This window comes from Centroberyx affinis, unplaced genomic scaffold (assembly GCF_046629955.1).
Source record: "Centroberyx affinis isolate AG114_WGS23_722 - 3 ecotype Tasmania unplaced genomic scaffold, CSIRO-AGI_Caff_v1 ptg002059l_1, whole genome shotgun sequence".
NCBI classification, from domain to species: domain Eukaryota; kingdom Metazoa; phylum Chordata; class Actinopteri; order Beryciformes; family Berycidae; genus Centroberyx; species Centroberyx affinis.
Window position 1 is genome coordinate 243,078 of NW_027280392.1, and position 281,531 is coordinate 524,608.

The following is a 281,531-nucleotide window of genomic DNA, read 5'->3' on the forward strand; positions in this document are numbered from 1 at the left end:
GAAGGAGGCTTCGAGGGGGGGGGCTGCTGGGGAGAGTCCCTGACCACAAAATGATGTCGATGATCAGTTAGTGAAATGGAGAGGTCACACAAAAGAGCTGACACAAAAATAGGAGAAGAAAGTAAAGCTATAAAATCTGTGGTTTTCTCGATGAGAATTTAAGCACTTTCCATTATGGGGTGCTCCCAAAAACTGCTGTAAAAGCTTCTATATTTGAGCTTTGTCATCACTTTACAAGGATTCGTCACCATGGCATTGTCGCACAAGTTGGAGTTAGCTTGTAATAAATTCTTAAACTGGTAGCTGATACCCCCTGACTCATCTCACCCACTGTACTTGACCTGATCACTTGAAACGATTTGACACACTCACACATACACACTTAAAGGAATAGTATAACACACAGGGAGGTTGCCAGCACAACTTGGTAGCAGCCTTCTCCAAAACAACTGAAGGCAATGGGGACCTGTTCTTTAGAGTTCCAAAACAAAAGCAGCCAAACAATCACACTGTGAATAGAAAGACCTATACACCATTATTTGTTGCAAATCAATCCGCTGTAGTTAAGATTTGCACTAAATTATGGTGTAAATATACTGTAGGTCTTTTTGGAACTCTGAAGAACTGGTCCCCACTGACTTCAGTTGTTTTGGAGGCTGCTATGGAGTTGTGCTGGCAGCCTCCCTGTGTGTTATATGGACAAACTTCACCTGTGTTTCAACTGGCATGAGGGTGAGGAGATGATGACAGAATTTTCATTTTTGGGTGAACTATTCCTTTAATAGCAAACAAGAAGGGTTTGAGCCAGTGGCAGGTCAAGTTATCGCATGCTTATTTTTTTTCCGTTCTGGAAGTCTTAACTTGTTATCTCCTCAGGTTTCAAAGCGAAGGAGCCGTCTGCTCCAACAAAGAGAGCTTATGATGGTGACAGCCGCGCAGGCAGCTGCGACTCCGGCAGCGCAGCGCGGCAACGCTCAGTGTGAGGCACTTGTCAAAATTCAAGAGGGCCCATTGAAAACATGACGGGGCAATCTGCAGTGGAGGTATTCAAGCTCTGCGGTGGGACGCCAAGGGGGGAGCGCCGGTAGAAAAGAAAGTGATGACTCACCAAACTTCCCAAAATCCCCCTCCCTCCCCCCCTCCTGGTTTACGGGAAATGGAATGTTGTTTTTTCTTTCTCTCTCTCCCAGTCTCAGACGTTCATCTTTTTGACAGGCTGCAGGGTCAGGGCCTGGGTTAATGTTTGTCTGTGGGATTGTTTCATCCCTCTCTGCGGGGGCCATCGGGCAAACGGGTCTAATTATGTGAGGTGGTCATTTGAAAGTTTGTTAGCAGTGCGGGGGAGGACTTGAATAGATGGAGCGCTGGCTTGTGAAACAGATAAGCCTTTGTTCTGCATCATAAACAGCCCTTTTATACCAGTGATTTATACTTGTAAGGTTGGGATTTACCAACTGCCAAATTAATTCACTGTTAATCTAAAAGGGATTAGTGGATCAATAGAAATGAGCTGCTTAGTTTTATGTTTCCTAAAGAGATTTTAATAGGCCACACTGTTTTAAGCCACTTAGAGGATTTCAGAAGCTGTTTTGTTTGGCCCATGCCTGATTTGAACAGACATTTCTGAGGCCCACAGGGCATAACCAGGACTTTTTATAAAGGTGTTACAGGGTAATGTTGTGGGATATAACCTACCAGTGTGCAACATTGTGCAACATTGTGGTAACGTGTGTTTCTAGAGATGTGTTTTGCATAAACACAATCCAGTAACAATACAACAGAAGGTACTCATAGTTACAGATGGTATTTAGTTGTTACAGACACATGGTGTAATAAAAACTTGTATTTTGCTATTTGGTGCATAAGATTGATATTAAAAGTTATTTTCTGCATATTGTATAAACTAACCCCAAATTAAAAAAAAATATATATCTTTGGCTTTCCTTTGATAGTAAATGTCAGTTTCTCCATGGCCAGACACTAAGAGATAATTTTTCAGCGAAATCCTATTTTTGAATTCCACCTGATTCCACATTTGTGTAGCGCTTTAAAACTCCATCAGTGAAGATGAAATGCGATTAAAGACAAGTATCCCACAGATAACAGAGTGTAATTGTGCGCTGGGAATAGAAGTGAGATCATATCTCTCTGCGGTTAGGGCGAGGTGTCAGGATCCCTGTGCTGCAGGTGCTGTCAGTGTTTGGAAGGAATTCAGACTGACCCTATAACAAGAGTTGAAAGGTCACGCGAGTTATCGTTTCAGCGAGGCTCTAACCCTACATGACAACTCCCTTTTCAAACACCTCTCAAGCTGATCCTCTGCTCACCGTCCTGTAATTATCTCCCAAACCACAGGTGTTATCGTTTCTTCTTTGTCTGTATCTCTTTGTACCGGCACCCTGTGACTCCTGCGTGCCTTTTACTGTGTGTTTACCTTACAGCTCTTGCGATAGCCTGCGCCACTTCAAAGGCCGTGGAAACTGATGCAGCACTGTGCTCAGGGTTAGACTCAGCTTTTCAATCACCGACTGCGTTCTGCTAACTGGAGATCAGAGAAATGACAAACACAACAACGAGTTTACATCAGATGAAGGATCCTAAAGACATGAGACAACATGTGCAGTCAGCAGCTTTCGCTCTGTCAGCTCGTCAGTCTGCCGTGTCACTTGGCATGTCAGTCAGGGGAGCGGCTCCTCCATCACTGGTGTGTGAGCCGAGGGGACAGTAGCTCACCTGTGTCAAGATCAGTCTCCATAGGTGGCTGTCTGAACGGATCGGCCTCTGCTGGACGGGACCTGCACTAGTTATCTGCTGACTGTGCTAAAGGCAGATGGGGGAGCAACAAGTGGACAACCGGCCCTGTGCACACACTGTACATACACACACACAGATGACAACTTACAAGACCAAATACAAGTAATGGCAAGGGACTGATAAAAGCAAGGGTGGAGAGAGGAGATGTAAAAGAGGACAAAGGGAGTGTTTATTGTGGGGATGGGAAAGGAAAATGAACATGCTATTTTCTTTTAAATCTACAAAATAAAAAATGTTGTAATAGTAATTTACAAGGTCATGATGAAAGGTGCACCCCTGCCTTTTCAAAAACTAGAAGTGTGTGCAGATGTTTGCACTCTGTGTGTGTGTGTGTGTGTGTGTGTGTGTGTGTGTGTGTGTGTGTGTGAGCAAGTGCTTGTACAGTGTGTGCGTGCCTTATTTGTTGACCTGCGTGCCTAACTGGATGCTCCCTGATGTGGATGAGGGAGGACAAAGAGGAAGGGAGACGAGTCCGCCCCCCCTCCTCCTCAGCAGTGACAAGGTTAACAGCACCACGCCTCAGTGGAATTACAGTCAGGCCAGATGCAGGCGTGTTGATTGCGGTGGACAGGTCCAGTAAACAGAGCCTGTGTGTGTTGCTGAGTCAGGTGGGGTGTCACTCTGGGTGAAGGGCCATGGCTTCACTCGGGCCACACTTGTTGACAAGCTGCTCTCTGCCCTCAAAGCCAGGCTGTGTAATTTAGGCCGTTGGGGAAGGGCATCAATTAAGCGAGGCTGTTTGCAGAAAACCGAGAGAGGGATTGAAGGGCAAGGGAACGTTTGGGTGTGTTTGTTGCGAGCGTGTGGACCAGAAGAATAGGGAAGTTGTGCAAGGTTGAAGGTGTGGTCGACTTTTTTCTGTATGTGCTCGTAGCAGTTCATCATAAGCTGATGTCACACCCAACAAACGGTCAAGAATGCTGTGATCACAGCTGTCACGGTAACCATTAATATTGACCCATGTACTCATGTATACGTGCACATGCACACACAGGCAATAACACTTGACAGTTACTATCTGAGCAATCATTTCCCAATTTCTCTGCACTATTGATTTTGATGGAACAGACTCAGCGTCATTTTACTGGGACAACAGGACTTTATTCTGCAGGCATGCCCATTCACGTAGGGTGTTAACCACACACCCTGCCAATGTCAATCCAGCCAACCTCCACCACCATGGCCATGCCGCCTAGTCCTACTATAACACCTCTAAAAGCCACAATAATTTAGCAAAGGGTGTGTGTGGGTGTGTATTTGAAAAGACAAATAGGGTTGAGAAAAGATATAGCTGGCCTACCTGTGCGAGGTGGAGTATATACTGTACGCCGCACTATTGTTATTGCTATAGCTCACTGTGGGCGTGTGAGGCGTGTTTGCTGTTTTATTATGAACATGTGCTGGGAGGTACAGGCTTAGGTAGAGGCTCTCCAACCTGTTATTTGTCCTTCACTGCAATTATTGCATTTATAACCACTAATTAACACCATATTCAATCTCCTTTAAGGTTGATTTCAAGAGGTGATATTTGTATCCGATGACAGAGATATGATCTGCTCGCATTATGCCGGTAACATAAACAAACAAGAACTAGCGGGCCTCAAGTGCCTGTATAAACCAAGGGTGATGTTCCTCTACACTGAAATATACAATATAGATTTCATAGTATCAAATATGATTATAGGTATGATCACCATTAGGACTGGGTATCAATTTCTTTGGCACTAATACTGGTTGCGATACTTCAAATTCAATATTTTAGTTACAAAATTACACTTAGTACCTTTCTGTGTTGAATTAAAACATATTTTATCATGTGTAAATATTCTGTGTTACATGTTGTGAACATTTGCTTTTCTAAATAGTCAGACCATGGTTAACATACTCTATTTTATTCATAAAAATACCTTGGAATTAATAGAAAATTGGGCTGTCATTGTAGGAATCCACCTTGAAGCTTCTAGATACCGTTTGATGGTTTAGAAGGTATTTCCATACCAAAAATAGGTGCAGTGCAAATGGATTAAATGTTCCAATATCCAGTCCAAGTCATCATAGTGTAATCATATTGTGTGCAGCAGGCAGGCACAGTGTTATTTGCCTGTGGGAAGGTCGACCCTCTCTGTATACTGTGGGCCCAGATGAGGAGATGGCAGGCAGACACTCATGTCAGTACCAGCTAGATATCCCAATACACAGTTGCCTAGTCCAGAGTCCTAATGTCTCATAGAATACACTTCAATATTTCTATTTTTAGATGCACTGCGAACCACACAACACACCAGCGTGTCATGTGACCACTGCATCAAAACAACAAAAAGCAATGGAACTAGGCCGCTATCACTGTCTGTTGGTTTAGATACAGTTCAAGTTGCTGTAAACCCTTTCATCTCCGAAGCCGTCTGTATCGTCTTTCAAGTGTGCTTGGCATGTGTTCGCTTTCATTGTGAACCTGGAGACAATGGATCTCAGCCTCACGTTGCCCAGAGTTGTAGTGCACCTGATACCCTCTGGGGGATCGGCCTTAATCACAGGGACACATGGAGGGACTCTCCCAAGAAGAGGCACTTGTTACCAGACCACTGTGACTCACTTGCGCTGGCCATGTGCTGCCTGTTTGTGTGTGTGAGAGAGAGAGAGATAGAGACATCGAAACAGAAAGAGAGGCAGAGAGAGAGAGAGAGAGAGAGAGAATCACTCAGATACACAAACACGAAGCAAACCAAAACTTTATTGTGCAGTGAGAGTAAAACCAAGTGAAAGCACACCTGTTTTCCTCATGCACAGATGCCACGACAATGATAGATTGTGGTGGGAGCGCCTGCCGCCACCCACTCATCACAGCTGATCCCTCCTCCTCCTGTGCCACGGCCTTTGGTTTGATGTTGCTGTGGGTCGAGCCTGAAAAGAATAGAGTGGTATGTGGCTGCTGCTGCAGCTGCTGCTGTTGTCATGAGTCACGGTAAGATTTAGATCAATAAGTAGTATGAGGGTCATTTCGTGCCGATTGCATAACCTGGGTAAAACTTTGCTGTTTTCAAGTGGTGCAGACACAACACTGGCTAATCACTGAGTCACCAGAGAAGAGTGAAATCACTGAACTATAACCCACTGTATATCCTCTTGTGTTGGCACTGGGCATTCAGAACTGGGTTCAAAAGTCAGACACCCTTTCTGTGGCTCAGCAACCAGTTTGGTCCCAGCTGTCTGTATTTGCGTGCGTATTTTATAATGAACACTCCCTTGCCTGGTTCTGGGGGCGAGGTTATTGAGTACCTGCCATTACCAGGAACATAAATTTGTGGTTTCAGAGCGAGGGAGGAGAGCGCCGATAAGGCAGAACGGGCCATAAATCACAGCCGGGCAGTTTTTTTTATCCCCTCCTCTCTGTTTTACATGTCTTGACAGTGTGTACCTATGGATGACCTCATGTCTAGAAGCGGCGTTCTGATTATACTTCTGGGTGTTTTTCACTCGCCCCCCCTCTCTTTTATTCACGGCCCGTCCATCTCTTTTCCAGGTTTTGTTGTTTTCCTGCCCTTGTAACACCTGGGAAAGCTGTAGGGGAAATAAACCGCTGCCAACATTCCAGCACATTCCAGCACCGAATGCCTGGGCACAGCGGCGGATCGCTGGCATTCTTTTACTTAAAGGTGCAGCGGTTCTTTGTTTCCCCAAACCACAAGTGTAGGCGTGCAGAGAACTTTTCAGGGCTTAGGTCTTTATGATTTGTTTGGTTAATCTTGACTGAAGTGTTGCCAGGAAGGTCAAACACGAAACATGATATGTAAGGCCTTTGTGTCAATTACTCAGTAAATAAAGTAAAAATGCTAAACCTCTATATCAAAAGGGCTACATTATATTTTGGACTGTATATTGAGGAATAATAATTAGTAATTGTGACCTTGTAGTGTGTACAACGCAGATGGTTTGCTCTTGGTACTTAAAGTTTTCAACATAAAAAATAAAAAAAGGAACTATCCCCATTTTTTTTTCCAAACAAGGAAACCACAAGCTTAGAAAAAAGGAATAATTACTCAATCTTAGCTGCTGGCCCTCCCACCTCCACCCTCCTCCAGTTCCCCAGAGGGATGCTGAAGTGCGTCAGTGTGGGGTTGGAAAAGAGGCGAAGTACTGCTTTTTCGACTTTCAGGAAGGAAACACATCTGGGGGAATAAGGAAAGAGAGAACGGGTGAAAAGAGGAATCAAGCGCGGAGGAAGAGGAGTGGGCCAAAAATAGTCAACCTCCGCTCGAGCCACGCCAGTACACCCCCCCCCCCCCTCCTTCCCCCCTTCCCCCCCACCACACCTCCTGCCACTCAAGTGTTAGTCAGCCCTGACCCCTCCCTCGGCGGCTGACTAACATCTCCGTTGAACCCCCCACAGCCATGAACCTCACTTCCTCCCAGGTCTCATAATCCCATTCAGGGTTACTCAACCTGAGGACCCCCCCCCCCCACCCCACCCTCCTCTCCCCTCCACCGCCCTTTCTCCCCCTAACCAAAAGTATACATAACTGCCCCTGCTGGGATGCCTGGCAGGGGGCGCAGGGTTAACGGCAGAGCAGAGAGGAATATTACCTCACTGAAAAAAGGGTTTCCAATGGGAACCAGGGAAGGTGAAACAGACACAGCGCTGTGTGTTTTTACTGAGTGCGATGGCAACGTACAAACAGATTATATAAAAACTTTAACACAATGTACTTAGAATCTGGGGTTCATACCGATGTCTTTACAGAATTATAGCAAATTGAATGCTGAAACTATATAATCGCAGTCTCACTAGAAACTGCCGAGAGATAACAAGAGCCAGTGTGTGTTTGAACATGTGTAATAATAGCCAGTGGAGAGGAATGGGTAAACACTGGCTACGAAACGTCTAGAAAAACAGGAACTCTGGCCAGACAAATATGGTAAAGCAAGATGTAAAGCGGCGTGACTTTATGAGGTGGCCGAGCACAGTCGATGGACAGGTTTGGATGGGAAAGGCCGGAAGTGGAGCAGATATTTCAGCTCACACAGGTGTTCTGAAAGCACTAGTGGATGAGGAAACGCACTTGGCAGACTCACTGGTTGGGTTGGCCAGAGCAAACAGGAAGTAGTGGGCAGTATCTCAGTGTGTGATTGGTCACCGTGGTTTAACTTGTGTGACAGGGAGATATACAGATTAGTGAGGAAAGGGAGTACGTGTGTGTCGGCATGTTAATAATACGAGAGGCTTCTCACAGAAAGCTGCTAAAGCTTTTTTTCTTTTTTCTTTTTTCAGATGTCAGTCACAAACCAGTGTGAATTCTTGAGTACGATCCTTTGTGAAAGCCTTCTGGAAAATGCTGTGACATGCTGCTAGTCCTGATTACAAGAAATAATCCGCCTAATTGTGGAATATAAATTCACAGACACTGTCACATTTTAAATTGATGAAAAGCCATTGTTAGAACTTCTCACTGTAAAGCAGTTTTCTTTGTAACTGCAGTTTTGAAACTCCCACTTACTGTCAGAATAGCATATATCCTGAGTATTGGAAACAGCTAACAAACACCTGTCCTGCATGGTCAACTGTGCAACTGGAGCTCTTGGGGAGGCAGTTGTGCACTTTCTATAGCTGTCTGTCAACTAGAGCCATCTAGTGGTGCTTTAAGGAACTTTTCATATAGCAATCAGAAAACGGATACAATGTAATTATATCAACTGACTATCACTTAGCTAATTGAATACAGAACCCCCCCAAAAAGACAGCAGGCACCATGCATTGTTGGAATTTTCTTCCTTAAATACATTTAGAATAATGCTAAAATGTGATTGTGCCTGAACAATTTTTTTTTTTTTTTTTACAAGTGAGTGTCAGTAGCTAAAACTGTGATGAAGATGCCTTATGCCCACAACACATGCCAGCTATATTTATCCTCGGATTAAAGGATTTTTTTTTTTTATCCACAGGCCACAAAGCTAACAGAGTTAGAAATGTTTAATGGTAACATATAACAGTTTCTGGGTTTGTTATAGCGAATATAATGTGTATAATGAGTGTAAAACGTTATTTTGCTCTTCAGTTGTTGCAACATTGATAATTCTATGAAATTATTTATGTATTTTTTCGATCTCCCTTCAGACACATTACTCTCCGTGATCTCCTTAGCATTACTGCGTCCCAGTGACAGCCAGGTAATCTATTTTACTAAATCCATTTTAGAAAAGAAATCAGCAAATTTACCAGCCAAATCTACCAGCATTTGGCTGATGTTAATATGCCACCGTGATTATGACCTTAACAAATCAGTGCTGTCTGTTGTTCTGCTTTGTTCTGTTTTTGTTGTTTTTACCATGACCAGACAAGTGACAGACTGTCCCTCAAAGTAATCCGTTGCCATGTCAACGCTCTTAATACGGAGGCTCGTTTGGATAACAGCAGCCGAAACGCAAACCGAAGGAGCAGGGGAAACAGGAGGAGGCCATGGCTGTGTGACTGACGTGGAAAGTATCAGGAGTGCGAGTCAAAACAAAGTTAGAAACTAAAAGTCTTGAGAGCAGAATCCATTGCAAATCTGCAAACCGCGGGTTATCAGCGGACAAACCAAAATGAGTCTGGATAAAGCAGAGCTATGTGATTCACTATTAAACTGGGTAAGTTTCACATTAGCTAGGTTACCTAGCGAGGCTAGCCGGCTAATAGTGCGTACTGTTTTGCAGGTGACAGCAGGTGGTGGCAAAATAAGATACAAAATACTTTTGCCAGTCCTAGCCAGAATTCATTGACACGTGCAGTGGATTGGCTAACTGAAGTTAGTTAACACAATTGTAGTTGGCTAGCTTGAAACGACCTAATGTGCTTGTAAGCTAACGCGTTAGCCAGCCAAGCTAGCTAGGTAAAAGCCCTGGAAGTTTGCTTTGCTTCTGCTTGTTTGTTCCACCTTGCTGTCTCTGTACCAAATCAAATACAACGTCAGCAAAGTTGCCTGCCAATACAGACCAAACAGCTTAGTCTAAGCTGATTTATGCAATAGTCTGCCCAACACACCAACTTAGTAAAGTCTCAACCTCAGAGAAAATCCACCTGTTTGACACTTCTCCACACAGAGTAAAGGGCAGGGCTACCATCATTAGCTTGCTGAGTAGGCCTGTTTTAAAAGGTGGGATTTATTGACCCTCAAGCCCCTTTGACTGCTTAAAAGCTGTCATTTAGTAATTAGGAACATAGAAGGCGGTTTAGTTAAAACCCCTTCAGTTTACTGTAGTATTTCACTGTTGACTTGTAACATTGGACACTAATTTGTAAAGCTGTTGTTTTTTTCAAAGTAGCTTCTTAACCCCTCTGTACTTAACTGGGTAAGATGACTACGAACATATTATTTTTCACAACAGTGGTCTTGGGGGTCCTTGCTTGACGAGCATGGTCACACATTAACAGACTAACACCCGGGAGCTGACCAGTACAACCACAGTCTTTATCTGCTCATCACTGTTCTCTTGATCAGTTTACTTTAACTGCTTTACCATAAGATAGGGATGTGTGTCAACTGTACAGGCGTCACACTGTTTTGTTGACTAATTGCTAATGTCTTCATTCTCAACCTTTCCAGCTACAGACGTTTCAGGTGCCTTCATGCACTAGCAAGCACGACCTAACAAGTGGAGTGGCTATTGCACATGTTCTACACAGAATGTAAGGGCACAGTTATTTGTGTTTAATATTGACACTTTCTTTGTGATTGTGATGGTGCTTGAATTATCTACAGGTAAATTCACAAGTGCAACTCAGTTAGTCTGCTGGTAGGAATCTATTCAGAACCTGGTCACTGAGTTTGCATTGTTTTGCTTATCTGTATGATTTACAGTTATTTGCCATTTGAATTACACAGGTTCATTGTCTATGCAAAATAAAAACCATGAAAGATTAGAGCAAGGATTTGTAGGGTTAGCTTTTTTTATTGTCATGTACAAGTGAACTTTCCTGCTCACAGCCTTGAATTCTTCTGCGTAGGTGTGAATTTGTGTAAACAGATGTGTCCAAGTCTGATGACCTTTCTAGCTTGTGGTGGGGTATTTGTGTACTCCCTGTACACATATCCCAAAGAAAAATGGACAGCACAGCTGTTTTTGAATCAAACAAAATGTTCTTTTATTTGAAGGTCAGTCTAATTTGGAACCCAATGCAATTGCTCTTTGAGTTAGTTCACAACAAGTTCATTATTCCCATGTGTAGCATGTGAGAGAGACTTTGATGATGAACTGTCCTACTCAAATGTCATTGTGCTTACCAGAACGGAAACACAGGCCTATATTGCCCTGTGGCCTCCTGTGAATCTAGATGTCCGGAGATGCGTGTCATCCTTGTTGTCAACAGTGTTTTCCTGTGCTCTCATTAACAGAGACCCCTCCTGGTTTAATGAGACATGGCTAGGCAGGATCAAGGAGGAGAGCGGGGCCAACTGGCGCCTGAAGGTAATTTGTGAAACAGCAGGACATGACAGAATACCCAATGGCAACCCAAAGTGACCAACATGTCTAAGCTAAGAATTTTATTTCTTTTTCCCAAATGAAAATAACTTAAGACTTTTGCTCTTATTTTGTTGTGTTCTTTCAGGTCAGCAACTTGAAAAAGATTCTTCAGAGCATGCTGGAGTATTACCATGATGTAAGAATAATGTTTTACCTAATTTGTCCCCTCCAGTAAACCCGAGAGTTTGCTGTTATTCCATTTGTGTGTGAATCCCTCATGTTTCTCGTGCTGGAATTCCCCCAACCCCCTGCTCAATTCTACTTCTCATTGTTACCTGTTGCTCTGAATCTTTTCTCAGCCCCCATCTCTCACCTCACTCTCTTGCCACAAATAGGTGCTTGGTCACCAGGTGTCAGATGAGCACTTGCCAGACGTGAACCTGATAGGAGAGATGGGAGATGTAACGGAACTGGGCAAGCTGGTGCAGCTGGTGCTGGGCTGTGCTGTGAGCTGTGAGAAGAAGCAAGGTAAGCTGTCTGCCATAGAAAAGTATGGACTCTCAGAACAAAGCAGAGGCAGCCATCCATGGAAATAACACACAGGATTAACTCAGATCTTATGATGCATGTTTCATCTCAGAAATGGCCTGATGATCACATGAGTAGATAAACTGAATACATGCTGTTTTCCCACAGTGAAGATCATTTTTATGGATTACTATTAAAAAGGAGAAAAATGGTTCTGATCATTGTTATCCAAATAGTAGCTTGATGAGCAGTACTTGTGCTGCTTGTCCTGTGTGTTTTTTAGGAGAGTATGTATTGTTAGTTTGTGTTTGTATTTGGCTACACCATCACTGGCCTCCGTTGTCCTTTCCTACACACAGAGCAAATCCAGCAGATAATGACTCTTGAGGAATCTGTCCAGCACGTCGTCATGACAGCCATTCAGGAGGTGAGCGAGCCTCTCGATTATCCTCTTGGTTCTCTCCTGTGCATTAATCCCAGCTCTTAGTCATGGTAGATTCACAATCAAAGAACTCAAATCCGGATAAGCACACAACTGAACGGAGTCCCAGAATCCCTTCTCTGTGATTTTTCAAGAATAAGAATATCTTCAGTGTACACTCATGTGACTGTAAAACAGGCAATAGATCACCTATTGTCTCTCTGTGTTGACAATAACACTGTCCGCGTGATCTTTATTTTTCCTGGAGTTTGAACTGGCTATTTTCATTGACTTTCTTTTGGGTTTTTTGTTATAGCTGTTATCAAAAGAGCCTTCATCTGAACCAGGAAGCCCAGAGACTTACGGGGACTTTGACTACCAGGTGAAACTCTCAGTCTTTTCTCTCTGCTCAATATGTAACACTTTTACTCCCCTCCAGTATACCTGTTCTTCACTCGGCAGATCAGTTACATCCTTCTTTTGTGTTCTCTCTCTCTCTCGCCCTTTCACTCATGGTGACTCCCTCCTACTGTGACTAGTATGACACCTCCTCTGTCTCTGTGTTCTGTCGGTTCTGTGTTTGCAGTCCAGGAAGTATTATTTCCTAAGCGAGGAGGCCGATGAGAAGGAGGACCTGGGCCAGCGCTGTCGAGACCTGGAGCACCAGGTTGGTACAGAGAGCGTACCATGTCTAGCAAACAATGGTCGCTGAGTATTTGAAGCAGCATACTGGGGCCTGCAGTGTTTTGTTCATCTTTCATTTGTTTATCGGAACCATTGGAATTATCTCAAAAGTCAACCTGTTTTGTACTTTTGGAGTAATAATGTAAACCAATTGCGCCCTATGTGCTAGACTGTCAAATACTTTGAGGCCTAGTTTTGCTGTACTGTGGTTTCAGCATGTTGTTGACTGTGTGTGCCTGCAGCTTTGTGCTCTGGCCCTTATTGATTAGCTTGCCTGAGATTGGTTTGTTTTCCTATGATGGTGTGTTGTGTAAACATTGCTTGTTTTTGCGCCACTGACTGGAAAAGGACTAATTTAGGTTCCGTTAAAGAGTACATTATTCCTAGTCAATAGTTGCATAACATCAAGATTAGACTGACACATTGCCTTAGGATGGAGCAGTGGCCAACAATAATTTCTACAGCTCTCAGCCCACCTGTTTGTTTACTTACTTAGCCCACACGTTAGGAATTAGTCATTTGTGTTGTTTTGAAAGCTATTTACTGTTACTGGTCCTGTGCTAAAGCATGCAATCTGTCCTTAAAGTTCAGTGTAGGGTTTTGCTGTAATCAAACCGGAAAGATGCCCCACAGGTAAGTATACACTCCCCCTTTGTAATACTGGAATGCCAGCTTGTCTAACTGTAGCCCCACACATAGCTCTGGCCTGTGTTGAGCCTCACTCTCAATCACAAAACATTTTGTAAGCATCAGTGTTGCAACTCTGAGCATCAGTCTTTCCCTGTCGCAGTCCAACCAACTTCATCAGCATAAATTTATAATGTTTCCCTTCAACTGTAATCGTGTAACCACTATCATTGGTGCTCCTAAATGACCTATGCACATTCATCTGTTTATGTCATGAGGGCCTAGTTTTGACCTTAGGGTAATGCTAACAACTGCACTATTGAGAAAGTCCCATCCGCCTGAGACCATTGCATACCAGCTGACTAACTGGCCTTTGACGACTGTGCATGTGAAATGACAAACAAAGCATGTGTATAAGCTGGTGAGTTTGCTGTATGGTTCTGTCTTTTTCTTCTGTGAATCTGCCCTCTGCTAGTGGCTTTCTCATGTTCAGCATTTTCAGAAAGATGTGAAATTGTTTCACTGTGTTCAGCATTCTGGAGAATGTGTGAGTCTTTTCATCAGTGTTCAGCACTTTCCTCATGCACTTATTTCTTTATCTGCATCTTCTGCCTCCTCTCTTCTCTCTCCCTTCCTCTTTGTACTGCTGTAGATTTGTGTCACTTTGTGCGTTGTCATCTCCTCTCTTTACAGCTCCCTTTTTACATCTTTTGTCTTCTATTTTGCTCGCACTTTCTCCACAGTTGTCGGTGGTGCTGGAAGAGAAGTCGTCCCTGCAGGTGGAGACACGCTCCCTGAAGGAGAAGCTGAGCCGCTGTGACTCTCTGGACGCCTCCACCTCTGCCATCACTGGCAAGAAGCTGCTACTGCTGCAGAGCCAGATGGAACAGCTTCAAGAGGAGAACTACAGGTCTGCTGATTGGGCCGCTGCCTGGACAACACAGATCTAGAGAGATAAACGCACATGGGGAAGCACTCCATGATGTACATTCACATTCGCAAGCTGTATACATACATAGGGTTAGATTTACTTAGGAAAACAGTCCAGGCTTCACGCATACAAGCTAAATGCATACGTAGAGCATAAGTAAACACTCTAGGATAAAGACGTACAGATTAAATATGTTGATATATACATAGATGTCACTCAACTTTTACAACATGTACTGTAGTTGTTCAGTTAAACTAAAAATACTTCATACATGTGAGTTCCATCATGCAGAAATGCATATCAAATTCTACTTTTCAGCCATCTAGCTCTGTCTAGAATCTTACAATGGGTCTATTCAATTTAGTCAGTTATATAAACCACTGGTCTTGTCTCTGTTCCCTCATTTCTCTTCCTCTCAGACTGGAGAACAGCAGAGATGACATGCGTGTTCGGGGAGAGATACTGGAGCGCGAGGTGGGGGACCTGCAGCAACGTAATGAAGAGCTGACCAGCCTGGCGCAGGAGGCCCAGACCCTCAAAGATGAGATGGACATCCTCAGGTGAGACCAGCGCTTGTGTCCATACAGAGTAAAGATCTAGGTTCCGTTTTGTATGGTCACAGAAAATTGCACTATGGTCCTGACCCTTTACACTCCTTACTATTGGTTGCTTGTAATTATGGTGATCTAGGAATTTAATCTTATTCTACTGTTGCACTTATTTATAAGTTGTAAGTCTGGATGTAATGTAGTGTAATGTCAGTCATCTCAGAGAAACACTCTTACTTTGAGGCAGTTCGGAAAAGCACCACTTTGGCTGAGAATAAAACTCATTTTAAGCAGTAGTTTGGGAATTAGCAGTTTACAGTGTCAGAAATGACACCCACATACGCCCACGCGCAGACATTCATTCAGCTCCTCTCTCTGTGTCATCTGCGTTGATAATATGAATTTCATGCATTGACATTGACTTACGTCAGACGTTTTTTTTTAATAGTTCAACAAAGTACAAATCCACACGGATGTGTTCTGTTTAACTAAAAGTCATATTCATGCGCTGATACTCAACACCTCCCACACTTTCCCTCTCACCCCCCTCAGGCACTCGTCCGACCGGGTGAGCCGGCTTGAGGCACTGGTGGAGACATACAAGAGGAAGCTGGAGGACCTGGGAGATCTGCGCAGACAAGTGCGCCTCCTGGAGGAACGCAACACGGTCTACATGCAGCGCACCTGCGAGCTGGAGGAGGAGCTCCGCAGGGCCAACGCTGTCCGCAATCAGCTGGACACCTACAAGAGACAGGCAAGCTGAGGCTAGAAAGAAGGAGGGAGAATGGATGTTTAAAAATGCCTCTTTTGAAGTTGTTGAAGGAGAGTAATTATACGCACATCACGTAGGTGCAAGGCGATCAAAAAACAGGTCAATGAAACGTAACGCCTGCACACTCGCTCCATGCCACAAAAGTTTAATAGTGACAAGTTTCAATCCTACTTGGATCTTCGTCAGGTCAAAATGTTTGAAAAATGGAAACCACACCCATATTTATACATCATGCGCACCCATAAGCTGACAAGCTCTATGATGACAGGTGTGGTTAACCATCCAAACCGCCTAGGGTGATAAACATCCAAAAATAATTAACAATTCAATAAAGTACATAGAAAACAGATAATAGAGAAAAAAAACAGTAGTACAAAAGCCATACTTCAAAAATATCAAACATACATTCTTATATATAAGCATAAACATAATATCAGATACAACATCCCATATAGCAAAATCTACATCACCTACGTTCAAAAATATTGTATTAAGTTAGAGGAAAAGAAGACATCTTAAATTCATGTAAGAAATTGAGTCTTAACACCCTTCTATACGTCTTTTTTCCTTATTGTGTGTTTTTTTTCATTTTTTTCGTTATTGTGATTCTTTCCTTCTTGTGATTTGATCTAGCTGACTTTTTATAGAAGGGTGTTAAGACCCAGTTTCTTAGATGAATTTAAGATTTCTTCTTTTCCTCTAACTTAATACAATGTTTTTGAACGTAGGTGATGTAGATTTTGATATATGGGATGTTGTATCTGATATTATGTTTATGCTTATATATAAGATATACATGTATGTTTGATATTTCTGAAGTATGGCTTTTGTACTGTTTTTTTCTCTATGTATGTATGTATAAATATGGGTGTGGTTTCCATTTTTCAAACATTTTGACCTGACAAAGATCCAAGTAGGATTGAAACGTCACTATTAAACTTTTGTGGCATGGAGCGAGTGCGCAGGCATTACTCCTTCTTTCTTTTGAAGTTGTTGCCATGCAGTGATTTGGGGTTAAAGCACGGTGTGACCTGTGCATGTGTTTTGAAATCCATGTAATTTTGCGTTTGAGTGCTCTGGCCAACACAGACTGTTGTCATCCTCTCTGACTTGCAGGCTCAAGAGCTTCACACCAAGCACTCGGCAGAGGCCATGAAAGCTGAGAAGTGGCAGTTTGAGTACAAGAACCTTCACGACAAGTATGACGCACTGCTGAAGGAGAAAGAAGTGAGTTGTTGAACTTTGTGTTGGTGGCAGACGGGTAATAGATGCTAAGTTGTGGTAGAAAAGGACGTGTACCTGCTACTCAATAAGCTCTTTTACTGCGTTATTTTATCAATTTGGAGAATCTGTTTGCAGTGGCCCTGTCTCATATTATGGTGGGCCACCACATGAGTCACACACTGTCCGTACGGCATTTAGTATTTTTAGAGGAGGTCTGGTAATGTAGTGATTCAGTCCCGTGCGGATCAGCGTTGTTTGTGATTATTACAGAGTGCGTATCCCCGCAGGAGTAATGGTTACCACGCTAATAACCTACTGTTTTTCAGCAAACTCCCACATCCTCTATCAATTCTTGTGTGTAATTCATAAATGACAAATACTTTGCATAGACCTATTCCAGAATCTAACAGGAATGATACGCCCCCTCAGTAATTTATGGGAGTAATAAAGTAATATAATATGCCATCCAGATCATTTATTAAAATCACTGACGTTGTCCTGCAGTACTAATCCCATCAGGACAGGGCTTAAGTCCATGTATGGGAAACACTTTTTGCACCATGTGTCTAATTTCAGAGGCCTATTCGTATGGGAAAAAAATCTCTGATTTCCCTCAAATTGTCACTCTTATCCCAGATATGAAACGTGATAGATAAAAATGACAAAGCTGTGTTATATGGTGCTGTGTGTTTCAGCGTCTGATCTCAGAAAGAGACACACTTCGGGAGACAAATGATGAGCTCAGGTGTGCCCAAGTCCAACAGAAGTGTCTCAGTGAAGCAGGTGAGTTGTAATTGTGCTCATTCTGGGCACAAAGACTAATTGCAAGATGGTAAAATACTTAAAAGTGGTATTCCACATTTGTTAGAAGATTTTCACCTTTTAGTGTGCGTGCCTCCATAGCAGTTCAAGAGCAGTAAGCCATCAACATTAGCTGTGGGAATCTACTAACACCAGCGGCATTCAGCCTTTGTTCTTCTTCCCAGCTCAAAATATGAACAAGCACATAAGTCGTGATAAGCTGCGACCTATTTGGCTCTGTGAAGCCAAATACAAAAGCCAAATTTGCCAAGCCTGGGATTAGAACCTGGGACCTGGGCATGAAATTCTGTTGCCCTACCAAGTGGCTGCCTGAGACACTTATAGGCATTGTATCTCTGTGTCCCGCGGCGCTATATACACAGTGGGGTTTTCTGACATTTTTGGCACCAACCAAGAGAGTGACTTATACTAGCTGCTGGTTGCAGCTAAAAACTGGAAAATTACCTTACACACAGAATGAAACGTATACTAATATATACTTTGCTATGACTGTATATGTGTTGAAAGAGGGTGAAGGAGTTGGTGGTGACTACAACCTAAGAGCAGTCAATATTGGTGACTGACTATTCATGAAGTATATGCATTAAGAAGGAAAAGGTTCTGCCAGTGTGAAATATTTCTTTAAATCCTGGATAAAAATGACATCAAATGCTAATCAGGTTATTCTACAAATCTGGGAAAAGAGTTTCCAGCTGACATCTCGTCTTTGTCTCTCTCTGCAGGAGGCTTGTGTGACAACGCTGGCACAGTAGGAAACCTAGCAGCAGAGATCATGCCTACTGAGTTCAAGTATGTCTACTATTATGCCGTATCTTTGGGTATGGGTTGGGGTGTGGGGGTGGATATGTATGTAGCAATCAAATTTAGGCTTAGGCATAACAGATGAGATTTCCATCCTAAGCCTGTAATAGACATGCATTGGTGTCAAAATCACTAGCCCACTCGTGCCCCATATTCATTTTCTATAGTCAATGACAAACTGCTCAGACCCGCTACCCCAGCCGCTAAAGTTTATTTTTAGAACTAGAATGCGCAATTGGCTCCAAAAATGGGGACACATGGCAGCCTGCGCAGTTGGCTTGGGCGTTGTTGAATGGTGGGCTTGGTCAACTCAACACAGACCTTCTGCCTCTGTCCTTCTCACTTTGACCCATTTCCTCTGTCGTCCATCTATTTCTTCTCTCCCTCTTGACAACTTTCACTTCATCTCCTTTTGTCCTTCTCTTCCTCTCCTCCCATTCCCTCCACAGGGAGACGGTGGTGCGTCTACAGAGTGAAAACAAGATGCTGTGTGTCCAGGAGGAGTCCTACAGGCAGAAACTGGTGGAGGTGCAGGCTCAGCTGGAGGAGGCGCAGCGCAGCAAGAACACCCTGGAAACTCAAAACAGGTAGGTGTTTGTGTGTGTGTGTGTGTATGTGTGTGTGTGTGTGCATGTGCTCTGTATGTGCTTGTGTGACCCGTTGGTTTTAGGGGAGTGTAACAGATGCACCGATATATTGGCAGACATCGGTATCGGTTGGTATCAGCTTTCAAAAACAATATCGGTATCGGTCCAATATTATTTTTACAGCCAGTATTTGGACAATTGTGGAATTGCTGTTTTTGTGACCTTTTTTTCTAAGAGTGTGTCACTTAATACAACTGTCAAATTAGCAACAGAATAAAGCTAACATGGTCTTTTGTTTAAAAAAAACACTTAATTATCATTATAAGATGGACATGTCTGAAAGGCTTAACCTGTTTTGCATGTGCATTTGTACTAGATTCGTTCTTATCAGTATTAGTATCAGCTGATATGGGTGGGAAAATATCGGGTATTGGTATCAGCCATTTAAAAAAAAAAAAAACATATCGGTGCATCCCTAGTGACGACCGACCCATTGACATACAACTTCCTGCCAAACATTAAATAATTATTCACCTTCTAGGTCACCATATTGTTGTGTGTTCCTGAACATGAGCATGGTTGTTTGTTTGGCTGATAGTGGGAGTGATATCTGCCTAAATGTCAACTCACCCTCTGGACTGTGTGCTGAACTGAGCTGTGTGGGCTGGAATGGAGGACGGACAGCAGAAAGCCAGATTGTCCCATGGCTGTGTGTGTGTGTGTGTTTACATGCCTGTGGGCATGTGGACATGTGGACATGTGGGTGGACTGTGTGTGTATGTGTGTATGTGTGTGTGTGTGTGTGTGTGTGTGAGTGTGTCCATGCAACACCAGGCCCAGGGTGTGGGAAGAATCCTAAGCAACAGGAGGAGTAGAGTGTGCTAGGCAGGAGAGCTGGGCTGCCAGAGCATGCTCAGTACAACACAACAGAAAATGGCCAGGCTGCACACCTGGTGGAATAGATGAACATTGCCTGCAGCAGATGTACAAGGATAGACACGATGCATTGCTAACATCTCCCACTCACAATATAAACGTAACAGCGTGATATTTTCATCTTTCCTCTTATCTCTCCCTCTCTTCCTTCATCTGCTTCCCTTTTGTGTTTGTAACTTTCTCCACTATCTTTTCATTCTTTATCTATTTCCCCATTTGTTCTTTCTGTGCTTACCTTCTCTTATGTGCCTCCTCCCTTTCCCTCTCCCTGTCTCTTCCCAAGGTTGAACCAGCAGCAGATCTCAGAGCTACGTTCTCAGGTGGAGGAGCTCCAGAAAGCTCTCCAGGAGCAGGGCAGCAAGACTGAGGATGTGAGTGCCTCCTTTTCCTATTGTCACTCCTTTCACTAACCATAGTTTTCTACAATCAAGTTGGTAGAATATTGAGAATTTATACTTGGTGTACAAAGAGAAAACCTGTTCTTTCCATCAAACTGACTGACCAGGAGAAAACAAGAGATCCAATAATTCCTTATGGGTTTCACCATCACAATGTAAGATGGAGGTGAAATGGATTTGTAAGCCTTGAGATAATTAAGACCTTTCTGATGTTTTTTTCATTGCCCCTGTATAAATCAGACTGATACATGACCAATCACCAAAGCATTGAATCAGGAATGATTCTTTGTCTTAAGGGGACTTATGCTCAAAAATGTTTAGCACTGTCAAATTCGGCGTCATTTGTTGTCGTTCAATCAGTAAATGTCACAGAATGACATGTATTCATTGGGTCTCGGTTGTAAAAGGTTCCTCTCATTCGCAACTTTTGTGCTTAGGACTTAATCTGAGTCATGGTTATAATTAGTGAAAATTTGATTTTTATACCGAAATCTCTGTTACATAAGGCTGGGTATTGGCAAGGACCTCACGATACGATACATATCACAATACATGGGTCACGATACGATTGTATCACGATACATTGCAATACTCTACATAATTTACTGAAAATTTAAAAGTAGAGCTGAAAATACAACTTGCTGTGTACCACCTGGGTAGTCTAATATGTACATCACATTATATTGATAACTCAGTGGACAAATTGAGTCAAAACTATTTAATTCAAAGGGATTTGAGGGAAATTTAAGGACATTTTAAATCCGTTTAAAAAATATTGCAATACTCAGCTGTATCGATTTTTTTGCACAGTCCTACTGTTACATTCATTGTTTTTGCAATTTTCTATGATATATCAAAACAAAACTACTATATATCTAGTATAGTCCAAGATAGGAATACCATAGATATTAGTTTCTTCAATCAAGGATTAAGTGAAAGAACATTTTTTATAATTGAAGCCCATTATGTTTTATCTCTAATATGAATGTATAAAAACAAAAAGTTTCTATCACACACTATGTATATTGGAGAAAATACTTTTGCTGAAAAACACTTGGCTGTGAAGGAGTGCAGTGTTGGTACCCTCCTACTTTGAAAGATGTGATCTTGTGTGGGAATTTAACCCATGTTTGCTGTGGTGATTCACTGTTAACGCCTGCCCCTCTCTGTCTGTCTCTCTCTGCCTGCTCCCATCGACCGACACTCTGCCAAAATCAGGCCATCGTAAGTACGGCCCACCCTCTGTCCAATTGGCCTATGATTTAACTCTTGACAGCTTGACTTTTGCAGCTAATACTGTGTGTGTGTGTGTGTGTGTGTGGGTGGGTGTTCGCACGGGGTTAATTCCAATGCAGTATAGAAGACCCTTTTGATGAGTTTTTATGTTTTTCTCTTCCTTTTAGTCCTCCTTATTGAAGAAAAAGCTAGAGGAGCACTTGTGAGTACTGCGACTGTTGCTGGCTTGATATTACTCAATCTGTGAGAGTTCCAAACAATCAGAGAGAAATTTCACGTTCTTCTTCTATGATCCTTCCAGGGAGAAACTCCATGAGGCCCACTCCGATCTCCAAAAGAAAAAAGAGGTCATTGATGACCTAGAGCCCAAAGTGGACAGCAACAGTAAGGAATCCGCCACTTTGAGCAACAACACTGTCCACTCTTTCTTCTCTATTGAACACATTTTCTCACCTCCTCTTTGTTTTTCTCCCCTACGTCGCTGTCTCCTCCCACCCCTCTCAGTGGCAAAGAAGATCGATGAACTCCAGGAGATCCTGCGGAAGAAGGATGAGGACATGAAGCAGATGGAGAAGCGATACAAGCGCTATGTGGAGAAGGCCAGAACGGTCAGTCCACGTAAATGACTAACACTGTCCACAGTATGTCTCTCTTAAATGCAAATGTGGGGGTTAACTTGTGACAGTTGCACCTTGATAAAGAAGGGGTGTGTGTGTGTGTGTGTGTGCGTGTGCAGGTGATCAAAACCCTGGACACTAACCAGCAGCCTCCGACTGTGATGCCTGACATTCAGGCCCTGAAGAACCAGCTGACTGAGAAAGAGAGGAAGATCCAGCACCTGGAGGTACAAACCTAATAAAATATGCAGCATATTGGTGCCTTGTGAATCTTCCCAATGCATGACCTCCTGTCCCTCTGTGTGTGCAGCATGACTATGAGAAGAGCAGAGCCAGACATGACCAGGAGGAGAAACTCATCATTAGTGCATGGTACAACATGGTGAGTGTATACACACATATGCACACACATGTATAGAAGCCCATGTGAAAAGCTTGTAAGTCCAGTTTTGCTGATTTTTATGTTTGAAGTTCAGTTCAAGGATTAAAATGCTGCTCTGTGGTTTGAGAAAATTCTGCCACTGTTGGTCTTCTGAAACCTTTTCAAAACTAATTGGATAAACTCAAAAATGCATGGTGGTCAAGCTGAATCAGGGCTGCTCTTCTTAGTGAAATGTTGACATTTTGGAGATACAAGGTTTTCACTGCACAGCGACGTTTTGCCAAGCAAGACAGGCATTGCCATGCACGTTTTGCTGGTGGTTTTGACATCCAAATCTGCTTCTGCATTCTGCTGTTCTACTCCTTCTGTTTTCAGTATACCTCTCTCTCTTTCTTACACCTCTCACCTCTCTGCATCAATTTCATTCCCTCTTTCAGGGAATGGCCTTGCATCAAAAAGTGGCTGGCGAGCGGCTGGGTCCCTCCAACCAGGCCATGTCCTTCCTGGCCCAGCAGAGGCAGTCCACCAATGCCAGGAGAGGCCTGGTGCGACACCAGCCGAGATAAGACACTCCTTACGCAGGGAAAAACCCTGAGGCAGGAAACCGGAGGGAAGTTGGTAGAGGAGACGAGGTGATCTAGATTTCCACTGAACTCTGTGTCTTTGCCTTCATGCCTTTACTACAGGCATTGTCTGCACCTCAAAGTTACCCTTTTTTTCATGCTGCTGCTGCACCCTGCTGGCTCTTAATGGTATGAGAGTTTTTCTGTGGAGCCCCAGAGGAGAAGTACTAGTGTGTTTAACTTCACAGCGTTCAGAGCTGCCAGGACTGATAGAAACAGAGATGAGAGACTGATCTGTGACTAGAGTAGAGTAGGGCCTGAAAAGAGGCCGTCTCGCCTATTTTTTTTTTAAGTCGATTTTTCTTTCCTATTTGTTCTCTTCGACTCGTGTTTCTTTAAAGTCTGTTGCTTTTAAATATCATTTTATTTCTCTTATGGTATAGAATGGGGCATGGTGTGAACCGGTGCTTTGGGAAGGCTGCAGTTGATATGAAGAAGAAAAGGGAGTTGTGAAGGGTATTTTGTTAAAAATGCACCTCTGTTTTCTCCCTCCATCTTCCCTGTCCACCATTGCCTGTCAAAGATTTTATCCTCTCGCTAGGATGATGGAAACACTAATGAAATGTTAGGAATGAGGAGAGATGAGCCTTGAGCTGTGGCCTGTGACACTTCACATCTAAGTGCCGAGGGAGACGTAAAGCTACATGGGCGAACCCAATACCTCTATAACAGACTGAACAAAGATTCTCACTTTAGTCAGTAGATCTCATCTTATTTTTGTGAACTTGTTTTGAATTCTCTTGAAGCTATTTTTTGTTTGTCTTTTTGATCATGTCTTTTGAGTAGAGTTGGAGGGTTTTTGGTTTTTGTTTTTTTTGTTTGATTTGAAGGACCTTGAAAAGATGTAAAAATTATGTGGACGTGTACTAGCTTTGGTCTTGTTTTTCCTTTTTATTCACTTGAATCTCTTTAAAACTTAATTTTCATGTAAAGAAACGGTTAGACTTTTCACAACATACACCAAAGCACTTTTTCCTCTGATGGTGGTTTTGTTCAGTGCCTCACAAAAAAAGACTTCAGAAATGTCCCCTCGGCGGATGAGACTGAAGTTCTTCACAACGTGTTCTTCAAAAGACCACCGTTCTGCTTTGAGCTCATGTTCGCTTGAACCCTCTCTCCAGTGTCTCATTTATTAGGCACAAATGGATTTGGCTCAAGAATATATGTCACACTGCAAGTTATCCATCTTTCATCTCCATATGGCATGTGATAATTACCTCGCATATGATGTTTCACAGTGATATTCTGATGAAATATCAGAGTTGCCTATGAATTTGACTATTGATTATTCTATGTTTTTTCATCCCCTTCCCTCTTCCCAAAGATTGAAACAGGGTGTTTACTAGTTGTGTGTAGGGCCTAATTGCACTTCCACTTTAGACTCTAAACTGATTTGAGTGTGGGAAAGTAAGATAGAAACTGCCAGTTAAAGGCATCCTAGTTTAGTACAAATACTGGAAAGAAAAGCCACAATTGATAGAGTCCCTAATGATATGATTGATAAGGAAGTAGGAATCCAGCTAATATAGCTGTTTGCAGCTGCTAGACCCAGATTTATAGTTCAATTGAACTGGAAATAAATGTATTCATCAATACACTGGAACTCATTCATTGGCTTGATTTTCTCTCTGAAAGCAATTATGTTGTTTTTTTCATCCTCATTGAAAGCCTGATGAGTATGAGTAAATCTGTGTGTGCCAGGAAGTCATTAGCTGATATATAATTTATGTTGAATCTGTAATAGACATCACCTTTATAAACATTACATCTACTGTTATTCATTGTTGGCTAATTCTCCATTTCAACTTTTAGTCTGTAATCTGTCTTGTATCAGAGCTGCTGTTTTGTGACTTGTACTTCACCCCTGTGAATATTTGTGCTATGATCTACACAGGACTGAAATCCTACTGTTGTGTGTGTGTGTACACTTTTTTTTTATTCTAATAAGTTTCATTATTTGAGTAGATATTTATATGGTGTTAAATCAGTATTTTTCTCTGCACATTTGCATGGCTTGAAGGGGTTAACTTTTAGGTTTTCAATGTTGTCTTCGTGGTTGTATCATATAAAGGTCTAGTAGATTATAGCATACTTTACAAAGGGGTTTGAGGCAAGTTATAGATTTGTAGTCCTGTCTGTTCTACTTTTGCACTACAAATAAATGGGGACTTAACACAAGAGACGGTGTCTGGTGTTCTGTTAAAGAATCTCATCACATTAAAAATCTCTAGCCGACTCTATACTTAAGGACCACCAAACAATCCTAATTGACTGTACCGTTTGTAAATTATTATTCACAAAGAGCTGAAAAAACCTTGGTTTTATTGCCTAGGTTCGATGTCATGTCATCATCTAAAGAAAAGGTCAAACTGATCAGTCAGCCCTCTGAGAGACTTTGTGTACCTGCCTAAACAGCTGAATTCTTATGTGAAATGGTGAAAGCATGGATTTTCACATGTGATCTACTTGAGAATTGCAATAAAGGAGCTCCTCCAGCATCAAAGTATGTGTATATTTTTCTTCCCAGATCCAACTCTTTCTCATCAGGCCAGGGACACTGCACATCTGGGGTTCGGGACACTGCATTATTACTATGGAGGCATTATATTATTGGTTATACACGTGGGCCATTTGGTCTCTTCCTATCAGGTGCACTTCCAGCACAGCAGGGGGCGCTACAGTCATTACGTGACGTCTACAAAGGAAATTCAAGATGGCCGACAGCAAGTGAAAGGAAACAAAACTTATGAAAAACATAGGTAAAATCTGCGGAACAGCTAGTCGTGGATGCAGCTGTTCGGATGTCGTCGTGCGTTTCAACAGTATTTTATACCTAGATGCATTTCACCTATGATTTGCACGTTTATTTTGCTATCTTGCGGACATCCTTCATCCGAAAAGGACTGGCTAAACGGCACATTAGCCAGCAGCGTTAGCAAACTGCGGTAACGTCGTTAGCAGCTGAACCAGCGCCTGTTTTTGTTTTCGTTTGGTTGGGACAGGCTGGCACGGTGAAACATTGGGAAGTCTTTTTTTTTTTTTTACACCCTTTTTATTTCACCTTATTGTTGAGAAAATAAGTTATTTTGGAATTGGACTCTCTAGCTAGCTAGCTACATTGTAGCCGGGTGGGGTCCAACCTGCCTTGCAGCGTGCTGACTGTGCTGTTAACAGCCTCACAACAAAGCCATAATACCTGCTCAGAAAACGGTCACAGAGGACGCCTGTTGAAATACAGTTTGAACCGCGGGACTGCGCTCATTTATGAGGATACAATCAAGACAACATGGATCCGAAGCGTGCATACAGCAAAACCCATCAAAGCAGCAGCGATTCAAACAGCGACAGCCCCGCGTCGCCTGCCAGCCCAGCGCCGGGAGCGAGCAAGGCAGCAGGGGGCAATGCGTTCGCTAACGACGGCAGCTTCATGGAGATGTTCAAGAAGAAAATGGAGGAAGAGAAGAGAAAAAAGGAAACGCAGCAAGCAAGTGAAGATGCAAGAACCACAGAGCAAGGACAGTCAACAGTGGAAAAGAAGCCCCCTCCCGTGACGAGCTTTGTAAGGGGTTTGGCAGTTGTAAGATGAGATAGTCGTAGTGTTCATACATCTACACTGAAGCACCACGCACTGTTTTGACACTGTCCTACTCAGTTTGGCACTTGAGTTATTGCATTATAGAATAAAGTCCGACACTTAAGTGTTAGTTGCCAATAATACATGCGGTAGGCATGTGGGTTGACATTGCACACATGCCATTCCTTGAATTGCATTATTTTTGAAGTGGACTGTGGTGTCATTGTAAAACTCAGTGGCTATGCTGTGACAATAAACACACATGTAGACCAGACAAGATTAGGGATGCTCCTCCCTGATGGTTCGCTGGTGGTGCGGCAGGAGCCTAAATGTAGCCCTTCTGCTCTCGTGTAGTCTCCATCATTGGCAGTCCACCTGCAAGGGCTCGTGTAACGGTGTCAGTCTTCTATCCCCTAACCCAGGTGGGGAAACGCAGAGGCGGTGTGTTCCTAAAGACCGGCGTGGTTGCGAAGAAGCAGAAACAGGATTCAGAAGTAAGTTTGGGTCATGTGACACACAACTGAAGTATGTACCGTTGACATCATTTGACCATCTGTCTTTTCTCTCTTGCAGGCTGAGCCGGGCAAGAGCGATGCCTGGTCAAAATACATGGCTGAGGTGAAAAAGTACAAAGCCCACCAGTGTGGTGACGACGATAAGACCAGGCCTCTGGTCAAGTAGGCTCCTGAGGCCATCATGAAGACAATGTTGTGATGAGGGGGAACCACCTGGGAGATGCTCTGGAATGCAGATGCTTCTCATACTGCCAGAATAAGTTACCCTTCACTATACACCTTTCACAAAATACTTAAAATTTGTCAGATGGATTCCCCCCCCTTTTTTTTTTTCCTCTGTCCCCCTTTTGTATCGTTTGTATCTTGTTTGTTATATGTTGGACTGTTGTGGTTGGATCTGGTGTCAAAAGGCCTTTTTTCGGGAAACTATTGGCATTCATTGATCATTGTTGATTATCTAATATTTTCATAGTGGCCTGCTGGTTTAAGTTAGGGCAAATTGATAATTGATTTTGACTATTTGTTGATAGGGTACATGATGTCATCCAAATCAAGGTTTTGATTAAAACTACACTGCCCATTTACCTGTGGTCTTGTGCCTGAGTTGTGTTGGCTTCATCTGGAACCCAGACACTGCCTCAAAACCAGTTTCTGCTTCTTGGGAGTTGAGAGGAAAAACAAGACTTTGTACTGTATGTATGAATTCATCGGCTTCACAAGTTATGTTGTGAGGTGCTCAAACCAATCTTTTCTATCATCTATTTCACCTGTATTTTGAAGATATGTGATGTGAAGATATGTACAGCTTTTAGAATTGGTAGTCACTGTATGACCGTGAACTTATACGTGGCAACTGACTCAGCAGTACAAATTATATGAAATTACTAGCTCGCAAAGGAAAAGGCATTTTAAGGCATTTTGTTTAATTGAAAGTATGTTTGAGTTCTATACAGAAAAGAACTTGAGAATTCAAGTACAATGAAAAAGTGTACAGCTTTCATTGAGAAAAAAAAAAAGCTCAAATTTGCATTCAGTTTACATTTCTTACAGGTATCAGTGATAATTACATTATAATAAAAACAGCACCGAATAGACACACTGACCACGCATCAGAGAGGGAGGGACACATACACACTGTCTGTCCAATCAAAGGAGTAATGCATTCAGACCCACATGCATACACACACACAGCTTACATACGTTTAAAAATTATCTTCCAGATTCAGTCATCTCACTCATTCCTTCTCCCTGTCCACAGTGATATAGGTCTATCTTGTAAACACTGACAAAATGCATTTGTCATTTTCCATTTAACAATTCTATGAAGAATAGTATTAAAAAGTTATCAAATTGTTTTAAAAAAGTTATATTTAACTGTGGTACTCATGACAATTACTGATCCTTTCAGATCAAACGTCTTGAGCGTATCCCAGTCCTTAATTCAGAACCCTCTTATGAGTGGTCAATTCATCTGTCACTCAAAGCCATGTTCCGTCCTGATTTGTCCCAACACCTTGTCATTTCATTGGACAGCTTCCGCTGGGTGTTCGAATCACGCTGTATCATAGAGTCTTCCTCTTAGCATCTCCTCCCTGGCTTTGATTGACATCTGGACAGGAAGAGTAGAGATGTGGAAATATCAGTGAAACTCAAGAACATATAGTAAACAAAACACTGATACAGCTATCACAGAGATTGGACGACGACTAAGATGACTACATACGGAGACGAACGGGCATGCGACCACCACCAGACAAGCAGAGAGGGGAACAGGACAAGACAGAAAAAGAACATTGCCCAAGACAGAACACCAGACAACTGGAAAGAGAAGGGCAGGAGAGGGGAGTAAATGGAGTGGCCTTCGGGGGCGGGAGGGTCAGATTTTACCTGAGAAAGCGAGCTGCAAGTGAGGAGGCAGAGCAACCTGAGACCCTGACTGGAGACTCTTATACAGATCTGAGGAGACAGGACAGGGGAACAAGAAACGAGGAGGGAAAGGGAAGAGAGGCAGGAACCGATACAAAGGAAGCAGGACAGAGGAGGAGGAAAAAATGGGAGTGGAACAAGAAAAGGGGAGGAAGTGGGGGCAGACAGAAAAGAGGAGCAAGATGACAAGAGGTAAGGAACAGGTAATGACAGCAAGAGGGAGAGGGGAAGAAATAAGAAAAAGGTGGAAGATGTATGAATCAGGCCAAATGAGTGACAGGTGGAAAAGTAAACAAAAAAGAATGGGCAGAATTTTGTCATGAATGCAGAAACAGTAACAGAGGAAAGCAGGAGAAAATTTGAGGAATGAAGCAAAGAAAATGGGATAATGTCAGACAATGAGGAGAAAAATCACAAGCTTACATCCAGACACAGTATGGTGATATAACAATGGTTCAACAACAAACAACACAAAACAAGGCCTACACAGGTACCTAAACATCAAAAAAGACAAGAGCAACATACTGATAGTCACATATACAGAGCGCCCACCTAATGTGTTAATGCTGAAAGTATATTGGATCAGATTGGCTCCTATTTACTAAGACATTCTTTCACTTTTCACTCAAGACAAATGTACAATCTTTTTCCACATCATACCATTTATGTTATTTGTAATACCCAGCCCCAATTTCAATTTGTGTGTGGTGCATGATTTAAAATTCATCAATGTGGTGTCATCCGTAACCCTACTCTGCATGCGTCACTCACTCTGGGTCAGGGTGGAGAATGATGCAGTGCTACTGGCCGCAGAGCCGCTGGCTCCTGTACTGGAGCCTGCTGTACCCAGCGGGGGCAGGTTTAGCAGCGGGGGGAACTGGAAGGGCAGGGACACGGGCACCAGCCCCCCCAGCATCCCAAACCCCAGGGGGAGGGATGGGGCAGAGCCAAGGAGACCGCTGCTACCTGCTGTGGAGACCTGAGGTACAACAGGGGAGAACAAGCGGTAAATCTTTACAAGTTATTTACAAATTACAAAACATACTTTGTGTGGAAAACACATTGATATTGTATGTGGAGAGAGAGAAGTACAGATTACAGGTTACTGATCTTGGCTGCTTTCTAGCGTGACCGCAAAGTATCACCTCCTACAGTACAAACCTGTGGCAACTGAGAAGTGACAGATGGCGATGAGACGGATGCGATTGGCTTAGCCCCCTGAGGTGTCCCACCCCCCGACCTTTGTCGCTGGCCTGGGTTGGCAGAGGCCGTTGCGGGGGAGGCACTGGATCCTGAATGCTTGCTAATGGGTGAGGTGTTAATAAGGCTGGTGTTGGTGGTGCTGTTGCTGTTCGGGGTCTTCTGGCTGCCTGGAGGAGTGTAGCTGCCTTGACCTGGCTTGGTTGTTCCTCCTTGGGCACCTGAGAACGGCGGGCGGAACCCTGCTGGGCTTTTGGAGTACTGGTGTATGGAGGGGGTCGCCTGAGACCTGGGGTGAGGGGACATGGAGGGCGAGGTGGAGGTGGGAGCGATGGGGTTGGGGGTGCGAGGAGTGAGTTTGATGATGGGTGGGGTGCTGCTGTGGGTGGACTTGGTGAGAGTGGCGTGCATGGGGGTGATGAAGTTAGACTGGTGCTGGGAATGGGACTGAACTCCGGGAAGCGAGTGAGAGAGGGAAGGAGAGGGGGAGGATTTACTCTGGGGGGGCTGGGGCAGGCGAGGCGTCTGCAGCGTTTTGGGGGTCATGTGAGAGGGTGATGGGAGGATGTGTGGCCGAGACTGAGGCGATGCAATGATAAGAGTGTCACCGCTGTTGGCTTTATTATTATTGCTGCTGCCTTTGAGGAGGCCGGAGGGGGGAGTGGAGAGCCCTGTCTTTGATCCGGGGGGAACGAGGGGAGAGGCAGTGGGTGGTGGACGCGGTTTGGGTGTTGAGGGCGAGGCAGCCATGTTAGCTTTAGCGAGGCCCACCCCGGCAGGTCTCTGAGTGTTCAACGCTGAGTGTCTGTGCACCTGCGCCATGCCCTTAATGCCCCCCAACCCGTCCACCCTCACTGAGGGCAGAGGAGAGGAGGAGATGGAGGAAGGCCGAGAGAGAGGGGTGGAGGAAGACGAAGAGGTAGACACGTAGTGAGGTGCATTGGAGCTGGGAGTGCCGACGGAGCTTTTTTTGTGCTGCTGGAGGAGTGTCGAGGCGTGGAGGGAGGAGGGGTTGGCGGCTGCCTTGGGCCCGTCCGGGGACGGGGGGCTGTCCCCGTGGGCCAGGCCCTTGGCTGCGTTGCTGAGGATGGCCAGGGCCTGGGAGATGGAGTCTAGGGAGGGAGCTGTCAGATCCTCGTCGAGGGAGTCCAGACAAATGGGCTCAGAGGGCGACTGGGGTGGTCGCTTGGCAACCTGGGCAGCGGGGGAGGGGGTGGCACCTGCTGAGGGTGTGGACCGCTGAACCCAACCAGTCTCCTGGAATTACAGAATACACAAAGATAACAGTTACAGGAACAAGTTAATAACTGAACTTTATTACATGGCTTTGCTGAACACTTCTGAGGTCTGTTCTGCCCTACAAAGGTGAACAGCAGCAACTATTTTTGTGTTTTTCAAAAGGTCAGACATCATGACTTAAGTTTAGATGGCATTTTAACAAACATTAGACCCATAGGTGCTAGTAAACAATATATATCATTGACTTCTACACCAAGAATACTTTTGTCCGGAGAGGATGAAGGTGAAGATAAAGTATTTTTTCTCAGTTTCACTCTGTCATGCTCTTATGCAGTTCCTGCCCTTTAGCTTTGTAGGGCAGTGTTATTTCGGAATAATGGACAACTTTTTCACATAATAGACTTCTACACCGCTGTTTCACATCTAATGACATGACTCTGCAGTCAAGAAGTCTCGTCGATTTTTATTGATTTCTAATCACATTAATCAAGTCGTTTTGGCACAAGACATTACTCCTCAGTTACTGCAGACAGTCCTGCTGGACTATTTTGTGGTGGAAGCTTGTAAGTTACTTTAGTTTGTTGTAAAATAATTTAAATCAATATTTTGTGTCAAATGATTGTCTTTGGTAAGTAGCCATGTAATAAGCAGGATAAATTGCAGCAAGCCAGTCTTTATTGAAAAATAAGCCTTCAGAGCGATCATGACCCTGACATGATAATGACCGACTCGCTGAACATTTTCCCTGACTTATTAGCTGGCACCCCCCCAGTAAACCACACAACATGACATGTATTGCAGTGAAACTCAAAGTAAATGGCAAATAAATAGCATCTAACCTTTGGCTTGGCCTTGGGAGTAGGGACCATCTTTTTCTTTGCTCTGGAGTGGAAAGAAACAACATAAACATGAGACAACAGGCTAAAAGAGTCAGTCATGAAGAAATTAGTTAATAATTTGCATGACTCACGTGTTTCCTGTGAGGTGACCATGAACCATGATGCTCTCTTTGAACAGCATCCTGGAGACAAAAATAAACATGTCAGATTCAGAATCCCTTTAATTGGCAAGTACAATAAATGTAAAGGAATTTGTTTTGGTAGCACTGATGCAGAGATGTAAAGACAACTTACAGCAGTTCACAGTACATTACTACATAATGTACGTTCAACATGCTACAACCATATGCATTAGCCTTAAGTAATAAGTAAGTGTGCTGCAATCTAAATGGCTAAAGCTATTGTGAAGTTTTATAACTTTTAAAAAGAATACCATGCAAATACAGCTGGTAGTCATTAATGCGCTAAAACATAAAATACACTCAGGCAGCAAAAACACACACACACCTGGCCTGCATCCAACCCTTGGGCCAGAGTGGTTTGACTTCAGTCTCCATGAAGCCCTTGAGGTAGTCCTCTAGAGACAGCGAGTTCTGGCCCTCCAACTCATAGCAGCCCAGCTTCACCCGCACCAGGTTACACAGCAACGACCTGGAAAGTGCACACACACACACACTCTAAGTACACAGTCTCAAGAGAAGACAAACTGCTGATCGGGGTTTGAAAAGCAGGTCATGATATAGCAGCAAAGTCACTCCTGGCGAATAAAACTGACCTGAGTTTGTCATCCCAGACAAACTTCTTTCGAGGCCCCATCACCCGCTTCCCCGGTTTCTCTTCATCTTCCTCTTCCGAACCGTTCTTCTCTCCCTCCTCAGACTGCTGCCTGTGAACACAGAGAAATAATCACGGTATCATATATCAGAGCCCCTTTATGAGAAAATAATATGGATGAGAAGATGATAGGAAGCAAACAGAAGTGATGACTTTGGTGAGTTGTAAGCTCAGGATAAGCCACAGCCGAGTTGAGAGAGTCCTTACTTTGCCACCTTAGCAATACAGTCCATGTTGTATCTCGCAATCTGCTCCGGCATCACACTGCACACTGCCAGCTTCAGCTTCAGCAGAGGCGTACGAAGACGGTCGTCCTGGGAGACAGGGATAAGCACTGTCAAAAATCACAGACACATATGCAGGCAAGCATACTCTCACATATGCACACTAAAAATAGACTTATAAACGACTTGTAAAGGCAGCAGGCACACTAGCTACAAAAACAATGACTTGGCGTTCGCACAGTTACGTTTAAACGCACCTGCTTGCTGACAGGTTATTGACATTCTCAGTTGACTAGCAAGGCATTTTTCAGATTTAGAGCAGTGCCGTAGCTAGTGCATTGGTTCTCAGCCTGAGGGCCGGGATCCTCCCGGGGGGGTCACAAGAAAATTTTGGGGAGGATAATTTGTGGGATTGGAAAAAAAATATATTTCTACCATACAAATTGATTATGTCTATTTTTTCTTTAATTTTTACGTTTTTCTTCTCTGATAATCAAATAAAACAACCTGAAAAGGGACTGCATTGGCAAAAGCGCCAAAAACAGGGAGCACCATTGCATTTGTGTCTCTGAATCACACACACAGACACATACCTGTATGTTGAGGCTAAGCTTCTTAAGGCGTTTGAGCAGAGCCTCCTTATTGCAGGGCACAAAGGCCTCCAGGTGAGAGTAGACCGCTGAGCGCACCGCTGCCGGCTGCTCCTGAACCTGCAACTCAATACTGCAACATGCACACACACACACACACACACACAGGGAGACAGATGGAGGTTTACATAGCAATTTGTGACTTTATAATTGTCTACAAAAAGGAAAATCCTAATGGTACTCACTCCAGTAGGATGTTATTCATGTCCAACGTGAAGAACTTTTTCCTGCCCTCTTCATCAAATTGACGGGATGCCTGTCAGAGTGAATAATAATTCAGTCATATAATAATTTCAAAGTCATAAAATAGTACTGCACCACTGTACATTTAAAAAAATATATATACATGGAAGCTAAGGGACAAATTTACCAAGTATGATTTCTATGAACTTTTGCAACAGAACTTATCACCTGCCACCTCACTCCACCTTGTCACATCTTGTCGACTGTGTTTCTTTCTTTCTTTACCTCTCTCTCTCTCTCTCTCTCTCTCCACCTTTCTTTCCTGCTCATCTTGCTCTTGTTTTCTGCCCTCTCTCTTCTCACCCTGTCAGGGGAAAGAGTTGGCACTTTCACCTCATCCAGCTCTCCCTCGAAAGAGCATCACAGCTCCCGTTTCCACAGCAACGCCTAATTTTCATTCCTCATCACCACCCTGACACAATGTCTCTGTTAATCCTGTTCTCATTTCTGAAGGAAATGTCAGAATCTTGACAAATACAGCTATCAAAGGAAGGGGGGGGGTAATGAAATGTAACAGTAGCCCCCTTTGTGCCAAATACTGTCATGAATGATTTTCTGTCATACAACAATTGCACCGCCTGGATCATAAATATTCAAGTCAGATTTAATTTACATTCTAAAAATGTGATCCAGGGGAACAGTGAAGCCCGTACCGCTCGTAGGTCTTCGATGCGCTTGGTAAGCGGGGCAGGCAGTCCGCTGGGCAGGGGAGGAGGGGGCAGCACGCTACCCTGTGACACCCTACCGCCACCTGGTTTGTGTCCCATTCCCATGGAGCCGTTCTCTGCCTGCGCTGGGCTGGAGGGCTGAGGAGAGTCCAGCATCCCAAAGTCCAGGTCGCCCATCATGTCCTGCAGCATGTCGTTGTTATTGGCGGACCCCAGCAGCGACATCACGGAGGGGTCGGCGGTCAGGTCGGCCATGCTGAAGTCGTTGCCGCCAGCAGCCTTGGAGTGGGCGTTGAGGAGAGCACTGTTGGCGTTGGGCACTTTGGCGTTGGGTCGCGGCAGACTGGCGGCGGCGGGGTTCTTGTTGCGCATCTCCTCCTTCTCTCTGGTGAAGCGGCGCAGCATGTTGGCCAGATGGATAGAATCCTTCATCAGCTTCTTCCTCTTCTTCTTCTCGGGCCGGTGAACATTCAGGGCTGAAACTCTGTCAGAACAAGAGAAGAAGAGAAACAGTTAGAGAGATCGAAAGTTGTGAATTTGAATCCGATTGGCATTGTGAGGGTCTAGTGAAGCGACAAGCCCAACATGAAACGCTGAAGAAAAATTAAAACCCACCCTTGCTTTGGCAGTCTATTCTTCCTGGGTTTCTTGTCTTCCATAATGCCGCCATCTTGCTTTTTCCGACGTTTCTTTATCACCCGCTCTTCACCATCTTTCATCTTCTACACACAGAGGCATAAAAAATGGGGTTTAGTAGTTACATACTGTATAACAATGGTTGTTTTCAGTACAGTAACACTGTTTTAACACTTAAGAAACCTATTGTACTTGGACTATTTCATGTGTATAACGTAGGCTATGTCATATAAATCTGCTTTTCTCCTACCTTGAAGTGGTTGTCCTGCGTGCCGGCCCCCTCCCCCTCCGAGTCAGAGGCTGCTCTGAACTGCAGGGTGCCTGTGTTGATGTAGAAGCCTCCGTGTTTTGTGGTGAGAGAGGCCGGTACCAGCTCATCATACTGAAGGCAGGAGGAGAGAGTTACAATCACTGTTGTTTCTGTTGCACTGTGGCACGCTGCGACAATATTTTGCCACTGCTTAGATAAAGCACTGCAGCAAATACAAGACTGTGACTTTGCGTTAACTGTCAATGTGAAAAGCAGGTCAACAGTGATAAGAGGAACTGCACTGCGGACAGACAAGAGACTAGTCAAGGCTGTCCTTGATCTCTGTCGACTAGCCTTCCGTCCCAAAACAGACGGGAGAACATCAGAGATTTCACCAAAACAAAAACCCAACAGTTTGGAATATGCCAAGGACATAGAATAATAGGGAGCAGAAAAATAGACATTTCAAATTCATTATAAAACCAGCACTAATCACTTGCTGATATGACATTGCATCACTGACAGATGAAGTGATGTTCAGAATGGGATGCGTGTGCAAGGGCAAAAAGGGAACTCACAGCTTCTGAATTATCTATGAAGGGGTCAGTCTCATCATAGCCGTAGCCAATGTCAATGAGATCCTGCATCCTGTCCTTTTTCTTCTTCTTTGGAACACCACCCTGCAATCACAGGGGGAATAACAGGATCAAAGACCTTTCGGAAATATCAGACATTGGAGATCTCTCACACAAACATTCATCCAGTTGCACATCCTTTTTCTGAATGTACTATTACTGTACACACTTCCTCGTATACTGAAAAACTTACATATTTGCTCTCAAATTTCTTGGCTAGTGCTTCCACCTCCCGTCTCTCCCTCTCATCGTCAGCGAAAGGGTCGTTGGGGTCCAGGGGAGGTGTCAGCCCTTTAGGGACAGCTGTAACCGTGGGCTTTACCTGGGGTAAATAAGTTTGACAAATGAATCAAATAGGGACAGGAGCCTTTGAAATTTCTCTTGCAAAGAGTGCCTTGCATTCTTGAAACCTAGTGCTGCAAATAGCTGTCATCCTCATCAGTCTCTGCTATAGTTTTTTTCCCTAACATGCAACTTTTCACCATAAGTCCTGACCTGTAATTAGAGCTGTGAAGAAGCCCAATCCATAACTTGTATAGAATAGAATTTCAACATTTTTTCATATTTCTTGTCTTAATTTACTTGTCCAGAGTTTGGCCCAGGACCATATAACAAAATATTGAGCTTAAGTAATTCACTAGTTCGCCACTAAGTGCCTCAGTAACACTTAAATATGATAACAGATACAACTGTGACACCTCAGCTTCACACACAATGCACGCTGCTCCTGGCTACTCCTGACGTGACGCCAGGTTAGGCCCCTCCTGTTCACATCATGGTTACTAGTGTCCGTCTACACAGTCCTAACCTGAGTAAGAGTTGACTGGACCAGTTCGCTGTAGTTGAACTCGGCAGATCCTCGTTCACTTGGCTCGGTCAGAGAGAGGTTTAGGCGGACTGTCGGTTTCGTCTCCCCGGACTCCCCGTCACCGCTTTTCACGTTGCCAAACGGACCTCCGCAACCTCCTGACCCGACTGCTGCTGCACTTCCACCTCCATCTTTCCCCAAAGTGATGTCGGCCTCATCTTCGCGACGGCGCTTCTTGGACTCCGAGGTCGGCGAGGTGTTGAAGGACGAGATGGTGACGAACGGCACTTTCCTCGGCTCTGCCATTTGATGCAGACGCTCTCCGTCCGGACACACGACGGGGGGGCGAGACTTCACTGAGCCGCCGCTGGCTGGAAAGCTAAAATTGGAGATGGTCGACAACTACAGCTAGCTAGTTGCTTGGCTAGCTAGCTTCCTCAGAATGGGTGCTGCAGGCAACACAATGACTTTTATCGCCCCTCAGCCCGTATTAATCCATACAGTAGTCTCCCTGGCACCTCCCCGGTCACCTACGAGGGACTTGAACGGTGGGAAATCGCAGTTTTGGATGTTTCCATGAAATTGTTAGTTAGCTACCGCAAGGAGGCATCCGTAGTAGCCATCTTGATCATTATTATCATTATTGAGTGACTGGGCGTGCGTATGAAAAGAAAGCGGAAGCAGAGGAGAAAGGGAGCAGTCTTTGTCCAATGGCAGAGCTAAAGCGCCCCCCGGGACACGCCCACTTGACAGACTAGCGCGAATGTGGAGAAGACGATTGTTCTGCAGGCGGGATGTTTTGACTGGGCTGGCAGCAGATACAGAGCGCTCCTCACGGCCCGGAAAACACACTGAAAAGTCCGCTGCTGGAAGTGGAACTGCAGCATTTTAAAGCACGACACACACAACAAATAAAATGTGAACCTACTCCCAACATTGCAAACGATGCCATGGCAATAAACATCAGGCATTAATAAAACAATACGTTTTAATCTCAGAGTAACAGCAAATATTACATTTACATAGTGCATACAAGACAACAGATTTTATAAACAAATGATAAATGAGTAGTGTTTAAGCATATAAACAATTTACAATGCATATTATAAAAATGCAATCTCTGAAATATAGCTATACCCAGAAAACACTGGCACTTAGTGGTGAAGTTTTGCATGTGTCAGTCTTTTTTTGGTCCAGTCTCAGTAAAACAGTCCAGTAATGACATCATCACAGAGGGACCCTGTTGTCCTTGGCCCACTTCTTCAGAATCCTGATGATGTATGTGTATTCCACCTGAGGCCGCTCCGTGTCCCTTAACAAAGGCAGCACTTTCTTTAACATCTCCCTAAAACACAAAGACAGTAATGTGTCACATTTTCAGTAAAGCAACAGGGAAAGTAAATAAGAACCTGTATATCAAGTGGTGGGTGTAGGTAATGCGGCCTACCTTGATTCCTCCCCAGCTACAATGAGCTGAAACACTCCCACACAGGCGCCTCTTTTGCCCTCCCAGTACTCAGGGATTGGGTCCAGTCTTTCCAGGGCGTCAAAGGCTTTCGCTGCATAGTAAAACTGCCCCATCTGAGTACAGAGGGAGAAATGTGAAATGACTCACACACTCATAAAGCTGTCTTCTTCGGTATGAACTACCGGGAAACCATGTATATCTATTATAGTGCTATTACTGCTACACCAGTAATACCACAGAAATGTTATTGTGTGCCAAACTCTGGCTTAAATGATGACCCCACTGAATTTCAGTATTTAAATATTATTTTCCTATGTCCCAGAACAGTTATGTTAGGGTAAATGATTCCTGTAGAACAAGAAACCAGAAACCACCCTCCATCCTGCTGAGTCACCCATATAAAATCTCAGCAAGATGGAAAAGGTCATCTCCTCATCATTATCAATAGAGCAGTTAGTTCCAGGTTATACAACTTAAGGGTGTAACAAATTAGAGTTATGGTTTCTAACAGGACACAGGAATACCATATGCATATTCTTAAATACTACAATTTAACCTTGTACAGATACAGAATCAGTGTGGCGCTCAGCACCTTGTAGCAGTCATTGGCTATGAGCTGCAGGAGGCTGAAGGACTCAGCTGACGTCTCCATCCTCACGTAGAGCTCCCAGGCCAGCCGAGCCTTCTTGTTCATGATATCTAAAGACGACACACACTTTTCAATACGATTATCTAATGCAGTGCCGCCGCATGTTTCAGAAATATCAAGCTACTAACGTACAGCAGCGTGCTAGCCAACTGAGGTACACATAGTCGCTCCTGAGCTCCTCACTCTGAATCAGCAGGAAGGCCTGGAGGGACAGCAGAGCAACACAGCATCCATATAGATTCATGTGTATACATATATGTATCAAATCTCCTCATAGGGGTTTCATAGGGATGTCAGGGATAATACCTCCTCTGCCTCCTTGTAGTTGCCAAGAGCAGCTTTGGCCTGAGCATAGTTGAAGTTGAAGGTGTCATCATTGAAGAAGTAACTCTGAACGAAAGTAAGAGAAATTGGAGCATCTACTGATGTATAATCAACTCGACACAGGCTTTACTTTAAGCGTCACACTGATTTTTACCTTGATAGAGTCGAGGTAGACAAGCACCTCCTCGAACTGCCGCAGCAGGAAAAAAGAAGAGGCCAGGCACTGTCTTCCAGGAACAGTGTCTAGGTCACAGCAGGAGAAAAAGAGCGACTGGTTGTGTTTGCCCTAACCTACCATTAGGTTTGCAGTCTGCTGTGTGTGAGAGAAAGTTACAGTGATTCGTTTACATGTAGCCCAAGAAGACAGAGGGTGGGGCGCACTCACTGCATTCATTGGCTGAGCCACCAACCAGCTGGAAAAGCTGCTGAGCTGTTTTCAGATGATGCCTCTGCAATGAAAAAGAGCAAGTTTTGACATAAAATACAGGTATAGGGCTCCATTACCATGCTATTTCCAATAATCTATAATCAAATTGTTGCTATGTAGGAAAACGTTGAACTAGTCCAGAGTGAGAAGTACTAGCTATGGGCCAGCCAAGGATAGGAACATTTCCACAGCTGCAACAATTCAGCAGCTTCACTCACTCACCGAGCCAAGCTCTTGTCCCAGCAACACATTCACCGCCCCCTTCAAAATATACTCCTGAAACAATCAGAGGCACAGAGACACTTCTACAATACAGCTGTGCATTGAGCTAACAGGTAAGACTGCACTAACTCTGACATGGAGAATGGGAAGACATGGAGGGAGGGGAGCTGGAGAGAGAGATCTGGCACACACAGACACGCACACTTACTGTACACTGATCTATATTAAGACTAACACTGCCCTGAACCCGAGAGAGAGAATGAAAGATTGAGAGAATGGGGGAGAGAAGAGGTTAATACATACAGTATGCTATATACTGTAGTGCACACAAAACTGAAAGAAAGGAAAAGAAGAGGAGGAAAGGGAAAAGAAAGAACATGAACACTGTAGACAATAAAAGGTGACAGTCACCCACCTGTGGTGTGTTGAGTTCTAAGTCCTGGATCAGAGTGTAGGACGCCTCGATGTCTTCTGACAAAATCAAAGACATGAACAGCAGATCATTAGCATTCAGTGTACAAACACATGATATATGAAAGAATATATCTGAATCAAATCGCTTCATCATCAAACATATTGAGAAATCCAAACTGATGATAATTTCACTTAGTTGACAAGTGTTATACACAGATGAATTAAAAATCCAAAAAAGAAAAGTAATTATGATACAATAAGTCAAATTATGTGGATGCTTACCTTGCCTGAGATAGTAGATCACTAGGTTGAGCCGAGCCTCAGGTATAACATCCACCAGACCAGGAAGCACCTGTAAAGCTCTCTCCCCGCCACGAAACACTGCCTGAAAACCAAACATGCCCACAGCATCATCAGTCTTCACATTTTAATATTTCCATATCAGACTTGCAATTGCCAGTTATTGCCTGCTGTGAGCCTGTAAAAATTCTGAAATGCAGAAAAGTGAAAACCCCCTGGGACTTCTTGGCTGGCAGAAAAAAAAAAGTTTATTGGCAACAGAGCCAATAATGAAATTCTACCTATTTTCTGTAAAAGGGGCTCTGGATGATAATTAGATATAGAAAAACAACAACAAAAACACATTGGATACAGGTAATGGAGTGCATATTCTTCCTGTAAGTTTCTATAGCACAGTAGGAATGGAAAATAAGAGTACCTTGCTCAGTCCATTAATGGATATTTAATTTCAGTTACTTTCTCTAAAATGAAAATTATTCTTCACTTGTACTATCACACAACAAGCTATCCACTGGCTAAAGGAATACTTCAAAGATTGTCTTGTTTAAGGCTGTTACATGGAGAGAAGTGGACAAGTGAAAATAGGGCAGAGCTGGCTCAAGGATTGCATTGCATGTGTGTGTGTGTGTGTGTGTGTGTGTGTGTGTGTGTGTGTCTGTGTTTCTCTATTTGGCCAATTCAGCCTGTTGTGAAAGACATATGTGTATCATCTTTACAATGCTTTACAATGCCTCAAATAGTCTTCAATAGGAAGTTGCAAGGCTATTAATTTAAGATCATGTTGTTACATAGGCCTATACTTTTACATATGCACACATGCATTGGTAAACTTTACTGATTGTCAGGATTCTTGTCTGACAAACTGAAATCTATCAAAACACCTTTCCTGGGGAAAAAGGAGTCCAACAACAAACTCTGATCTAAATCAACTATGTGTAGACCAGCTGTGTATTGCTGGTCAGCTATTCAGTAGCAGAATATTCAATGCAGACTGACCAGACCCTACAAGCCAATACATTATTAATGCCTCTTACCAGGTTGTGTTGGATTAGCTCCTTTGCAAATTCAAAGGAGGTGGAGGAGATGTCTATCAGGTTCTTCAGCTCAGCCTAAGGGGAGGGCAGGGTAGGGCAGGAGGGAAACATATCAAGTACTGTGAGAGCATAAAAGTGTTTTAACATTCATACACTGTGCACACAAACGTATGTGTCAGAAAAGCCATCTAATGAATGTGTCCAACAAATGTATTCATCAGTAATGGGCCACCCACCACAGCTTGAAAAACGCGACTACTACAAGCGAAAATGTGAATCCAACAACATAATTTAACCCAATCACTGCTCAAAACAATATTAAAAGCTGAAAATTTTTACTTTTACCATTACAATTTATCCAAATAGGAGCAGTTTGTGTGCTACAACCTTCATTAGAGCCAAACTAAACTACTTCTACATTTTTTATAAGGGAGCCCCAACATGAACTTTGAAGTGAGGTCAAGTTTTGGTGTACAAATTTGTGGAAACTGACCTCAGCTGCTTTTCCATTGAAGAGCCTGAAGAGATTGCAGGCCATGAGGTTGAGGGCAACGGTCGAATCTGGGACGCTCTGCAAATAGACAGCCAACACCTGCTGGGACACTTCGTAGTAGTCCATTTTGTAGTAGCAAAGAGCCACATACACGTTCAGGGCCAGGTAGTTTCTAAAGAAGACAAAGCATAGACTAATACATTACATCAGGTATTTAGCATCCCAGGAAAAGAACTGTTATTCAATACACCTGTCCATGTAGACTCCACCTTCTGTCTGTTAATCCTGTACTGTACATTGTCTGTGTTGTCGCATACTCACCTGTTCCGTGCCAGGATGTGCTGGTAGATTTCAATGGCATGCTGGTAATGGAAGCGCATGCAGTGGATGGAGGCCAGGCTCAGCTGGTCCTCAGTCACATCCTCCAGGCCCTGGTGGAAAGCCATCAGCGTCTTCTCATCACTGAACTGCAGACGCAGGAAAAGAAAGGAAGAACACACACGGACACAGGGAAGACATTCTCTCTGAGCAGGTTACTTTGGGTTATTTTAAGGGAAAGATATATGGGCTGTAAAGGCTGACCTTGTGCGCGAGGTGGAACAGCAGCCGATTCTGCAGCTGGCTTTTAGGGGCTGAGAGAGATAAAGGTGAAAACATGAGACTGTGAGGAGCTCCTCAAAATGTATTATACCATTGTCTGTGAGTGGATTACTTGTGGGTGAATAGTAGGGTGGTTGAACTAATGTGTGGGAGATCAGAGTGGGTGTGACATACCCTTACGTGCAGCCTCCTCAGCCTCCTTGTAAAGTCCCAAGAAGAAGAAGGTGCAAGCAAGATAGACCCAAACCTCTGAAGGACATTCTGGTTTCATTGTCATGGCTTTGTACTCCTACAGAAAAAAATGGTAAACGAGTGCATGTGTATCTCACTTATTAAACCTGCGTCTTTGCAAATACAAAAACGTCATGGTGTGTACAATAAGCTTTTGGACTTTATTCCAAACCTCCATAGCTCTCCTGTAGTCTCCAAGGTGGAAAGCACAGTAGCCCAGCCACAGGTCTGCATCTACTCCTCTCTCACCTTTACTGTGCTGAAACTGTTCACCCAGTCAGGCACAGAGACACATTGGAAATAGCAGAACAAAATAAGGAGCTCCACAGGAATGTTAGTGTATGCCATGACTGAATGTAATGACACGAACGTCAGCACTACCTCCAGCAGCGTTATGGCTCCCAGATAGTCCCTGTTGGTAACATAATCTTCGAGGAGAGGAGGCTTTTTCCCCTTGATTTTATTTACAGGGGTTACCCCGCCGACGGCTGGTTTTACTCTAGACAGATTCTGTGAAACATGATTAACGCCATTAAAAAACAAAAATCCCATCTAAGTTTGCCGAAATTGACCAATAGGTGCAGAGTCAAACTCGACTATGATGAATATGAGGTTTACTTAGCTTGAATAAAGTAGGTTAACCTAGTTCGTTTGTCAAGCTTTCCTTTTTATTCAGCAGACAGTTCATGTTACCGTTAATCGTACGTTAACTAAGTTAGGTTGAGAAATATCCATCTTGCGTTGGCTCAAAATAACGAAATGAACGAATAGCTAACTAACGTTAATTAACTCTGCTTGGATAGCAGCAGGAACTCAACTTGTTATACCATAATTAGTCACCCATAAAGCTTACCATTGTATAGTTGTTTAAGTTGATTCACGAAGACTAACATTGCATAAATTGACAGAAATTTGAGGCGAGCAGTATTTAGAAACCATCTGATTGCGACCGCCGTCTACCTCGAGATGATTTTGCCGTTTACATAGCTGTGCTCTGGTTGCCAAGCAACGGTGCCTCCTCCTGGATTACTTTGCACCGGGAACGAGACTCTGTGGTTCCGCTAAACCCTGTATGTGTCCTTATGTTATCCATTACGTTTGGACCAAAGCTTTGTTGATACCATTTAATATAAATAAAATCTCATCATTGCTTGTGCCTCCATGACTCTTGATTGTACAACTGTCTTTTCCAACAAACATTCAACAAGGCAGCATAAACCAACCAGATCAGTGTATTTACAATATTCAGTATTTCAAGTGGTTCAGAATAAAAATGCAGTTCCACTGCAAGCAATGTTCTACACAGGATGTTCAAGTTGCATTTGATGTTCAGTTAGACAAGTGTCAAAGCTGACCCAGTGACCTTAAAAAAGACAGTAAATAGAAGATCAAGCCACACAAAGTCACAAGTAAAGTCTGTAAAAAACAGCTGTTTATTATTACAGATCAATGTTTTAAGACCAATCAGCAGGAGCTCCACCCCATTCGGAGGCCTGGGCAGTGGGAGCAGTGGACCAATCCTCAGTGGCAGGCTGGGTACTCCAGTCCTCTGCAAGACAAAGGAATCCAAATAAATACTCAACATTCAGCAATGACTGAGGAAAATTAATAATTGTTTAGAAGTTTGGATGGTTAATGACTCCATATGAGGCTACAACTCACCAGAGAACCCTTCAGTTGGTGCAGCTGGCTTGGCAGCAGGGGCGGCAGCAGCAGCAGCTGAAAAGAGGGGGCAGAGGAGATCAAGTTATGGTTTTGGTAAAGCCATTTAACAGGCTAATCAACTGTGCTGAATGAAGGTGGTAAAAGTAATTTAACTGCTACGTTTTTGTAAGGGTTGAATAAGTGACAGGTGCTTGATCGATCAAGACGAGCGCTCTTACCTGTAGGGAACTGCTGGATGGGCACAGATGGCACAGCCACACCCTCAGACCAATCAGCCACCTCAGGCTGGGTAAACTCAGCTGCAGGGGCGGTCCACTCGCCCTGGAACTCCTCCTTGCCAACAGCCTTCTCAGCCGCAGCCTGCTCCTCCTTCTCAATCTGCAATAAGAATACACGCATTTAGCAAGTGTGGAAATGGTGTGCGTGACAAAAACATCAAACTGCAGTGTATTTAAATAGCGACGTTTTACCTCCTCAGGATCCCTGTAGAAGTAGAGATCCGGCATGACCTCCCATGGGTGCTCCCTGGAGATGGTGCCCCTCATTCTGAGAACCTCCCTGGCCAGCATCCACCACATCAGACCCACAGAGTGGTGACCCTGGAACACACATCAGTCACAGCTCAGGGGATGGTTCGTCATCTAGGATACTGAGTGAAACTCGTAACTACTGTGACTGGCATTCATCATGTCTGGTTCGCCTCACAAAATCCATGAACAAAAGGCATAAAGATCTACAAGAGGAAAAGCTTTTTGTGGCAAGACCGATTCCCACTTTCCCCTGAGTAGTAGAGAGAGAGGAGGAAAAAGGCCCAGCGTTTCTTTAGCACACATCCTACACCCCGCACTGCACAGACAGGATAGTGCCGGGCTCTAACGGTGTGCAAATTTTAAGGGTTCACTAAAACCTCCACTAAACCATATCCAGATAGTACACATGGTCTAATGTCAAAATAATCAGTCACATAATTCACTAAGCCCAAAGGAGCCTAAAGTCTGATGTCAATATATCTCAACAATGCATTGCAGTTTCTGTTAACCAGTTAATCTCACCTTGTTGTTGCAGGGGATGGAAATGTCCACGTATCTGAGTGGGGAGTCTGTGTTGCACAGGGCGATTGTGGGGATGTTGACGTAGGAAGCCTCAGTCAGTGCCTGGTGGTCAGCACGGGGGTCCGTCACAATCAGAAGGCGGGGCTCCCTGAAAGCCGCCTGGATCTGATTGGTGAATGTACCAGGGGTGAAACGCCCATGGAAGGTGGTGGAACCGGTGGCAGAGGCAAACTTCAGCACGGCTCTCTACAATGACAGGAGGGGGAAAAAAAAATTATACTCGAGGACTCCATTTTGTTCTGTCAACCATTTCGCAATTTTTATTTATTTACACTGAAAAAATAACGAGCGAGACAATCTGATGGCATGAGTGCCTGTGGCTCAGGTCACTATCAAACCCCAGTCATGGGACAGCAGTCCTCATGGTGTTAGCGAAAACCCGGCCCGCTCACTCTAGCACACTTCCGACACCTGAACACCAACATCAGTGCCCGGTTTTAATAGTGCGCATATAAAATAATGGCATCCAAAACTGATGAAGTTGATAAACAACTACAAGAGTATTAAATAACTTCCCACCACACAAAGAGCCATATTTGACTACAGTCTAACTAGACACCAAGATATATTGTAGACATCACTTCTAAGTGTCTTATTTTACCTGTCCAGTGTTCCTGGAGGAGATGACACACACATCTGCTGGGTTTTCAATGGCAACGATGGCCCTGGCTGCCAGCAGCAGTTTCTCCCAGGTCTTCCTCAGGTTGATGATGTACACACCTGGTGAATGAAAAAGCCATGTGAGAACCCAAGGGCCATATCTGGCTTGTTCAATGTAACTGAAATATTTTTCACTGCATATTTATTTTTGCCTTTATTTGACAGTACACAGAGAGAGAAGGATGACTGTGGTTACATGATTATGTGCCTTAGTCAAAGGAGCCACCAGGGCACTGGGTTTAGTGTATTTTTAATTACACACTGTATACAAAAGGTTGATTTTCTTGCTTCACTTGACTTTTAATACTATGGCACAGTGCATTGTATAGCACAATCCAGTTAATCCAACACTCACCATCACTTTTTCTCTTGTAGACGTACTGCTCCATCTGGAAGTCCATGTTGGTGCCTCCCAGGTGGGTTCCTGCAGCCAGGAACTTCAGCACATCCTCCTCCTTCATTTGAAGGACATCCAGACCTCCGGACATCGTGACCACTTTCCCTGTGTTACGAGTTACGGGAGAGCTGGGGGAGGGCGAAAAGATGGTGTTATCTATATGTCCTATTTCTGGTATAATTATTGTGGGGTTAGCGTGACATCGGTAGCAGATCTCCATGTGGGAGTCTAGGCTTGAATAGAGATAGCATTATCTGCGAATACACCACAAAATATCCATTCACAAACCAGCCTAGTTTAACGAGTATGCGGTTGATTCTTTAGAAAACTATGTTTTACTCAAGGACACATCAGTGAAATTTTTTTAACACGGGGCTTGGACCCAGATGATCCGGTTGAAAGACGGTCTTCCTGATCACCCAAATATATATCCAAACCCTCTAATTTCACATAAATACAGATTCACACTGATATATTAGCTGTATACAATGGGTGGATATGGAGTCTGATCACTAACAGTGGCCGTAACTTCGGAATTAGGCGCGACAGAAACAGGATACACTGTGGCATGCCACTGTGTGCGCGTGTCAGTGGCTACAAGTTAGCTATGCATGTTAGCATATTTTTCTAGAGGTAAAGTAAGGCTATATCCACACGATAGTCAGGGTATATATACTGGTCTGGACATAACATTTTGGATTATTGGTCTTTATTCGACTTCCCCCAACTGCATATGAGGGGTTATAAACATAATAAGACACTTTAAAACTCACCACGAAACAACGCCGTATGGAAATCTGTCCACACGGTGAAAAAGAGGGCGCTGGGAGGAAGTGGCGTAGTATATGTACTCAAACTCCCAAGCGCGTGATTGGTTGTTTATTGTGAAACGGGTGAGTGTAGTTCTGCCATTTTTTCACTAGGTGGCGTTTGTGTCCTATATACTGTGGTGACTGTGTGGGTTTTTTTTAGGCTGGTAACTAGAGGTCGGATGGGTATCCCATATTAAGACAATGGAGATGGAAAGACCATATTAAGACAATGCTGAGACGCTGACTGCCCGGTTAAAGACTGCTGTGTTGCAACTTTATTTGCTAAAGATAATGGGTTCCCGGTAAAGGTATCACAATATGTACACAGTGATAGCACAAAATGTTGAGAAATATTTCAAAAGAAATGTATTTTAGATTTTAAAGAGACTTTTATTTACTGTACCACAGTGAAGCTATTGGGACTAATAAGACCAGTGCGGTGAGGTGTTGAGAGACTCAACGGAGAAAGAACAGACAAAGAACAGGAATATGGTTTAGGTTTGGCTGCTTGGTGTTGATTTAATAGGGTTTTGTTTGGATAAATGTCAAGGACATTGGTGGCAATGGATCTTACAAATAAGGCTACAGAAGAAGTGGGGCACATGAGGGAATAACATGCCACGGAGTTGTGTTTTATGGGAAAACACAAGGACAAAGAGTAACAGTTAGAATCAGGGATGTCAACAAATGTCAACAGATGATGTCAACAAATTCAAACAGTCTTCTCTGTGGCTTGATCATTAAAAGTAATGACAGTCATATCCTTCATGTTTCAAGGTACATTCATTAAACGTTTACTCTAAAGTCAAATTATTATTAGTTATTTTAAGTGCATTATCACCGACAGGGGTCTCAACACACTTCACATAATAAAGAAATACTAAGATAAAAGTGCAAATAAATGAAAACACACACATAAGCATACATACATAAAAAACAATGAACATACATGACACTCATACTCTACACACAGAGGCTCAGGTAGCCTGTAATTTTATATTCCGCCATCTGTTGGCCTCCATAACTCTGACACTACACCCTGCTAAGGCCATTATTAAGAGATTGATTCCCCAATCAAGAGGGGAAAGTAGCATTGGCTGTGACAGTGGTATGCTACTCACTGACGGGCGGTGGGCCTAATCCTCTTGGTATGGATGGCGTCACAAAGTCTAAATGGCATATTGATCCAAAAATTGCCAATTTTGTGTGCGTAAGCCACTAATGAGCCCTCTGCCACATGTTTGCTTCACATGACTAAGTGAGAAACGTGATGTATGAACAGATTGATTTCCTCCTGATGAACAACAAACACATTATTGGGACAGAAAAATTATACAACCCCAGCAAATCAAAAAGGAAGTAGGTCTTTACTGAATAACTCATCTAGTTCAGAAGGTAGAAGATCAACTTAAGTAGCTTAATATCTTACTCCTGACAATCTTACACTCACTGTCCTTAGCTCCCATTTGATGTCATGGCACCACTCCCCCTCCGCTGCTTATCTCTGCCTCACTGCACTGCGATAAGTCTGTGGCCGTCGTGTTCTAGCAGTCTGGTGCAATAAATTGAGCATTAGGCCCATGTCTCTCTAATCTGTTGGAGGCACCTCTGATACCTTCACACCACAGCTGAACCAGCGAGCAATCAGTTTGGCAGAAAGCCCTGCTCTTATATATCCTATTCCACCATAAAAACACAGATAAGACAAAGAAGCATGATGCAGCAGGTTATTTCTGGTTGTGCTACTTGCCCTCTGTCTGTGCTTTATGAGTGAAGGAAGTGGGACAGAAATGGAAAGCTTGCGGCGAAAATATGAGTCTGGGTTGAGCTAAGCTTTGTGCGAAATCTACTTTGTCACGCTGACCCCTGCCCAGCCTGGGCCAGGAATTTAGTATGTCATGTGAAATAGTAGCCATATCTGCACACCAGCTTTTCAGAGGGAACTGAATCATTTACAGTGAAAAAGAAGGGGGTGAGAAAGTGAAGAAATGATTGTCAAGAGGAGTTGATTTGTGTTCCATATCGATATACGGTACATCTATTTTTATTTTCTTAAAAAAGGTAGAATACTTTAATGAACACAATATTTACCATTATTACAATATCACTACAAATAAAGACAGCAAAGCACATATCATTTTTTCATTTTAAGGCAAATTAACTGTACAGAGCAAAAGGACTGACAGCTTATACTATATGTAATATGTTACAACGATGCTATAAGAATAAAAATAACAAAGTGGCTATCTTTTGACACCATTAGGAAGGCAGGTAGACTCCCAAACTAATGCACTAAGAGACTCCGCTGGTTTTAAACTGTGTCGAGAATCATAATAGAACTGCTGAGGTTAAAGTGCATTACATAACTCCTACTCTGTATCCTACGCATACTCTGAGTAATAAATGATTGTGCCATTGCAGTCTTTTTGAGGTCACATGGATATGTTCCAAAGACCTTGGAAAACTAGAGAAACACTTCCCCAGCGGGGTATTTACAAAATATGGAAAATCACAGTTCATGCCTGGGAGTCCAGATGGTCATTAATGGTCAGAAATTCTACACGACTTGTAGTGCAATACAGAGCAAAGTAGCATAAATATATATGTAAAATTTTAAAATATTTAAAGTTATCTAGCACAGTCAACAGTCAAAATTTTGGGCAATGCAAAACTATGGATTCCTGTACTTCAGCAATACCCCAACAGGTCTGGGCTGTCTTCGCTCATCAAGCTGCATCTCTTGTTACGGTGAAATAAGTCAGTGTTGAAGTCGTTTGGCACTCTTATTTGAGCAGTTTTAAGAGACGAAACAGTACTGGAGCATCTTCTTCCTGTTCTCTCCTTACTGTCATGGTCAATCTTCATTCAGCGACTTGACATTTCTCTCTTCTTCTCCTCTTTGTTCTCTTTCACACACTTCCCCTCTTTGTTCTCTTTCACTCACTTCCCATCTACTATCTCCTTCAGGACTTCAGTCCGATGCGGGCCATCATCTGCTCATATACTGTCCATGCCATGGCGGCCATCATGGTTCTCCTCAGCAACCGTGGAACAGCGCCTCTGAAGAACCCTTGGAACCCATGTTCCTTAGAGAAAGAGCAGAGGAGGAGATGGAAAACAAGGACAGGTGTCAGATAAATTCATCACAAAGAAGGATGCATTTGACTTGACAAGATGATCATAAAACACATTGAAGGTCTTCCAAGGCTGGCATTGGGTAGACTAGACTAGAAAAAAGAGTGAGATAGTTACCGTGTAGATGTATCTGATAGCATCTGCTGTCCTGAGCTGTGGGCTCACTTGGACGTGTGTCTTCACCACATCGGCAGGTTGGGTGATCAGGGAGGCCAACACCCCAGCCAGGACCCCACAGCTGAAGTTAGCCAGGGGAGCGTAAGCAGACATGCTGACCTCTGAAAGAAAAATGTAGATATTTAGTTTCAATGGCCACCAAACAATTACTTCTTCAGCTTCTCCAGCTACATTTATCATTTCTTTTTCAAGTGCATTTACATCAAGGGAAATAAGGACAAAAAATGCAAAGCAAAAAAATACTGTATAGGCTACAAAAGACCAGAAATGATATCCATCACTGATTATTTAAATTGATCATATGCTGTTGGTTAGTACCAAATGAAGCACAGTTCTTACCCTTTGGCAACGAGGCCTTGGTCTGGCTGTAGAACATGACGTAGATACCAGAGAAAGGAGCATCTCTGAGCAGAGTAGCCATCAGGCCAGAGAACAGAGCCAAGGGCCCCTCAGTCTGACACACGCTGCGCAGAGCCCCCACCACGCTCCCATAGTTATACCTGCCACTCTGAAACGGGACAACACAGCCATGTTACACCTCAAAACATTCTCTCCTCAATTTGACAAACATAAAAATATAATTTATACTTGTGTTTTAATAACTAAATGCTAATAAAGCATTCCTTACTCTTAAACATCATGTAAGTACAAACCACACCTCTTTGCAATTGTCTGTTTTTTAACCTGAACCCCATTATCCCATTATAGAGCCTCAAGAGCCTCAGCCTCCCCTAAAGTCAACACTCCCTCCACACACACACACACACACACACACACACACACACACACACACACCTCAAAGCGTGTCTTGATGACAGTGACTGGCAGCATGAAGACCCCTGCCACTGTCCTGGCCCCGGCTCCCAGCAGCACGGCCTCCAACGCTCCGGGGCTCCTGTCCAGGAAGAAGTGCTGCTTCAGAGAGTGGTAGGTGCTAAAGTAGATCCCTACGCCAGGGATGGTCCGCGCAAAGGACTAGAGGAGGACATGGAGGAGAGAGAGAGGATGTTAGAGATACATTCCGGGTCAGACTGCAGTGCAATGAGAATCTGAAGTTGGTGAATTGGTGAGGTGACCACAGACTTTCAAGAAAAAAAAAGAGGGATGGGCTATATGTGTGGACTGTGCGGCAATTACAAGTAGTCGAACTAACCGGGGAAACTCCTTTCCACAGTCCCGGCAGCCTCTCTGTCCGCACCACGCTCAGCAGCACCGTCACCATCCCCACTCTCGCCGAACTAAAAGAATGAGGGGGAATATTGAGATAAGTTGACATAAAGGTAATCAATTGTAAATAATCAATAGTGCTCCCACATGCAGGCCATGTGCAGCCTGCATGTTACAAGGTTTGTAAGAGATATATTTTCTGTTGTGCTGATCCAGTCAATACAACAAATTGCAGCTTTGGAGGTCACAGGGCCAGAGAGCATAGTGAGTGAGATAGTTACACAGAATGACATGTTGCTACACATGAGTCAAGCAAGTTTGACTGATATGGTGTGTGTGAGTGTGTGTATGTTTTCTACACACACACTCACCCAGGCTGCATGCCACTCTGCAATGTCTGCAGACGTGTCTTGACCAGGTCCAGAGGCTGGAAGAGCAGTGTGGAGCAGGTCCCACTGAGGGAGCCACACATGAAGGCTTTGATAGCGGGGTGAGCCTGAGGGGTGGGAAGAAAAGAGGGGGGGTAGATGGACATAGAGAAGGAGAGAGTACAAGGTATGGAGAGGGAGAAGTGGAGAAAGAGAGAGAGAGGGAGGATATGATGGAAAGTGAGATAGGAGGGAGATGGTTAATGTCAATTTCACAGCCGCATGGTAGAATGCCCTTCTGTGTGCGTGAAAAGGGCTGGGAACATGATTTTGTCTCTCTTTATGATGAACAGTATGCTCTCTGTGAAAAAAACTCTATCTGGATCACTGGGAATGTATGTTTCTCTCGCTCTCCCTCTCTAATACACACTCACAAGGCTGCTGTACCCCCCTTTCCCCTCTGGCTTCCAGCCCATGAATATCTATTAAATGCCAAGAGTCATACAGAGATTGCGTGTATGTGTGTTTGCATGTATATGTGAACATATGCACAGTAGTAGCAGTTTTATATCACAAAGTCTACATTCGAGTTACTATATGCTTTATATGCAACAAACAAAACATCTTTTCAGCAGAAACTGAAGCTCTATTTGTAATATGTGTGTAAGTATTTGGCACTGTCAATTCTCCTCAGCACTAGAGACAGAAAGCTGAGCTTTGCAATATCCAGCCTTGTTCAATTACTGTGATGTAACAGCACAGTAGTACATTGCCTTCATGAGCTTTATGATCCAGCAGGCCTTCACCAGTGTTCCTTCACTTTGACTTTAATCAGTAGCTCTATCACCTCCTAAAATTCCCTACCACTCCCTTAATACAGGCACGACTACAGCAATAATCCAGTGCCTTCTTGGTTGACCAATGGCAGAGCTGGTACAGCAGAGGCTCGGCAAAGCCTGGCCCATTGGTGGCGGGTCTTTGGATATCTAAAGTGGAAAGGAATTTGATTTGAACTACACTGGTAGTGAGAATTTAGAATCACACTGAACATGTTGAATATTATCAAAATTTAATCTGTCAAGATTAGATGACTAGAGAAAATGAAGACAGAGAGCTAAAATCAGGTGAACAGAAGCTGAAGATTAGAGTTACATTAGGTCATCAGTATGTCACAGTATGGCGCTATCACTTAGAGGGGGGCTTTGACAAAGTCGGGCAGGATGCCCTGACCTCGTTTGCTGATATTCAGACTGAATGGGCATTTCTTTTTCAACTCTGTCTGAATGTAGCGAGAGTGATTCTGGGGCTGGTGCCAGGCAACTGGCCTCGAGTTAAATAAGGCTCGATGAAAAGGATGGCCATTAAAGTCTTGATGAACTAATCAAATTGATTGCAATATACACAAGATCACTGATAAAACAGGGAAGCTAAAATTATCATCTTAGACAACATTCATACTAAACTAATATTTTGTTCACTCTATTAAACAAACAAAAACACAGTCATCTAATTCATTAACAATCAGTTAAAAGGAAAATGTTGCAGTTGCACCATGGATATCAAATACACAAATGAGTAGGGCTGCAACTAACGATTATTTTCATTGTCGATTAATCTGTTGATTATTTTCTCGATTAATCGATTAGTTGTTTGGTCTATAAAATGTCAGAAAATGGTGAAAAATGTCGATCAGTGTTTCCCAAAGCCCAAGATGACGTCCTCAAATGTCTTGTTTTGTCCACAACCCAAAGATATTCAGTTTACTGTCATAGAGGAGTAAAGAAACCAGAAAATATTCACATTTAAGAAGACTTATTTTTCTTAAAAAATTACTCAAACCGATGAATCGATTATCAAAATAGTTGGCGATTAATTTAATAGTTGACAACTAATCGATTAATCGTTGCAGCTCTACAAATGAGCATTATAATAATAAGGCTCTAAACAATAAACAGAATGTAAAAAACTGTACACAACTGTTCAAGCAGAGACTCACCAGTGAGAGTTCCATAGTTCTTCAGGAAGATGATAAATGAGTATAATAATGTTCCTTCAAGGCAGTCAAAATCTCAGTCAAAATCTGTTCTTCCTCCCCTTTCAGTCTTCACGCTGCTGCTGACTTCTCTGCAACACTCCTGGAAAGGAGAGCAGTGAGAATTTATTGAACTATTATTTCAGTAATGAGGTCAGTCTGTTACATAACACAGATATTAATTCCAGCACTCAAGCTGAAAGCTACAATCTTAATATCTGGCGTGTCTCTTACAGATGATGATGGAGAGTGGGCCTGCGCTGCTGTCTGCTGGAAACTGCTGGGGATCACACAGACACTGCTGACTAAATAAATAAAGGGATCACCTGACCAACACTATGTCTCCTATTAGGTGACCACCCAACACAACACACAGCTATTCATTAACTAACCAGAGATGACCATGCTACATATTAGGTTAAGCATGGCTCTGGTTCTGACTTCACCCTGTTGCACGTGTTTTTCATGCTTTTCTCGTGAGCGGGAGTATGCACACATAATGGACTTCTGCATGTGTGTGTGTGTGTGTGTGTGTGTGTGTGTGGTCTTGTCTGTGTGTTGGAAATTATGCTGTGTTCAAGTCATCTGGGCTCTTTGATTGATCTGGGCTGGATTGGATTCAGTACAGGTTGTCTAAAAAGTCTGGCATCATAGGGATAAGTAACTCATAACATTTAAGTACTATATATGCTTTTTTTGTCCCTTGTTGCACTTGCTTTCACACTAGCTATCAGGATGGTTCACTGGTCTAAGGTGCCTACAAAAGTCTCTGGTCTCCAAATGGAGGTGTGGGTTTGAGTTCCACATCTGACCAGCAGTTTTGATAACAGTTTCCAGACTTTTTGACACCCTGTAGAGACAAAATGGGAATTCAAAATAACAGAGAAACACTTAATCCACTATGTTTCAACCAAAGAAACATACACGTTAGATGCATGGTGTGAAGAGGTCAGTCATATCCATTATCTTAACAACCTAACAACTTTTGACACTGCATTCACCACCTAGACCTAAATAGAGACATAATTATTCCACCTGCTAGCGCATCAGGTCTATCCTGCTGCTGCATAGCCTACTCGCACTTCTGACTTACCCTCTGTCTCCTCAATTTCTGTAGGCTGACTACAGCAGAGACTGGTGTTGAGAGTCTTGTACGAGCTGATACCAGGAGTTAGCCACTGGCATAATCGTTGCAATGTTTAAAATCGGTCAAAAACACACAAAAAGACCGGCTGACAGGTACCGACAGGGCTTCAAAGTAATTCAGGCAGGTGGCCGTCGTCGTCCTCAGACAGAGCAGCAGGTGCACGCCTTCCTGTTTCACTGTCAAGTTTTCTCACAGTTGAGAACCCGAAAAATTCAACAAACTAGTTTTCTTTAAATGATAAAGTCCCTCTGACCTGCTGTGGAAACTAGAGCACAGTCGCCGTGAAAGCCACTCGCCTGCCGGAATAGACTTGAATGATGTCTTTTCTCATTCAGAAGTTAAACCGGCCGGTTCCTGTTTGACGGCGCACTGTGTCGTAACCTTGTTGAAGCCCCGCCCACTCGGAGGATGATGGCTTCTGATTGGTTATCGCGGCTGACCCGGTTAAGTTTTCATTAAACTGTAGCAACTTATCATCATATATACAGTAGATCGTAACTTATATCAAACTTGGTGTGTCTGAGTGTCAGTTGTTGCAATGAATAAATACCACTTCGTGATTTAGAAGCTCTAATTAGCCCACCGCCTCTGGAGAGCACGATCTAGGTCATGTTACCCGAAGTTTTATTAATTAAAATAAAAAATAAAGTGAGGATGCAGTCATTGTCATCGACGGATTTTTATAGATATTTGTCTCTGCAGAAACCCGAGTCTTCTTCAAATCCCAGTTTAGTAGTGCAAGTTTATTCACTGTTGATTTTGTCAGTCAATATCATGAATAGATAATTATTTTATGTACATGAAAGAACACCAGAAACATTTAATTCTACTATAAATAAATTAGAATATATTTCTAATAACAGAAAAATATATTCCTTTCAGAATTTTTAATTTCCTGTCTTCCTAGGTAAGCTGTTGTTTTCCCAAAGTTATCATCAATATTCATGTCTTGAATAAATGTGTTAAACTGAAAACAGCAATACGATAGTGTAACAATCAGATATCAGAAATATGGGAAATAAACACGGAAAAAAGAAGCATGTTCTCACCCAAATTCTCCATCCTTGTTTACTATATTCTGCCCAGTGTTAAAACCGGTTCAGACTTGCTACGTTATTATGCTCTGCTTGTCCCTTGGGAGACTGCGGAGGCCCAGACTGCCCCCTCCTGGCGATGTTACATCATCTCAAAAACAATATCCTATGCCTTTGATAGTGTAGTTTTGGTCTTAAAACCTCTGCATAAATAACATCATTATGAAACAATTACAAAGACACAGGAGGTCAAAATGTAGCAGTTTAGAAAGCCTCTTTATTGCAATAATACCAACATTTCACAACTTATCTCTCAAGATTTCACTTCCAGAGGTGCAGACAGAAATTTAACATTACAAAAAAATTAAGGATGCATTTTTTTTTTCCCCACTTCTTTTTGTTTTGTTCGGTTTTCCTTGGTTTCTAAGTGTGAAAGAGAGTGATCCTTTTATTTGTGAGCCATTATTCTTAATAACAACACATTCCTCTCACTTCCCAGCAGTGTGAGCCAAAAGCCGCCCCAGAGCACAGCCTGCGAGGGGTTTCCTTCATCCAGACCTCAAGCCCTTGCATCTAAATATAGCCGTTCATCCGATTGATCAATTCAATACCTGGCCAGACATTTCGACTATCTCCCCATATCAAACCCTAACTGCCAGTCAGAGTATGGGTCAGGTAGCTTACAGTGCTGACACCCAACGGTGTCTCCTAATATAAGTAATACAACCTCCCTTTACCTCCTGAACCTCTGTGGTCTGTAAAAACCTCAACACCTCCACCCCCCTCATCAAGCTGTGCCCTGAGAATACAGTGTGTGCTGTGAGTAATAAACTACCCCACCACCCCGTTTAAGCTTTACCCTGCACATTAATAAAAACATTGATAGTAGTAAAGAAACAAATACAAAAAAATCCACACATCCAGAAAAAAAAAACCTTGCACAGTACAATATAGCTGCATGTAAGGCCTTAGTGTGTGTTGGCATTTTGCGTACATACTATATGAGCATGTGCCGGGTCTCGCCGATATTTTGAAGCTTCTGTTTGACGTGCATCTGTCCTTTCTATCAATGTTTTGATTAAATGCACCAATGCAGTGGTTTATCATGTCGAGGCTAAAGTTTTACATCTCAGTGCAAAATTAAGAAATTTCAGCACAGTCACAATCAAAAGGCCTAGAGTATGCGTCGATGAGTCTCCAATTGTGTGTTGCTGTACGTAAATCTGTCTCTAAATTAATGTTTGCACGTTAAATGTGTCTATCGAATTATCAAGCCCAAAAGCATAGTAGTGGAGTACTAACCACAGCTATATTAATAGAATACATTTCAGCACATAAGCCTCCAATATAAACTGAGGCGAGAGAGCGTGAGCAAGAGCCATAATAAACATGTAGTACTTTCATACTTAACCATTATAAAAACTTCTGAATAAAATACAAATCTATAGATTGCGATATTACTTTGGTCCCCTTCCAGTAATCTGTCTTCATTTATTTATACTTCTTCCTTTGTTTTTCTTTCTTCAATTAGAAAAATAGATCCTAAATCAGGACTATTACAATCGGAATGTTTCCTTATAAAAATATCATTCATTTTCTTTTTTTTCCCAGAGAATGAAAAATGAAGCACAAGAAAAGAAATTTGGCCCAAAAATATTGTGTGAGTGTGTGTATACATGTCAGCATGGTGATTGTCTGAGTTTACTGGCTTCTGTATGTGTGTGAGAGTGTATCAAGTGTGCATAGATTGTCACCAATAAAGAGATCGGAGAGACTGTCGTGGGACTAGACTTGGAAGAATCAGCCTAAGCCCTGCCTCTGGTTCCTACAATATTGGGATGTTTGTGTCCCTCCCCATTCAGGAGGCACATTATGTGTTGCTCAATGTGTGTCAGTATTTGGGTCTGTCTTATTGATGATGCAGTTCAATCCTCTAAAAAGGACCAAGTGGGCACTGTGGCTATTCATTCAGGTTTGGGCTCGGGGGTCTCGCTCTTGGGCTCGCTCTCCTCGTCGCTCTCGATGCCGGCGCGGCTGACGATGCGGCGCATGGTGAAGGGCAGGTCGCCGCGCCTGGAGCGGGGAAAAGCAGCAGTGAGAAGGTCAGTTATGGTGAAGTCGAGTCATGCAAGGTAAGAGCAAAATGGAGGCCTTGCTAGGGATAATGTGATGGCACTTTGTTGGGCTGCACTATCATGTAGGTGGTTTCTAGTTTAAATATGCATTATGGGTAAAACTTTGCAGCAGTATCAGCTATCTCTTCCTGAATACTGTAAATGCATACAGCTATCTAGTTTCTACACATTTGCCATTTCAAAATGACATATGTCTACAACATAAAATGTGTATTGGGACTGATAAACAATATTTTTCCCCATATGTTTCAAGACCTTTTGTCCAATTAATTCCCAAATAAAGACTATGGACATTAATTTTAATACTTTGCCAGACCTGTGTAGGAAACCTGCATCTATCACTTATCTACAGAATTACATAAAACTCAGTAAGAGCCAATGTGTCAGGAGGAGTCTAAAGTTCCTTTGCCCACCTGAGCTTGCTCTTGAGGGTGCTGACTTCACGGTTCATGGCGTCCGCTGACTCGGTGGCGTCCTCCAGCTCCCTCTGCAGTTTCCTGCGGTTGGCGTTGGCTCTCTGAGCCTCTTCCTCAGCCTCCTCCAGCTGCCTCTTCAGTTGTTTCATACGAGAGTTCAACTTATCTGACTAGAAAATATAAATGACCACACACACAGAGTTAGATATACAAGAGGTATTGATAAGCATTCTTCAAGATGTAGGCTACAATTATCACTGACCTTCAAAATACATCTATACTGCTGGGTAGCTGCCCAATATTGGAGTGTGTATATAGTATAGAGTGTGTTTATAAATCACCATTTTGTGCTCCAAAGTGACATTTAGTTTACTGGTATTATGGATGACATGACTTACCATCACTCATCACACTAAAAAGGAAACCACACCAGAATAGGGAGATCAAAATAGCCAGTATAAAGCTACTGTGATGGGTATTAGCTTGACAGTGATGATCAAAAATCTCTGACCTGGTCTTTGTACTGCTCTGTGTTGCGTCTCTCATCATCCACCTGCAGGATGACCTCTTTCAGCTTCTTCTCTGTGCGTCTCACCAGCTTGGAGGCCGCCTGCCTCTCCCTAGGACAGGAGCACACCATGGGTCAGACTAAAGAAGTCATATACTATCACAAAGGCTAGTGTTACCTAGACATTCTTCTTTCTTCTTTGCGGCATGTGTCCTGTATAAATTTAAGTCTATGTGGTGAATTGTTACTTTGTGTTGAGTACATTTTGAAGTTTATAGAACTCAAATATCCATGACAGTTCTATGAGAGTTCATGAGAGATTTATCCTATGATTGACAATTGCTTTATTCAATCATCTCTCTTTTTTGTCCATGGCTGAGGCTTCTTGGCCCCACTCACCTGGTCTCGAGGTCCAGCTGTTCCTCCAGCTGGGCGATCTTTGCCTCCAGGGCGGCGATGCTGGCCTTGTACTTGGACTTGACGGTTCCCTCTAGCTCCTGCAGCTTCAGCTTCAGCTCCTTGTTCTGACGCTCCAGCTGGGAACGGGCCCCCTCAAGGCGCTGGGAGGTACTGCGCTCTGCAGTCAGCTCCACATTCATCTGGTCAGTCTAAACGAGGGTGGCAGGCAGAGACTGAGTTTGTGTTGAATACAGTATTGTGGCTGATGTAGGTTTTTGAAGGGATTACTGAAATAATAGTTTCCTAAGTCCTAAGAACTATGGAGTTCATTCATTGGTGAGTTTGAAAGATTTTTTTTTTTGCATTCTGTTAATTGTCATTTTATTCACTGAGCATATTCAGTGCTGAATGCTGAATCACAATAACAATTACCATTAATTTTTAGTTGTCGATAGTCAATATTTTGTGTCAACATTCAATATCTTTGACCAATTTCATGCCACAAATTGCAAGGATTCCCCCAGAATTTTACTCTTGGCATGTTGGAAAAGTCTCTGAATTAGCATTGATACCATGGAACACCGAATCTCTCCATTAAAACACAAACTACTGAAATTCTATTAGGTGGCTTGGCAGCTCTTTAAGGCAGGGTGACACTATAATCAGGAGGCTCTATGCTTTAATTGCAATTTGGGCTTTAAAAGGCTGATGTGACACAGTCTTCAATCTACAGACCTGCAGCATGGCTCTCTTCAGCCGGTCGTTGACCAGCTCGGTGTTGCACTGCTCCTCCTCCAGCTCCTCCTCCAGCTGAGCAATACGAGCCTCCAGCCTTCTCTTCTCCTCTGCAATCAGGGCACTGTGAGACGGAGAAGAAAGGTGGGAACGGGGAGAGGAATGGAGACAGGGAGGGATGGATATAAGGAGATTGACCAAAATAGAAAAGCGGGTCATTAGCAGGCGATGCAGACAGTGACACAGCAGTATAATTTTAAAAAGGAGATGAAGATGCGTCTTACTTCTTGCTGGCCTGGTTATTAATCTCATCCTGCAGCTCGTCTCTCTCCTGCTGAGCCTGTCTCTTCACCCGCTCTGCAGCCGCCAGCTCCTGAAGAGGGATAAACAAACAAGGAACAGTTTATTAAAGTGTGTGAGAGAGCTCTTGCAGCAATTGGCTTCCGTAATTTAGGTTTACAATGACAGATGGGGTAAAACTGCCTCGAGTGAGCCTAATATATATATATAAAATCACCCTGTGTTGGTTGAGCACAAGTAAGAGAGGGAGGGGGAATAGAATAGAAAGTTGAAGAGGTGTGCTGACCTCCTGCATCTGGATCATGTCAGCCTCCATGCTCTTCAGCTTCTTCTCAGTCTCCTTGGCCTGGGCGAGGATCTCCTCTCTGGACATACGAGTTTCCTCCAGCTCCCTGAGGAGCTCCTTCATCTGGGCCTGGAGAGAAAAAGAAAAGGATAAAGAGCAAGGTTGAGTCAAACTGCAGACAACAAGAGAGTCCTTAATAGACTATATCGTTGCTATTTTGACATTTAGTTGAGCTGATACGGACAGATATTTCAACAAGTGAGCACTCACTTGGAGTTTCTTCAGCTGTTTCAGGGCCTCATCACGGTTCTTGTTGGCCATGTCAATGGCTGCCTCCAGCTCCTTCAGGTCCAGCTCCAGCTTCTTGCGCGCTGCCACGGCAACAGAACGCTGCTTCCTCTCATCCTCCAGCTCCAGCTCCATCTCCCGCACCTGAGGGACACAGATTAAATTTCAGCCATGTCCCGTGATGGAAAGCAAAACAACTCTGCCTGCATGCACATGTCCTAAGCAGTGTTAATATTCACATCACTTACATTATTTAGTAAGCTTTCAGTCAATTCACTATTGATTCTATTAAGACAATTACTCACTGACTAAAACGGCATATTTTAGTCAACATGAATATTTGTTGATGAAAATATGTCACCTGCAGCAGCTCTTTAACTGTAGAATAGATTAAAAGTTAGCACCACTGCATTAGTGTAGATTACAATTGCAACATTTAGACATTTCCCAATTTAATTATTGATCTGGGAACTGCAGACATTCACATCTGGAGCGGTCTCATTTAGGAATGTTTGTCATGTATGTGATTGGATAATAATATACAATGTCTCCAATGATAACAATGACTTTTTGTTATGGTTATCGTCTTGGGGTGTTTTCCATTTCATCATATTTTCATCAGTAATAGAGTAAAATAAAAATGGTTAAGGATATTGTTGGAAGTGGAAACTTGAAGTACACATGTGAGGGCGGGATCAGCCTGTATTCCATCAGTACCTGTTTGACCAGCGCCCTCTTCTTCTCCTCGCCCATCTCGTCTCGTCCCGCCAGGTCCCTCTCATACTGGGCCTTCATGGCCTGCATGTTGACCTCCAGACGCAGCTTGGCATCCTCCGTGGCCTGCAGCTCGTCCTCCAGCTCCTCCAGCTGGGTCCTCATCTCCTCCAGCTGCTGCTCCATGCCACGCTTGGACTTCTCCAGCTCATGGACCTGCAGGACAGGGGAGAGTGAGGGCAACGATAAGGATTTGAGAAAAGAGGACAACGGTGATAGATCTGACAGGTCAGGTTGACGGACCGTGCAGACACAGCGGACATGATTTTAAGAGCACAAACATCTTTGTAAATATTGAAAAGCTAGGTCGACTTACACTCTTGCCGACATCATCCTTGGAGGATACCAGGTCCTCCATCTCAGCCCGCAGCAGTTTGTTGTTGCGGTCCATTTCATCCTTGAGGTCCATCAGGGATTCCAGCTCGCGAGTCAAAGCCAGGGCACGGGTCTCCTTCTCTCTGGCCTCAGCCTCAGCTCGGTCACGCTCCTCCGCATAGCGTGCAGAGATGTTCTTCTCCTCTGCCAGCATCTACAGAAGGTCAGGGAGAGAAAGAATTAAAATCAGTTTGTGAAGCTATGATGAAGGTGATATCACCTCCCAACTTAACCATAACCACCTTTAGTTTCAATTCTTCACTTCTGTTGTTTTTTGTGTACTAGCATGACATCTTTATATATCTCACCTGGTCAAACTTCTTCTGCTTCTTCTCCAGGTTGGAGACAATCTGTCTGAGGTGGTCCTGGTCGACCAGCAGGTCGTCCAACTCCTGCTGGAGACGAGTCTTGGTCTTGTCTAGCTTCTCGAAGGCGGAACACTTCTCCTCCAGGCGCTGGTTCACTCCCTCCAGGTCCCTTTGAAGCCTCTTCTTTCCCTCCTCAGCGCTCTCCAGACAGCCCGCCTCCTGGTCTGCCTTCTTCTTCATTTCAGCAAGCTATAGGGGAAGTGGTACTGTCACTCAAAAGCCCAAAGCTGTGTTGTGGTGTTGTGCTTTATAAAATGTGCTGTTTCAGGTGTCAATATAAAATGAGAGTTTCTAGTTTTGTCAGTGGCAAGATATTAATCTGAGGGAAATGCTCATGTGTTTCTTTCTACCTGAGCCTGCACAGAGAAAAGCTGCTTCTCTACGTTCTTCTTGGATTCTTCCTCCTCTTCCAGCTGTTCTCTCAGGCCATTTTGTTCATCCTCCAACTGACGCAGACGTGTGTTGAGCGACAGCTTCTGGCGTGTCTCCTCCTGGAGCAGTTCCTGTTGTGAATATAAAAGAAATAAGCTGAATATTAGTAATATGACAGACTGTGTCAAACATCTTGTCTCGTTCCAACAGTTGATACGGATATATGCTGTACTGGTGGCTTGACGATTCTTCATTCCAGTGTGGCAGAAAGAATCTCAAGAAAGGATTTGTCTTGTAAAATAAGTTTTAGACCACAGCAGTGCAATATGTGAAAGTATAGAATGGCATAAAAAAGCATGTAATGTCTTGATTGGTGGTAGCATACCTGGACATCCTGCAGCTGGGACTCCACAGCAGAGCAGTCCTTGGTTGCCTTGATGGACTTGCCCTCCACCTCACTCAGCATGCCATTGACATTATCCAGCTCAGCCTACCGGGAAGACATAGGAAAACACTGGATGGATACATACACATGTTTGCATCACATAAAAAGGATAAAAAGGTCACTTAATAAAAGCTATTCTCTACATGCAAGAATTAGCTTTATGGGCATCTTATCACACAGTGCAATGATCATGATAATTTATCTATCAGGGATGTGATCAGGAGTGCAAACAGTAAAAAAAAAAAATGCATCACTGATCAGTCCTTCCTGGGAGTCGTACCTGCATCTTGGCTACTCTCTCAGCCAGCTCCGTCCTCTGGCGCTCGCTCTCTCCATGTTTGACCTGCAGTTCCTGGACCTGGGCTTCGGCCTTCTTCCTCCGATGCTCAGATTCTCCCTTACCCTGCATCAGTGTCTGCAGCTCAATGGCCAGCTCATTCCTCTCAGACTCCAGAGCCTGCTTGGCCTTGTCCACTGAAACTTTGTTCTGCAGGGAAGGAGAAGCATTACAATGAGTGTCTGCAGTTAAAAAACATGAGTATGCGTTAAGAGGGAATCTAAAAACATGTACATGGATCATGGGTGTTGGAAATTATTTAAATTACCCTCTTAGCCTGCTCCAGCTGATCATTGAGCTCGTCAAAGGCCTGGCTGTGCTTTTGTCTCATCTCAACCACTTGCTGTTCGTGGACTTTGGCCTCATCTTCCAGAGTCTTCTTCAGATGAGTCACCTCTGTCTCACGCTTGGTCCTGAGTAGGGAGAGCAGACAGAAGTTAAGTCTGCTTGTGTCGAGATGTATAATGGGAATCAAATGGCATAAAGATACATTAGTAATGACATATGAGGTGATAGGTAGAGATTCAACTGGTGCAACTGTGACCAGTACCTGATCCGATATGTCTACCTGAGTTCCTGCTGAGCGGCGGTGGAGTCCAGAGTGTCTTCCAGCTCCGTCTTAAGGGCCTCCAGCTCCTCTCCCAGGTCCCTGCGGTGTTTCTCTGCCTTGGTGCGGGCCTGTCTTTCCAGCTCCAAGTCCTCCTGCAGTTCAGAGAGCTGAGCCTCCAACTCACGGATCTTTTTCTGGGCCAAGTTCTTCTGGGCTGCCTCCTCCTCAATCCTGAAGGTAGGAATAGGTCAACAAAAATAAGTGAAAACCACCCACACAACAGCACAACACTTTCCTCAGATGTGGTGCAGGAATCAATCAACTCCAAGAGGAATTATCACACTATCATCAGAATTATCAAAGCAACAATAATTCATTTCTACAAAGTGCAACTGTTGATGTTGCAGGATCAAGAAAATTAAGCAAGATATCAGTGGGGTTTGGATAAGAAAAAACCCAACTACAGTAACACCCCCAAAAGGACCAATATCTTTGAACCTTCAATTCACAATACAACACATTTTGCTCTAGGGTTTTCTCTCTCTCTCTCTAACACACACCTGGCCAGAGCTGCCTGGAGCTCCTCCTCCTTCTTGGCCAGCTGGGCGCGGAGCTCAGCAATCTGGGCCTGCAGCTCAGCAATCTGGTCGTGGAGCTCGGTGGAGTCGCCCTCCAGCTTACGCCTGTTCTTCTCCAGCTCCTGGCGCTGCTTCTCCTCCCTGCGCAGGCGGTCTGACAGAAGAAAGAAGAAACAACAATGGATAATCATAAAAAAAAAATAGATAAAGAAGATATTATTCAAAGTTGGAGACATAGCTAACATCTTGCCCTCTTCAGTCTTAATGTAGGTTCAGTGTAGGCCCAGTGTGATCTATAGTGGCAATCATGCAAGTTGTGTCTGTATTGGGTGTTCTTCACTTACCCTCCAGATCAGTGATCATGGCCTCATGTTTGGTCTTGAGCTTCTGCAGGCTCTTGGACTTCTCCTCCTCTTCTGCCAGGTTGGTGGTGAACTCGGAGATCCTCTCCTCCATCAGCTTCTTCTCCTGTATTCACAAACAGGGTAAAATATTTACCTTCCACGAGCTTGCACACCTTGGTTTGTTATAGGATCACAGAGCAAGGAGAGGAAATGAGTAAAAACAGGGTATTAAGTACACTGGTATGCTTGCACCTTACAAAGTGCCATTACATTACACTGGGTCATTGTACTTTCGCCAGTGTATTTAAACCAAGAGACAACCAGTAATTAATCTATTCCGATTAACCATCTTTACTTTCAGCTGGGAAACAATGGTTGTATTTCAGTTCATCCTGACCTTGGAGAGTTTGTTGTTCTGGTCATCCAGCACCATAACATCCTCTTCCACCTTCTTCATCTTTGCCTCCAAGGTAACCTTCTCCAGCTGGAGTCTCTGTCTGGCAGCCTCCTCCTCATCCAGCTGCTGCTCCAAGTCCTGTATACAGACAGAGGAAAGGGGGGTCGTCAAGACAGGACATACCAAGTAGGTCTATCCCACACAAACCAGGCACTGAGTGAGTGTCCTACGTCATGTGTTTACGTATACATGAGCTAGTGAGTAAAGAGAGTATATGAACTTCTTGAGTGTACCAGAGGCTCCCTCTCCCTACTCACAGTGATATTCTGCTGCATCTTCTTCTTGTCTGACATCAGATGATTGGCACGCTCCTCCTCTTCCTCCACACGGGCCTCCAGGTCATGGAGGATCTCCTCCAGCTCCTGCTTCTTGGCAGCCAGACGGGACCTCATCTCCTCAGCCTCGGCACACAGCTCAGTTTCTGCCTGAAGCTGCTCCTGCAAGGCCAGCTTCTCTGCACCCAGCTAGAGAGCAGTAGAGCAGAACTGTTAATATGGTGCGTAGCAGAATACTTGCTTTAAAAGGTTGAGATTTATAGATTTGAGGACTCTACTATAGAACATCAGTAATCTAATCTCAAGACCTCATAGCTGAAAACCCAAAACATGACTTTATTGGCATCCATCGTGTGTGTAAATCAGGGATCAATAGTACTTCTGATATACAACCACTACAGTCTCCTTTATTGTCCATCAATGGATGCTGTATTTTTGATCTGCATTTCTGAACTCTGCTTTGTAAGACAAGTTACAGAAAATAAACTCAACTGAGAATGTGACTTCTGTATGTTTACCTGCTGCTGTTTGAGCTCCAGCTCCTTGAGCTGCAGCTCAGCGTGCTGCTGCTTCTCCTTCACCTTACTCAGCTCCTCATCCTTGGCCTGCATCTCCTCCTCCTGCCTGCTCACCTGCAGCAGGGGCTTCACCTGGGGGCAAAAGAGAGTAAGAGGGGGAGTTAGAAAGGAGAGGTGGAGAACATATGGGCCAAGAGAGAAACTGTATCTGCATTGAGATTGGGAGTTTACAGAAACCAAGCAGTTGACTAAGATGTTGTAGGAAGAGGAAGACTGAGTTTACCTTGGTGAAGAGTCTCCACCATTGCCAGTTCCTGAGTTTGAGATAGGCGGCGCAGTTCCTCTGGATCACCTTCATAGCAGTCAACTGCTGCTGCCTCTTGGCAAAGGCCCTGCAAAGCAATATCAAACAGGTCAGGTGAACTGGAGACTCATAGGCGTGAATTTGAGTGCGAGTGTGTTTGATGTAGTATGGTATATATGTATGTATATGACCTGTATATGATGTAGTATATGATATATATCTAGCATGTATATGACGTAGTATGGTATAGAGTATAGCGATGTAGGTATATGAGATTTATATGATACTGTATGTTAAGCCCTTTGAGACATGCTTGTGATAAAGGGCTTTATAAATACGCTTGACTTGAACATGTCTATAACATGTCTGCTTTTGGCGATGAAATTGCCTGCTACACAGGATGGACCCGGATCGGCTCAATACAATTATATTTCTAGCTTGTGTGTGTGTGTGTGTGTGTGTGTGTGTGTGTGTGTGTGTGTGTGTGTGTGTGTGTGTGTGTGTGTGTGTGTGTGAGAGAATGGGGTATTATCATCATCATATAAAAGTCACTGATTATTATAATAAGGCACAGCAGTGAAAGATACCATGTTGGTGCCTAGCTATATAGAGCTGGTTCATCAAAGCAAATCAAATGCACATTATGCTTCAAATAATTTTGTCAGTTAACTATTGAACTGGATGATGATAAGGTTGGTCATAAATGATGCGATGGTCTCCTTACTTGCGGGCAACGTAGCCTCTGCACCAGGCCTGGAAGCTGATGATAACGTCGGTGATCTTCATGTCTCTCTCCTCCTCCAGGTGAGCAAGGACTCCAGCCCTGAAGAAAACTTTGCTCTGGCCGATCCGGTACAGGTTGGGATCCAGCTCCAGGCTTTTGATCTGACAGGACAGGAAGCACACACTGATCAGTCCCACTGCAGAGTGTTTTATTTGTGTTCAACCTAAACAGTGCCTTCCAGGACTAGATGCTGTAGGACGTAGCTAGAATACTGTAGACCCTTACCATGAGCACGCAGGCCTGCTTGCCGTCCATGAAGCCCTTGGGGATGGCATTGGGAGTGAGGATCTCATACCTGGGAGTGGGACAGATGTTAGGATAAGGATTATGTTTTGCCCTACACAAACACACATTCATGCCAGCCTGACAGCAAGACATTAACGGAAACTGTGTGGGTTTTAGTTCATTACCGCTGTCTGAACTCCTGGAAGACGATGCGGTTGGGGAAGCCCTGTCTGCAGATACGGATTCCCTCCAGAACACCGTTACACCTCAGTTGGTCCAGAACCAGGTGGGGGTCCAGTTTACCAGCCTATGAGAGGAAAAAAAGATTGGAGAAGGAATTTGCTGATTAGCAGTGTGACCAAACAGCCAATACAATACAAAAGACGTTGCATTTAAATATGTATCTACATTACTGCAAGTTTTGCTTTAGGTCGAGTATGGCCTCACAGATCCACGTGGAGAGGTGGTCTAAGTGAATGGGGATCTACGAGCAGGGGACATGTATTTCCCAAACTACATATACTTAGACTGCTGATAAACCAAATCTGAACCAAAAGTGTCATAATAAAAAGTGAATAAAAAGTGTCAAGAATTAATAACTTAATATTAACAGGTATTAAAAGATTGGTTGCATCACTTGCGAGTTAGCTGTAGCCCTAATGTACCCAGACGGCCTGTGTATATCTACGGTATAATCTAATCTAATTTGCATAGATGCAAGTATTTCCCTGGTACCTTTTTCTCGTGGTTGGGAATGATGCAGCGGACAAAGTTGGGGTTTGTGTTCCTCAAAGTTGCCATCAGCTTGGACAGCTGCTCTTTGTACAGCTGGCCCACGGTGCGGAACATGCCCTTACGGGTCTTAAAGGCACCGGGCAACTCTGACATGCCAGCCACCTTATCCAGACCCACGATGCGGTCCACTGAAAGAGGGAACAATAGGGAAGAACAACAGAGAATAAAGAGAGAAGAGACATTGTGTAAGAGGTCAGTGGCTTTAATTCAATAATTTGAATATTTAACCAGGCAAACTCAAACCAAATGCACGTCACAAGAAAGAAAGAATACGACCACTGTCTCTCCATTTCCTCTCGGTAAACATACACCAGGAGAGAGACGAGGTGGATGATGTTCAGAAAACCAGAACCGGTGAAATACCACACAAACACTGAGTGAATGCAGAGGGGACGGAAACACAGAGGGGAGTCACAAAATGCCAGTGAAGCGTGGGGAGATGAGAGTCACACCATAACGAGAAAAATTCAGTGCAGTGAGTGTGGGGGTTTGCGTATGTCAATTGTTGACACTACCAGTTCCTAGTTCTTTTCGAGTGACAACTATGTGTGATGCACTATTAAAATATGTATGTGTGTCAGGGAGGGTGGCAAACTTTGGCAGTTGCAGTGGGCATGTTTTTTTGTGATGACAAAACCAAACCCATGCAGTAAATACCCATCGCTGCAGTACCCATGACCAACACCAGGAGTCCCAAACCACACTATTACACAGAGGGAGAGAAGGAGAGTTCAATGAAAGAGCAACAAGTGGTAAGGAGACCAGAAGACATGTCTTCACTGCACATTGAGCTGAGGAAAAACAGTTAAAGCCACAAAAATATCTCACATAATTTTACTGGCATCATCTCAAAGATAGCAAAGGGTCAAACTCAGACAAAGGCTTGATCAAACAGGAGAAAGCCATGGACAGTACAAAAGATTGATGATGGAAATATCTATGTGAAAAGATGTTATAGACCACAGGAGTGAAGAGGAAAGACTGAAAAAAGAAACCTGGTCACCTGAGTCTGAGTGTAGAATAGGAAAACGCTGATAAAAATAGGCTCTCTGACAACTCTGTACCTCTGAGACCCAGTAAAAGAGAATGGGAAAAAAATGACAGACAAAATGGGGCCATACAGAGGAAGAAATGGATGGAAATCAAACAGATGGGATGTGAAAGGGTAAAAACAAAGGTCCAGACACCAGACAATAAATATGAGAAAGAGAAAAAGAAGGCAACATGAAATGTAAAAACAGGAAAAGGCCCTCATGCAACAACATAATTCCCAACATTAGAAATATCCCCACAGCAGCAGACACCACACCTAGTGAGGCAACAACTCCAGCAAGGTTACCACAATAAATCATCATTTGGCTGAACTCACCGTCCTTCCAGAGCTCAGAGACAAACTTGTCAGTAGACTGGTTAAGCAGTGTGGCCACGTTGTCATTCAGGGGGTCCATGTTCTTCATCAGCCACTCATCAGCCTTGTAGTCCACCTGAGGAGCAAAGAGGGATCAAGGGACACAGGTTATGTTAAAAACCATGCTTTAAGAACTTTCTTAGTCCCCGATATCTTTGGGATAGTGCAGAAAAGCTGGATAACGGAGAAAGGAAGTAAACCTCAGCACAATCCTAAAATAGGTAAAATTACAACACAATGCTAAAATGGGTCCAATTAAGCCAGAGGTGCATGGAATGCGCATATGAAAGCAGGGCAAGCAGCCAACGAGAACGGGTCTTCACGCTCCGTTTACCTTGCCAGCGTAATGCATAATGCAGAAGTCGGCCTCGTCCTTCAGTTTCTTGGGCTTGTGGAACTTTGGGTGCGTTCCCTGCTCCTGCAGCACCTTCTCCACAAAGCTCTTGTCTGTGGCCTTGGGGAACCAGCACTCCTCATCCAGCAGAGCAAGAATACCAGGGGGACTGGCCTGGACACAGAAGAGAAAAGAGTGGAGGTCTTAATACATGAGAATAGGGAGCCTTGATGTACTATACACAGTGGAAGGACTAAGATGGTCAAGTAGGAAAACGGCAATAAAAGGTTGAGGGATCAACAACGTTTATAAACTCACAGGTTTCTCGATGAGGTCGATGCAGGGCTGCAGGTCGAGGCCGAAGTCGATGAAGCTCCACTCGATGCCCTCCCTCTGGTACTCCTCCTGCTCCAGGATGAACATGGTGTGGTTGAAGAGCTGCTGCAGCTTCTCATTGGTGTAGTTGATACACAGCTGCTCAAAGGAGTTCAGCTGGAAGGAGAGAGAGAAAAAAATATGATAAACACTGTTGAACAGTAGAAATAAAAACATGTATGAATGAGATTTTGCATGATTTTGAATACATGCATGTATGCATTCATTATACTGTATGTGTACGTGTGCACTGTACTACAGCTAGGCCAAGTCAGTAACAGTTTGGCTCCCTAGTTTACCTCAAAGATCTCAAAGCCGGCGATATCTAGGATGCCGATGAAGGAGGCTCCCTGTCTCTTGGTCTTGTCCAGCGCTTTGTTGATCCTCATGACCAGCCAGCGGAACATCCTTTCATAGGTGGCCTTGGCCAGGGCCTCCACAGCAAACTCTGCCTGCTCCTGGGTCTGGGCCTTCTGGACGTAGTCTCTGCCCACCTTGATCCTGGGCGACAGGATGGCCCTGGTGAAGTCTGTCACGTTCATGCCCATCAGGTGGCACACCTTCTGAGCAGCTGTGGCAGAGAAAGTGGGTGAAAGGGAGGAGAGCAGAGAGGGAAAAGGAAGGAGGGAGATGGGAAGGTAGGAGGGAAAGAGAGAAGGGGAAGAGAGCAGGATAATACTGAGATGTAAGATAAAGTGGCAGGATCATTAACCAGATGAAACGCTTTCCTAGTGTGCCGACCACTGTACAAGATGACGGTATTCACCAGGGCATGGCAAACTATTTCAGGCCAGTAGCCAACAGAGCACTCTGTGTGTGCAGTGGGATAAGGTCTGTCATACCTGTGTTGTCAGGCATGGAGGCTTGGTCTGTGTGGCGCTCCTTCTTGAAGTTCATGTTTCCAAGCTGGAGCACAGAGGACACCACCTTCAGCATGCCTGCACAAAGACAGAAGCTACCATCATTCACAGGAACACAAACACAGTAACGCCTGTATGATCCACAGATGACAACTAAGTAAAAGTAGGCAAGTCATACTCAAAGAGTAGGAGAAAATAACATTATCAAAAGAGTTTTTTAATGTGGTCTTCCTTACCAATCTGCTCATCCTCGGGGATACTCATGATCCTCATGGCCTCCATGGTCTCGGTAAACAGGTCCTTGTCCTGTTGCCCAGGAATTGTGAGGTTCCCATTGGACAGGAAGCGGTAGTTGTTGTAGTTCTCCAGGCAGAGTTCAGCTGAGGGAAAGGCAGACAGAAAGGAAAAGTAAAACAGTGAAAAGTCAGAATGAGATGAGAAAGGAGCAAAAGGGATGTTGTAAAGGAGGGAATATATATACACTGAGGAATCCTAACTCTGCATGGAACCATTAAACACACAGTTGTGCAATAAGTTGCTTACAGCGCAATTTATCTCCGGCCCCTGTGAGCATGTAGTAGAAGACGTGGAAGGTCCTCTCATCTTTGGCCTGGCGGATGGCGCGGGATTTCTCCAGCAAGTCTAGTGGTCAGCGAGTCAAGGACAAGTTTTCTGATACTGGACACTATAAAGCTCTCCAAGCAAACTTGTGTGTAGTAGTGTGGTAGTGAGACACGTTTAAGTTCCCACAGTAAGCACAAATGTTTGGAGGCTGAAACTTTGTATTGTGCTTGACAAAAGGAACAGCATCAGAAGCAAGTTCAATAGCAAGGTCTGTGATGTTTTCAATTAAAAAAAGAAACAATGACCAGACAGTTATGAAGGATACAGGTTTCAATGTTGGCACCAACGATGTAACCGTTGACATCGAAGTTGATCCTGATGAACTTTCCCTGGAAGAGGAAAGAAAAATAAATGAGCAATTAAGAAAGGTATGTTGAACGCTCCAGTGGAGAAAAGAACAGTCATTCTACAAGATGCCCCAACCACAAGAAGTAGCTTTAAGTCTTACGAAACGGGAGGAGTTGTCGTTTTTGACCGTCTTGGCATTTCCAAAGGCCTCTAGGATGGGGTTAGCCTGCAGCAGCTGCTTCTCCAGCTCCCCCTGGTGCGGATAAAGAAAACAGCATGGCAAAATATTAAGACAACACTTTAATCTCTACATCTGCCATGAAAGGAGTCTTATTGTTGAGGGTGAATCCCATTGTTCAGTTACGGGATATGCCTCTTCATTATTTCTCAGTAGAGTGATCCAATCTAACAGGACCTTATGACTCACATGGATGATTCATTGTTGTTAGAACTTCATATTGTCATCTGCTATTAATTTGCCACAGCATCAATTCATTGTGAGAAACTATTAGCTCTGTTCTTCAGATAAATAGATATGTTGACATAGTGGTATGTCTAATTGTTTACACATGATGGACTTATTTCCCCGATGAGGTAAAAAAAAAAAAAAAAAAGGAACAGCATGCAGTGTACAAAATATAACACAACAAGGAGGGATACCAGATATACATACCTACTGTACACACACAAACACACACACAGTACCCAAGCATTTACCCACACATAGCGTAATGTTAGCGCCCGAATCGGCAAACACCCTCATCAGTAACCCTTCACCTTTTACCCAGAGCAGAATAACCCAACGAACGCATGCACAGGACAAATTGGCCCCTAACTGCCCAACTGCCCATTCGGATGAGTTGTCACTCGGCCAAAACATTGCTTACGTTAAACCCTTTCCATGAAGCTATTCTGGCTTACAGTGAGGCAAGTCTACGCACCTGTATATAAGCCATATGAAATATAATCCATCTAATCTTAGTGACATTATTTCCAGCTTTAAAATAATCTCCACAAAAACATCTAATAAAGAAAAGCATTAACTTTATGTCAGCCTGTATTTTTCCTGGACATGGCTTGCTGAGCATGTGTGCTTTTTCAGCATCGCCCAGCGTCACATTTATACAGTTGCACGCATTCACACCTGGGAGCTACCCGGTTTTCATGCAAAGGATTTTTCAACCATTGGCTGAAGATCAGTCGAATCCACCCAACAAAAACATGGAATCACACAGGCTAACATCCAACAGCTGCCGTTGCACTGATTTATGGACGCAGCGCATATGTTGAGCTTGGGGAATGAAAATAAGATAAGTCATAGCTATCACCTTCTTTGTCAACGTCTGAAAGGGAAAAATGTTACTGTCAGGAGTCAGTGGACTTTTTGGCTGTGCTGCAGGTCCCTTGGGCCTCATTTATCAAGCTTTTCAGAGTGCTGACCCAGGATCATTGGCCAAGGTCGCGTTTTTATCAAATTCATTACAAGCCGATCAACAAAACTGATCCTAAAGCAGTGAATTTCTCTGTGACCCTTGATAAATGTAAACCCCTGATAACCATTAGGGTGTATGTTAAAGACACATATGTACAGAAACAGGCTATGACACCACATAAATGGGATAAATGGGATATCAGCGTGTCTGTCCAGAGATCGTCGTATTATGTAAAAAGGTAATGAATAGGATGTTGGGAACAGAAATTATATGAACACACATATCGCCCAAGCAAATTTTCTTATGTCATTCGCACAAAAGATAGAAGCACACTCAGTCACATTTCTGGGCTCACAGGTGCACACACACAGAGTAGCAATACAAATTATGAAAGATTCAGCCAGACAGATATAAAAATGCAGATTTACTCCCCAAACCACATCTACCAGCAGTGCCCTAGAGACACAGATGACAAATTAATCTACCGACGACACCCCCCTCCCACTTATTCTACCATTGTCTGGCTGAATTTTTCACAGGAGGAGATACGCCTGGCACACATCTGCGAACAAACTTCCTGCCTACTTCCTATTGGCTGACAAGACATGTCACCTTTGACCCCTCAATACCAAGTGACCCACCACAGAGCACACTCCAGCAGCACAGGGAGACAGAGGGCAGCAAGAGAGAGGGAGGGGTGAGGGAGTGGAGGAGGAGGTGGTGGGGGGGTCCAGGAAGGGGGGGGGGGGTGTTGACAGAAGCAGGAGGGGAGGAAGAGTGAATGGAGGGAGAGAGGTAACTCACATGTGACAGGACCGAGCTGTTCTGTTGATGGGAAGAGAGAAATACAACAACCTCAAAAAAAGGGAATGATAGATACTGATGCGGTTTCATTAAACCCCATTGGTAGCTTTCAGCAGCATCTATCATTAGGCTGGCAGGCAAGATAACAGCAGTGCAGGTTTTCCACTGGAGTCTGACGTAATGTTTGACTGGCAGATGCTGGGCTATGTTTTATTTCTCATGAGGAGCTGCAGTAAAGTTAGCAGAGTGGAATATATCACAGATGAAGTAAGGCCTCTGGTCTATATAAAACATCAACATGGTGCCAGGAGATTTCAGTTCAGCTTTTAAATCTGCACTACTGTGTTGCTGTGCCTTCAGGACTATTAACCTGATCGCCAGCCCTTTTCTACTGATGGCAATACTTTTCTATGGCAGTTGTACCATAGAACCATTTGTTTATTGCAGAAAATCAGCGGTCTGAATACAACAATGTGATGATGGATTAACAATCGTGTAATGTCAAGTGCCAGTGGCATCGGTGTATTCTCATACACACATACCACACACACACAGACACACAATACAGTCACAGTGCAAAAGTAGTTGATAAAGTGAGTAGAGAGGAATAGGAAAGGGTTGTTCCTGTAAGATAAAAGCACAGGAGGAAAATAGGAAACATGTCTCACTTAAGAAAGTGAGCGCAAGCGTGTGAACAAAGAAAAAAGAATAGGAAGGAGTGAAGTGAGAGACAAAGGAGATGAGTTGAAACCTAAAAGATAAAAGGCACGAGTGGAGGATGTAAAGGAGTAAAGGAAGGAAGGTTTGGAGGATGGTAGGTGGGACTGACCTGATCTTTCTTGGTCTTGTGAGAGGAGGCCACATGAGCCAGATACTGGATGACCTTCTTGGTGTTCTCCGTCTTACCAGCACCGGACTCTCCTCTATAGGAGAGACAAACAGAAAAATAGAGAGACAAAGACAGAGAGAAAGATAGTGAGAGGAAAACGAGGCCAAAACAGTGACAGTCAAGAAATGATAGTGGCTTCAAACAATCTTGTGTTCATATGACACTAGAAGTATTGACACACACACACACACAGCGGCCATTTTGAGCACTTGGGGTGATAAACTCTTGGATGATTGGCATGTATATTAAACTAGTCCTACTTCAACACATTAGTGAAGACTTCAGACAGACCAAACAGTTATAAAATTACCTAGCAATCTCAGGAACAACGACAGCACCTGCTTGAATTTAGCAGGGAAGTTAGGCTAGACTCTGCTAGCTTAAATGTGAACCTATATCCCTCTGAATTATTGAGACCCATTTGTTTCTCACATGTCTTTCAGTGGGCAATCTGTGAAATAATAAATGTTTGTATAATGTGCATCCTGGTACACAACAGTAGGACATAGCTGGGGTGTACTTGCTCCTCCAGGTAGTTTCCCCTCCCTGAGTGTTCAAAATGGCCGCCACATGAATACGGTCAATTGCTGCTTTAATGTTGCCTGTGTCGTGTCTGTAACTCACGTGCAAAGAATGGACTGGTCTTCACGATCTGTGGAAAGACATTGACATAATGATTATGTAACTTTTATAGAAGAACAATGTTGCATATTCTAGTAAGTGCAAGTAAGTGATGTTACAAGTGAGCTGAAGTTAAATAGTGGCAAACTTTCATGAAATAAAATGTACAGTGTGCATTTGTTATCTCCGGAGCACATACAGTAGCTGTCTCTACGACAGGAAGTAGAGTGGCCACAGACAGGAAATCAATATCCGGCTTCCTGTGACTGGAAAGGTTGCCGCCTGCCTTCAGACCAACTAGCTAATTACCCATCGCCTCATCTAATGCGGTCTGAATGCCTTCCTGGAGCCAAACATGGAGAAAATGAGCACCGACAGGACGGGAGGTAGGGAGTTTGGATGGGGTGCGGGACAGATGACTTAGTGAGATGGACTGCATTACCCAGGAAAGACACTACATACAGTATGTCCTCCTTTATACTGTGACTCACTTTCCTTTGTAAATGCATCCAGGGGACACACAAATATGCTGCTCACAGCATGGTGCTAAATTTATGACAATATTTGTGGGTTACACAGACTTTCTGATATTTATCCAAAGCTAAAACTAATTTAAATCATCATCACAAATATGAAAGCTATAGAAATATCATTTGATTTCATTTTTGAAATGAACATACAGCAGAATCTGGGATAAAGTCAACATTTTTATAATTGAGGACCCTGGAATGGAGACCACAGCCTCTCTTTTTAAATACAACCTTTCTTAGCTGGAACTGAGAGTGTCTGGCATTTGCTAAAGCCAGCAGGGCAACTTAATGATATGAAATACTCTCTGGTTGAGGGGCTAGGATCGGGTCCAACACCCTGCAGCTACATGGGTCCCCAGAGCCCTCCATTTAAAAAGACCAGACTGAATATATAATCTATTGTTATTCTCCTCATTTAAATTCTTAGAGAAGGCATTGATATGAATAAACCAGCAATCATTTATATGCATAAAACACATCCTCTTAGGAATTGTATAGTTTATAGCTCTGTGGGTTACCACTTAGAACACAGTAGCTTCCATTGACAATGAAATCTTAGGGGGAACCATATTGCAGGCTTTTGGATACTAAAATAACACTGAAAAGAGGCTGACTTAAATCTAAAACAAATGTAAATCTTGCAGCCCAACAGATTTCATAAACGTTCCACTTGAAAAGTTTCTCCAGTAAGTCCTCTACTGTTCCCGTAAGTGACTCACCACGATGGTTTTGCTGGTTCACAGCTGGGACAGTGACTTACCCTGCATCATGCTTCTGTAGGATGTGTCAGTGATCGCATAGATATGGGGCGGCATCTCATGCCTCTTCTTGCCCTTGTACATGTCGACAATCTCCTCTGAGTAGATGGGCAGGTTCTTGTATGGATTTATGACCACGCAGAAGAGACCAGAGTATGTCTGTAATGCAGATGGAGGCTGTGTTAAATCATGCCCTAATGGAATAACAAATGGCAGTGCAATAGATTCTGAGGTGAAGAGGGAGGGCGTCTGTATTACATGGGATTGTGAGTAGGATGAATATGTAATAATTTTAGTGCAAATCCCAGAGATTATATACGAGAGATTTATATGTGAGTGTTTAGCCTAGAGCAGAGTACAGGGTCCGGATCATGTACTAGGACACCCCTTTGACATAATAACTGTACGAGTCTTTAATTCTGCAACATGAGAAAATTATACTCGTCGATCGCACAATCAGACCTACCCTTCCCCCTCTTGGCTCAAAGTTTCTCCTGAACTCTGAAATGGCCTCCTCCTTGATTATGTAATCTCAGCCCCACCCGACTGCAAGTTAAAACTGACGAGTGACCTTGACGTTGTAAAACTATAGCAACTAGACAGAATATCTAAGTCATATCTCAGATCTAATAGTGACACTATCTCTTCTGCTTTGAGAAACCCTCCTCCATTCCTTTCTATAAACTCCACTAAATCTTCCCTTCTCCTCCCCATCCAGATCTGCGTATCTGGTAAGGCTCTTCTCCTCCTCCCATATTTCTGTCTTTTTCTTTGTGCTGCCCTCCCCACATCTCTGTACCCTGGTCTGCCAGGCGTCTCTCTCTCATTCTTAGCACCCAAGAGAGGGCCAATCTAAAGAATACATAGTCTGGAGGCACTCAACCTAACCAGGGCCTGCATCCCCAAAGGAAAGGAGGGAGGGAGAGGATAGCAGGCTGTGTTGACGTGACCGGGTCAAAACACAGAATAACAGCGGCCAAATCACTACCAGCCCAAGACATTGGGATAAATGGCATTAATTATGGGGGCAGTAATAACAATTACAGCACAATTTACATTCCATATCCATCTCTGCCAGAAACTGGACTCTGAAGCCCAAACCCCATATACACACATCCCCAACGCCACCTCTTCCTCTTTCCCTTCATCCCCCCCTTGCTCTTTCTCCATCTTTCCCTCTGGACAGCATTGTTCCCTGCAGCTTCCTGTTTACAACATAGCTCCAAACACACACACAGAGAGAGAGAGCGAGGGAAAGGCAGAGTAAGAGAAGAGAACAAGACAGACAGAGAGGAAGAGGGTGAGGGGAAGAGAGCGTACATACCATGCATTTGTAAACAGATTGCACACTTTCTTTGCAGTGACAATTTGCACACAATGGGTTGTCTCAAACAATGGGGCTTATGGGATGATTAGGAGGTTGGACAGAGGGATAAATTGGTTTGGAGACTGGCCAGGATTGTTCTATGAGCCAATGGGCTTTCATAACCATTCTGAGGAAAACGCCTTAGATAACATCACAGGGACAGAGTCACCACAATAATCTGTTTTTAGGGCGGTGTAGAGAGGAAAGCAATATAGTAGTGGTCAAGAGGGCACCGAGAATGATAGTATTAACAAAGTAACTGCTTACATTTACACTTATCAATTCAAACACAATGGTGAGAGGTTGAGTAAAGCCGATCATGTAGCGCGTGTGCCCGGGGCAAATTGACACAAAGACAAGATAATTTATCTTTCAGGCATGTGCACAAAGTGCAGTTTTTCCTCTGTATTCACTCTGCTTTGGTGTACCGCCACAGCAAGGAAAGTAGCAACACTACCAAGGAAAATGTGAAATTAAATAACCGTGTAATTTAGTTACTTTTTCCTCTAAAACACAAAGTGTAGGCTTAATGTTGGCAATTTATGCTTTTATTTCGGTAAAGATTCCAAAGAATAATGTCTTAAGCAGTGTGCTTGCACTGGAACCATAACTGGGACAGAAAATAAAATTAGCCCCATGCATCACTGCTGCATTCAATTTCTGGAAACAACAGCAGTGAATTAATGCTTTGTCTGCGCACGACAGTGTTTTGTGTGTGTGTGACTGCTCCACACTCACGTAGATGAGGCCAGAGTAGTATCTCTCCTTCAGGTTGTGCAGCACGGAGGCCTCGTTCAGGCAGGTGAGCTCGGCCATGTCCTCCACCTTGCTGAACTTGGGCGGGTTCATCTTCTGGATGTCGTCCTTGTTCACCTTCACCTTCTTACCAGAGTCTGCCAGCTCCACCGTGCACTCGTCGCCGCGCTCCTCCTTCACAGAGCCGGCCTCGAAGCCGAGGCGCTCCGACGGCACCCACACCAGCTTCTTGGTGGCCCAGTCAGCCTGGGCCAGCGGGTTGTTGACCATGTTGCGGTCCACGTACAGGAACTTGTCTGCGTCCGACATGGTGGCTGTTTCAGAGAGAGAGAAATGGACAGAGGAGAGGGGGGGGGGGGGGGGGGAGTATTTGGGTTAATACAGTACTGTGAAATTAAGAAATCATTGACAGAGGTCAGAAACCCAGACCATTCACTGTGCTTATCGAATAAATCAGATACCAACAGGTTGTCCTCCAGGTAACACTCAACAGAAAATACAAAGAGATTTATTCAGATTATCATTTAAAAACTAGTTCATCCATCAACACATTACACTTGTGTATTGCATGCATGTCGTCTGGTAGAGAAGGGGCTGGGCGGCTGTTTATCTGGTCTATTTGAAAAAAAGAGCCTGGTTTATTGGACCAGACGTTGCCTACCCTTCCTTCCTCACATGTAACCTTTGAGGAATGCAGAGGTCACTGCTGATGGGATGTACAACAGGCAGAGTGCCCGGGTTAGGTCAGGTCGACATAAAACACACCCGTGTCAAACAAGGCCCCACGTTCCTCCTCAGCTAACCGCTGTGGATACTTAATCAAATTACCAGCTGCTTTCGCTCCCCTTGCCAATGAGATCTCGCAACACAAAATGAGTCAGGTTGCTATTAAAATCTCACATTTGTGGTAATGCACAACATGTGCTGACCATTTCATCTAAATACATGATTTGGGGAACAACTGTGTTCATTACACGCTTGGAGGACTGCCTTCAAACAATTTGTGCTTTTCCACGTTGGGTTGCAAGAGACGATGAGCAGGTTGAGGTGGGAGTGTAACTGTGGAACTCTAGGAGGCCTGTCAAGTCTCCGAAGTGTAAAAACATCTCTGTTGAGAGCGGAGGTTCCCAAGTACAGATTAGGCTGCAGAAAGAGGACTGAAGAATAACCCAAATAAAACTTCCCATGCAGCTGAGAGGGACCCAACCATATGGTTTATATCAAATGCTGCCTGCAGAACTTTTGTACCAAACATAAGCACACTGCCAGAGGTGAACAATATCTTGTACAGGCCTAAACACGACCAGCTCAACGTACGCTGTTGTTGCTTTACTACACCTCACAGCTCATGAACAACATCATGGTGACAGGGAGGGCTGTGGTGTAACCCATATAGAAGGTGACTAGACAAGTATTACCAGTATTGAGGGAAAGGAAGACAGTGCGTTGCATAAGCTCGTGCCAAGCCGCCCAACTACAGGGAGTGCAGAGGGACTCTGGGCAATTAGCTGAACATGCTGTGCTTTCACTGACACCTGTGCCCCTGACTTTACCATCTCAATTATCATTCCTACACAACAGGAGCATGACACCGTTTTCCTCAGCACCACCAGGGTTGTTAGCCTCCCTGAATGTACCCTCACCCTCCCGGGCAAAACCAAGAGCTGCATTTACAATAAATAGCCTTATTTAAATAGCCTAGCACAGCCTTGCTTGCTTAAGCCTTGTTGCACGCATGCAAACACTACGAAAATCATAGCACTACAACTCAGGCTCCGCCCAATCTTCCACTATTCATTATGTTTGAGCTAATTTATTAGCTGGAAGTGTTTCATATCTCCATGAGAATAATTTTGCAATATAATCTCAAGTCCAGTGGGAGGGCTTTACCAATGCCAAATTCTCATGCTCACTATTATACAACAGTGCTTGGACTGAACAGTGCAGAAGATAACTGCACTGAATGCATGAATAATGCATCTAAAACGACATCTACATGGCTAGCCAACTGACTGGAAAACACTGATTTTACAAACCTTGCATTTCCCTTGCTTAATTTCCGACTTTAACTGTTCTTGTTGCTGTTCAGATGCTGACACGTCAGCTAATGGGGATCTATCATGATTCTTTATTCACAGATTGTTTCTCCGGAAATTGATAGCCCTAATTTCAATTTGCTGTATAGTGAAGTTACACCATTACTTTTTCCACAGCTTTGTAAAATTGTGAAACATCATCCAAAAAAGCCATTAACTGGGCCTATGCTTCAGATAAAATATAGACTGTATTTAAGATTGCAAAAAGCGTGGCTCAACAGTACTGAAAAAAGGTGACAGACCCTTGAGAGTCTCAGAAAGAGGGAATAGCAGGGGTTACTGCAACTCTAACAGGGTCGTGTCTGGCTTGTCCGTTCCAGCACATTAACCCTGTTCTGGGAGTAAGAAAGCAGAGGGGGAGCCACTCTTCTCACGACCCCCTCCTCCCTCCGTCCTCTATCAACACTCTGTCAGACCGCTCTACAGCTGACTTCCATCACTACCCCCCCCCCCCCCACACACCACTCCATACTCTCATCTCTGGTCTGATACTACCCCCTCCTCTCCCCCCTCCTGTAATAGTACATAGGGCACCCCACAAATTAGTCCTCCTACTATCCTTCTCAGCTGGCTCCATGCGCCCTCCTTTCCCTTCAATCCTGACTTCATCCCTTCAGTCTCCCTCCTCTCTCCCTCTAGACTCCTAACGCCACGCCACCCCCCCCCCCCCTCTGTTTATCCAGTCTTTCCAGGGTCGCATTCCTCCCATACTCACCCTTTATCAGGGAGAGAGAGCGAGCAAAGGAATTCCACAAATTTCTGTCCTCAGTCCACTATGCCCCCCCTCCCATCTTTCTCAGACCAAATCTCTGGCTTTCCTTCCCGTTTTTCCTCCCCCTATTCCCATCACTTCAGCAGGTCAGACATGCCTTTAGGGGTTTCAACACTCAGGGTAAATCAGCATCACCTCACACTGGTAACACACCCATGGCTGTATAAAACAGTTAGACCTAGGCTGTATGTGTGTGTGTGTGTGTGTGTGTGTGTGTGTGTGTGTGTGTGTGTGTGTTTCCATGGTCCCTGAACATTCACTGGACCATTAACCGCACCAGTACATTCGAACTTGGGTCAGTCGGCCCCATGCAGGGCTGAACGTAAGCCTTGACTGCGATTGTAATCCCTGTTGCTTTGTTGTTTGGCAAAAACAAGCAGTGAGGGAGAACAGGCTAAACACACCCAACACTCCTCTGGCGTTGATTCTTATCAGAGTTCACTAGTTTACCATCATGCTCTGGGTGTAGGGAGACATGTGGGCCTACATGAAAACAGCCTCTCAAACAAACACTTCTAACATATACATACGCCATCTGTTGCCAAGGGTCACAGGCTAGAGCTCAAGAGTTCATGCCTGCATTGTTTAGCGTGAGCCAAGTCATTAATATCAATAATACTAAACCAGAGACAATTTACAGGAGACTGCAGATCACAGATGTTCAGTGCTGCAATACAGAAATAACCTAACTGTATATTTGTGAGCTAGCTGCTAACAAACAAATTGGGACTATTTGTGGAAGACGCTGGTCGACGCCAAGTATGAATTGCATGCTATGCTCTCTGTTGAGGTCTGCCGCTGTCCTACTCACATGCCTCGACACAGATAAGTCCCTGACACACTTGAAACTCCCCGCTCCATCTCCTGAGAGTAGCACGAGGGCTAAAATTAATCTAACATCTATTCTAGTTTGACGGGGGCTGTTCTATATTGAAAGTAGAAGAGGGAAAAAAAAGAATTCCCAGAGAAAATTTCACACCTATAGGCCTTCCCATGTGAAATCTGACAGTTAAAGTAGACGTGGACGGAACCTGACATTAAAATACAAATGTATTATGACTCATCTGGGATCATGTCCACACCTCCTTCCCCTCTTACCCCTCTCCAATGAGGTTCATGCAGCTTTCTGCTTTCCTGCCAAATTCTCTATAATCCTGTACAAGTCAAGGCTTTCCTGATTCCCTGTCACTTTAGAACACTACTTAGCTGTGAAAATACTCACTATCTATTCAGTTGGGAGACAGTTACAATGAGATTAACTCATCAAGTTATTCATAACACGGGTTACTCATTAATAAAATACACAGCACTAGGAAGGACACCGTCATCCCAAAACCGACCCTTCGCCAAATCCCTGAAATTTATGTAACCTGACTAAGAGACCATTAAGGGATTAACCTATAAAAATGTCTGAATGAAAACATTGAGAGCCTGTGATGTCCAGTCAAAGTAGCAGCCTACATGAAAGAGGAAGAGGAACCATAAAATAAATAACATGAGGAAGAGAGCGGAGGCCAGTTTTAGAAAGCGGCCTCATCACAGAGACCAGAATGTGGTCACAAAGAGAGGAAGTGAGGCAGCAGCGAGGGCTTTGGGAAAGAGGTGGAGGAGGAACGAGGAGAGGACGGGAAAATGCCCAGGGAAGAGCAGCCGAGCGTCCTTTTCAGAGCCTGGCTGTCTTGTTAAGAAAGCGGGCCAGCCTCGCTCTTTATAAACCTGAGTCTGCCCATCCATCCATCCATCCGTCCCACTCCCTCCCCTTCCTCTCCCTCTCATTCCATTCCAGCTCAGTGACTCTCCCCCGACTCCAGCTCACCAAGGGATGTGCTGAGTTGCAGTAAAAGCCAGGAGACTACTTTTACAGCATGACCATGTACAGTAAAACTTGTGTGCCCCCCTCCTCCCAGCTAAAGAGAACCTATGAACCAGCTGCGGCGTGTCGACTGTCCCACTGACAGAAATATTAATAGAACAGCAGAGGGGTCAATAATGCTGCACTCCCATCTCTCCCCCACCAACTGCATCCCATCTCAACATCCTCACTCGCCTCCGCTGAGCTCTTGTCCTCAACTGTCCTCCTCATGCTGTGGATATTGTCTTGCACTGTTGTCACCCTTGTCTGTTTGGCTTTAACTGTTTATATCACTCTTTCCAACAAACACACAATCTCCATTTCTATGACCCCACTCCCCCTCCATGTCCCGGCCTAACTACGACCCAGCTACCTTCCTCCCCTCACTGTCTGATGATCCACTGATTGCTAAATGAGAGAGAGTGGGTGCCAGCCTGGCAGGCAAGGAGAGGAGAGGTACTGAGTCTGTCAAAGTTAATTATGGGCTCACACATCGCCTCTCCCCCCCCCCCCCCCCCCCCTCCCCTCCTTCTTTCTCCTTCCCTGAACGTGGGAGGGGTGGGGGCAAGGAGAAGGGAGAGGAAAGAGGAAATGACAAAGTGAGAAAACTATTTTGCCATTTGTGGAACTTGTTGTGCGGATTCTTTCAAGGAGAGGGATGGTGGCGTTTTCTTGAGCACATGCTGAGCGGCTCCGAGGACTGAGCAGTAAATTAAGTCTGTGCTGGAAAATAACCACACCGCATGACAGATGTTCATCCCTTTCCATTATTTTTCACATTCCTAGCCCAAGCAGTATCCAATTTCACGTTGAACTGTAAGCCAGCCAATGCCATCTACCAGTACCAACTAGGCTCTGACTAGGTCTGATTAAAGCCAACAGCACATCACCTACACAACAGTGAAAGTCTCTTAATACAACTATCCAGGGTTATTTTCATCTATTTTTAAGTCTTTTGTATATTTTCTGTTGTTTTGGCCACAGTAAACATGACAGGAGAGCTGGAGGATTGGAGAGAGGAGAGTGTGTTAGTGTCAGTCGCATAGGCACAGATTTGTCAGGGTCATGGATCATAAAAAAAAAGGACAAATTCCAGGTCCTTCATTCCAATAGATATCTGATTACCCTATTGATTACACACATGACTGGCTATCTGACACAGCAAATCAATAGACAAACCAGATACAGTAAATATTGCACTGGTTTGCCTATTTACTTAAACCAGTCAAACAGTAATGGCCATTAGATCACGGTTATGTAACCCTTTCAACAGATGTGAAAGAATTAGAGGGGAGTTAAGCTACGCATTTCTGCTTGGCAGCAATCAATTATTTCTACTGAGCATATTTCAAACACACTAACGCAATAGCGAGATCTTAGCAGGTGAACAGCATTAATCTCCGACAGCCTCAGTGAAGACAAATTTAAAACATATCCTGCGTTCTCTTCTCATACTTCCCCACCCAGCATCAGACTCCACAACCTCAGTTTAGTCTTTTCAGCCATATCACTTCTTATCTCTAACTGGTGAAACGTATCTGTGCACAGAAAGGCACTCCCTTTGAATCAATGTGGATGAAGACAACCACTGACTGACTATAAGAGGCTATCAACTTGGATATCTTCATCAAACAATGGATTCACAGACCTCAGACACCAGCCAGGCCATCTGGTGTATAGCCTGATGTTGGACTGACAAGGGAATAAAATGTCCAATGGGAATCAAGAAGGGAGACCTATTACACAGCATGTTTCAAAGTTCACAGTATGAAGCTGTGTTTGAGGTGAGTGTGTTGTGCAAAGTATTAACTACTACTCTGTGCAGTCACTCGCCAGGTGTGCAGGTCACACACACACACACCCAGCCATGGACAAAGTCTATTTTCTGACATTACAAGGAAGCTTTACACCAATCACCACCAATGAGGGCTTGGTTTTTATTAATCTTATCATGATGTCTGTCAGCTTTTCTCAAAATGTATGGCTGTACTTCATATTGCAGAATATAGATATAATAGAATTTCACTATACTTCATTTTGTTAAAATTCAGCAATGTTCATGATCGATCATACATACATCCATACATATGTACATACATGAGACACATGCATAGCAGCAGCACATTAAAAAAAATGTTTTTTTCCCCAAGTTCCCAACTAGATCCTTTAAGCATTTCAAAAATGACATTTCCCACAAGGAAGTCATGCAGGGAGGTAGACAAACAGGTGCTAGCTTTCACAAACTAGCAGGAAGTTGGATCATTAAACAGGCTTTTCAGAGAAGTCTAGGCTGTAGGCTGCTAATCTATGATCAAGCATGACCTCATCATTTATACCACAGTCCAAGTATAATTTACCAAGCTACGAGCAATCATCACGAGAGGGAGAAGCCTAATCAAGGACGGTCCTTGACGGCAGCATTCAGAACAAGCACTTTCTGTTTGGAGTCCCAAGTCAGAGCGCAGCCATTTCCTGGTATTGTTCAACTCTATTGAAACCTACAGGTGTGCGCTGTGAGGGGGAGGATAGAGGAAAGGATGGGGTGGCGACAAAAACAGAATCTGAAGACAGAGGCAGGGGAAAGAAAATTAAGGAGAAAAAGGAGAGAGAGAACAGAAGGAACAGAGAAAGGAGTGATAGGGGACTAAGACAAGGTAATGGAGTAGGCGTAAACAGTAGTGAAGAGGAATGGGAAATCCACAGCGGACACTCTGGCAAATTCATCCCAGACCCCTGCCAACTCAACCAATCTGACTGACCCAAATTAATTATGCTGTTCATGTCATCCAGAAGAAATATCCGTTTCATCAAACCAAAAATAGACAGGGCATTGAAAGTAAAAGGCGCACAATCTGCTGCTAAAATATCAGCCTGTTGACTGACAACCCAGTATTAGTGATATACAACTCAGTGTAAAGACAGACAGCACAGATGTGTTCGTGCTTAGTCTCTTGTGTTTGATGTCTCCATTACCACCTGAATCTGAGTGCTCTCCTCTCTGACTGGGATATTCTCCCCTGCATGAATGAATCTCAGCTGACTTGGGCCCAGAAGGAACTAGGATATGTATGACACTCCACCGCCCATCAATCATCGGCGACTGGCCTGTACTGGCAAATGCAAGGGTAATTTTCTTGGAAGAGAAAACGGCATCGTCAAACCAAGAGGGTTTTTTTTCCTGAGAACTCCCAAGTCCAAAATAGCCTGTTATTCCTTTTCAGTATCGTGGCCTAGCTTCAAGTGTAGATATGTTAAGATATTGTTCATTTGAAAAAAAATTGGCACAGACAAATACTGTTTCTGTGAGATTTTGCAGCCTGTGTTATCCTGTCTCTACTCTTAACCTAATGCTGACAATCTGAACTGAAGGGCAAATTGAGCCAGTAAATCCAGTTAGAAGGCCAAATAAACAAGACAGAAGATTAGAAATGCCTCAAATATGTAAAGACAACCTTGACATCTCATAACAGAAGACAACTGTGGGATTCAATGCACGCATGCATGTGTCACGCTGCCCTCTCCAAGTCACATTTTCATTTGCTACAAAAGCAAGCGGCCTGCAAGTAATCTGCCTGAGCCAAGATGGCTGTCCTCAACAGCCTTCAATGAAACCTAAATATCCACAGGCATGTTCACTCAGACTGTATCATTTCAACAAGCTTGAACAGCCTCGTACACCACCAGCTCCCTATTCACATTGTAAAACGTCTGCATTTAATTTTGACTAGCCTACAGTAAATAACTCTCCCAGGGGGACCTATGGACATTGCTGACACACAAATAATGGAATGCAGCAGACTCTGTGGGGGGGCTTCATAAGAGCAGTGAAACTGGCAATAAGTGAGAAGAACAAGCCTCCAGAGGACACATTGCACAACACACTGCAAGAGTTTAATTCACGGCTCAACCGCACCGACAGGATATGACATACTGACTGAATCTCACCCAATGTGCCCTGTTAAGGCTATACTTACCGCTCCGATACCTTCAACAACATCCTGAACGTCTACAGGATACATGGCACAAGTGTATGTCTGGGCTTCACAAAACACAATCTAGTCTACTGCCTCCGTTTGCACAGTAATCTCATCCTGCTCTGCCCTAGGAATGGGTGTATCATCCTGAGGCAGACCGTCATGGGGGAAGTTGGTTTATTTTTTAAGATTATTTTGGGCATTTTTGCCTTTATTAGGGAAGAGAGACACGAAAGATTGCAGAGAAAGAGAGAGGACAACGGCATGTGATTATCTAAGGTCTCAGGCGAGACCCAAACCCAGGACACCACAGCTACATGGTCTTCGCCTCAGCCAACAGAGCCACCAGCACGCCCCAAGGGGGAAGAATTTGGTAAAGAGATACACACAGGCTACATATGAATACACACATACAGATCTTTGTATTATACAGCTGCTGTAATGACCGCTTCAACCTGATCAGTCTTACTACACGATTGTGCTTATCCCTGAGTACTACAAAGTAATAATAATCATTTTTGCTGAGCGTCTTTCCCAAGCTCAAGGAATTTTAAAGTTATTAATGGGGTAATCTCACATTGTGTTTCAACAGTTACTTGGCAGAAAACATGAGCTGCATAGAAATGGATGGTTTTGATTATTACAAACGAGATCTTAAAGGTGCTGCTCCCATTCCCTTTACGGCCTCCAACACTTCGCACAATGAGAAGCAGGCATGGATTGCAAGCAAACCTTGTGATTATGGATAGAGAAATGCCAGAGTTGTGAGAGCTCTGGTGCCCAAGCTGACTTGAGGGCCAGTTAATACGCAATTTGCTGTAAATCCTGAGTCCCAGAGATTGCCATGCTCTCAGAAGGGCGTGCAAAGCATACCGTGGCCTGTTTCCTTCCCGAAGCACAATGATCTGCCAACAAACAGAGCAAACACAAATTGTACTGACAAAGCACAGCTCTTACATGGGCGCATGGTGCCACAGCATATCTACATCCTACGTCTGATAAGTGTGACACATTTCACAACTAAGAAAAGTCAATTTTGAGATGACAAAGCGCCCTGTGTGGCATAGGCCTGAACAAATGAATGAATAAATAAATCGTCATCGCATGTTGCTGTAACATTATCTAAAACTTTAGTAGGGCTGAACAACTGAAATGAAGATCCCAGGATCATTCATGGACTGACTGTAAACTAGAACAAAGGTTAAAACATTTATAGGACAAGGACCCATAAATAGATCTGCATTAGACCGCCAACATCCAATCAATATGATTTTGTCCCAAGGAACTCCATTTCAGAATTTGTTTTTTTGGTGCAGATTTTTAAGTATCTACATTTGAAGACATCAACGGAGAGGAGAAGGAAACCTATGATCAAGATAATCACCCCCTATTCTGCCAACGTCTAGTGAATGAAATAAAACAGTGAAATCTAGGCCTCGTTTTGCTGGGGACCTCGGGAATCTCCTCAAGGGCCCCAGAATTGAAACAACGCGACTATAAGATCTAAAATGGAAAGTACACATACTGCACTTTGATGAACTTGAACATGACATGAACGAGGTGAAGTGGTCAGCGGTGGAAAAGCACAGCGCGGCCGCTAATGAACAAGTGACGTCATGCCGTGCAAACCTCCACTTGTGTTTGCCTGCCAGACGTTCGACTGGCCACACACGGCGCGAGTAAAAACCAGCCTGTCTGTTGCTAATACAAACTGAAAAGTTCAGCCGCAAAGTAATGAGACACTTCCCAAATGTCCCCGGCGGAGCCAAGCCTACAGTTGGAGTTCACTCTCGTCCCGCCTGTGCTAACTCCTCACCGGCCTTTTCTGCAACTCATTCAAGCGAATCACTTCCTGGCTCTAGCTTTAGCTTCTCGCCACACAGTGAGCCGCTGGTACAATGTTGCATTTCACAGCCATGCAACTTAGTTAGCATCGTGTTGACTTAAAATAATATTCATACACAGTATATCCTAAACTTTGGGAACAAAAACACATGCACTAGAATGCTGGAAAGTTAGAGGAACTCCGGTATAAATCTGGGTTAAGGAGGTCCCACCCAATGAGGTTGATGAAGTTGCAGTTTCCGTCCTTCCTGGTTCACTGCACTTGCTAGCGGCATGAGCCGGGTAGATTGAATGAGCATGAAGGAACAAATAAAAGAGCACGGTATGCAAATGTATTGAAGATGGGAATATTACCTGCTTTTCAGGTGCAGGACGCCTTTTAGAGGGTGGCTAACGACAACCGGTTGGCTCAGTTTCGCCGTGAGACAAACTCCTTTCCACTCGACGGCAGCTTCGCAGAGAGCTCGGACTAAACTACAGTGCTCGTTTCCTCCCTCTCTTTCTCTCCTTCAGTCACTCTTTCTTTTTTTTTCTCTCTTTCTCTCTCCCCCTTTCTTTCTCCCTCCCTCTTCCACTGGCTGGTTCACGTAATTTCACTCTGTGCGTAGTCAGCCGGGGTGCGGTCCAGCGGGGGGCGGGGCCTGCGCGGTCTGTTCCCGCCCCTCCGGCCTCTGGCAGCCAGTGCTTTGATAATCCACAGACTTTGGGCCAATCAGGTCGTGCTAGAGGCGTGCTGCTGTGGAGGGGTGAGAGCCACTGGGCAGGGCAGAGGGGAAAAAACTGAACTTGAAATAGTTGAGAGGAGAAGGGGGGCACAGATAAAGCTGTGTTTAATGAGAGAGGTATGTGCATACTAAGGATTTTTATGACCATATAAGTACCAGTCACTCTCAGGATGGACTGCATCATCCAGGTTCTCCCAAATGTGTCACGAGGGCCTAGTCTGACCTCTGTCTGCTTTGAAAACTTTGGACTTGCCTTGATGGATTAAATTTGGGAAGCTACCTACTATAACAGACAAATCCTACCAGGCTATTATTCCTACTGCTACCACTTTTCAAACAAAAACTTAATGTTCACATCTTTAAAAAACAAATAATTTCACTGCACTGACACACTAAGGAGTACGAGGCTATAATTTTTATCTGTTACAAAAATATATTTAACCTTGTTGAAACTATGTACACCTGCCTCAGTCGTTACACACAATTGCATAAAGATGATAAATTCATGTGGGTGTTTTATTAATAATAATATGATACTTTATTCATATCCATAGGGAAATTCTCTTGTTGCTTGCCCCCCTCCACAGAGGTCAGCTACAGAACAGCAACCCCAGAGTTGGTAGAGATTCAGTGTCTTGCTCAAGGACACTTCAGCAGCGTGGATCTTTGCAGGTATAGGGGCTTGAACCCCGGTCTTGCAGCTGAAGGACAGTTTCTCTATAGGCCACCCTGTCACCCTTAAAAATAGATCATTTCACTCTACTAGCTACTGTTTACACAGAGGGACATTTGAACTTTATTAAAACTACATGCATGACTGCCTGAGTCCTTACATGTAGTTGAAAAAGCATGAGAAATTCATGTGGATGTAATTATAGCAAGTTAAAGGTATAGTGACATTGGATGAGTTGAGAGCACACCTTGAAAGTTTCAAGTCACAGTTTCAGTTCAATATGACATGACATAAATATAAATAAGATAATAACTTAACTTCTATTTGGTTATGTCACTATGTTCAAGGCAGGTTGTCCAATACTCTTTTATTCAAAGCAGTGTTTGATCCATCCAATATCAGGGCAAACATTACACTGTTGATATTATTTGAGGTTTCGCAGTTTCACTGTAAAAACTCCCACCATTATCCCATAAACTGCACTGTTGTCAGCACTTTTACCGCTACAGTCGGTACTCCTGGTACATGATTTTAGCATTGTTGTGAAGTTGATTTAACCTTTCACCTTTATACTTTTCAGAATATAAGGTTAGATCAAGACTACTAACACTGGATATGGTACAAAACACATGAACACACAAGACACTGAAGCACAGTGACATAGTGTACTCTCTCAGGTTTATATCAGTCTAACAGGTTAGCCTAGATTCATGACCAGACAAGTTAATACTACATGGGAACCACCGCAGGGGACAGTCTGATTAATGTAATGGACTAAAATACTGGTTTAGTCTTTGAATCACTCCTGTTTTCTTTGTCTCTCTTTAAATGCATGGCGAGTTATCCCTGCCAATCATAATTAATGCCTCAGAGCATCTCAAGTGAGAGACCTTTGGCTTTGCGTGTGTGTGTTTGTGTGTGTGAGAGAGCGAGAGAGAGAGAGTTCTGCACATGTTTATGTAGACAAAACCATTAGTACAGTAAAACCAACAAATATCAAGAAAAATATAAGCGTTCAGTTGAAATACAGAGAAGAGCGTCGCACTGGTAAAAAAAAGAAGGACAGGAAGAATGGGATGGTGAGATGTGGAAAATGAAAAAAAAAAAAGGGATGATAGATGTTGAGATGAAAGTTCTGCCCTACCGCTGCCAAAGTCTACACAGAAGAATGGAAGAGTATAATGTGAACCTGTTTACCTCTAATACTCTCCTGGGATTCAGACTGGGTGATCTGGGCCCAGTCTGGCGGGTGGAACATAAGGCACAGGGCCAAAGCACATGCCACGACCAGCAGGGAGACATTAGCAATGGAAAATAAATATTTTTCACTCTGTTGGTGTGAAATGCACTAAAAAAAATCAGCAGCGATGATCAGCAGCAACCTGAGCCTGAAAGAGAATTTAGAATAAAGGCCCGGGTTGAGGTTAGGAGGATGGGTTTGTGATAAATGATGATAAAGATGGATGAAAGAGGAAGAGTGAAGGTAATTCAACACGTCGCACTCTTGACCCTTCTTCTTTCTTGTCTTCTCCCTCTCACTTAGGGGTGACGCCGGATGCCTGAACATGAAACAGATGATGTTGTTCTGAGCTCATGGGACACAACAACATTACAGCATGACCAGCAGCAACAAGCACAAGACCTGATGCAAAGATCGCCTCTATAGGTGACATCGACACACACAGCGCAATCGAATTACACAATTCCACATTCACCACACCAGACAATGGCAACTCCTGTGCAGATTTACCCCAAGAAGTCACATTATATTATACTGGGGCCTAAAGCACGGCTGGCATCCACTGACAAACATAGGAAAATCACATTCTCTATACAATGTGTGATGTATGTCCGCTATGTGTCAGTATGAAAGGAATGTGTCCGTGTGTATTCCGACACGTTTCACATACATGTAGAGCACAACATTGAACATGCAGGGTGGCTGGAAAAATCAATACATCTCACACTCTCTCACGCTCTGGGCTGCGTGGCAATATCAGAAATTTAAACCGAAAGGTCAAAGGTCACCGTGTCCTGCTGCCTGGGCAGTAGCAGATGCTGAGAGAGCAGAAAGCAGAGAAATAGATAGGTAGGTAGGTAGATGGATAGATAGATGGATAGATAGATAGATAGATAGAGAGAGAGAGAGAGAGAGAGAGAGAGAGAGAGAGAGAACAAGAGAGTGAGAGAAACAAAGTGGCACCTTTGGACACATGTTGGTTTTCATATGCGAATACGTGAATTTTCCCATTTCCCATGTAACAATGGCATTTTCACCTGTGAATTCTCTCTTTGTATGTGAAGTTTTTGCATGTGAAACAAATATTGTCATATGTAATGGCAGGTGAAAACACTTCACCTATGAATTGAAATTTTCACATCTGAAGTAAAAACTGTTATGTGATGTCAGAATACAACAGCACATATGCTGTGAATCTACATGTGGGTTTTCACATTACTTTTTCATAAGGGAGGACAGTCTCACTTCCTCTATCCAAGTCACAACAACACAAGACACACAACAACCTGAATTGAACCCAGAAAGAAATAAAGAATAAAAAAAAAGCAGGCATCACTGTGAATTACCAAATATGGACACTTCTGACCTCACTATCTCCCTCCCTCTCTTTCCCTCCCGCTCTCCTTTTCACTGTGACCTAGTCTCCCTCTCACTCTCCTTTTTTTCCCCCTTCAGTCGGTTGTAATAGCAACAGGGTGTGTCTATAATTCAGGGTGTGTAAAGTCATTATATCATCCAGTCAGAAAGAAAGGAACCCATTCAGTCACACCATGTTAAAAGGGTGGTATGTTAGCTCACTGACCACTTTCACTGTGTAATTAGCTGTGTGAATTCATGTGTGTGGACATTCATGCTAGAGTGTCTTGAGTGAGAATGTGTGTGTGTCTCTGTGTGTGTGTGCTTTCATACATACACATTCATATAGGTTGGATCTGTGTCAGATTAAGTGGGTTGTTTATGCTCCTGTTTGACCCAGATCCTCTGGCTATCTCAGAACCCGACACGTACGCTGAAAGAAATTCAACACACACACACACACACATGCTTGAGTGTGAGCCCAGTGAATATCGGTGTAAACACGTTGCTGTTCATGTCAGGTTTTGTTCAACATTCAGTATGAACCCCTGCCAAGACTATTTACGCAACTTCAGTTCAGAGGCTCTTGACATGACAAAGCGGCGCTGAGAGAGTGTCTGTTTGTCTGTGTCCTTAAATGGCGGGGTGCATCCCTCGCAGCCATGTCCAGAACCACACAGAATAATTAAGAGCAGCTTCAGCATTCCAGATATGCAATAATGAGAGTATAGCAGAGTGCATGGCAATTTATTCTCTCTTCTTGTCCTTTATTCTCGCCCTGCTTCCCAGCCCTTCCGCCCTCCCCCCTTTCCTCGGTAATCAGTACACAGGAAGGAGTGATAAGACACATGTTGACTCACAAAATTCAGGAATGTGGAGTGCTAAGCCGTCTGTGTCCTCGTTTATCATCTGTATAGATTTGACGGCATCAGCGGGCCGTGATCAGTCAATATTGTATTGTAAGGCGTGTATATGTTGTATGGGAAAAAGATGGCAGTGATATAAAGAGCAACAGTGGCTGCTTTGTCTACACTGGGTTGGTATTTGTCTGGAACAGAATGGAGACCTAGCAAGCTGGAGGGCAGCGTGTGTTTAAAATATAAATACAGCTATGTATTTACTATAAACACAGAATACTCTTAGGCCGTGCCAGATCTGGGTGTTGTTACACAGAGTCGCTCTCTCCCACACGCACGCACATACACACACACACACACATACTGCATGCACTCAGACACCAACACGCAAGCACACACCCACACATCATGCGTGCGCAGGCCCTCGAACACACAAACACAGACACACACACACACACATACACATGCACAGCAAAGGCATTTGGCTTTGTGACACGGGCAAGTTCAACTCAAACAAACACACAGCGAACATTTACAGTTTTAGACTTAGAAACGCAGGCAAACAGGGACCGAGTCGTCGGAGGAATTCTGCAGCTCTCCCTCTCTGCCCGTTTGTTCAGCAGTCACTGGCTTCCCCTGTCTTTTTTTGCCTTATATGGTAACAAGAGTGGTTGAGTAAGAGAGAGAGACAGCGGGAGCGAGGATGGAGGTGTGGTCTATTGTTTTTGGCGGAAGAGGTGTAGGGTTACGCTGCTCATGAACCTTTCCAGCCTGCCGTCATCTCTTCAGTCACCTCATTCCTCTGACTAAGGCAGACAAAGAGGATGAACAAAGAGTTGTAACACGGGGAGGCATGTGTGTGTGTGTCTGTGTGTGTGTGTGTGTGTGTGTGAAGGAGGGGGGGCAGCTTTGTTCACAAGTAAAGCCAATCATCAATCCTGAGGTCTAGACACTGGTCACTCATTGGGAAGCTGAGAAGGAGAGCAACAGAGACAGACTGGCAAGAGAGAAAGAGTTTAAAAATAGCAGATCATTAACAAAGATAATGCCTTGCAATCCCAGCCATTGAAACTATGTAGGTTCCCAGAAGGAATGTCTTTCATCCAGTGCACAACAACAGTTGAGTTTGTTTATCTAGACCACTGGCTGGTCCAACCCCCCTGCTTCACTCACACCTGATTATGTAATGCCAGTGGAATTCCCCCCTATTTAAAAAGCATTGGATCTCTGCCTCCGTTGGCTACTGAGCAACTCAACAGCTCAGTGTGAATACATCCCAGGGCTGTATTTGTGCGCCGATGATCTAATCCAAGACCAGGACCACTAAAACTGCAGATGGAACATGTCAAATGTTGCGCTTAATAAGCAGTCTGGAGGCCCTTGCCATGATGGTGTCAGCTGTGGGCTCTGTAATAACATGCTGGGACGGGAAGGCGGGCAGGGGAGGGAACGTTCCCTGGTAGCAGTCGTGAGAGAAGACGGGATGATGAAATGATGACTGGAGGGGAACTGAACTCAGGTCCTCTCCTGTCCCGTTACAGCCCCTTTTGACCTCAGTTACTCACTTGAGTGTGTCGGGTGATCAATGACACAGTAAGCTCTTGATCCTACACTCCAATACACACAGAGGTTTTGGTGGAATTGACGATGTGAGGACTATGGGTTAAGCTGGGCAGACAGCTCAAAATATTTCTTATATCTGGATCAAACTCTGGGCAGCAGATCATACTGACATACAATAGGTATAGTAGCAGCCTAAATTCAACTCCATTTTCCCTCACTTCATCAGCAATATTGAAACAAAAGATATAAATTTACATGAGAGAGGTACGTAGGTATGAAAGTGAGGAGAATTATTTGTCAATCTGAACCACAGCAAGACATTGCTTAACTGAACCCTTGTGCCTCGGTAAAACTCAATTGTGCTTTTAGAAATGCAGAGCTTCTGTTGAGGGGGACACGTATGTCTGTCTCCCCCCAAATCTACGCCTATGCTTGTCTATTCCACTCAATTGCCAGAAATCTACGCAGCAGAGGATGCAGGCCCTTAACTATGGGGAACTGGCAACTTGGTCAATGGCAGGAATCACATCTAGACTGGTGAGAGACATGCAGGTCAACAGGCAGGTAATTTGACAACCACCCACCCACCCGCTCCCACCCTGACTTGCAGGTGAAACAGGAATAAAAGGGCGAGTGGGACGGTCATCTCACGTTAGGCTATAGCTTCTGTTGCCACCGGCTCTGATGAACGAGAGAAAAGGCGGCACGGGAGAGGATGTTTGATCAGGTGTGCGAGACTTAGAGACACGGATATAGAGATGAGAGAGACAGACGAGGAGGCAGAGACAGATGATTTGAAGGGATGGAGAACGGGGGGTAATTTAGAGGCAGGCGTTAAGTGGAGGCTGGTGTGTAGGCGTGTTTTTGCCTACCACTCAGTTACACTGATGAGAGGGTTGGAGAGCGCATGAGTAACACCTACATGTTCAGACACAGAGGAGGGGAGGGGGGTGTTGTGAGTTCTATACAACAGAAAATGAAAATGTGACCATTTCTAATAAGGATAAATCCATTAGCATCGAAGAAAGCAGGGAATTAATGCAAACTACTTCCAGGTCATTGGTTTAACACAGCGTCTTGTACTCAGTGGAAACCTCACATCCATTTCCCTGTTTGAGAAAAGCCTTAGTCAGTCGGGAAAACTCCCCTTCTTCCCTCTTAAACGCCGACGACCAAACAAACATCACACCAGCATCCTATTTCTGCATTCCACTAGGCCCTTACACCAGAATAGCTGAAAGGGAAAGTACATGACTTAAATACTATCTTCACCACATCATTGTCATTAGGGGCAATAAACAAAGTGGTTAAGATAAAGAGAAAAGTCTTAAGTCCTCGTCCCTATAATATCTCTTCCCCAACTAAAGATTAAAACACACTTAAAAGTAGGGAACATCTTTAAAGTCCTTTATTACTTCACTTGGTCATATTACATAGATTTTATTTCAATAATAAACTAAGTTAACCCCATATTTGTTATTCCCGCTTTACTCAGGTTTCACAGTCAGGACCCAGAGACAGACAGACTGCAGACAGAGAGACATGCACACAGAAACACACATACGCACTAACACACACACGCACATTCCGTTCTCACATTATTAGGCATAATGGTGTAAAATGACTGTGTGTGGCCTCGCAATGCTAGAGAAAGGCCACCCTCGTGTGGACAGAAGCAGGAACTGCAGATAACATTGTCACGAAGCTCATTCACCATTGTCAGGTTTCCTGTAAGTCCTCCCCCCACTAAAACTATACACGTTCGTCCCTCATATAATACAGTATAAGTGCAGTACAGTGGTGTAGTTGTCCACTCTATAGAATCTATTACAGCAAACTGTTACACACCGGCTCAGCTGCTCTAGTAGTTCGAATAGCGTGGAGCCTTTACATTGCGAAAGAGAGAGATGGAGCTGCTGCAAGATGGAAGCGAGACATGAACTAAGAGGGGAACGGAGCTCCGCAAAGGCACACACCCATCACTAGATTAAAGAAACAGAGAGATACAGAAACAGAAGCAATAATACACAGCAGAAGCAGTGCTCCTAGGGATGGGTGTGAGCGTTTGAGAGACTGCCGGTTGGGTGTGTGGCAGGGTTTGTTTATTTGTTGGCTGTCATTTCACCGGCTCAAAACAGCTGTCGGGCGCTGCAGACCGTGCCAGAATCATACAAAATGGCGTCAAAACGGTGATGAATGACAGGTCTGAGACTGACGGGTTCATTGTCCAATGAGCTTGCTGACAAATGAGTCCAGCTGATCGTCATCTTTGATCCCCACAAACTGGTCGATGACATCGCCTCCCCGCATGGCGATTACTGTGGGAACTGCAGAAACCTGGAGATAGAGGCAAGTTATCATTAGGCAAGATTGATTTACAGCAATAGGCAATGGATATTCTATACAAACTATAGACCTCAGAGGTAGCAAAATAGATAATTAACCAAACGTCAATAGTACCATAAAAAGAATTCTTACCCCATACTCGATAGCCAAGTCTGTGTGATCGTCTATGTCAACCTTTGCCATGGCAATGCGACCTTTCTGTTTTGCAACAGCCTTCTCCAACCTCGGCCCAAGGATCTTACAGGGACCACACCACCTAAAAACAACGGGACCAATGTCAAATAAATAGTTAATTTATCAAGAATATAGGCTACTACAGATTTAAAAACAAGCAAATGGGTCCAATTCCATTTCACTATTCAACTGTTTCCAAAATGAGGCATCCACTATTTGAAAAAACTGACACCTCCTGTTACAAAATGTTTGCTGACATGAAAGTAAAACGTGTCACTGAAAAACTTTCAAGTTAGTAGCTTTTGTTGACAAAATATAAATATTTTATAGGAGGGAATTATTTACATTTTTGAAATATTGAGTAATGAACTTCAGGTAACAACTTTTTATAAAAATGGTCCTGATGTTAAGCATTTTGAAATTAAACCATTCAACTGTTGATACTGGAGCTATACCTAAACAGTTATGCCAATGCAATATTCACTGTTGGCCGGCCAAGCTTTAGTGCCACAATCCTGCCCCATGGCTGCTGCTAAGCAACTTGTGATTCAATGCAAGGTAGGCATTGATGTTGCCAGGATACCTGGTGCTCCTCAAAAGATCTGCTATACAGTCGGGCCTCAGTCAAATTAAAACTCCCTGGAAAATTGTATCATTAATCAGCATGAGATACACAACCTTAAATATGGTAGATGATTTCAATGTGATGTGCTTCATCTTCCCTCCTCACAACTCCTGAATGACAATAATCTGAATAATGCTTTGCCTCAGGATTATATGTAATATACAGCCACATCTATCCATCTAAAGAGTTTTTTTTTAACTCATTCAGTTAGCCATACAATTCCTTCACTTCAGAAACTTAAATATTATGCAGTTACAGCAACAAGCAGCATCCTGTTTTTACCACGAATCAATGAGCTTGTCTAGATTTTTGGGGACAAAGCAACTGCTATGACTCAATTAAGGCTAGACTGTTTTGCAAATAATACTGGCTGGCTATGAAGCACAGAACTGAACTGGCATTCATGTAAACACAGGACTAAGCCTGCATCTACGGTGCTGCTATGGAGTTGATCACACTTGATTGAGAAGAGGAAACCAACATTGTGATCGCATGATACAACCTGAACAAGCTCTGATCTTTCTATCGCTCTAGTTGCGACTGTCTCATCTGAACACCTGTCAGCTCTTCTGGGCACAGATGATTTGTGTCACGTCGATACATGCAATCTAAAGATATGCAGATGGACTGTAAAACACACTCTAGAGCAGCGTATCTCCAAAGGCTGTCTTGGCAGCAGCTCTTGTGTAACCTCACTGGACTCTGCTGAGAGTGGAAACCCAGCGGTCAGCTGCCAGCATCTATGCATCTGTGTATTTATTTATAACAGTAAGATGCATAATTTACATTTCTATACATTTAAAGAGACAGGACTGGGCAGTCGTTAAAGCAGTGTCTTTTCCAGGGTCAATGCATGAATCCCTGAACTACGGTCATGTATCAATATTATTATGAGTCATTTTTACTGATCAATTGGCAGAGCAGACACAGCCTCTACAAAGGCTAAGGCACAGATGGTCTGAACCTTTCTTCTGAACCAAACTGCTAAAACACATTGATCTTCCATCCTCATCCTCGATACTCAGAGCACTACTGGTTTTCTATCCTGTCAGGTGGTTAACTGCATCCACCTCGTGTCCCAGGTGTGCAACAGTCCCTTATTACATGGCTAGAATGAAAACCCTAAGACCCAAGTCCCTAAGACCAGGATTGAAGACCACTGCTATAAAATAACTTAAATAATGATTTTAAACTTAACATTTAGGAGGGGCCTTTCCTATACCATTGTCAATTTGTGATAACATCCATAGGCATTATATAGCCAAGCCTCTGCAAGCAGCTTTCTACTTAAATATCACCATTTCCCTATGCTTCTTTTAAAAAAAAGGGGTTTTCTGGAAATTGTGGGGAATTGGGCAAAAGAGCTGTCAAACCTCACATTCAAAATGTGGCTATTTTATTATTTTTTTTAATTATTCATTATCATTAATTATTTACTTCACAGCTGAATTTTAATTATAAGGTCCTACAGTCATCAAACACCTCTAGTTTGTATAGAATTTGTACAGAATCCAGCGGTCAGAGTTTTAACGAGCCACCAATAGAAATCACATCAGCCCAATTCTGGTATCGCTTCACTGGTTATTGATTTGTTTCAGAAGATTTTGCTGATCACTTTTGAAGCACAGGTATGTATGGCCCCCAGGTACATCTCTGACCTCTTAACCCCTTATGAGCCCTGGAACAACCTTAGATCCCTGGGCAGGTCATTTCTAAATCTAGAGTTAAGACTAAGAGATTAAGAGAAATAGACCAGGCTTTTAACATCAGAGCACCATCTTTGTGGGACATCCTCCCTGAGGAAATCAGGCAGGAAAACCAGTGTCGTCTTTTAAATCACTTCTTAAGACCTACTTCTACAGACATGCTTTTATGTATGGGTCTGTATCCCTCCCCCACCCTGATGGCTATGTCCTCTTCTTTGCTTGAGTAACCTTGTTTTGAGGCTTTATTTGTCTTTATCGTTCACTCCATTCGGTCAGTAATCTATGCCTGCCCAAACCATTCCTCCTCCCTGTTGTACTCACTGTGCATGGAAGTCGATTAGCACGGGCAGTTCGCTGTTGATGACCCTCTCTGTGAAGTCCTCGTGGTCCTGAATGTTGAAGGAGACCTCGCGGCGAGAGGTGTGAGGAAGGGAGCGAGGCAGCGTGCGCGAGGGAGAGAGGAAGGAAAGACGGGGTGTAGCAGACTGCAGGGAGGTGGAGAAGGAGGAAGAGGAGGTGGTGGTGGATGCTGGGAGATGGCGGAAGGTCCAAATTCTACGGGCTAGCAGCCTGTGAGCCATCTGCATGGAAGACGTAACAGGAGAAAAGAGGAGAAGATGAATGTTGATTAATACGTTTCACTGTGATTTCAGGCCAGTTTCAGACTGGCTGAAAGGCAGCAGGCCTGTACAATGCTTTTACTATGCCACAAGAGAGGACACTTATGTAAGGCAAGCTTGTTTACAGCCATTCAAATGTAGGGTGTACCATAGGTGGGTGGGCTTTCCTGTATGGTTTATGTGCAACTAGCTGAGGAGCAAACAAGAGTGAACTAGATTCCCCTATGAGTATAATGTTCCTGTTAGCTTAGAGGTTAAATAAACTTAAAGAGTAAACATTAATAAATCTATTAACAAGTAGGCCTGGCCTTCAAGTTGCTTAAAATAATTTGCAAGTAAATAGTTATGACAAACTAATTTGAACCCAAAGAATGGATGTATGCCATTCACCAATTACTACCAGATATTAGCCAAATACTAGTTTGGTATAATAAACTAACTTTCCACCAGATACTAGTCAAAGGCAGGTACATTTTCACTGTGGCTATTAAGTTACTTTATTCTCCAAAACACTTTGACAGCAAAGCAGCCATCATTTGGAGTTGAATTTCTCTTTCAGTAAGCGGTTTGGTTGGTAAAATGGTCAAAGTGGCTGCCCTGGTGCCGTTAAATGAGATCTGTCGGTTAGCTACCTTCATTAACAGCTAACCGTTTGTCTCTCAGCCATATTGTGCTAAAACGTTACACGTTCCTGCTAAGCCGCTCCCCAAACCTGAAAACACAACCGAGCTTCAGACAGTCAAAATTGGAACTTTTATTAACATTTATCTCTAACCGCTATGCCATTCCCCACCAACAACGTCGGGGGTGTTTTGCAATCTGTGGAGCGGCTGCGTATGTAATATACTGGCAGCTCTCGCTGCTTTTTCCTCCAATAACCTCCGTGTGACTTTGCCCTCTTCTTCCTCTCCTCCTCCTCCTCCTCTCTCGCCACCGCCTCTTCTCTTTACCAAACACTCAAATCTTCAAACCAGAACACCATTTCACACCAAATTCTCAGATGTCACATATAATACAGACGTGCTAATATGAAATAAAGCATTTCCAATATTTACCTTGCCGTTAAGCTATCGCCGTTCTCGGCCGCCCGGACCACTAAATATGAAGTACTTCCGCTTTGCGTTGCCGTTAAAAGGGACCGCGCAGCTTTTCAGCCCCTCTCTTGTCCACATTAGTGTAGGTAGCGCCACGCTGTGGCCAAGTTGAGAACTACAGTGGCGACCGTTTACGCAAGGCGACTTCTGGATGCCACATGAAAGGCCTAATTACTACATTTTGGATAGTCTCTTTGTTTTTAGGAATATTTAAATAAATTATCATTGGTGAAGTGTCTCCTCTACTGATGACACATAAAATCTAAAAACACTAGGTTAGTCAACTGCAGGATATCAGAAAATACCATTTAATGTCAAATCAATAAAGTAGGCCTATATATAAGTCCACTTTGAGGTAAATGAATAATATCTCCTGCTCTCTTTTCAGAACACCATTCATTCATAATTTATTGAGAAGGAGAAGCAGGGTCGATGGACTGCACCTTTCATGTCCGAGAGGGCAACAGGATGAAAGAGAAAAGGTGGGTGGGTTGTTTGGAATAGAGATGGGGATTATCCAGGGCTTAGATGAAAAAAGAAAAAGTCAAGCTCAAACAGACTGACAGAGACACACTGGGCGGACAGGTGGAGAGATGCACCGTCAGATAGAGAAAAGATTCTGAGAGAAAGGAAGTACTGAAGTGGTTGAACTGAAAACAGAGAGGCAGCGAAGGCAGACGTAGGAGTGCAGTGGTGGACCAGAGCCAGTGCCTGATGATGAACAAAGGAGTGCAGAGGAAATGGCATTCTTCTCTGAATCGCCTGGACATCTCTCCAAAGAGGCATGGTTACATGTGATTACGACCGTGAGGCATCCTTATGTAAGCATGAAGAGGTGTTGGCTGGCTGATGCTGTACGTACACAAGGATATCCACCATTACTGTTTTCCCTCTGCTTTCTCACCTCCTCTGCTTCTTCCACTTCTCACAACTGTTTTTTTTTTTTTTTACCTTTAGACCATTGCCTACGATGCATAAACTAAACTATCCATTTAATAGAGAACGTGCTTCTACTTTGATATCTTTGTGTTTCTTCTTAGCCCTTATTAGAGAAGAGGAATTCACTCCGGAGAGGCTGTAAAGAAGATTCCCTTTGTAACATCAATGCAGTGTCTTCAATCTGATCATCATTTTCAATTTGGATAGTTGTGGACCTGGGTGCGGACATATCCTCAGCTTTGTTTACTACATCACGTGAAGAGGGGAACAAGCCATCCATCCCCCCCACACTGGCAATCTGAATAGAGCATCTGTGAAGGATATCGCAATGTCATGGAGGAAGATACTAGAATGGATAAAAGCACTCAGAGGAAGGCTGGGAAGCTGAGACCCTCTGCCGCCCTTCGACCCCCACCCCTGTTCCGCAGCATCGGGCCGTCTGGGCTTTCCGCCAGCCTTCCCCCACACCGCCGTCTCCGCTCCATATTCTGCAGGTCCAGAGCCGTGCTGCCTGCAAATACACACGCCGCCGAAGCTTCACAGACACACACCTTTACAGATGCACAGACAGGCGACCATGTTCATGTGGCTCCATGTCTGGGTTGCAACGATGCACCCTCAGAGGACACTCAACCAGACACAGTTTTGAATGCACGACGACAGCCTCGGCCCGAAGCGGGCTCAGATCTGCGCAGGCACGCTGCATTTAAGGCAGGGGTTCTTGCAGACACGCTGTCTCTGATAGCAGCCGGCCCTCAGGCTCAGAGCGGACCGGAGGACAGGCAGCCGCTCTCTCACCTCTCTCCGCCTTCGAGGACCCAGGGCAAAAACAGAGGGAGACGGGGCAGAGTGGTGTCGCCGCTTCAGACGTCAGAGGAGCCTGGGTGCGGATCACTGGCAAGCAAAGACAAGCAGCAGGGGAAGAGGAGGAGGAAGAGGAGTCGAAAGGTGGACTGTAAAGGAAGGGACTTGGAGAAATGTGTAAGGCCAACGCTCAGTGGGAGAGAGGGGGATGACGGGCTGTGTGAGTGGTTACAAAGCTTGGGCATTGCAGATAATGAGAAGGACTCCATCTCCGCCAACAAGCACAGCCAGCAGCAGCAACAGCTATTTGCATCAGATGCAGCAGGACGGCGGGCCACAGAGAGGCTTATTCAGACACAGCGGCGAGCCACAGGAGAGACAGACGCCCCCATTTCCTACCTCCCATCTGTCAGTCTGGCTCCCTCCTCCGCGTGCCCCTCCTGCTGCCCGAAAACTCGCCCCCGCCCTCGCCCTGCACCTCCCCGAACGCCCCTTCCATCCCCTGCCTGTGCCTCTCCTGCAGCCGCTCTCCTTGAGGAGGAAGTGAGGCGCTGTGGGCCAGCCCAAAGAGGGGAGACTCCACAGAGCTACTGACTCGAGGCTCTGGATGTGTACTGATCTGTTTGTTTCTGATTTGTGTCTTGTTATGCTTTGAATATTCTCACTGTCTCTCAATTTATAGAATAATGTATTTGAACATTTTAAAAGCAATAGCTATATATTAAAACATGAATAAGTCCTTTTAACAATATGTTAGGTGCCTGCCATCTTGATTGGCCCCTGCTATATTGGGACGTGTCTCATCAAAACATGTTTTCCATTTGATTATATTTGCTATTATTATACAGCATGAAAACGCTCCAAAAAATATGATCAGCATCAACGCTACCGCCACCACTTGTTGAGTAATTACAGCTTCGAGCTGAGTTTATTTCATTCTCTGCATCTTGTTTATCCTTAGTCCTGTTTTTTCCTGTTCTGTCCTGATGTTCCCAGCAGAGGGCGCTGTCCATTGAACAGACAGGCGGTGGAAGGGGGGGGGGGGGGGGGGGGGGGGGGGGGGGGGGGGGGTTGTTTATGAGGCTGCGGCGGTTGGGGCCCGAACAGAGCCGTGCTCTGTGTCCCTGCTGAGTGGGATCTGCGTGTCAGGACCAGAACACACGCGCCTCAGTCCTGCTCACCGCTCGCCTCGCACGGCCCTCCTGCACATGTTTACCCTCGAACGCAGCCCAAACTGTTGTGAGTGAGGCTCTTTTTTCAAGGCGGCTCGTCCCCCACCCCTGTTCCCGCCAAATAAACATTGCACCGAAATTGCAGGGATATCTGGGATTTTTGAGGGGGTCCCGGGTGAAAGGGGGCGAGAGCTAGAACAAGGGTGCTCTCTGTGACACCTTGGAAGTGAGGGCAAGGGTGGGGGGGAAGGAGAAGGAGGGCGGGGGTGTCCAGAGGGGAGGGTGTGACCTAGCCTTGGGTGGCTGGCGGGGTGGGGAGTGTCGGTGAGATGCAGACCCACTGAACAAGCAGGTACAGGTGACCCAGTTTCCTGTGACCCCGTCGGGAGCGCCGGGGCGCCGGAGTGCGTGCTAAGGCTGACCTGGCTCGTCACCTGAGGAGCCGACCCGGCTAAAGGTCGAGAGGAAACGATACTCCGTGACGCAGAGCAAACCCTCGCCTCGCGCCCTTGTAACATATAACGACTTCTTAGGATAAAGCTGTAACCGGTGCACCTGGGCAGCTCTCCCTCCCGGTGCCTGCCTTCCCTGTTTATCCCCACTTGTGCGTCCTTACTCGTCTCCTGACTCCGCCGGCCTCCAGTCGGGAAGACAACAGCCATTGATGGAGCTGAGGTTTCATAACAGCCCCTGACAAAGCGCAAATGAATGGGAGGGTGTGTGTGTGTATGTTCTTTGCGCACACAGGAGAAACGCTCCCTCCCGTCTTTGTGTGCGAGTTTTGTCCCAGCCTGCTCCCCATAAACCCCAATGTCTTTATTTGACAATAATGGCCTGGTGACATACCTAGTAAAGAGCGCAGTAAAAAGCCTGCTGTTGGGTAGATTGTGCCAAGAAGGAGGGTGCCAACAGCTTGATTACAGTTGATGACCTTGTACTTATTTCAATTAGTATGAAACTGTATCCACAGTGATTTTTCTCCGTCTCCTCGTTTGCACTCTGACTGGTCTGTCATCTATGTTGTATTTATGTTGTAACTCCTCTCTTTCTGTCTACACTCAGCTCTGCCTCTAATTAGGATATTTTGATCCTATGTACACTATATCTTGATTATAGCCAATTAGACTAAATGCAATGTATAGAGGAAAGTAGGGATTTCAAAAATAGGAATTAAAATGAATGAGTATTTCATCTGTGATCAAGGGTTTGAGGGTGTCAGTAAAGGTCTTGAACACATGGTCTTGAAATATAGAGGGATATATATATATATATATTATACTGTATATATGCATGAAGGGAAAATGTGCAGCAGCATGCCCCGATGGAACCAGGGGTTTGTGTGCATTCAAGATAGCAAATGTGAATCGGCCTAGGTATATGAAGGTGTTAACAGGTATGTGTGTGGAGGGAGGGACACGTGTGTCATCCTACACACGTGTGCACAGCCTCAGCAGACATAGATATGACAGAGCGTGTATGTATGTGTGTGTGTGTGTGTGTGTATCTGCCCTCCCTGTCTCCTTTTCCCAGCTCTACTCTTATACCAATCTATGTTTCAGTGTTTGGGAAGTCAACAGTAGAGTTCCTGTTCTTGGTTTAAAAATAACTTTGGGACTTAAATTCCTCTCTCTCTCTCTCTCTCTCTCTCTCCCTCTCTCTCTCTCTCTCTCTTTCCTCTTTTCTCCCTCCCACTCTCATAACCTTGCTCTCTCTTTGCTTGTTTTTCTTTCCCCTTTCTTCTGTTTTGGAACAGGCTGTGCTCTCTGTGTCTTTCTCTTTCCTGCTTCTGTCCTCTCTCTCTCTCACGCACACACACACACACACACAAACACACGCACACAGGCACATTCACACACACACACACACAGTGCCAAAAGGCAATGACATTATGACAATAACAGATCAAATCCATTAAACTTCAGATTGCCAAAGTGCTGCTGCGACTGTACGTATGTGCCTGCAAGTGTGTTTGGGTGCAAACAGGAGTAAATAGGTGACGTGTGTATCTCGGTGTATGTGCACTGCTGTCCCGAGAAAACCTTGTATCTCCAAAGTGTGGACTTTTCAGGAACTAAGAAAAACAGTGTTATTTTTTTAGCTTGACCACAATGCATTTTTGAGTTTATCCAGTTGGTTTTGAAAAGGTTTCATAAGCCCAAGGATTGTAGAATTTGGAAATGGAAGCCTTCAATTGAAGTTGAAACCTGAAAATCACGAAAATTGGAGTTACAAGGTTTTCTCCTGACAGCGACGTGTGTGTGTGTGTGTGTGTGTGTGTAGAGTGTACAACAGAGAATGAGGCTGTGTGTCCGCACCTCAGAGCGAGGAGTGTCTCACCAGGTGTGGCAGGAGCTCTCATCTGACTTAAACAAACACACCACACCTGTCCCCCCCCCCCCCCCCCCCACTCCTCTCCCCTTCCATTTCCTTTATATATAAACACACTCATTCTCACAAATATACAAAGCCTTTCCTTACGGTAAACCACCTCTTTCTCTGCTTGACTCATGGTGTTCTCGCTCTTCACGGCTCAACAGCAGCTGGCAGTTAAAAGAATCAGATCTTGAATAGCGAGCGGCTTTTGTTCCGCTGACCTCACCCCACTATCCTGTTCTATCTCCTTTCTTCTTTTCTCCGCTGCCTAATATTTCCCTGGCTCCACGCATGACTCTCACACCTTCCCCAGTCTCTCTCTCTCTCTCTCTCTCTCTCTCTCCCTACCCAGTCCATCTCTCTCTCTTTTCTTCCCTTTATTACTTTATTTCCACTGACTTGTTTTTGAAGGTTTGATCTGTTTCTCACCTGCCACTGCCCGGCCTTTCCCCCTCACTCCCTCACTCCCCTTACCCCCCCCCCCCCAACTCTGGCTGTTCCTTTGGACTTTTTAATAGTAGTGACAGGGAAGGTTTTCCAGTGAACTCTTAAAAGCAGACTTGTGTCACTTTAACCATTACGAGTTGACGCTCGCTGTCAGCTCAGAATGCAGAGGTCACCACAGAGGGCATGTTCCCACTGCCCATGCCGATCCCCACCAGCAAATGAATGCCTCTATTTTGGTGTGTGTGTGTGTGTGTGTGTTTTGGAAATTCACTATGTTTGTTTATTATGTCTAGGATGGAAGCCACCAAGCCCAAAGTGGAAAGGACACGTTCTTTGATGAGTCACTGGAACTTCAATATGAATACAAAGAAAACATACTTCTCCCTCTATGTATGTGTGTGTGTGTATGTGTGTGTGTGTGTGTGTGTGTGTGTGTGTGTGTGCATGCATTTGAGAATCCAGTAGTTTCTCTCTCCTCATTTTCTCTTAGTTATCGGGGTTGTTTACATGAGCCTGTTACATCACCTCCGCTTACTGACAGAGAGAGATGGATTGTGTGGGAAGAGGATGGAGGTTTGGTGAATACATAATTTTGCTCTCTGTGTAGGCCTCTGTGTGTGTGTGTGTCTGTGTGTGTATGTATATATATATGTGTGTTTAACTGTGTGTGCATGTAAGCTTCTGTATAGGTCTCTATCTGTAGGTGTGTGTGTATATGCATGCAGGTGTGTGTGTGTGTGTGTGTGTGTGTGTGTGTGTGTGTGTGTGTGTGTGCGTTCAAATCCATGCACCATAAGCCTGTCGAATGTATGTTTATCTCTACATGTGACTGTTTCATTTGTGCAGGGGGTGATTAAGGAGAGGATGAAGGGGGATGATATCCTCCTCATTACCACAAATGACTGCATGCATCCCTCTGCTTAATGATACATTTCAGGGAAGCTGCAAAGGGAAAACAACAATTTACCTCCCCACCATCCCTCTCGGTGAATTTCAACAAATAGCCCACTGCGAGTGCCTGCGTGACTTAGTGAGCAGTTTAATGGTGTGTCTGAGAGTATAGGTGTGGGATATGTGTTTAACCCGCTCACATAGTAGTATCAGTGTGTATCGCTGCGGTGCACAAGGTGGTCAGAGCGTTATAGCAGCTCAGGTAGATGGCCAGTTTCCTGTGTGCGTGTCTGTGGGGGTGAGAGGAAGATTAGCCAGGCGGTCCTCACCTCCGCTCTGCACTCTCCACCACTGCACCTCCACCGCACAGCCTCAGCTAAATTAATGTCTGTGTATGAATCTGTATGACTAGGTATGTGTGTGTGTGTGTGTGTGTGTGTGTGTGAGGGGGCGGCCTTCCCTGGGAACTTCTGAGTAGGTGGATGTGGGGGCTAAAGACAGGATATGGAAAGTACGGAGGGAGGAAAAGAGAGTGATGAATTGCAAGGGAGATTATCATAATCATTTTCAGCATCGCTATCACTCAATCACTTAGTTATATTCGGCTCCAAAGAACACTGGCTTCTCCTTGTATGTACTTTATCTGTCCAGCTCTTGTCTTAAAGTATTTTTATAAAGTGGGGGAGGAAATTCCTAACTGTTTTCGATGGCTGCACCAGTATTAATGTAGCACAGACTAGCAGCTGAGTATATTTATCTTGCTTTTCACAAAGCAGCAGCCGGACAGAGGTATGCGTGTGAAAACGACTTTAAAGCATCAATAATATTATTTTCGCTCAAATATAAATAAATAAACACCAAAAGCCAGGTCCTCTTTGGAATGTAGTAATTCTGAATTTTTATGAATGACTGCATTCATGCTTGGCCACGCCCCCCAAACCTCAGCTCTCCTTTTTGGAGCTCCAAGCCCCGCCCCTCCCCCCCTCCCCTGTTGGAATACCTTGGCCGCGCGCCTGCCTCCTAATTGGATAAAGGCGGGCTCTAGTGGGCGGGGCTGTCATAAAAAGCACGGGGCTAATATAAAACGAGCCTCGAACTTTAATCGATGAAAATTTACAAGTGATGAAGGACTCTAAAGGACGACTGTACACTAAACCAGGCTGGAATTAACCTTTGTGGACAAAACCCCTTGTTTTTGCGCTCGTGGAGGATTTATTCTGCTGTGACATAAATTGTTGTTTTTACACAATTTCTTTTCACGCCTTCTTTGTCAATCAGTTGTCAGTTGGCAACATGGGGATGTTGCTGTTCTTTGCTGCGTTGCAAATGGTGACAGTCGGCTTGGTAAGTGTATAAAGTTAATTTTCTGTCATTGTTGCTCGTAGAAACTGTTGTAAACATAAGGAATAAAGACTCACGTGGCGGCTGCTCCCCCTCAGCACAGCGGCTGTAGCCTACTGTAAATCAGCGGTTTGGTCTGTTGTCTTCGGTTACATTACAATAATTTTCCATCTATCTCTTTGCTGACGTAATTAGATTTTCAATTCATGTCAAATTGACGGTAAGCATTTCTGCCTTTTGAAAAGCAAAAGCAACATATCCCGAAATTGTTCTAATTGCGCACTGGCCATAAAACTCACCACCAGTGATTCACGAGGGAAACTTCACACTTTTTTTTTCTCTCCCTCTTTTGATTCACTTGGACTCAAGTGACTCTGATTATAATGCATTGAGACTGCGGTAATATCTGTCGTATCCTACTTGACTTACTACATTTTTAAGGGCTACAATGCAAGTATTACAGCAAAACTTTAAAATATTATGCAGCTACTAGGTCAAAAATCACACTACAGTAATATAATCCTACAGTGATACCAAAGACCATAAACTGCTACCATAGACACACTATCTATGGTAAGTCTGTACAGGAGTATTATGGTGACTTTTGGTTAGGTTTCAAGTATCACATTGTACCCAGCTATAATGATAAAAATAGAATGTTGTTGTCACTGTATTGTGTATTGTCATGTCTGTGTTGGCCTTGATGCCCACCTGACACCCTCCACAGTGAGTGAAGCCAGCTGGGGGGCATGGCTCTGGTTGTGGCTGTCTCCAACCACATTCTCTGGATACAATCTGAATTTCAGAGATCTGCCTTTTACTGGCTTTTAATCCGCAGTGGCACACCAGGACCCATGTGCCATGAACATAGATGAAAAGTGACACACATTCAGGACTGAAAATAGATGAAGCCCACTGTGCGGAAACAATTTAGACCTCCCTCCCTCTGGCCTGAGTTTAGAGAGTCAGGAAGATCCCTTTGGGTGATCTGACTGTGGACAGGCAGGCTGAGAGTCCCCTATGATCTCAATACCTGCTGAAGTATTGAATTATTGGAGTGGTTCTGGTGTGTGTGTGTGTGTGGGGGGGGGTGAGGAGAGAGGGGATGAGAAACAAAAGGCTTGGGGGGGTGAGGGGGGTCAGAGAACTTCTCTTTCATCCCTGCTCACCCTGCAAATGCCAAGCGGAAGGCGACAGAGGGTTACAGATATCCCTCTGGGGCTTGGGACAGTGCTGGGTATTCAGCGAATATTTAAGCCACACACACACTTGGAGGAATTTCTGTGATCTGTGTAACATGAGTCAAACTATTGTCCCGTTGGGTGCCAAAGAGCCGCCCCCTCGCTTGTGAAGTATGCTGTATGAGGATGCTTTCTCAACACACCGGAATATAACAGCTTAAACCAAAGTGCATTCTAGTTCAAGTAAAATGCACTGTGCGAATTGACGACATGTCCCCTCCTGTAGGTGAGCGCTGGCTGCCCTATGGTGTGTGAGTGTCCGGCGGGACCCCCTTCCTGTCCCCCGGGAGTCAGCTCGGTCCCGGACGGCTGCGGCTGTTGTAAGGTGTGCGCTGCCCAGCTCAACCAGGACTGCCACGAAGGACGGCCCTGCGACCACCACAAAGGCCTGGAGTGCAACTATGGCAACGATGTCGGCCGCACCCACGGCATCTGCAGGGGTACGTAGCAAAGAGGTTGTAGGAAGGGGTTAAAAAAAAAAGGGTCAGATGAAGAAGGATGGCACAGAGTTTGGGGTTTAGTTTGGGGTTGAGTGAGGGAATGTGTAACTTTAGGGTGGGGGACCGGGCTTCCGAGCCAAGCGGCTGCAGTTTCTCTTTGATAGGGGCCTGAGGTTTTGAAGGCCGTGCCATGTTTCAAAGACAGAGCACCTTCATGAGCTGTGACTGAAAGCTGGCCAACTCTCAGATTTATATAAGTAGTTCAGTGTATACACAAACAGTCTCATGAAATACACAAGCGCACACACACACACAGTGGTATTTTTATGTGTGTTTATTTGGGGGTGTTCCTATATAAAAGGGGATATTTGGGGTGTTGTATGGGGAGTCCCACCAAGGGACTGAAGTGGAAGGACATTGTAAACAAGTCAAAATTCCTCTCTGGTCTAAGAATAGAGCCTCCTTCATAAAACTGGGGATAGTGTGTCTCTCCCTCTCTCTTTCTCGCTTTCATTTTATCCACCTTCGCCTTCATTTCAGTCCCATGCACGTGTGAGATGAATTTAAAAATGAGCCTCTTTCTTATGTGTTCACTCTTCCTCTCACTGTAGTCTATATCTGTAAAGTGTTCCTCATCATATGCCACATATGATGTTGCCTAAAAAAGAACCTAAAGTATGGTTCTGCAATCACCTCTCATCCATAAAGTACTTCAACCTGCGTTTTTCCTTCCTTTCAGCAAAGGCGGAGGGCCGCTCGTGCGAATACAACGGGCGGATCTATCAAAACGGCGAGAATTTCCGCGCCGGCTGCAAGCACCAGTGCACCTGCATCGACGGAGCGGTGGGCTGCGTGCCCCTTTGCCCCAGCCACGTGCCCCTGGCCTCCCCCTCCTGCCCCGCCCCGCGGCTGATCAAGGTGCCCGGCCAGTGCTGCCTCAGCATCGACTGCCACAAGGGCGCCACCGCCGTGACCCCGGCGCACCGGCGCCAGCAGCCTCCGGCCTACCCGCCTTACCCCTTCATGCCCTACCCGGCCTACCCTTACCCAAAGCCTTATCCCAAGTCGTACCCGAAGCCGTACCCTTACAAACCCAAGAAGGACAAGGACGCCCTGGGCAACGAGCTGCTGGAGGTGGGGCGGAAGTGGGACAAGCCACGTGGACACAAGCACCTGGCGGGTAAGACGGGGCGCCGCCGTGTCGCCTCAGAGTGCCGTCTGTTTCCTCCACGCAGTAAAGCGTCATGTTTGTGTTTTAGCCTTTTCAACCCCCTGACGCACAAACGGCCCCACTGTGAGCGGCCCTAGCCTTTCCCTCTGCATCTGTGTGTGTGTGTGTGTGTGTGTGTGTGTGTGTGTGTGTGTGTGTGTGTGTGTCAGCGTTTATGCAAGGCTTGTTTTCCACTGGCTCCTTGTACACCAGAGGTGCGCTCTCTCTCTCCCTCACACACACACACTGCTCTCACACACCACATACCTCTGTCACCCAGCTTTCCCCTCTCTGTAATCACCCTCTCTATGCGTCAGTGTTGCCTGTTCAGTGAATGAGGCTAGTGTGCTTTACATCTCTCTCCCTCAACCTCTCCCTCTCCCTCTCTCCCTCTGGCCCTCTTTCCCCTGATCTCACTGTCGTTCATCTCTTTCCTCTTTCTCTCCATATTTTGCATTCTCCATTGTTCTTCTCCCTCACACATTCATTTTCCACCTCTCTGTCTGCCCCTCTCTCTCACGCCCCATGTAACCCCCCCTCCCCTCTTTCTCTCTCTCTCTCACTCCAGCATGGAGGCAGGTGGGAGATCAGTGCGTGGTTCAGACTACTTCCTGGTCCCAGTGTTCTCGGAGCTGTGGGATGGGTGTGTCCTCTCGTGTTACCAATGACAACGCCCAATGCAAGCTGGTGAAGGAGACGCGTCTCTGCAACATCCGGCCCTGCAGCTCCATGTCTATCCCTGTCAAGGTAAGGAATTTAAACACCAAGTACAATAAATGTACGGGAATTTGTCTTGGTGACAGAAGTGCAGAGGGGGAGAAAGGGAGTGGTTGGGTGTGTGTGAGTGAACGAGCCATCTGTAGAAGGGAGTGTGTGTGTGTATGTGTTTCTGTGCTTTTGAGATTCTTATAGGGGGGATAGATTGCAGTGTTTGCGCTAATGGCTCACAACCATGTTGTTCCGCTGCCTTGCCAAATAGATTTAGGAAAGGGTTGCACTCAAGAGGGGTCACATTGATATTAATATCATGGCATTTATTCACTGGCCCGCCCCCGGAGCCCTTTCTGGTCCATTCTGTCTATTCACGGTTCTGTTGCTGTGTGGGCAAACAGCCCCAGCAGGATGACGACAGAGCTGATTTAGGCCGGGTTTCCCCCTGTGTAACTTGGTGCGAAGTTCATTTTTGTCCCATTGTAAATCAATGGAACCTAATTAATCAGTGATTTTAAAGCCAAGATAGTCCATAATAAACCCTGTTGACCTCAAACTGTAACTAGACATTAATAGGTAACATAAGAGAAAAAAGGGAGACATTTTCTCTTTTCATGTGATCGTTTTCCTATCTATCTATCTATCTATCTATCTATCTATCTATCTATCTATAATTTTCATTATAAATTGTTGAAAATCACTTCGGCTGTCCTTTTAACATAACACAATAGAAATGATATTGTATAGTTTTACTCAGACAAAAACCCCAGAACTCTTTGGTCAAGTGATGGTCCCTCCCCTTCCTCATTTGTCTGTGGGGGCTGAATTTGGAGGTGGCTTGCTCTTGTACCCTCCTTGTCCATGTGAACCCCTCCCACACTGGACCTGGGTTCCTGTGACTGAGCTGCAGTTAATGGCTCCTTGCTGTGCGATGTAAAGAGCACTTGATTCGCCCACTCTGTTGCTTTCTCACATTTCATATAACGCCTTCGCAAACATTCTGCCTCCCTCCATCATCCACTTATGAGGCTGATGGGTTGTTATGCACCTGTTTCGCTGTGCTCTCCCAGTGTTTGCAGAGCTGTGGTGGGTGTTAATGTGTATCAGTGTCAATCCATAACTGTTGTTGGCATGCTCCTCTCTCCAGCTTTCATCTGTTGTTCTGACCTTTACTCTGTTTTTCTCTGTCTCTGTGCTAACCACATTAACTGTGCTTTCCATGGCTCGATGCTGTAGTAATAAGTTATTTTATGTTGATGTGCGGTATTGCAGTTCTGATTCCCAATTCCAAGGAAAAGACAGTTTGATCCTACAAAGCTTTCACTGTAAAGGCATATTCATCCTGCTGTAGAAGTCTGTGGTATCACAGCTGTGCCTCTCATGCCAAAGACAAGACTATTAAATTCCTTTCACTGGAAAGGCAAATTCACCCTCCGTCTTTCTCTCTCCTTTCCCCCTCCACAGAAAGGAAGGAAGTGCTCTCGTACCCATAAAGCCCCAGAGCCGCACCGTCTGTCCTACGCTGGCTGCAGGAGCACTCGTCTCTACCGGCCCAACTACTGCGGCGTGTGCCGGGACGGCCGTTGCTGCTCGCCCCGTCGCACGCGCACCGCCACCGTGACCTTCGCCTGTCCCGACGGCGAGCGCTTCGAGAGGTCGGTGATGTTCATCCAGTCCTGCAAGTGCAGCGACGAGTGCAATCACCTCAACGAGGCCGCCATGCCTCCGCAGCGATGGCTCTACGGGGACACGCACAAGTTCATCGACTAGTGGCATCCTCCCCCAAAACACATTCCCTCACACACTCCCAAAGACATTAACTCCCCTCTAGCCAACCCCATTATAGTATAGCTGTCCTTAGTGAATCTATGAGTAGACACGAGCGAGGTGCACACGTCAACAACATCCTTCCTGGAGAATTATTTGGGGGGGGAATTGGGAGAGGAAGAATGAATCAGACAGGCGCATCTCCAACCCGGACAGAGAGAAGTGACCAGCCCCTGCTTTAGTGTAGATAACCGGACTTGCTACAATATGTTTATGGAAAAACATGGATCCAACCAGCCGCCATGTTGACGTCATGCGCCATGTATCCCCGAACTCTGAGACTGAGCCCATTCAGTGGGGATGATGGAGACAGAGCTGATACACACAAACATAACTTGTTGATTTCTTGTGTTGATGGTGTGGATTCACATCAGAGTTACTGAGCAATAGGTCTGACTAGCTAATAGAAAGCTGGTCTGATGCTGATTTGGAGTCAGATACGAAACAAACTGGAATCATCTGTCCTTTCACGCTCCATTATCTGAGCATTGATTTTAACCAAATGAAGACTCACAGAGAAGACTTGACAGAAAAGACTGGGACGGTGATGGCAGATGATGGAGGAGCATTTCTCAAGATGTTCTGACAGGAGGGTGGCTTGTTTCTTTTTATGGTATTTATTCATTGGTATTTATTGTTGAGACAGACATGACATGGTGGCTGCCAACAGGGAAGGCGGTGCTGCTATGTTTGGAGCAGCAGCGCGGCTGGACGGGGATCTGAGAGGGACAAAACAGCTGAGAGCTGTCCGCAACGGGAGGGAGAGGAGAACTCCCACAGATCTGGGGCTTGACCCCTGGGTCGCATCAGAGGTCACAGTCATCAGAAAGCCATATCCAATGATGGATGATGAAGACAGCAACTTTGGGGAGGGGGAGAAGGTGTTATGTATCGGGAAAGGACAGACTTGAACCTGGCAGGTTGAGGCTTTGTATGCGTTAGTGGGCAAAATGTCAAAGGTTGTTTACACAGCTGGACTCATCCCCTGCCTCGCCTCCACGGAAAAGTGAGACATTTACCAAGCACCAGAAGAACGAGCCTGGGATTCTGGCGTCGCGAAGTCGACCGGCTAATTCTGTGCAAATTACAATCCTGACTCCGAGGGCTAGTGAGAGAAAATCAGCCACTCTCGGGTTTTGCTATAAAAATAAAATGCGCAAAACTGCGCTGAGGTAAACATGTAATTTGTGACTCGCGGGTGGAACCGCTCTGGTACCCAATCTGGCCTGTAATCTAGCAGCGACTGATGCACGCTAACAAAACTCTTACTCATGTCTCTTCATGTTTATGTGGGTGTCTATTTCTGAACAAATGCTGTTGGAAGGCTGCGTTGTCCATGGCACCGCCGTCATTTAAAAGGGACAGAGAGCTTTTTGACCCTGCAGAGGACGGGGTCAAGGGTGGAGTTCCTGCCACATGGGTCACTAATGGCCGTCTTTCTAAGGACACATAACGGCGGCCTGTTATAGCACCTCATGTGTACCAGCATGTCTGAAGGAGGAGGAATTCTGTATTATTCTATAGCTGGTGTGACCTAGACCCTTTACTATATGACTGAAGAACCCAAGCATCTTCCATACTGGGACTTGGGTTATAATTCATGCACCTTATAGCAGCTTTATTCATGACCTAATCTCTAAATGAAGGAGATGTATTGAGAGGTCTTGTCAAACCAATTTTCTCTCCTTTACTGAATGAAAAGTTTTATCGGTGATTCAACCTTACTTGAAGCACCATTTTACATTTCAGAGATTTTTTTTCCTCTCGTGCCATAATAGATATCGGCTTGGAAGTTTTAGCATTTTTCTACAAAATGGAAAAACTTCACCTTTTCTACGATCTCTTTGCCACAATAGGCTTTCTTAGTTAGGAGACTCTGCTGCTTCTGAACCTCACAACCTTTTTTTGGGAGCTTTAACCTTTAGGAAAAGAAGAAAGAATTGTTTTTGATAAATGTTTCCGATGTTGCCATTGCCTCTTTGCCTATGTAGATGCTGTGGTTTTGGTGAAATGTCTGTAGTTTTGTTACAGGACACTATAGAGCAGCTATGTACAGATGCCTTGTTATGTGTGTAGAGTTTTATCTGCTGTATAAGGGCCAATCCATTTACTGAGTAATACTGAACTAGTCCATGTATAGCTAGCACTGAGCAAGGCTGGGTTCAGATTCTTTGTGAGCATTAAGTGCCATATTGAAAGCATGATGGTGATCGTTTGTCTACTAGTGTACAAATTTCTAATACCATCTGTAATAAAGTCATGCATTTTTAGAGAACTTAACTTTAAAAAACACAATGAAAAGACAGGACTATATAGGATTGGAAATCTGGTTGTCTAACCTCAAATTTGATTTTACATCTTGAATGATTTCATCATTCTGCATTTTGAATAAAGAATTTGTTTCACTCCTACACTTTGTGTTGGGCAAGGATCTAAGGGACACAGATTGGTGTCTTTTTTCTATTTGGTAGGTAGGATTACCCAATGGAAGGATTCCACTGACACTCAAACAGCCATCGTTAACAGCAGCAAGCATTCGTCCTTTTCTTGGCTTGCAACACAGGCATACATATTTTAATGACACCATGGTTTTGTGTTTGTAGTTGTGTGTGTAGTTTTATTTCAAAACAAGATCAATGGCCTTAGAGATACAAACTGAGCATCAATCAAGTGAATACAGTGAACAGTTGACCTACTTCCACCCACATTTACAAAGATTTATCATCAGGAGTCCTCTTGGACACTGCATTTATTGTAAGTATTCAATTGGTGGCAAAAGATCTAACAGAGCTGCCATGTGATCCAAAATCTTTTCTCTACAGGAACAGTCACTGCTTGACCATTTGTATTATCATGGAAAAAAAAAAAAAAATCAATCAACTCTCATGCAGTGATAAAACCACTTTCTACTTAAAAAGGAAACAAATTTGAAAAAACTAAGGGTTAAAAAACACTTTTGTATTGTACACTGATCTTACCTTTTCACCTATAAAATTGTACTAAGAAAAAAAATTTGAAAAAGCTATAGTTTGAACATGGTTTCAGTTCTTGTTTGCAAAAAAACAGCTAAAAATTTGTTTTACATGTTGCTTAGAACTACTACTCTGAAGATTTTTTTTACTTTAGATTGTGATAAATGTAAACAATGATAAAGAAGACAATAGCCTCACAAGAGACCACAACAGTGAACTGGCATTTTATAAAAAGTTTTAATTTCATTGAGCAAAAACAAACCATGGTAAAAGACAAATTAAAACCAGCCAACCCCCCCCCCCCCCAAAAGAGACATTAAAATAAAAATGTTTGGTGAACATAGTCATGGAGCAGAGCTTTGAAATAAACAGTGAAGTTGGTTTACTTCCAAATACAAGAAGACACAAAGAGATCCACGGAAAGGAGACGTCTGCTTGGCTTGAGTACTCATCTGGACTGCTCGACTACAGAGGGACAGAGGAGGAGAGACACGAGTCAAGCATTTATAAGATCGCTGCCATCACTTCGAGCAACAGCTGAGCATACCAACTTTTCACCAATAGGTTAAACATGTAAGGATAGTTTCCATTTGCAGAGACCTCTACAGTTACAAGGCAGTATCAATTGTTGTCTCTTGTTGCCAAGATTACGCCAAGAGTTATCACACCAGCTAATTGTCTGGAGGGCAAGCATAAGCAGGCAAGATCCCACAAGCAGTACATGGAGTACAAGCAATTAGCAGTGAATGGATACTCTGCATAGAGAACATGTGAAATTGCAGTGTTGTTATGACAGTAAAGTGGCTTTAAACTCCTCTAATCCACATATTATATTCATGCCAACAAGCCTTCCTAAAGCCCATCAAACAGACTCAGGAGTTAGACGTGTAGCAGAAAGAATCAGGCCAACTTCATTAAGGACATCAAGTATCAGTGGATTTCAGCAGGCATTCAGAAATGAAAGACTTACTGTAGGTGGAGATGTCAATCTCCTCTGGAAGCTCAGCCACATTGACCTCAAAGCGGTCCTGCACATCGTTCAGAGTCTTGGCGTCGGTCTCGTCAGACACAAAGGTTACGGCCAGGCCTTTGGTCCCAAACCTACCAGCACGGGCGACCTGAGGGGCGAGGAGGAGACAAGAGTGAGTGAAATCCAAAAAGCCATACCTCAGACTACTCCACTCAACAAATCTAATACTCCACTCAACAAATTCAACAAATTCACAGCGTGAATAAATGACAATCGTTCAAAGCTATGGCACACCAGAAAACTATTCCGAGACGAGCGCTTCTGTAAACCAAACTTCCCAGAACATTGCTGCGGTTGATGACACAGAAGAAACAGGTGTAAAAAAGCAGAACAGGTGCTGCTGTTTTCCTGTCGCAGTTCTCACCCTGTGCAAATAGGTGTCAGAATCTTCTGGCATGTCGTAGTTGAAGACGATATTGACTCGCTCGATGTCCATCCCTCGGCCAAAGAGGTTGGTGGCCACCAAGATCCGCCTTTGGAAATCCTTGAACTGCTGATAGCGAGAGAGCCTGGGGGGGCAAGAAGGGGCAGCAGGAAGGAGAGAGAGAGCCAGGGAGAGATTATCAACACAGCTGCTGTAGGCATTACTGGACTGGATCCCCTTTGAAGGCAATGATGTGTTGAGTTAATTGATGAGGCCTCATGCTCCATAAACATACTTAGCATTTGGAGCTCAATAGAGTATGTGTTTATGAGTGTAGGTATGCATGTGTTGGTATGCAAGAGGAAAATGTGTGTATGCAGGACTCACCTCTCCTCCTGAGCCATTCCCCTGTGGATGGCGATGGCAGGGAAATTCTGTTCCACCAGAAGCTGGGACAGAGCCACGCAGCGCTGGACTGACTTGACAAAGATCACCACCTAGAGGCAAAGCAGACACATTGCAATATTGCTGCTGGGGCTGCATGGGTCAGGAAACTAGACCTGCTAAATCTGCTTGTATATTTGACTTCTTTAAAAAAAATAAAAAAAAATACAAAATGAAGTAAACCTAGGATGCCAAGTGCTACTGGGACAATTTTACACCAGATAATTGTTTTGTCAGTTTACCTGGTTGAACTCCAACACGTCAAGCAGGTCGAACAGCTTGCGGTTCTTCTCACTGTCCTTCAGTTTGCAGTAGTACTGTTGCAAGCCGTGGAGTGTAAGTTTGGTCTCGTCATCCACAAATACTTCCATGGGCTACAGGAGACGAGAGTGGGTTAGATAAACTTGACATGAGAGCTGGTTCAAGTGTACTTAAGTGCAACAGCAATTTCCATGTTATTTTTTTTTTTTTTTTTTTAAGAGGTGATGTTTTCCTGGGTATTTAGGCATCTTTGGAGATAGGGAGAACAACTCAACAGCCCCCCAACATTTACTCACATCCTGCATGAATTTGCGGCAGACTGGTCGGATCTCCTTGCTCAGGGTGGCGCTGAACATCATGCACTGCTTCTCGTGGGGTGTGAGCCTGAAGATGTCCTGTACGTCACGCCTCATGTCTGCAACAGAAGGAGAGATTGCAAGATCAGCAAAATGCTTACTTAGTCTGACGAGCAGCTAAAAAACCCCAAAGTATTCATTTTATAATGATATGAAACAGAAAAGCCAGCAAATCTTAGCATTTGAGAAGCTGTTACAGGAAATGGCTGGCATTTTACTTGAGAAAATTACAAACAATTTATCAACTATCAAAATTATAATTGATTAATCTTCTGTTGATTGACTAATAAAAAGAGAATACATGAAAGTGAAATCACAGCTGCATAAATAATTAGACTACCAGGAATATGATAGAGAACAATTTCATTGAGGAGAAAGAAAGACCAATAACTGTTAGACACATGAACACACCTAGCTGCTCCAACATCTTGTCACACTCATCCAGGACAAAGTGCTTGACGTTCTTCAGGTTGAGGGTCTTGTTCCGAATCAGGGCGAGGATGCGTCCCGGCGTTCCGACGACGATGTGAGGGCAGTTCTTCTTCAAGACCTCCTCGTCCTTCTTGATGGCCAGGCCACCAAAGAATACCGCTGCCTTTACCGTGGGCATGTACTTGGAGAAACGCTCATACTCTTTGCTGATCTGGAAGGCCAGCTCTCGTGTGTGGCACATGACTAATACGGATACCTTGGGATAAAGATGTACAGTGGTGCTCAGACATTTCAATGGGCATCTGATTGTACCAAACAAACAGTGATGGCACCGTTTGCCTTATTTGACTAAACCAACAATTTCGTCTTGTTATTCATGCAACTTCAGTATATAGTGTGACATTGATTTTTAAAGACACTTCCTCTGTTCTAAGTACAGGAGGATTACAAAACATGTCTTTTCTACTTTCTTTCACAATTTCTTTTTCAATACACATTTTAGAAAATTGGTTCGGGGAAACCATGGCATGCCCATATTTAGAATTTGATTTCATGAAACTTTTTCCAAAATGATTTGGGCAGGAATCCTGTATACTCAATAGTGCAATTCTGATATTTCTATAATTTGTGCAGCCCTAGTGTGCACTAGACAAATATGAGGTTGAGTCAAGTTTATAGGAAGCAAACAACTCAATGGATTGACAGAATTGTAAGGTCATAGTTATCAAACCGCTCCATTCTTCTTGAGGACAATTTCTGCCAATGTTGCCTCAACCTTAATCAATGCACAGACCTTGTGTATTGTGTTATTGTACCAACCTGTCCATCAACAGGCTCGATCTGCTGCAGTGTGGCCAGCACAAACACAGCCGTCTTGCCCATACCAGATTTGGCTTGGCACAGGATGTCCATGCCCAGGATAGCCTGGGGGATGCACTCATGCTGGACTGTAGAACAAAAGCAAAGAACAGAGTTCAGTCAGTGACTTAAAGGATAAGGCCGGTGTTTTTTAATGCATCGCTTACCGTCAACAAATCCTATCAAAATAACAAAATCAGCAATGATTTTGGTTTGCCAACAAGTCTCCGGTGCCCAATGCAGCCATGTCCCAGCAGCCATAGAACTCCATTGTATTAAAAAAATGGTTAAAAACACGTCAAGGAGCCATGCTGTTGCTCTGGGCAACATATTGCATCATCGCGATTAGGGTTGCAAAGGGGTGGAAAATTTCCAGTAAATTTCCATGGGAAGTTAAGCTGGGGAATTTTGGAAATATTCCAAATTGGAAACTTTCCATGGGAATTAATGGGAATTAACTGGGAATTGAGGGTAATTTAATGGAAAGGTATCATATCCAAGCATAAATATTTGTTTTGTTATAAGCATCCATCCAAAATAATACAATTAAAACAGATTTATTTGTAAGTAGAACTTTATCAAGTGTTAAATATTTGATTGAATTCTTTCATTGAAGAACAAAAACATGAATGTTGAGTTAAATATTACTCATCCCCCCGACCCAACCCATTCAAAAATTAACAAAAATGCACAGGAATGCACAGTGCATGTAGGGGGCGTGGTCTCAATAGCCCTGCAGTAAGCAGTGTGCTATGTGTGCATGTGATTGAGGAATAGCATAGATATTCAACTGTACTTGCATGATACCTGGTTGTTTTAGTCAGGATTATGCTAAAATATATTTTCCCCCAACTATATTTAAGTTCCCTATTAAGAGCATACCTTCAATTTAGTAAATTCCTGGTTTATTCCCGTTTATTCCCATAAATTCCCGTTAATTCCCATGGAAAGTTTCCAACTTTGAAAATTCCCGGAATTTTGCAACCCTAATCGCGATGCACCGGACCAGCCGACATTTTCCTCAAACAACTTAATAAGCCGGCTGTAAACACTTTGCGATCTCAGGAAAGTAGTTCTGTAGGACTGAAAACAGTCACCGGTGTAATGAAGAATTTGTTCCCATTTGAATTTGATTTAGTAATAACTAAAACAGCCTGACTTTTCATGGTAACAGTTAGCGATTTTTAAAATTGAAACTATGTCTTTGTGAGCTGTATTTCAAGGTTTTTAGCTTACAATTGGAGCCAATGACTTCCGGGTTGACGGCTAAAAACGGTACGTGGGAAGTCAGAAAGTAATGGGAGTAGAGCAAAGGCATTGTTGATCTTGTTACTTTCATAGGATTTGTTGACGTAAGCAATGCATTAAAAAACACCAGCCTTATCCTTTAACATGCCTATACTGCAAAAAGCTATTGTACAGTATAGCTTACGTTGTGTCATTCCTTCTATAATCATTATGCTTAGACTAATGCATTGAATGGGACAAGCAAGCTCTTTACACTATTGGCTGAAAGGCCAGCAGCCATCAAGGCCATTCCCCTTGGTTCTCTTGGAAGATGTAATGAAATGATCCAGAATCACCCATCCCACTACCCCACAATTTGCCATCATAATTGGGAAGAGCGTATACAATGAATGAAGACGACCTCAGATAATCAAATACCCCTCACCTTCAGACGGATGCTCAAAACCACAGTCGACAATGGCGCGGAGCAGCTCCGGTTTGAGCAGGAAATCTCTGAAGCCGGAGCTGTGGATGGAGACGTAGGACCCCTTCACCTCCTTCTTGCCTGGAGGGGCTGCAGTCTCAGGGGCTCCCTGAGGCTCCTCGTCTTCTTCATAATCCAGCAGCTCATTGTCAACGTCATTCTCAGCCATTATGTCTGTCTGGAAGAGAGGAAACAATAAGTTCAGTTAGTTTGTTTATCTGTGTCAATTGATAATTACCAAGGCAGCAATTCCTCCTCATTGGGTTCACATGGAGAGCAGCTGGCTAAACACACCTGTTGTTGTCATTTTCTGCACAAAGTTTCACCATACATCGAAAGTATACTCAACTATATTCTGTTTGTACAAGACTCGGATGGTGGTAGGGCCTCTACCCATTTAAAGGTTTATTACAAGGATTTGATGTTTTATATCTTCAACGATATTAGCATTATTGTGAACCCCAGACTGTGTGCAATCACCCCTTTGTGAAATGCACGGTCCACTGGCGAGAAAGCTAACGTTACACTATCCAAAATGCACATAATGTTAGTAAATAATGTTTACAGTCAGCAGTAAATTGTGGATAAAACTGTCCTCTACACGACACACACAAAAGACCCCTGAGATACAGCTAGTGAAACATAGCCTGGGAGCTTAGTAGACACTTCAGGGTTAAACAACCGGGTTAGCCTCTTAGCCGTCTACTGCCTGGGTTAGCTATGTTGCATAACAATTGCTAACGTGGCTAGCTAACATTCTAGTTGCCCTGTTAGCTGACCAGTCAGCTGGACCACACCACACATTATATCAGCGATGATTAAGATTACATTACGAGGAAAACATAGTAGACACACATATCTGAACATTCAGAAACGTGAGATAGGTTGGTGGGTCGGTCCGCTAGCTAAGGTAGCAAGGCTATCAAAAGAGCTAGGCTAGCTAACGCAGCGGCATTTTAATGCAAACAATGAAATCAGTTTATGATAGAGATCTTATTATTCAAGAAAAAATCCTCAGTCACCAGTTCTAAAACTATAGTTGTATAAGCTGCATGGTTCCTTTACAAACAGGTTAATATTGCATTCTTACCTTCACGATGTTACAACTCAACCTGAGCAAGACTCAAAACCGCATGGGAGGCCTCAGTTGGTTTATGCGATTATACGGAAGTACCGCCTCCCATAAATGCATTGACGTCATTGGTGAATTCAGACGTCCATCGCCACAAACGACTCAGGATTGGACAAATAGCCTGCCAATCATTATTCCGGCTAACCGCAGCTGAAAGACGCGGGATGTATCATTACTATTGACAATAGAATGAAATTGCCCTGAGCCGCCTGACTGGAATTGTTGGCAACAGCACGCACGCACCCGCACGCACACACACACACACACACACACACACACACACACACACACACACACACACACACACAAACAGACAGACAGACACACAGCTTTTCTTTCTTTAATTGCAAATATTGCATAATTTCACTTCTGTTTACTTGTCTAAAAAAAGTTAACCTAATCCATTTATTACAGCATTCAAAAGACATTAAAGTGCTTTGTTCAATCAAATCAGTATGTTTTTTTTCATAGCAGACTCATCAGAACTATAAACAGTTAAAACAATTAATAGTTCAATGTAAATGGACATCCAGCTTGATTTGTTCTTTAAATTATTGACCCCCACCAAAGGGGGGGACTATGGATCAGTCTCCCTCCGTTAGTTAGTTAGTTAGTTTGTTAGTTTGTTAGTCACACTGTAACGTTGACTTTGTGCCGCTAGGGGGCGGCATTGACAATGAATGGTGACTCAGTGGTAAAGCAGGTCATACAGTTAAAGTTATCATACAATGTGGGGGACAATGAATGGTGACTCAGTGGTGCAGCAATACAGTTAAAGTTATCATAGGTAACATATTAGTCTACACACGCTACACACTTGGAGACATCAGACTGGGTTGATGTGTTGAACTGAGAGTCAATGGAGAATTTTTGGGCAAACTTCTAACCACAAGACACTGTAGTTATTGTACAGTTGTTGGACTGTTGTACTGTTATTGCACTCATCACTGTACTACCACTATGCCGTCAGTGTTGACTACTTATATCATATTACCACTTACCTACTGTGCAATACCATGTATCACTTATCATTTAGCATTTATATTATTTATAACACTCACACTCCTGGTGTTGTATGTTATATTGTATATTGTATTATAAATTGTAGTGTACATTGTGTAATGTACGGATTGTATTTATTGCATATTGTAGTTCTTATATTTTGTACTGTATTGAGTAAAAACAGGACAATTACAGTTACTACATTTCAAGATATAACTTGTAAGCCTAATTCTGAGGAGAGTAGGCAACAGAAATATATGGTCAATCTGTCCTTTCATTGTCCCATACAAAAATGCTTATACAATTTCACTCATATTTCAAGTACACTCAGCAATCACTGACTGACCCAAAGGGTGGAACTACATCACTGATGGGGGACAACATGTTTACTATTTGCTTGTCTTTAATTGTCTCCTCAGTTTCAGAAATCCACAGTGGCACGGAAGCCCAGTTTTAATCACAGCTACTCAGTGAGTGCTGACAAACTTCTCTCCATTGGAGTCTAGGTCCCTCCACTATTGACAAAGGGTGAGACAGTCACATGAATCTAAAATCTTGAAAATGTTATCATTTGGATACGCTCAGATGTTTGTTAAGCTTGCTTGGAATCTCTAAGCCTTCAAGATAAAATGACAAACCACTTCTCAACATCTAATCCAGTGCAGCGGATATTCATTCATACAGTCCTAAACAGCTCTCTTCGAAAGCCTGTTTTGGTATCTGACTCAGCTCTTTTGTGAATGAATGGAGGTCCTTTTAGGATGAAAGCAAAAGCTCCTCAGTTTGGCTGCAGATTTAGTTCAGTCTGCTCGCTTGCTTATGCTTACTCAAGTTTGTTTTTTCTAAGCTAACATAAGCAATTTACTTCAACAGCACAGGAGTGTTGTGAGGCTTCAAAGGTTTCATTGATGCCAGGTTGATTTTCAATTTAAAGCCACAAGTCAATGAGCCTCACACTGAGGTAAAACACTCCTTATTTAATGAGAGGAAAACCAACACTTGAGCAATGTGCCCCACATTCTAAAAGAATCGTTAAAAAAGTAGTAAAAAAGTAGAACTGGCATTAAAAATATTAAAAGGATAGCAATATACAAAGTGGTTTTTACTGTAAACATAACCATAACAGTGTTAGTATAGTGTTAGCAGCTGGTTAGCTTTTATACAGTAGCTCTATATCTGTGACTCCAGAGCAGAAGAAAAGCTCCACTGTGTAGCAGAGAAGTACGGGAAACTGTCAGACTCTGGCCGGGATTGTGACTCTGAGGATTTACCAGAGGGGGAGCAAGAATGGGTCAGGATGTCCCTCGCGTGGCGAGGCAAAGAATGAAAAAGGCAGTCTTCCACCAGAAGACCACCTCCATGCAGCCCTGAGCAGTAGCCCAACTCTGCAGGGAGCTCCTCCAGACTGTTACTGCGCAGGTCCAGCCTCAACAGCTGGGTCAAAGCCCCAATCTCTGTGGGTAATGAACTAAGAGAGTTGTGAGACACATTTAGGATGTGCAGCTCCAAACAACTACTGAAGAGCTCTGTGGGCAGAGTCTCCAGCCTGTTCCCACTGAGATCCAGCTCTGTGAGCTGCTGCAGTGCTTTTACCTCTGCAGGCAGCTCCTCTAGCAGGTTGCCAGCCAGTAGGAGCCTACGAAGGCGGTGAAGAGTGAAGAGGGCTGGGGGAAGGTCCTGGAGCTGATTGTTGGCCAGATCTAGAAGCTCTAGGCCTCGCAGTACACCAACACTGGCCGGCAGAGCCAGCACACGGTTATAGGCAAGTCTAAGGCAAGAAAGACGTCGGAGATGAGCCAGACTAAGCAGTTCCTCCAGGGTTCTCAAGTTATTATGCTGCAGGTCCAGTGTCCGCAGGTTGGTCAGAGCCAACAGGGCAGAGGGCAGGCGCTCTAGCTGGCAGCCCTGTAGCTGCAGCTCTCTCAGGCCAACCATCCGCCTCAGGCCCGTCAATACAAACAGCCTGGAGCCCTCATTGTGGATTTCCAGCCTCACCAGGCTGCCTGCCACCTCATACAGCTCCCCAGGGACCCGCTGCAACATGCCTCGAACCACCAGCACGCGGAGGTGACGTAACTGGCGGAGGCTCCCCAGTGTCCAACCGCGGCCCACCCCACCCTCATAGTCCAGGCGGCCAGAGAGGTGGAGCTCGTGCAGGCCGCGAAGGGAGTAGACCCAGCCGGGGATGTCTGCTGCCTGGTTGAAGGTGAGGTGGAGGGCCTCCAGACGTTCCTGGAGGACTCCGAGGGCACCAGGTTCCACAGATGCAGGGCAGTGGCAGAGGTGGAGCTCCCTGTTGGAATGATATTTAATAGTAGGCACAGTGAAGTGCGTACAGACACAAAATGTAAAAGTGGATATACATCGCAGTGTGTATTTTCATAATAATGCGTATACTTTCAATCCCCCCCAAAATGTATGAAACATGGACACAACACCAGACAACTCACCTGAGTGAGGTCATATTGGCCACCTGTGCAGTAAACTTGGCATCTGTGATGAACTCCAGTTTGAGGACCTGAAGTTGGCTGAGGGTGAAGAGGGCTGGAGGCAGGTGAGGCAGGGCCACCAGCTGCAGTCTGGATTGGCCCTCCGCCTCAGTAGTCATGGAGCGCAGCTTCTCCGGCCCCCAGCGCCTCTCCTGGTTCTCCTCCAGGAGCCTGGTCTCACTGACAGGCGACAAAAAGACAGACAGACGCTGGGCCAGCAAAGGGTCATACTGGTCCGCCATGTGCAAAAGAAAGGCCAGGTCATTGCTCAGGTCAGGTATATCTCTCAGGGAGCACGACTCCTTCAGCACGTGGAAGGAGTACTGACGTAGGGAGCTACGAAGGGCACAGACAAACAAACAGATAAAGGACATGGTTAGGAGAAAGTAGCGCCACTGGGAAGTATAAAGTAGGCCTGTAGACTGAAGTCATGAGATCTCTGTATGACTTTGATGTGAAGTGAAATAAATTCTCTGGGCTGCCTGGCCTTTAGGTGTTTGTAGCGTTAAATTGAATCAAGGAAAAATATAGCCAAATCCCAACCAAGAACACAGCATTATACTCTAATCTTATTATCTGGCCTCTGGCTTTCTGTTACTCAGTTCATGGGTAATATTATCTTCACTCTTTTAAAGACCGTCTGAACTATCATAGCCTGTGTAATCTACAGAAAAGCTCAACTAATTATAAATTAAACTTCATCCCTTTCAAACAGTGACACATTATACCCCATTGCCCCATTCAGCCCCACAACATGCTCACACACACACACACACACACACACACAAAGTAATACAGTTCAATACCTTACTAGGTATTTTAAGTATGTGCAACAGTTTAGTTTCTGCACTATGTTTAGGATAGGGATAATATTTGAGATCGCAATGAAGGTTTTAATCAAGATGTGCTGTTTGTATGTGTTTTCACAGCACCATCACAAGTATTCCTGTATATATGAATTGAAAGAACATCCCATGACAACTATGAAATAAGATTACACAGACCACACAAACCCCAATCAAATGGGACATGCCTCAACATCCCAGTTAACACAATTAGGTTTATAATAGGCTAATTGAAACATGTGCTTATGCTGCCTATTGTAAACAAGGAGTTTACAAATGGCAACTCATCAGAATATTTAAGTATCCCAAATAATATCCGAATATTAAAGGATAAGGCCGGTGTTTTTTAATGCATTGCTTATCGTCAACAAATCCTATGAAAATAACAAAATCAGCAATGATTTTGGTTTGCCAGCAAGTCTCGTCCATGTGGCCGGTGCCCAATGCAGCCATGTCCCAGCAGCCATAGAACTCCATTGTATAAAAAAACGATTAAAAACACGTCAAAGAGCCATGCTGCTGCTCTGGGCAACATATTTCATCATCGCGATGCACCAGGCCAGCCGACATCTTCCTCAAACAATTTAATAAGCTGGCTGTAAACACTTTGCGATCTCAGGAAAGTAGTTCCGTAGCACCGAAAATAGTCCCCGGCGTAATGAAGCATTTGTTTCCATTTGAATTTGATTTGGTAATAACTACAATAGCTTGACATTTCGTGGTAACAGTTAGTGATTTTTAAATTGAAACTATGTCTTTGTGAGCTGTATTTCAAGGTTTTTAGCTTACAATTGGAGCCAATGACTTCCGGGTTGACGGCTAAAAACGGTACGTGGGAAGTCAGAAAGTAATGGGAGTAGAGCAAACACATTGTTGATTTTGTTATTTTCATAGGATTTGTTGACAGTAAGCAATGCATTAAAAAACACCGGCCTTATCCTTTAATGTAACGCAGATGTAAATGCACTCGCTGTGGGTTCTGACCTGTGTAAAATCCAGCTGAGGGTGTAAAGGTTCAGCAGGCCATACAACCCCAGCAGGGTCAAGTAGGCCACCAGCAGCTTGTGTAGGAGGGAGGCGAGGGCGTGGGTACACTCAAAGGTACTGTAGCCCACCAGGGCATGCTCCTCAGGGTGACAGGTGTGAGTGAAGGAGATGGAGTCCAGAAGAGGGGTGGTGTAACTCACTATCAGTGTTACCAGAAGCAATTTGAATATAGTCTGAGCCAAGTAGACCTGAAGGAAAAGAAGGAAGGGGAGAATGAATTTGTTGACACTATTCAATCAAATCACCCAGACAAATTAACTTGTTTTTACCTGTGTCTTGAGATTAAGGAGCAGTGTTGTATTGGTTTGTAATCACCTTTCTAAATGCTGGATGATTTTATAACCTAAGAGTAGCATTTAACAGTGTACCACGATACAAATGAAGCCTTACAAAACTGCATCATGTAGACCTCTCACCTTGTAGATGACATCTGAGCTTTCACAGTGGGAACGAAACCTCCTGACCCTCTCAAACAGCGCCCTGGCCTGCTCCCCGTCACTCTTATCCAGGTTGATTACCTGCCTGGGACTGTAAAGCACCACTGAGGACCTGGAGGCGGGAAAATACACCCGGGGGGCGAGGGACACAGACGACACGGAGCCATCACAGGAGTGTGTGGAGGGGCATGGTGAGGGAGGGATGGCAGTGGACACGCTATCCGACCTCTTCAAAAGGGGGCTGTCTGTGCCCGAGTCCAAGCTCGAATGTCTTGTGCGGGGCACTGGGGGTAAAGATGAAGTTGAAGGGTGAGGAGTTTGGGGTGGTTGTCTCTCCTCCTGCTCCTCCTCTTGCTGGTCGTGGATGCGCTCCTGCCGGGCAGCGTGGCACAGGGCGCGAGACGTCCAGGGCGACTCGCAGCACTTTCCCAAGATGGCCAGGAAGTGTTCTATGCGGGCCGAGGTGAGGGGGAAGTGGAACCAGAAGGAGCCGCTGGCTAGCAGTACTAGAGACTGAAGCAGGGCCATGTAGGGGAAGAAGCGGGAGTACCAAGGCAAAGCCTCATGGTAGCACACCTAGACAGACAGGTGGACACACCAACAAAACCTTTTAGTGATTTTACCTGCTCTGCTGCATCTTTTGAAATGGCAAAGGGAGTGGAGAACAGACAAAACTGGTTTGTATCATACATATTAGCATATAAAACAGTACCTGGCTGATGTAGACGTACTGCTGATAGACCAGGTGGGTACGTCTCCCCCGGGCTGGAGGTCGAGGGTTTGGGCTGCTGCTGTGTGGAACCTGGGAAGAGGCTTTTGAAGATGGCTCGTCAGAATTGGAGTAACTTTGGCTACTAGTATTGGGGGTGGGGCTGGGGGTGGGGTCCAGGGGGAGGCACACCACACGGTCCCTGGACAGCAGCACGGTGCCAGCCAGAACAGATACCATCAGCATCAGGACCACCAGGTAGTCCATGAAGACTTCCCACCAGGGCTTCAACAGCTTGGAACGGCTCTGACGCTCGTTCAGAGAAGCCAGCTCCGACAGGGAAAACATGGCGGCCTCTGGGTCCTGTAAGGATGGCAGTAAAAATAAGAGATAAATGGTGAAGGCCTGGGCTACTCACATCGACTGATGTGGTGATATACGAAGAAGAGTCTGCACTTTCATTTTCAGCGTCCCACAAAATAGTAAACAACCAATGTCCCAGCAAGGATCCTGTGTTCACGTGATATGAACAAATGTTTGAAAGGAGGGATAGAAACAGAAGTAAAGAGAAGCAACAAAGAAATTCTCCTCTACCTAATCTCAGCCTGATGCAGCTGACCATGCTCAGGCTGGTAATAACACCGCTGAACTGGTAAACAAGCCCTCCTTCTGCAAGCTAATATGCTCCCAAGTTTCTTTTTGCATCATGGTTTAGTATAATAGGATAATATATGAAATGCTGTTAGCCTTTGGCTTAATGTCTGAGTTCTAATGGAGATAAGGAGGATCTGAGTAAATATCTGACATGTGACACATGTCTACTATGAACCTTGGGATAGGCCTTTTAAAAAAACTTCTGATCAATGAACTGGTGAAGAGGGTTACAGGATAAAAGAAAAAATACAAATAATTTCTTAAGATAAGACTTAAAACACATTCCCAAACTTCAGGGCATCGAGATTGAGATCATTCATCTGAACAGGTGAAAAATTAATTTTACAACAAGAAACAACTTCCACCTACCTGGTTAATGACACTGCTGACACTTTTTTTTCTCTCTCTCTCTCAACCTCTCCAATTTCCCCCCTAGCTTCTTCTAATAAACACCAAAGTTAACGGAGCAGCTCAGCTCACAGCGGCTCTACAGCAACTTCATTCCGGCGCTGTCCGGTTCTCCCGTGAATAGCTCGTGAAACTTTGCAACAAACTCCTCAGTTGGCGGAGACTAATGTTGGCCGAGGGGCGGCTTTTACCCGGTTGTCATGACAGGAGAGGATGGCGACGGAGAAATCTAATTCAGCAGCCCGGTCAGACCCGGGGACATGCCTGCTCTCTCGACACCCCACTGACCCCGAGGAAAACAACTCAACTAATCCTGTCACACATTTGAAAAGGATATACTCAAAACAACCTATATGCTAGCAGGGTTGGATAGTAACGGGATACTACTAACAGCGGTATTCTGAATACAAAAACATGTAGCCTACGTTAACTGTATTCCAAAACAATGTAGGCCTATGGCATTGTGAAAAATTAGAGGATTAGCTAGGCTACTTGTTGGAATAACCTAGTTTTAAAGTGAAAGCGAGAAACTAGGCTATTTAAATAGTGACAGGACGCAACCGTCCTTGTAAAATATGGTACAACATTGTGTTTGCATGTATTATTCTTGTATTTTCTCCTGGAATATGATATCATACTAAAGGAGATAAATCACCATAAAGGAAGTCACTTAAACTTATTATTGAGTACCACAGGCACACCATCCCTATAGGAGTAGTAGCTTATACTAAATATTCAAGTGATACAATAGCCTATGGGAGATACAAAATACAATAAAGTATGATGGTCACGAATTCACTGGTCCCAAGTACATCTAGTCCCAGTTGGAGTTTACTGTAGGTTGCAGTGCTATATAACATTTTTTAGTGTCTCTCTGTCAGAAGGAGATTTGGGAAATGTTATGTGTTGTTTTTAATTATCCACGGGATACGTTTACTTTATGACAATTGCGTGCATAATGTTTATGTCCAGCAGGGGTCACTGAAATTACCGTTTTGGCAATTTGGCATTAACAGTCCATTGGATGCCAGTAGCATAACCTAGCCTCATGCAAATATACTGTCCAAACCATAGACCACACATAATCTCTTCTGAGACTTTTTTCTCACTCACTGCAATGGGAACATACACAGCATTTTCTTTTAAGATATCATACATTTTGGAGGGGCTAAAAGCTTTTTTTTCCTATTCTCCATTTTCTTTATTTTCAAACTTTTCGTGTTTGTTGCTCTCAGCACTTCTGTATGAAAGTAACTTTTGGTTTGCTTACATTTACTGAGAGGTTAAAGGTTATAGCAACACATAGGCCTACTGACTGATGCTCAGAGTAAAGTTGTGAAATTAGTGTGTGTGTGTGTGTGTGTGTGTGTAGGCTATATTAATGTAACGCAGGTGTGTGCTGTTTCCCTTGTATTCGGGGCCAAGAGGAATCTGAAGCAAAGACTCAAATTGACGGTGAACCACAATGTGATGTACTCTACACAGCTGCTTTGTGTATTCAGTGCACATTTATGTGTGTATGTGTGTGTGGTCTGTGTGTGTGTGTGTGTGTGTGTGTGTGTGTGTGTGTGTGTGTGTGTCAGTGAGAGAGTGAGAGAGAGGGAAAGAGAGGGAAAGAGAGAATAAGGGGTTATAGAGAGCAAAGAAAAACGAGGGTCTAGTTGCAGTTTTACAGTGGTGGTAAACAGCATATGAGAGAGAGATCGGCATGTGCTGCTGCTGCAAAGAAAAATCTCAAGATTGAGTGTGAAGCTGCAACTGAGAGGAACAGGGGGAATTCATCAGACGATATAATATAACAGCAACAGCTCTGTACAAAACCCCCCAAAATATAGACCAGGATTCTTATGTTTTTGACACTTGTGGGACACTTATTGTAACAATAAAGCGGTGTCAATTGTGATTCCTGATAATAAACAGTCTGTGTCAAGGGGGCATTCACAATACAGCAGTGTGGTAGTGACTGCCTGTCGTGTGTGTGTGTGTGTGTGTGTGTGTGTGAGAGTGTGTGTCAAACAGAGATGCAGTTAGCTGCGGAGTAAGGTTTATCCACATGGCTTCCGAGGGTCTTGATCATCCTGTCCAGTTTGTTGTCCAACTTCACCTGCAATTTCAAACCACCATTAAACTTATACTCTCCTCTTCTGTACGCTGAACTGAGAGGCCACCGGAACCACTGGAACAGACTCTTTCCCTTTTAATCTATTCTTGCCTAATCTTTACTTATTTTTTATTTATTTTTTATTTTTGGATTTACTGCAACATGTAGGAATGTCAAAATAGATAACAAGAAACTTCCCAAATCGTGAAATTTCAGCCCAGGTGATAATCCATTTATGCACATTTGAGACAGGGGATGTTTGGGGCATCCTGGTGGCTCAGTGGTCTAATAGGCGTGTGCCATGTTGACAGGACGTCCCAGGTTCGGATCCAGCCGGGGGCCTTTGTCACATGCCACTCCCCTCTCTCTCCCCAATTTTTCCTGTGTATCTCTACTTTGAACTGTCAAATAAAGCCGAAATGCCTAAAAAAGTATATATAAAAAATATTTGGTGAAGTTTATGCAGAGAGATTCACTAATTTTAATTTTCCTTTCACTATCAAACTGCAATGCTTCACTCCGTTGGTCAAAAGTTTGGTGACTGCTCACCAGGATGTGAATTACAACAGAAACTCTTCTCAGAGGATCATTTGTAATGTTGGAGGTTCTCTCATATTAAATCCACTCTAATATTGATTGAAAAATGTATTGTTGCAATATTTTTCTTTTCTCCCTCCTGATATTGGTAGGCTATTCTTTATACTTATAAAACCACCTATCTATATTACGAAAATGTGTGTGTGTGTGTGTGTGCGTGCGCATACATGTATGCACGAGGTAATTCGTTGTTATAATACCAGTTATGTTTTTAAGATTGTAGCCAACTGTTATTATTACAAGTTTATCATTCACTCATATTTTTCTTATGCAGTCATGCTTATTACCAGTATGACAATCAACTGACACACATAATGCACAATTAGTGTAATTTCACAAGTACAGAGAATTTCGAATACATTCACATGCCTAGTATGTGCTTCATATTTTGAAGGTGAAGTCCAGTTTTGACCCAGCATACTTGCAATGTGTTCTAGTCATCTGAAAATGTTAAATTCAAGGAAACGCGTCTCTAAAGTTAGACAGTGGGGTTGTGGAGTGGCGGGCTCAACATTACATCTAGATAAGGGGCCCAGAAATCCTAACAACGCCCTTCATTTCAGAGTTCTGCTGTGAGAGGGCCTGCGGCTTCACACCTTTCCATTCGCGACACACACTCACACAATTGTGCTGTTTGGCAGCGAGCCTGGTGTTCTGGGTGGGGTCGTGTTATATGTGAGAGGATTCACACGTCCACCCTGTGAAAGAACATCACAAACTCGCTACAGACCTCAGCACATCAAACAACTAATATCTCTCAACAAGAGTAACAGGTCGAGGTTTCCATGGATAGAATAAGCCTTGATAAGGACGTCAAGGCCGGTCCTCATCCCGTAACTTCATTCTAAACACTTTGGTGGCACCCTGTGGCTTTCAGCAGCATAAGAGAAATTGTTCTGGGCTGTATGAAAAGTGGAGGCCAGGTCACACATCAGAATGAGTTATTTCCAATGGTTCCTCTTTGCATGTGAGAGAAGGAGTGTGTTTCTGTGAGTGTGTTGTGTCCCCGTGTCACAATTTTAGCATCAGATACGTTTGCTGTCACGGCCAACAAGTTTTAATTCCTACCGACTGAGGTGGGGTTATAGAAAGTGACATGAGGGATGGAAGATTTTGCAAGATGCAAATCAGATATGCGCTATTTAAAAAGAAATGACACCTACTCTTACAAAATTGAACGACTGATAGCACAAAATCGAAACTACATATTGTAGTTTTTAAAAGATAGCAAGTAACTTAAATCCTCAGTTGACAAGATGACATTACTTTTACAGACGGGAGCCTGTATATTTTAGAAGGCTTCAGATGCATTTTTCCAATATGGATTTTCATATCCACTCTGTTTTCCGATAAATACTGTCAAAAAGTGTTTTTACAAATGCTTAGATTGTTATGCATATATTATTACCACCATTATGTAGATGTATGTAGTGGCTGCCTTGGGTACCATGTAATTTTAGAGTTCTCACACCCTCTTAACTCCCACTGGCCCTTCATGTCAGAGTGAGAGAAATCCCAGAGAGTTTGTTGTGTGTGTGTGTATGTGTGGGAGTGGGGATGTCCAAGATATTGCCAAGTGGAGAGGTTGCCATCATCATTATCGTCATCATCATCATCATCATCATTGTCATCATCAGCATCCTTATATGATGATATAATAGCTGTAATACGTTTGCCAGGAGTACAACATGGAGAGAATTCATCTGGCCACAAACTGTATTTGGTCAATGCCACTTTTTCCTGAAAAAAGCCACAATATAGTTTTAATCTAGACTATTACCGCCAACATGTTTTCAATCTGACACATTTGGACTGCAACAATAGGCGGGTGTGATAAACCATGCATACAAAGAAAAATGTCTCAGCAAAATAGTTATTTCCTGTTCAGTGGGAGGCTTAGGCCTGGTTATGAGTGTTGTGGGTTTTTCTTGTGTGTATGACAAGTGTCATATGAAAAATAGGTACAGCCCAGTTCCCAGAGTGGTAGTAAATATAGATTTGTTATTGTTTATTTACAGTATTCTCGCGCAAAGCTGTTTGTGTTGACCTAGAGCAGGGAATTACCCCTATCTTTTTACTGTCAGCACTAGTTCTTTACACTCTCTGTTAAATGTTTTTGTTGTATTTTATTTACTTTTTTCACTCAATTCCAAGTGAACTGATTACATGAAAGGTATTAAGTCATTGATATCTGACCAAGATATCACACGTCTTTCTTTGATCTCCAGTAAAAATCCCTAACCAGACCAGGAAAAGAAAGTCCTGCACTGCCCATGACCTTCACCCTTTTGCCAACTAAAGTGAGACTGAGTGAGAAGAAATGAGTGCAAAGTGGGTGGGTGGAGGTGAACGCTGGTGACAGAGAGACAGAGAAGCTCCTGGCCGTGAGAAAGTGGCACTACTTGTCATACCTCTAGTCCCCTGACTGAAACCACCATCAGCCACCAGCCACAGCAGCTACACAGATACACACCGAAAAGCTGTGACTGTGGCCTGGTGCTGAGGCTGCCTGTCCGTGTGACTCTGGTTTTCTCTCTGGCTCAATTGTACATATCAGTAAACTTCAGCTATTGTTGTGACCGTTTTTGGTCACATAAACATTAAAGCAGCATAACGTTTATTGAAAGTAATTTGACAAAAAATCATGAAACACATTTCAATCTGTTCATTTACTCATTCAGCCACCACTGATTTAGCATTTGCAATGACAAATTTGCGGGGCATTTGCAGGGGCAGTGGTTGTCGCAACCGGTTGGGGTGTGTGTGTGTGGGTGTGTGTGTGTGTGTGTGTGTGGGTGTGTGTGTGCATGTGTGTGTGTGTGTGTGTGTTGGTGTATGTGGCGATTACCAATAACCCAAACACTATACAGTAAAATATGGTATATAGATTAATCTCATGCTATAACTATCTTTTAAACTGTCTTTGTGTGTGTGTGTGTGTGTGTGTGTGTGTGTGTGTGTGTGAGAGAGAGAGAGAGAGAGAGAGAGAGAGAGTTTTTGTGCATGTGCATGAACAGTATGCATGCATGCATGTATGTATACTTTTTTGTGTAGGTTTTTGGTTGCGTCCCTGTTCATGCACAGTGTGTGTCTTCTGTATGAGAGCGTTTGGCCTCTCTTGGCTGCCACTGTGTTCAAACCACAGTGGCCAGTGGGCTTGGCCCTACCTGTCCTCCTTCTACCCAGCAAACACTCATCACAGCCCACACAGTGTGCATGCATGATCACATCTTCTCCTGTTGTGGTTACATTCTTTTATGTGTGCAGGGTGGCGATGTGCCGTGTGAACATGGGCAAAATCTTGCAGCGTTTCTACATCTTTTCTCCAAGCTCCAGTGCAGATTTTTTTTTTTAAATCAAATTTTACTTTGCTGTTCTGTTATGTTGTTACGCCTTATAATGTCTTCTAGGGTCATAGGAGGTTGCCTCAAAATGGATCCAAAGTGATAGTTCAGGTTGTAAGAAGCCTGATCTAACATGAACTGGGAGTCGTATCAGTTTATTTGAGAAGTGCTAATAAAAGCAAATATAATCAGAATTCATGAGGAATTTGTTTTGGAAGTGCTAGTTAGTGGTACTAAAAATAATATGTAAATCCCACTGTATAGTTAACAGGGTTGTGAAACAGTGAGGAAACTGGGGGGTGTTGGATGTGATTTGTTACACTATATAAATACTGTTCTTTTCCATGTGGCTTCTTAAAATCCTTCTTAAATTACTTTAAAACAAATAATGTACGTTTTTAGATGTATTTATTCATGAATATTTGCAGTACATCAGATTACTCATAGTATCACAAACAGCATTATTCCAGAGTCATACCCCATCCTTAGCATACAGTAGTAAAACTTAAAAACACATAATGTAGCAAGCGAACATCTGAAACAAAACAATGGAAAAATGAGCATTTGCACGCCTCACCTCCTCGCTCCCTTCTCTCCTCCCTCCTTTCCTCTCCTCCTAACCCTAACCCTCGAACCCCACCTCCCCAGACCCCCTGAGCTTCAGGTTCCTAGAAAGGCCAGGTTTCTACCAGCACCAGGGGAACAAGAAGCCCCTGAACCCCCCAAAAAGAAATGAGACGTAAAACCCACCAAACCCACCAGCCCGTCTCGGCTCCCTGCGCTCCTCTCGGCTGCTCTCCCTGACGAACCCCGGGAGAAGGCTGCGAGCCCCCCGCCGCATTAACCACAGCGCTCTGCCAGGCTTCTCTCCAAGCATGCCGAGGCGCACTCAGCTCCTTTTCATGTTGCTCACACCAGGATTCAAAACAATATTGTCTGTGAAAGCACAGGCAACATTCAGAAAAATCTATGGTTTCAGTTTTTATCGGGCCCTTGATGATTTGATTTCAATCTGGGGGTCTGGGGGTCTTCAGTTGTTGAATGGAAGATATTTATTTGCAGTTTTTCATGAGTGAAGAAAAGAATGCATGTTTTCTCACCGACACTCATATATTTTTAAAATTATACAGTGGGACTTTAATAAGTCTTAAGGGCCAAAAGGTCGTGAAACTCATGCAACACACACATGACCTCATAAACTTTCAGTTCAAGTAAGAAAAGGTAAAAACCACTGGAATGTTTTTTCTGTGACAGCAGAAAAGAAGCTGCACAAGCTCCCCAAATATGCATTATTACTGATCAGGTGATAACTCTTTTATAGTATACCATGTTTTTTTTTTTTACACAAAGCCATATTATGGTCTTCTTCACTACAACTATTTCAGTCGTGTGTGAAAAATCTTCTGTGTAAATCTTTTCAATTGCTTCCTTGTGGGGGCAGTTCTGGGTTTGTACCTTGAAGGTAAAGATAAAAAAAAAAAAAGTATGAAATCACCCACCACTCACAAAAAAGAGCTGTGTGGGATGGTTGGATACCACATAAGAGCCCCCCCCCCCCCCCCCCCCCCCCACATACACACACACACACACACACACACACACATGTGGAAGGGGCATATCAATAGTAAAGGTCCCTGTGTTCACATGAGAATGAGGAGATGCTCGAACTTTCCAAAGGATGCTCAGTGTTGTCTGCCCACAGTGACACTCATACACTCATATTACTGATGCATACAATCCAGTACAGCCTTAGCATGAGCGTGTGTGTGTGTAGTTTGGTCGCACACACAGTGAAAAGGTTATTATGCCAGTTGTGGTTTGCTCACAATGGGGACAATTGTAAAGTTGAATAAGCTTTGGCAGAAGACAGAGGTGTTGTCATTTTTCTTACTGGTCTAAATGAAGTGGAATAACCAACAGAGATAGACTAATTGAAAAGAGGAGGTGATTGTGGAAATTATAATTTTAATAATAGAGGCCCGATGGACGACATCAAGATCCCATCTGAAAGCATTGGAGATTTAAAAGCTGTAAAAAAAAAACATTGGGATGTTAAATTTACTGAAGAATTTTCAGATGATTCACAAGACTTTATCTCACAAAAGCTATAAATCACCTTTGACAAGCTGGTTTGGTGGGAGTTTTTTTGGCCAAGCCTTGGGACCCACAATCCTCAGCAACAACCCTCTTCAAAATCAAATCAAATCTCTTTGTGTCATGTCATCAGTTGATGGGTGTGAGAAAGAGAAAAGAGGACGTTGCCAACAGCAAAGACACAAGAAACTCTCAACATTCTGCTGTGCATTCCAGAGGTAAGATTAGCAATTCGGTTGAAAATTTGAGTGATATATCAGAGTAATATTTAATTTCTAAACTTTTTAGATTGCTTATTTAACTATGGCACTACAACATGAACTACACATGTATCTACTGATGCACCATGATGTCTTCTGCACAACAATAGTAGTGTAATAATATATGAAGTCATTGTAGGTAAATAGGTTTTGAAAGGTATTATTTTACAGAATCACATGATTAGTAGGGTTGTTAAGTCATTATTAAGATGGATCAGTTTCTTGGGAGGTTAACTGGAAAAAAATTAGAAATAAGTTTGGAAAGAACTGGAGTGAAAGTGAATACATTGTGTTGATTTTTTTGCCTTTTTGCTTTTTTCAAAGCTTTTCTTTTTCTTATTTACATGATGATCAGCTAACATTGTAATTGTCTAATATGAAAAAACATAGAAGTAATTATGTACCAAATATGCCATGACTAAAATGGAAAAGCCAAGTACAATGTATTACTAAATAAATTAGGTGCTTAATAAATGCAGTTATTACTAGTGATTGCTTCATTTAGGAATCTAATTGAGCAATTTAAGATTGCTCTACTGTTGCTCTCATTGTAAGTCGCTCTGGATAAGAACATCAGCCAAATGCCTAAAATATAAATGTAAATGTGAACTGTTATCAGATTATATGTGATTATTATTATATATAATTATTATTATAATATTGTTATATGCAATTCAAATAAAAGTATAAAAAGTGGTATTGAAATAAAACCTGCAACTACAATTTCAGTTTGAAAATTGTCTGGCAATACCGCAATAGGGTTATCCTCAGAGAAAGCCCTGTAACTTTCTGCAGGTGGCATGCTGTATTTGTTACACAAACCTCAGGTTTTGGCATTTCAACTGAACATCTACCAACAGGTGTGTAACATGTGTGTGTGGAGCTCTAGTTAGAAAGTGACATTATTCTTTGGTTTGTTCTGCAGGGCTTTACCTCATCTCCCATCACTTCCTCAGCTGCCACCCTCAGCCTACCATGCCCCGCTCGTTCCTCGTCAAGAGTAAAAGGACCGGGTCTCATCCGATTTGTCCCTCTAAAGACTCCAGACTCGTGGATCTTAAACACCAGTCCCCGTCCCCGTCCCAACTTCTGGTCCAGCCCCAGATTCATGCTCAGTCCCACGCGCACACTCCCCAGACTCTGCAGTATGGAGTGTGGCAAGACAGGAGGCAATCTCGGGACGCTGTGCAGCCTCTGCCCTCCATGTTAGGGGTCACAGATCCTCTGGCTGAAGCCTGCTCACTGTGGGACGGGACGGCAACCAGACCTCTCAGCACCCCCCCAGCTGATCCTTGGACTTCAGGTACCCGACTGATTACAGGAAGAGTACAAAATATAAGAACCACATGTCCTTGTGTGATGAAATAGTGGTATTGATTTCACACATTAAATCTGCTTTAGTCATGAAGGGGAGATGAAGATGAAGAGGAGGAGATAAGTTAAAGAAGGCTTTTTTGGCCCTGAGTACATTTTATAAAAGGGGGTGCAACTCAATATTCAGTCCTAATATTTTGTATACTTAAGCCCAGATTTAGTAAAAGCTTTAGTGTGTATAAAAACCTTTGCAATGTTCAAAGTCAGTACTTGTGATAGACTTGTGATAGGTACAAGACAATTTGCTTGACCAATCAGGGGTTAAGTCATTGGTTTTGCACATGCTAAAAGTTTTTGCACCATACAAGGCTTTAAAAGAGGACCTATGTGTATATGAAACACAGTAAGATCACAAAAGGCTATACAAAGACTCTCCTCCGATGTTAAATATAGGCGGTCAAACCATTCTCTGTCATTCTCTGGAACACTATAGACGTCTAGGAGATGACTCTCATATACAGCTGACTGTGGAGCATCATCATCCGTTTGTATTCCAACAGAAGGTACCTTGGGGAATGGAGCGCCTCTGCAGCCTGTATTGCCCTGGTCAGCAGACTGCCCCCGGGGGTCTGAGAGAGAGAGAGAGCTGGAGAGACTGGTTTACATGCTAGTCAACCACACATCGCACACTGACCTCAAATCCCCTGTCAGTGAGTGCCCCCTCTGTGAAAAGGTAGGAGGCACCAAATATGGTGAAACATGTCCTTATCCTTTTTTGTATTTTTTGCATCTGTCCTGAAGTAAGTACTTGGAAGGACCATTGAAGATAAAAGTCGTGGTAATGAGAGATGCTGCCATAGCGAGTAATGATAAAAGTACTTGCATGACACAGGACTTGGAGACATGTCAGGAGGCACAGCAGCAAAGTGGCTTGGTGTGTGAATTAAAGCTGTGAGGGCAAGTTGTGTTATAGACTATTCTGGTCATAATAAGCAATAAACACTACATGTGACATGCATATAATATCTCCCCCTCTCTCTCTTAATCTCTCTCTTCCTCTTTTGCTCTCTATCTGTCTCTCTCTCTCCTTCAGTCTCTTTCACAGGTCCTTCTATCAGCAGGTGGTCTGGAGGCTCACTTTCGCAACACACTCTCTGTCCCATTGACAAGATCACCCACAGCCAGAGGCATACCCCACATCCCCTATGGCTACAGACCAATAGGCAGCTATGGTAGAGCTAAGGTACAGTACATGGTGTAGCGGGACAAGACTTATCAGTTCTGACAGAAACACTGATTTGTACTTATGGATGATGATGTCTCTGTGTGTGTGCATCCAGGAGCGTAGCTTTGGCTGCAAGGTGTGTGGGAAGGTGTTCAAGCGCTCGTCCACCCTGTCCACCCACCTGCTCATCCACTCGGACACACGGCCCTACCCCTGCCAGTACTGCGGCAAAAGATTCCACCAGAAGTCCGACATGAAGAAACATACCTTCATACACACAGGTGAGAGCGCAGAGCATAACCTGACTATACAAAATACAGTGAGCGCACAGTAGGATCAGAGTCACACAATAAATGTAATGTCACTAAGTTCTCATAATGTAATGGCACTGAACATACTGATGAATTTAAATTCAGTTTTCTTAATTGGTATGGAATGATTGAATTTTTTGTTAAAACTGATTATATAAATCAAGCTCATTATGCTCTTACCATGTTTTTATCATGTTTTATATATATTAAAACCATATAGCATTGAAAATATTTTTTTTTGTAAGATATTAAATTGATACTGGACTCTATTTGTTCTGACTTGACTGTTCTACATTTAGACTTGAGACTTGACTTGAGACTTAATAACATTAATGACATGGACTTGACTTGGTGTTCTACATTTAGACTTGGGACTTGACTTGAGACTTGTGCCTCAAGACCTTTAGACTGACTTGGGACTCGAGTAAAGGTGACCACACCTCTGCGTATGATAGATACTATACAAATATGCATTCAACATTCAAACACTATGTGCAATTAGATGATATTCAATACTGTAAAGATAAACTGCCACACTTCCACTTTGACAGGAAGGTTAAATTCTCAAACACACACTCCCTTCTAACACCCTGTCCCCCTCTCCCCTCTCTCAGGTGAGAAGCCACACGTGTGCAAGGTGTGCGGTAAAGCGTTCAGTCAGAGCTCCAACCTCATCACCCACAGCCGTAAGCATGGCAGCTACCGGCCGTTCAGCTGCCCCCGCTGTCAGCACAGCTTCCAGCGCAGGGTTGACCTAGAGCGCCACCAAGAGACGCAGTGTGGCTATGGAGACATGTACACTCAAGACTGAGTCCAGGGGGCACGTGATAACAGACCTGGGGGAAACTGTATTGGTATGATTCATAATTCTTAAGAGTTTGAAACATATGCATCAAAGGGACTGAATAAAATGGAAGGCTAGGACTGAGGCTCTGGTCACAAACTGGGCTGCTTTGTGTAAAAAACATAATTTCACCTTGTTGCTTTGCATTTTGTAAAGTTTGAGAAGCACTGGTGTTTGGTGTAGTAGTTGTGTGTGGTAAGCAGGAACGTAAGCTATTAGCATATCAGATCTTCCAGATACTCCTTTCAGTGACATAACCCAGGTCACACAGTGATATTGTCACCACTGCAAGACCTCCAGGAAACTCACCAACAAAACTCAATTGTCTTCCCATGATGTACTGAGCAGCAGTACTATTAGACCATGTCATTCAGTGATGTTCTATAATTTTCAGGACCTATTTCTTTCAGAAAGTTGTGTGATTGTAGCCTCCCATTATTGCTGTGTGAATGAAGCAGCCATTTTTAATCCGCTGGAGCTGCACTTCCCACTGAGATGACTGATGATGAGCAACACACAGGATGCACTTTTGCTAACAGCTGCATGTTGGAGGAGATTTATGTTGAAATTATGTTCTAAAAATGACATGAGTGAAAAACCTACCTGTGGACTCTCAGTACAATATCTAGGTTTGGTGGATGATGCATGAGGATGGATTATTGAAAGAATCCTGTATACATTTTCATACAGTATATGTGTATATTTGACTTTCTCACAATAAAGTTATATTTGTTATATTTTAGAATAAGGAACCTTCAATTTTAGGTCAGCATCACATATGAAGGAAGTTATAACAGCAGGGTCTTATACAGTTCCTATGGATGAAAGAGCAAGTAAACATGGATCTTAGCTCATTTAATACACATCTCAATTGTCTGACACATAAACACATAAAATATTTCACATACAGGTAGATCTAGTTTTGATAACAAAGCATAATCCAGTAGGAGTTCACAGTTACAACACAAATACTTTGAACATGAGTCTGTAATAAACCTCTTTAATACTGGCACATACAGTAATCTCCTGATTCATCTTTGACCTTGTGTTCCCTGTCTGAAGATGATGAGGATGTGGTTTTTGTTTGAGTCACTCTAAAACCAGGTCCTGTATGAATCCAGATAACAGTCTCTCCATAAGACTAGTGGCTGCCAGTTTTGAAATGACTAATAATGACGTTGAATGCCTTGCTGAATCAAACGTCTAACTTTTTCATTTTGAATCAAAGTTTGATTTTTCACAACACTGTGCGGAGTTGCTCATGTACGTATGTATGTGCTTATGAGTCGCTATGTACACATTCAATTTGTCTCAGTCCTGCAGGCCGCTCACATGTCTGGTCTACAGCTATGAATGATGCTCGTTTGTAGAATTGCACAAACGCATGCTTGTGTGCATGGCGTCGCAAACACAGGCAAACACACCTGTGCTCTCTCTCTCTCTCTCTCACACACACACACACACACACACACACACACACACACACACACCAACCGGTTGCGACAACCACTGCCCCACTTCACCTTCAGTCTCAGATTTGCAGGAGGAAATCCTGAGAAAAAGATAAAAGAATAAGAATGTTTAGCCCCAAATACAACATAATATCTGAGTTGCAATCTGCAGGTGCTTGCCTAATGCTAGTATCTTAGCTGGAATTGCTGGCGCTTCTAACCACTACAATATGTTTTTTTTTAACTACATAGCTTTGACATCCTGTTTACTCTGTGGTCCTCCAGCTGCTGTGGCCTGTACAGTTCCACTCTATAGGCAGAGTAAAATTTGTTTTAACAAGGGGGATAGTAGGGGATACATAGATCTTTTGGAAAATACAGTAAGCCCTTAAGTGGAGGACATGAACCACCTTTGCATCATCTAAAAATCACACACACTTAATTCACACTACTTGTGTTTACAAAGTATTTTACAGCTTTTGAAGCTAAACGTTACAGGGAGTGGACAAAATGAAAAAGGACTTTTAATTTGAAGTAACAAACAGGCAGCTACACAGGCGAGTAAGTGGAATGCCAATTAGCAATCCATCAGCTTTAAAAGAGGTCTGTCAATCACCACTTTTATATGTGAGTTTTCAAAGTAACATGAAGAACTAACAGAGATCCAAAGAGGCCATGTATTTTGATGTTCAAATTGCAGATGAATCTGTCACAAAAACTGCAAAATTATTTTATGTGGCAAGAGGAACAATGTGGAAAAGGCAGAGGCCTTACCTCTACACAGAGCTGTTGGACTGATCCATCAATGCAGGGGGATTCCAGCTTCCATGACTCTGCTCTGTTAGGTGACTCCCTCTTCTAATTGATGGAGGTCGTGTCCCTTTAAAAAAAACAATACAATCCCTTTAAAATGTCCACACTGACAACCATGCATGCAAAATACCATTATACAAAATCTGTGCATTTGCTGTGGTGTTTTTGCACTTCACTTCCCAGAGATAACTTCACAATCAAACAGTGTTGATTGTATTGAATATTGTGTAGCAGAGATAATTATTCTTGCTCATTATGTGAATGGGATGACTGTGTATTTGGCGAATAATCTGTGCCAGAGAAAAGCAAGATGTTTCCTTCACAGAGGGAGACTGATGTCATTACCTGTATGATTGTAGATGCACCACAGCGCACCCATCAGGCTGATACCCATAACAAAGGCAGCAAAAACAATCCCCATCACTGGTCCTGTCTCTACCACAGAGCCTTGAACACACACAGAGAGTGTGTGTAAGTAAGTCTGAGGGTAGGTGATACAGCCTCACACTAACAGATAAATACATGTGGAATAACAGAAAATAAAAGATACTCACTGCTATGCTCTGGGCCTGGATCGGCCAGCTGAGAGACACTGAGTCTCCTGGTTCTCTGGCCAGCAGGTGGCCTCAGTGGTTTGGCTGCCAGTGAACTGATGGGCTGGGTGACCACCATGGGCCTGGAGAGGTTTCTGATCTCACACTGACAGGGGAATATAGGAAAAGCTAGGTCAGTTATACTATTGTAACCCAAGCACAACCCAAGTTCTCTGCAGTGTGTTTGTGTGTGGCTGTAAGTGTGGTGTACAGCTTAATTACATCCTACAGTGTGGCGATACACAACTACAGACATCAGTGGGCTCATCCGCAAACATATGCCTGATGAACAATGAGTTAACTCACATGCACATAGTGAATTAATTGTTTTATGGGCCCTCAAGTAAAGTCATGGAATGATACAAAATTTGGTGGTGATCAGCTAAAGAAACATTAATTGAACATGAATTCACTATTACTTCATGGTGAGTTAATCGTTTTGTGCCCCTTAAGTAAAGTAAGTAAGTAAAGTGTTATAATGTTACAATATTTAGTAATGATTAGCCATGATATACAGACTAGATGTACACATTAATTGATCATTGATTCAACTGAGTTTATAGCCCGTTTGACCCCCCCTATTTAATTCATATATTGATTACATCTGTTAGCTAACACCATTAATTAACACCAAATCATTATGTACAAAGGTATTAAGTCACCACCATTAATAATGGTGACCAACGTATGACTCATTCATTCGTCAGTGTCAAGCTACGTGAATTCCTGATAGTTCATTCATTAATTTAAACATTAATTCATGTTGATCCATGCATTAATATGTTCATGTTCATTTGTCCCTTATTATAAAGTGTTACCCAAAGCACTAACTGAAATTCAAATACAAAGAGGAAAGGATTAGGTTATTACACAAAGAAGGAAATCTTGTCAGCTGGTCCCTATCTATTATATTTGTTTTGTGCTATTAAAGGTAGGCATAGTTTTATGGATACTACTTTATGGGTTGGTTCTGTACCTGTTCTCTGGGTGACTTGTATACGAGGGGAGGGATGCATAGCCCACCCTGACAGTCATTTTCTGCTGTATCATTTGAGGATCCCTCTCCTGTTGAGTCAGAGACGCACAGACGAAGGCTGCAGTGGAGGAACTGCATAGACTCATTATAAACGGGTCGCAGGATGAAATTAAACCTCAAGGACTGTATCTCCTCCTCTGCTCCCGTGCTTGTGCTTCGCTCCTCCCTCTTCACTTGTGCTTTTCTCCTTTTTGTTCCTCCTCTGTCTCTAATAGTTTCTCCTCTGGTGCCTTGTCTCCATGCCCTGCCTTTGCTTCTAAATGAGACACTTCTGCCAGTGTCGTCATGATCCTCGTTATCTCTGTCTTCTTCCTTTCCCTCTTTCTCCTCCTCCTTTTCCTTCTCCAGTTCACCATCGTCATCGACCTCTCCTTCTCCATCTTCCCTCATTTTACTGAGGGTCAGTGAGGGGTCCATGGAGCAGCCATCCTTTATGACAGTCCAGAAAGGAGACTTTCTTGGGTCAGACAGAGGAGAGACCACGCATGACATCACCTCTACAACATCGCTGATGGGCCCTTTGGCTGAGACCTGCAATAGGAGAGATAATGGAGCAATGATGAAGTAAAATAAATTAAGCTCATTTGTTTTTATTTGAGTTTTGCGCATTGAAGTTAATTTTGTATCTTTTTTTCTCTATTATATAACAATAACAGAGTGAGACAGTGCATAACCACATATTTTGTTATGATAAAGATGTTGTTTTGGTTTCAGAATCCACAAAAACTCAATACCATTGAGGCCTCAACCTTGAACCTTGAAGAAGTTGTTATGATAAATGACAGACAAAGCAGCACTAACAGCGTGTGTCAAAATGGGAAATGAACAGAAGCAAACAGAAAACAGTTTAACACACCAAAGAGAAAGACTGACCAAGAAGCAAAGACCAACAGAGACAGAGAGTGGCACTCAGAGACAGACATAAGACCAGCAAGACATGCCAGATGAGACTGAAGAAGCACACACACACACACACACACACACACACACACACTGACCTCAACATAGACGCGCTGGTCTGCAATGATGACACAGGGCCCGGTCTGCCTCTGCTCATAGTCCTCAGTGACAAAGAGCTTCAGGATCAGAATAGGTCCGGGTCTGGGTGTGGGCAGGGGGCTCAGTTCTGGATCCGGCCCGCGACCCCGGGGTTCCCATGGGACCGGCCCTGTATGAGGAGCGGTTGCATCATCAGGAGGGCTGGGAGCAGTGGGGACCGTAGCCAGACAGCTGAACTAAGAAGAGAAAGGGGAGATGAGAGATGAAGAATGGAGATTGGAGATTTAATTAGAAGATTTATTGTACCAAAATAGACACAATAAAAATAGACATACATGCTTGCACACAAATATACACACACACATATCTCACATGTATGCTGAATGGACCTGGCTTTTTCTCTGTCTCACTGACTGGCAGAGTTGTCTGAGGCTTGTCTCTCCATAACAACACCTGGCCAGAGAGGATGGGAGAGAGGAAAACACAATATATCGGTTTATTCATCACAACTTTCCTCCAATATAATTTCTGATATATAGATATATATATATAGTAAATGAGCAGATTTAGAAATTTGAGGGGCATGAAAATCAGGACTCCTACAGGAAAATTGGGAGTATTGAGTGTTGTAAGCTCTAACTTTCTACATAGGTGCTCACCCTAAATAGCACAGGTATAGTTACATCAGATCCTGTATAGTTAAATGACGCTGGCAAATCACTGGATGAGTAAAAACAAGGTTGTTACTCAACACAATCAACAATACAGATACCACCTTTTCCTCTGCCCTTTCTCATTTTCTCGCTTTTCTGAAATCAGTTTGAGTCATCAATCCCTCCTTCTTTCCTCCACACTTCCTGTCTCCAAACCAACATTTAATCCCTCGCCAACCCTGCTTACCTCCCTCTGTCTATAGCACCCCACTTTTAGGATGCAGCACAGCAGTGTTATGGGCACAGTGACCTGGGTCACCACTTACATAGATCTCACAGGAGAAATCATCCACTTAGCAAAATCTCAAATGCACATTACGCACCACACCTACTGGCAAAAACATATTTACCAGGAGTGATTTGCTCTTCCCCTTTTAGTCCCTAGCTCTCTGGTACCACCCTCATCTCCTTAACACTCCAGCTCTCTCTATTCATGTCTAAAAGTGTCTGAAGTCCCAACTGTTACTGCTGTCTCCCATCCTACTGATAGACTGTGACCTTCTTATCTATTCAGATGTTTCCCCTCCTTCAGCTTATAATTTTACACTTTCTCTTCGTTTGAGGCTTAGTCTTTTGCCTTCTCTGTTCTCTTTCTCCTGTATTCTCCCTCTCAAATCATCTCTCTAATTTGCTCTGTCTGTGTTGCCAGTCCATATATTTTTTGGTCATTCTATTTTCTTTTCAGAAACAGAAATGAAAAAATGAAAAACGAATGGCGATTTGATTTTCATTTCAAAATCCACAAATGAAAAGTGGAAATAGAAAAAGAAAATAGAATGATGAAAAGATAAATGAACGGTTTCCACTGGCTTGTGTGAATTAGGCTGTCCCTCTCTCGAACGTATGTGAAAGCCATCCTTGCTCTATTTTTCTTCCCTTATCTGTCTCTTTAATACATGCACAGGGGGTCACTGATACACAGTGCAATTTTGTTTATAGTGGCACACATTTTTTTTTTAGTTGACACACACTTTCAAAATCTCCCAGAACTCCATTCATCAACGTTTAATCATATACATAATGACATTCAATAAATTACATTGAATATTTTATTGAATATACTACAATAAATTCTATATTGGTTGGAATTTTCTATAAATCCTTAGTACATTTCCTTCTAAAGTGCTTGTCTCACCATGTTTTTGTACTGGACCCCTCTGGGCAGTCCCAGGAGCAGACCCTCAGTCTCACAGGAAATGACTGGGAACGCCAACAGGAAATGGCTGCCATTGGACTGAGCCTGGCACTTAGGATCCCGCAGACTCACGGCAGCCACTGGAACAGACAACGTCTGAGAGAAGGAGAGAGTGGATTTAGAGACCACATAAGCTCCCAAATCAAGCATTTTTCTACAGCACTGGATGAATCCTTGTCCAATATAAAATTACAGAAAAGTAATGTACACTACAGTTAGTCAAACAGTAAGTCCAACTGACCTTATTCCTACGTCCATTTTAAACACTTTCGGTGGGAAGACCGGACTCAGAAGATTGGCACATATAATACAAGCGTTACTTAACACATAAGTGAAGTGTTCAGATAGACGTAGCAGTTATTAAATTGGCTAGCAATCCTGGGAACAACAACTGCTTGAATTTAGCTAGCTTACTAGTTAGCTACTAGCTAGCTACCTGGGCTAGATTCTGGTAGCTAGCTATAGTGGGCCAAATATTTTAAAATATGAACTGATATATCTCCAGATTTTAGAGATCCATTTGTTTCTAATCCATTTTTCAGTGGGGAATCTGTGAAATGATAAATGTTGTGTCCAGTTCCCAACATTCGTATGAATTGCATATTGGTACACAACAGTAGGACATAGCCTGGCTGTACTTGCTCTTTCTTTCTTCATACAGACACATCACATACATCGTCACATCAAATACTAAGGCATGTAGACCTGGAGGATGCGTCTATCCACCGCCACGCTGAGGCGTCCATCGTCACACTGCACTGTGAAGGCCTCTCGCCCTCCTCCAGCTCTGCCTCCTCCACTCAGCCACTGCCTCAGCATGCGCTCCTCAGCCCACGGAGGCCTTGCAACCAGAGGATTCATTGCTGGAACCACCTCTATGGTACGAGAGAGAGATACGGAGACATATAGGGCCATTTATACTCCTCTGCATTATCATTCAACATAAAGTGGTGGAAGTGTTCTGTTTTCATTTGATTCTTGATCTACAAGAAGTCAAAGAGAACATTCTCCGATATGATGCAGCTGAAGAAGTGAACGAGAAACTAAAAATGAAACTGAAACATTCAGTTCACTCACACAGTGATGGAAACAAGAGACACACAGGGGTCCTGACCTGTCCCGCCCCCAGTCAGCTGGATCACAAAGCGATTGGCCAGGTCAGCCTCAGTGTATGAGGTCACCTTGGGGAAGCCGCTCTCATTGGCCCAGACAAGAAGATCAGGGACGGTGGACAGATCAGAGTTAAGCATGCTGGACAGGGTCAGGTAAGGCTCTGGTGGGTAGGGTGGGGATACACTGTTGGAAGACTACAGAGAGAGAGAGATACAGACAGTCGGACAGAAAGATAAACAGACAGAAGACAGATAGATAGACAAGCAGACAATCAGTAATACAGAGATAAAGACAAAAATGAGTGGGTGAAGAAAAAATAAAACAATATTTAGTGTCAGCCAACCTCTGATATCCAATGAGGTCAGAAGGGAGGCTTATAACAAAGCAAAGGTCAGAGTCTCTGAACATGAGAGTAGTATGAGGAGAAGAATCATAAGGCAAGGTCATAATATGACATGTATCAAAATTGTGTTTGATAGGTGACTTTGTGTACTATTTAAAGGCAATGTGTCATATCCTAGATATGACACATTGATGACACATAGATACTAGGACTGCATCAAATGATTATTTTCATTATCAATTAATCTATTGATTATTTTCTCAATTAATTGATTAATCATTTAATCTATAAAATGTCAAAGCATAATGACAAATGCCCACCAGTGCCCAAAGTGATGTCCTAAAATTGCTTACTTAGTCAGACCAGCAGCCAAAAAAACCCAAAGTATTCATTTTATAATGATATGAAATGGAGAAAAGCAAGCACATCTTAGCATTTGTGAAGCTGTTACCAGCAAATGTTTGGTAGTACTTTTTACGATAAATGACTAAAACGATTAATCGATTATCAAAATGATAACCTACTAATTTTCTGCCGATCAACTAATAACGTTTATTATTATTATTATAATTGACTAATTGTTTCTGCACTATGAGATACATAAATCAGATCACACATGTAGATACAAAATAGATTCCCAAACGAGTATCTGCCAAAGGAAACAGAGATGTGGTCCTTACATGAACAGAGATGTGACCCCGCAGACCATGAGCAGTAACGGCCCAGTTGACGGGCACCGCGCTGCTGAGGATCAGCACTACCTTGTGTTTCCCCAAGTTGGCCACCGGGGGCACCAGAGACACAATCACCTCTACTTGCAGAGAGCTGAAAGGGATGGAGATATAGACAGAGAACCACGTTTAACTCTGCCCTCCATCTTTATCCACATCTCCATTCTTTTATGATCACATGGCTTGACGCTGCATTTTACACATCTGTCAATAAACGCCTCTCTATTTTTAAAGCAGTATTCCGCATAGTTTTAACATGGGGGTTATTTGACACTTGACCGCCATGAAAACCAGAATATAAACTACTCACCAAGATCAGACGCAGCTGGCAAGTTTGTAGTGTTCTTTTTACTTCCCATTCATTTGAATGAAGCCATGAAAATATCCTGAAAACTGACATTTAACACATTGGTGGACATATTCAACAACAGATCCTGTTACTGTGATTTTCAATTGACTGTGGGTCCAACGTTTTAGAACATAATTTGGCCAAATAGCATTTTTATTGATAGAAGAGATCTATCCGGATCTACTTTTATTTTTAAATAAATATTTGAGTGTAAACCAAGAATAGAAATGCAAAATGACGATGGACCAAGGACTGCTTTATTGTCTTAAAAGTGGGATATGTTGTTGAATATGTTCACAAACATGTTAAATGTAAGTTTTCAGGTTATTTTCGTGGCCTCATTCAAACTCTGCAAACTCGCCCCAGCTGCATCCGATCGTGGTGGGTAGTTTATATTCTGGTTTTCACGGCGGTCAAGTGCCAAATAACCCCCATGTTAAAACTAAGTGGAATATTGCTTTAAAACTGTTTAAGTGACTATGCCAGGTTTCCTTAGTGTGTTTCTGTTTAGTCTGCTGTCATACAGTAAATCTTGTGTGCTCTGTATGTGAGGTCCTGTCTTGTCCTGTACCAAGTGTCTCAGTCCTGTATTGTCTAACTGTCTTGTAATGTGTCAGCACCAATTAACCAGGTCATATTCCTTCTGCACCTGTTGTACTCGGCAAATCAAAGCAATTCTGATTCTGACAAAGTAGTAAACATAAGAATTCAATGGTGAGAGAAGTTGTTGTAGTCAAGACTGCGTCTCACCCACAGAGTCCTGAGCCAGCTGAATGGAGCTTGATCACATGCACCTCCGTGTCATTCCCACCTGCCACTGAGCCGGCGCAGCCCTGCACTGCCTGAGGCTGCAGGTCAGAGGTCATGTAGTTGTGAGAGAGGAACAGAGACTGCAGGTGGCACTTAACAGGCAGGGTCGGATCTGTAATATTGGAGACAGAGCAAGGGGAGTTAATAGTTTCATCAGCCCAAATCTTTCTTTTGTGTTATGTCAGTGCAAATGACAAGAATAGAGAGGAGAGAAATTAGTAATATCATAGTATAACATAAACTTTAACCCACACAGTACTAATACAAAGCATAGTTTTTTCCAGGTATAGGTATAGGCCTATTTAAGCATAAGCAAAGTTGTTACTACTATTATGACTGTTTCTTTTTTACTTTTGACATGCAATGCCCTTGAACAGACAGAAACATTTTGTCACAAACACATCTCTCAAAACAATCTCTTCAACAGCTTGGATCAAAGTTCTTCTTTTGTAGTTTTACCAGACCCTCTAACCATTGATGTTGGGCTTTTCCCTACATGATAATGAAGCTCATTTACACACTTCTCATCGCTAGTATGAGGGTTGAATTTCCCTACAGCTGTCTAACTGCAATTCGTCATCACTTCGATGACTGCCTTCTAGGTGGCTCACCCTCTCCCAGGCGGATGTAGACTCGGTTGCCGTGGGGTGTGTGTGTCAGAGAGGACAGGCTGCCGTGGTGCTTCACAGCCCAGCGGAGCAGCGCACGAGGACGGAATGGCAGCGAGTGTAGTGGTTGTACCCGCAGAGGCAGGGAGTAGGACTGTATGGTGGAGTTAGAGGACAACTAGGAGAGAGGAGAGAGATGACAGATTTTCTAAGAAGGTGAAAAAGTCATTTTTCATTTCATTGTGACTTTAAGGATATTATACGCACAGAATTATAGTCTCATAAAAACACACCCAGAAAATGGATACACTTCAGGTTACAGATTCTGTACTGCCAGAAAGTCTGTATTCACCTGTTTGAGCTGTGGTTTGTTTTGGATTTGAGCCTTGTGTGTGGTGGAAAACCAATTAATGATAACCATTCAGCAGAATAGCAATATTACCTGCACCAGCACTGGGAGGTCTGGTGGCAGTCTCTCTGCCTCCAGCCACCAGTGCAGTGGGAGCTGGGAGCTGAGCAGCAGGACGAGCGCTCTGCGAGGCGAAGGGGACAGAGACAGAGGCTTCAGCAACACCCTCACCTGTAGAGAGAGGAAGGCAGGGGGAGAGGTTAAACATAAAGCCAGCGCCCTGACCTCTTTGGCATTATGCAGTTTTGTGTAAACTTCATGCATACTTATCACACATGATGTTAGTGGAGTCACTAAGTGACATAGGAGCTTCCCAGTATAACCAGAGTCTATTGCTTTTGCTGACCACCGTTGGAGGTCAAAGTGGTAATCCTCATGATCCTCACTTTTTTGTTTTGTTTTGTTTTGGCAACATCTTTGGTGATAAGCGGTCATTGCTGTGAATGACTGCTGTGAACCTGTCAATCAAACGGTGTTGCCAGTAATGTGACGTCTTTTTTCTTGGATTTTCTGTTGATAAAGTTTGAGTTTCTGTAGGTGGCGCTCTTTTCTTTGTCTGTTCACTCATGGTGGCTGTCCCTGCTCATGCTAACTACCCAGCTCTTCTTCTGTTTATTCAAAACAAACTGCTATTGCTGATGCCAGAAAGAAAACACACCCAGATGATCTCAACTGGTTTCAGCCTGAGGTTTTGAACTACCAGCCATCCTGTCACAAGCCCACTTCTCTGACTCCCACTTCTCTTTATGTTGTTGTCTAACTCTCTGGAGGTGCTCTTTACCTGGTTGTCTGGGCTGTGTGTTGCTCTCCCCACTGCAATGACATGAGTCTCCTTGTTCCCGCTCTCTCTGGCAGCACAGCCCGGACCGGCCTTGAACCTCTCCAGAAGACCCTGAACAGGGTGTAGCGCCCCCACTGGAGACACGGGGCACTGCGCCTCTTCACTTTGAGCTGATCAGGGACAGCAGGTGGAAAGACAGGCATGCAGAGGGAAATCAGAATTGAAAAAATCAAGTTGCCCTGGTGGTTGGTGTAAATAATTATCACAAACATGCAAAAAAAAAACTAGATGCAGAAATTTGAAGTGTAATAAAAGCCAAATATGTGAAATACACGTGTCGGCAGACAGGGAGGTAAGGAGGCAGAGGGCGTGCAACCATATCCCCCATCTCAGAGAACAAAGAATACAACAAAAATCAATGTTGAGAGAACAGTGTGTGTCTTGAGTTATAAGTGAGTGAGGTCAACGTTCAGTTCACACATGCAGGGATAATGATCCTCTGCTAAGCCAGGTCTCACAACCCTCTTTCTCTTTGCTCGTCCGTCTGTGTTCACTGTCTCCCTCTCCTCTGTCCTCTCTCTTCCTCTCCATGGTGTGTGGGTGACACAATAGATCTTTGCATGCTGTGCTTAATTCCCATCCAGAGGAGGCTGAAGTGAACATGGTTGCCAAATTCCCGGACAAACTTTGAAAGCCCCCTCTATGCAATTTGAGCATTTCACTTTCATTTTGAAACTTGACTTGAAGACCTTTGACTGAGTTGCTTGAACAGAGGAAATGTCACATTTGAATATCTCCACAACACAGTAGTCTTCTTGTTGGTATGTAGATAAATGAGTGGCAATGCAGAAAGTCCGATATCCTTACCTGTTGTTCTTTTCCCGAGCAGAAGGAGACAGAAAACAGTCCATCCAGTCCCAGACAGTAACGACATCATGACTGTTGCACTATACATACATAAAGACATACATACATGTAATACATAAGATAGACATGTTGTGTTTCTTAACTCTATTTTAGACAGATTATGGATAATATGCACAAATAAAATGTAAACAAACTTCAGTCTTCACTCATTCATCTCCTCCTGTTTTCTTCTTACCATTCCGCCTGTTTGTCTAGGAATTTGGAGACAGTCTCTAAAGTTTTTATACCAAATTTTTCATTTCAACTTGTACATGAATATTATCAGTATCATCTGTAGTCTGCTTGTCATAAAAATGGATGGCACAATTCCCAAAAAACAAATCACCAGCCAAAGCAGAATTTTGAAAAACAGACTGTACAACTGGTGTGGATAAGACAGTTGCGCAATGTTTTCAGGGGGAAAGGATGAATCAAGATTTACAGCTAATATTCGTTTTAATAGCGTGATGAGTAACGTCTCAGTCTTGTGAACTGTCTGGTTGTAAGACTGTGTGTCAGTTGGAAAAGGGACAGTCAATGATGAAGCACTATGGGCTTTCTCTTTTTGATATTGTGACTTTTGCTTTGGCTCTGTTTTTTCCACTTTTATTTTAAATCTATTATGTTATCACTATAATATTGAGCAAATACCAAATCTTTTATGTAACCAGACATTTGAACAATAAAGACAAACGCCTCCTACTGGGAAAAAAAATCACCAGCAACATTGTTGTGAGTCCTCTGAGATGCAGTGAAGCATGAACCATGAGCAACAGAATAAATCAGATTAAAACAGATCTGCAAATGTCTCTCCAAAGCATATAGTTTATCCTGATAGGTTAATTAGCCTAATAATGAATTACTAGAGAGAGAAAGAGAGAGAGAGAGAGATGCTCAAAACTGATTACACTTCATAGCAGGTCCCCAAATACAAATACAATTTTTTAAAAATACAGTCAAACAGAAGGAAATACAAAATCATGCTACGTTTTCAGAACTGCACAAGTCGAACAACCTGCTAAATCAAATAATCTTACAATTTATTTCAATAATATTACACAATATAATATAATCATTTCCCTACCGAAAAATCACTATGATATTCCTATAGGATCTTAAAGTGTGTATGTAGTACAAATAGTGAGTTTATAGTGACCTTATCATACTTTATGATATTTTTATCTCCTATGGTATCACTATAATATTCGTGTAATATTCCTTGATATTCATGTGATATTTCTATAGTAACTCTCTAAAATGTATTATAGGATTATTATAGCTCTATTTTCCGATCTAAACATCAAAGCAAAAGTTGAACTCACCTGAGGCGCAACTTGGACACCGAAGGACAGACGAAGTGCTGATCCAGCTGTTGCTTCAGACTTCACTGGACAGGCTGTATTCACCACAACTAAACACACGCCCCCTCATTTCCTAAACACACACACACTCACACGCACTCACACACACCCTCTATCTTGAACCATGCAAAAAACAGTCAAATCTCAGCCGCGTGTGCTTTATGCAGCTGACGTGCGGTTTGTGAGAAATATCCCCCAGGGCAAATTCATTTTATACCTCCAGTGGGACACAGAGGGAAAGTTGTAGTAAATAACACAATTAAAGGCCTTATGGGAGGGGCCGCGGCATGGTGTGACAGAGTGGAGAGAGGGATGGCGAGGAGAGGAATAAAAGGCTTTGAAAACGTTTGGAAACGTAGATGGCAACAGGAAGAAGGGCTGGAGTGAGAGAAGGAGGGAAGAGGAGGGAAGGTGGGAGGGATGAAGGAGAGGAAGGCCGGGCTTCAGCGGTTTGACTGGCAGGTGAAATGTTTTGGAGATGCAGAAGTGGAGTCTGGAGGTTGGGATTCAACCAACAGGACTAATTAACAACAGACACGCACGCGTTACCTAAATAACTCATATGTTTGTCATATTTCAGCCTTTGTGTCTGGCTGTTTTTCATTACCTTCTTTTTCCCCATTTACCTCAAAATCCAACATCAATTCTCCTTCAAGAAATCAAATTGCCTCTTAATTTCCAAAGAAAATGTATTAGCAATGAGACTGAAGAGAGATGCAATTCCAGCCATATGCTTCCATTTTATGCTACCAGATTCACATTCTTTCAAATTGGATTTATTGGACTGCTAACCAAATGAGATTTTATTATTGACCCTTACCCAATTCTTGCAAGTCAATTATTATTTATTCATTCTACCATGAAAACATTTTCTTTACCTGGTTATTCCTGTTCATGGTTACATCTGGAGCCTATCCCAGCATGCATTGAGGGGAAGGCAAGGAAACATCCTGGTCAGGTTGCCAATTCATCACAAGGCTTCTTCAGAAATAATATTAGACCCTGTTGCTTTTCTTATCGTTTTTTTTTTTATTTATTTTTTTAACCTTTTTTACCAGACCAAACCAAACCAAGCCAAACCATTATTTTCTGCAGTCATTCACATTTCCTTGGGATTAAAAGTTTGATACCACTTTATATAAGAACCTTTTCTCTTCCCCTTTGTTGTTGCTAACTAGTCTGTGATGCTTCATTCACTTTAGGGTCTCGTGACACTTTCCATGCTCATTACCTGGCAACTACAGACCTTATTATTTTATTATTGTAACTAAGGTTAAGTTGACATTAGTTGCAGATTAGTTGCAGATCATTTCCATTACAAATACATACCAGGCAACAGTTTACATAATTGTACCATTTAGACGAAGAACCATATAAGTCCATGTTAAGTTTGGGGATGAGGGAAGTTTTCAAATCCTATTATCTTCATTTATTGTCAAGGACAGTAGAGCTTGTGTAAATTGGAGTGAGTTCACCTTACAAATGATTTGGAGCAGCTCTACACCTGCAATTATGTTGGCTGTTCAACATGGATTTACATAGTTTTAAATTGTTATTGATGTTATCATCATTTGTTTGAAGGCTTCAGTTACCTCAGGCCGTCCATCAAGCCATACCAGCAGCGATTGTCCAAAATGTATGTGTCTGCTTTTTCTGAGCACAAAGTACATCTCTTTCACCAGAGGTCAGGTATGTAATGTGTTTTCAGCAGACTGCCATAAAATTGATGGAGTAAAACCATGCAGCTCAATTACAAGCCAGCGTTCTCCTCTAAAAGGTCCACAAATAACTTTTGACTGATTGATTGGTATAGAGGTACAGACTACATGAACTTTCTTAATCACTTTTTGGGATTATACAAAGTGATCACAGTGTGGTGGACAATGTTACATGCTGTATTTTATGTGTTTGTGTGTGTATGCATGTTTGTGTGCTGTGTCTTTGTATGTCTGTGTGTCTGTTTTCATTAACCCTAATAATTCCAAGAATGGTTTTCATGATTTCATGATGACCACTTCAGGACATCATTAATAATAACAGCTGAGTCCCAGCCTGGCTCTGCATCAGTCCTCCTGCCCTAACCATTCATCCACCCACTCTATTACTCAGAGCTGGAAAATATTTGACAAAACTGCAGCAAAGTTAGCAAGACCTCATATTTGGTCCATTCCACCTGATTTACCTGACCAGCAAAATCCATTTGAGCGTATGTGAGTGCAGAGAAATGATGGAGCAGGACGCTCTTCAGACTAAACTGCGTCCTGCAGTTGATGAAAGTCATTGATAAAACTGATTGATGATGACCGACTGTCTGCTTTTTCCCATCAAAGTTCACCTCATTCAGTCTATGTAAAGAAACTTTTTGGAAACTTCTTTACTGCACAAGTCGAACCATAAAAATCTCTTTCCGGCTAAGTTGGTATCTACAGACCATGTTTTCTCTAGTTTATTCAACCAAGAGAATATTTCTTGGAAAACCATATAAGAAAGAAAAATATTGTGTCAGGAACATTGAGTTTTTGACCTGCAAACACCTGTCACCATAATCTCGTGATCCGACACATTGCCTCTCCAATAGTCTTTCACATCCTCCTACCTGAATAATACTAGGAAATTACGTATAATAGCACAACAATATCATATTAGTCTGGAAAGACCTTTTCACTCATACCTCCTGCCATAGCTGTTCTGTGAAATGATGCTATTTTTTTTATCTTCTCACACACAAGAAGCTGCTAATGGCTGGAACAGTGTGCTAGGCTAAAGAGGAGATCCTGTCATCTTCTGTTACACAGATATTGGGATCTTCATTTACACTCATTTGCACCTACTTCCCCTACTCATACATCTTTGTATCTCTTATGTAATGTATGCACAGAGCATGCATATAAACCAACAAAGCAGGGCACACACACACAGACACACACACACACACACACACACACACACACACACACACACAACACACACGTTGGAAAACTCTTGAGGAGCTACTAAGTAGGGCACTGCATGTTGCTCATCACACAGTACTGATGGAGTCTGATAGGGAGGGCAGTCTGGTCTATTCTATCAATCAATGACAAAAGCAATCACAGCCGTTATAAGGTTCCATCTTTGAAAGATCTCCCACAACATCCTTTATGCTCAATAAATTATGCCAGCGGTAAGAATTTCAAAAGGTGCATATGAGGAGTTACTGATCATCCTTAATTGTTAGGGTGAAAAAAAACCCCACACACCGCATAAGAAAAAACGACCCATGCTTCTCGGTTAGGTTCACATCTTTACTGAGTCACAGTTCCTACACATTTCACCAGCATGATTGACAAGTGACAGAGGAGGAAACACAGGAGGGGAAAAGAAAATAAAACAACAACTATAAATCACAAAAACAAATTTGTAAAAGCCTTTTTTTTTAACAGTCAGAAAAACGATTGTAGTTAAAAATCTGTGTTGTACCGAAAGACGGTGGACAGAGAAGACGATGAAGCGGTGAAGAGCCTGCGTGAGACTCAGCACAGACACACAGACAGGAGCCAACCCCCCCCCCCCCCTCCCCTACTCCTCCCTCCCTCCCTCTTGTTTAATCTCACTCCCTGACACAGTTCATAGGCAGCCTTCGTCTATCAAATATATGCAGAATTTTTGTCTCTCCTCTGGCTCCCCCAAGTGTCGATGTACAAGTGGTGCACGATGGCAACAGACATGGATACATTCATGACTGGGGCAGGGTCACCTTACACAGCGAAACAGACAGTTAGCAGCGACAGACAGTATAGATACGGGACAACAGACCAGATAGAGCGAAGGCAGTGCGGGGGGGTGGGGGGGGGACAGTCCGAATGCGTCCTTTCAGAACCATCATGTCTGACCACCTGGTATCACCGCTGCCATAGTTTTGACTCTTAGGGTCTGTTTAATTCAGTACAATCACTCCTTTATTCTCCTCACTGTGTTGCCAGGCAGCACAAACGGTGGGATCTATCATCCCCCATCTTCCAAGCGTTACATAATCTGGATTATCTTCCGTTATCATCATCTCTTCCTCCTCCTCCTCTAAAAGCCACTCCAGATGCATCAGAGGTCAGCGGATCCGTGACACCGCGGATGTGCGCGACACGCGATGCCGACGCCGCTGATCCCCCTCCACTCCCCCACACACTCAGCCAGTCTTTCATGTCAGAGCGCAGACGGACAGACAGAGAGAGAGAGAGAGAGAAAGAAAGAGAGAAAGAGGGCAGAATAAGAGTGATCCTCGCCTCTCGTCGCAAAGTCCCGGTACAGCGAGAGAGTCAGCCTTCAGGTTCCGGTCTCCTCTCTCAGCTGGCAGTGGACAGCTAGGAACCAAACCCCCCCTCTTTGACACCCCCCCCCCCCCCCCCCCCGGCTCCCGACCCTAGCAGAGGTCAGAGACGTAGTCGAAGTCCTTGAAGTAGTCCTGCTCCTTGCGGGAGAGGGTGCGGCGTTCGCGGGGCGGCGTGAGGGCCGGGGGCTCGGCCGTGAACTCCTCGTCGAAGTTGCTGACGTCCTCCTTGTCTCCGATGGACGGGACAAACGGGGGCAGGATCTTCCTCTGGAGAAGAGCCTCCCACTCCATACCCTGAGGACATTTACATTCTAGTGTCATCTCTCCTCCACTGTGACTTCCAAAGAGTTTCACAGTAGAATAACATGAACTTACATTGCAAGCAGAATAGAGATGGTCACTGGTGTTTTTGATACAAGTGAGAGAAAACAAAGGCAGGGAGAAACAAGAGAAAAAAGAGAAATCGAGATTAAAAAGGAGAGCAAGAGCAACACTCACCCTGAAGAAAGGTTGTTTTTTCACATCTTCTGCATCCTTCTCTCCGGAGCCCAGACGTCTTTCAGGATTCCTCCTCAACAACTGGCAACCGAGAAACAACAACATGTAGGTCACTGTGGCTTGGAGATTGACACTGTCAACGTATAACTTAATGTTACTTTTGGCAGAAAAGGAGGATACGGGAGAGCGGGAGGAGATTCACAGGGGAGAGGGGGATACAAAGAAGCATTAGCGGGCGGAGTCTCACCCGCCTCATGATGCCGATGGCCTCGGTGGAGAGGAATCGTGGGTAGCGCACCTCGTCGTTCACTATGCTGTCGAAAACCTCCTCCTCATCGTCACCTGGGAACGGAGACTGAAACAAACAGAAGACATTGCACATTATTTTACAATCCATTACACATTATGTCAACATGAAATCTGCCCATATAGCCTCTACTGTATACTATTATCTGACCTCAGTCTATATACAAGTATCACAATTTGACCCAACAATGATAAATTACCTTCTATACCCGGTCTCCCTATCTACACTTCCCCTTCATGATTGAATGAATTTTGACTAAGTGACCATAGTTTTCATTCTGATTCACCTGGTCAGCCTATTTCATGGAATGAGCAGGTGGACCTATTTTTTTACTTGCTGACTTTACATAGACAAGTGTAAACAGCAATATTAATCCTATGTGTAGCATTTTTTTAAAATATGTAAATATATCATTACATTTAATTGTGATAGGCCATGGTCGAGATGATTGGGAGTTAGTGCTAGTGTTTCTCAAAATTAAGACCACATTTCCCAATAAACCCATTGCTTCCTAACACTAAGGGGATGCTGCTACTTGTCCCGGCATCTTTGTTTTCTCTTTGGCTTTACTGAAGGAGATAAACTTGTTTGAAGTGATTTTTCCATCTGCTTTTCACTCCTTTCACCATCTGTCACTGTAAGAAACTCTGAAAGCTTTAGCTCTGTTTGCACTGGAAAAACAGCAGCCTTCTTCCTGGTTTGAGCCAGAAAGCAATTTCACTTTTCACCGTAAAGCAATCCAGGAGATTTCCTGCGAAATCGGACCCGGTGGCACACAATGTAAAATGCCATGTAGAGGCCGGTAGAGGCTGCCAATATTCTCAGTGATGGTCTTGTTTGTTTATAGTAATAATACTAATGTCTCAAAATGAATGTGCTTATGGCTTATTGAGATTAAAATGCTAAACGTACACCTTGGATAGATATATTTACAGTAATAAAAAAAGTTTGTAATGCAAAACTCTGTATTCTCACCTCTCCCACCAACATCTCATAGATGAGCACCCCCAGCCCCCACCAGTCTACTGCTCTGGTGTAGGACGTGTCTGTCAGCACCTCTGGGGCCAGAAACTCTGGGGTACCACAGAATGTACTGGTCCTGTCCCCATAGCCCATACCTGAGCAAAAGAGAGGGGAAAGAGTGGTGAGGTAAGGAGAGAAGAGGGGTGAGGGTAGAGTTGATTTGAAGGGTGAAGGGATAGAAAGAAGTGAGGGTGTGGGAGTGAGGAGAAACACTTGCTAGAGACATTAAAGTAGGAAAGTCAATTTTCCTTCATGTAATCTCCTGTGCATGGTGCAGATTGCCAGTGTCATAAATATATAAAAGAGCACTCACCTTCTTTACAGAGGCCAAAGTCTGCTATCTTCACAAACCCCTCTGTGTCCAACAGCAGATTGTCCAGTTTAAGATCCCTGAGAAAGAGAGAAATTGAGATTCATGCCAAATCCATGTGTACAATTACGACGAGGGGCATGACAATGAGTGCTGTACAAAGAAAGGGAGGATCTAGGTAAACCTTTAAATTACAGGCCATTAATTACATTGTAATGACTGGAAATAACTAATAATAATAATAAGTAATTTCCAAGTAAAACAGATGTAATATCTCTTTATATCATTACTATTAGAAGGTGCTTTTTACTGGGATAGGCCCGTTTGGGGGTTTCTGTTGTTTTCTGCTATTTGTGTAGAATATATATATAATATTGTGTGAATATTGTACATAGTCAGTATTGCTAGTATTGTCTTTCCTAAAATATATAACGTATAATTGTATATATTCTACATTATAAGCAAAAAAACCCTAACGAATAGATATTAATGGAGTTGTTGTGTTTCTTACTTTTTCAAAAGTTTTCAAAAGTGTGTGTTAGTGCCACTTATCTAATAGAATTACAGGTAAAAGCACCTTTTTTTAACTTGTATATTACTCAGTAATTACCAGTCATTCTAATGATATAACTAGTTACTACATCTATTTTACTTGGATATGACTTAATTATTTCTGGTCATTAATGGCCTGTAATTTAAAGAGGATTTATATATGCTGTGAGTGGAGGAGACGGACAGAGACAATCCAAGTACTCACCGATACACAATCTTATGGTCATGAAGGAACTGCAGACCCAAGACCACACAAGCTGAGTAGAACCTGCCGGACGGACCGAGAGATAGATGGAGGAACGGGCGGATGGACAGAGAAAGAGATGGAAAATACAACATGAACACATTCATAATGGGTGCAAAAGACTGTGGACATATATAGACAGCATTTTCATTCTTCTATGAACATACATAACTAAGGAGGACAGGTCACACACAAAATCCTCACGTGTTCAGTGTCCAGTTCCATTTTACTTCTCTTTAACACACACACACACACACACACACACACACACACACACCCTGTGGCACTCACACAGCGCGCGGCTCAGTGAAGACGTCGGCGTGTATGTGCATCATGAGGTCTCCCCCTGCCGTGTACTCCATGACAAAACACACGTGTTCTGGCGTCTGGAAGCACGCAAACAGGTTGACCAGGAAGGGGTGGTGGGACCCGTTGACGGTCTCGAAGATCCGCTTCTCACACATCAGACTGGAGAGGGAGAGAGAGACTGATTACCAAGTGATTAGAAAGAGAGAGACGCCTCAGCAGAGTCTTTAGTCAAGGTCTCTGAGTGTGATGAAATACAGTTACAGAAATACAGTTACCTTTCCACTTCGTCTCGCGCTACAATGTCTCCCTTTTTCAGGGCTTTGATGGCGTACAGACTGCCTGTCCTCTTGTAGTCTGACAGCAACACCTGAAGAATCCAACAGAAGCTTCATCAGTCAATGACGGTTTTGAATTCTAAAATGTAAATGTGGACCAATTACAGTAAAGTCACAAGGAAACAACATTTCGATGGTAGTCTTGAGCTGTCACAAATTTTGGATTCTCCAAAATTAATAAATTCCAGCCACTGCGACCACAACCATGCATCTTAGGAAAAGGGAACAGGATTTTCGGGGGTGAACACACAAAAATGCACCACCATACCATGTGGCTGCTCGTGTCACTTTGAAAGTGGTGAAGCTGCAGGTTTTATATGATGAAAGGCAGAGTGGGGAGATTTTTCAAAAATCTGTGACGGTATTATTGGCTGGGATTTTTATGTGCACCTTCTGGTATGCCATGCAGTAACCTCTAAAAAAAAAAAGCAATTTTCCAAGTAGTAACTTTGATCTCAAAATTCTAGAAAGCAAAAATGTTGTACTTTTTTGGCATTTATTTTGAAATAGGTGTTATGTTATGATATTAAGAATTAGCGAACAGGGTGAAAAGGTCATTTTTCATTTCACTGTGACTTAAAAATCTACTGAAGAGAGCTATTCTCCTCTGGCATAAGGCAGATATGTCTCTTAGATCAACAGCGTATGGGTTTGGTTCATCCTGTGAGGAACAGTGAACAATACAATACCTTCCCAAAGTGGCCCCTGCCGAGCACCGCTATCAGCTTGAAGTCCTGCAGGCAGAGAGGGCCTTTGCTTGGTCTGACACACACATGGAGAGAGAGAGAGAGAGAGAGAGAGAGAGAGAGAGAGAGAGAGAGAGAGAGAGAGATTGATTATAGGCAGTGCATGTAATATAATGGAACATGACATGTGATACTTAGTGTCCATCATCCAGTAAACAACATATACACCTTCATGCCATGCTTCCATAGCATTCATATAGTGTTTTGGCATGGAAGCATCAAAAGAGCCAATGCTGGTCACAAAAGTACATTTCAATATATGACTACTAGTGTTACAGTGTTATTCTGTGTTTTGGCACCCAGTACAGCCAAGTGTTTTTCTGTGAAGGGGCATATGCTGTAATCCGCATTAATAATGACTTGGCTTTACTACCAGGTGTTACAAAAAAAAAACACAGGTTACATTACAGGACCATATTGCGTGTGGGTGTGTTTCTGGTGCCATGCTGTGGTGGCCATATTGCGAAGGGATGTGCTCAGGTGTGTGTGTTGTGTGTGTGTGTGTGTGTGTGTGTGTGTAATGTGTGAACACATGGAGAGGGCCCCCAGTGTGTCTCTACCTGCGGATGGAGTTCTGGGACAGCGATCTGGCTGGCGGCTCGTGAACGTGGGCATCCGGAGGGGACAAGGGCTCGATCACCATGGGCGTCTGTTCATGCAGTACGCCACAGAGATGGAGGGAAGGGGGGTTAGTGAGAAACCAATAAAAAAAAATAAAAAAAACAACAACAATAAAATAAATACCAACCAATAAAAACCAATACAAAAAGTTGGGACGGATGCAGAAATACATGTCGAAAAGTAGGCGTGCAAAGAAGAGACGGTCACCGAAAGGAGAAAATAGAAAGAACGTCAGTGTGAGAAACAGGGAAAGAAAAGAGAGAGAGAGGGAAAAATGATGATTCCTAACATCTGCAGTGACCTTCAGTCGAGGCGGGCGGGCAGACAAACAGGCTGCCAGTCATTCTGCAGCTCATCATGCCCAGTTGGCTGGGAGCCTCTTCCCTCCCCGCTCCTCCCCTCTTCATGTCCTCCCCGCTCCCTCGTTACTGTTAATTAGTTCTCTAAAAATCATCGGAGTAATTAATCCCATAATCCTTCAACCCCGTCGACCACGCCATCTGCCACACAGGCCCTCTTTCTCTCCATTTGGTTGTCGGATTCTACTTCTTCTTTCAGCTACATCCATCTCTGTTTCCTTCACTCTCTCTCTTTCCTCCTCAGTCTCCTCTGCCCTCCTCCTCCTCCTCCTCCTCTCCTCTCTTGTTACTCTCGGCCACCCCTCCCCTCCCCTCCCCTCCCCTCCCTTCCTCTCTCTCCCCCCGCATTATCTCCCCGCTCTTCCCCTCGTGCAGATTGTGTTCTACACACTGGGAAACTAACACGGATTTGGCCTGGATCGAGTTAAACCTCCCTCCATCCAATTTAGTCTCATTAAGGCTGTCTTCCTGAGTTTGGAGTTCTCCCTTTCTCTCCCTAATTATTAATTCTCCCTCCCCTCCTATCTCTCTCTCCCCTCAGACCCCACTCTGTCTATCTTGGATTCCTCTGTGGCACACAGTGCAGCGGCCTATGACTGGAGCACTGTTTCCAAGCCAAAGGCTACAGGTAGGAAGTGGGCAAATAGGAATATGATACTGTAAAGATGCCCATCTTTCTCTCTCTCTGAAAATCCGCTGTCTGGCTCCCTGTCTCTTTCCCTCCTGCCAACTCCTCCCTTCCTTTCTCCCCTTCATCCCTCTCTCCCTTTCACTCACCGGAACGGGTGCGTCCACCACATCTCTCTTGATCTCAGCTTTGGGAGGAGAGTCGCTGTCCAGATTCAGCTTCTCCACGGAGATCTCTCTGCAGAAACACACAAAACAGAAGAACAACAAAAAAGGTCAGATCTTGTTGCAGAGGCAAAAAAGAAAAACACTCCTCTGTTTGAAGTGTATATCCAGTGTAAATCATTCATGTCTAAAGAGGCAGTGAAAAGAATAAAAAGGCATGAAAAACAGTTGTGTGTGCTTGATTTGGTGGCATTCATTTCCCCATGCAATTCCATCAGCTTTTCCAAAAAAACACTACATTAAATGAAATGTAATTAAACAAATGCAGGCTTGAAAAAAACATGTTTCTAAATTCATATTCATACTGAATGAAATGAAAAAAACAACAACCTTAAAGTAATGTGGTCAAAGTGGTCAAAAACCAAACCAAATTATAGGCATGAATAATCAACAAGCGCATACCAGTCAATGAACTGAAACCTACATTTTTAACATTAGCATTTGTTTACTTTTTTAACGGCTACAACACCTAACTTTATCCGAGGGGTTGAGAGAGCATGCTGTGTTGTTTCAACTCAAAAGTTAAAGTTAAATTAAAGTTAAGATTATCATTTTAATCCACATTAGAAAACTGTAGGCTCATCAGAATCTGGGCCTGCATGACTGGGCTGCATCACAACATTGTTAAGACCTCTAACACTGAATTAGATTCCATGATTTAAGACATTTTTAAGACTTTTCCAGGCCTGCAGGAATTACATACCCTGTGCTGTGTGTGAGTGTGTTGCTTGTGAAACTGGGTGTGTATGCAGGTGTGTTGTTTCCGCTGGGGATGGCGTTCCTCAGCAGGCGGAGCCAGGTGGCGATGTCAACGTTCATCTGACGAGCTCGCAGGAAAGCCTTGCCTGGAACAAACACAGCCCAATATAACTGGATGGACAACAGGGAAAACAGCAACACAGTGGGTGCTGCTACTACGTCGTGTTTTTTCTGTTTTGAGAAAATTTAGGAACAATAACAAAGAGGGAACAATAAATTACCTTACAGTTTACATTTACCTTACATTTTACATTTTATGTTTATGTATTATTTCATTCATTTATATACAGACCTCAAATCTTGATGAATTTAAGTCACACTGCACACACAATAGGGTCTCTAGTAGCTTCAACAGTTAAATGACGTGACCAGACAGCATTACATGAACTGGGTCAGTATTAACTCTATGCATTTCCAGTATGCAGTAGTTATAATCCCAGTTCCAGAAAATGACGGAAGCCATTAACTCTTAATCTACAGCACATTGCATTGCACTTACTACACTAAATGTGTTTGACTGGTTGATTGACTGAGTGCTGCTCCTGTCCCACAGGTAGATGGCGTGACAGAGCACAGACTGATCAAGTGGTCTGTTAAACCAGACTGTCATGGATCTTAAAATGTGGGATTGGTATGGACACAAACACCCTACATACACATTGCTGCTGTCTTGTAATGTCCTACTTGAATTGATTGAATTATGTGCTAGATATTATGACCAGGGTTCCCACATTCAAATTCAATATTTTTTTAAATAACTTTCAAGGTGTTGTTTGCTGAAATTCACAGACTCAATATTGTCATGTTTTGGGCAAAGACACGACATTGGTTAAAGGTAGAAATCATAGAGGCCTCATTTTTAATTCATGGCATTGTCATGAGATCATGGCAAAATCACGTTTTCAAACTGCTGCTATATCAACACAAATCTCCATCAGAGGGTTTTCCTGAGGATGTGAGGCATCAATGCTAGGATGGAGAAAGGGCCAGAGAGCTGAGGCATACTGATGAATTTGAGTGCTTTCAAGGCCATCCACTCATCTTCAAAAACTTTGAAGTCCTCATATTATATTTCTCAAATCCACAAACACACTTTCAAAGCCTGCGGGAACCCTGCATGCTGGTCAGGCCTCTGAAAACATTTTTCAATTCCAGAAAAGCTGAGGAAAGCAGTGCGATATACTGTACCTGACTCAGTTTCAGGTCAGAGGATGTATTATTGTATTATTGTGTGTGTTGTACAGTAAAAGGAGGAGAACTGGGACAGAGACAAGGAGCCGCTGTGGAGTGCTGTGTGTTACAAGTGTGAACCCCGAGGAAACTGGAGTACAGAGAAGCATGTGACTTCAAGTAAAAAAACTCTCTCTCTCTCTCTCTCTCTCTCTCTCTCTCTCTCTGCAGCTTCCTGTTAAACCATGAATGCTGCTTTACCGTGCTGTTTAGAGAAGACTTTCTTCTGCCTCTGGAGTCTTGGGCCTCGCTCTATGACTGGGTTGAAGAAGGTCACCTGAAACACAAATATTATGTTAACATGCGTCTTACACATTTTTACTTGGTTATAATACATGTGCATAAGAGTGCATGTATGTGTACACTGTATGCATGTGTGTAATATGTGTGTTTGTGTATGTGCGTGTGTGGCTGTGCATAGTATGTGTGTGTGTGTATGCAAATGCAGGCATAGGAAACTGAGTGAGAAGCACTGAAATTTCTGACACTTAAAGTAAATGTTAGTGTAGATTCATGCATGGGATTGAGAATCTAACATTCTGCCCAATCGCACTCATCGGCTGGGCTAGTGCTTCCTTTTCTTTATCTTAATTTCATTCCGTGTGTGTATGTATGTGTGTGTATGGTGTACCTCAGCAAGCAGCAGCCCCTGTGGCTCCAGCTCCAGCTGGACTTGGTGTCTCTGGTTGTCCAGGAACTCCTCCAGCTTCAGGTACTTGAGAGCACACAGGGAGCGGTAATCCCTCCAGTACACCGCTATTTCCATCTCCCTGGACTGGGAGACACAACATGCCAGGGATGGAACACGAGGATTTTGGTCACGAGTCCAGCAACAATATTTTTAGATTTCAAAACCATCTCTGTTAAACCTGATTCAAATTCTGTTTACTGAGGACAACTTGTCACCAGCTTAGACAATGTGAGCCACAGGGTTAATTACTACATTCTACAACTGCATTCTTATGAATACAGGTAACAACAGCTTCTATTCAATCTTCTCATTATCATTAGTTTTTTTACCTTTTTATATCAATATCAAATTAATTGTGGTACCTTGCTCTAATTACCGGAAACAAATTAGACCATGGTGGAGACGATTGTATTCTCTATCTCATGCCAGTGGTATTGTTAGTGTTAGTGTTTCATAAAATTAATGTACTTGTCTGCCCTCCCCCTCCCTGGCATTCCTCTGCATGCATTTGTTTTCTCTGTCTCTTCATTAGTGAAGAGGATAAACATGTTAGAAGTGATTTCCATCACTTGCCATCGGCCTTTCACTCGTTCCACCATCTGCCACTGTGAGAAACTCTGAAAGCTTCAGGTCTGTTTGTGCTGGAAGAACAGTGGACTTCTTCTTATTTTGTGCTGTAAAGCAATACAGCAATTTTCTCGCAAAATCCGACCCAGTGGCACACAATGTAAAAAGCAGCATAGTGGCTGGATGCCAGGCTTCTGGGTAATGATTTCATTGGTTTATGGTAATTACACTATTGTCTTAATGTGGTAGTACCTTTAAATCTCTGTTTCTTCAGAGACTGGGGATATTTTTATGATAAAACATGAAAATCCAAACCCCTCCCTTTGTGTTGTTTACATTGTATTGTCTTGTGTTGTGTAGTTTTGAACTGTGCTGTGTCTTACCCGCTCCAGTTCCACAGTGAAGGTCTGGTCCCACGCCTGCTCTCCAACTGTCTTCCAGCAGGTCTGTCCCACCACTGTGTTCTCCAGCTTCAGCACTGCGCTCACTTCCGCTGCACAACACACACACAAAGGCATGTAAACACTGAGCGTAGAAACATATTAGGCCTTATTGATTTCACCAATGGAATTCATTTTAATCATGACAGGCAGATGAATAGAGGAGTGAGGCTGAAGAGGGACTTTTGATCCTTGAGTCAGTTAAGACTTGGATTGTGTAAAACCGGTGCAGCTCAACATTAGAAAGGTGGTGCTAATAATTTCTGCACTCCGTACAGTAAGACTCTGCCTCTAGGAAAGGTATAGATACTACTACACCTACTGTTACTGTTACTGTATAGGCACTAGCATGTATATAGATATCTGTGAAGGCACACCCATTGAAAACGCACACTTACAGGAGAGCTCGTCGGTCTTGCCGGGGATCTTGAGGCTCATACTGCTGGTGCTGCGGCTGTAGAGGCCGCTCAGTTTGAAGGAGGAGCGTCCGTCTCCCGGAGAGTAAGAGGGGAGAACCAGCGGAGTCCCTCTGCTCCGTCCCGGGACGACCTCCAGCAGCCCCACACAGCCCAGCAGGCGCACCTGGAGAGAACCTGGAGAGGAACATCCTCCTTATTAAAAGTTCAAAGTGGGTTCATACAGATCCAGGCGTGAAAGGCAGAAATCTAGAAAATACGCTGCCGTGTGAAAAACAAGAAATCAAAACTAAACACACACATGCACACACTCATACACATACATATGCAGGAAAGTATATCAAAAACCAAGGGACAACATCCACCCCTCCACACTAATTCCCTGAGAGAGAGAGAGAGAGAGAGAGAGCGAGAGAGAGAGAGAGAGAGACACAGAGACAGAGACAAAGACAAAGACATTCAAGACATTCAATATTCCCACAGCTCACAATAACAAACGGACCACGTCCAAAACAGAGATACGCTCCCACAGTTCCTGTGTTTACCTGTGAGCGGCGAGGGTTTACTGAGGGTGCTGTACTGGTTGTGGACGTAGGGGGTGCCGTGTCGGCAGCTGAAGGCTGACGAGGAGGCCAGGACCAGCTCCTCCTTGATGAGGCAGGCTTTGGGATGGTCCTCCGGCAGCTCCAGCAGCCTGTGCTCCAGAGAGCCCCGCAGCAGGTCCAGACGCTGGGACGACTCACTCAGACCACACTGGGCCTGAAACAGAGCGGAGATTCATCAGACTGTCAGCGAGTTCATGTGCGTCTTCTCTGGACCGTTCTAATCCCCATAGAGTGGAGACGGAGACATGATGATGGATAGAGATAGGCGAGTGTTCCTGTGTGTTTACTGTTCATGAAAGAGGTTATTTTTTACATTGACAGGTAAGATAAGATGAAACTTTATTGATTCCCATGGGGGGAAATGAGGTTATTGCAGCAGCAACAGTAATAGGATTCTGCAGGGGAAAGGAAATTGAATATGAGCACACAACTGGAAAATAAAAAGCGATAATACAATTGTCAAACAATAAAAGGAATAAAATAGAATATTAGCAATTGTGGGGTTATGGAAATGTGTGTCGCTGACAATTTCGTAACGTTAAGTAGACTGCAAATGTGGGAACTATGGGAAAGAAATGGATTACTAGTATTTATGGATTTACTTAGAGTTGTTGTTTACAGATGTTACTAACAACTGCTTTCTTAAATATGAAACATAGATTGCATATGTACTTGTAAGTAATATATATAAGTAAGATAAGTAAATATATGAGTATATGTAAATATAAGCATATATACAAATATTTACCAAATATAAATATAAGTATGTCTAATAACTGTGTTATGAAATGCAAACATGAATAAGTATGTGGTATGAAATAGTAGAATCATTATGAAAACTTGAATATAAATATATGCATGAAACTGAGGAAGCAGTTATGTGAATTTGCAGCAATGTATATGATGTGCAAATGTGCAATAAATCACACATGTATTTGGGTATGGATACTACAGGTAGAGGAACAGTTGAGTAAGGTAATTTAAAGTCATCTTCGGCTCTGACCTCAGCCATGGCCTTCTTGTCCTGGACCTTTCCTGCTCCCAGCAGTCTCAGCATGTTCTTGGCTCCCTCGGCCATAGCGTGCTCCACACGGTAGTGATGCCACAGCTCCTCCACTCGCAGCTCCACCCCACACAGGTCCGGCTTACCTGGGAGGGACAGGGTGTCAGGTTTAGCCAAATGCTATTAAAACACATGAACAACCTAGCAAGCATTTGTCAGACAGCAAAAAATTTCCGTAATACGATAATATGGCATGGAAAAAAACATCAATCAAAATCTGTTTTGGAAACTGTAGATAGAACTGATATCAAAAAGGTATTTAGGTCCCAATGTCATAAACTGATGCAGGGAGCAGCTATGAACAACTACACGTCATCTCCAGTTTCAGATCATCATATTACTGCTGTTGCCTGAAAACCTCGTAATTCCAATTTTGCTGATTTTCATCTTTTCACTTCAGAAGGATTACATGGCTTCTCTATGGGTTAAAAAAATTCTCTGAGCTCTTGTTATGAAACCCTTTTAACACCCATTAGATAATGTCAAAAATGCAATGTCATCAAGTTAAAATCGGGTCTGTTTTTCTTAGTTCCTCAAAAGTTGACATTTTGGGGATGGCAAGTTGGTATTTCCATATTTATTTTGGAGAAGGTTTTCACCCGATAGCAACAATATGTAAAATTGTTATCTGTGTATGTGATGGCATCTTATTTGTTCAAATGCCCATTTTGAAATGCCCTATCACGCTTAATATAACACAATAGTGATTCAACCTATATCCAGTTTGAGTGTGTGTGTCCTATATAAGGGAATGGTTCATGGAACTAGGGAACAGTCATTGGCACAAATGTATTCTTCACCCACAGTGCAGAGTGTGGAGAAACATACAGAATAATGGAGAGAAAAATAGGATCATCCAGGATCATCGTCACTCTTTCTGCTCCCCTCCTGCTTTGTTTCCCTGGCTCTCCTCTCTTTCATCTCCTATTCCCTCCTTTCCTCCACTTCACCCTGTCATCTGTGGCTCATTCCTTTCAGTCTGTCTCCCTTCCTGACTCCCTGCATCTGTCCCGCTCTCTCCCTAACCTCTGGTAAATGAGGCATGGCTTTTAGTTGTTGGGCAACATCAAGGGGATGTAGGAACATCAATAAGGCCCTAACCTGAGGGAGGCAGAGGGCCGTAATGGACAAAGTGTGCCTGTGTTTGTGTGTGTGGGAGTGCGTGAGTGGGTGTGTTTGACCGGAAGACTTTCTACTGTGCAGTTCTGAAGCAGGAATTGATCCATTACCACCCGCTTCATAAAAAATGTAACGCTTATAAAGTGAGACATTGACAGATGGGATGAAAGAGGAACTGAGCGATGAGTGAGGAAAAAACCAACACACGATAGGCACCTTGGTTGTCCTCAGACTGCTCCGTGGCCTGCATGGCCTTTCGGATCTGCATGCGGATGATGTCAATCTTAGTCTTGCTGTCCTGCAGCATCTGCTGAGCTGACTGGAGCAGCTTCTTGTCCTGCGGGGGGCAAGCAGAGAGGAGAAGAGAGGGAGTATGACAGCAAAAGGCAAAAGCATTAGCAGCACATTACCAGTAACCTTTATCACTTTAAAAACTCTTTCCACAGAATTCAGTTGATTGAGTAAGAGAGGATGCTTTGTGGCAGGAGCACAGAGGGGAAACAGCAGATTTCAAGAAGAAAATGCAGAGGTTACTAAACTATCTTCTCTTGAAATATTTCTAGGAAAGACGGATAACATTTACGTCATTTACATTAGAGTTGCTAAAAGATATGAGGTTAACTGTGTGCTCTCCTCAACTGTATATGTATGATTTTATTTTAGCTCATTTTCAGCAGCGGTTCTTGGAGCAGGTTGGTATAAATACATGAGGGTGAGGGTATGGAGGTTGAATCGTCAATCATTTGATGACTAGGCAGGTTACGCCATTCTATACACCTATTCTTAATTTCCTAGCTCAACCCCAATCATTTAGAAGTTCAGTATTTTCCAATACGATGTTGTAATAGATGCTAAAGTGAATGCAGGACAGTTGGCCCAGTCCAGTACCTTGGTAGATCCATTGGCGTAGATGGGAATCATATTCTCTGCTCCCTGTTTGACCTTCAGCTCGATGTTTAGCTGCCGCTCCAATGCAGCGATGCGATGCTGATTGGCCGACATCCGATTGGCCGCTCCCGGAGACTGAGGGGCATCTAGGCGGGGGGGGGTTAAAGGTCAAGTTAATGATTATCCCGATAATAATAGCTGTGTCTTAATCAGTTGGTACATCATAGTTGTAGTCTGGTAATACCTAACAAAGCAAACTGGAAGTGGATTGTTTCACACAGTCTAGTACTGGTGAAAGTATGTAATGACAAAGACATGGCTGCTCCAAAAAGGATTACCACACTCCACCATGGCACCAGACAAAAAACCCCCAAACCATTTCTCCACGGCAGCTACCTTTGTTGTCGTCGTGGCCCTTGACCACGATGTGCGCGTCCAGCTCCTGCAGCTGAGCGTGGAGGGAGTCCAGCTTGCGTTTGGAGCTGCGGAGCTGGGAGTCCACCTGCTGGGCGTTCCTCTTGTCGGTGGTGGCCCTGCGCAGGTTCTCCGCCCCCTCCTTGATCTTCAGCTCCTTGCGGATCTCCCTGCGGATCCTCTCGCGGTGCTCGTCCAGCCGCTGCTGCACGCTGGAGTCGGAGAAGTCCGAGCTCTGGTCCAGGCCGAGCTGCTGGAGCACCGACAGCCCGCCGGGATCGCTCTGGGACAGGGGGGAGGGAGGGAGGGGAGAGGAGGAGGAGGAGGAAGGGGGTGTTGGGGGCGAGGAAAAGGTCAGGTGGAGGAGGATGAGGAAGTAGAGGAGGAGAAGATGAGGAGGAGTTGGGGGAGAAAGGATAGTTGGTTAGGTATACTTTATTTCTTGTCAAATTTGCAGCGCTACAGTCTTTTATTTCACATCACGACGAGAGCATGTTGTGACATTTCAAAAGAGACCTTGGGTCAAGTGCTCAAACAAAAAGAGACGATTGTCCAAAATAGCACTGCCAAAAACAATCGCTAAAAAACAGCTAAACTGGCACACATTATTTGAGGGAGAGAATTTAAGTGAAAGCGAATACTCAAAAGAGAAGATAGAGAGAGAGACAAATATATGGACAGGATGTTCTCATTTGCAGGAGAGAGGCACATTATGAGAGCCGAATGAGCAGCAGAGAGAAAGAGAAACTGAAATCTCCAGCTGTGTCCCGCTGAGCCGAGGTTAAGAGAGACAAAGCAGGTAGCAGCGGTTCTGAGGGAGCGTGGCGGTGCGGGAGGGACGGAGGGGGAAAACAGCCGTTTCCGAGTGAATCCTGAACGTCTGAAGCCTGCCGAGCCGGAGACTGCGAGGGAGCATCAAAGCGGAGGGAGCGTTTAAGTGAGTGGAGGGCTGAGTGCTCACATCACCTCCCCTACTGATCAATGCTAACCGGATTACAGCAGATTAGAACAGCTTTAATAGAGACTAAAATCAATCAGGGCCTTGTGTGCTCCTGGCTGGTGTACATACACAAGCTAGAGCATATGTGCAAATGCAAACATAGATATTCAAAGATGCACTCTCTCTCTTTTACACACACACACACACACACACACACACACAAACTGAGCACACATTGGCACTTGTGCATGCAATGCTAGCACCCTCATTCAACGTTGTGACAGTGCACTAGATCTCATCAGACACACACACACACATCACACAGGCCATGGATACGGACTGTCCCCTCCCCTATGCCGGAGTATAATGACAGGGTGCTGAGGGCCATTCACTGTACCAGCCAGCCAGCCATTCAACCAGCCAGCCAGCCATCCATCTTAGCAGATCTGATTACAACTTCTTAGGTCTCTGTGTCCATCCAGCAGCATGCAGGCCAGAGCTAGAGCCGGCCCAGCTCTACACTCATTAAAACCATAATCCATCTGCAACACAATACAGTACAACAGTCAGGCTCGGCCCCAGCGGTCGACCAAACCGCATGGCACAGGCCCAACACTTGCAGGGTTTTAACTGCTAGTTACATGCAACGTTATGCGCGGGAGGCGGCCATTGCGCAACTCTGAAGCAATGTAATCGCCATAAGCCGAAATGTTTCAACAAGGTCATGAAGCTGAATACAATTGCTATGTTTGCAGGCCGGTATATTTTTTTTTGCGAGGAGTGGGGAGTTTGGTCTGGAAGACAACTTAGGCACAACGGTTACTAGTTTATCTAGTTTATCTCTTTAAAATAGTAAACAGATACAGGCTGACAGACAGGAACAATCACACACAAATACACACACAGACACACACACACACACACAGTCACACACATCCCCCTTGATGCAGCAGGCCTGAGATAAGGAGGCTCTCAGTGAAGAAAAGCCAAGAAGTGAGCAGCAGCAGCAGCAGCAGCAGCAGCAGCAGCAGCAGGGCCACAGCCATTCAAGGCAGAGGCAGCGATACACCATGAGCGGCAGGAAGGGAGAGTTTGCGCCGTGACGCACTCCTATACAACACAATACGATTTAATCCCTGGTGCTTAACAACAAAAGAAAACCTGGAGCGAGGTGTAAGACCACTCACACAGCAGGGTGAACTCACAGCGGCGGACTGAAACAACGGCTCAGACGTGAGTCACTGTCAGAAATTAGATGTTTTTACAGGAAGTGAACGAGGAAGCCAGCAGAAAAAGAGAGGGGCCGTATTAATGGATAGAAGAAAAAAAAAAGCAACGCAAAGATGGCCGTGTTTGCTCTGGCCACAGTTGCCTACCGAAGGCTCCGTGTCGCCCTGCTCGCTGTGTAGAGAAGAGTCTGTGGATTGATCCGCTGGCCAGTCCTCCATCACTTCCTCACTGGCCATGTTTGGCCCTGGTCTTCGCTCCCAACCCCCTCCCCCCCCCTCTGTCCCCTGTCTCACACACACACACACTCAGCACCAACAGCACCGCCGCTCAGACAACACAGAGAGCTATTCCTGCCTCCTCAAATCCAGGATGTCCTTCCCGCCAGGAATCAAAAGCCAGTCTAAATCCGGAGCGAGTGAGCGAGGCGGAGGAGAGGAAGAGAGAACAGCACAGACTGAGCCCCACCTCGCTGCTTCCTGTTCTGCTCTCTGCCAGATAGAGAGAGACTGAGGCGTCATGCACTCTGTACAGACAGACACACACACCACACACACACACACACACACAAGGGTGGTTTTGTAAGTGAGAGAGCTCACAGCCACACTGTTTCCTGCTGCTGGGTCTCCAAAGCTGAGAGACAGGCTGTTGTGATAGATCATATTAAATGTTCCGATCATAGTAAATCCACTTGCAGACCCTGTATGTGTGTGTGAGGAGTCTGTGTGTGTGTGGGGGAATGTGTGCATGTTTGTGTGTGTGCACGCTACATACATGTATTTTTGCCTGTGTTTGTGTGCATGTTTATGAGTGTATGTGTGCATGCGCATGTACGTATGTGTGTCTTTTTTTGTTTTTATATGCGGGCCGACGTGTGGACACTATGTGTAGAAGAAGAAGAGTGACAGAGTGAGAGAAGCAAATAATGACACAGAGTGGTGAATTGACAAAATGAGGCAAGCTGACTGGAGGGGTCAAAGGTCAAAACATAGCCACAGATAGATAGGCCTTGACACTTAAACAAATGATGGGATTATAAAAAAGACAGGGATTTTGTTTGTCAGTAAAATAAAATAAAAAATCTAATTCATAAGAAGTAACATACATGTAACCCGTAAATGCCATAAAAACTATATTGTAAAAAGATGATTTGTGTTGATTTGTGTTGATTCTGTGCTTTTTAACAGACAAGGCAAAGCATGGAGCATCTCTGTATTGTGGCTCGTACCATCACTATTATGTCCTCCTGATTTAACACCAGGCCATATGGAGATGAACCACACACAGAGAGGAAGAGACGGACATTTGCTCGTTGCCCAGAACAGCAAACTGGAAGCAGGACAGAACTTTTGGAGAGTGAGAGAGAGAGAGAGAGAGAGAGAGAGACAGACAGAGAGAGAGAGAGAGAGAGAAAAGAAAGAAAGAAAGAAAATGTCCACAATGCAGGAAAAGGAATGGGGCGGGTGCAAATAAAGTGCATATGAAAGAATAAATCCAGAGGGGAGGGGAACGAGGAGAGCTTTCACCCATGAGAGATAAACAAGCAGAGATTACAGAGCCGTGGCACTGACTGATCACAGACCAGCAGCCTGTCCCGGTGGCTACTGACAGTCCCATAGCTGTCTGACTCCTGTCCTCCTCTTGTCAGAGAGTGACACGTGGGTCACGGGTTTATCTGAGTCAGACACTCAGCAGTGCGGGGTCACTGACCCGCCGAGCCCTCGCTGTGTGGCAGATGGCCCTCTCCGCCTCTCTATCTGTGTCTCTCCCTATCTTACCACGCACACACACGCATACACAAAAGCACACACACTCACAGACAGAGAAGATGAGAGACAAACACACACAGACACACGTTCAGAGGCGCCAGCGCTGCAAAGCACATCTTGCCTTTCTTATTTTCCCTTATGGTCATAGGGGAATAGGAAGTGAAATACCATGAAGTTATGTCAAAATCAAGTTAGGCACCGTTGGGTCAAATCGAGGTAAAATCCAACCCTGCTGCTTTTGCTTAGCATCATTTTGAAAATATATACTGTATATATCTCCTATATCTGTGAGGAGATAAAATAGTCCCTTACCAAGCAGCTCGGACTCCCAGCTCTTCCTGTGCGATGTGGACTGGCGGCTGTGCTGACAGCAGCCCCCATCCATCCATACTGTCTCCCAGCTTTATGACTCTGGGTGTGCTATCAGCACTGAAGCCAATGTAACGTAAATATGCTGCAAAAACGCAAACATTTGAATCCAAACCGTCTTGCTGATTGTGTTTATGAGACTGATAGTGAACTAGCTGCATGTGTCATGACTCTTGTACGCTGCGACTGACCACAGTATCAGGAACTAAAAAGATCACATCAACTTATACATAGAGCTCTTAAAGTTACAGCAGCATCTCGCCCTGTTTACCTGTTGAGGACTGAATTAGAACAAATATGTATTACGTAATGAAAAGGATTAATATTATGATTTTTAGGATTAAAATGATTTTAGGATGGGTCAACTGAGAGCATACACCTCATGAAGGTCTGCTAGGCAAATGATTACATAGTACATGACTTCGTGTACTGTTGGCCTATGTTCAATTTGCATCCTGAAAATATAGCAGAAGACATACTGTAGCTATTGTTGTTTATAGAGACACACTTCTTATATCCTGTATGTGTCTACAGATGAGTATAATTGCATATGACTATGTATAAAGCATAGCCATATTGTCTTTTATACACTGCTACAGCCTGCTGCTTGTACTTCTTTTCACTATGCCTGACTTATTTTTTATTGCCAGTTTTTAGCTGCATGTCACAGCATGTCGGCATGCTGTTTTGTCTTGTTTGGATGATTGCTGGAGCATGAAACAAAACAATTTTCTGTCCAAACAATATTGTCTTCATTGTCATTCTCAGTCTCACCTCCTCAGTGCCATCCTCTCTCGCTGCTCCCCCTTCCGTCTTCCCTTCCCTGCGTTTCCCTCCCTCTGCACCTTCCATAAGCCTGTCTCTTTTCCCTCATTTCCTCTCTCTTTCCTCCTTCTCTTCATCCCCCTGCCTCTCTGTCATGCACCTCCTCTGCTACAAAGGGCGGGTGGCAGAGTTGGGCCCGGTGCTGCCAGTGGGTGAGTGAAAGCCATCCCTTTGATTAAGTTTTAATGGCCCGTCAGCTCATCTCGGCTCGCCTGCGCCTATAAATAGAGATTAAGTCCATTTTGTTGGGGGGGGGAAGCAGAGTGGGGGGGATGCTCTTGTCTATCTGCTCCGGTTGCCAGCCAAACTCGTTCACTTTATTACTCATTCATTCACTCGCTCGCTAACACCTGTGATACGCACACAACAATAACAGTGATGGGGTTCAGGAGGGAAAAGCTTAGTTTCAACCTAATTGTTGTGATGTAGCGATGCCTAAAATAATGATCATTTAATAAATGTCCCCTGTTGAGCTACTGTAAGCCAGACGTTGTGTGGCGAGATATTTTTGGAGGGGAAAGGGGGATTGGCGATTCCTGGAACTCGCTGGTGATGAAAATATGTTTATTATTAGAGGAAGATGTGGATTAAACGGCGTAGCACAAGGTCAGGGGTGAGGTTTAGTGTGTGTGTGCATGTGTGTGAGCGTATGTGTGTGGTATGTGTATGTGTGTGTGTCTGTATATGTACGCACATTTGTGGGCCGTTGTGGCATGTGTGGTCTTGAAGATGCTGTAAGTGCCAGATGTTGTTGGAAACTGCAGGGACAAATGTGACCCAAGGGCCATGTGTGCTCAAGGAAGTGACCGCTGCAGGTGAGAAGAAGGAGAAACGCAGAGGAAAGAAACACATGACCTTTGTGGTCAAAACTTAACGCTCAACATACAGTGAATAGATGGGGGAGAAAGATGGAGAGTGGGAGGGAGGGAGAGAGAGAGAGAGAGAGAGTACAGTGAAGAGTTCTGAATTCTCTTAATAGTGCCATTCATCACTTTTGTGGAGTGTGTGTGTCTCTGTGCGTGTGTGTGTGTGTGTGTGTGTGTGTGTGTGTGTGTGGGCGACAAGTCACACAAATTGAAACATTGAGGAACAGTGCATGTGAGAGAGAGCGCAAGAGAGAGAGACAGAGAGAGAGAGAGAGAGAGAGAATTTGGGAGAAACGTGAGTTGAAATTCTCCTCACATCCTCCCGTCTGCACACAGCCTCATTCAGCAGGCAGCCGGCAGTGGATAGGATTTGGGTTAAGAGGGGGGTGGGTGGGTGGGTGGGGGGGGCGGGGTTGGACAGTGAATTCCAATTAACCCCCCCCCCCCTCCAAACACACACCACCACCCTCTCTCCATGCCTCTACACCATGGTTAACAGCAGACAAATTAAAGAGATACCAGATGAATGACATGAATAATGTACAGGAGCTCAAGCATGCAGGGTGGCACAGACACACACACACACGCACACACACACACACACACGCACATATACACATGGCTACAAACACACGTGCATTAACACACACTAAAGTAGCTGGTTGGTGATGAATAAAACAGCGCAGTAAGGCCATGTCAGCTGGGATGTTGAGAGTGCTAACAGGAGGAAATGTTGCTCCTCATTATGTCAACACAGCAGATCAGAGGGAAGTCTGCACACTACTGACTGTGGAGTTAACTTCAGGACACTGTTACACTCGCTGGCAGCTCGCTGTGTGGAGGGGCGAATGTGGGTAAGTGGGGCAACTTCAGTGTAAGTAAGAGCAGAGTGAAGAACAGAGACTTGATGATGTTGCTGGCAACGCTTCTCAGCAACAAACGGTGCCAGAGAGATCCCGGTTGCAATCTGGTGTGTTTAGGGCAGTTTTTCATTTGCCAAGAAGCCACGATATTACATAATGTATTACATAATGCAATATTCGCATATCAAAGTGGTGGCTCATCAATGACCGCTTCAGAGCGGCTCACGACCCGCTTCAAGGTCCTGATCCACCAGTTGAGAGAAACTAGTTTACAGCGTCTTTCCTTTAACCCACCATGAAGGAGTTAACATCTTACAGAATGTACCTTGGACTGTGTGTGGCCTGTTAATCCCCAAAATCCCACATATTCCAATGGAAATTGTGTTTACCAAATCTCCTTTTCGCAGCGCAACATTGCTGTATATCTGCTGTACTGTACAAGAGCCTGACAAACGCCACTTCTTTTAGCTGTGCTGCATTCTCTTGTCTTCAGTCATATGCATGAGAGAGGAAGATGCTCCAAGTCGGGGTGAATAGGAGAGCGACTGTACTGAAGTATAGAAAGTGTGTCTTGTGTGTGTGCGTGAGCTTTGAGTACTCGTGTGCACATCTGTCTGTGGGTGCACGTCTGTCTGTGTTTCCAAGTGTGTGTGAGACAGTTTGTGTGTGTTCCAACAGTGTCCGTTCCACAGCTGGGGAGGGGCAGATCGGCATGAATGGCATCTTTGTGGAAGAGTCCATCTTCTCAAGAGACTTCGGTAAATGCTTATGTGTTTGTGTTCCCGGCTTTGTCCATTGTGAACTCTGCTGCAACAAATAGCTGCTCTGTTCAGGCCTAAGGCAGCGTTTCCCCCTATGGAGAGCAAAGCCCTATGGTCCACATGTTAAATCTGATTCGGTCATGCAGTGGGAAGCTTGAGAAACATGAGACGGTTGAAAGATGCTGAAACAAACAACAGCCAAAAAAACAAATGACAAAAGAAATTGAGTGAACATTTATTTACTCCAGGGAAGTAAATTCAGCCGGTATATTCACACAGTCAAATATGATCCAAAAAAGGAAGAGCAGACAAGGTCCTTGGACTTGTATCCAATACACACAGCACCACTTTTCTGTGAACGCTCCAGTAGGCATCCACCTGCATACAAAAAAGGCTGCAAACAAAGTTGTTGACCTACAACAGTCACCCTGGATAAGGGCATTACTCAGAGGAGAGTTAATGAGGCGCTTCATGGCTTTACAGTCGCTGCCATGTTAACCACTGTCATGCCCTGGATGTTATTACTCCAGAGCAGGGGGGGGTGGGATGGTAGGAAAATGGAAAAATAAAGAATAAAGAGGAGAGTTGGGAAAACGTAGATATGAGCAGACAGAGAGAGCCATAGAAAGTGTGAGACTTGCACAGTGCCATATGTGACTGAGCCATGATGACTGATGACTGTAGCTGGACCTGTGGTGACTGACGCTCAATCAGATGGTCTGGAGTTTCTGAGGTGGGGATTTTCTGCAGCCGTCCAGCCATCCCATGGTCGATATTAACAGAAAATCCTATACTTCCTCCTTCTACTTATCCCGGCCCACAGAGGGGTAGAGAGAGAGTTAGAGATGGTGTCTGACTGAGAGACACACTGCTTGACTTCCTTACTTTTTTCACAGTAAACACACACACACACACACGCACAGCCGTAGGACGGTGCCAGATACAAAACAAGCGTAAGGCGGGGGGAGTGATTTTCCAGCAGGGCGGTTGAAATCTGCCATAGTTCAGCAATGACTAATGCCCTGCTCAGGCCACTGCACAAGATCTGGTTATACTACAGAAATAAATGAGTCTAATTATGTGTGCACGTGCATGTGCCTCTGTGTGTGCGTGTGTGTAAGAGAGAGAAAGACAGAGGGGAAAAAATGAAAGTGAGAGAGAAAATGTGAGAGAGAGACAGAGTAAGAAAGAGAGAGAGTTGCACTAAGATGCACCAAACATAGATTTTCCAGTGTTGTGTTCCCTCATGGATGTTCCATAATTCAGCGTCTTACAGCCCTGAAATCTCATGGGAATCTGACAGTCTGCAACATGAATGAGCTACAACCGCCACAGGATTTGATCCACTACTACATCCCCTGCTCCCTGGGACGAATCCAAACTCGGATGTTGCGTAAATCATGCGCGGATGTCCACGGGAGATTTTAGCAGAAAATTGACCACAGGCGCTTAAATCTCCGGTTATTAAGATGTCCCCCTAGTGCGCGGACGGCCCGGCTCCTCCTGGTCGCTGGCAGATACCCGGCCGGCCGACATGCTTTACGGCCGGCGCTTTATTCCACTTCCCGACGCGGTCCCAGCTCACCTACGGTACGGGGGTCAGGAGGGGACACACAGGGCACCCGCTATGTAATGGAGTGGTTGGGGATGCATGATGGTAATGGACATGGAAAGCAGATTAAAAATGATTATGGCAGCAGAGCAGAGGGGGGATAAGAGGCCCATTCTATAATGCAGACGATTATCCCTCTTTACTGATGCTGTTGATTACGATAGCGTGGCACCCATAAACAAAGGACAGCAAGGAAAAATAAACAGCGCAAACATTTACAGCTTTTATTTTACTAACAGTGTAATGACTAATGAACATTATGAATAGGACAAGAGTGCACGAGTAAAGGCAACGTCCCAGGCAAAGACTACGGCTACGCATTGAAGTAAAAAAATACAGTTGGAAAAACAGACTCAGGCTCTACTGTATTTCTATATTCAGAAATGCAAGATATTTTATGCCGGATATAATTCACTGTGGCATACTTCGTAATGAGGTGTTGCGCTGTGCCAAAAACAGAGCTAACCCGCAGGGGGATACTCCTAGTCCGACACCTATATTCAGCGTTAGTTACACTGCGGTGATTAATGGGAAGCGAGTGGTACAACTGGGGAGCTAAAATAGCAAGCTGCATTTTGTGACTATCCCCAAACGAGCGCTGTGTTAAAGCAGCGGCACTATGGACTGTAGCTGTGCGGTTCAGAGGAAACCGGAAGGAGAGGACCGGGGCGGCGGTAGTAAAAGATGACAAATCACAAAGCAGCAACCAAGAAGATGACGGGCTATAAACTCAGCCCAATTGGTGGACTGACTCAGTACCAAAACCTCCAGCCATTTACCAGAAAGCAGCTCACTTCTCTTCGTCTCTCTCTCTCTCTCTCTTCCCTCCATCGACGCTGCATCCTACTCGTTTGAGACTATCTGCACTGTACTCTAAATCTCCTGTGCATTGTCGCCAGTGGGGAAAAGAGCATGACTCACAATGGCACTTGGCTGCTATTTGTGCCTCGCTATCCCGCCGTTCCAGCAATTCAGCCTGAGACTCTTTGATAACAACAATGGCTGCAGTTTGAGTTACATTTGGAAGGGTACGGTTGTTCTTGGGCACTGTAGTTCCACCACCATCTCTCTCTCTCTCTCTCTCTCTACCCCTCTCTCTCTCCTTTTAGACTCTCAGGCTCAATAATAATAGCTGTTTTTTTTTCTCTTCCCTGTCTGTCTCACATTTATGGCCCTTGGGCTGACAGAACAGACAGCCCACTGTTGAGGGCGGCATCACGGCCGGCCGGGTCTGTGCTCCCCTTACACCCAACACCGCTCCCGCAACACAACACACGGGCTATCACATGACCTCAGCACTGTGGCGGGGATAACTCATCTCCAATGCCTCAGGTAACCACAATCAGGTCACAGGGCCCAGGTTTCTCTCTCTCTCTCTCTCTCTCTTTCTCTCTCTCCATTTCGGTTTCTCTTCACACTGCATGCTGCAGCCCCACCGGTTGCTCCTTTGCATGCCGTTTTGCTACACAGCTGGAAAGAGTGAAGTGCTGCCACCTCTCTGCTTAGCTGTCTTGCCTTCTTGCTCATACAGGTTGGGTAAGGCAGAAGCAACATTGCAGCCCTACAGTTCTATTCTATTCTATTCTATTACATTCAATTCCTCTGTTCTATTGAGCCTATATATATCTCTTTTTTTTTCTCCCTTATCACTCTGTTCTGACTCGGGGACAAAAGAGTGAATGCGTGACGTACTGCACTGCGAGGCTTTATTCCAAGCAATTTCACAAGCACCGCTGGGTCTATCAGTCCAGCCTCAGCGCCGACTGGGATTACAAAACCGCCGTAGCAACCGATTACCGCCCAGTTCAGCGCAGAGGCAAATACACCGGCTCCTAAATGACTCCCTTCATTCGTGGCCTTCCCTTCCCCGAGTCACACTGAGAGAAGTATTAAGGCTGGATCAAGCACAATATGTTGCTCCCTCAACATAACACTATTTCTCCAACTTGTCCTTCTTAGCAACACATTCTTCAATCCTATAATACCTCAATCCCTTAAAGCCTCACCATGCATCAAAACAACCAGCGGACAAATACCCTAAAGTGAGCTGGCCGCAGCACCGGTTTGGACACAGATAACCAGTGTAACTAGCGGTGCCTCTATCCATCCCCTGGCCAGTCCTCCTGCGGTGCTTCCTTCCTCCTTCTCTTGGTTTGGTAGTAATCATAACTAATCCTCTGAAGGCTCTGGCAGCCTGGCGGAGCTGCACTAGTGGGCGAGTGCCATAGGAACAGCTGGTGCTCAGACTGGCCGGCTGAATGGGACTGGGCTTGGCGAGGGGAGAGGGGGAGCAGGCCATAAGAGACACCTGCAAACACTGGGAGAGCTGGATCCTAGCCTGGAGGCATACCTTGATATTTTGAATTTTTTTCCTGCATTGGCATTTCAGTAAAAAAATAAAAATTCTTGTTCACATTATTAGCATTCCTCAGTGGCACCAATGGGTGCTGCTGGCTGCAGCCTAATGAGCTAGCTTAGGGATAGGAGTGCAGTACCATTGGTTTTACTGAGGAAAGGATATCCCTTTAAAACAGTCACACTGTCTTTGCATTATAGATGTCATGCAGCATACATATTGGTCTGCTGGCCTGTCTGGGAGAGAGATGGATTTCTGCAGACACAGTGTAATCCTGGATTCAGGCGGGAGGGACTGGATGTTGGGGGGTTGTATGTGTGTGTGTGTGTGTGTGTGTGTGTGTGTGCGTGTGAGTGTGTATGGGTGACTGAGGGGACTAATGCCGCCCTCATAGCGGTCAAGACACAGAGACGTCCACAGTCTCCTAATCCTATTATCTATAGCAGTGACAGCTGGAGCACAAGTGTTATTGTGTATGTGCAAGACTTCACTGAACTGCAGCGTTGTGTGTTTGTTCTTCTGAGTTTTTGTAATGTGCAGTGCAACAGGTGTTGCGTGGTGTGAGACTAGTCGCTTTCAGCAGAGTCTGGCTGGGAGCATGTCTGTGTGAGTGAGTGTGTGTGTGTGTGTGTGTGTGTGTTCAGAAGTCTTCAGATGCCATTAAAGAAATGGACCAAGTTGCTTCCACTTTCTTGGCTGATCAATAAAAAGTCATTTGGCCCAGAGAGGAGAAAAGCGCCTCTGCTCCTAACGACTGGGGGGAAGAAGCAGCAGAACTCCTATAGATAATAAAAAAAAACCCCAACAGAAATAAAGAATTCATGAGAGGACACAGCGCACCTCAAAGTGTGCTGCGCCTGCTGCGTTATCGGCTTGGTGCAGAGCTCGCGTCCTCAGCGAGGAGCTTTGATTTGCATTCCTTAAAGCCGTCTAAGGGAGCGGGGGGGGGGGACAAATAAACAGGCAGGCGATCGATACGTGGCGAGAGCGAGGCGCATCGGCGAGGGAGAGGGAGAAACGAGAGAAAAAGAGAGAGAGAGAGTGGAAAAGCACTAAAGAGTTAAGCTACATTTACACTGATGGACTTAGCCCCTGTCCTGTGCACTGGATAATATGGATAATATGTTTGGAAGGGGAGGGGAGGAGGGATGGGAGGAGGGGAGAGGAGGGAGGGGGGCAGAAAGAGAGGGAGAGAGGAGAAAGGGAAAGATGGAGAGTTGCAACAGCCAGATATTTCATAGAAACCGGGGACATGTGCGGCTGTTTGGCTCTGGCGGTCGTCTCCTCTCACGACACGGCCCTTGATGAGGCATTCACAAAGAACTAAAGGGGAAGGGAGCGATCAAGCGAGCTCGATTAGCACACCGCTGTGCCTCGGTCCACTCCGACAGGTTCAGCCCATCATCATTAACCAGCAGGCCCCCCCTTGATCTCAATCAGCCGCCGCTCGCCGCCTGTCTGCTGGCGTACCGCGGGCTGCAGTAATGATGACTGAGCCCTTCACATCGCTCACTCGCTGAATAAATCAGACCACACAGAAATCGCTCAATTACGGCCCAGGCTATGAACTTGGCGTTACTGATTCAGCCATGAGGCCATAAACATGTTTAAGTGTATCATCTACATGTCTGAGAAGTCTAAAATGAATTAGATATTACTCATCAGCTAGTTCAATTCATCTGTTAGATATGAAGCGCTCTACTCCTAAAATGCAATACATTCTATTTTTGAGTTCATTATTCATCAGAAATAGTTTGTAGTTCTTGGTAGAGCACCCAGCCAAATGTTTCATTGTTCAGTATCTCTAGAGTATAAAGGTTACAGTCTGTAAAAGTGTTATCATTTGGTCAATTAAGGACTTAAGTTACCTACTGTCCTTTCGAGTTCCATCATTTCCTTTCATTTTATGGTATCAATCATTTAGTAAGAGGAGGTGTCACTTTTTTTTAAAATGGTGGATATCTACTCAGGCCAACACAACAGTTCTGTGAAAGAGAGATGTTGTGCATCACGGCCCATACTGGCTCTTGATTTGATCCCCTGTTTCGCCTTGTATTGCCCTCAGGCAGAGCACAGCTTTCCAGGAAACACTGAAGGCCCTTCCAATTCATGGAAATACAAACTTCTAAATGTCAAGCAAGAAGTCAAGCAAGAAGTCACAGCCAGTTTCCACTCACAACAGTTTGTTTTTGACAAATTATGCAGCAGTGTCAGAGTGCAAACGGCTTGTGTAAAGGATGGAGTTCAATTTTGAGTAAGCTGAATTCTGAGGAACAGCCCAGGACTATTCCTGATTTCATCTTGACACTTGCTGACCGTTACCTGAACCCACACAGGTTAGCAGTTCCCACGGTGTGCAGGCCTGTGTAGACACAGGACATGTCAGTGGTTTGTGGCTAGAACTGCATGTAGTTACTCTGCTGTTCTATGGTGTATTTATTTCTTCTGTGTGGATCTGTACCCAGTCTAAGTATTTACAATTTACAAAAAAACATATAGTTTACATACACGAGTGGAATAGAGCTTCTTGAAGCTCACTCACTATTTTATCTGTGGAAGTTTAACCTTGTCCCAGAGGTCACTAACCAAAGAGTGATGTGCTGGCCCCTGGCACTCACTCAGCCTTTAATTTTTAACATTTCCCATCTCTTCCGCCGCGTCCCGAGCCGGGCGGAGGTGACACCAGTGTAACTGTAACGTTGTGTAACCCAACCCCCTCTAAATTAGAGCCGTGGTTCTGACACCGTGACACTGTGACACCCTCCACGACTCACCCAAGACTCCACCTAAGGGCAACTACCACAAGGTCAGGTGACCAAAACAACAGAGAAGAAAAATGCTCTTTTGGGAAATCTAATCAGCAGTAACAAGGATTTAGTGGAGGGTAAACCCATGCACCTAAATTCAGTACTCACTTCTATTTAGAATTTAGTTTACCCACTTTTTTAGTCTGGTATAAATCTTTATGTTATTAAGTCACACTACAGACCACAGTAATAAGTATCAAACTGATGTAAATTATATGACAATTTAGCATAAATTAATGCTTTCCTTACAATACAATTGATTTTGTTTACATTGGCGGTGGCTGTTTGCATTATGCTGATCACTGACTGGAGGTCACAGGTTACCCATCTGTTTATTTACTTCTGCATCTCACTGCAGTATTCAACACAAGACGACATATCAGACAGCAAAATATTAAATAGTGAGAAAATGTATGTGCGTTTATCAAAAACATGTGATCAAAAGTTATATTGGATGACTAGAAGCAATCAGTGCTGACTAAAGTGGGTGTAGAGGCTGTAAACAAGGGTGGATCTGCTACTGTTACCAGAGAACAAGATGTGAAGAAGTGAAGGCAGAGGAGCAACATTTTCTGGATGCGGGGTTATGTGGTGTTGGCTGGGTGGCTGAAAATCCACTGTCTCCTGCTTAATCCCACATGTGTAATACTGTACAGTGTGATGCATGTTGTCTAATCCTAAACGTTCCCAAAGTGGGTCCTTCAGTGGGTCCCCATACTGAGGATACAATAATTCACCAGACGTTGAGAGTCAATATGAGAGAATGTATTTATGTTGATCACAGGTTTCCCTCTCTCCATCAAAGGTTTAGACAGTTATGTAATTCTGTACCATGTCAACAAAAATCCCCTCAGATGGGCTCCCGTTTGATCAAATTCAGCACTCTTATCAAATGGGGGCAGGTGGTCTAATGTAGCCTAAATCCTTCACATGAAAAGGTTTGGGAGCCTCTGGACTAATGTGTGCATCAACTGACTGGCGTTAACATGATGGGAAAGCAAAAGTTAGGAAACTTACTTGTAGGTCGTTGTTATTTGCCATCATGTGCCGCGCAGACAACCAATTAGAGGGCGACGCCGGGTAACTTCTTCTAATATTTCTCACACTTGACCGCCGTCAGATCATTGTAGAAAATGCACTTGAAGTCTTCATATGGCTAAATAAAAGCGGCAGCAGCCAAGCGACGGGTGTCCTTATAATTCACAGATGCAGTCGGTAGTCCTGGTGAATGCGCAGTTGGATGCAGCCGGTTGCACGAAAAGAAAATAGATATTTTTTAACATCGTGACGTTTCGGTACAGGGCGCGCGGACAGGTGAAAAGGGGAGATAGGAGTCTCCTTGGAGCGGGATGTCAACTCTTGGATACTCATCTGCTTGCCTGCATCATTCAACGCAGCCTGTCCTGTGATAATCTCCGACCAGCAACTCCAGCAGGATGGCTTCTCATTCTCACTGGACACATTGAGGAAAACAGTCCGGTAACCCGAAACCCGCCGGGATTTCAGACCCAACTCTTCTGGTTATTAGAGGAAAGATGAGGCCGTCTTCCCCGTAGCGGTACAGACACACTGCTCTGCGGAAAGCTGATAGCCGGTGATGCTGGAGGGGGGGCAAGTGTAATGTTAGCTGCAACAAAACACCAGCATTTCCGGTTTCAGCCTTCAAAATAAAACATCGCCTAAAAGTACAAAAGTGAAAAAAGAATGAATTTATCATGGGTGGCCCTGTCGTAAATTAAATTACAATTCCTTAACTTTTCAAAACATACTTTAAACATTATATCTACGCTTATGCACGATGGCATGTATGCATGGCTGCCAAAAATATACAAAGAAATTCTCAAACACCATACTTAAACCATGCAGCTTGTCTGGACAACATGGAGAGTCTACTATATGTTAATTTGAATCAATTTCAGTGTCTTTATTGTTACTAAAGTCTATAGAATGGGAGTTCCTGGGTTCAAGTGGAAGGTATATATTTGGTGTTTGAGAATTTCTTTGTATATTTTTGTCAGCCCTGGGTGTCAGGCCTAATATGCTGTGAAAAGAATATTAAATAAAACATATATTTTAGGCTACAGCTATGTCACTCTATATTTATTGTAATGATTCCACCCAGTGTTGTTTTTATTTTTTGTCATTCTGTACACTCCAGTACCTAATGAGACTTTTTTCCAGGGATGACTAATTTTGTGCTTTTATTTTGAAGGAGAAATAGCCCTGCTTCCGGTATTAATGTATCTCTCTCTAGCTAGCTTGACGCAGCTAGAGAGTCGCAGAGCTCTGCGGCGCCCGAGCGCCCTCTTGGTCAGGTTACTGAGACCTGTTGATCATATGATCAGTGGGCTAATAAGCTAGCACAGTCATACTATTCTCACTATTTCTTCATAACAAGAATAAGAATACTAGTACTTTAAAATATTAATAGATGTGCGAATGTAGGCCTATTCAACTTTTTGTTATTCTTTTGTTCCCCTAGAAATTAATGTCAGACAGTGAATAATGGCATTTTTAAAGATGAACCTTTAAAACATTAGCTGACAAATATAACCTTTAACCTTTAAAGCTGAAGCCAGCTGCTTTCAGCTACAGCCCACACATCTTCTCCAGGGAATGTAGGCTACTTTTATACTTCAACCTACCATATTTTTGTTGAGTGTCTGACTTTGAGAGAATGAACTGGTATAAAGCTATACAGCCTTCTCACTCATCTTAACCTAAGCAGTGAAATACTTTAGTTTGGATAATATAATCTTCATTTCGCTGACCTGATGGTGTGTGAGGGATTCTGATTTAAAATAAAAAGATTTCTTGTATGTTGTGGCTGGCATTTTGGATTTTGGCTCCCCAAAAAATGATGCCACAGGGGATTCATATCCTGACATCTCCTCAGTGATGCCACCATCTTCCATCTACCCAGAGAGGTATTCAGGCTCTATTTTATCTTCATATTAAATACAAGGTGAATTTTGTTGTTTGTTTTGTACTGTCAGAGTATTTCTGACACAACCAGTGACAATTTTCAAAACTCATGCTTATGCATCATTGACCATAATAATCATGTGATACTTTATTGATCTCCATATGGAAATTCTCTTTTCACTTCCCCCCAGCATTTTTTTCTCTCTGACCCAAATCTGAGAATTAGATATGATTCTGTCCAGAATTCCATGACTATCTGTACTGTAGGTAGAGAGATAACAGTGACACTATGATCAAAACAGTCATTCTTCTACATTCTCTAAATGTGTTAACTTCTTGTAAATGAAATAATGGTGACGTTTAACAGTTCATCATTTTGCTGTGGACCCCCTGGAACCCCCTCAAGGACCCCTGGTGGTCCCTGGACCTAACGTTGAGAACCACTGACTTAAGGTGTCTTAAGCTGGTGTCTTGCTCAAGGACACCTGCTGCCCTAATGTTTACATATTGAACTGTTACAATAAGGAGAAAGGGCACCCACTCAGCGAGGGGTGAGCGCATGGAATATAACGCCTATATTACAAAGACAAAAATGCCACACTCTTTTCTCCCCTTTTGCATCACATTTAAATGTCAAACAAATGTCAAAACAGGCTGTGTTTTGTGTTGTTGCGCTATGTGCAGCCTCAGATAACTGAAAGACTCAGTGTGGATGCTGCAGTGATGACGCCTCACCTTCCTCCAGGCCTGTTACTGTCGTGAGTCACAGCCAAGTCGATGACGAGCCTGATTAACCTAACGAGTCATGACAGAACCCAGATCAGCAAAGGGCCTCCATGTGTAGCTGTATTCCCACTTAGAAAATATTAATACATAAATATCCCTTCTATCTCTCTTCTTAGCTCTTATTCTATTTCTTTTCATAGCAATTTGCTCTCATGCGATTGTTCAGTGGACACAGAAATACCATAAGAGCAATAAGACCTTGACCTTTTGTCTCCATATTTTTGTGGTCTAGGAATTTAAGTTTATTCTAAAATGTAAAAATGTAATTAAAATGTATATAATAAAATATGTTAAGCATGGAAAAATGTTGCAATAGGCTCTGAGTGGAACAACAGACTTATGCTTCTTAGTACTGAAAAGCTCTTGAGATGTTTGGATGCTTGAATTGGGGACAGATTGAATATTAATCAGGGCTTCTTTCCTCTCAGATGTCCTGACAGGAGCTCGACTCCCTGTTGCTGTTACATGAATTCTACTGTGCTGTCAGTGTCAGATGGCACTCTGCTCCCCTTCTGCAGGGAAACCACGGACAGAGAGGAAGCCCGACCAGCCGCTGAGGCAGATGAATGAATGAAAGCCTTATTGCCGCTAAAGGAATTTGCCACGCACAATATGAGTACTGTAGCACCGGATTCTTTCACAGATGTAAAGGGGAAACACCCACAGAACTACTCAATGAGAGCAAATAAACCGACTGTAATTGTCTCCCTCGCATTCATTAGGCACACTGCCACTGAAACTAATAGATTGCAAAAGTAAAACTCACCTCTGATGGGTTTACTGTACAGATAGACACAGGATCTGTGTCTTCCTCTGCTCAGGTGTGTCATTCACATTCACATTCACATTATCTTGCAGAAAATCTAGTTGCAGCCATGGATAAAAAGGATTGCAATACACAAAGCCGCATCAAACACGTGGCAGCACAGGATACACAGACAAAAAAGCATGTCAGTTGTAGTAAAAGCAGTACAGTGCAAAAGTAGCTGATGCGCAAAAGGGGCAGACAAAGTACAATGTGTGAAAGGGATGTTTCATGTGCACACTGTGCAGAGCCTGCTGTAAAGTTCTGGCAATAACTGGCAGGCAGTCATGGAAGCAGGTCATTATATACTGTTAAATAGATCACAATTAAAACATGTTTCACAGAGCAATTTCTGAGAGAAGTATTTCACTTTTTGTGTTGTCCTCATAAGATGTCATAAGATGAATTCCTTATAGATGCTCATTGCCTGGGAAATTTGCTGTCCAGTGCAGTTGGCCTCCTTCAAGTTTCAGGTGATCAACACTCACACACGTGTGAAATTCCAGCTTTCTTTTCAGGTATTTTCTTCCTGACAAATTTAGGATATCAACACAAAATAAAAATAAATTGTACCACAAAGCTTGGGCAAAGAATTTATCAAATGAAGTTGTCAAGTGTTGTGTTTGTGATGTGTTAATGACAGTAGATATTGACTGTGTCTCAAACAGCTAAAATTTTATTGTGTTAATGACATCACATCCCTTTCATATGATAGGGCATTACTGTATAATCAAGTGTGTCAGAGGGTCAACCTTGTGCAGCAATGGCCTTTCAGTAATGGGAAACTTTCACTAGACTTGTGATTGTACATACTTGTGATGCCACTATGCAAAGAACAAATTAAATTACAATATTACAATATATGCTAAGCAATACTATACTAGGGAGTTGAGTTCTATAGTGTCTCCTGGGAGATATTTAGAGAAGAGTTATTTATTTGCACCGTGTTCCCAGTATGGACAGCAACAACCTGTATCTGAATTCCTCCTATCCTAGAGGAGAGGCAGGACAGTCTGTCATTGCAGGTATACAGCCACTCAGACAGAAAGCTCTCCTGTACAGACCATCATCTGAGACGCCCTCTACTCACCTACCATCTGAGACAGATCACTTCAGGACAGCAGTTTCCAATTACCATGTACTCTACTCCAAACCACCCTCTGAAAACAGCCACTCACCATCCAGGACCTCCTCACTGGAGAGCAGCAGCCCCCGTTTCCCTCCACACACTCAAAACGTCCTTTATCAGCTTAATTCTCCAGAAACACTCACTTGCAAAGCAGCCTTTGCCAGTTCAATTTATATCCAATCTTTGTTTTCTTACTAAATATTAATTATATATTATATTATTATATATTATCATTATTCTTATGTTGTTATCAATATGTAGAAATAGCCTTAATAGTAGTAAGAAAAATGCATTAAAGCCAAAGACTGCAAACTGTTTCTGGGCTGCTGTCCCCTCTGTCTCCCTACTTGTTTTTCCTTGTCTAGTGATAGTTAAAAGTCTGACGTCAGCACTAGTATGAGCATGACAAACAGATTTCAAGCAATTTTATTCAATATTTCAAGCAATGGTTTTTCACATTTCATACTAATAATGGTTTCGTCTTACATTAATAGCGTACACAAGTTAAACCTTTTTCTGCAATATGAAAAAAGAGATGATGACAAACACATTCACAAATCAAATATCAAACTATTTATCATGGGAACACTTATTTTGTATACTCTGTTGCATTATATGAAAATTGTTAATTGCAAAGTTAAACAAACAAATCAATAGAAAGTAATCTGAGGCACTATAGACAATATTATTAAAACAATACTGATATAGGTCCCATAAGTGCATGCACTATTACTGTAAGTTGTGCTTGTTTACATATAATGGGTATAATGTTAACTCTTGATGAACTATATATCAGTATAAACTCTTGGATATGGAGAACATAATATACAGCAGTAATGGCTGCTTTATAACTGTTTTAACACAAACATAATATAGACAGAACATGCATAGTTTAACTGCAGTAGACATTGTCTGACTGCTACTGTTTAACCATTTAGAAAACTAGACTCTGTACATGCTGGTCTCAAACTGAAACAGCATCGCAAATGTTGAATAGAATAATTTTGATTCATACGACTCTTTGGAATCCTATAAAATAGCTATAATAGCAGCACATAAATTTAAAGCAAGATAGATTTGAATACAAAACACAGATCTAATGATATATAACTATAACTGTATAACTACAAGCTGTACATTGCAAGTTAGGTTAGACTCTCACTCACTCAGCCAGTAGGTGGCAGTGTTGTTCTTTATTTCTCATGCTCTCAGACTGACCTCACCTACCTTTCGCAGACAAAGGGAAAAACACAGGTGCTTTGTGTCTACACACACTAGGCAATATTAAGACATTTTTAACCAATGGATTGACAAGTGCTGATTTATACCTGATTTTTCCTGTCGTAAATCACAGTCAGCGAATCAAACATGTTTCTAATATACTGCACAAAGAACAGATAGGGGGTTTATAGCAAAAGAGCAAAATATATGAACAATGTGTTAAAACTGTAACAGTCTGTTCCCAAACAGTCAGTACTATTGGAGTGTACATTTCTATTAGGCCTGGGTTGAGTGTTGCTACTTGAGGTTGCCCTCCACCCCACCATCCCCCTCCTCCACCCCCCAGCCTTCCCAGTGTGGTACATTGTCTCCATCTCAGACATCCTCCATTCTCTCTCGCCATGACATCATTGGTAACCTCGGAGACTCGCTGAATACTGGCCGACCCAGGAAATGAGGTTACAACTTTGGAATGTGAGAGGGAAGACAACCCCCCCCACCCCCACTCACCCACCCACCCAACCACCCACCATCCCAAACAGCACCCTATCCACCCCCCTCCCTCTATCCATCCCCATCTCTCTCTCTCTCTCTGTCTCTCTCCCCCCTCGCAGCAGAACAAGGAGGGCCTTCTTCTCCCTCCCGCCCCCCTCTTCTTCTGTGACTGACAGCTCTATTAAGTCTGTGAAAAACCTGCGTCCTTCACAACTCGTTCAGTGAAGTCACCGTAACAATGCTGACCGACCGGAGACCCGGGCGGGAAAAGATTGCATCGCAGCATCATGAGCCCATCCCACAGGCAGAACATGGTCCCTGGTCGGAAAGTTCTCTCTCTCTCTCTCTGTGTCAAGTGCAAGCAGTGAACTATTTCCTTTTTTTGTTTTGTTTTCACACACGTTCTTTTATGAGGATTTGGGGTTCATAATCCACTGACACAAATCTATTAACAGTACTGCCACTTACCTGTGCAAATACTTCAGTTCACACTATATTCCAGTCAAAAAAAAAAAAAGAGGAAGAAGCAAGTGCAATTTGTCATAGCTGAATCCCTCATTAAGAGGTGACCAATATCTGGTCTCAATATCTGGTCCTAAGCAGTGCACACATATAAAAGAAGCTATACAGTGGAGTGCTGCCCCACACAACACATGACCACAGTGTTTCTAAAGCAGCTATAGTGCATTTCAGTGTAAGACAGTTAAGGATGGCTATTAAGTGTTCTGGTAATGAAACATGCTCTAATGCGAGGTTACAGTGTCTGATACGCATGTCTATGTAATAGTGATACAGTGCATCTACAGTGTATTTGATCTTGGGCCTGTGTCCAATAAGAATAGAAAGGCTGATCTGAGACCAATTTGCCTTTTAGGTCACAGTGACGTTTGTATGGTCAAAAGACCTCCTGACTTGTGATCAGGTTTATTTATTTATAAGTACACATATTCTTCAAATCCCTATAAATACAAGTCCAGATATGATTGCAGTGTAATGCTGGGTGATATGTATTTCAATAATGTTATTTTTCTGTCACTTAAATTCAGAGGTATGAAATGTAACATGTTCACAGATCTGTTGGTGTACTACTGATTGAATGATTAATTGATTAGTTGATTGGTTGGTTGAATTTACTAATTGACTTGTTTATTGTCTGTCCTCAGTGCTGTGTCTCCACCTCCACCACAGTCCAGTCTCCAGGTGGGGAGCTGCCCTGGCTGTCAGGGGAGTAGCTGCTGACTGAGGTGACTGTAGCGGAGGGCGGGCTGAACTGGGGCAGCAGGCTGGGCCACATGCTGCTCTCCAGGGGGCTTAGGGTGCCACCTGTACCCACAGGGAGGAGGAGGAGGGGCGGGCAGCCTCTGTCTCCAGACAGCAGCAGGGTCTGGTTGATGAGCTGTTGGACCATGTCCACCTTCTTGTTCCAGTCCAGGTCCTGTGGAGGCACCGGGCGCAGCTGCCTGTGGAAATCCTGCGTCATGGTCTGGGTGGATGGTGCTCTCTTCCCCAGCACCTCCAGCCCCTTCTGTGTGTTCCTGTTCTGCTCTCCTCTGTCCTCTTTGCCCTCGTCCTCCTCTTCACTAGTTTCCATGGCTTCGTAGATGGTGCAGAGTCCTGAGGAAGGGGAGAGCATGACTCCAGATGGGCTCCTCCTCATCTGCTGCTGCTGCTGTTGGAGCTGTTTCTGCTGCAGCCGGTACTGCTGCTCCAGCTCTAGCTGCCACTGCAGGACCTGACGGCGGTGCCGGTGCTCCTGCTGCTGCTGCTGCAGTTGGAGCTGGAGCAGCTCCCTGCGCTGCCTCTCCAGCTGCTTCTGCTGCTCCAGCCTCAGCCGCTCCTCCTCCAGCCACTGCCTCTTCTGCCTCTCCTGCTCTTGGCGGTGCTGCATCTCTCTGAGCTGTTCCTGGTGCTGCTCCAGCCTCCTCAACTGTTCTCCACCACTGCGACTCTCACTGTTGGTCTCTGCCACGGGCGGAGGGAGTGCAATCTTGGCAAACTGGGCGGCAAGAGTGGGATCGATGGGCCTCCTGTTGCCTGGGACCAATGCCAAGTAGTGGCCATTGGCTATTGGAACAGTGGTCATGTGGTTCTGGTTCTGGTTGTCTTCCTGTGAGTCTATTTGTCGCTCCTGATCTTCATCTGACTGGGTATCATCATCATCCCCGTCATCACTCTTCTCGTCTCCTGTGAGACAGTCAAGATCACTTGGTGTATCCATTAGAGACGCATGCATCGAACAGAACGGGTGGAACAACAACAGGGGCCAGGAAGAAGAGGGTTCAGGGAGAGAGTTCACAGGAGGACGAAGGTGTAACGCAAAAAGAAAGGCGTGCCAAAATTAACTGACATCCATAACACAGGAATATATCTACAAACCAAGCACTCTTACCAAGAAAGAGGAATAATCATCTTTTTAACAGACTGCTCCATATCTTACCTGTGGTGTGATCATTGAAGTAAAACCCTTCAACTATGCAATGTTGAATCAAGTAAACACTGGTAGAGCTGGGCAACACAGATTATTACTCTGCGTCCTTGTCTCAAAAGTCCCAAATGCTTATTCTGACAGTGAGACAGGGTCTAACACACACTTAAGTTTCCTCTTTTGACAACACTAACGTGCTCACCAGAAGATGTCTCATTATTAACATTTCATCAGAATCAACTTCTTTCCACTGCTATAACCTAATTTCATTGTTGAATAATCAAACCTTAGTAGGTTCACTTCACTTCTTATCACTTGGATGGATAGTGATATTTCAAAATGAGCAGTAGGATGTTGATCTTCTAATTGTCAGATAGATTTGGTCTTCTTACACTTGGCTTCACTGATACTGATACATCCTCACATTACATAGTACCTCAACATAGTGGCATTCAAAGACTTAGTAATAATGCTGTCTTTGCCCATAAGAAGTGGGAGTAATTTACAAAGAAATTAGTTTTGGTCCCAAAAAATATGTGGATTGCATGAATAGTTGTGGATTATTCATCCATTCATTACATTTGTGAGGGCTGACATCTAACTGATGGTAATCCAAATGTGACTGAATCAGTTCAGTGTCATTTCATAAAACCCAATATACTGTAAATGCTGTCATTACCACAGGTTGTGTACATTACTCTCATCTTTATGAGAATTAACATGCAAGACAACAGTCTTACATACACAGTACAATACACAGACAATAGCTACTCGACAGAGACAAATGAACACATGGGGAATAAAACCAACAACAAAAAAATCACAGTTGATTATAGCTTACAAGTTAGTATATGGTATGCAATTTGATTAATTCAATACTATAGTTCATATGCTTCAGCCTTTTGACCAACCTGCCATGTATAATCACAAAGCCATGAAAAAGATCCTAAACCTAGCTGATTCACTTTATTTTGGCAGTGCCCTATTTAACTACTTTCGAAAGAAAAGCCATGGTTTTCCCAAATCAAACATGAGAGCTCCCCCGACAAAATCTCATGAGTATATTTACAATTTGGCAAACAACCAAAGCTGGCATTTCAGACAACACTTGTGTTTTAGGTAGAGCAGACAAAAGGGTGTGTGTGATTTCAGTACCAACAAACAGGGGTCCGACATGTTTCCATATCAGGGTTTTAATGAGCAGGAGCAGGCAGGTCTGAGGAAAAGGGTCAAAGGCATGAACTGGAGGAAGTGTTTTGTTTCGGTCCTCTTGAGCTTCAACATTCAACTCCTCATTCACAGATGCATTCACATGGTTGTTCCGGTATATGTGTGTGTGCGCTTGTGTATGGTTGTGTGTGGGGTGAGTGAGTGCGTGCGTGAGAGTGGAACATTCAGGAGGATGCAGGCAGGTTAGAGCAGGTTTCACATTGTTGAAGTGTTTAGAGCAGTTGTGCATAAAACCTTGAGGTCACATGGGAGGTGTATGGCGCATTTGCTGCCTAATGGCTAAGTGAGTACCACCTGCCAAGGATGTGTTCTGAATGTGATGCTGGTCAGCTTGTGTTGAATCCACAAATGTCAGAGAGAAAGAGAGAGACATAAGCATGCTGGAGAAGAGGGTACTGGGACAACAGCTGGAATACCTCTTTGATTTAACCAAAATTCCATTTTAGATACAACACCATTCCACAATGTTGCATCACTTCCTGTTTATGAGTTATTCCCATGGTGGAGGGTAAGAGATGCCATGGGAAATTTGTTGTGAAAACATGTACAGTAAATACACTGCAGTTCAAACACGAGGACAACAATGTCAGGCATGCTGAATCCATAGGGGAAATAAGAAACAGGAACAAAATGCCTTGCAATGATGTTTTAATGGAATTTTGAAAAAAACCTAGTTAGTTGTGAACCATTCATTTATGAACATCTCTAATGTAAAGCTGTTTCAACTTCATCAGGTAGTACACAATGTATTTTTGTTAGTCAAACATGCAAGATACTGTTGAAATAGTAAACCAAACACCCACTATGAAACGTTTAAGCGAGTGTAAAGCTCAACTGTGACAGATGCAGGGAATGCAGGGTCTCTTTACAAATAATAGGCTAGTTGTTAGTCTCTTCTGAAGCACAAATGATCAACTACCTCAGGCTTGAAGCATAGCCACTTAAAACCAAATGCCTGAAACACATACTGTACGTGACTGCACGTGATATGCCATAACAACCTATGCAGAGCGTAGAACCTCTTGAAGCACACATTAAAAACTTCACCAACTGCAATCTAATACTCCCATACCCACCTCAACAAATCTGTAAGGGCAAAAGAGCCGTGTTAATATCTAGCCTTTATTTGATAGCTAAATGGTCAAGCCTTGAAACAAGAACACAAACTTTAAAAAAGGAGTATGGGACTACTGCTATGGTGCAGGAGAATATGGAGCGTGTGTACACAGGGTAGGGAGGACCAGGTTCCAACAAAAACAAAATAAAAACAAACAAATAAGCAAGTACAAAACAAAACAAAAAAATCATTGACATTTGATCGGTAAAAACAGTAGGATAAATACACAATTAGGTAGAGTCCGTTTCATTCCATCCGTGTTTTTTTTTTTTCCTTTTCGGTTTAAAAGCTGTCACATTGGACCAGTCAGTCAATACCCCGTCAGGGGCTACAGAATATGCAGTGTTACTTAAAAAGAACATTCTAATAGAAAATGGTAGTAGCTATTGTACATAAAGAAGTTTAAGCCGTACACTCATAACCATGACCATAACAGTATGAAAGAGGGAGGCTTCATTTGAAAATTGCTACAGTCTTTTTTTTCCATCCTCTTGTTCATTTTTTTTTATTTTTTCCTACAATCTTGCTCTCCCCTGTGTTTTTTTCTTCTTCTAAGCCATCTAACCCAACTGGAGAGAAAACGAACAACAACAGGTAAAGGGGGAGGGTTGCAGGGAAAAGGTGCATTCCAGGGGGGGTGGGAGGGACTTATACGTTACCTGCCAGAAAGCTATCAGTCTTATCGCATATGGTAGAGTAGTAGGGCGTCTGGCTGTCGCTGGAGTCTCCAACATGCTGAGCCCCAAGGTGGTGGCTGGACTCCAGCGGATCAACCTCCTCCAGGTTGTCTGCCGCCATCTTCCCCCCCAGCATGTAGTGGTGGTCATCCAGGCCGGCTTGGTTCTCCCCTGGGTGGCCCAAGGGCATCAGGTCCACGGGCCTACCCAGCAGGTCCTCCGCCTGGGCAGCAGCGGCCGACGGCAGGGTCAGCTCCTTGATGAGGGAGGGGTCCTTGGCCTCCTCTGGCAGCTGTTCCTCATTCTCCAGGGAGAAGATTCCTGGACTCTTTCCACAGCTCTCAGCCATGGAGTGAGCGTTGGAGTTGGATGTGGTGCAGTCGAAGCCATAAGATGCCACAGAGTTGGCTGACTGAGGAGTGGCACCACCTCCATCCTCCTCACCATCTCCTGCTGGCACGTCCACTGCCTCCTCATCCTCATCCAGAGCGGGTAGACTGTGGGTGGGAGGGGGACTGTCGAACCCAGCGCTCTCATCCATGATCATGGGCGCATCAGGGTCGTTTATCTGCATCTCGCCCTCTGTGTCGCTGGCCTCGTCTCCTGAGGTGGTGGGGGACGAGGGGGCGGAGGCGGGAGCAGTCGGAGGACCTGCTCCCAGGACTTCATCGGCGGGGAGTGTCTCGGCCTCCTCCTCCTCCCCATCGCCTTTCTCTAGGTGAATACCCAGGTCCTGCTCCATGTCAGGCTGGACCGAAGTTGGAACGGGAGTCTGCTGCTTGTCGGAACGGGACTCCACCCCGGAGCTGCTGTCGTAGTCGCGGAGTTCCTCTGGCGTGCTTGTCTCACTGCTGCTGTGGACGGCCAGAGCCGTGCCGCTCAGGGTGCTGGACTGGGACATGCCAACAGCTGGGGCAGCAGGTGGGGCATGCGCCTCCTCGAGGGCTGAGGTCTTCATCTCCTCATGGGCTGACTGATACCCTTGGGGCTCTTTCTCTGACTGAGGAGCCAGGGAGGGACTACTGCTGTCCAACCATGCCTGGGCAGGAGACTGGGTGGGTGTCTCAGATTCTGCTGCACCATGGTCAGAAACGGGGCTAGGGGAAGAAGCAGAGAGCAGTGAGGTCGGCTGGGCCCAGGGATCAGTGAAGGGATTGGTCTGGCCCCAGGCAGAGGGCTGGGGACCAGAGCGGTTGAGGTTGTCCAAACGCTCCTCCTCATTAAAATCGTCTTCGTCTGCATTCCCGCAGCTCTCCAGGCCGCTCTCTGTCACTCCTTCACTGGGCATCTCTACATCTTCATCCTCCTCTTCCTCATCGTGTTCCTGCTGCTGGAACACCTTGTGATGTTCCTCCACCCTCTCTGAACTCACATCCATATCATCCACCCGCTCCTCCTCTTCATCCTCATCCTCCTCTTCCTCGTTGGCCAGCGTCTCCACATTGGGAGAACCCATGAAATTGCCATCTCCCTCAGAGCCACGGAGGCTTGAGTCGATCAGGGCATCTGAGCTCTGGGTGCCCTCCAGTAGTGCGGTGTGCTGGGTGCTGCTCAGGTCAGAAACTCCTTGTTGCCGGCTGCTGGTACAGCTGCTCATATCCTCAGAGTCCATGCCAGACAACAGGTCGTCACCATGCCAGCCTGCTGAACCACCGAAGCCTGAGGACCTAACCTGGAACTCCTCGGAGGGCTGGGAACTGCTCATGTCAGTGAACATGGATGAAGGCTGATGGCCCAGTCTCCTCTGCTCCTCATCTTCCTCTTCCTCATACTCATCATCATCCTCGTTGATCTCCTCGTCAGCCTTCTCCACTGCCTCCTCCTTTTCCTGAGGGGAGATCAGGGCCCCAGAGATGAAATCATCCATGGGGGAGGTTCCCAACAAGTGAGGCTGAGCCTGCATACTGAAGGCATCTGCAGATGGAGCTGTGGAGGTAGGCATGAAAAGGTTCTCCTTCTCCTCCTCCTCCTCTTCCTCCTCCTCCCTTAGCCTCTCCTTCCACTCTTCCTCTTTTTCTTCTTCTTCCTCTTTTTCCTCTTCTGTCTGGAATGTTATCTTAACCTTGGCTGGGCTATGGGGAGCCATGGTAGAAGGAGCCATGGGCTGGCTCATGTCCCAGGGATCAGGCTGGACATGCATGTCCAGCAGAGGAGAGGTGTCCTGTGGCTCTCTGACAGGAGACATGGGGCCTGGTGGGGAGCAAGGAGGAGACATGACAGTGGTTCCCAGGGAAGGGACTGAGACATTAGCGGGCTCCTCAAGGTGAACCAAGTCCAGCTGGGCAGAAAGCTGAGGGATGGAGACTGGTTCATGGACTGGTTCAGGTTCTAGTTCTGGTTCTGCTGTTGGGGTTGGTTCTCGCACAGGTTCTGGTGTTGGTTCTCGTACAGGTTCTGGCATTGGTTCTTGCACAGGTTCTGGTGTTGGTTCTCGCACTGGTTCTGGTGTTGGTTCTCGCGCTGGTTCTGGCATTGGTTCATAGACTGGTTCTGGGGTGGGTTGTGGAGTTGGTTCTTGTACTGCCTCGAGAGTTGGTTTGGCCTGGCTGGAAACCAGTTCCATTGCCTCTACGGCAGGTGCCTCAAGGGCTGCAGAGGGTTCTGGCTCCTCGGACCTGGTGACGGCAGCAGCCGCTGTAGCAATAGCCGCGGCAGCAGCTACAGCAGCAGCAACTTCCTTCCCTTCATTTTCTTTAGAGGCGGGCTCGGCAGCTATTGTAGCTTTGGGGCCACGTTTCACAGGGGTCGGGGTGCTGCTGCCCACAGTTTTCTTGGGGCTGGAGGTCTTGGTTGCAGCCGGTTTGGAGACAGGGGCCTTGGAAGGTGTGGGCTTGCTCTCTTGTGTTTTGGGGCGGGTGGGTGTCTTTGTGTCTGCAGCCTTACTTGCAGCAGGCTTTTTGGTAGTGGAGTCTGGTTTGGAAGCTGATTTGGGGGCCTCTGGTTTGGTGGACTTGGTTGCTGAGGCAGGGCGGGTGAGGGGAGATGCTGCAGGCTTTTTGGCTGCAGGAGTGGTTGGTTTGGTAACATCTAGAGAAGGAAAACAAGTGCGAGGGAGAGTTGGATTAAATTACAGCACATTATAATGCATACAAATATAGAAATAACTCAACTGGTAACAAGCTTTACATGATGATATATTATGAAAGCACATTCATGGTCTCTCATTGAGGATGTGGAGCTCAGGAGCTCAAATAGCAGAAAATCTGTGATGAGAAATGTTGTACAAAAAAATCCTGAAAAAGTACATCTCTGCTCATGTCAAAATTGTTACCTTTCTTTACAGGGGTCGTGGTCTTGGATGCTTGTGATGCTGGAGGCTTGCCACCAGAGGGGGTAGTGGAGGTGGTTTTGGAGGCAGCGGGTTTGGGAGTGGTGGAGGAGGTTTTAGGAGTGGCGGGTTTGGCTGTGGATGTGGAGCTCTTGGCTGTGCTGGCAGTGGGTGGCCGAGTTGAAGCTGAGGCAGGGCGAGATGCTGCTGTGCCAGTGGTAGGCCTGAAGAAACACGACAGAGAGGAAGGTTAAGAAAAAGTGAGAGGTACTGTAGCATACAGATCTGGGGCAGGGTGGCCTAACGGTTAGAGACTGTCCTGTAACCGTAAAGTCACAGGTTCAGTTCCATGCAACATAAGGAGCCATGTGTCCTTGAGTAAAAACACTGAATAGTCTGAATGTAAGACGCTCTGGAAAAGGATGCCAGGTTAATGCCAAGTACCATATAAATATACTTCCAACAGGCTAGCATGTTGATAATTCTCCACACTCTAGGCCTACTTGTATCACCCTTCAACTTCCCCAGGAGACATAAACATTGAAATGAAATCAACAGCATGGTGATGTGTTCCCTATATACAGAACACCAAGCTTGAAGATTAATTGAAGCTGACACAAACATTTTGAGTTGCCAGACCATTCACAGCTAGGGGCAAACGTCAGGTCTCTCCCTGGCTCGACATTCCATGTAGTGGTCATCCCTGGGCTGTAAGCGCCTCAGAGTGGTTGTGACAGGGAGCGAGAGGCTCTGTCCACAGCACTCACTCCTGCTACAGCTCACTGATTAGTCACTTCTACTGCCACGGGATATCCTGTGAAGCAGTGCGGAACACACACCACGTACACAAGCACACACACGTGTGTCCACACATACACACACAGAATGCAAACAGAAGTGGAGTGAGAGAATAAAAAAACACAATGACATGGGGATGAAGAGAGGGTGAAACAGGAGGTCTGGAGATGTAGGCCTAGGCTGTCAACCTCCCAAGGAGAGGAAGGACCATTTTTCATAGGTTCAGGACAAACCAAGGATCTGGCCTGGCTAGCCTTTCATGGGGCAGCAGCCCAAATCCAATGAATGCTTGTGGACAGGTTCACACAATGGAACCCATCACTGATGACTGCCTTCTCAAAAGACTAAGGAGAGGACTGACAGCAGACCAACAGACAAGACCCCACGACAAGATTCCCTGAGGTGCTGTGAAGTGGAGCAGCTTGGGAGATGAGTCACACCACACCCCAGGGATTAACAACATGAGGCGCCCCTAGTGCCACACTCAACCCTGTCCCTGATCTCCTTATCTATATCCCCTCCCCATTGGGGAATGACCCAGGCAGAGTTTTCTGACACTTGGGGCAGTATGCATCAGCCTGGCCCGCCTGGCCTAGAAGCTGGCTTCCATGTCAGGTCTGAGCAAAGTAACCTACATCTACTAGTCCTGACAAGGCTGTGTCGTGTGATCGCCCGGGCTCACGCTACACTAACTGCCTGCCCCTAACTGCTTCTAAATAAAGAACTGAGTTAGTACTGGCAGAAAGAGAACAGGCAATGGAGGGAGGCACAGGGAGAGTGAAGATGGCTGGGTCTATGTTAATCTTTAATTCTGAAAGGAGAACAAAAATAACTTCTTCAAATCCCCCAGCTGGAGCCATGGGCCGAGTTAAAAGCACATTCATTGTGCAAGAGCGATGCCACTGTTTTTATCCAGCAAGGAAGTACTGAGTGCCATGTACAACCTGGTAAATGTAATGGAACACAGTTTGGTAACATGAAATAAGATTAATGCCCAAGCCCATGAGCAATGGATGGTCAATGCCAACACTACTAAGTGAAATAGGGGTGTGGTCACATCGGAAGTTCAAACAAGCTTTTGGCTCTGGGATAGTATGAGGTGGATTACAGATATTGAGATCCTGGGATTGTTGAATCATGTCAGGGCAGTTTTACTAATATGTTACAATTCTCCAGGCTATGTAAAACCACTAATAATCCTTGATGCATTGACGTATTTGGAGCGCAACGCTTGTGTTTACTGGGCCAAGACTGAAGAATGCCGATGAGGAAATTTGCTGGTGTACTTGTAGCAAAACAATGCCCTCTCATTATTCTGTCAAAGAGACAGAGTGAGAGAGAGAGAGGGAGGTGGGAAGAGTGAGGAAGATTAAAAAGCATTTGGCATTGGTGGGTGCTGAAGTCTAGACAAGAAAAAGCCTTTTATCAAGCATCAACAACAGCGCGGGTCATGGCACAACAACCCATTGTTTCTGTCTTGATATCACCATCTCAGAGATACTGGTCTTTTTCTTATTGGAGGGTTGGTATAACTTGATTTAATTTACCCTAATTAGCTGAAGCTATTAATTGTAGCTAAGCCCTAAACTGATTAGCGACTGGCACAATGGTGAAATTTAGGCCAGAGTTGCATCAAATCCTTGGGTGAACTGGGTTGCCGGCTAAAGAAAGAAACTTGATCATGTTGATTCACTACAATAAACCAATGACTTGTATCAGACAGTGCTTCAGCTTTGTTAGATCCACTAAAAGCTGTGTCTAGTAAGCTCAAATCAGAGACTGAAAAAGAAGTTAAGAGGTGAAATGACGATAAGTTTTTGGAAAGATTTGTTTGAGCCTGTGGTGCCTGAATTAGAGAATGAAAGATAAGAGAAGAATTACAGGAGGAAGAGAATGGACAGAATTAAAAGATATAGAGACTGGCAATAGAGACAAAGTAGGAGGAATATTCAGAGGGAGCATTCATGTTAATCTGGCTGATGAAAGGAATATGGATAATCCAAAACGACAGGAGGGCTATTTACCTTAGAGAGCACTGGAAATTAACGAGGCCACCAAGAAAGAAGGGAGACGAGAGGGAGATATAGACTGAGTGGGAGTGAGAGAGAGAGAGAGATGGGGGGGAATTTAAGAATATTCATCCGATTAAACCCCATTAATCTAATATCAATGTCGCTTCTTCTCACTTCTCAAAGAGTGCTCTCTGCATAGTAGATAAACTAGTAAGGCACTTGAGAGAACAGGCCATGGTTGAACAGTTTAAAATGGGGGGTGTTGTGTTATAAGATTAATGGATGTTTCCCGGCAGTTGGGCATGATGACAATGCCTGAATGAGGCATTGTGGTGCATCGATGCTTGAATTATTTTAATCTTCTGTTAATTCTGTAATTAAGATCACTGTCAACTGAATGACTGAGGGGACTGTGTCGGTTATTGTAGCCTTCAAATGATGCTACTTTTCTCCTACATACTCCTATTCAATGGGCGGCTTCTATCAAAGGGTAAAGGCTGCGCACATTGTCCATATTTCGCCACAGGCCTTGCTGACAGAAACAACACTACAAATTGGGGTTAAAGCAAATGTCAAACAAAAAGCCTAGAAACGCATTGGAGCTGAAAAACCAGATGAGTCTGTTGGTCAGTCACTACGGATGCACTCAGGCACACACAGTGAAACACTTATAGTTCGCCTGAGGATCGTTGATAACATTTTAGCTTCATTACAGCTACATAATTCCTCAGTCATTGGAGCTGAGGAAGGCTGGCTCTGAGTGTGGAAAAAATCTGGTTGCCTGGTGGTGCTGCTTTGTTATGGTACATCAGAATTAGGCGATGATGAGATGTTACCAAAATGAGATGCGCCAAAGAGGCAAATGAGTAAGCAGGGAGGAAACCAAGCAGGCAGGCAGAGTACCTCCCCTGCAGCAAAGGCAGCAAACTATGGTGGAAGGAACCTCCCTCCTCTCAAGCCAAGCAGCAGATTAGAGATGATGCTGTTTTAATTAAGCAGCAGGGCCAAGGAGGAGGATCTGTACCCTGGTTTAAAGAAGGCTCAGCTACCTCGGGGGAGATGCAGCCGCGTGACTGAGGGCACCTTTGGAATTTCACTGTAGACTGAATCTGATCATCAGTGTTATTGTCCTCCCTCTCTTTAGGTCTCTATATCTCTAGGTTTCTTTATGGGAGAATAGCAGCAGGTTGAGAGTTATCAGAAGCAGCCCTAGGCCAGGGAGATGCCTGCCTGCCTGCCTGCCTGCCGCACCGCTCTGCGGCAACAGCAGCCCAGTGGGGGGCTTGGAGCCCCAGGCTCTGTCCCAGAATCTAGATGACGATTCCACCTAGACCTGATGAACAGGCTGTAGTTGGCTTATGTACTGCTGATGTGCTGAAAAATCATAAGTATCTAGAGGGTGTGCTGAAGGCTTAAAGGGTTAAAGTGTATACCATGTGCTTGCGGTGTTATGGGTTCAACTCTCACTCAGGACATTTGTCACGATATCTCCTGTCTTTCCTGTCAAACTCCACTGTATAAAAAATCGCCAAAGGAAAATCCATTAAAATAATCTTAATAATAAAAGCTATCTGCTATGAAAGGATGTAAATGTTTACAGTAAACTGAGCTATTATGCTCTATATCATTTTTAAATTCATCTCTCTTTCACTGTTCTCTTTTTTCACTGTTTCTGTTTGGTAGAACTAAACAGAAAGGGAAAAGATGTTCAGTGCATGAGCAGAACAATCTCTATACACTGAATGTATAAAATATGATGGACATTTAATCCTTTCGTGAAGTACATTGATGAAGTGAATCCAGGTAAAAGCCATTATCCCTTATTGATTTCCCTAACTAAATCTAAACCAATTACCAATCACAAAGGAGGAGATAAAAGAGCAGGTGAGCTAGAGAAGGATTTTTAAGCTTTGAGACAATTGAGATGTGGATTCTGCAACTCAATATCAGGAAGATGCCCCTAATATTTTGTACATTCAGTGTCTGTTGGGAAAGAAGACAGCTAATATGTGGGCTTGGTGGGGAGAACCAAAAACCACCACTGTGTGGTGTGAGTGATTTCTCCAATATCCATCACATCTGCTACACAGCTGGAGCATAAGTGAACACACACACATACACACAAACCTTCCTCTCACTTACTTAGACACATACACCTCCTTCTCTCCATCCTCCCTCCCTCCCTCCCTGCCTCCGAGTCTTTCCCACCAAATCCATTTGGTAATTGGGTCTGCGGTTGCACCCCTATAAAACCGTGGCAGCAGAAGACCGCATCACAGAGTAATCGGCCACACCCATAGCAGGACGGAAGATTTACAGCCTACGCAACATGTCGTCTGCTCAACACTGTTATGTAGAATAGTGTCTGGGTCAGGAACCATGACTACTGCTTACCACACACACTAGTGTTGGACCATTACTTCAGCAGTAATATGTTAGACCATGAGAGGGGCTGCATTCAATCCACTTCAATAAAAATGTATCATCCCCGAGGGACCATTAATAAGAAAAACAGCATGACTAACATGAGGAATCAGGGTGGCTGAGGGGACAGCAAAAAGGAAAAACCACCTGATTACCCAACAGCAAACTCGTCCCATTTCCTCCAATGGCTTTGTACAATAAGACCAGGCTGAGGGCAATACCCTTGCTTTGTCCTTTGTTCAGAAATTCGGCCTTTAAATATCCCTCCCTTCTGTCTCACGTAGAGATACCCTATGGTCCTCAGCTTCATCTCTCTACCTCCACCACTCACACACACACACACACACACATACACTCACACACCCACCTTGCACTCTCTGCATGTACAGCCCTCACACTCTGTATGTACTTCTGGCAGCAGTGATGAGAGCTCAGCAGGGACACATGACTTATTCAGCCGTGCAGCTTCCCTCCTCTGCCTCCACCATTTTTGTTTTACTTCACTCTGCTGCATCCACAGACGCCAGGGCAGGAGAGAGCAGCTCAGCGGCACATGCGCACACACCACGTGTTCAGCCAGCCAGCTAGTACACCTCCCTCCCCCCGCTGCCTCCATATCATACTGAGTAATATACCGGCAAATGAACACATGCTCTGCATTCTAATTACATGCACTCCTCACCACGCAGGCTTCCATGCAGAGCGCGTACACACACTAAAGCGCCCATATAGCAACTGCACAGTGTGCCCCATTGGGCAGTTTGCATGCTGCATGCCAACACCCGATGATCGATGCATAACTCGACATGAATAATCTTTACAGCCACTTAAGAGAGTCAAAACAACCTGCACATTCATGCATATAAAATCACACTTAAACTCTTAGAACACATCCCAGCATGCACAGACATGATGTTCAAACAAATAATGATTTCTGCTTTCTCCATTTGCACACTAATCAGACTCAAAGGTTTCCTGTCACAGGGTGTGTACTGTGGACAATCAGCTTCAAACAGCACACTGCTCACACACACACACACACACACACACACACACACAGACAAAGAATGCAAAGATACCCATGCATGCAAACAAACACACATAGGGACATCACATAAACACACGCTCACACACAAAGTACAGACATTTCCATTTGCATAGGAAAAAGCTATCTTTCCTAATTCAAAGTGTTTAGCTCTATAGTTTTTTTAACGTGACCTTTCAGATCAATCCAAAATGTGTCTCCAAAAAAGGCCTGCTGTGCATGAATGACACCAAAAACTGCCAGACTAAGAGATAGCTATAATAAAAAGCCATTGGCAGCCACAACTGAATAAACCTAATTCAATTTGCAAAAAACTCAGGCTAAATAGGGAGTATGAAACACTTGTGTGTGGTTTTGTTCAACAATACAATTAGATTTCTGTCATTTGGTGAACCTATATTTGCTTTGCACTTGACTGATAACTGGAACCTGCTGCGGATTAAATTGAATCAATTTAGAGTCTTAGAGTGAAACTGGGTAAATTGAGAGTCCCAGCGTGTGTGTATGCATGTGTGTGACAGTGACAGAGGAAGCAGGGTGTGTCTGATATGCCAATGAATGTGTCCGTCCAGCTCTCAACCACTCTGCTGATACCAGGCGCGAATCAAGGGTGGGGAGGGAAAAGGGCAAAATCTAATTAAAGCAGAGATTTATGGCCCTGTCAAAGCACACACACACACACACACACACACAAACACACATACACGTAACCGTATGCCTAGAAGGGTACATGGTGCTGTCAGTGGAGCCTTTCATCAGTAATGGTTTTACCTCTCTTGTGGGGATTCATATATAGGTCTACTGCAGCTCTATAATCCTTCTCTGGGCTACACACAGACTGTACTTTTTCACGCTGTACCCACTCATACACTAACAACTCAATAACTTGCATCTTGAATCTAGTCAACATGTTACATTGGGTGCACGTAAATGCACACTAATAATCCGGTCTTAACCTGATTAAGGCAATACTCCGACTAGATTTCTGCTTTATTTATTTGGCCATGCAAGCACCTCAGCCCGGCTTCATTTGTTTTTTTTAAACGCTCACGTGTCAAAAAGGTTACAGAAGAAGCCAAGCTGGATGCAGTGCCACGTGCTACAGCAGCGTCCACTTTTAGCCAACACTGAGGCTAATACCACTTGCATTAAGGTGTTCTGTAAGCACATTAGCGATCTGACAAAATGTTCCGTCATTTTACTGTCTGATACTGAGAAGACCACAGGCAGGATCACATTGCATCACATCATTCTCTGAGTGAACTAACCTGACTGTTCAGTAGCTGCTTTTCAGGGAGAACGGAGAGTGCTAGAGTTGAGAGCTAAAGTTGCGAAAAGTTCCACTTTGTGCACTTGACGTAGGCCACTATTTTGTGTGCTGACCAATCACAGTGACGAAGCAACTGAAGACAAACAGAACGAACATGGAGAATGTACTGGCAGAAAAGTTATTGTAATTGTTAGTGAAATCCCAGAAACTGTGATCATCAAGGGAGCCAACACATGATGACTGACATCATGCAATGCTTTTTAATGAGATCGTAGTAAGTTTTCAATGTCGTAAACTGATTGTAAAAAGTGTTAAATGGTCAGCTGTAAACTGGGTCAAAGAGGGCAGTGATTTGGTGTATAATTGTTTAAAAATAATTTTTCATCTTGCTTTTGCTTGTCTGTTGGCTTGAATGGGTTATGATTGACAGAGGGCGGGTCCTAACTAGCCATCGGTAGAAAGTTTGATCTTGGAATGGAAAACACGGAAATAAAAGAAGCAAAAAGTGGAAGTAAGACACCGACTCCTGTCTCCTTTCGGCTCTCAAGGTGTTCCCGAATTTTTCTTTGAAAATGTAAAAGTTTATAGCTTGATAGTAGTGTATTACTGCAATTTTGCAAAATGTAATTGCTGGCTTCTCCTTTGCAGTGATGGATTACCTTTACCAACCAAATTAGAAGGCTCCAGAGTTGTTTTCTATGTTGCTTGGAATTCAATAGAGTGAATGAGCCCAAGAGGTTTGGCTAAACTGATTTAAAAATATCTGTTATCATGGAGCGTGCATGAAAAAACTGTCAAAATCAACATTAAACGGATGGAAAATGTAAAAAATGTAATGTAAAAAAGCAAAAACTCAAATCATGATGGAATTGTCCTTTAAATCTGTATTTTAAAGCAAGGAGTTATAGCGCTTTCAAGGAAATTAACATTTCCTCATTAATATTCAAATTTATGCACCAAGGTGCTCAAAAATCTAATCAGCTCATCTCCTCTATAGGGGAAACTTGTGGTGTGTGGTGTATGTTTTTATCATGTATTGTTCTTGAGTTATTGTGCTCAAAGCAAGGTGTCTACACACAGACAGACACACAAACACCACCGTGACGACATAATGTCCCGCATACCATGTACCATAGGGGCAGGACATAAAAATGAGGAAGAGGCAAGTGATACACAAACAAACAAGCAGAGGAGGAGGAGGAGGAGGAGGGAAGGGTGGGGGATGAGTCTCTCCCCAGGCCCTGTCTGATGTTGATCGTCATCATCTCAGACAAAGACCTCCTTCAGCCTCCTCTTCCTCCTGACTCCAGGCCGAACGCAAAGTCTCCGCATACCCAACACCACACACAGTGTGACTCAGGTATGGAACACATGTTGACCTGATTCCACACAAACAGACACAAACACTCACACATGGTTGCATATTCAGACACAGTAAAAGTACAAAACATTCAGAACATTCACTCTTCCTCAGCTGATTCTCTCCAACTCCCCCAACTGCCCCTCCTCCCCTGTCCATACCCCGCTCCTTCCCAAAACTTTGCTGTTTTATTTATTAATAATGCTGCGTAATCTGTGTTCTGGTGAAACCCTGCGAGGCACTGCTCTGAGGCCTGTGCTGACATCGGTCTGTCTGTTGCTGGCCTACTTCTGCCCGGCCCCTCCGAGCCCCCTCTCTGTGTGGGGGGTCATTGTCCCTCGTTCCTCCAGGGTATTTCGTTTTAAACAGGGCCCTCTTTGAACCTGCAGCCAAGCCAAGCCCCGCTGAACCAACCACCTCTCACTCGCCACTGGGGAGCTTTGTAATGCTGAATTCATGTCACACAATCCCTATCTATTTTGCAATTTATTTGGATTTACTGCTGGTTCTGCTGCAAATTTGCTGTGTGCTAGCAAATCGGGGGAATGGCTTTTAATAAAAGGATCCCACTTACAACATTAATGCCTGGAGGATGTCTGAGAAGAGGACCAATTATGGACAACTGCCTGCGCTATCTACAGACACACAGACAATCTCTTTCAGACACGCACGCACGTACATACACACGTACAGTACACACGCGCACCAGACGCTTTCTCTCCCCATGGGCGGGGCATTGAGTTCTACACAAATGTCACACCTACCTGGTTGTCTTGGAAACAGGAGGCCTATCAGGCTTGGGCGAGGCAGCAGAGCTAGGCTTGGTGGGAGCTGCAGAGACAGGCTTGGGAGCTGGAGGGAAGAAAAGAGAGGAGACGGGAGGGGAGGAGAGGAGAGGAGAGGAGAGGAGAGGAGAGGAGAGGAGAGGAGAGGAGAGGAGAAATGGAACAGAAGTGAAGGTGTAGAAGATGCAAATGAAGATGGAGATGAGGGTGAGAGAGAAGTTGAAAAGGAGAAATAACAGAACAATGAGAGGAGAAGGAGGGAGAGGGAGAAAGATAGGTATGTAGAAGGCAAAAGAGATAGAAATACATGAGATATGGCACAGATGAGAGAACATTCTGTTGATAGCTCTGGCATCTATATCTGACTTATGACACATTTCCTTCATATGTCCTAGGGATCTAGGGCAAACGCATTTCTATATTAGTAGCAGTCACTCTGGCATATCTAATATGTGAACTGAATCCATCCCATGTGCATCTATCTGCATGTCATCTCATTTAACAGTTAAAGCTGAGTGAATATTTCATGGCACATTTACTATAGATGTGTTTATCCAAGTAACCTACATTCTCACTCATAATTATGTTACTACCAACTATCTCGAACCTCCACTTTTTTTAGTGCTGATATTTTGACCAACCTGTGGGCTTCTTAGCAGCAGCTGCAGTGGTGCTGGTTTTGACACCATTAGCAGTTGTGGATGATGTCTTCTTGATTGCTGTTGTTCCGGTTGTTGACTTCACACCGTTGGGGGCGGTAGCAGAAGAAGGGCGGGCGGTCCCTGCAGGTTTCTTCTCACCCACTTTAGTAGGGGTCTTGGAGGCCGGGGCTCCAGCCATCCCTGTTGGTTTCTTGGAGGCCACTGAGGTCGGGGTCTTCTTGTCTGGAGTGGCTGTGGTCTTCTTAGTCACTCCGTTGGTCTGGGGCTTGGACACGCCATTGGTGAGGCGGTTCTGGGCCGTGTTGGGCCGGGAGCCAGAGGTGGTCTTAGTCGGGCCGGTAGTGCCAGGCTTTGTCTTAGCCACGGCCTTGTTGGTGGTCTTGGCTTTGGGGTCTGCTGAGGCCTTGCCGCTGGTCTTTGCGGCTGGCGTCTCCTTGGCTGGTTCTGGCTGGGGTTCCTCCTGGACCATCTCCCCCACCGGCTGCTGCCCCATCACCTCCTCCATCGGACTGGCCGCCTGGTTGGGCTCCTCCCCCGCGGGCGGTACTGCCTCATTTACCGGATTGGATTCCAATGTTTCCATTGGCTCCAGCGCTGCCGTGGCAACCCCATCCGGTTTCATCTCCGCTCGAGTGGTGGCGGTCCGTCTCTGCAGAGCAGTGCTAGTTAACTTGACACTCACAGGATGATGGCCGCAGGTCTAGAGGCTCTCAGGAGAGGGCAAGGACTGGTCTGGAGAGAGACAGAATAATACAGAAGAACACAGTCAGTCGATAGCAAGACCAGACATGAAAACGAGTTAGCTGCCACTCCTATCAGCAGACAGGGCCCTAGAGGAATCAGATAAAGCCAAGGCTTATGTCTACCTACAGCTTCAGCATCACACTCACACTCACACACACACACATGCACACACACACACACAGAAATATCCAAAGGATCCAAAGAGAGTTTAGGGGCAGAAATGGAACAGGATGTACCATTATACAGGAAACTGTACTGCTGCACAAACCCAAGATGACACAGAGCCTATATAGGACAATGTAACACACATAGAGGAACACATACACATGCAGACAGAAATACATGCACACAGACAAACACACACCACAGCATGATATGACATGCTCAGAGGCACATGTTAGGACAAACAATGAGATCAACACATTTTAACATCAGTTGAATGTGTATAATGGTCTCAGGGGACACAGATGGGGTGGCAGAGGAGGGCAAATGTCTATTGCGCAAAAACAACAACACAACACATTCTACAAATAGCCGTCATTAAATTCACTGCCAATTGCAGTGCAATGGCAAATGGTCCCCTCTGCGACACTGAAAAGCTCAGTGACACACATGACAAGCATAGCCAATATGGGTTAGCTTTTTTTTTTCTTGCTACAAAATGGCATCAGGGCCAGTAGTGTGGAAGACTAGCTTTTCTGGGATAGTACACTCAAGGGAGTGCAAGCAAAAAGCTTTAGCACTCAAAACAAACGCACACACACAAATACATACACACACATACACACACACACTTCTTCTAATCATGTTTATACACGCAACCTCTCAAAAATGCTTCATCATCAGTACAGCTAAGGAAGCTTGCTTCACACTAAGAGGCAAATAAACTCTTAAATCATTTTGAAAAAAACTGAAGTGGTGTTGGGTAGAAAAGGGGCCTTGATGTGCTAAGATGAAAAAGGTCAAGGCATGTAAACCTAATGAGAGGGAGGCAGCTCCACTGCTTGACCATAAACACAGAGTGGCGAGCTGTCAAAGACATGAGCCACAGGGGACAAGCAGTGGGACCTGGAGCATATGAGGCCTGATAAAGGGCAACCGTCTGTAATACGGGCTGTCATACACCGTCTGCATCAACGTTAGACTACTGTCTTTTGTTTTGTTTCCTCAACTTCTTTTGAATAAAATGATGAGAGGAAGATAGGTTTTGCCGACTTTGACATCAGTGGTCTTGGTGTGTGTGTGAGAGAGAGAGAGAGAGAGAGAAAGAGAGAGAAAGAGACAGAGAGAGAGAGAGACACACACAGAGAGAGAGAGAGAGAAAGAGAGAGAGTGGGAGTAGCAGGAAATTGGTCTGTCAAAGTTTACAAACACAGCAAGGAGCTGGCTGTGCAGGAGGCTAAGTGTTGAGACAGGACTGAGGCAACACAGAGGCCAACCCAGAGGAAGAGGCTTGGCCTGGGGAGCATGGGAACAGAAGAGAAGGAAGGAGAGAGGGAGAGCGAGGGGGAGAGAGAAACAGAGAGGAAAGAGAAGGAGAGGGAAAATGAGCTCACTATGGGCTGATGTTCGCTGGTCCAATTTTAAAATCCAGACATCACTAGTCATCCTAGTTTCCGTTGATCATCACTCTTGCGCGCACACACACACACACACACACACACACACACGCATGCACACACACACATACACACACAGTCCTGCTGGCCTTTCTAGAAGAGGATAGACATCGTCTTTATGCTGCTAGCTTCCTGGAAACACTCCTCTTTCTTTCCCTCTTCTGTCATCCCTTACTCATCCTCCAAACTAAATCAAATACGTCAAAAGGCCTTCTTTCATTCTCCCACTGATCCTCCCTTTCTCCCGATCTTTTTTTTTTCGTCGGCTCCTCTCCTCTCCCCACCACTACCCCTCTTTCTCCATTCCTCTGTTCTCTGTTTGCCTTTGCACAGATGGCCTGAGCAGCTGAGCAGGGCCAGAGGGGGAGAGAGAGGCAGAGAAAGACAGAGAGGGACAAGCCCCGGAGAGAATATCCGTATATCCCAAACAACACATACACACACAGCTAATACAACAGATCTCCACTCATAACAACCTAGAGACAGTGAGGGAGATGACAAGTAGATGCGAGGCGCGAGTCGAGCCACACCCTTCAGACACAAGGGGTGTCAATGCCAGATAGGCTACAAAATGTACACAGTCGTTTTAATTACGTAACTAGCCCCATTGCCACAACCAGTCACAGGTTCTGCGAAGACGCCGTGGGTGCTGGAGCGAGTGAGGGGGAGAAAGAGGGGAAGAGAGAAAGCACAAGTTCAGTTTGAGTGTTACAGAGAGTGTTCCAACTTTGTCCCAGAACACCCTGTGCTTCTGTAACTACTAGTACACCACCAGTTTACAACCACAACAGTTCTCCATTCGGTCTCTTCAATCCTCCTCTCCTTGTAGTCGTGTGTGGGCCAATTAACTCTGATGGCCCCGTAATTCTTCATATTTGGACAGCAGGGACTCCCATACTGCATCTGAGCTACAGCTCAGTCCTGGGTCAAGCAGTGGCTGAACTTCTCTGAGTTTGTTAGCGTGCTTGAAACACCAGATGGGCAGGGTTTTACTGCACGAGGACAATACAGATAGTGTCAGTTATGTTGTTTGCAAACAAATGTATTCAAACCATTTGCAAATAGGTTTTCTGGTTGTATTATCCTATGTGGCAAAACCCAATCATCTGGTCCTCCAAGCACACTAATACACACACTAGGGAATATTTGAGAATACTGTTTGACCCAGATCTGCTTCAGCTATCACCACAGTGACCTAACTCGACCAAGGAGTGAACCAGGAAATAAGCCTGTATCCAATCGGCATCCTCCCCTCTCTCTTTGCCCTTCATATATTCTGCTTCTCTTACGCCCCTGTTATCCCACAGCATCTGGCCAGGCTGCTCATTTCACTGCTCCTCTCCATACTACCCTACCCTGCTGGTGTGTGTGTGTGTGTGTGTGAGGGTGATAAATCCTGATGGCATTGGCGCAGCTAGAGGAACATTGCTCTTTCTCCTTCAATCCTCCAGACAGCTGGGAGATTACACTTCTCTCTTTGGCTCTACTGCTGCACTCACCCAGGCCGACGTCACTCTGGCTAACTGGGACCATCAGTCAATGACAAGCATAAACAGGGTAGAGACCAGGACGGGAAAACAACTTTTTCATCCACTCTCCAAAGAGACTGTGGGATCTAAACCTTGTCAAGCCTGTTTCAACAGTCAAATAAAATGTAATGATGGTAATGGATAGGTAGTGGATATGAATCTGGCGATATATTGGTTTTCTTTCAACATCTTTCCTGGCCATTTCCTTTCCTATTAAAATCTAGGGCAGACTGTGTGTTCTTGACCACCTTTGAAAAAATCTAAAATCTTTTTTGCCTATAATTTGTATTTTTGTATTTTTTAGGCTTGTGAATGACGTATAATTGCCTTTGTTGCAGTTATCACCAATGTGTTCTAACAGCCTCATAATTTCCCTGATCTTTCAAGCGTAATTACACTGGCACTCCCTGCTGAAACATCTTCACCCAACTAATGGCTTTGTTTTCATTAAACCAAATTGGATTGAAGACATTTATTAACTTTCAAATTGACTGACTGAGCTGTTGATAGAAGGACACACATTGTGTGGCCTCTAAACATGAGATTTATAAGTTTGAGGCTGTATTAGGTTTGCTTACATTGGAAATGTTTGTAAACATTGAGGTAAAACAGAACTGCAGTTTCTAACAATGGGTTATGGAAAGTCCAAATTATTTTCCATCTTCAAGGATCTTTCTTTTCTTCTTTTCACTTTTATCCAAGGAAGGTTTTGTTGAAAAATGCTCTTTTCAGCACCCCCATGCTTCACAGTCATACAGTTATACACATTCACACCAGGGAGCTGCCCAGTCCTCTACTGTTGACCGTTGAGCAGCTTCACTGGAGCAAATGGGTGTTAAGTGCTTTGCTTGTTCACTGTAGGCTAGTTGTTGATGAAGGGAAGAGCGTTACTCAATCACTTTCTCCACTCACACATTACTCAATCCCCCTGGACCAGTCCCAGGTGGTCCAGGGGGATTGAATCCAGTCACAGGCCCACTTGTTAAACTCTTAGATTACCAACACCCCGATCTATGAACCTACATTTTATATGGCTGGATAAATTCTGACAAGGGGATTTAGCCCACCATTCCCCATGTGAAATTTGACCCACACCCAACTGGCAACCTTAGCACCTAGGCCTTCCCTTCAGCACCCAGTGAAAACCCAGAATGTCTCAGGAAAGTCCCCTCTAACACCATCTTTGGAACAGCCAAGTCTAGAGCCTAGGCCCCGCTACACAAGTCAGAATTTTCCACCCATAAGGGATGACATATATTCAATGACCTGAGACATAATGGCTTGTAAGTCACTGCACATCTCCAGCAGCAGATTCCAGACAGATGGCTGTGTCAGATACATTAGGTCTGGTTCATTACATGTTTCATATCAGATACAGCGCGCTGTGTGAAATCGTTAGAGGATAAACGGGTTTAAGCTGAAGAAAATTTCCGGTTTGGCAGCATCACACCAGGCAGGCGCGTAGTTCGCGAGGGCCGCATCTATCAGCTGCATGTTAACCTGACCCTTAGCCTGGCCTAACACACACACACACACACACACACACCACACACACAGAGGTAAAGAGGATCTAGCCAGTAGAAAAACTACTTCCTGTTTAAGAGGCTGGGGGTTTTATCCTCGGTATCCTCAGCTAAACAATGGCTGGAGATAGGAGAGAGTAGTGTGGAAGTCGAAATGGAAGTCTCTTGCTGTTATCCTCTACAAAGTTAGGCTGATTTCTACAATTTAAAGTCATTTATTGCTGTCTTAACTTGGGATTTTGTAGCCTCTGCGTTCTAAATGTAGTTGACTTTGCAAAAATGTGCTGTTGACCTTCACAATGTGTCCAAATCATGCGGCTCCAGCTTCCAAGCAGCATCCCACTCCACATTCCCCGCAAGCCTCAGTGATGAGCTACACAGTAACTGGGGACAAAGGAAACACACACAAATATAAACCCATACACAGACCGAAGGGCAGCCGAGGAGAATGTGAGCGAAGCACTGGAGAAAAGAGTAAGAGTGAAAGACTCCCCCTCCTACTTACACACACACACAATCACACTCTTCCTCTGGTTATTATTAACCAGTCACACATAATGCTTAATATGTCTCAGCAGTGAGCTAATGATGGGCAAGCCAGCTAGGCAAGGTGACATCATCCTCCTAGTCATCATCCCTTCCTAATACCCATCACATAATCAAAATGTGTATGTGTGTGTGTGTGTGTGTGTGTGTGTGTGTGTGTATGTGTGTGTGTGTGTGTGTGTGTGTGTGTGTGTGTGTGTGCGCGCGGCTGGGTGTGCCAAGCAAACTATACTATTCTAGGCTGATACTGTCGATATCTGGAAGGCATCCAACCCCGCTGAGGGATCTAAGCTTTTCTGACTGTCTAGACACAAACATGCCGTTCTTGAATAATCAGGTCATCAGCATATTTTAATAGTAAACTGGTACTTTGACCCCCTTTTTAACATCAAGTACAATCTTCTACTGCAGGGGTGTGCATGTATGCCAAACATGCTTGTTTTGAATACGGCTGAGGTTACATTTCAGGAATCGTTTACAGAAAAATACCAAATTTATGCATCTTTGGGATAACGTGTGAAGACAAGCACGATGCATTATGCAGGTTCATATCTCCAATTCAGAAGCTGCAGTGCGAGTTGCTGAACTAAATGTTAAGTTAATGTCAACCCTGCTGGCGGCCTGTTGTGTGTGTGCACATCTAATCACAACCACCCTCAGTTATAAACAAGAGACCCTCCACACAATGGGCTAAATCAAAGCGCCCTCGCTCATTCCCTCACTTCAGCCAACCATCCATCCAAAGGCACGTATGAATAGCTGCGGTGGAAAGTCAGCTCTGCTTTCACAGTACACAACTGTGTACACACATATGCATTCTGTGAGCCTGCTTCTATCCCCCGGGCCTACTCTAAATAGAAGTCAAAGAGAGGGATTGTGGGGGAAGGAAGCGGCGGCGGTGGTGGTGGTGGGGGGCGGGGTAGGGGATGGCGATGAGGAGTGGAGAGTGGCAGAAAAGATGCACAGAGAGTGAGCTTTTGTGGCCATGTAACCTTCTGCTAGCGCTAACCTGAACGCACGCTAGCTTGACTGGATTACTCGAGACATAACTAACACCAATGTAAAAGGATAGAAGGTTCTAGCAAAGATGATAGCAGTAGAAGGAGAAGATGTTAGTGGTGGGGGTCTGGTTTTTGAAGAGGCACATTTAACAAGCATTTAGCGGCCTCTGACCCTGTAATTGACACGCTTTCATCTCCACAAGCAGCAACAGAAGACACTGAGCTCTGCTGTTTGCTCTTTGACACTGTTAATAAACCGTGGTCCCTGGCCCGACACACCAAGGGTTGGATAAGCACATCTCATTAAGTAAAGTCAAAGCAGGAGAAAAATGCAGGCCTAACTCATCAAACGGCAATGATTAACTTTGCTAGAATTCCTTTTCACCAAATGTAAAACTTCAAACTCTAATGAGGGTTAGAATGTTTGCAGTTTATTTTGAATTTGGCCAATCAACAGTAAAAGAGTAAAACTAATGGGATTTCTCTAATGAGTTCTTCACATGAATATTCATTTCTTAAATGAACAGTCTGTATCAAATTCAGAGGCTCTTTATTTAGAAAAGGCAAGAATTAACAAGAATATGCAATGACGTTTATATATTCTTTAAAAAAAATGTCAAAATGTACATGATTAATAAATATCGATGTTCTGGACAAGGACAATACTGTTTAGGTCTTCCCTTTTCATTACCAACTAAAATGGCAAAGTGCTTCCAAAACTGTCTCCTGCCTTGAGACACTTTACCCAGCGAGTTTTAAGTAGTGCTACTTCAATAATTTACTGCCTTCTTGCTTACGGCACCGGTGCTCAGGGACAAGTGGGCTGATGTAAGTAAACTCCGCTTTGACGCACTTTTCACTTGTGACTGTGACCAAAACTGAGGTGACGACTTCAGGGGAAAACACAGCATCCATTGACACAACCTATTAGTGTAAAGGCGGTATGTGTGTATGTGTTTGTTTGTGTGTGTGCATGCGTTTGTGTGTGTGTGTGTGTGTGTGCGCAGCACTCCTCCTCTCTGCAAGGGGGAGAATGTCAGATATGCACATTAGGGTTCGAGGCGCCACACGCTGGCATGGGGCCTCAGATTGTCCATTCGGCCTACTCTAAATCACAACAACAGTCTCAGTCAACTCTCCACCCTTTATAGGGCTATTTAGTTCCACTACTTAATACAACCTATGTACTCTGTATTATAACTCCATGAAATCACAAACTGCATGCCCTTCAAAAAGATTACATTTAGCATTTTCTTGTCCCAGATTTGAGAAGTATAAATAAATATCATGATTTAGTCTTTCTGCCCCCAGTAGAAAGCAGACAAATAAAGGGTCAACATTTCAAATTATATAATATAGGCTAAGCTTTGAAACTGGAAATGGGATGAAGATGTGGTTCAAAACTGGAGCCTGAAGCAAAAATTCCACCCGTTCCCACATCTAGAAAAAAATCTAAGGGAAACACTGAAATCGAGGAAGATGAAATATTTTTAGGGTGAAAAATCAGAACTGAGATGGACAGTTGAACATCTGTTCTTGAGATAGCCAAGTTGTTATAGCGACTAGAAGGAGAGGTTAAGACCAGGGCAACACTATTGGATCCTAATTGGTGTTGAGGCAGATGGCTGGCAGAGAGGAAAAAAAGAAAAAAGGAGAACAGATGAGTGCTACAGGACTGGCTGGGAGAGAGGTCCATCTTTAAATCTTAGAGAACCGTCTCAAATCTAGCCCCCCCACCCCACCCCCAAACCACAGATTGTATCATTTTCTCTCAGCAAAATCTTGGCAAAATACCAGTAACGGAGTAACAGCTGCTGCATATTAGCAATGCCATCAGTCATGGAAAACTACGTAGTATAAACTTAATAAGCACTAGGGATAAAACATTTTGGAATAAAGACGTTTCCACAATCAATGAGGACATCTGTATAAAACTGTAAAATAGAAACATGACAAGCAAATAAAAACATGACATTCGTCTATTAAGTGAGCTCCATCCCCTTCCCTTCAGGACCCTGTCAATCATTATAAGAGAGTTACATAACAGCAGCAGCAGGATCACAATAGACCCTTTCAAAGCTGATATTACCGCTGCCCACCACCCCTACCACTACTTTATCTCCCCGACTCAATTAGCAGGATGATTTCTCTGCATGGCACCGCCTCTCCCTCAGCTACAACAGAAATCATTATGGCTCGCTGCTGCTCTGAGGAGGAGATTGTAGCCTGGGGGGACTCTCTAAAAACCCAGCCACGAGACGGAGGGGCTGATTATTACCAAGCACAGCCCTCATAAAGAAGAGCCTGGGGATGGAGGAATGGGAAGAGAGGAAAGATGAGGGGAGAGGATTTGGTTGGGTTGGGGGGGAGGATGTAGAAGGCATATGACACCCAGTTGAATCCAGCTGGGGGGTACCAGTGTTGCCACTGCCTCCATCCACTTGATGCTAATCACGGCTCACACATTCCCCAAACACCCCCGACCTGAGGTCAGGAAACCGCCCCAGTCCTGCACACAAATAAACTCTTCCAAACAAAGCCTGCTGCACTCCATGGCATTCCTTCCCCACAGACTGTGGTAGGGGTGAGAGAGGGGAGTGAGAGAGAAGGGGGGTGGGGAGAGAGAGAGATAGAGAGAGAGAGAGAGAGAGAGAGAAAGAGAGAGAGAGAGAGAAAGAATCAGACAGAGACAGACTATGGTGGAGACTTATGGACAAAGCTGTTAAAATGAAGGCTGTAGACACCATTAGTTAGTCGGACCTACCTCTTGCAGACAGCAAAGCCACAACAAGCAGCCGAGCCAGTCTGTGACAACTGAACTCCCTGATGGTATACAGTCTTCCTAATAGGGGAATCGTTCCCACTGATTGATTTCCACTGGTTCCAAGCGTCCGCGGCGATGCTCAATAAGACAAACTCAGGCAGAACAAAGGCCCCGCTGAGGGGAAGGAACAAGTCTTTTTCTGTCTCCTTGTTTACTCGGCGGCTGCCGTGTGTGAGAGAGAGCAGCAGATTGTGTGACAGACACCTGGATCACAGAAACATGTGATCAGAAGGCTGGCACTAATCCTGGGGACTCTTCGGAGCTTCGCACTAAGATTTTACAGCGCCTTCAAGTGTGGTAACTGTTAATGTTAGAGGAACTTAGGCAAGACTCATCACATGAGAGACAACAGCACTAGATAAAACTCTGTTTGCTAACTCTTGGTTTATTAATGTAATTGCCCACTGTCCTTTTTAATGAAACAAAAAAACAAAATCAGCAAGAGAAGAGAGGAGTATGACTGCTATAAAAGTGTAGGGGATGTTGATGCCCCATCACAGTTTAGGGCCTACATCACCCACCCCTCTCCCTCCCCACAAACAGCAAACAAGCTGATCCACGCAACACGCACATACACACACACAAATACGCACTCACACACACAAACACAGAACCCAGCCCTTCCCATGGTGCGTCAGGCTCGGAGAGACTTGGCCCCCTGGGGACGGGCAGATTAACACATGACAGAGCTTGTTAACCCTGGACAAAGAGAGATGCTAATCCTGTACAGTCGGCCTCGACTGTCCTCCACCACCACATAGACACAGCTACAGAGAGAGAGAGAGAGAGAGAGAGAGAGAGAGAGAGAGAGGCAGAGAGAGAAGCCCCAAGAAGACAAGAAAGAAAGAGGGAGAAATAGAGAGAGCGGCAACAGAGGCCTCAGTGTGTCCCAGAAACCAGACAATACAATGGGGAGGCAGGGCTAGGGTCCATCACCCCCAAAACAATAAGGGTAGAGACGGAGCCCGACAACAAACAAGGCCCCAATGGCGCAGGCCCTGCTACAGTCTGGCTGAGCTCCACTGCCTGCAGGGACGACCAGCAGGGCAGCGCGGAGCTTGACTGTGTGGATATTGATCGCATGGGAGAAAGTGGGGAGCCGGGGCTACTAGCTCCACAGATGGGCAGGGAAGAGAAAGAGACAGAGAGAGAGACAGAGGAAGTGCATTAGTGAGGCAGGCGGGGGACCTGTTCCTCTGATGCTGTTAGCCCTCTCCCCTGGGAGATAAGAGAGACTGTAGTGGCAAGGTGGCGTTATGGGAGAGAAGAAAAAAAAAGGGACTGGGGTGGGGGTGGAGGGGGTCAAAGGGTGAGAGACGGTGAGAGCAAGTGATAAAGAGAGAGACAGGAAGACAGAAAGAAAGACAGAGGCACCGAAAGAGATAGGGACACTGACTAAGTAAGGGTAATTTGTAACTTGAAGAGCTGCTGGACAATCTCCATAACGGGCTGTGTGCCCACATACAGGATCCTCTCCGGGGGTAAATGAGATCAGGCCAGCCCCGGACCAGCTGGTGGCCTGGATCAATGACACCAGATAGAACAGATAGAGAGATGGAGGGAGAGGGTAGAACCAAGGCATCTGGACAGGATAACAGAAACACACCCGAGAGGCTTGGGCACTCGCTCTCTCTCTCTCTCTTGAGATTTTGCACGGGACATGGACACACGCACGCAAAGTACTAGTGGAACGACTGTGTCCATAAGAGGATTATGTCCTCCTGTTTGAAGTGGAACAAGGCACGTTCCAGATGGAATCTGATCCCTCGCAGGCAGGCGGGCAGGTTGGATGGTTGACCACACCAGGACCTCCTAACGACAGCTCTCCAGGAACAAAACCACACACCACACAACTGGCTTCCAAATACCACAACAACAGCTGTCTACAACCCGCCACAAACTTCTCTCTTATCACACCCACAACAACCGCCAAAACATACGATACATTTGGCATTTTACAGGGAGACAAAGACTGTGTCTGTGCAGCAGTACAGTTTTGTATTACAAATATATTGGTACAGTGCGTAACCGGATTTCAATGGCATCGGGACAAATGAATGTGACAAACAAATAAATTGCAGGCTACAATTGCCTATGGTAAAGGGAGTCTATCATTTTGTCAGCATGCATGCATGCCCATCATTCCACACAGGCGATGGTGAGGACAGGCCGGCTAGCCTCTGACATAATCTGAACCACATTAGCCACTGGGCCAGGGCAGCAAATGCACACCAATACCAATGTAAACAAGTGGGAGGCATAGACACCAATATCTACAAGCCACAGGTGGTAGAGCAATCCTGCTGACTGACACAGCAAAAATATTTTCTCTGCTTCCAAAACACATTTCTGGAACCATTTTTGCCCACGTTTTCACCATAACCAAGCCAGTATTGCAGCAACCAACCACAGAGAGCTAACACATTCTGCCATGAAAAATTTGGTCTTGAAGCCTAGCAACAGGGCTGCGAACCATGTCCATTATCCATCCTCCCACCGGAGGAATTCAGAGCTTCCAAACACAGCAAATTACTGCAGCTGCTGGCAAATACACCCTCAAAACCGCACTGCCAGTCGCCAACTGCATGCGCTGACAACTGTGACACCGCCAACCAAGGCTGATATCTTGACGGGAGCATAGACCATAGCAAAGTTTATCTCTGCTTTATCTCCATTGCGCACATTTACAGTAGCGACTGCAGCAGTTTCTCAAGCCTCAATCATCCAAACAATAGAGAGAGAATTCAGCTGAACATACAGTTTCTGTTCCCCTTCTGATAATTTCAAAGAAAGACACTTTCTTTGCTGTTGTTGCCTCAGTTCATATAAGGTTAGTGGTGATGATGCTGGTGATGATTACAATGCGAAGAAGTGCAAAGGTCATAAGTTCAGTCCGAAAAAAAAAGCCCAATGACCAGAGGCATAGGTTTGTCCTTGTCACAATTGAGAAGTTCACAGCTAGGGGGATTTATTCCTGAGTCATATACCCACCCGAGACCGGTCCTCAGCCTAAGGGCAAGCTGAGACATTGGCCTATTAATGCAACAATCATCTCCCCTCTAAGGATCATGGCACGGGTCAAGAGGCCAGCTGGAAGCAAAGTGGGTCGTTAAAATTCAAATCACCCTAAAATATATGCGTACGGATTGGGGTCCAATTGAAACTATTCAGTACATCAAGCAACTCTTTCACATAAACCATCTTTTCACTGGATAATCTCAACAGAGGCGGCACAATCTCCAAGTCACTAAGATATTGATCCTCATCTAGCTGTATTTCCAACTGTATGCTCCCTATTTGTACAAAGGATTCTTTCAGCCAAGCAATAATGGACATTCACACTGAGCTTTCTTTCTTATTGTGATGGGCAAACACTGTAGATATCCACACCCTTTATTCTGGCTGTTCCAGCAGCACACAGCATTGCTAGTGAGTGCGGGGAGAACGTTATATTAGTAATATTTTATAATAAACGCACATGAACAACAATGGAGGAGGAGTGGAAGTAGAGTCCACTCCAATATAGAAAGGAATTTATTGATGCCTAAGGCAAGGATATATTTTTTAATTACAATCAAAGGCTTTCTTGATTCAAATGTAGTTTCTGACAAATCCTCTCAGAACACAGAATGACTCCAGCAGTAATCCACAGCCTCCAGCTTATATTTCCTTTTAAGACCTTTCTGGAGAATTTTGTGAAAAGGGAGTGTGGTTTTTAATGGCAGCTAAATTTAATTTCACATGATTGCATTAGCCCATGGTCTGCCTGTCTGTCTTCCATTTCTCTGCCTCATCCACCAGCATTGTGAGTCAGCCATTCTCTCATCAGTGCACCGGGGGGGCGGACTAGCTGAGTGGCTTAGCCCACGACTGACTGGCTGTCCTGGAGAGTCTCCAAGCCCTGCGTGGCCAAGCCTGAAAAGTGCTCATATTAATCGCCCTGGGATGCCATTTACTCAGGATGACATCAATACCTCATGGTAGATCATCGCAGAATACCGGCCGACTCATGCCCACAATGGCCACAAAGCTTGGGACAATTCATGTTGCTTGGTATCGGCACCTCAGGGGCAGAGAATAGGGCTGTGGGCTAAGGATAACGATTTTGAATGCTTGCATGTGTGCAGTTTATTAAATAGTCTTTGCCAGGCTTTGGAAACTGGCAGTGTTTTCTCCTCCCCATTGTTCTACAGAGGGGAGTGTAATCTGTCTTGTTGCACACACTCACCAAACAGAGAGTGAAAGAAGGAGCGGCTTTGGGCCCCTCTAGTCTTGACTCCCGCACCATTAGCTGATCACTTTTGCTGGTGATATCGATCACTTCTGATTACACGCCACTGTGAGACTATATGGACATCCACCAACTCAAAGCTTTGTAAAGCATCTTTATAAAGCACCTCCAATGTCCACATAAATGACTTTTTTGACATACTACAAATGCCCCAAAGTTGTTCTATCCAGCCGTAATAAAAAATGAGTGGGCATCGGCTGAGTTATTAGCGCTAAATTACCCGACATTTCGCCTGAGGCGGAGAATGAAACATTTCTCAGCACACACCACTTGGCCCATCACAGAACAATGGGCATCCGCGATGGAGGATGGAGAAAGAGGGGAGATTAAAAAGAAAGTTTAGGGAGGGAATAGACCGATAAAATGGCTACAGAAAACAGAGATATATCTGTATATATTAAAAAAGACCACATCTGAATTAATACAGTGATTACGTTCCCGTTCACCTAAAGGTTAGCCTAACAGGTCTGTTGATCACTTTCAGTCACCATGCAGCCTGCCACCGCCCCATCAACCCCTTTCCGCTGGAATCAAACTCTGAATCTGGCTGAAACAGAGCAGCTCAAAGACAAAAGGAGAAGGCGACACTTGAAATACACCAGTTTACACATGGAAATAATGTATTTAACAAAAAAATTCATTCATAGCAATTGCCACTACGATTCCAGTACTATTTCGTGGCAAAACGAGTAGTAACATGCAATAATATAGTAATAAGAGTACAGTTGTGTATGTAAACGTTACAAATCGACTGCAGTAACACTCCCTTTTATCAGTACACCACATATCAATTACAAATGAACATTAGCGCGCTAGCTAAAGCTAAAACAATCTCGCCTTACCAGTGCAGTGTGTGGCGAGCTAGCAAAATCCTCTCCAGCTACGCCCAGTGTTAGCCAATATCCCCTTCTCAATCCTCGAATGAGAAAAGTGTAGATAATGGCAAAATGAAACCGGGAAGGACGACAGGAAAACACCGGAGAGCAGAGCAGAGCAGTCGGGTCGACTAGAAACTTCTGTGTCTAAACCGCCGTTTTTCACAAGTGATGCACGTCCCCTGCCGAAGAAAGGAAGGACGCTTAGCAGTCCACGCACACACACACACTACTAGACCGGTGGACGGATGGATGGACAGGCGGAGGAGAGGAGAGGGTTTGTGCTGCCTTCAACTGCCGCCGGAAATGTCGGAATTACGACGAGGGCGCACATGAACGAACCGAGCAAAATCCGAATTTTTAATAACCGCGTTGCCGAGATGTGACGTTTAGGGGGCGTATGCTGAAGCAGAAACGGCGGACAACTGAGGGTGAAGCCGATTTCTATTTTCATTTTGTTCGACTTCAAGTCGTCACACATTTTTTTGTTTTTAATAAATAGATTAAAACAGCAATTATATCCCTTATGCATATTTTCTCCCCTTCGTGCTGCTGAAAGCACAGATTAACTCTATGCCACTTGGTGTCTAAAATGAAACAACAGCCCTCAAAGAACTTCATTTATAGGATCCATTTCGTTTCTTTTTTTCCTATCAAAAGCACTTGAATTCCCGACAAGTCATATTTGCAACTTTAGAACTCGGAATAAGGAGCTTACGACAAGTCCTCAAAGGCAGCATTTACCACGACAGCGCGCCGTGGTGAAATTGAAAGGGATGAATAGCGAATAGCAGAGGAACTCTGGTTTCACGGGAGTACAGCCAATCACCGCCCAGGCTGGGGGCTTATTCAAATTAGGAATGATGTCACCCCTTGCAAGTCACCCTGCTCTCTTGCCCGAGTTCCTCCCGGTTGTCCTAGCTGTCACCCCCCTCCACAAAACCTCCTTGGTCGCCCCCCTTCTTGTAGGCCTCTACACCCTTTTTCTCCACTCCCCACAAACCTTTCTCTCTTTCTCCATGCCCGACTGCACACACACACACACCCTTTAACGGTGCATTATTGCCCCACATGCATCAAGTTGCCTGCATTGTCTGCCTTCTGTGTTACTGTGCAGCTTTTTCATACATTTTCTATTTAGGTTAACACATGTCAAACCTGTTGATGGTGAAAAAGTGAGAGTGAAGGAATGAATCATATACAATTTATTTCCAGTTCAAAAAATGGTCCTGCTACTATAACAGTTAATGCATTCCCAGAGATCCGAGGCCTTGCATATTCTTATGCTCCTTTGTCTCGGATGTCTTCTTCCCTGCCAGCAACAAAAACCCCACAAAGCTGAATTGCAGAAACATGGATGTTGTTCAGAGAGGGTGCAGATTAACATGTGCACCTGCCTCTAAGTGGAGCCTGAGAAAGCCTGACTGAATAGAACTGAAATTGGAAGAAAGTAATGGAAGAATATGAGCTATAGCCTAGGTGAAATAAAGACAGCAAGGAGCAGCAGCTATATGCAAGCCCTTCAGTCGAGTTGTGTCTTTTCTCTCAGACACAATTCGAAGGGCGTTGTTTCATTGCTTACAGGCTTTTGTCTCTGTGTGCCGTGCTCCTCACCAGAGCAGGGCTTTTCATCAGAGGCAGTCTGGGTGGGCATGCCGCCTGCCTGTCTGTCTGTCTGTCTGTCTGTCTGTCTGTCTGTCTGCTCCACTGCTGTTCAGCAAGCTCCCAGCAGCCGCCTGCCCTGTCTACATGAGCCAGGCTTTTGTGTACTAGTCTGTGCTGGATGGGCTTCTTTGTGCTCAGCCTGTGGCGCACTCTTCTCTTTCCAAGTAGTAGAGAGGGGAGGTCTGGCCCTGCACCGCGTGTCTCAGCTCCGCGTGGAAATGTATGGCACAAAACTGACAAACACTGACACATACGTACACATATACACATGCACTTGATGGCATAAAAACATCCTCTCTCTCTCTCTGTTTCTCTCTGTTTCTCTCTCTCTCTCTCTCTCTCTCTCTCTCTCTCTCTCTCTCTCTCTCTCTCGCTCTCGCTCAGACTTCCAGAGGAAGTTTTGTTTGTGTTCCTCTGCGGTACACTGACCTCAGACTACTGCTGTAGCTGGGCGGTAACTATGCTGTTCCAGACTGTGCCCATTAGCTTGGGTTGGCGACTGCAGCTCGCACCAATTAGTAAACTTCATCTTTTTATTTTTTGGCCTAATCTGCCGTTGAACAATCCCACTTCTCCTTGTCTTGCTGTTGACAGTTGTGGGTATGGGCGGGTATGGGTAGATCTTCAATTACAACTGAGGGATTATATGAAGGATTTATCTAGTTATCTTTAGACATGACCTATTCTAATAATTGGTCAGACTGAATGGAGCTGAAAATAATCTGAGGATAGAATGTGTGTAGCGCAGGAAGGAAGAACAGGAGAAGCTAAGGCAGAGTACGAGACAAAGCGTGTGTGAGCGCACTTGTAGGTGCTTGTTTGTGTATTTGCTTGTACGCACATGTGAACGCACTTGTGCGTGAGTGTGTATGCATGCATGTGTGAAAGACATGGAAGGAGACCAGGAAGAGGGTGGGGAGCCTGGGGGTCCGATCCCCCGCTGGCTTGACACTGATGGACGTATTGGCATGGTCAAGCAGGCACAACAAAGAGAGGAAGGTTTTTTTTTTCACACAGGCAGTGGTGTGCGGCGGCGGAGACAGGAAGGGGCAGGGCCGTGTACCCGCCGCACAGTTCCCCTGTTATTTATCTCATTGTTTTTTCCCCCCGGCCTGCAGTCCAGCTGGGAGAGCACAGCACAAAGGGGCTGGCGCACAGTCAAGCCCCACAACCTGGCCTCTAGACAGGGGGCTGCTACCTCCGACACACACAACGCATCAATATTTATCCAGCAAGATACACCCATGCGCTCATTGTGTTTCATGTATTCATGCGTACAGTCAGATACTGTACATAGGTGCGATCGCCCTGCCGGTCAGCCCCAGCCACACAAAGAGAGGAGCTGGCATGGAGAGAGGAGGAAGAGACGGAGAGACACACCCATCACATCAGACATAGTCGCCATCTTTTGTAGAGACAAATCATATCTCCCTCTCAACACAAGTGGCTTCACAATCCAATGCATGTTGTCTGGCTATTAGCATGTGTGACACTTCACACTCTAATAAGTGTCACTGCATTACAAGTGAGTATGAATACCAGGCACATACAGGTTAGCACACGCCGGTGCAGCTGCTGCTGCTCTCTGTGCACAGCTTGCGGTCCCTAAAGAGCACAACGTGCCTACACAGCATATCATTAACATGCTGCAAACTGTCGCACTCACCAACAGGCAACATGGGAGGCAGGATGCACATGCAACACAAAACCTGCCTGACGATCAGCAGTTATTTCAATTTTACTTTGTTTCTTGCATGGAACTAAAGTGCTTCTGTGAAGTCTAGTTCAACACTGGGTCAATCCTGGGGCGTGTATCTGATAAGGCAGAACCTCATTAATAGATGATCATCTTATGTCACGCATGTTCATACACAGTGTGTGGGCCTGGCATCTCTGCATTACACAGACAAAGAGTATACACACGTCTACACGTTCAGAATATGTTCCTTAAATGGTGCAAATGCAGATAAGTAGCCCCATACCCTTTTTCAGTGGTTCTCAACCTGGGAGCTTCATTTTGGGGGCAGTCAGGAAATGATTTATGGGATAGGAAAATATATTTCTACTATACATATTTATTATCACGTCTCTTTTTCTGATTTTTCTCTCTTCTTCCCGTCTATAGTTTTCAGCCTTTAGGCCTCCTCTGTATGCAGCCAGTGACAGGGGTCATGAGTAGGCCTCGCTTTGTGTTAAGGGGTCACGAGCCAAAAGGTTGAGAGCCACTGCCCTGTGTTGTCTCTGTGGGACTGGGTAATTGGCATTGGCCTGAAACCTGATGATGTCCAGAGCAGGCCAGCCAGTTCCTGTCAGTCTGATGGCTGACTGTAAGTGCCTCTTCTCAGGCCTGGCGGCATCCTAACCTAAATAATGCATGCTGGTACTAAGGATATTGGACAGTGGCTCTCTATACCACTCTACCACACTAAGAGCACTGAGTGTGCACATATCTGCTTTGATCTTTGTCTCTCCTGTGTTCTCTCTCATCCTCGTCCATTTGCATTTTGCATCTTCAATTATATGCATTTGCTTCGGTTTGCATAGCTTATCTCTCTCTACTTCCACTTATCTTGTGTTTTGTAGATGCATGGTAGGGTGTGATAATGGTGGACTCAAAAGTTGAGTGCTTTAGGTACACTGTCTCAGCACTGTTCCTCCCGTTTGTTCTATTGTTTATCTTTTATGAAGTCAACACACCGCTCCCTTTCTTTATGTCTCACCCCTCCTCTCCTCCGCAAAGAGCCTTTAATTCAGTTTCCTTTCTCTACTGCTCCTAGATTGTATTGATTTCCTATGACTGGCTGGCTGGTGGCTGTAGACAGAGCCTACTCTCACCCTCTAGTGGTGCCATATTACCACAACACAGTTGGGCAGCCAGGCTCATTAGCTTCATGCCCGTTCAAACATGCATTTCACTGTATTTAGTCATGATCATTCTAATTGGGGAACTGGTAACCTCCATCATGTTTTTATCTCCTTCTGGCACCAGAGAGAGCTGTATTTGAAAAAGTCAAATGGTATTTACATTATATTCTCTATTAATCAACATTATGGTTAGATTTGTGTAATATGTGCCACATCAAAAATCTTAACCATGCTCCGCCCCTGGTCAGGCTACAGCTGATGAGGAAACAGTAATGTTCTCATGGGTAGTTTTCTGCAGAATGGTTATGAATTGAATTATTTTTATACAACACTTCCTAAATGCATTAATGGAAACAGACAGAATCCACATATATGACACTTAACATAGTAATAAGGAAATACACTAGGTTCAGATCTATGATATTCAGCTAACTGCTATGGAAATACACAAAATGCACAAATCTGATACTTGGGTCAAATGTGATATTTTACTGTGTTTCTATGTTTGCCAAAAAACCCTTAAAGAATATGAGCAACTGACCATCAAATCTGGACACAGGAGGCCATGGATACAGTGCAGCTTGACAAGAGAGATTAAAAATAACCACAAGCTCAGTAACATCGACCTGGGTTACTTATCTCAGCAACCTTGACACAGTTTCAAAGTCTTTCCAATTTATTTTGGTGAGGTGTACCTGCATTCAGAAGGCAACATCATCACAGAAAAGATCTGATACACATCAGGGTTAAAACCTTTACAAGTACCTCCTACATAGAAGAGAGACTCCCTAGTAGCTGTTCTTCGCATCTGAGGTAAAATAACTAACGCAGCCTCCAAATAAAACAATCAACACAGTAAACAAATGTAGTGAGCAAGAATCGTTGTCATTAAATCAAATCAACGTTAAGTAACCTTCTGAGAAGTGTCAGGAGAACACTAACAGATGCATTATATATATACAGTGCTCTGCTCCATTGTGCTAAACGGCTCCCATGTGAGACATCTTACATCACTTGAAGCTGTGCGTCCCTTACATCATTCTTCATTAAGTGCATGTACATGTAAATAAACATTCAATAAAAAAACACATTAGTTCTGTCGAGATTCTAAACCAGTAGTAAACGAGTCATAGTGTAAGAAATCATTAATTAATAAACAAAACAAAACAATAACAGCACGTATCTGGATAGACACCTCAATGTTCTTTGTTCCCTTTAATCCTGATACAAGTCGTGAGCAGTGAAAATCCCCTTTCCTTTAAACAGTAGCCTTCAATTGCAGCACGTTGGAATGACATTACCACTTCAATAGGCTTCTCTATTAAAAGTGATAACAAATGACCATTCAGTCCCTTAAAGACAGTGAATTAAGAACTAGACCATTATGCTGGTGGGTAGAGATGCTCTTGCCCGGTCACAGATAAAATAAATGAGCAGTTACCCTTTGACACACGGCTTCAGTGTCTGACACATCATATAAAATACAGACACAACTGCCACAGCTGCCTGTGTAGTCTAGTATAACGCGCAGCTCGCAAAATTATTCCTGACACACCTGCATAAAAACAATATTTGACCTTGTTGGAATGCTGATTTTCCGTAGCAACATGTGCGGCCTTGTACGATGCACTTAAAAACCCACAGTAAAAAGTGCATTACTGTGCAGAGTCACCTGGCTCTTTACAGCAGAAGCAGTTCATACATATTGATGACTAACTGGTCGGCTGCAGGGCTTGTCCTTCCTCTTACAGTCATCATCTCGTTCCACCCAAAGGAGGGCATGAACAAAGGGATGAGGAGTGAAAGAATGAAATGGAAATGGAGGAATAACCTCCGCTGAAAACGCTGCAGAAGCTAATGCATATATACAGCAGCTAATGATCGCTCCGTTCCAGCTCGTCCGTCTGTCTTGTTGTGTGTCTGTTCTGCCACTGGTATGGAGATTCAGAGGATGTATCAAGAGGCACAAAAATCCATGTGGACCCAATCATAATCTCCAATAAAAAAACATGAAATCATTAAAAAATACAAATAAAAATCCTGTACATAGTGGATGATTCAAGTGAAAACTCCAATCCATTCTACATAATAACAGTTAGCGGACTTGTGTCCAGAGCAACACAATCAAAGTGTTTAGCAGGATGTGTAACAGCATTATGAGCCTAGTCATCAAAGCCCCTAACAAACTGGCATTTCAGAAGAAGAAGACAATAAATAATTCATACATTACAAAAGCTGAAGCAGGTAACGGCGCTGGCAACTGTACAGTGTGTTCTGCCGTTCTGCCGCGAATTAAAATGCAAAACTGTAACCTTGGCAACAGAGGACAGTGTGGTCCAAGGTCAGCCGGTTCATCCTCAAGGCATCGGCATCGTCCCACTTGGGCATCTGGAAAGAGGAACACAATTACAATTCGCTGTCACCGGAATGGAAATACGGTGCTTCAAAGAAAAGAACATCAAATCAGTGACACACACACACACACACACACACACACACACGCACACACACACTCCCTTTGGTGGACAGAGATATGCACGAGTGCACACACGCACAGATATATGCATGCACCCATACATGCACACACCCACACAGAACTGTATGCAAGCACACACACACACACAGACGCACATTTGAATCCATAGAGACCACACACACACACACACACAATTTAATGCATAGACTCACACATACATGCACATGCACACATGTACACACGCACAAAAACTGAGCACATGTACAGTACAGTCCTGCACACACACACACACAGCTGCCACTCCCTCAGTCCATCTTCCTCCTCCTCCTCCTCTTCCTCACCAGTCACAGCAGCAGAAGAAGGAGCAGGACGTTCCCTCCGGCCCGCGGAACTTTCCGGAGCTGGGCGTGTCTGTGCACTCTGCGATGAAGGCGTGCAGGTCTGTGACGCGGACCTGCTCCTGTGTTTGGGCCTGGAGGAAGACAGACCCACAGCTTTCATCCAGCTACTAGTAACATCACCTCCCAAATCCTGGTCACCGATTTACAATAATTTTTAATAATTTATAATAATAATTGAATCCAATTAGAGCAGAAAATGGAGCAGGGAGCGCTTCAGGTGTTCCATTAACGCACATGCTTTTGGAAGGGAATTATGAATAAGAATAAAGGAAGAATTACGACCAGCAATGTATATGCGGCATAAAAAAAATCCAAGTCCAGACAATTTGAATAATAAAAAGCCTTTTTCAGACAGGCTAGAACATTAAAAACAGCACCTATGCATATTGGCAATCCGCCCTCATCACAGCACTCCATCTGCGGTCATCCTTTTTTTTCTCATCTAATTTGATTCATTATAATTTCATTTGACTTCATTTCAGATAATCATATTTTGATTTTCCAGCAAGAGCCTCTTGCAGCACTTGATGGCCCTCGGATGCATTTCAAACTTCCCATCACCGCCCTTCAGCCTCATCTTATACTTTCCCTTGCTTCCCCCACATCCCTCCATCCATTTCATCTTTCTTTGTCCTCTCCTCTTTCATCCCTTTCTCACTTCAAACACCTTCAGATCCCCGTCATGCATTGTCAGAGATTTCAAAATGTTTGCAAACAGTAAACCATAACCGTAAAGTAAACCAAACCGCCGTACCATGATGGTGTCGTAGGCTCCGGTGATGAGCGCGATGAAGAGGGACAGCACCATGTAGATGAAGAGGGAGATGAAGGTGTAGAGGTAGACCTGGCTGAAGATCCACACCAGCGTGCCGCTCTGCTCCATCTCAGCGAACGTTACGAACATGTCGTCCCCGTTGATCAGAGAGAACAGGCACTCTGACACCATGGACAGGGAGCGGAACTGTATGCACGGGGCGAGGGTGAGACTCGTAAATCAAATGGCTACAGTGAGACCAATCCAAGCTCCTCTGAGATGGCAGGTGATCATATTCATATTTGGCAATATTTGGAAGAGGGAAATACACCGAAATAGCAGGCATAAGCTTATTCAACATGTATTCTAAGCATGTATTCTAAAAACCTCTGTATGGGCTAATGTGCTGTTGAAAGGCTTTTAACTGGCAATATTAAGAAGGAAATGTCAAAAAATTCTGCACATTTGAAAACATTTTTTGCAGGGCTACATATTTTATTCATGCCTGTTTTGTTAATTGGTCATTTCTTCTTGATCCCTGGCTCAGAGCAGCTACTCAGCTATTAGAACAACTGAACAGCAACAACTGATGGTTGTTCGCCCACTAACTACCAATACACAGTACACCAATATAACATGGCAGGCAGTAAGCAGTAGATGAAAGCACAAAACACAAAGAGAACGTTTTAATGTTTCATATTTAATAAATGCCAATTTTCTTCTCTCATTAATTATACATAGCCATAAAGATGATACGCTGGAGGGCATTTTAGGAAAATTAGGCTAATCTGAAATGCACTTATGGCCTTTAAGACAGGAATGACTCATGCCTGTTCGTTCCCGGCCAGAGACGCTGCATAGGAACTGGTATCTCATTAGTCACGTATGTGTGTGTGTGTGTGTGTGTGTGTACCTTGGCATGATAGGGCCCAAGTACAATCCATCCACAGAAGCAATATCCCATGTAAATGGCCGCCGCACAGCAGCAGAAGCGGATAACGTTGGGAAAGGCAGCTCTCAGAGTCACAATCAGGATCTGTGGAATAAAGAGAAGGAAAAAAAAACACCCAGGTCTATTTACAGATCAAAGAAACAGAAAGGAGGTGGCCAGCAATGCAGAACAACAAAGCACAAACAAAAAACTAAAACAGAAAAATGAAAAAAAAGTGAACTTTATTAATATGTATGTGTATCTTTGACTCACATTGTATTTCTGGAAGAAGCTGAGGTAGCGGATGACTCCCACCCACACCAGCAGAGTGGAGGTTCCCAGCAGGATCCCACACACATCATAGGATGACAAATTCTGCATGAGACATGTTACATCATTAATTTGCATGATCATTTCTCTTTGGCCTTAACTTTCTTGCAGGGTAGAAATCTTAACACAACATAACTCGTGTTACCTTGGACTCTATGCCGATCTTGATGAAGCTGCCGATGATGGTGAACAGGTCGCTGACGATGAGCAGGATGTACCAGCCGTTGATGAACTCCATCCTGTCTCCCCAGCTCACATGCCGGCCCAGCCTGTGTTTGAAGAACTGCACGTACTCCTGGTAGGGGGACAGAGGGGATCAGTCCTCAGCTAGACGATCAATGAGGTGAGAGATGTTCTGACAGTGTTACAAGTGACATCCCTGGTAAGCTCTTTCCTCTGTTAAAATTCTCATCTCCTTTCCGAAATTTCCATAAAGGTTCAGTGATGTTTAGATCTGGTGATTTGGGAAGCTGTGGAAGGTGTTTGACTTCATCTTGGTGTTCATGAGCCCACTCTTTAATGTGTTTAGCAGTGTGTATGGGGGCTTTATCATCTTGGAATATGGGAACATCATGAGGGAACAGTGGTCCTGTAAAAGTGGCCTCATATTCCATTGTAGGACCATGAAAAGAAATTATTGGAGCATTTGTGACCGTATTTGAAAACATATATGAATAAAAGTGGTGATTGTCAGACCTCTTTTAAAGCTGAAAAATACTGCCAATCAACCTAATATGCCCCGCCTGTGTCTCTGCCTTTGTTATTGTGATTTTAAATGTGGTGTTTCCGTTATTTTGTCCACCCCTTGTATACTTCCATGTATGAAACATTCAGATTGTAAATAAGTGACTTAATAAGTGTCTTCTCTGATAAAACTACTAAGAGGTACGGCTGAGCATGATACCTATTGGCATTGTACAGATTTTTGGAATCAATACTGAATTTAAGTTTGCAAAACATATCAAAAAGCTCAAACTGGGATGTGACCTCAAATTTCCAACTAATTTCTGGGCATTCTGATGAAGAAAATATATTGAGCACGAGTGTATTTAGAAAATCAAATGGCATAAACAAGACATAACATGAAAAAATAACTTTCTTGCAATATAAAATATGCTTTCATGAAACATAGTCAGGTATTGAAAAGTACCATTTTAGAAATGTCATGAAACTGAATTTATTGGCACTACTGTATCAAACTAAACCTTCAAACAGCACCCAGCCCCACTGACTGGCAGCACGAGCCTGGAGCCTTGTCATAAATACCCAACAAGTTCTCCTCAGCTCATCACGCGCGAGAGAAGGAAAGGATCCCTGTGAAATGTGTTTGCCTGGTCTCTTACATGTTGCAGGAGGATGCCTCTGAGGATGGAGCGCCCACACAGCAGCAGGGAAAGCAGACACACAAATGCCACCAGCACATCAAAGAACTCCCGCGCATAGCTCTCCGCTGGGAGGAGAAAGACGCAAGACGGGGGATAAAAGGCGAGTGAGTGAGAAAGCTGGCGGCGGGACAAGCGCAGTTAGTTCAGATAATACAAGACGATATCAAGACAGAGCGACTGGGAGAGGAAATTTAGTGAAAAAAACATGCAAAAGCTAATAGATATATGGCATCAATCCCTCTAACAATCACTTCCTCTTCCTCTGCAGCTCATCCCTCTCCTCCTCCTCTGATCTCTCACCATGTCCGGACACGTTGGGGTCTTTGCACTCCTTTATAGAGGCCAGGTTCTGCAGGCTGATCTTGACTCTGCCGCTGTGGGCCTTGTTATCCATGACGATCTGATAGCAGACGCAAGAGGCAGAGTAAATATACACACAACCTCTGGGTATGGGAGTTTTTACACAGTCAATCCCCACCGGTTTCATCTGAATTGTTATCTCAAAGTTCTGCATATATTGAGATATACAGTAGAACTCGAGGAATGGTAATTTCACAGTTACAGTTTACAGAACAGATCTCTATCTCTATTGTGTTGAGTATGAGAGTAACGCATCTCCTCCTCTATCCGTAGAACAATCGACACGGAAAGGAATGCTTATAAGAAAGAATGTTCATAAAAAAAGAAATAGAAGAAGAGATAGTTCACCGTGATGGCGAAGGTGTAGCAGTCGGGGATCTCATTGTTTATAATGGTCTGAATGTTGATAGCCTTCAGCTGGAAGTCGATGGTTACATTGATCAGCCTGGAGACAAATATGAGAGGGAGGGGGAGAGAGAGAGAGAGAGAGAGAGTCAATATACAGAGTTGAAACAGTAAAGACAATGAATCCTGTTTTATTTTCAGTGTTGTAAAAAAAAGAAAAAAAAAAGGACCATAATCATGTCTAACTTGTAAAACTTGAGAGTGAAGTTCTTGTAGTCACTGTTTCCCGGAGAGGAACCGTAGGGCGGGGGGTCCAATCCAATGCAATCTGCCAAACATTTGAAAAAAGCATTAACAGGAACCATGGGAAATTTTTAAAGCTACACAAATACCATTTTCCGCATCACATAACACACAACCAAAATTCCACACTTCCTCAAAGCATTCAAACGCAGGACAGCCCTTGTGGAGGTTGCCGTTCATTTGTATCTGTCTATTTTTCACCACAAGACTTAAAAAAAAACCATCATTGCAAAGTCAGCAGGTGCATGCAACTGACTCCGTTCCCATGGCAAGGACATATCGTACTTCTACTAAAGTATGTGGGGGAAAAAAAAAATAGTTTCATGATGTGTTTTTGCTGATAGGAACTATTTCAAGCCGTAAAAAGTAGGGCACAGTTGCGGGGCGACTCCTGACATATATGGAGCAGCAGCACAATGACTCACTGACACAAAGAAAAACAAAACAAAACGAGGCTGCCAGTTATAATGTTATCCACCCGGGGACACGTTTAATGGACGCATAAGTGGGATGCAGAGAAGAAACGTGAAAGATGGGAGGCCGTCTTACCGGTGACGACATAGGGATCGATGTCAAACGTGTCGTTGACGGGGTCGATGCTCCCCTTCCTGTAGTACCTCTGGCAGAGGGACAGGGCGGTTCCGTTTACCCCGGCCCCTAACACGTACGCGTACCGTCCCAGAGAGGTCTGCGGAAGAGCCAAGTACTGCAGAAGAGCAGAGACGGGGGAAGGGGGGGGGGGCGGTTAAAGCTGAGCTGGATGCAATATTAAAGACCCCATGAAACCACGTCTTTGCTTCCTCAATTTGATGTATTTCCTGTTGAAACAGGATGTTGGGGCGGGACATAAGGCAGTGAGGGAGCATTCAACAGTGTAAATCAATGGATATCAGTCAGGGAAAGAAAGGCAGTTTTATTTGATAGGTTGAGTTCATTTCATGGGGATTTGAAGAAAAACAAAGATGTATGTAACGGTGTTTCTTAGTTTTTTTGCAAGGTGGAAAAGCCTCTGAAACAGGATTTAGACAATGTGACACTAAAACTCTCCACTGAAACAAAGACTAGTGAAATTCTTTCAGCTTGTATAGTAAAAACGAGTCGTTCCACAGTTCTTGGGGCTACCTGCTCGATGGCATAGTAGATGCGGCTGTAGAGTTCCTTCTGGGTGTGGATGGCCTGCGGAGCGTCGTCCTGGTAGTCCTTGAGGAAAAGGTGTTTGAACGACGCCGTGTTCTCCTCTTTAAACGTCACCACCATCTGGTTGCTCAGGCCGAACAGCACCAGCTGAGAGGGAGAGTCGGAGACAAAACACATGAGTCAGTCAGTCTGGCATTTCATATTCAGATAGACACACGGAATACGTGATTCTCGGTTCAAAATATAGAGAAAGGTCTGTCCACCTGCACGGTCACGATGATGATCTTGAGCAGCTGCAGGCCCAGTTTGAAGGGCTTGCGGCCCTTGGCGTGGTACTTGTCACAAGGGCTCATGAAGAAGTACTTGAGCTTCCTCCTCAGGGCCTCCTCCTCTTCCTCCTGCTGCTGGCGGAGCTCGGAGCCCACCAGGCCCGTGGGACGGGGGTTCCCGCCTCCGAGAAGGTCCTGGGACCCATAGCTGCTCACGGAGGAGAACAGCCGGTCTTTCTCTGTCGAAGCCAACAAGGGGAAATTTTTGAAAGAAAAGGGAGATTATTCATGATTAGCGTTAATTTACTGGAAGAGCAATGAGTGGCAGCCTTGTGTTTAAGTTCACCTGTGCTTGTTCAATAGGGTGGTAAATTATTAATTGTATAAAAGGGCCTTGAGGATGAAAGATATGGCTTCAATATGCACCTGCTCATTAAAATGGGATGCAGCAGGGGAAGCAATATAGCTATCATATTAAAAACCTTTGCTTTGCTTTTGTTTCATTAGAACAATATCCAATGTAAATCAGAGCTTGTTGTTTTGACATAGTCGATGCTGGAAATACAAATATAAGCGGGCCTGCCTGAGCTATAAGCCCGAGTAATATGCAATAATCAGATATTTGCAATGAACATGTGTCGCAGAATGAAACATACAGACAACAGGCACAAAGGAGTCCGCAGTATGACCGGAGAAACTGGAATGGCTGCTTAACAAACCTGTGGCGCTGTCCTGGATGCAAGTGTAATTTGAAGATGCCATGGCGGCGCTTTGAAGATCACAGAGGAATTAACAGGACGTCATCGAGGCAATCGGTACAAATGTCAAGTAATCATCGAAATCCTATTAAAAATGTAAGCTATCGGATAAAATCACTGGTGAACGATGCTCTCTGTCGCAGAGTAGATGACAAAATTGGTAAACACGGCTCGCAGCTTCCTACATGGTCACGTGACACCTGCCATGTGACTCGCGTCTGTATTGTTTGGGGAACTGTAGCGCAGTGTACAGTGACGTGTGAAGTTTACCTGTGGTAATATAATATGCTAAATATATATATATATATGTTTTATTCTTCTACTCGTGCTCTGGTGGATACAATCCCATCATAACTTATTTTACATCATAATATATTTTATATGATAATGATGCTTGGTATTTACTCAGAATCAGATGCCATTTCACATTATCCATTGACATTTCATTTTATTCAATGAAGATTAACACATAGAAATAAACAGTGCCATCAATGACATTAGACCCAAGAACATTGTGAATCAATCTTACAGGAGTTACACAGAAAATGTTGCAATTGAATTGGAATGCAATCAGATAGATGAGTAGAGTACCAGGCAGAATTGATCATAGTCTTCATTGTAAGATTACAAGAAACATTTCAACTTAACCCCTGTTCATAAGGAGTGGTTCTCATGGCCCTCTGTAGGAAATTAAAAAGACATTTTGTAGCGTTAAATGAGGTATCGTGACAATGATTTTTAACATCATGGAAACCTGGGATGCCCTGATCAACTGGCCACCATTCAGATTGGTCTTAGCTTAGATATTAACTTTCACCATGAGACCAATATGAGACATATATGATATGATGATATGATGAGAAACCATCTCATCCAGTGTGTTGTCTCCCAATCCACATCTTTGCTGTCACTATGTTGGTATAAGCTTATTTCTTAATTGAAAAAGTGGTGACCTGTATGTGGCCTCAAAAAATCAGAGCATCCCTAATGAAAACTACTGAGTAAAGTGGAGCAGGAATTATTCAATACTTTTATATGCTATGACTGATCTGTGATATCAAAATGGAATATGAAATTACGATGTAACACAGTAAACTTCAATGTAAATGTACGCAGGTAAACAAATTTGTGTGTCACTTCATGAGGTATGACAGGAGTGAGATGATGGACACAACTAGTTGCCTCTTTTCTGTTCTAGACGTGGCTCAGTATTGGGCAGTCATCCACCCAACCATACATTCATCTCTTTCATCAGTCACAAGGAAATTCAGTCGCTAATGAACAAATCGCGCGCGCACACACACACACACACACACACACACACACAGTCATAGCACAGGACTGCACACTAGCCAGAGTGAATAACCCGGACATGAATGATGTATCCTTATCCTGCATTGATTTACATAACCCCCCACTCTCTCCAGTCTTCCTTATCTGCCGTCCAGAGCCTTGTCCCTGGCTATCACTGACTCATCAAACTTTATCATGAGCGTGGTGCCTTTGTGCCAGTGGGCGGTGACCTTGGCAGGGAAGCCGCTGTGTGTGAGGATGGCCTCCACGATGCCCGCGGTGAAGGCGGCACAGTTCAGGGTGCTGTTCTCCTTGGGCACGGAGATGTAGGCGTTGATGAGCGGCTCCTTCTCTATGATGTAGTAGGTCTTGTCGTCGTCGTTGGCCTGCTCCAGCTTGTCCGCCTCCTTCCCGAACAGCGCCTTCCATACGTTAACCTGAGGGACAGGGAGCTGTTAGACAATGCTGTTCTCTGTAGAGGATGATTCCAGCCACAGTGAATGTTGAGCCCATTTTCCAGCATGCCTTCTCTCCCTTCCAAAAGATTCCTGTAGATTTTACATGCTTTTACCAGAGGAACAGTTAACCTCTAAACACCATGTGCTTTCATTCAACCCCAAATGATATCAAAACCAAATTTCTGAGGAGGCAAATTAAGAGTAGTAACATAATCCATGGGGGAGATGTGTTCGTCTACAATTTTTTTGCTAGGCCTTGCCTAATAAAGCATTAAAATAACATTGTGTTGTGTCAATGAGCCAACTAGGGTTAGACCAATATGTTGGGTCAATAACTGCCTTTTTATTAAATATTGGATATCAGCCAGTCATGTGGTCCACTGGTCTTTGTATTTTCTTTTCTTTCTTTTTTATTTATTCATGTAATTGCTCGATTATGTTTTTTTGTTTTTTGCAAGTGATGATTCATATTAGCTTACCTTGATGAACAGCAGTATGTTGAGCACTTTGGTCTCCCTCTTGCCGTTCTTCTCTCTCAGCACCAGCACGTCCAACATGCTGGCCCCCACGCTCTGCCCCATGTCCGCCAGGCGGGTCTGCAGCTCGGACACAGAGTACACCCTGCTCTGGCAGTACTGCACCATCTCCGAGAACAGCAGGGCGAAGGCGCTCACGCTGACCTCTGTCTTGGGTCGGGTCAGAGGCCGCTCCAAGATGTTGGATTTCCCTCGAGTAAACCGCGTGTCCATTTTCTATGGGAGAGTGAATTATGTATATTTGCAGACTGAAGTGTGTGTCGCCTGTGGTGATCATGATATAGCCAAAGTTCATAGTGACATAACAGCCTATGTGAATGTCTTCTTTTTGTATTAATAGATGTGTGAATCATTAGTACTAGAAAAAAGATAGCTAGTAGGTGTTGTTAGCTAGTTGGGAGAACAGGGTAAAATGAGCCACTTTTTACATTTTGTGCTACTACGGCAAAATAAGTGTGCATTTATCTGAAGCAATAATTGCTTACAGTTGTTGAGCATTCATGGAAATTAAAACAGTTTCTGTAGCTAATACAGTTTGAGAAATACAACCCATGAAAAAAGTTGGTCTTTTGGTTTAATTTACCCCAGGGTAGAGGGCAGTTTAGCATTACAATGGGGCAAATTAAAATCTTTATTTTTGTTCTTTTCAGTCCTCTAGGGCCTTCCCAGCATGCAGTGGCAGACAGTCTGTCTCTCCATTCTGTCTCTTCTAACAACATAATTTATGTTTACTTCAATATAGGGAGATAATTTCTCCTATTTTCAAAAGGACAACAATGCACAACTTGGCTCAACATGACTGTCAACACAATGTCTGTGCAGTGTGTGTGTGTGTGTGTGTGTGTGTAAGTGTGTGTGTGTGTACGAGTGAGTGTGTGTGTGTCTGTCTGTCTGTTATAACCTGTTCATGGTACTTCTCCTTTCTTGATTTTCTCACTATACCTGTTCAGTATCATAATGTCTATCTTAACTTAATTACATTTAATAGATGTACATGTAATTAGACTGTGGTGTGTTCAGCCGTTGGCTCAACTTGCCCCAGGACTAGTGGCACATTTAACCCCACAAATACCATTTTAAGAAAACTGCTTCACACAGAAAAACAGGCATACAGTTCTGCTAAGTTTATGACCTCTTATTGTACCTGATACAACCCTAAAATAATATATACGAAAAGTCCCAAACTTATCTACTTCCATTTAGATACATCTTTACCATGATAAAATCACATGATATAATCGTGGTGTGTGAGTCAGACATTGTTTGGCTCGCACACCCCTTTCTCTATGTGCTCTCCTCTATCAGATTCAGGGGAAATTAATTACTCTTCCAAAATCTGTGATCACATGATTCATGTTGTGTATGGTTGCCTAGAAACAAGAGGTAACTCACCTACCCAACTGTTCCACTTACCCCCTTCTCCCCTACGTCAAAATGACAGGACCTCTAATGATTATGTGGAGTAATATAAACCAACCCTACTACATTGTATACGCCCATACACAGGATCTGATGTAACTACCCATTCTGCTATTACCCGTACCGTGTGTTATTAGAGAGTTATAACATTATAAGTGTATAATGATGCTAGCTCTGCTGCAGCAGTACAGCCCGCTTCTCCCCACTAAACTGACAGCTGATCAGCTATCGACGTTAGCTAGCTAGCAAGACAGGTTAGCTTGGTGTTTCTTGTAATAATAACTACAGCCATGCCACGCCATTCCAGCAGTGAAATACACACATGATCGCAAGCCTTAAAACACAAACACACGATAGCAAACATGCGATCAATTAGCTTCATTTCCAAATTGACCTCTTTGTAGATAAACAAACCTTGTTTTAGCTTTCCTGCTGCTGTTCAGTTCACCCACTGTACGCGTCTACTTCCTGTTCTAGTGGTCACGTGAGCGCTGTAAGCGGTGATCAGTGGGTTCTTTAGTTTTACATTGCTACAATTTTTCAAAACTGAATCAGCATATAAATGAGTATAATTGCATAACTAGACTAAGAAATTACGCACAAGTTAAACTCAGTGTGCAAACTTGTGTATTTCTTCCAGACAGCACACAAATGATTCATGGCTTTGGGATTTCCTCTGTTTTGCAGACTAAGCATTGTGTTTTCTGACCATTAAGAAGAACATATTGCTTCAGAGAGGACTGCCAACGATTTCTAGTGACACAGACATTGCTTCCGAATACTATTCCCATGAGAACCACAGTTTCACCAGCAGCAGCTATGTTAATGACACAAAAGAAGAGTACTGAGATGTATTACAGAATGTGTGAATTCCTGGAAATTATCCAGGTCCATCAGGTCAACACTGTATGAGGTATACAGAGAGACCTTGAGCCATATGAGGACAAACAACACTATATTGCCCACACTACAGGTGCCAATTTCCCACATTGCTCAGTCGGCCACCTCAGAAGATTAAACACAAGCATATCTATGTGTACAGCTGTTGCATAACCACCCATTAACTTTGCACTTGCACGTCTATAAATAAGAGAAGGAAACAGGACGAGCATTTAACGCTTGGTGCTCAAGGTATTGAGGGCTCAGTGTGGATATAGGCAGCGAGATGGCAAGTCACTGGAAATGGAGCCTGGCCCTTCTTGTGGTCTGGGTCAGCACTTGCACGGAAGGTAATAACATTTGTTTTTGATTTCACCAATTTTGTGAAACACATCATATGTATTAACACTGGAGCAAGTACTGATACACTGGAGCAAGTACGGATGTCAAGGTGTACACATTTTACTGTGTTTTTATATGAAGTGATATTTTGATTTCTGTGTATACTTTAGTATCACCATGTTTTTTCTGTGTATGCAAACCTCCGGGTCAGATTCTTTCTACATGTGTATCTATTTGGAACATTTCATTCCAATTTTGATTTGAGGGATGGTTATTTTCTGTACTATTGAACATGAAAAATAATGCAGAATACTTCTTAGTTGGGAAAATTCAAAATTGACTGTCCATATATGAGCTCATATAGTCTCATATATCATATCATATGATCTCTGAAGGAGACTTACAGCCAAAACATCAGTCTGTCTGCAGTCCCATTGTATCATACCTATAAGTGCAGATTTAAGAGTGCTCCTGTGTTTTCTTTTTCCATGGACAGTCAGTTTTGAATTGTCCTGGCTATTCAACATTCTGAGTTCAGAGTCGAGCAGCTGGTCCTCTTCATTTTTCAAGTGTGGCAGACGCGCACTGGGTTCATCACTCTATTGCATAAACAATGACATTTCGTTTTGTAAATTATTGGATACCAATGATGTAACGGGCATTAAAATGTTTATAAGAGTAAATAATCTGAATTAGACAGTTATGTGTTGTCTGTGCTCATCCCCAGCTTCATCTTCCTTGCACATGGATGACTTTATTAAGGCAGTAAAGCAGGTGGAGGACGGGAACCCTGGGCTGGAGCCAGTAGCTGTGTTGAGGGGCCTGCGCAGGGCAGCTGGCCTAAATGATGCATTCATTCAGCACTTCCTTGGTAATGCCAACTCCAGTGGACCTGAAATGGACGCTGGTCTCTCAGATTACATTGGCAGGGCTCTGCGTCACAGAGTGACCGAAGATGCCAGAGAGGAAGGGGTGGTTCTCACTTCCGATGGCACCACTGTTGCTCTCAGACCCCTCCTCCTGGGCATTGAAGCTGGTTTCCATTCCAAGGCTAGGGGGCGTGTCCGGGGTCTGCACCAGCTCACTCTGGCCAGAGACCTCGGCCTTTCTTTCAGGCACTTCCGCAGCTCTCCCCTCTCCCAGCGCCTGGGTCCCGACGGCTGCTGGGACAATGTCACCTCTCCTAAGGTCTTCACCCTCTCCGACGATCCCTCTCTGGTCACGACCGCTCAGGTCAACGGAGGCATGGATGGTGTGATTCTAGGGATGGAGGTGTCTGCTCAATCCAGACGTCCTCTGAAGCTCAGCAGGCTGCTGACGGTGTACTACTGCCACCAGCTGGGGAGTGAAGGACTGGACGCCGCTCCGCGCCTCATCAGCCCCCGGCGTAGGGAGAAGTTCCGGGAGCTGGTCCTCCCTCCTCTGCTGGCCAGGCAGGTGGTCCGATCCATCGACCTGCACCGCAGACTGAAGGGGCATCCCAAGATGGAAGTGAAGGAGAAGAAGCAGCTGGTGGCTGTGGTGAATGAGGGAATGAAAGAGTTTGTGGCCGAGTACATGGGTGAGTAACAGACCAAACCACTGGGTGTACAACACTCTCAGCATGATTATGGCTATTCAGAATGAGAATAATTAAAATTACTGCTATGTATTTGAGAGTACAAATCTGCAAATCTGCATGCATTATTAATCTGTTTCTCACTGTTCTCACTTTTTCTCTCATTTCAGATTGTCCACCCATTATACCCCGGTGCATGTGGGGTGCAGAGCCATACAGAGGAACTCCCACCCTCCTGTCCCTCCCTCTCTCCTTCATGTACATCCACCACACTTCTACACCAAGCCAGCCCTGTCTGACCTTCGAGCAGTGCTCTGCAGACATGCGGTCCATGCAGCGCTTCCACCAGGACGACAGAGGCTGGGACGACATAGGATACAGGTAGAAGAGAGCAAAGACACTGCAAAAAATTGAATTTAGTCTCACATTCAGCCTTCAAATCGTATTTTTCTTAAGTCAAGAGAGAAATTCTTCCAGTGGGGTGAGATAACTCCACTTGTTTCTAATGCAGTTTCACTTGTTTCAGGAATTTTCTAGAAATGAGCGTCAGTATGTGGAAACAAGTCAGAATAAGGCAGATCGCTGCACTACTATCAAGAAGATTTACACTTGATTCTACAAAACTCTTGAGACAAGTTGATTTGCATTGGAAACAAGTGAAATGATCTCACTACACTGGCAGTTTTCTCCACTTGTTTTAAGAAAAGTATGATTTTAGGACTCAATAATAGACTAAATGACTTGTTTAGATGGAGTTTTTTTGCAGTGTGCATTCACCACCAGTCAGTTTTGAGGCATTTTTCTCTTGTAATTCTCCAAGACTAGAGGATGTGTACAGGTCAACCTGATTTAGGACTAAATTTGGACTAATATAAGACACTGAATGCTTTTAACCCCCCTCTGTGCCCTTAAAGCTATGTTGCTGGCTCTGACGGCTACATCTACGAGGGCCGGGGTTGGCACTGGAGAGGAGCCCACACCTATGGACACAACTCCAGAGGCTACGGGGTTTCCTTCATTGGCGACTACTCCTCCAGTCTGCCTTCCCAGCATTCCATGGGGCTGGTGAGAGACCACCTGGCCTCCTGCGCTGTTGGCGGCGGGCGACTGGTGGCCAACTTCACTCTGCAGGGGCACAGACAGGTGGTCAACACTTCCTGTCCCGGGGAAGCTCTCTACAGTGAGATCAAAGGCTGGGAACACTTTGGGGTATGTGGATATGAGTATTATATCCCTGTAGCACTTCAAAAAATGCTTTATGTTGAACTGTTTTTTTATTTTATCTTCTTTCATTTTCTTTTTTTTCAGGAGGTCAAAGAATGAAAAAACCTGCTAGACCAGAGGGAGAGGATTGAATAAACCAAAGTCTGACACAATAAATACTTGTCTTTGATGATGGTTGCCATTTTCTTTCAAACACTGAGTTCTTTTTATGAAATCTCTGGGAAGTTTGTACGATTACTATGAAAAGTAGCCCAGTGCAAACAAACATTTCCGTCTAAGGCCAGTAGAGAGCGCCGAATGATCATGCAATGACCAGTAATAAGCCATTTATTGATTTCCATTATTTAGGGATTTTTGTTTCAGACAATTGACCTGACACATCTTGATAACTCGATCCTTATGACATACAGGGGGATACAGAGCTATATGTTATTTTGAAAACATATTATTTAATTGGTTAGTTAATGTGTAATAAATGTTATCAACTGAACCTCATTTGGAAAAAATCAAATACCTGCATACCCCACCTGTTTAAATAAACGTAATCTCACATGAACACACCTTATCAGTCTGACATAACAACGCTCATTCAATCTCGTATTTTTCGTACATAAAAAATATAATCCTGATTTTAAACGTTTCAAAACACAATTCGTTTCAAATAAACAACCTTCAAAATATAAGAATAAACAGAAAGCGCCCACAAAAGTTTAGCTTGAACTTGTCCGCGGTGGGTTTGTGAAAACTCTTCTCCCCCCTCCTCCCCATCGACGTTACGTACGCAGCCGTGGCGTGCCTGCAAGCCAAATAACATGGAGTCCTGTGCCTGGCATCTTCAAGGGATTCATGCAAAAACCTGAGCGCCGATAAAGGAGCAAGTTAGTGGAAGGGAAGACTGAAAGCCCCTCTGGCATGCATCGTCTCGGGGCGTAAAGCCTAAGCTCCGTGCTCGGAGTATGACGAACGGTGCATAAACAGCAAGCCGTTCACTGCGACCCGCAAACCAGGCCGTTTTCAGTGAGTATTTGCACACAAAAACAGCAGTTTATGGGCGTTTTGGGTGTAAAAGGCGTTGTGCATGGATACATTGTTGTATTGGTCACCTGACAGCGGTTGGATCGATATCAGCCACGTCCTCTGAAGAAGCAGCGGCTAACCCGTGGGACACCTTGATGTACCCGAGCATTTTCCTGCTTTTTAGTAGGGGCAGCAAGAGAGGACATGGGCCTGAATATAAAGGCCACTTATTTATGTAACCATTTGGGCGCCCCATTTCATTCTTCGTTTAACACCAGACATATTGTGAAAATAGGTCAGACAGTCCGAACATTGCAGCTGTGGGGGACAGTTGAAACACAGTCGATTCTGCAGATTTGACACTTTTATTCTCTGATATGCCATTGGATTTGTCACTCAACAACAATCTATATTTTACAAAATATTTTGTTTGTGAATTACTATGTAATGTCAGTCTGACTCTACCCTCTGGACACATTGTGTGATCATATGAAAGTAAAGGGGAACAACTTTTCAACCCTGACAAACTTACTGTTTGTGTTTGCGTCTATTTATGTGTGCATGTATCCACGTGAGCGTAGAAGAAGAGGAGGCTGCACAATGTAGGCAGGCTGGTCACCAGTGGGACTCCATACTGTGCTCTGGGGGGACCATGGAGCCAGAGGGGCAGCCCCTCACCCCAGGGACCAGCTATGGGCCCCCACCCTCCTACTCAGCACAAAACTCCGTCGCCCCCACCTTCCACAACCGCACCTTACAGGTAAGATCAAGGCTGAGGCAGAAGGTTGGTCAAACACTGTTCAGGTGTGAATGCTGTACACAGTAAAATGGAATACGCAACTGCTCATTGTTTTGACATCTCAGTGTTTTATTCAAAATCCAAATCACAGCTCATCCCGTCCACGATGCTATTATCATCATTGCCATCGTCCCACAACAAGATTTGTAATTGGTTGTTGTTTTGTAATTGTCAGCGCCAGTCTTCATGTTCTCCAAACGTGAGAGAGGAGCTGATGTCCTGCAGAAGCCCATGGGGCCGAGCTGGAGATGAGGGCTTGGAGCAGACCGAGGGCCCCCTGCCCCGGGCCGATCCAGGGAGGAGCGCACAGAGGAGGTTCAGGTCCTCAGCCTTTCCTTCCTCCCTGACCTGGGACTCGGACTCCGAGAAAGAAACATTAGACGGTAACAAAATATACACCGCTTAATATCTACTACTGCCCACTGGTCATGAATAGAAATGGGTCGCACAGTACTAAGATGTATGATACTGAACCTAGCTAATATACAGTGCCATCAGTGTTTGTTTGTTTTTTGGCTAGGCAATACCTGTAATGTTGTTATTGTTGTTGTCACTTTGATATTGTTTTAAATGTCCTGCAGTCTGCTTGTAGTCAGAACTCTCTCTCTCGCATCTCTTTCTCTTTGTAACTTGCACTGTATTTTTGACTGTGGATTTTAACTGTGAGCTGCAGAGCTGTGAAGTGATGTTCCTGTTGTTGTGTGTTTTGTGTGTGCTGTTGTGTGTCAGAGGAGGAGCTACAGCACTTTTCTAACCCTCATGGTCTGGCTGCTCACAGCCCAGGATCCCCTTCTTCTGGACTCAGGTGAGAGGGAGGTAGGAAGGATAGCAGGTGGTGGTGACCGGGAGATTGGTAGACAGTTCACGAGAAAGACAAACTAAATCGAAAAGACAGCAAGGGAGACATCACAGAGGCAGATCACAGAATTATTGTAATCCATCGAGCAATAAGCCGCACCAGTTTATAAATGAGGTAACATCTGATCTGTAATTTTTACTTATTTTCAGACAGAGGTGTTGACCCACTTGTTAGAACTGGTGGTGGAGTCAGTGTTTGGCAACAACAGTACTGTAATTGCCACAGAGTGACCGTGTCATTTAGACTCTGTGATAACCACATCCAAAATGTTTTTTGTTTTTTTTATTTTGCCCAGACTCAATAGTGAGGATGACCAAGCACCCGAAAAACCACAGTTACTTAGTAAGAGTGACAAATCCAGCCCTGTGGAGGAGCAGGACGAAAACAATGGGAGCACAAAGGAGGAGCCAAATACATCTCAGCTTGGCCCAACAGAATGTAAGCACCATAAGGAAGGAAGAAAAAACTGCCCTCACACTTTTTTTTACATTTTTTAAAAAGGCACCTTTTATTAATAATACTTATTTTTTTCTCTTCACAGTGGCAGACAGCAAAGTCTGGAATGTATCAGAGAGCGCTGAGCTGTTTCTGTCTAAAGTAAAACCAAAGGACGGTTGCCAAATGGAGGAGGAGGAGGAGGGGGAGGAGGAGGACAATAGTGAGGGAAAGAAAAGACACAAGGGAAAAGACACCAGGGAGCCTGAGAGAGATGTATACACTTTCCCTGGAGACTCAGACCCTGAGAGTCCCCCTCCAGCCCCCTGGGCTCACTGCACATTCATCCAGCGGTGCAGGAAGAAGAGGGTCCTGCTCAGACCCTTCTCTGGCCTCGGCACCTGGCAGCGCACATTGCCTGAGACGGGGAGGCGGGCGAGAGGGGGTCCTCAAAGATCAAAAACTGCAGAGCCAGCACAGCTGAGTGGAGATGGAGAGGCCTATGACTTTGAGGAGGTGAACTTCAGAGAGGAATCAGCGGAGGAACCAGTGAAGTTTGAAGAGGAAAATGTTGGAGGAGGGGAAAGAGGCGAAGGAGGCAAAGAAGAAGAGAGTGAGGCAGAGCCAGGTAAAGACATCTTCACCTGTGTGGAATGTAGCATTTACTTCAAAAAGCAGATCCACCTGCAGGAGCACATGACTGAGCACTGTCAAAGTGGGTCGGGGGGGGGCAGGAGGGACCGTTTAGCAAAGGGTGGCCGTTTCCGGTGTGTTGAGTGTGGATGGAACCTGCCTAATCGGCTGGCGCTGGCAGACCACCACAGGAGGCACCAGGAGTCCCGGGAGAAGATCCTGGAGGAGATCGAGAAACTGAATGAAAATGGGAAGGTAGAGGAGATGCAGAAGGTGGACAGTAAGGTGATGGAGCATATAAGCCCAGACCTGGCAGTGGTGCAAGAACCAGGCCCAGTCTCAACTCCAGTCAAAGAGTCACACTCAGAAGTAGTCACCACTCCAACTCTGTCCCCAGTCCCAATTTCAACACTGGACTCAGACCCAATGGCAGTTCTTGACTCAGACCCCGCTCCTACCCCTCCACCAAATTCAGTTCGAACCCCGGCTCGGGCCCGAGCTGTTCCTGCCAGTCGCCGCCGCTATGTCTGCACCAAGTGTAACTTCAGCACAAGAACTTCCCAGGCACTGGCTAATCATGCCAAGACCCACAACAGAAAAAAACCTGCTCTCCAGCGCACCTCCCCATGCTTCCAGCCAAAGTTTCCTACTGTCGAGGCTGACTCGCTAACCCCGGGTTCCCCATCATGTTTGGCGTCCGCTTCCCTGGCCTGTGGTCATTGTGCCTTCCTGACCCCCAGTCTAACCATATTAAGGGAACACCAGAAACTAGTTCACCCAGGACAGGCCTCCATTAGTGGGACATGGGCTGAGGAGATGGGCCAGCAATCAAGATCCAGCGTGGGTGCTCCAATTTCAAAATCTATCCCAGATTCTGACCGTCTCTCTGGGTCTGGATCCACATCCCTGACCAGTGCCCTGGAGGGCAAAAGCCAGCAAGGAGTCACTGCCATGGAGGACAGCACCCTGGTGCACCATACGCCAAACAGTGCTGCAGCGCGCCCAACCAGGGAGCTGGTCTTCAAGTGCATTGGGAACAGGAGACCCAACAGGAGGGCGAAGGATTGGACCGATCTGGCCCAGTTTCATCCCAGACTGGATGGCAACAAGCTGCCTGAGAGTGAAGATGAACAGGATGAAGGTCGGAACACTGACACTGAGCTGACCCGAAAAGAGACAGACTCACCCAGGGGATTGAAACCACACACCAGAGCAAGATCCAACCTAGGTGAGACTACTAATTGTATAATAAGAACACCATCACTCCTCATTCAAACACTGGTCACCCTTACTTGATTCTTAAGTGATGTCAAAAGGTAACAGAGACATTAATTTAAAAAATAGATAGATATGATAATGTTGAGATATGGTAATCAAGTCATTACAAGTCAAAGTCAATAATACAAGTAATAAAGTCATGGGTTTCATGTAATTTCCCTCTTGGCCAAGTGTAATTTTTTTTTAAATCTTAAAAAAAAAATGGTGTCCTGGGTCAAACATCAGTCCAAGGCATTTGTCAAATGTCCAATCATTTAATCTGGAACATCTCAAAATTACAGGAGTGCTCATCCAAAAACTCAGAGGCACATATTACTGGAGTTATGCAGCCTCGTGAACTGATACAGTTTCAATTTCAATAGCATCTTTGATTTTTTTTTTTTTCTAGATGACTCTTCAACACATCAGAGCGCTACAATATCATTCTCCCCTGAGAAGAGTTTGAAGGACGAAGAAGAGCAGGAAGTGGAGAAAGATGGAAAGGTTTCCTTTTTGCGGAGGAGTAATCGGGTCATCGCTGCTTCTGCTGAAAATGACAGCGACGACGACGACGTTGATGAGGAACAAATGCGACGTTTCCTGTCAGAGGGCATCTTGGATGAAGACGAGGACGAGATTGACGAGGAGACGGGAGCTCTGAAGAGCGTGGAGAGGAAATGCCCCTACTGCCCCGATCGATTCCATAATGGCATCGGACTTGCCAATCACGTGAGGGGCCACCTGAACCGGGTGGGCGTCAGCTACAATGTGCGTCACTTCATATCCCCCGAGGAAGTTAACGCGATTGAGAAGAAGTTCTCTTACCAGAAGAAGAAGAAAAAAGGTCAGCATCTCGTTACGCATATATCTCTTTAGGCTGTTAAGATGTTGTCTGAATAGATGTTTCTGTGCGGCAGACGCAGGACAAGCAAAGCCTTTGCTGTTGCCTTTCTCCTTAAGATATGACTGGAGTGTAGTGAAATTGATGTGGGGTATGTGACAGTATCAGGGGCCTAGCAGATAAACATGAGCTGTAGTAGTGCAAGGTGTAATGCATTCATACAACTTCAGTCAGATGTCCAAACTCTGACCTGTACCCCCTGTCCTCCCCGCAGTGGCCAACTTTGACCCCGACACATTCAGTGTGATGCGCTGTGAGTTCTGCAGCGCCGGCTTTGACACCCGGGCCGGCCTGTCCAGCCACGCCAGGGCCCACCTCCGCGACTTTGGCATTACCAACTGGGACGTTACCGTCTCGCCCATCCACATCCTGAGGGAGTTGTTCTCCAGCAGGCCGGACCTGGTCATCCCCACGGCTCCCCCGCGCAGCCCCGGCTCGCAGCTCGTGGAGGGCGAGGAGGAGGAGAACAAACTAGAGGAGGAAGGGGAGGAAATCATAGAGGTGAAGCTGGAGGAGGACACGAGTGAAAGCGTACCGAGTGCTACGGCTTCTAACCCGCTGCCCTCCGCTTCTCCTCCTGCTTGGAAGAGTGAGGATGATGTAGAAGAGCCTGAAGGTAAGTTTCCATTATTGATTACTGATCCATCCTCAGTAGTAGTAGTTTTTTTTTTTTAGAAATGTACATTGCTTATTGGTTGTAGAGTTACTGTTTTGGTTGCTGTTTGATGTCTTTGATAGTGAGTTGGTGATCCTGTCAGTGTGCAATTTAAACTTGGCACAGGAATATAGTTCATGTCAAGAGGCTTGAGAAGGAGACTATTATAACTAAAGCAGCATGCCACAGGGAAATGTGGGTTCAGATGTTATTACTGTCTTCATGTGTACTTGGCTCTTCTTTACTAGTATTTTACATTACAAATAAAAACGTTTGGCTGTCCTGGGTTGCACCGCACTGAGTGTGAGTGTGTGTGGAGTGGAGTGTTTGGATCAGGATGTGGTTGTTAAGAAAATCAGCCCTACAGTGTGTGTGTGAGAGAGCCCCTGATGCCCATGGTTGATGTGGCACTCGGTGCATTTATCCCAACCTCCGCCTCCACTCGATTGGTCACGCCTTAGCTTAGCGGTGCATATGGGGGCAAAATGGCTGCTTCCACCTCCCCGCAGACCCAAACAATAGCGGAAAAACTGTCTGGCTTCAGCTGCCGGGAGTCCGATGCACTGCGGTTGCTGACCGGTGAGTACCGCGCGTTGTAATTCCTGTGCACCGGGTGCCCTCGGATCACACGGCGGCTACATTGTTGCACTGCGCGTCTCAGTCCGCATCTTTTGCCGTCTGTCACATTGTAGCCAGACACAACAGCCATTAAAAACTCTTGATCATATGAGACTATGTAAAAAATCAATGTCGCGCGCAGCCAGGTAGCCCATGACATGCATGTCAAAAGCTCATAAAGCGGGTCATTGTCATTGTTTCGGGTGTTACCGTTCTGCACGCGCGGATAAAACGTGATGATTTGTTTGTTGTAATATTGTTGTTCCAGTTGTCAGAATAATTTTCTGTGCGATTTTTATTGTGCACGTCTGGGATGACGTTCAGTATTTTCAATGCTGCAGGATCTCTAAAATTACCTACAGTTGCCCAATCCTCGCCATTTTACTTTCCTTTGATTTTTGATAGAGGACACGCTGTGCTTTCAAGTGAATGCATATGTGCATGTTATTATAATAACGGAATAGTGGGCTCGCTCAGGCAACACGATCACTTTGTGAGCTGAAAGTGATCATAGCCAATAATCTTATCCGAACTTATCCGGATCAAAGAAGTATAATCGAAGTGTCACTTTTACTTGGAAGTATCGGGTTGCTCAGTGTGGGGCTACTCTGCTGAATGGATACAAAGTCAAGTTGGCGTTTTGCAACTTAGTTTCGTTTTATAAATATACGGCGAATTATTCTGTATCGTCTCGGTTATAATAAGTGGTGTTATAACGCTGCGCTCCGAGGTGTCACATCGCCGCTCTTTTACAGTCAAGAGATGAACTGACAAGCGCAGAGCCGCCCACCAGACAAAAAGCATTGTCTGTCTCCACGTCTCTTTTGATTTACCGATTTGTCGCAGAAAATGGCACTTTTGTCCCAGGAATGCAGCGGCGCACTAAGACTGCCATGTTTGTTTCATACAGTAGTGCAATCATTTCTATTTTTGACAGGGTTTCATTACTTGCATTCATTTCATGTACAGTTCTTCAGTCAGAAGACGTGATTATGCGCTGTTATAACTAGGACTGAAAAATTAGGCAATGAGCTCACCAGACAAAGAGTTGATTTTCGCCTTTCACCCTACATTCATTTTTATTTATGCTTGAGACATCGAAAAATACATTAATGCATTTGAAAAGACAGACTTTTTTTCTGTCATTACAGACATTCAAATGATTCTAGAGATTCACTCTTCAGGCATCATCACTTATTTTAAGGGGATTTATATCCACAGTCACTTAATGGTTGACCTGGCATTTTTTACACTTTTTGGGATATTGTATGCAATATTTTAGGTGAGGAGGAGGGAGCAGCAGAAGAAGAAGAGGAGGAGGAGGAGCTGCGGATCCCAGCTCTGGACAGTCTGAGCTCCAGCCCGGGGAAAAAGGGGCTGTTCAGCGTGGACCGAGACAGCCTCTCTCCCAGGGAAGATGCAGACACCAAGGGTGAGTGAAATATAGGAAGCTGACCCCAGAGTGATGACAGGGGATTGGCTTCGCTACGGCGAATCCTAATCGTAGCTGTCACTGGAGGAATTGTAAAACTAACCTTAGGTCAGTGTTGAGGCACGGCGACACTCCACATCAGAGAGGGTTGTCCCGGGGGAAATTCGGAGAGGTAGATACATGTATTTATGGGCTAATGAGAAGACCTCAAACCCCCTGCTATTGTTACCACAAGCTGGGTGATGATGTAGACACAAGAGGTAAGTGAGGTGACATGCCTGTTGGGAAATCTGTTGCCTTTGTTTGGGTTGTACGGACACAGATGTACCAAGGTTTAGCTGAAAGAACTTGAGCCACCTGCTCTTGCTTTTGCAGACTGCTTGTATTTTTCTAACAGGTTGTAAAAATGATGAAACATTACCTTGAAAGTATGTGCATGGTCAGAAATATTGTGAAATATTTTTGAAATGTGCTTTCAACTAAATGTAAGGCTTCTCACTACTCGGACTTATAATGTCGTTCACACAGCTGTTCCCCGCTCTCTGTTGCAGTCCATAACTTGAAGTGCGAGGTGTGCGGGGCCCAGTTCGAGACGAGGCGGGGGCTGTCCAGCCACGCCCGCTCTCACCTGCGCCAGCTGGGCATCGGCGTCTCGGAGAGCAGCGGCGCGCCCATCGACCTCCTCTACCAGATCACCAAGGAGCGCGGCCTCGACGGCCAGATCGGCACCTCCCTCCTCCAGCCCCCTTCGGCCAAGAAGCCCTCCCCCGCCCTTCCCCGCAAGGACGAGGAGTTTGACGACATGGACTTTGACGAGAAGCCCATCCCTCTCTCCATCCTGGCCAAAGCGGTGAAAGCGGTGCCGCCTTCTTCCTCCTCCACCCCGACGCCTTCCCCCGGCGCCTCTCCGCCCCCGTCGGCTCCGGCGCGTTCCGGCTCCCCTTCCTCGGTAGTGAGGAAAGCCCCCATATCCTCCCTGCTGCCCGTGTCTTCCCCCTTGCGCTCCCCGGACCACAAGCCCGCGGGAATGAAAAGCCTGACCTCTAACCTCTCCGGCCCGGCCACCATCACAGCCAAACCCTTCTGGGCGCCACAGGAGACTGATGCTCCCCTCAACCTCAGTAAGTGTAACTGCCCCCACTAAAGTCTGTCTCTGACTGTGTAAGAAGCTGCGTTGCTCACTCTCAGTATGCATGGATTAAAGTTAATTTCACTAGCTTTCCTTTTTTGGTTCTTTTATAAGTCTTAATTAGTTAAAATATCTCTCCCCAATGTGCAGCACTGGAGGTGGACCCCAACAAGGACATCATCTGTCAGCTGTGCGGTGCCTGGTTTGAGACGCGGAAGGGCCTGTCCAGCCACGCGCGAGCCCACCTGCGGCACTTCGGGGTGGAGTACTCCGAATCCAAGGGCTCCCCCATAGACCTCCTCAACCAGCTCATCCACACCGACGACTTCAAGCACAAAGCCAGCGCGCTGCAGCCCGACGGTCACGCCCCGCCGCGGGGCCTCACCGCCGCGCTCTCCGCCCCGAAGCGATCCCTCTTGACCGCGTCCTCCTCTTCCTCCTCATCCTCATCCCTCCTCTACAAGGTCACCACAGCGGGGGGTGGGTCCACATCCAAAGCTACCTCGTCGTCCGCCTCCTGTCTGCTCGGCCCTCCTGCCAAGCGTCCCAAGTCCTCTTCCATGCAGGTCTTCCGCCTGAGTAGTGGAGAGCTCATGGCCCTTCCACACAGTGAGTGCCACGCCGCGGGGTTTATAGTACGCTCTTGTCCATTTTATACAGTCAGAAATCATTCGCCGAACCTGTGCCTTATCTAGTAATAATATATTCATATCTGTTTCCTTTGGTTGGATACAGTCCTTTGTTACTTCAAGTCCATTTCCGTTCAATTTTTTAATCTCTCAGGTGAACCTCCAAAGGAAATTGGCTGCGAGTTCTGCGGGGAATACTTTGAGAACCGCAAAGGCCTCTCCAGCCACGCCCGCTCCCACCTGCGCCAGATGGGCATTACGGAGTGGTCCGTCAACGGCTCCCCCATCGACACCCTGAGGGAGATCATCACGAGACGGGGTCTGCCCTGCGCCCTTCCCCTCAAGCCCCTCAAAACTCCGCCTCCGTCCTCTCCGGGACCCCCCCGTTCCCCTCTGTCGTCGTCCTCTTCCCCTTCTTCTGCAACTCTCCTCAGTCGTCTTCCCTTCGCCTTCGCCCGGCCCTCCAGTCCGCAGCCCGCAGCGTCGAAGTCGAGCTCGGCTCCGCCCACCTCTTCTAGCGGGCTGATACTCAAGCTGAAGCCGGAGCCGGTGCAGCTGGAGGTCACCATGCCTGGAGCGGTGGGGAGATCTGGCGGCTTCTCCTCTGAACCTCTCAACTGTAGCTGGAGCAGCTCTGACAATGTGTTCCCCCTCAACTTGGGTAATATAGTCTACTAAATCAGTGGTATAGATAAGTCTACAGATTTTATTAACCAATTTAAGGAAACTTTCTATACTTGCAGTCTCAGGAGCAGATGCACTCTTTCGTCGGTTGACACATGCTTTAATCATAACAACAAATACCATTTAGTGGACACTTTTATCCAAAGTGCCTTTGCAGTACATTGTATACAATATTTGCAAGGTTGGCCCCATTGGGAATCACACCCCTAATGCTTGCAGTGTTAGTGCTCTACCCATTGAGCTATGCAGGGTCCTTAAAACAATTTTATTTTCTTCTCCTCTCTTTTCTCCCTCCCTTTGGTCCTTCCTTAGCCATGGCCCACGAAGTGGAGCCAACAAGGGACATCCGTTGTGAGTTCTGCGGGGAATACTTTGAGAACCGCAAAGGCCTCTCCAGCCACGCCCGCTCCCACCTGCGCCAGATGGGCATTACGGAGTGGTCTGTCAACGGCTCCCCCATCGACACCCTGAGGGAGATCATGCACAAGAGAGGGGGGTGCGCCTCCTCTCCTTCACACCAGGGAGTGAAGAAGGAGTCCAGCCAGGGAGCCAACAGCCCCCCGTGGGAGAACACAGGGGGACCCGGCAGTTCAGACGGCCTGGGTGTCTCAGGCTACCAGTCCTCCAAATTCCGTAAATCCCCCCTCAGTTTGCTGCACTCAGGGTCCAGGCTCCATAAGCAGGGCTTGGGGGCAGTGGGCCCATCTGCTACCCCACCTGCAGGGAAGTTTTTCAGGGTGTCCCCGCTGGGGAAGAGACCTCTGTCGGAAGAGACTCACTCAGTGGAGACTGCCCACTCGCCACCCCATCAGCTTAAGACTTTCTCACCTCTGCCACATGATTTCTCCTTCAAAAGAAAGTCTTCCCCAGACAAGCATGGAGCGGGACATCAGGGTAAGCCAACAATCTTTGTTTTTGTTATTTGGTGTTGGTATGCTGAAATCACATCTTGTACTTATTATTCTCGATCATGGCTAGCAAAAGGCTCCCTTTCTCCCCCCCCCCCCTTTTGGCAATCCTCTTCAGACGCCAGCTGTGAGCTGTGTGGGTTCTACTTTGAGAACCGTAAGGCTCTGGCCAGCCACGCGCGAGCCCACCTGAGGCAGTTTGGTGTGACTGAGTGGTGTGTAAACGGATCCCCTATTGAGACGCTTAGTGCTTGGATGCGCAGCAGGCCGCAGAAGGTGGTGGAGATGCACCGTAGCTACATGCAGGGTAACCGCTCCACCCTCAAGAAGGTGAGGAGAGGCAGTCGATGGTTTCACAACTTCATTTAATAACTTTATTTAGTCAGGGAAAACAAAGAGAAATATTTATTTTGTTGGGCATACCTTGTGCACAAGAGAAAGAATGAAAGAAAGAAAAAAGAAAGAACAATATATAAACCTCTACACTCATAAATACATGCAAAGTCATTACAGGACAGCACAGAGAGCAGCAACAACAAACAATAGGTACGTTAGAAAAAAAACTGTAAATGAAAAATTGGAAGAATTTATAGCGCATACAGCACTGCCGCCCACAAAGTTCAGCAGCTGAATGTACAAGACAAGTCACCTTGGCTCTACATTATAGATTATTATACACTGTGCTACTTTTCTCCCACACTTACTTACAGCACAATATCTTTGAACAGGCTCCATGCTTGGAGATCTAAAATGCCTCAGCTGGTGCCTCGACAGACATTTTGTGTCTTGGAAAGCTTCAGACGTGTTGTCTAACAGCTTTGAGCCTTACTGTAGATCCTGTGTCTTTACACCCAGCAAATATCACTGTGGGGACAGATGCCAGAACAACTCAGCTATTGACTTGATAGTTGCCATAGTAACCAGGGTGCCTGGCAGCTTATGTTTCATCTTCAGATAAATTATGGCATGCTGTTGATAGAAGAAAATGTACGCTTTTTTTGTTCCCTCCTGAATTAGTTTCTGGTGCATTTGCGTCACTGTCACCCCTTTTCCCTGAGCTGTGATGTGACACACATACAGAATGGATTATCTTTTAAATGTCCTTGTAATCTTATTGTAAGGCTTTCCTTATACTGGTGAAGTGAACCCAACTAAGCCGTATTTATTGGACTGTTAGACCTTCATCCACTATAAGAACCATGCAGTGATTGATCGTGTGATGGGAAACTGTCCAGGTCAGCATTACACCAATATATCATAGAGAGGGTATCATGCATACTCCTATCTTATTATGTCCTGCCATTGTGGTACAAGGTATGCAGGACATTATGTCATCATGGTGGCATTTGTGCATCTGTGCATCAATACATGGTAGAAACTTCATACTTACACCACAGGTTCCCCCTATAGAGTAGATCTTACTGCATAAATATGCATCCTAACAAGCAAATACTATATTTTATTTCTAATATTTTCTTGAAGTTACCATAACTCCTTAATGCTTTAAGATGCAAAGTTCATATTAATACCGCCCATGTGTTACGTGAAGAAAAGTAGGTTGACATAGAGATATTTGCTAATTAATGCATTATTTAGCTTAATTAAAGACCTCATTAGCATAATGGGTCGTGTGTAATATATCATGCTGATTATGGCGGGACATTAGGCAGCTCAAGTGCCTCTTGTTTTAATACGCTGGTAAAATCTCTGTCCTTTGTTCTCCCACCCTGCAGAAGAGCAGCTCACCTCTCTCTCCGTCATCGGATTCTGACCATGTCCTCCCCATCTCATCCCAGAAGGCCTCCTCTTCCTCCTCCTCCTCCCAGTGGTCTTCTGTGGCCGTGAGCCTGGTGCGGCCGGGGAGCCACGAGCTCCACCAGGGTTCTTCCAGGACAGCGGAGGGCGAAGCCGGCGCCAACCTCCTGGTCCCTCCCCTCAAGCCCAGCCGTAGCAGCCCCAGCCCCTTGCGGCACTCCGGCGGCCTCCCGCTCCAGGCCCAGGTCGCACGCAGCGAGCTCAACGTCCGCCTGCCCCGAGGTAAGTGAGGCTGCTCTATATGTTCTTGCTCTCTTTTCGCTCGCTCACGGACATGTGCCGACACATATACCCACTCATGTTCACACGTGTACACACACACACACACGCTCACATGAACATATACAAACACACCAAACACTCACTTTGTCAATACAGCCACATCTGTTTGCTCTTCTTCTTGCCCAAGTTTTGAACACGTACACACCAAATACACACTTCCTCCAGAGGTTTATGTTTGGGTTCAACCCAACCCAAAGTCGCCATGATATGGCATGATATTTTGTGCTGCTATTCAATATCTTTAAAATTGACTATTTTCATGCCAAAAAATCCAAATATTCAGTGTTTTCCTTCAAAATTGTATTCTTGGCAGGGTGGAAAAGCCTCTGAAACAAAATTTAGACCGTGGGAGACACTAAAACTCTCTTCTCCCTTTGAATTCATTTGAATCCCATACTACTCACCATATTTTCAGTTGTTCAACGGTAGGGGAAACTCTGTTATACATTAGGCCTTTAAATCAAAATTTCTTTTTACAAAAAAACTATAATTAAACAATTAAATTGTAGAAAGAAAAACATCTTTGGAGTTTTTACAGACAGTTTTTTTGTATATGTTGTCAGGGAGGAACCTCCATCATATCGACAGTGGACAACATTACTGGCTGATATCCGATATTATTATAAGGAAAGGCCAATATTGGCCCCATATATCGACAAACCAGTATCTTGGTGTCACTCTAATGTGCACCAGTACAACCGTCTCTGTTTACTCTTCTCACCTAGGTTTTGAGCGACGGCCCTTGAAGCACCCGTCTTGCCCAGACGGAGCAGAGAGGGAGAGCGGCCCCCCTAAGCCCCCCCGCACCGGCACCGTCCCCGCCCTGGTTCCCAAACCCCCCTCCTACCCGCTGGTCAAACTCGTGGGCAAGTTCTACACCCTGAAGTGCCGGTGAGCGATCCACTGCCGACCTGCACATTATAGCGGTGGCTCTCCAAGTGAGACCCGGGGACCCGGGCCTCACCAAGGGTCCGGCGGCGTCCTCGGAGAAATTAAGAATAATTTTTCAGGGTTCTGGGCATGAGAAATTTTGAGACACCAGCATTATGAGAACTGTCTGGCTGAGTTTTAAATAGTCCCTTAATCCCCAAGCAGCAATCCCCCCCGCCTGCCAAGCAGCACTCTACTTTTAGTTGCTAATGCACTATATTGAGAATAGCGAACCATTTGGGATTTTCAGGCAGTATGAATGAGCGCTTAAGTTCTGATATCGCTGCAGCACAAAAGTTTGAACGAAAATGGCTGCTCCCTAAGGAGGATTGCTGCGCCGAATTTGACAATGTCAGTTTGTGTCGCGTTTCGTTGTGTGCGTGCAAACTTTGCCCGAGCCGACAGTAAATGTTGCAATTATTGTTACATCTTAAAGGAGGTATTGTGTTGCGTCTGTGTCAGGTTCTGCGAGGTGGAGTTCCACGGCCCTCTGTCGGTGCAGGAGGACTGGATCAGGCACCTCCAGCAGCACATCCTCAAGATGAACTACAACAAGCCCGCCGCGCCCCGAGCCACCGCCGCCGCCGCCGCCTCCTCCGAACCCCCCGCCCAGGCCGACGACCCGGCCCCGGCCCCGGCCCCGGTGCAGGCCTCCACCCCGGCCCCGGCCCCGGCCCCGGCCCCGGCCCCGGCCCCGGCCTCCGCCTCTACCTCCAGCACCGCCTCTACAACAACTGTCCTCACCTCCGCCCCGGCCTCCGCCCCGGCCTCCGCCCCCACCCCGACTCCCAGCAGCCGCTCTCCCACGCCTCCGGCTGAGTGCGCTCCGACTGTCACTGCCACACAGATAGTACAGGTCTCGGAGGAGCAGCCCGCCCTGACTCCAACCCCTGTTCCCGTCCCCACCCAGACGGTGTAAACTCCATGTCGTCGCCCGCCGTTGTTTTACCCATTTCTTTCTTTTTGTTCTTTTTTTTTTTTGCCTTTGCTCTGCCTTTTTCTTCCATCCATTTCTTTCCTTTGGCCTTTACAGAGTGTTTTTGAGGAGGAGTGTTTCCCTCCCAAAGAGTCCTCTGAGCCCCAAGCACCTTCGAAGCAGCTTTCTAGACTGTTACTAAGTCCCGTTACCATGGGAACGAAGCCCTCCTGGCTTATCTGCGCACCAGGGATGGGTGATTATGGGAACTGGCCAAGGTTACGGGGGAGGGATGAACTAATGTTTTGTGTTTGCCTTGTTTATATTGAATGTCCAGGTGTTGACGTGGACCGTTACTGTACATCTCCTGCCATGCAGCGGTTGATTTAGGGGTTGATGTAACCCTGATCAAACTTTGACCCTCCCTCTCTGCGTCAGCTTTGCCCCCCCCTTCCCCTTCTAAACAGTGCGTTACTAAGACCAGCGAGGCTTTGCCCATTTCTACCAGAAGCCGGTAGCTCTGGCCTCAGCCTCCCACCAAAAGGTCCTGACTGAGATTAAATGATACGTTCATTTCTAATCATGTTCGTCTCGCGGTTGAGACTTTAAACATGCGGTAACACTTAGTGTTTATAATGGCACTTTTAATGTAGACGTTGTCACTGAGCACTTAACTGAATCGCCCCATTTAGCGGGGCAAAATTGACAAAGAATAATCCCGATTGGTTAAGGGGGCAAGAAGTGGAAGCACACCCAAAAAGGGAAGATCCCCCCCCCCAATTCACTTTATAACGTAATAGTGACAGGTGCAGGCACACAATTTACTGTCCCTAAAATATTCATGTTGCTTGAATGTAGCTGAAAGCACCTAATCTATTAATACCTTATATGCACACATTCATACACAATCAAATATATTCTTACGACGTATTCCCCAGATTACTATGCCATTAATAATTTCACCATACGATATTATTATTCCACAGTTTGCTGTGTTGAGCAAATAGGGCTGCTGTTGTGTTGACGGCACATGATCCCTTTTTAATCTCTATTGACGGATTTGAGAAGCGGGGGCCGTAGAAAATGTTCATGGTTACCCATTTCAAGTTTTTATATTTTCCATTCACAGTGTTGCCATTTTCTTCCTGCCTTTTTCAATGTAACCCAAATCATTATTATTTATTTATTATACATCTGAATGTGGTAAGCTAGGTCATTTTAAAGCTAAAATAGAACTTTGGAATGTTTGAAAATAGGTCAACAGTGCACTTTTACACAAGTGCGCAGTCTGTGTGTGTGTGTGTGTGTGTGTTTGTGTGTGTGTGTGTGTGCGTGCGTATGTGTGTGTGTGTGTGTGTGTGTTAGTTTGTATGTATATGTACATGCATAGCAAATGTACATTTGTTGCCCACTCTAAAGAGACAGACAGAAGTAAAACTGCATCATAGGAAGACATCTCCTTAGCTCAAAATGAACTAATAGTGGGAGCCTCTCTGTATTTAGTCTGATCAGGACTTTATATGCATCCGTCATTCTGTTAGGATGTGCCAAAGAGTCTGTTTACTTCCTCGTCTTGCCTCTGTAAAAGCTGTTTACATTGGACCTCTTCGTGGAGGAAACTCTGCACAGCTATCGAGTCCCTGAGGCTCCTTGTCGAACAATGGATTGGACAGCGTGCTTACTGGCTGGTCGGAGATCTGCGTCCACTACATGCGCCACTGACTTGACAATTTTACAGACTTTAGGCTACTGAAAGTGGCTTCATGGGACTCCGTTGTTACTGTAGGGTTAGATTACTACACCAAGTAAACATGAACACAAACCAAACTTGATTTCAAGCGGGGCTCTTGAACGCTGTCGGCCCTCAACCCAAACCCATAAAACACGTATGACCTCGGGCTCACAAGTGGAGAAGCTGAAGTCCCCAGTCTGTTTCTTTCTACATTGCTTCAGAGCGTGTTCATATCAACTTGAAACTGAAGCAATAACTAAAAGGGTCCATGTAGGCTGATGAACTTTCAAAGTTTGCTCCAGAGTTGACCACGTTCGAAACATGACTGTTCAATCCAAACAACACCCCGACCCCTTTTATGGAGTATAGATATATACTATATAACTACATGTACTTAAGAAGCTGTTGGTGCTAGTAGAGCTATCAGCAGTTCTATTAGCGAGCTAGTTTGAAAAAAAAAAAAAAAAAAAAAAGATAAGTGATCTTAATTCCTCTATCGTGATTTGATTTCAACCTTTGATGCTATGTATTTTTTTATTGCTCTGTGCATTTCTGTATTTGCAGTCCTGGAAGGTGAATCTTAGAGTATTTTTTATTTTTACCTGTTAGTTTCTCAAAGCTGAAACATTGGTGCTGGTGAGACTGTTGTGGCGGAGGGTAGCGGCTGAAAAGTGAGGAGAACATTTTAATGTGATTGTCACGTCCTGGTATCAAAAGGACTCTAAAAAAACCAGGCCTTAAAGGGGACCGCTTTGCACGCTCAGATAGGATCCTCTCTCTCTGCATTCACACAGTAATGGAGTTAAGACGCTGCAGCCTCTCGCAGGTCTGTGGCTGCGTTGCTGTGTGAGATGTGAATTAGAGACTGGTGCATTAAGAGTTCCCTTTTAAGACCTACCTGAATACGTCTATACCCCTCAGCTGGTGTAACTGGCTGTTTTGTGTGTGTGTGTGTGTGTGTGTGTGCGTGCGCATGGGTGTGTAACAAGACAGTAATGAGATGACAATGACGACAACGAGGAAGAAAAAGGATGGAGTTGAGAAAAGAACTGTACTGTACGCAAAAGGGTTGAGTTTTAAGTGAATCAGCTCCTGAACAAACAATAAATGTGATTTCAATTTGAGGTGCTGAATGGTTTTGTCTTTATTGTTGAATTACGATGCCTGGCCCGCCTGTGTGTGTTTGGCAGATGTCTCTTTTATCTGTTACGGCTGTTGGAGGGGATTTCGAAATGAGTGTGCGGACCTTTTGCTTTTATAGCTTTTGGCCAGGAGGGGGAGGTAAATTACAAGCTTTACTTTTTCAAGGTTAATTTCAAGCACATTTCACTTGCACTCAACGTTAGGTGGCAGGCAAGCAGAGAAACCGAGCTTCTGTTCTGTATGGTCTTAAGTTCATGAAGGATTTTGTGTTGGAGAGCATGTCCAATGCAGTTTAAATGCAAATGACATTGAATTAGCATAAGAGACAGGGAGACACTAATGATCTTACCTCCTGGTTTCTAACGCTAATTCCCTTTTCCTGAAACCCTGGATGCCACTTCCTAGATCAATTCTTATTAACCTATTGAGAGAACTGAAGTCTTCAAGTAAAGGCAATAATTCTGATCAATGATAATGGTAATGGGTTCTGATGGATGGCTGCACATGGTTGTTGAATGCTTGAAGACAGATATGCATTGGCACTAAATTCCAAGACCTTGATGACTTGCAATTTCTCTCAAAATCTGCTGCCTTTCTCATTACAGCTTTTTGTTGCCCTCTGTGGATTATGACTTGTGCAGATGAGTCCTATATGAATCCTGTCAACCCATCCTTCAAGCCACCGATATAAAGCTTGTTCAAGATTTTTGTTTTTATTTTGGACATCCATCTCCCACTTGTGTCTAACAGGAGAACACTTTTTTGTGTTTCTGATCACATCCTTGTAAATCAAATTATTTTATTCCCTTCAGTTCTTTCAAACAGTGGTGGGGAGCTCACTATGAGAGGAGAACTCTAGGGGAAGACATGGGAACAGAGGTTTTGACAGGATTAATTCAAGACCTGGACATGATACAGTATGTTGTCCAAAAGATAAGTTCATTGCCGCAACAGCCAGGTACAAGACACAACTGTTTCCTAGTTAGTATATGCTTATTTTTGGTGTTTGCCTCAACAAATTCCTTCAGAATTTGGTCTAAAGCATGCTTTTTGGCTTGTTAGAATTTGACTGATGATATTGTCAAAATTAACCGATTCAGTCAAAACATTAAAAGTCAGATGGAAAGTATTTCTGCAATTTTTTGTTTATGCAAAATTGTGCTCTACTGCTTCAGCAAGGATTACATGCGGTGACACCCGCTTCAACTTTCCTTGCGGTTGTCTGTTGAAGAAGAAATTCCCATCAGATGCCGAGTGAAAAAGTGAAGGTTGGAGCCCCTGGGATAAAGGACTGGAAATGTTTCAGATGGAAATGAAAGGGGGTCAGTCACCCTGTAATTAATAGTTTGGGTTGGACTCAGCCAAGAGGAGAGAGACAGCGACGGGGATGATACACTGTGAATGCCTTTCAAGCCACCTACACAAACAAATACCACTGAATTCTGAGGAGAAAGAAGAATGCCATGTAAGAGAAGTTAATGAGGACTCCAAATTAACTCCCGTCTTCAGTCTATAAGGCACTTTTACAGGCAGGTCTAAATGAAGAGTGGATAGGCGTTCAGTCATTCAGGAAAGTTGGCGAGGGGCCAAGTTGCTCCTGCTGGGGCTACTGCAGATCATCTGACCTCTTCAGTCTGCGAGACACAAGCTTATTTATTGCAGAGAAGAAGAGTTATTTACTCTATATTGGCTCCTTGCACTCAGATTCCAAAGGACACAACAACACCAGCTTACTGACTTGATTAATCTAGTGTCAGAAAATGGTATAAAAAAAAACAAATAGTTTCTCATTTCTGTGTTTTGGTATCAACAAAGCCATACTGTTTACATGTCATCAGATTGTGAGGACATATTTCAGTAACGCATGTATCTGTTGACATTTGCCACATGCTGCATCAGTGTAAACATTCAGAAAGAGCGCCAACAAAATGCATAAACAACTCCATCAGGGAATTTTATCACTGCATCCTGAGTTCAGCGAGGTCAACCGTGCATGGCTGGAGTTGTATTTATATTTTGGGGCATGATTTGAGATGAAAGGAGGAACTGTATAAAACTAGGCAAACTTGTCTTGAAGTGCTGATAAGGAACTGTTGGGTTGGCAAAACCAAATTGGAGTTCCTTTGATGAAATACGGCTTCCTGATAATCAGGATGGGAATGAAAGCGCGATGACATAGGCGGTTCCCTCAGTTTCCTCAATGTCCTTCCTCTTATCACAAGCCATGCAGATTATCATCACACTGCTATATACTGTACACTGGTGATGCACCAATACCAGTATGGTTATTAGATATCTGGCTGATACCAGGCCGCAATGAGAATTTAAACCTAAATTCCAGTATCAAGAGTGAAGTGCAGCATGTCAGAAACAAAACAAACTGACTCTATATCATTCAATAAAAGTAAAGGATTGGATTGGGATCAGACAATATAAATCTTCATAAAGTTACTGGGTTATCTGAGTCCAGGTTTATAGCTATTATCACTGTTTTTATCACATTCCTTGCATTCAATCATTTTCAAAGCCTTTCAACAGTCTTTCCAAATAATATTATAAATACAGACATATTTTGATAGGCTGAATAATTATCTGTGGATCTGACTGGACTAAGCTGTGGACGCAGTTGTAGACACCGCTTGAGAAGTCATTCTACTGAATCTACTGTGATTAGCCGCACTCTATGTTCATTTCACATCCTTTTTTGGTCTGAGAGTGAGACATACAGTAATTCCACCTAAATCCCTAAAAAAAGTTTATGTTTTATTGTTTTTTTCACACATGGCCATTGACCCTTATCGGGGGGGGGGGGGGGGGGGGGTTAAGTGTCTGGACTGATGGTCCAAATATTTTAATAACCGAATCAGTATCAGGACGCGCTCTGGCCCTTTGGGACCTCCTTCATCCTGAGACTTCCTCAGTCTCTCCTGGACATTTGTTTCTAATCCTGTGAGAAACTTTTTTTTCAAAATAACCAGGGAGAATTGAGGGTGAAAACAGGAAAGGTTTGTATCTCTGACCGGACATTACAGATCCTAGGACCCCTGGGGTGTCATAACAGTTCCCATCTGAACCTATTTTTGAGCACCGTGACCAGGAAAGGCAGCCGGCCTACAAAGGAACAATCCCAGATACACATCACAGAACCAAGTACACATAACATCCACCGAGAGAGGAAACATCAGTATTTCTGACAGCTTGTCAAACAGTTTTAATCTGAACAGAGATTGAAAATAACAGGACAGCGCTTTATTTGACATGTCCCTCTTATAGATGACTATCACAAATAAAATAGAGCTGATGCTTTACCTACAAGTCCCCAGCAAGTCCCCCTATATTGCTTCTTTTTTTTTTTTCTTTTTCCCTTATGGCCAAAATAAATCTGCTGTTGTTTTAAAGGAGGAGTGCGATCAATCTGAGAGCTCAGTTACCTGACAGAAACATGAGGGACCTGATGGATGAATGTGATGGATGAAGGTGAAAGGAAAGCCCAGTTTCAAGCCGTCCACACAGACGGGACAGCAGAGGCGTGTTAGCACACTCTCTGGAATCTGACATGGGACGACTTTCACTGCACCCATGACCTCAACTCTCTTCTCCCCTCATATCGGGGTCAGTCATGGCTCCCCTTGCAAAGACCAGAAAGATTTGATTTATGAATATCCACTGATATGGGTTTTTGAAGGCCGATACAGATTTTTAGACTGAAGTTGCGCATAGCCAATGTTTTGTGCCAATATTCAATATCTTTAAATTTCTTCTTTTCATGCCAAAAAAGAACAAATATGGAAAAAAGCCTCTGAACTGGCATTAAGACCATCATGTGACACTAAAACTCTCAACTGAAACCCAGACTAATGAATTTCTTTTAGGTGGGTTAGCTGCTCCTTAAGGCAGGGTGACCCACCGCACCTATTCAAAGGTAAGGGAAGCTGCCTTTAAATGAAGAATACATTTACAAAATAGTTAAAACAATGATTTATTAACAAAATTCTAAAGGAAAACAAACTACATAAACTAAAAGAACAGAACAAAAGGTGTGCATAGGTGAGGAGGGAGAGATACACTGATGGTCAGCCGGCTTTTAAAGCCCAAGGAGTACACCGGGCCCAGGTGGACTCAATCAGCCTTGACGACCCCATCCACCAGGCTCCTGCAAGACAGAGCCAGGAGAGTGGGAGGGTCGTCACACCAATATCTTCTATATCTTCTATCTATATTAATAAATGGGCGATATTGGCCCGATATATCAGAAAACCGTTATATTGGTCTAATCCAACTCTGGTCACTGGTTTCTGATTCTCCTACTTCTTCCTTTTGACCTATTTCTAGAATTTCCTTAAACTGCACTCCAGTTGAATCGAGCTCAAAACAGAAGCATGTTGAAGAAGATACCAGTACATGTAGTGTGCATTGGCATTGCTTCTCATACAGAGGGTATTTACATTTGAATTGTGTTTGTATTGTATTGTAAAAGTACATTGTAAGGGTCATGGATCAAGGCTCATTTAGGTAATATATTTGTACATTATATAGTACTTGTATATTTGTACTGGTGATACAAATTAGTGATGATATAAAGAAGAAAAACTGTCAGCATTGTATTCCTTATGTGATTTCCCCCTTCTATAATGACAGTGTTTACTTGGAGTCTCAAGTATGTTAGTAGGACAGTGTGCCAATACAACTTGTTTAGACCTTTTTTCAAAAGAGAAAGACATTTGCTCACCATATGTACATGGAACATGTCAGGGGCTTGGCTCTAATTAAGGTTGTGGAAAGGCAACAGGGATTTGCACTCATTCTGTCTTTTGTGCTGTTTTCGGATCTAATCCAAAAGAAATTCCCCATTGTGTGATAAATGTATTAAAAGGTTGGAATTTCAACGAGTTTCCCAAACAACACATTTAGAGGTCTGTCCTTAACAAAGTGTGCAGTGTTGCACTCCAGTGGGTTATTGTGTGCATGTGTGAGTAGGTGGGAGTTGATGTACAGAATATAATGAAGTTCATGTTGTTACAGGTGAATCCTCAAAAGATGGCCGATCCCATTTTTTGCCCTGACATTTTGACTTCAAAGTTGAAGTCAAAATTCTCCAACTTGCTGTTACACCCAAACACATCATTCCTATCGCTTACATTTTTACGTTAAATGGATT

The 281,531-nt window shown here is 44.4% G+C and overlaps 19 protein-coding genes and 1 non-coding gene across 33 annotated transcripts; 6 read left to right on the top strand and 14 right to left on the bottom strand.

The window, feature by feature from the left end:
* The first annotated feature begins 9,252 nt into the window (after window positions 1-9,252).
* Window positions 9,253-25,869, top strand: hook2 (hook microtubule-tethering protein 2). Of its 4 annotated transcripts, none has more exons than XM_071531222.1 (23): window positions 9,253-9,435; window positions 10,392-10,474; window positions 11,181-11,253; window positions 11,396-11,446; window positions 11,646-11,778; window positions 12,138-12,205; window positions 12,516-12,581; window positions 12,786-12,866; window positions 14,254-14,420; window positions 14,861-15,001; window positions 15,542-15,743; window positions 16,878-16,988; window positions 17,681-17,768; window positions 18,530-18,596; window positions 19,058-19,195; window positions 20,415-20,502; window positions 21,748-21,753; window positions 21,933-21,967; window positions 22,067-22,149; window positions 22,270-22,373; window positions 22,502-22,609; window positions 22,693-22,764; window positions 23,202-25,869. In XM_071531222.1, exons 1-23 carry the CDS (start codon window positions 9,391-9,393, stop codon window positions 23,328-23,330), a joined length of 2,139 nt encoding a protein of 712 aa, XP_071387323.1. In that variant the 5' UTR covers window positions 9,253-9,390; the 3' UTR covers window positions 23,331-25,869. The 4 variants fall into 4 exon arrangements, with proteins under 4 accessions (XP_071387323.1, XP_071387325.1, XP_071387322.1 ...); XM_071531224.1 differs by having other exon boundaries at window positions 18,557-18,596; XM_071531221.1 differs by lacking the exon at window positions 21,748-21,753.
* A 230-nt stretch (window positions 25,870-26,099) lies between these two features.
* On the top strand, window positions 26,100-28,060 carry trir (telomerase RNA component interacting RNase). The gene is made up of 3 exons (XM_071531258.1): window positions 26,100-26,946; window positions 27,384-27,455; window positions 27,535-28,060. Exons 1-3 carry the CDS (start codon window positions 26,674-26,676, stop codon window positions 27,640-27,642), a joined length of 453 nt encoding a protein of 150 aa, XP_071387359.1. The 5' UTR covers window positions 26,100-26,673; the 3' UTR covers window positions 27,643-28,060.
* A 322-nt stretch (window positions 28,061-28,382) lies between these two features.
* Window positions 28,383-38,235, bottom strand: ubn2b (ubinuclein 2b). 3 transcript variants are annotated; one of them, XM_071531238.1, is made up of 17 exons: window positions 37,629-38,235; window positions 37,014-37,142; window positions 36,764-36,847; window positions 36,186-36,317; window positions 35,915-36,021; window positions 35,285-35,783; window positions 34,574-34,644; window positions 34,332-34,461; window positions 33,722-33,828; window positions 33,456-33,566; window positions 33,188-33,331; window positions 32,812-32,862; window positions 32,681-32,723; window positions 30,564-31,859; window positions 30,174-30,381; window positions 29,364-29,432; window positions 28,383-29,085 (listed from the first exon to the last, which is right to left on the bottom strand). In XM_071531238.1, the coding sequence occupies exons 1-17, from the start codon at window positions 37,932-37,934 to the stop codon at window positions 29,039-29,041; spliced, it is 3,534 nt and encodes a 1,177-aa protein (XP_071387339.1). In that variant the 5' UTR covers window positions 37,935-38,235; the 3' UTR covers window positions 28,383-29,038. The 3 variants fall into 3 exon arrangements, with proteins under 3 accessions (XP_071387339.1, XP_071387338.1, XP_071387340.1); XM_071531237.1 differs by having other exon boundaries at window positions 36,764-36,865; XM_071531239.1 differs by lacking the exon at window positions 29,364-29,432 and having other exon boundaries at window positions 36,764-36,865.
* Window positions 38,236-38,855: 620 nt separating this feature from the next.
* Window positions 38,856-43,848, bottom strand: LOC139654190 (intraflagellar transport protein 56-like). The gene is made up of 15 exons (XM_071531257.1): window positions 43,734-43,848; window positions 43,542-43,591; window positions 43,281-43,426; window positions 42,960-43,131; window positions 42,467-42,541; window positions 41,415-41,517; window positions 41,134-41,189; window positions 40,719-40,772; window positions 40,455-40,518; window positions 40,224-40,312; window positions 40,052-40,135; window positions 39,878-39,947; window positions 39,689-39,795; window positions 39,076-39,209; window positions 38,856-38,973 (listed from the first exon to the last, which is right to left on the bottom strand). The coding sequence occupies exons 1-15, from the start codon at window positions 43,834-43,836 to the stop codon at window positions 38,856-38,858; spliced, it is 1,425 nt and encodes a 474-aa protein (XP_071387358.1). The 5' UTR covers window positions 43,837-43,848.
* Window positions 43,849-45,200: 1,352 nt separating this feature from the next.
* On the bottom strand, window positions 45,201-48,440 carry LOC139654176 (small ribosomal subunit protein uS2-like). The gene is made up of 8 exons (XM_071531240.1): window positions 48,398-48,440; window positions 47,583-47,752; window positions 47,169-47,287; window positions 46,508-46,753; window positions 45,926-46,054; window positions 45,674-45,833; window positions 45,453-45,509; window positions 45,201-45,339 (listed from the first exon to the last, which is right to left on the bottom strand). Exons 2-8 carry the CDS (start codon window positions 47,713-47,715, stop codon window positions 45,245-45,247), a joined length of 939 nt encoding a protein of 312 aa, XP_071387341.1. The 5' UTR covers window positions 47,716-47,752; window positions 48,398-48,440; the 3' UTR covers window positions 45,201-45,244.
* On the bottom strand, window positions 46,880-47,019 carry LOC139654208 (small nucleolar RNA SNORA62/SNORA6 family). The gene has a single exon (XR_011696014.1). It is a non-coding gene; the product is annotated as a small nucleolar RNA SNORA62/SNORA6 family (small nucleolar RNA).
* Window positions 48,441-50,549: 2,109 nt separating the features above from the next.
* On the bottom strand, window positions 50,550-56,702 carry LOC139654207 (mitochondrial glycine transporter A-like). The gene is made up of 8 exons (XM_071531277.1): window positions 56,409-56,702; window positions 55,280-55,418; window positions 53,287-53,411; window positions 52,902-52,986; window positions 52,544-52,723; window positions 52,088-52,256; window positions 51,689-51,849; window positions 50,550-51,522 (listed from the first exon to the last, which is right to left on the bottom strand). Exons 2-8 carry the CDS (start codon window positions 55,292-55,294, stop codon window positions 51,400-51,402), a joined length of 858 nt encoding a protein of 285 aa, XP_071387378.1. The 5' UTR covers window positions 55,295-55,418; window positions 56,409-56,702; the 3' UTR covers window positions 50,550-51,399.
* Window positions 56,703-57,753: 1,051 nt separating this feature from the next.
* Window positions 57,754-92,223, bottom strand: LOC139654204 (myosin-9-like). Of its 2 annotated transcripts, XM_071531272.1 has the most exons (41): window positions 92,004-92,223; window positions 81,093-81,424; window positions 78,991-79,147; window positions 77,704-77,731; window positions 77,020-77,113; window positions 76,191-76,211; window positions 74,114-74,206; window positions 73,931-73,994; window positions 73,585-73,683; window positions 73,278-73,421; window positions 73,024-73,119; window positions 72,481-72,752; window positions 72,125-72,298; window positions 71,807-71,980; window positions 71,434-71,548; window positions 70,005-70,192; window positions 69,455-69,576; window positions 69,270-69,339; window positions 68,985-69,145; window positions 68,240-68,348; window positions 67,957-68,088; window positions 67,421-67,627; window positions 67,104-67,241; window positions 66,707-66,830; window positions 66,345-66,516; window positions 65,803-66,015; window positions 65,503-65,647; window positions 65,178-65,384; window positions 64,838-64,942; window positions 64,431-64,583; window positions 64,021-64,269; window positions 63,654-63,866; window positions 63,281-63,493; window positions 62,546-62,707; window positions 62,276-62,404; window positions 61,974-62,062; window positions 61,690-61,813; window positions 60,955-61,163; window positions 60,559-60,667; window positions 60,045-60,217; window positions 57,754-59,569 (listed from the first exon to the last, which is right to left on the bottom strand). In XM_071531272.1, exons 2-41 carry the CDS (start codon window positions 81,417-81,419, stop codon window positions 59,461-59,463), a joined length of 5,883 nt encoding a protein of 1,960 aa, XP_071387373.1. In that variant the 5' UTR covers window positions 81,420-81,424; window positions 92,004-92,223; the 3' UTR covers window positions 57,754-59,460. The 2 variants fall into 2 exon arrangements, with proteins under 2 accessions (XP_071387373.1, XP_071387374.1); XM_071531273.1 differs by lacking the exon at window positions 76,191-76,211.
* Window positions 89,849-120,377, top strand: LOC139654205 (CCN family member 1). Of its 3 annotated transcripts, none has more exons than XM_071531275.1 (6): window positions 89,849-90,177; window positions 94,591-94,713; window positions 114,063-114,276; window positions 115,016-115,456; window positions 116,055-116,233; window positions 117,662-120,377. In XM_071531275.1, the coding sequence occupies exons 3-6, from the start codon at window positions 114,081-114,083 to the stop codon at window positions 117,965-117,967; spliced, it is 1,122 nt and encodes a 373-aa protein (XP_071387376.1). In that variant the 5' UTR covers window positions 89,849-90,177; window positions 94,591-94,713; window positions 114,063-114,080; the 3' UTR covers window positions 117,968-120,377. The 3 variants fall into 3 exon arrangements, with proteins under 3 accessions (XP_071387376.1, XP_071387377.1, XP_071387375.1); XM_071531276.1 differs by lacking the exon at window positions 89,849-90,177 and adding an exon at window positions 93,002-93,046; XM_071531274.1 differs by lacking the exons at window positions 89,849-90,177; window positions 94,591-94,713 and adding an exon at window positions 112,380-112,598.
* On the bottom strand, window positions 99,457-104,713 carry txn2 (thioredoxin 2). Its single transcript, XM_071531259.1, has 4 exons — window positions 104,590-104,713; window positions 103,236-103,495; window positions 100,542-100,665; window positions 99,457-100,400 (listed from the first exon to the last, which is right to left on the bottom strand). The coding sequence occupies exons 2-4, from the start codon at window positions 103,493-103,495 to the stop codon at window positions 100,284-100,286; spliced, it is 501 nt and encodes a 166-aa protein (XP_071387360.1). The 5' UTR covers window positions 104,590-104,713; the 3' UTR covers window positions 99,457-100,283.
* Window positions 120,378-120,613: 236 nt separating the features above from the next.
* Window positions 120,614-127,609, bottom strand: ddx39ab (DEAD (Asp-Glu-Ala-Asp) box polypeptide 39Ab). The gene is made up of 10 exons (XM_071531235.1): window positions 127,543-127,609; window positions 126,414-126,630; window positions 124,703-124,830; window positions 123,863-124,139; window positions 123,392-123,510; window positions 123,077-123,208; window positions 122,778-122,887; window positions 122,391-122,535; window positions 121,967-122,114; window positions 120,614-121,461 (listed from the first exon to the last, which is right to left on the bottom strand). The coding sequence occupies exons 2-10, from the start codon at window positions 126,619-126,621 to the stop codon at window positions 121,445-121,447; spliced, it is 1,284 nt and encodes a 427-aa protein (XP_071387336.1). The 5' UTR covers window positions 126,622-126,630; window positions 127,543-127,609; the 3' UTR covers window positions 120,614-121,444.
* Window positions 127,610-129,756: 2,147 nt separating this feature from the next.
* Window positions 129,757-134,461, bottom strand: LOC139654203 (volume-regulated anion channel subunit LRRC8D). The gene is made up of 5 exons (XM_071531271.1): window positions 134,117-134,461; window positions 133,384-133,980; window positions 132,905-133,155; window positions 131,037-131,411; window positions 129,757-130,879 (listed from the first exon to the last, which is right to left on the bottom strand). The coding sequence occupies exons 1-5, from the start codon at window positions 134,459-134,461 to the stop codon at window positions 129,757-129,759; spliced, it is 2,691 nt and encodes an 896-aa protein (XP_071387372.1).
* Window positions 134,462-143,404: 8,943 nt separating this feature from the next.
* Window positions 143,405-147,249, top strand: LOC139654185 (zinc finger protein Gfi-1b). Its single transcript, XM_071531253.1, has 6 exons — window positions 143,405-143,529; window positions 144,497-144,874; window positions 145,446-145,618; window positions 145,979-146,128; window positions 146,226-146,391; window positions 147,036-147,249. Exons 1-6 carry the CDS (start codon window positions 143,448-143,450, stop codon window positions 147,230-147,232), a joined length of 1,146 nt encoding a protein of 381 aa, XP_071387354.1. The 5' UTR covers window positions 143,405-143,447; the 3' UTR covers window positions 147,233-147,249.
* A 1,447-nt stretch (window positions 147,250-148,696) lies between these two features.
* engl (endoglin, like) lies at window positions 148,697-159,800 on the bottom strand. The gene is made up of 16 exons (XM_071531260.1): window positions 159,728-159,800; window positions 159,210-159,379; window positions 158,462-158,599; window positions 158,023-158,197; window positions 157,352-157,523; window positions 156,202-156,346; window positions 155,180-155,372; window positions 154,771-154,940; window positions 154,006-154,161; window positions 152,530-152,610; window positions 152,157-152,393; window positions 151,099-151,689; window positions 150,084-150,228; window positions 149,875-149,976; window positions 149,491-149,596; window positions 148,697-148,817 (listed from the first exon to the last, which is right to left on the bottom strand). Exons 1-15 carry the CDS (start codon window positions 159,798-159,800, stop codon window positions 149,493-149,495), a joined length of 2,652 nt encoding a protein of 883 aa, XP_071387361.1. The 3' UTR covers window positions 148,697-148,817; window positions 149,491-149,492.
* A 6,062-nt stretch (window positions 159,801-165,862) lies between these two features.
* pkn1b (protein kinase N1b) lies at window positions 165,863-196,085 on the bottom strand. 4 transcript variants are annotated; one of them, XM_071531220.1, is made up of 22 exons: window positions 195,543-196,085; window positions 180,113-180,413; window positions 179,717-179,862; window positions 179,045-179,165; window positions 177,650-177,795; window positions 176,587-176,800; window positions 176,024-176,218; window positions 175,569-175,678; window positions 174,559-174,702; window positions 174,129-174,204; window positions 172,642-172,783; window positions 171,864-171,951; window positions 170,667-170,755; window positions 170,050-170,122; window positions 169,301-169,392; window positions 169,008-169,184; window positions 168,678-168,740; window positions 167,924-168,000; window positions 167,563-167,705; window positions 166,528-166,635; window positions 166,281-166,361; window positions 165,863-166,076 (listed from the first exon to the last, which is right to left on the bottom strand). In XM_071531220.1, exons 1-22 carry the CDS (start codon window positions 195,567-195,569, stop codon window positions 165,873-165,875), a joined length of 2,817 nt encoding a protein of 938 aa, XP_071387321.1. In that variant the 5' UTR covers window positions 195,570-196,085; the 3' UTR covers window positions 165,863-165,872. The 4 variants fall into 4 exon arrangements, with proteins under 4 accessions (XP_071387321.1, XP_071387319.1, XP_071387317.1 ...); XM_071531218.1 differs by lacking the exon at window positions 195,543-196,085 and adding an exon at window positions 184,379-184,457; XM_071531216.1 differs by lacking the exon at window positions 195,543-196,085 and adding an exon at window positions 182,447-182,562.
* Window positions 196,086-206,181: 10,096 nt separating this feature from the next.
* prr36b (proline rich 36b) lies at window positions 206,182-236,107 on the bottom strand. Its single transcript, XM_071531245.1, has 5 exons — window positions 235,879-236,107; window positions 220,939-221,691; window positions 220,277-220,364; window positions 210,607-210,827; window positions 206,182-210,362 (listed from the first exon to the last, which is right to left on the bottom strand). The coding sequence occupies exons 2-5, from the start codon at window positions 221,579-221,581 to the stop codon at window positions 207,307-207,309; spliced, it is 4,008 nt and encodes a 1,335-aa protein (XP_071387346.1). The 5' UTR covers window positions 221,582-221,691; window positions 235,879-236,107; the 3' UTR covers window positions 206,182-207,306.
* Window positions 236,108-240,995: 4,888 nt separating this feature from the next.
* Window positions 240,996-249,992, bottom strand: mcoln1b (mucolipin TRP cation channel 1b). 3 transcript variants are annotated; one of them, XM_071531234.1, is made up of 13 exons: window positions 249,127-249,375; window positions 248,849-249,010; window positions 248,276-248,432; window positions 247,670-247,751; window positions 247,427-247,523; window positions 247,019-247,118; window positions 246,677-246,783; window positions 245,479-245,628; window positions 245,277-245,378; window positions 244,986-245,108; window positions 244,073-244,279; window positions 243,259-243,389; window positions 240,996-242,829 (listed from the first exon to the last, which is right to left on the bottom strand). In XM_071531234.1, coding segments are annotated over exons 1-13 (1,509 nt in total). In that variant the 5' UTR covers window positions 249,217-249,375; the 3' UTR covers window positions 240,996-242,828. The 3 variants fall into 3 exon arrangements, with proteins under 3 accessions (XP_071387335.1, XP_071387333.1, XP_071387334.1); XM_071531232.1 differs by lacking the exon at window positions 240,996-242,829 and adding an exon at window positions 249,852-249,992 and having other exon boundaries at window positions 243,255-243,389; window positions 249,127-249,371; XM_071531233.1 differs by lacking the exon at window positions 240,996-242,829 and adding an exon at window positions 249,861-249,894 and having other exon boundaries at window positions 243,255-243,389; window positions 249,127-249,371.
* Window positions 249,993-250,349: 357 nt separating this feature from the next.
* LOC139654187 (trafficking protein particle complex subunit 5-like) lies at window positions 250,350-254,133 on the bottom strand. The gene is made up of 3 exons (XM_071531254.1): window positions 254,011-254,133; window positions 252,121-252,393; window positions 250,350-251,620 (listed from the first exon to the last, which is right to left on the bottom strand). The coding sequence occupies exons 2-3, from the start codon at window positions 252,388-252,390 to the stop codon at window positions 251,324-251,326; spliced, it is 567 nt and encodes a 188-aa protein (XP_071387355.1). The 5' UTR covers window positions 252,391-252,393; window positions 254,011-254,133; the 3' UTR covers window positions 250,350-251,323.
* Window positions 254,134-254,724: 591 nt separating this feature from the next.
* On the top strand, window positions 254,725-257,752 carry pglyrp6 (peptidoglycan recognition protein 6). The gene is made up of 5 exons (XM_071531242.1): window positions 254,725-254,825; window positions 255,545-256,378; window positions 256,546-256,756; window positions 257,290-257,584; window positions 257,684-257,752. The coding sequence occupies exons 1-5, from the start codon at window positions 254,762-254,764 to the stop codon at window positions 257,696-257,698; spliced, it is 1,419 nt and encodes a 472-aa protein (XP_071387343.1). The 5' UTR covers window positions 254,725-254,761; the 3' UTR covers window positions 257,699-257,752.
* Window positions 257,753-259,268: 1,516 nt separating this feature from the next.
* On the top strand, window positions 259,269-273,501 carry wizb (WIZ zinc finger b). The gene is made up of 18 exons (XM_071531262.1): window positions 259,269-259,376; window positions 259,591-259,798; window positions 260,145-260,220; window positions 260,570-260,712; window positions 260,816-261,258; window positions 261,322-262,570; window positions 263,009-263,443; window positions 263,715-264,116; window positions 266,056-266,205; window positions 266,757-267,326; window positions 267,485-267,943; window positions 268,118-268,624; window positions 268,960-269,202; window positions 269,242-269,541; window positions 269,674-269,885; window positions 271,289-271,592; window positions 272,378-272,543; window positions 273,045-273,501. The coding sequence occupies exons 1-18, from the start codon at window positions 259,269-259,271 to the stop codon at window positions 273,499-273,501; spliced, it is 6,432 nt and encodes a 2,143-aa protein (XP_071387363.1).
* The last annotated feature ends 8,030 nt before the right edge of the window (window positions 273,502-281,531 follow it).

Coding starts and splice junctions, on each gene's coding strand:
- hook2 (XM_071531222.1), top strand. CDS start 9,391: ATGAGTCTGGATAAAGCAGAGCTATGTGATTCACTATTAAACTGG. Junction 11,254..11,395: donor GGGCCAACTGGCGCCTGAAG/GTAATTTGTGAA, acceptor GTGTTCTTTCAG/GTCAGCAACTTGAAAAAGAT. Junction 11,447..11,645: donor TGCTGGAGTATTACCATGAT/GTAAGAATAATG, acceptor TGCCACAAATAG/GTGCTTGGTCACCAGGTGTC.
- trir (XM_071531258.1), top strand. CDS start 26,674: ATGGATCCGAAGCGTGCATACAGCAAAACCCATCAAAGCAGCAGCGAT. Junction 26,947..27,383: donor CCCCTCCCGTGACGAGCTTT/GTAAGGGGTTTG, acceptor CCCCTAACCCAG/GTGGGGAAACGCAGAGGCGG. Junction 27,456..27,534: donor AGCAGAAACAGGATTCAGAA/GTAAGTTTGGGT, acceptor TCTCTCTTGCAG/GCTGAGCCGGGCAAGAGCGA.
- ubn2b (XM_071531237.1), bottom strand. CDS start 37,934: ATGGCAGAGCCGAGGAAAGTGCCGTTCGTCACCATCTCGTCCTTCAAC. Junction 35,784..35,914: donor AATAGACTGCCAAAGCAAGG/GTGGGTTTTAAT, acceptor TTGTTCTGACAG/AGTTTCAGCCCTGAATGTTC. Junction 33,332..33,455: donor GTCTGGGATGACAAACTCAG/GTCAGTTTTATT, acceptor TGCACTTTCCAG/GTCGTTGCTGTGTAACCTGG.
- LOC139654190 (XM_071531257.1), bottom strand. CDS start 43,836: ATGACAATGAAACCAGAATGTCCTTCAGAGGTTTGGGTCTATCTTGCT. Junction 40,519..40,718: donor TGGGACAAGAGCTTGGCTCG/GTGAGTGAGTGA, acceptor TTTTCATTGCAG/AGGCATCATCTGAAAACAGC. Junction 40,313..40,454: donor TGGCTCAGCCAATGAATGCA/GTGAGTGCGCCC, acceptor GCTGTGACCTAG/ACACTGTTCCTGGAAGACAG.
- LOC139654176 (XM_071531240.1), bottom strand. CDS start 47,715: ATGTCCGGAGGTCTGGATGTCCTTCAAATGAAGGAGGAGGATGTGCTG. Junction 47,288..47,582: donor CTACAAGAGAAAAAGTGATG/GTGAGTGTTGGA, acceptor TTCATTCACCAG/GTGTGTACATCATCAACCTG. Junction 46,754..47,168: donor CCTCCAGGAACACTGGACAG/GTAAAATAAGAC, acceptor CTGTCATTGTAG/AGAGCCGTGCTGAAGTTTGC.
- LOC139654207 (XM_071531277.1), bottom strand. Junction 51,850..52,087: donor CAAGGCCTCGTTGCCAAAGG/GTAAGAACTGTG, acceptor TTTTTCTTTCAG/AGGTCAGCATGTCTGCTTAC. Junction 51,523..51,688: donor CTATCAGATACATCTACACG/GTAACTATCTCA, acceptor TCTTTCTCTAAG/GAACATGGGTTCCAAGGGTT.
- LOC139654204 (XM_071531272.1), bottom strand. CDS start 81,419: ATGTCGGACGCAGACAAGTTCCTGTACGTGGACCGCAACATGGTCAAC. Junction 68,089..68,239: donor GGTGGAGACTCTTCACCAAG/GTAAACTCAGTC, acceptor TTTTGCCCCCAG/GTGAAGCCCCTGCTGCAGGT. Junction 60,218..60,558: donor CAGAGCAGTACAAAGACCAG/GTCAGAGATTTT, acceptor TATATTTTCTAG/TCAGATAAGTTGAACTCTCG.
- txn2 (XM_071531259.1), bottom strand. CDS start 103,495: ATGGCTCACAGGCTGCTAGCCCGTAGAATTTGGACCTTCCGCCATCTC. Junction 100,666..103,235: donor CTAATCGACTTCCATGCACA/GTGAGTACAACA, acceptor CGTTGTTTTTAG/GTGGTGTGGTCCCTGTAAGA. Junction 100,401..100,541: donor ACTTGGCTATCGAGTATGGG/GTAAGAATTCTT, acceptor CTCTATCTCCAG/GTTTCTGCAGTTCCCACAGT.
- LOC139654205 (XM_071531274.1), top strand. CDS start 112,548: ATGGGGATGTTGCTGTTCTTTGCTGCGTTGCAAATGGTGACAGTCGGC. Junction 115,457..116,054: donor TGGACACAAGCACCTGGCGG/GTAAGACGGGGC, acceptor CTCTCACTCCAG/CATGGAGGCAGGTGGGAGAT. Junction 116,234..117,661: donor CCATGTCTATCCCTGTCAAG/GTAAGGAATTTA, acceptor CCCCCTCCACAG/AAAGGAAGGAAGTGCTCTCG.
- ddx39ab (XM_071531235.1), bottom strand. CDS start 126,621: ATGGCTGAGAATGACGTTGACAATGAGCTGCTGGATTATGAAGAAGAC. Junction 124,140..124,702: donor TCGAGCCTGTTGATGGACAG/GTTGGTACAATA, acceptor CTTTATCCCAAG/GTATCCGTATTAGTCATGTG. Junction 122,888..123,076: donor ACGTGTTGGAGTTCAACCAG/GTAAACTGACAA, acceptor CTTTGCCTCTAG/GTGGTGATCTTTGTCAAGTC.
- LOC139654203 (XM_071531271.1), bottom strand. CDS start 134,461: ATGTTTTCCCTGTCGGAGCTGGCTTCTCTGAACGAGCGTCAGAGCCGT. Junction 133,981..134,116: donor AGTACGTCTACATCAGCCAG/GTACTGTTTTAT, acceptor CTGTCTGTCTAG/GTGTGCTACCATGAGGCTTT. Junction 130,880..131,036: donor GCCAATATGACCTCACTCAG/GTGAGTTGTCTG, acceptor TCATTCCAACAG/GGAGCTCCACCTCTGCCACT.
- LOC139654185 (XM_071531253.1), top strand. CDS start 143,448: ATGGGTGTGAGAAAGAGAAAAGAGGACGTTGCCAACAGCAAAGACACA. Junction 144,875..145,445: donor AGCTGATCCTTGGACTTCAG/GTACCCGACTGA, acceptor GTATTCCAACAG/AAGGTACCTTGGGGAATGGA. Junction 145,619..145,978: donor AGTGCCCCCTCTGTGAAAAG/GTAGGAGGCACC, acceptor TCTCTCCTTCAG/TCTCTTTCACAGGTCCTTCT.
- engl (XM_071531260.1), bottom strand. CDS start 159,800: ATGGAGAGGAAGAGAGAGGACAGAGGAGAGGGAGACAGTGAACACAGA. Junction 158,600..159,209: donor CACACAGCCCAGACAACCAG/GTAAAGAGCACC, acceptor CTCTCTCTACAG/GTGAGGGTGTTGCTGAAGCC. Junction 156,347..157,351: donor GCTGGCTCAGGACTCTGTGG/GTGAGACGCAGT, acceptor CATCCCTTTCAG/CTCTCTGCAAGTAGAGGTGA.
- pkn1b (XM_071531217.1), bottom strand. CDS start 182,536: ATGGCCAGTGAGGAAGTGATGGAGGACTGGCCAGCGGATCAATCCACA. Junction 176,801..177,649: donor ACAAGAAGGCCATGGCTGAG/GTCAGAGCCGAA, acceptor GCTCTGTTTCAG/GCCCAGTGTGGTCTGAGTGA. Junction 170,752..171,853: donor ACCCGTTCCGGTGAGTGAAA/GGGAGAGAGGGA, acceptor ATGAACAGACGC/CCATGGTGATCGAGCCCTTG.
- prr36b (XM_071531245.1), bottom strand. CDS start 221,581: ATGAAACCGGATGGGGTTGCCACGGCAGCGCTGGAGCCAATGGAAACA. Junction 210,828..220,276: donor CCTGTTTCCAAGACAACCAG/GTAGGTGTGACA, acceptor GTGTTTCTTCAG/GCCTACCACTGGCACAGCAG. Junction 210,363..210,606: donor CACGACCCCTGTAAAGAAAG/GTAACAATTTTG, acceptor TTCCTTCTCTAG/ATGTTACCAAACCAACCACT.
- mcoln1b (XM_071531232.1), bottom strand. CDS start 249,894: ATGGCATCTTCAAATTACACTTGCATCCAGGACAGCGCCACAG. Junction 249,372..249,851: donor CATCCAGGACAGCGCCACAG/GTTTGTTAAGCA, acceptor TGGCTTCGACAG/AGAAAGACCGGCTGTTCTCC. Junction 245,379..245,478: donor AGATCGGCATAGAGTCCAAG/GTAACACGAGTT, acceptor TGTCTCATGCAG/AATTTGTCATCCTATGATGT.
- LOC139654187 (XM_071531254.1), bottom strand. CDS start 252,390: ATGGACACGCGGTTTACTCGAGGGAAATCCAACATCTTGGAGCGGCCT. Junction 251,621..252,120: donor ACATACTGCTGTTCATCAAG/GTAAGCTAATAT, acceptor CCTGTCCCTCAG/GTTAACGTATGGAAGGCGCT.
- pglyrp6 (XM_071531242.1), top strand. CDS start 254,762: ATGGCAAGTCACTGGAAATGGAGCCTGGCCCTTCTTGTGGTCTGGGTC. Junction 256,379..256,545: donor GTTTGTGGCCGAGTACATGG/GTGAGTAACAGA, acceptor CTCTCATTTCAG/ATTGTCCACCCATTATACCC. Junction 256,757..257,289: donor TGGGACGACATAGGATACAG/GTAGAAGAGAGC, acceptor GTGCCCTTAAAG/CTATGTTGCTGGCTCTGACG.
- wizb (XM_071531262.1), top strand. CDS start 259,269: ATGGAGCCAGAGGGGCAGCCCCTCACCCCAGGGACCAGCTATGGGCCC. Junction 268,625..268,959: donor TGTGTTCCCCCTCAACTTGG/GTAATATAGTCT, acceptor GTCCTTCCTTAG/CCATGGCCCACGAAGTGGAG. Junction 272,544..273,044: donor TTCTACACCCTGAAGTGCCG/GTGAGCGATCCA, acceptor CGTCTGTGTCAG/GTTCTGCGAGGTGGAGTTCC.